Source organism: Nycticebus coucang, chromosome 12 (genome assembly GCF_027406575.1).
Source record: "Nycticebus coucang isolate mNycCou1 chromosome 12, mNycCou1.pri, whole genome shotgun sequence".
In the NCBI taxonomy this organism is placed as follows: Eukaryota; Metazoa; Chordata; class Mammalia; order Primates; family Lorisidae; genus Nycticebus; species Nycticebus coucang.
The window spans coordinates 44,901,958-45,190,315 of NC_069791.1; the positions used below are offsets into that span (position 1 = coordinate 44,901,958).

Below are 288,358 nucleotides of genomic sequence, written 5' to 3' on the forward strand. Positions count from 1 at the left end.
AAGGGCACCACTTGAATAGTCCTCAGGCAATTGGCTCAGTTCTAAATGTCCAAATCAATTGTCTCAGTCAGCACCTATCTCAGGTGGGAGAGTTTAAAACGTCTCTGGCAACAGGATCGCAGGGGTCTGGTGACAACTCAGATATGACTTGCTCCGGTGCTCTGTGAAGTCAGGAGTACCCACCCAGCAAATAGATTAGTGTTGGAAGATTGGATGCCTCCTTCCCCACCTTGCACCTCTGTTACACCCAGTCACACCCACCTGAGGCAGATGCTGACTGAGACAATTGATTTGGACATTTAGAACCCCACGGGGCTGTGACCCAGTTGCCTCTAGTGAACAGATATTCCAGGGGTTTGCACCTGCCTGAATCACAAAGAAATCTATATCTATATCCACTGCACTCTGCCTCTATCCAGCAGGGGGAAGGGAGGCCTGACAACCTGGGGCGCTTGACGGAGGCTAAGGGGTGTTCACTCAGTTCCAGCCCCACCCCTGATTGATGTTACTGACAGAACAGAACAGAACGACTTTGTGGGAATTTGTTTCTGTCCCTGCTAAATTCCCCTGCAGAAGAGAAGCTGTTTTGAGTTCCCAGAGCCTGCGCCTCAGGCCCTATCTTTGCTCCTGCAGGTTTGTATTTGGTTAGCTGTCAGTTCTAGGCTCCTGCCTTCGTCTATAGGCTGACGATCCCCTGAGGGCCAGGGCGTCTTAGGCTCAGTAAAGTGGTCCTCTGGGTCAGCCCCACCCTGGGAATTTCCCAGCTCTGTGTGGGCGTTTTCTAGTCCCTGAGCTCTACCCAGGCCGGCAGCAACTCAGGCAAACCCTTTACTCATGGGGCCTGAGTTTCCGTCCCAGATCTGTTCTGCCTTGGTTGCCACCTGAGAAGATGCCCAGCCTCCTCTGGTTGCCCAGGGAGATGGGGGTGTGGCTTTGGAATATCTGGGAATGAGCCCTATTGTTGCCAAAAACGGGTGCTGCTCTGTGCCTAGGGGCACCCCCGCTCCAGTATGGTTCCCTCTCAGCCGACTGTCCTCTCCTCACTCCTGTGCCACAGAATCAGCACTGACCAGCTACAGTCTAGGCCCTGTCCACACCCCTCAAGAAATCACCCAAGAATCTGGTCTCCTGGGGGACAGGTCTCCAGACCTCAGAGTGAGAGTGGAGGGGAGTGCTGTGAGCTCAGAATTGCAGGTAGAGAATATATGCAGTTTTATGCCTGGCAGGAGAATGCCGTGGCACCCTAGTAAGGGAGGTAGGTCCAGTTTTTAGAGGGTCTCACCTGTGGAGTGTAGTGGGAGGACCTTTGAACTCTGCTTGTTTGTTTGTGGGGCACTCCGAGCCATTCTCATGAGGGAGGGGACTCCCGTCTGCTTGGTGATTGATTTTGTACCTTTTGTTTGTATCCCTGGGGTCACAGCTTGCCTCAGCATTGTTGATGTGTGTTCTTCAACCTTCTCTCTTGGTGCAGCTCCGATCCACCAGGTTACTTGCTAAATTTCTGTCCTTTAACTCTTCTTCTGGATGGGAGCTTCTGTGGAAAGCTGGCTTCAGTCAGCCATCTTATCTCCACCCCTCAATTAAATTATTTTTTAAAGAAGTTCAAAAGACAATAAGTATATTGTCTCTCTCTTTTTTTTTTAATGAAGATAATTTAAGTATGCTATCCTTAACCATAGGTTCAAGTGTGCTGTGAGATAAAAAAGGGTGAAAAACACTTATCTAAAATATTACCCTAGACATTTTTTCTTCTTAGAAATTCTTGTTTAACCTTGTAAATCTTCCACGACTAGGTTTATTCCAAGAAGCTAAGGCTTATTGCTCAAAGGAGAAGAAAACAAAAATATTGGAAGATCAAAAGTAAAAAGATTTTGAAATAGTCAAAACTTGAGTTGGAAAATAAAAAGACAAACGAAAATTGGTGCGGCTCCTGTGGCTCAGTGAGTAGGGTGCCAGCCCCATATACCAAGGGTGGCAAATTCAAACCTGGCCCCGGCCAAACTGCAATGAAAAAATAGCCGGACGTTGTGGTGGGCACCTGTAGTCCCAGCTACTTGGGAGACTGAGGCAAGAGAATCGCCTAAGCCCAAGAGCTGGATGTTGCTGTGAGCTGCAACGCATGGCACTCTACCCAGAGTGACAGCTTGAGATTCTGTCTCCCAAAAAAAAAAAAAAAAGACAAACGGAAATAAAAGGGTATGTGGTATACTGACAAACAGTAAACTGGAATAAGAATGTATACTAATCGGCCAGGCATGGTGGCTCACACATGTGATCCCAGCACCTGGGCGGCCGAAGTGAATGGATTACTTCAGCTCAGGAGTTCAAAACCAGCCTGAGCAAGAGTGAGGCCCCATCTCTTAAAAAAATAAAATAAAATAAAAAAGCCAGGCATTGTGACAGGCACCTGTAGTTCCAGCTACTCGAGAGGCTAAAGCAAGAGAATTGCTTAAGCCCAAGAGTTTGAGTTGCTATGAGCTGTCACACCATGGCACTCTACTGAGAATGACAAAGTAAGACTCTGTCTCAAACAAAACAAACAAACAAAAAGAATGTATACTAATGTTAAATTAGTTCCTACCCACAGAAATAAAAAGTTAAAGAGTCGAATAAAAGAAATAAATATGGGTTCATGTGAATGGCCCAGGGGTACAGTCACTTACTTGATGGGTGGTGCAGTTGTGGAAATGTTTGCTGATAGAAACTAAAAAATTATCAGAGCAGAGGAGATGTTTAAACTTTTCAGAATGTAACCCGTGAACTCACAAAGCCTTGAAAAGGAGACATATGCCCCACATGGCACCTGAGTTGTAGAGTAGCGATAGCTGAGGGAGATGTTTGGGGAGATGAACATGAGGGCCGGCTCCCTAACTGATGCACGCTAGATCAGACTATCTTTTTAGCCTTTACTGCCACTCCTCCAGGGTTCATAACAGTCTGAGAATGAGCCAAACAACCCAATAGGATCTAAGTTAGGATGAAGAAGTTGCTGAGTGTGTCAGAAACAGTTGGCTGCTTACCAAAAATGTGCGTGCTTATTTCCACACTGATAGGTGACGTGCCAGATAGAGGCTGCATTTCCCAGCCTCGTTGGCAGGAAGGTGTGGCATTATGTCTAGCCCTTGCCAAGGGAAGGTAAGCAGAAAAGAGTAAGAAGCAGGAATGCTTTCCCCAGATTTTTCCCCTTCCTATGGCCAGGAGAAAAGGCTCCAAGGCCATAGGGTCATTGTTCCTGCATACAATTCGGCAACCACAGGGCATCCATGGAGGTACCTAAGGATACAGCAAATATTCACAGGAAGAGCAATAGCAGAATACTCCGTAATGAACCAAAGGGAGTCTTTGGGATGTGTTAACTTTTTGAGGGAAAAGCAGCACAGTCTGCAGAACACTGAGCAGATGACAACTATTAAATCATTTGGCCCTAACTATTGAATACAAAGAACTATTGGGTATTTCTTTTGGTCTGTAGCCCCCAAAACATGTAGTCCTCCAAAAGTATGTAAACCAAGAAAGTGTGGGAATTTAGAGAATGGTGGAACCGCAGGTGAGAGGATGCTGAGTTCCTAAATTTCTGCATGAAGGAAAGCTACTTAGCAATTAAGAACTCCTAGATTGGACTGGTATTTGGGCTAGAAATAAACTTTTGTTGCATTAAGTTTTGAGTTTATCATCACAGCTAGCATCACACTAACTAATCCGCAGAGTATATGGGAATCTAAATCTGAAGTCAAGGTAGAGCTGAGGATATCAGCAGCAGATCCCTGAGCATCACCATTGCTGAAGACCATATAAGGGGTGGCTCAAAGGAGTAGGGTGCCGGAGGTGGTGAGTTCAAACCCAACCCCGGCCAAAAACTGCAAAAGAAAGAAAGGAAGGAAGGAAAGAAAGGAAGGGAGGGAGGGAGGGGACAAAAAAAAACATATGAGAAAAATAAAACTACATCTTAGAGGAGGCCACTAAGGTAAGAGCATGAGTCACCGAGTAGATGTCTCTTACCCAGCAGTAGGTTAATATATAAGTCTCCTGAAATAAGATCAACCTCAAGGAAAAAAAGGAAGGACATGAGAAGGCAAAGGATGCCAAGAATTTGGCACAAATGAGATTGAGTAACTTAAACGTTGGTGTTTAAATATTTTTTTACCATCAGTGGATAAATGTTTCAATGCCAAGTTGAACACGCTTTTTTGGAAAAGAAAAAAGTGTACATTTTGCATATTCCATTCTAGAACTGTAACATTTTTGGTCCATCACATATATGTTACAGCAAAGAAAGAAATACAGTGGCCAGTAGAGACCACTGTCCCTGTTCCTCCAAGTGGTCACTGGCTACAGGTGATATTTATGGCTTCTCCACCTTTTCCCCATGCTCCCTTTGCTTTGGGCCAGCATCTCAGCTGGATGAAATTCTTCACCCATTGGAAGGAGGAACCTGAATCATGGCAATGCTGCTAGGTGAGGTGACAGCAATTTCACGAACCATTTCCTTAGGACATGGTGCTACTGCTTTCCACTCTTGCTGTGTAGGAGTGCTATTTCCTTTTTTTTTTTTAGAGACAGTCTCACTTTGTCGCCCTTGGTAGAGTTAGGTGGCGTCACAGCTCACAGCAACTTCCGACTCCTGGGCTTAAGTGATTCTCTTGCCTCAGCCTCCCGAGTAGCTGGGACTACAAGCACCCACCACAACGCCCGGCTATTTTATGTTGCAGTTTGGCCGGGACCGGGTTCGAACCCACCACCCTTGGTATATGGAGCCGAACCACAGGTGCCGCCCGAGGAGTGCTGTTTCCTTTTGATGGTCAGGCTAAATTGCTCTAATCTAAACTACAGTCCTATTCTTACCTATTTTTTTTCCAGAGGGGTTCACAAAAGACTAGATAGCCCTTTCAAATTCCAATAACACTACTACACTGTGTCTCCTGGTAGAAAAGCATTCCTTCACCCATGCTCACTAAAACCTCTAGACCAGTGGAGTCCAGACTCACGAAAAGTTCCTACAAGGAACAGGATAGTAGATGATGAGTAGCCTCCAAACACACATGTCCATTAAAAAAGTGACGAGAACTTTTCACAGCCGACGTCTTTTCACAGCCGCCGTCTCCTTACCTCAGCTTTAGTGTGACTGAGTTTTGCTGCTCATTTTCCTCCCAGATAGGTAAAACCTGCACAATTTAAAGAGGTCAAGATTTATTATCCTCTAATTCAATGGTTCACAACTGGAGGCAGTTTGCCCCTCATTCCAAGAGACCATTCGATAATGTTGGGGGACATTTTTTTTTTTTGAAACAGTCTCATTTTGTCACCCTCAGTAGAGTGCCATGGTGTCACAGCTCACAGCAACCTCCAGCTCTTGGGCTTAGGTGATTCTCTTGCCTCAGCCTCCCAAGTAGCTGGGACTACAGGTGCCCGCCACAATACCCGGCTATTTTTTTGTTGCAGTTTGGCCGGGGCTGGGTTTGAACCTGCCACCCTCGGCATATGGGGCCGGCGCCCTACTCACTGAGCCACAGGTGCTGCCCTGGGGGACATTTTTGATGGTCACAACCAGTGGATGAAAGGTGCTACCAGCATCCAGTGAGCAAAGGCTAAGGGATTCTCAGGACAAACTGCCACCACCACCACCACCCCCAACAAAGGATTATCTGGTCCAAAATTTCAGTAGTGCTGAGGTGGAGAGACCCTGAATCCAATTCACTTGTTTATATGTATAGTTTATTCCCCTGCTAGAATGCAAGTTCTACGAGGGAAGGGACTTTATCTTGTTTACTGCTCTGTAGTTGGTAGTTGACAAATATTTGATGACTAAATACCAGATGAATGCCTCATAGTTCATAGGAGGCATCGTTATATACACGACTTCATCAGAACACTTGATGCCCTGAATTGGAAGATTTAATAAGGAGGTTTTAATAATGAAACACAAATGAAATGTTCCCCACATGACAAAACCAAAAAAGTTCATAATTTCCCTTCATTTTGCTTTTCTAACTTGAAGGAATATGTGCAACTCTTACAACATCCTCTGTTCCTTCATTATTAAATGAATGTCACCAAATGTACAAAATTGTGGTCTGTATTCCACAATTTGCACAGAGATTTGATGCACTTTTAATTGTACTCTATCTTTTTTAACAACTACAAGTGGATCTGCCCCTCTAGGAAAGATAACTCTTATTCTTTCTTCCCATCTCTACTTGACACCTCAGTTAAGCTCAAAAGAAAGGTCAGGAAGAAGGGTGGGGTGCCTAGGCCCCCAGCTGTGTGGCAGCTTCTTCCCTCCTGCCCCTTCCCCCACCTGTACCTTAAGCACAGTTCTGTCACGGCACTAATGGCAACTTCTACAGACCTGTTCATCTATATACAGCTTTGTCCCTTCTTACCTGAGCCAGGGAACACTCCTAATGTCCCTGGTACCTGGAGCATAAAATACTCTCAATCAGTTCCTACTGAAGAAATAAAATGCTTTTCACCTACTTCACAATGTCACCTAGGGCACCCTGTGCCAACTTCACAATGTCACCGGAGGCATCATTTTTGCCTGCTTCACAATGCCACTTTCAACTGACCCTCCACAGAAATGGGGACCTCACAGGGACTTAGGAGTGTACCCAGTTTCAGCCCTGTCTGAATCACTCTTCAGTACTGGCTCCAGCCAATGAAGAGAGGCAAAGAACCAAAAGTCTTGAGCTGCAACCAATGAACTTGTGTTAAACAGCCCGGGATGGAGGGACACTAATCACCATCACTGCGGGATCACAAGACCTCCCCAAACAGCAAAGACTCGGAGCTGCGTGTAGACAGGGGCATGCATTTCACCCTTGCTCTGGGGGCCTCATCCGCTGCTGCCCACGACTGGCCGACCCTGGAGACAGAGGCTCGTGTGGTTGACGCACACTGATTAGATTCGTTCAAGCCTTGTGCATCGAAACTGCCCAACGTGTAGAGAGCTGCTCGCCGTCTCTCTGCACTTCCCACAAGTGCAGCTGGGGAACTTTCCCAGCCCGGCCCACAGGTTGCTCGAGGGTCAGACCGAAAGGACCCGCCTTTCCCAGACTGGGGCCCAGTAGGTGGAAGGTGGTTCCCAAGGCCTCGTGAAGCTTCCTAGAACAGGCAGGACTAATGCAAGAGGAAATTTAAGGACGGCCTGATCCCTAAGACGCGGAGCCCCAGCTGCCACCGCTGGCCACAGAGGCCGCCTCGCCCGGCCGAGCGGAGGTCGCGACCGCGGAGCGATGGCCAACCGCACCCGGGACAGGCGCCTCGGGCTGCCGCCGCTGCCACCGCTGCTGCTGCTGCTCCTGCTGCCGCCGCCGCTGCTGTTGGTCACCGCGGCTCGGAAGAACCCGCCAGGTGAGCAGCACGCGCGCCCCGGCCACCGCCCGGGTTGGGGACCCCGGGGACCGGCCCTGGGCGCTGCCCGCGCCTCGCTGCGCGCGCTCCCGCCCCAACCCGAGTCTGGCCAAGTTAACTTCCAGCGGTGTCTTGTTTCTGGGTGGACGCCAGTCCTGCTGTGGGGCGGCGATGGCACTTGAGAAGGGCGTGGGGTGTGTTTCTACACGAACGTAAAAAGTTTTGGCCAGAATTTTTGGCCAACAAATCAGTTCACTTCTGCACCGATTCTTGGCCCACAGGGCCTGGGCTGGTCCTATAAACTGCAGCCAAAGGACATCTAAATATATTTAACTAGATCATTGGAAGGTGTGACGCTGGGGGGTGCCCTTTGTTTTTAAATAGTGGCAATGACTTTGGTGTAAGATAATGATTGCAACGTGGTATTGTCAGCTTGCTATGTACCAGGCAGCCTGAGAAAGGGGTTATGTGTTTTGATAAAATGCTCACTATAACCCTAAATATAACACCCATTCTGCAGATGAGAAAATCGAGATTGGGAAGAAGTCAGGAATTTGCATAAAGATAAAGTAAAGACCAAGCTATGATGTCAGGGCATTTGCCTAACTTCTCCCCTCTTGGAAAAGCAGGTTTTTATCCCTACAGGTAATTGATATAAATTTAAGCCTTATGAAAAAAATATTGTTACTTCTATTTCCAATGAGTAAAGCCAAGATTGTTAACTATAGGAACTTAAAAGATTTTAATAGTAACAAGAGAAGATTAATTTTGTTTTATTTCTTAATCCCTTTTCTCTGCTGATCTTGTGCAAGAAAAGGGTGGGGTTTGGGGAAGGTGCTTCTTCTCAAATGTGTGTACTGATCCTTGTCACACCACCTTCCATCAGCAAGGATCTGCAGTCACCAGATTTCAAAGTCTTTGCCCAGTTATCACTCTCTAATCTGAACTCCTTCCTGTCTGTGCACCCACAGGCTCCTGACTCCCGACTTCTCTGCAGGTCTCTTCTTTGCCTGAACTGTGGCCTTAGTGCCTACTTTTAGCTCAGGGACACTGCTCATTCAGACCCGGGACAAGCAGCCAGGGGGTCCCAGAAATGCAAATGACTTTTGCATGTGTCTGGAATGCTGGCTGAAACCTTTCTTCCTTGTCTGTTCTTTTGGACTTTGAGATTACTTTAAATGGGGTGGAGATACTGTTTCCCAAAGATGGAGCACTGTTTATTCAAGATGATCCACCTCATAAGAAACTGCACCTTTAGTGAGTTCCCCACACTGGAAGCTGACTCCATGCCTGGAGGGTCTAGAACCTAGGTAGAAAGTGAGGACATCCTGGGTGCCAAGCAACCTTGACAGCACCATGTCCTGCAGTCTGGAAAAGCTTCTCATCATAGGGCTGAAGGACATCTGGTGATGCCACCTGGACTGTCCCAAACAGATGTGATTTTCGTTTCCTTTCTTCCACCTTTATTAAGCTGTTTTCTGTTGTACTTTTTGGATCTTTATCTTAACCTTCTACCAGTCTGCTGACAACCTGAGACTAGAGAAAAGGGCCTTTGCTACCTCTTGCTTGTCATGTGTTCTCTAAAATACCTGGCTCAGTACTCTGAACCTTACAAGGCACTGCATGCACACTAAAGGGTTTGTGTTTTTATCCCCTTGGAATGAATTTCACATCCACCAATATGCATCTTTGTATCCAAAAACAACTTCTTTAATTGAAAAACAACTTTCTAAAAAGTTGTTTAGAAACAACTTTCTTTCATTTAAAAGACAATTTTTATCACCATGAATTGTAGACATATACAACTTCTTTAATTTTTAATGGTAACATTGTAGTTTCATTATTCCAGCAATGGGCAAAGAACTGCACATTCATCCTAGCCTTACCTTGCAAGCTCTGATAGACTTCAGACATATGATGGTGTTACTTTTATCTTTCCAAACTGAAAAGCCCCAGGTTTGTTTTTAAGAGTCCTTGTGTAATTTTTTCTAAGTGATACGTATAGCAAATCGGGTTGTCACTATGAAAAGCAATGGATTGGCTGCTGAGTGTCTCATAAGGTAACCCATACTTTGGTAAAACTGGTTCAGAATCTGTCCTCAGTCTTGCAGGGGTAAGCTTTAGAAATTCAGTGTTCCCAGCGCTCCACTTGGGATCAAATCCAAGGAAGCTGATTCACCCTGATGAACATGCAGGTCTATTCACCAGACTGTTAATTTTTAGCTAGAAATATATGTCAGGCAGGCCAAGTATTTGTGTGGCCTGGCCCAGGCACATTCTCACTGTGATCAAACTACATGGGATAGATAATATCAGGGGTTCTCAGGTTGAAGGTTTGATTGATCTGTTCGCAGTAGGTACTGGACCCTTGAATCAAGCCAAAATGGTGCCCTTCCACTGGACAGTGCTTGCTTGACATAGCTGCCCCTGATTCTGCCTTGCCCATATTTCCATGGATCCCTGATGCCCATTTATTACTAACAGATTTTCTCTCTGAGTAGGTTAATACTTTTATCTGGTTGTCAAGGAGTTTACAGTCCTGGGAGTTATTCAGTCCCTGTAAGGTGACTTGGCAGACTTATAGTTGGGGCTAATAATCTCAGTTAATATTTTACCTCTGAGGGCATCCTTATTTCCAAATTCACTTGACATAGGGCCTCATAGCTGCTTTATATGCCTATTCACTCTTGGAAGTATAGCATTAGGGGAGCAGCATAGAATTCCAGAAAACCCCCGGAACCCAACTGCCTGTGTTGCCATCTTGAATCCAATACTAACTGTGTGACCTTTAGTCACTTATTGAATTTCTCTGTGCCTCATTTTCTTCATCCATAAAATAAGTATTATAATTGCATCTACCCTGTTTCCCCAAAAATAAGACAGTGTCTTATTTTAAGGTGTGCTCCCAAAGATGCGCTAGGTCTTATTTTCAGGGGACATCTTATCTTTCCTGTAAGTAGGTCTTATTTTCGGAGGATGTCTTATTTTCGAGGAAATCCTGTATATCACAGGATTGTTGTGAGGACCAGCGTCTGTCATACAGTAAATAAATGCTATCTAATTGAGTGGCCATTGGAGTTTCTTAGGAAAGTCATCACGAATGCTTAATAAGACAAGCAGAATGCAGATGGTAATTCCTGTGCTTTGAAGAAATAACTTGTTCTAAAAGCAGGATGTTTCCTTAATCATGGCCCACCATTTCAGGGATTTGAGGCATATACCACCAGCACATTAAGAAAGTGTTTCAAGGGCGGTGCCTGTGGCTCAGTCCGTAAGGTGCCGGCCCCATATACCGAGGGTGGTGGGTTCAAACCCGGCCCCGGCTGAACTGCAACCAAAAAATAGCCGGGTGTTGTGGCGGGCGCCTGTAGTCCCAGCTACTCAGGAGGCTGAGGCAAGAGAATCGCTTAAGCCCAGGAGTTGGAGGTTGCTGTGAGCTGTATGATGCCATGGCACTCTACCGAAGGCCATAAAGTGAAACTCTGTCTCTACAAAAAAAAAAAAAAAGAAGAAAGTGTTTCAAAAACCAGAGAGCAAGGCCAGGCGTGGTGGCCCACACCTATAATCCCAGCATCCGGGAGGCTGAGGCAGGTGGATCACTTGAGCTTAGGAGTTTGAGATCAGCTTGAGCAAGAGTGAGACCACATCTCTAAAAATAGCCAGGCATTGTGGCAGGCATCTATAGTCCCAACTTTGTAGGAGGCTGAGGCAAGAGGATCTCTTGAGCCCATGAGTTTGACATTCCTGTGAGCTATGATGCCACAGTACTCTACCAAGGGTGACAAAGTGAACTCTGCCTCCGAACAACAACAACAAAAATGAGCAGTGTCCTAGGTTGCTTTCCTCAGTTGTTAATATAACTGACTGACTGATTATTTTTTCCTAAGTGAATTTTTTTTTCACTATGCCTGCTTTAGAATTTCCCCACTTGGGTGGTGCCTGTGGCTCAAAGGAGTAGGGCGCCGGCCTCATATGCCGGAGGTGGCGGGTTCAAACCCAGCCCCAGCCAAAAACTGCAATAAATAAATAAATAAATAAGTAAATAGAATTTCCCCACTCTTTACTTTCTTTCAGAGCCTTGCCAAATCTTCCTGTCTCTCATCCCCCGTTGCTTTGGTGTTTGAGATCCAGAAGAAGCTAGTGCTCTGTGTAAACTCCAACACTTGGTTGTGTTCTCCCTTTATTGGTTAAAAAAAAAAAAAAGTACACAAGTTCCAGAACAATTCCTAGATGTCCCATTTATCTTTATTATTAAACTTCATTTCATGGCCTTTCTGGAAGAATTTATCTGAGAGCAAATATCAAAATCTTCCTCTAGAAGAAAATGAAAAAAAAGAATCATCCTCCTTTAGTGTTTACATTCAGGTAGAACAATTTTTGTTAAAAAAAAAAATTCATGGTGATTTATTTTTATAACATATAAACTATGAAACATGTGAACTTTGTCTTGGAAGTTTGCGCTGATAAGCAGAACAGAAATTTTTGTTGGATTCCAAATGATAAAGCTAGCTATTTCATTAGCTATTGAAACAGCAAAAAGCAAAGAGGTAGCAGCACTAATCATGGCAAGAATCTCAGAAGATTTATTTTAAGTTTTTATTTTTATACATTTAAATCTTTTTAAAGTGTAAATTTTATCTTTCTTTAATGGAATAGATTCCAGTTGCTCCTATAACTTACATTTCAGAATCTTTTGAGGATTTAGCTTTAAAATATGACTAGAAAATTTATTAACAATGTTATCATGTAGCTTCTTTGTACTATTACAAAACAGGAATTTACTTAATGTGGCAAAAAATGAAATAGAGGTAGTGAAATTATAAGGAAATTTTAGTCTAGAACTCGAAACACTGTGTCTACACAATTAACAAACATCATGTTGCAATCTTCCTAGAGAAATTTGTGGATGTCTCCTGACAGAGAGATTGGAAAACAGAATGAGCAAAGCACTGAAAGAGACAGGCTTCCTCTGAAGTTGGTCCATTGCCTTGCACATACAGTAATGATTTTGGCATAAGGAAGTGTCAATTTACTCAAACCAGTGTCATTCTGTTTGAGGTCATTTACGAACCTAAGATACCAAAGTTCTAATTTATCATTAGAAATCAAGAATTAGTATACTATGAACTTGATTGTTACAAGTCTGTCACACCTTCCTAGCCAGTGTGAAAGTTTGGAATTTAGGTGGGCCACATACTCCACAAAGCATTGTGCTAGCTCCTAGAGAATGGATATGGTAATACAAGATGTCACACCTCCCATTCTCAAGGAGCTTATAATTAAATTTAATGGACCAAATATACAAAAATGTATAACTATTATAATAAGTGATCTAGATGAGGATTGAGCCATGAGCGTCAAACCAAAATGGGGCAAAGTTGATTTTCTGCTGATAAAACTTTTGGCAGGAACTCTGATTTCAGCTGGTATGTTTCAAGGGGGGAAGGAATGAGGTTATTCCACAACTAAGCAAATCTTTAGCATTTTTCTGATTAGTATTTTGTTGCCTTGAAGCTGTTTTTTAAAACGGTGTCCCTTTCTAGTTAGCTAATGTGTCAGGTATACTATTCATCCAACCTTACATCCTCTCAACCTGCCTTTGATTCTAGCTTCATGCAGGTGTGACCTGAGGTGACTCAGCCTTACTCCAGAGCTCTTGCTTTCCACTTGGGCACGTCTCTGAAATCATAACCACTTAGAACTGGGGCACATGCAGAACTGAGAATGAGGGAGTTCATGGGTTCATCGGGCAACTGTTGACCTACGCAGGATAGGAGCAGACGAGTATATGCTCCTCCTCCCACACCGGGAAGATTTCTGAGGTTTGTTCTACACACTTCTTCAGAGGGTCCCAGTGGGGTCAACCCTGGTGTCCACTATGGAAACCAGCTCAGAATGCACCCTTGAATTGGCTTTCCCAGTTTCCCCCTTTCTGTATCCCTCACCTCCTGTTCCCAGGGAGCACTTGACAAAATAATCCTCCTTTAAGACTTAGGCTCTGATCCCTAAAGAGAGCCACAGTTAAAACACCTACTTATAATTGTGTTTTCTGGAGAATATTTAGCTCATGAATTAGTTCTTTCCTTAAAAAAATACCAAAAACCAGATTATCAATTTGCTAAGAGCCCGAAAAACTTTCAAAGAAGGGCAATGCCAAGGTCCACAGAGAGACTAGCTCAGTGGACATAAAGAGAAACACAACGTAAGGATCAGAATCAGTGACTTATTAGCTAACCTCAATCTGAATAGATTGTTTCAATTATAATTTTTTTCTCTTTCTCTTGTTCTCTCTCTGACTTACTGAATATAGTAGGCAAACATCGCATTGCTCAAGGTTGAAAACTGCATATTCTTTTATAAATGAGGTGTCAGGAAAATTAGGTTCCAAATATGGGAGAGATTGATTTAAGCCACTTTAAGAGTATTTTATAAATTCCCTTTTTTCTAAAAATAGGATTAGGAATTTCTTTCAACTGAAAACAATGAACTCATAGAAAATAATAGTAAGAGTGCACAAGGATATAAAAGAAATTCAATTTGGGTGTTTGGTCTTTTGCATAAAGAGAAATATAACAATGATAGAGTGCCTTCCATCTTTGTTTATAAAAGAAAAATAGTCTGATTTTATTCCCATTCATCCAACAAATATTTATCAAGTACATTGATTTTGAGGACATAAAATGTTAAAAATGTTTAAATCTGATTTTTTATTTTCACAACTCTAAAGAAAATGTCAACAAATGGCACTTGCTCCTTGTTCTGGGTGGACTTAAGCTGAGAATCCGAATCATCCTGTAGGCCTCTTACGCAAACTTGAAAACAATTACTTGAGTTATTTCAGATGAGAATTAAAGGACTTAAGCAAATCAGAAAGTAATACGGATTTCACCAGAGAGAGTTGAAACATGGAAAAAACATTGAGGAATGGAGGACGTTGTTAGAGGTGGAGTGACAGCTCAGATTTTGGCTTCATTCTCAAAGCACATGCTAAACTGTCAGTAGCCAATTTTTATCATTGAATTCTCTTGAGGACTGGATAAAGGTGTTTTCATGCATGGAGGTACACAAAGGTCAAAAAGTACATATTTGTAGAAGTTCAATTTTGTGGTCAGGAAATTGGGTAGTGTTAGGAACAGTGCAAACACAGCACTGGTATATAGGACTTAGATTGCTTGAGCAAGCCCAAATTTATAGCAAAAGGGGGTTGCTAGAGTGGAAAGGGGATGGGGGAAGGAAGACCAGAGTGTTTGGCATGTAAAATGCCAAGGTTTTGGAGAAGGAGACAAAGCTGAGATCATGCTTTGTGGCCAGAACTAAAAGAGAAGTGCATGAGCCTTACCCATTTTTTTTTTTTTTCCTTTTATGGTTCCTGTTTATGACCCTCCCCCTCCAGCTCTTTGTGGCTACTTTTTATCCAGCCAGCCATGCTTCTCCATTTCCCACAGGGCTCACTGGAGGTGAGGGGGGAAGGGAAGGTGTGGGAAAAGCTGAGGAAGGGCTCAGACCTTTGGGAGGGGAAGTTTCTACGGATGATGCCCACACTTGTCAAATTGGGGCCAATTGGTTTCATTAACAATTAAACAATTATCTGTCACCAGAAGTTTATTGGTAAAGTATTCACCACCTCCCTATGCTTATTAACGTCACTACTTCCACTTAACCACGATTAAAGACAGCCTGTCATTATGGTCATGATTTTACTCAGAAGTAAGTTGACTTAGACTTGTGCAGGATCATTCTTTAAGGCTTGTAATCAGGATTACTTTCAAAGCCTAAACAAGTCTGAGCGTGTCACTGAACCCCCTGAGTCAAGGTGCTATGATGCTATAGTGTTAAGATTACACTGGTAGGGATTTTTTGACAGATAGTCTTAAAATCAAAAAATAAGACTGTTCAGTTTTGAATGTTCCCAACAGATAACCTTATATAAGTATTGCAGCTGAACTTTCTAGTCTATTAACTACTAAAAACTCAGTATGTCTAAAATTAAACTTATACTCCCTCCCAGATTTATGCCCCAACTGCTTCCTTGGTGAATGATACAACATCCATTCACTGAGCCTCAGCCTAGAACCTGAGAGTCATTCTGGCCTCCTCCCTTCTCTTTAATGGCTGACTTGAATGTACCGTCCGTCTTTAACCACAGCGGATTTGCAAGGGTTTCTCAGTGGGAGAAAAATGCTCTATAGACTGTTTCTTTTCTCTATTTCTTATTTCCTTTTTTTCTCTCTCTTCCTTCCTAAGTCTCTCTTCCTTTCACAAATATTTATTCAGTACCTGTTGTGAGCCAGGCACTATACCAAGTGCTGAGAAAAAGTGTCTGGCCCCAAGCAGTTCATAGCTAGGGCAGACATGTAAGTTACAGTACAAGGCGATAAGGCGAATAGAAGATGCCCACACAAGGGACATGGAGCTCATAGAGAAGGTCAAACCTCACAAAAGGGGTGCTGCTTCCTGAGTCCTGAGGTTGCAAGGTGGTTAATAGGAGAGAAAAGTCTCAGGCAGAAGAAAGAGCGTGTGCAAAGTCAGAGATGCTGACCCAGCTTCAGGCGGGTTGAGAGCTGTCTGTCATGGTTTCTGGATCACAAAGTGCAGGGGGTGGTGGTGAGGAAGCTGATTAGGTAGATAGAAACCAGGTCATGAAGGCCAAGACGGTAAGTGAGTAACCCTTTTTTATAGGAAACAGAAGCCATTGATGACTTTCAGAAGGTGAGCTAACAAAACCATGGTTTGCATTTTGGGAAGCTTACTCTGGTAGAGAAGGAAGAATGGATTAAAAATCAGAGGACCCCTAAAAAAGGCCTTTTCTATAGTTAAGGTAATTGTGATACCTAAAGTAGCATAGAAATGTCAGATAAATGGGAAGAGACTGGCTGGGGGAGATACTTAGGAAGTTTTGATTAAACATAAATTGCGAGGGACAGAAAGGAGGGCAGGATGGGAGATCACTGAGTTAGAAGCAGAAGATGGAGGATGCGCAGGGGGAGAATGTGGGTTTCATTTTTGACATTTTGAATCTCAAGTGCTGTGGAATCATCCAGATCATGTCATCCAGTGTGTTGTGGGGAGATAAAGAGGAGTCCCTGAGGAGAATGAGGACAGGAAAACAAAAGGAGGTTCAAGAGAGTGGTGTGTCCCAAATGCCAGGGAAGGAAAGAGCTTTAAACATTAAGGGTCACCAGGGTCTAATGCTTTCAGCAGTTCATGTGACATTAGGACTTGTGGATTTCCTTAGTGACCCAGGCAGAAGCAATGCTGGTGGCCTGAGAAGAGAGGGGGTAGACTGCGACAGGTTAGAGAGAGGCAGAGAGAGGAAGAGGCCATGGGTGCAAGTGCCCTCCTTCCTCCAGAAGATGAGGCCTGGAGCGGGCCTTGTTCACAGTTCTGTCACTGGCACAGTCACTGACACAGCACAGATACCCTGTCAACTTTTTAATAGCTTCATGGAAGGAGTGAGGGGGTCCAACAGTAGCTACTTGGGGCCACAGGATCCAGAGAGCTTCTATAGCTGGGTTTGTTTTTAGCTGTGAGATGGTGGAGCATGTTAACTATACTAAAGGGGAAGGAGCTACTGTAGACAAAGAGAGAGAGTGCTTTGGGGTATAGGAGCAAGAAGATATAGAATGGCACCAAGTTCCTAAAGAGGGCAAGAGGAGTGGGATACAGAGCATGGGGCAAAGGATTGAGATGAAGCTGAAGGACAGATGGATGAGCCCTTCCATTGAGATGAAGATGAAGGACAGATAAGCCAAGATGAGTGCAAAAGTTGCAGGGATGGATCCACAAAATTATCAAGACCTTGAGGAGTCACAGGGGATAGCTTCTACTTTTTTCTGCAAGATAGGAATCTAAAGCCATGTGTGAAAAATTAGGCAGGAGATAAAAGACAAGGAGTCTGAGGATGGTGGGTCCCACTGCTGTGGGGACTCAAGCATTGCTCACTAGGTACAAGAGTCCTGTCCTTGTCTAAATTAAACCTCACCCTCTAAAGGTGAAGCCCAGAGGCCCATCTCTATAATGCTTAATTACAACCCCACATCCAGCCCCTGGATCTTTGTGTTCTGGTCTTCTGCTTTGACAAAGGCCCCAGTTTTTCCCCACTTGGAAGAAGGGCAGACTACAATGGCAGATGTCCCAATTCTAATTGAATGGCAATCTTTAAAAGCAAATGTGTTGGAATTGTCAGTAGAATTTGTCACATAGAAAAAAATGCACAAGCAACACAGCTGAATCTGTCGTTATTCCCTTTTCTTCCAGGAGTCTACTATGCAACTGCCTACTGGATGCCTGCTGAAAAGATAGTAGAAGTCAAAAAAATAATAGACAAGAATGGGGATGCCTATGGCTTCTACAATAACTCCATGAATGCCACAGGCTGGGGCATCCTGGAGATCAGAGCTGGGTATGGTTCTCAAGCCCTGAGCAATGAGATGATCATGTTTGTGGCTGGCGTTTTGGAAGGTTACCTCACTGCCCCGTAAGTATCCCAGTCTTGGTGGAGCAACCACCAGGCAACCCCCAGACTTTCCTTATCCAGCAGTGACTTGTCTTCTGGCTTTAGAGCTGACATTGGAGCTGACAAATAGTTGAGGTCCTATGCATGCGATACAGATGTTATCAGAATTTCATTTGGTCCTATAATCAGTACCTGCCTAGAAGGTATAAACCACACAGGTGTGGCGCTCTTCAATTCTCATGGCACTTAACATTTTAAAATCTTTCCTTCTTAGGAAACTTTTTTGATTTGAGTTGTTTGGTTTAGTTTTTTGAGACAGAGTCTCACTGTATGGTCTGGTGTAGTCTCAAACTCCTGTACCCAAGTAATCCTCTTGCCTCAGCCTCCCAAGTAGCTGGGATTGGAGGTATGTGCCACTGTGCCCATCTTCTCATGAAACTATTTTAAAAGACAATGAAGTTATTTCATCCTTCTAATCATCTGTTGTCTGTTCAATCATCTCAAAACAATACTTCCACGTGGGCAAAGAGATTTTTTCTGAGACAATGTCTTACTCTGTCACCCAGGCTGTACAGTAGCATCATCATAGCTCACAGTAACCTCAAACTCCTGGGCTCATGCGATCTTCCTGCCTCAGCCTCCTGAGCACCTGGGACTACAGTCATGCCCTACCACGCCCAGTTAATTTTTCTACTTTTGTAGAGATGAGGGCTTGCTATATTGATCAAACTGGTCTCGAACTCTTGACCTCAAGTAGTCTTCTTACCTCAGCCTCCTAAAGCCTGAACTTCAAAGATATTTTAAACTGAAATTTTAACTAGTCAGATGTAAATGTTTCTTGTATTTCTACTGTAATTGATTCTGGTGTCCTTGCCTTGTCTTATAAAAATAATAAGGATGTAATTAGTGCTTGTGCAATCAAGATACATGCTTTTCAGAGCAAAGCTCTTTAATGAAAATAAAGTTGCAACTCATTTAATCAAGCCTCATTTCTCCTCTGATGTAAAAAGTGTGTTGATGACTTGGCTTGCTTCCTTTATTCTCTGTGACCTAGATTGTTGACCAAACCTTATTTGGGGTATTACCGCCTTAGTCATAGTAAATGAGGTATTGATCTTAATCTACGTCTGAGGACTAGAGATTGTATCAGAGATATTGAATATCTAGTTACTGGGTTCTGGTTGCTCTTTTTTTTATTCAAACTACAAATTTATGTTTTTATTTCTATACCAAATTTTTGTCACTCTACCATACAGATCTCCTTAACAGCGTATTATCCAGAGATATCTAAAACTTTATTAATGGAATAAGATTTTTTAAATATGCTTTAAACCCTATTACACATGCAAAAATCTGAATTTCTGCAAATCTTCTGTACCTACGGAGTTCTGATTGTGTTATTTAAATTAAGTTACAAGTTTGGAGAAGTAATTCAAAACAACTCTGTGTGCCTATAAATAGATCAGATTAACTCATAAGTGATGTATAGAACCAGCTATTAAGGGAAACTATGTGATTGGAGGGAGCAGCCCTAATCTATGAGAGTGTTCTGAGGAGGGTCATGTCTTCCTGGATATTTCTGTTACTATTACTATTAGAGAGAGCTCACAAAGTTTGAGAGAGCTCACAAAAGTGGCACTTCTGACATTCCTAGGTCTCAGAAAAAAATAAATTTTAATATCTCTAGCAGCCACTTTTGGAGGCAGCTTTATCATTTCACTTTAATTTTTTTATATAAAGCATTGGCCTATTCTCGAATAACTTTATCCACTTACAAAAAGCATTTCTAGAAAAAGAAGCCATTGTATTAATAACTTTTGAAAATACTTCTGTATTAGAGTAAAATTAAATTTCTTAGAAAAAGATGTTTGGCTACTATTTAGTAACTGTTTTCTTGCTTCTTTTACCTTTTTTGCTATGTCCTTTCAAAAGAAAATTTGATACATACATGTCATCCTTTGAAAATTAAAAATAAAACAAACAAACAAAATCCAAACATTTTTTGCAGAGTATGACTCATGCTCTGAGGATTTGAATTCCCATCAGACCAGTAGCAGCAGCCCATGGGCAAATGATGAGGACTGAGAGAGAGAAGGTCTGGTAGTCTCGGTCCACTGCTGGATCCTTAGGGAAAAGTTGGGCCACTCTTGGCAGCACCTCCGCTGCAGAGAACAACTTCAAAAGAGTTCTTTAGCCATCAATATGACAGAGTCTAAGAGAGGGAAGCTCCCTCTTGGAAACAGCCAGAATAGTCAAAGAAGGCTTTGTAGAAGAAGTGAGTTGTGGGTCTGGTGCTTGACAGATGAGAACAATTTGGCTGGGCTGGGGAGAGGGATAAAGTCATTCTGGGCGGGATGTCACAGAACGAAGTACTGACAAAAGGCCCTGAGGGTGAAATGAGTAAGTTGCATTTACAATGAGCAAGGAGTGGAGGCGCCAATTGAACAAGCAGAGGGCCGTGTAAAAGAATAGAGGTCTAGAGGGCTTTGGATAGGGGCCCTTCTCAACAGTCGTCCTATACGCCAAGCATACAGCGCTCAGAGGTTTTTAAAATTTGAAATACAACCTCTCTGTTCATCTCTTGTCGTATGTTTGTGACTGTGGTAATTCCCCCAGCCTTCTCAAGGGTGGACTTCCAGGAGTCTGAGAAGACCTCTGCTCTGCAGAGACTTCTGCAGAGCTCCCTGACCAGGAGAAGGTGCCTGTGAGCAGGAGGGGTAGAGAGGTGCAGTAAAGAACTGAAGGGGGTGTATGCAAAGAAGATTCCAATATTTTTATAAAAGGAGGAGGATTGGAAGGAGAAAAAGAAGGAAAAGAGGGAGGGTGGAGGAGGGAAAGAAGAGAAAAGAGAGGGGGGAAGAATTACAATCAAACTATCTTTAGAAGAGCCTTTTCTGTAGGCTGCTTTTCAGAAGCTGTCATCCTAATGGCATTACTGAAAAGTCAAATATAGGTGGGGGATTTCTTCAGCACCATTTAAAGGTCCTGCTCTGTGCCTAGGCGAAAGCTGGGAAGAGTGGGATGCCCCACTAATGACCAAGCATGCTTAAAATAGCCCCCTGGTGACAGGTTGGGGAAGCAGAGAGGGAGGGAAAGGACTGTCTGTTTCCTTCCTGATATGGCCCAGGCGATGAAGGCTCATTATACATTTCGATGCCCAAGAGTTTATTTTGAAGAAAGGGATATGTTAAATGGACTAGAAAAGCTGGGCTCCCAGGGGCAAGAACTCCAACAGGGGGTCAGAACAGAGGAGATTCTGGAAGGATTTGTAGGATTGGGACTCCCAGAGCAAAGACACCACATGCACAGTGTACACTGTCTCAACCCAGCAGTGAAAGGCAGTGTGGCTCCCTCCAACTAAGCAAGCTATCAAGCAGAAGACCTTCAGATGTCAGCCATATGGAAGCTGTGACCACAGCTTCAGACTAGTAGTGGAGAAGGAATACTGGACACAGGCTGGGTGGTCTTTGTGTCTCAGCTACTCATGAGCAATTGTCTAAGAAGCAATAGCCTCCTCATACACAAACATCATTTATCAACTTAAGACATATCCTGCTGGGGACCGTCACTTGGGGCTGCTCGGCAAGGTTTGATCCTACATACTGAGACACAGCCTTAATGGCATTTGAGCCTAGAGTGGGAATCTGCGTTCCGACCAGATGCCAAAAGAAAGAACTTTTTCTTGTTTTCCGCTTAGCTTGCAAAGTTGCTCCTGTCACACCAAGAGCAGGGAGAAGTTTAGGGCTGCCACCTTTTCCCCACATGACCACATTTGAAAGGTGTTTGCTTATATTTTCCTTCACATTTGTGGGGTGGGGGAGTGTTGAGGATGGACATTGTGGGATGAACAACTGAGATCCTCAGCTGCTCAAATAAAGATGAGTTTGACCACCTAGGAAGACAACCTTCACTCACAGCAACTTATGAAATATTTGAAATATCAAGCATAAACATGCAAGGAAATGTCCTCAAATCTTCAGAAGTAGTTCCTTTTAAGTTGTCAATATTTTTTTTCCTCCTTGAACTTTTTTCACCGCCTAGAAAACAGCTGGGTTCTGGGCCCAGCCCTTTCTAGTTAGATGCTCAAGGTCATCTACCTGTGGCTTCCCCTGAAAAATTATCTCAATGTCTGAAGCAGCCAGACACTGCTGGGGCCACAGCCTGGAGCAAGCCCTGGATAAGTTGAGCAGCTGCTTCTCACTGCCTTGCCTTCCCTCACCCTCTCTTCCTCTCTCTTCTCCTACCATGCCCTTCCCAGAACCACTCGCTGCAGGACGTTGACGTTATCATGGAAACATTCCCGGCTCAGCACCTAAAGCTCAAGCTGCTAAGGCACCAGCCACATAAACCAGAGCTGGCGGGTTCGAATCCAGCCCGGGCCTGCCAAACAACAATGACAACTACAAACAAAAAATAGCCAGGCATTGTGGTGGGCATCTGTAGTCCCAGCTACTTGGGAGACTGAGGCAGAAGAATCACTTAAGCCGAGGAATTGGAGGTTGCTGTGACCTGATGCCACAGCACTCTACCCAGGATGACAGCTTTAAGGCTCTGTCTCAAAAAAAAAAAAAAAAAGAACAAAAAAAAAAGAAACATTCCCCTCAGAAGGTTCCTAGACCCTTGCTGTGATGCCCCTCCCTTCAATTCTCATGGCACTTAACTTTGAGTTAAGAGCTTGTGCAAACACACACGTGCACACAAGGTGCCACAGACTGAGCACAGAGTGGCTTCTGTTACCAGGCCTTTCACACGGTCCCTTCCCAGCATCTCTCAGAATCATGTTTCCTGTGAGCCAGATACCGCGTCTTCCATCTGCACCTGTTGAAAAATTGCAAATCCTCCAAGACCATCTCAGACACTGTCTTCGGGATAAGCTTTTTATGATTTCGTTCCTACCGTATTAGTGTTCCATCTCTCCCCTCTACCATGTGGTAGTGCCTTGAGGACAGGCTCCCTATCTTACTCCTCCTTAAACATTCCAGATATCTGGCCCAGTGCTTTGTCCCCAGCAGTTACTTAACTACATACTTATTAGGTTTAATGGAATCTCTTTTTCCAGTTCTATTAGAGATGAATATAAGGCAATATGCTCATAGCACCTTGGCCAAATTAGAGCTTCTTCCTCTGTTTTTTAACTCCATGTTTGGCTCCCTAAGAGTTGCAAATTTAGTTTCTGATGTTTCACTAATGATACAAAAGCTGAAAAATAGTCATGGATTGGTTTTTTTTCTTTCTTTCTTTATGGATTGGTTTTTAATAAAACGAGGTACAAAGACTTTCTAGCAAGAATGGTGATGAGGGTGTGGAGACCTGGTCTGCTCCAGTCTTTAATGAAGTGGCCAGTGTTTTGGGTTGCTGAGCAGCTGCTGAAACTTTCTCCTCTGGAATTACACAGTCTGAATTAGTTGACTTGATGCAACAAACACTTGTTTTGCTATTCTGTTTTTTTTTTTTTTTTGTAGAGACAGAGTCTCACTTTATGGCCCTCGATAGAGTGCCGTGGCCTCACACAGCTCACAGCAACCTCCAACTCCTGGGCTTAAGCGATTCTCTTGCCTCAGCCTCCCGAGTAGCTGGGACTACAGGCGCCCGCCACAACGCCCGGCTATTTTTTTTTTTTTTTTTGGTTGCAGTTTGGCCGGGGCTGGGCTTGAACCCGCCACCCTCGGCATATGGGGCCGGCGCCTTACTGACTGAGCCACAGGTGCCGCCCTTGTTTTGCTATTTTATGTAGAGCTCTGAAGATAGAAAGTTAGGGGCGAGTGTTAGTTCCTGAGTACATTCTTCAAAGGGGACTCCTTTTAGTGTGTTGAGACAACAGTTGCTAAGACTATGATGGAAAGAGGTTCTGGCAAGAACTATGACAGAATAAGAGAGAGTAGTCAAAACTTTGTATCTCTGGACCGGGTGTGGTGGTTCACACTTGCAATCCTAGCACTCTGCGAGGCCGAGGCGGGTGGATTGCCTGAGCTCAAGAGTTTGAGATCAGCCTGAGCCAGAGTGATACCTCCTCTCTAAAAATAGCCAGGCTTTGTGACAGGTTCCTGTAGTCCCAGCTGCTCGGGAGGCTGAGGCAAGAGGATCGCTTGAGCCCAGGAGTTTGAGGTTTGGGCTGCCACCAAAAAATACCTCAAGAATCTCTTCCACACTCCCAACTGGCTCCTTTTAATGTTAGAAACTGAATATGCTTCCAAAGCAAAGATAAGTAAGACACAGCCTCACCCTCAAAAATATCAAATGACCTATCAGCTGGTAATTTTTTGGAACTTAAAATGGACCCCAGAATAATGATGATATGGTTGATAATGATGATGATGATAACTAGCATTTATGTAGCATTTACAATATACCAGATATTGTTCAAAGCATCTGACATAAGTTATTTAATTCACAACACTGTGAGGTATGTATCTATTATTCTCACAATATAATGTGAAAATTTGGGCACAGAGAAGTAACTAGCTGAAAGTCACAAAGCTGGTAAGTAGGAGTCAGGATCAGAATCCAAGCTGTCTAGGTACAGAGCTTGTACAAACACAGACACGCACACACGGATTCATCACTATGGGGAACACTAAAGGACCCCAATAAGGTCTCTGATGCAGGAAGTCCAAACAGTTTGGAGAGAGTAGAACAAAGTATACGACAGGTGTTAAAGGATGGAGTACTGACATACTGCAAAAAGATTCAGGAAAAGATGGATGTACATGTATCTTCATGATGTGTGTCAAAGATGTGAAGGTGAGCAAAGCCCCAGCCAACTGGGGAGGAAAGTCACTGGCTTTACACACCAGGGGTGCTGAAATGAAACCTAACATTATCTGTGAAGCAGAAGCTAGCATTGTCTCTGTTTGATGAGAATTTGGAGGCATGGAGAAGTTAGAACTCTTGCTTTCTGTCATCTAGATGACATCTCTACCTAGATGAAGCAGAGAGTCAAGCTTTGAATTCAGAATTCAAAGCCTATGTTCTTTAATGTCATGCTATATTGCTCCATCACATGAAAGCATAGGGGATGAGGTCCAGAGATAAGAGAAGGGCCTCAGGGAGATGCGAGTGGGCTGTGTTCTTCAGAGCATGGAAGGCTCGACTGAGGGCTATACTTTTCACACCAGGAAGGAGGTTTGTCTTCCCCTGCACTGAATGTCAGAATCAGAAGAGCTAGTTTCCACAAAAACAAATTTTCAATAATTCCGGCTCAATTACCCTCCTATATTTCTATGCATCTTAAGTACTCTAATGTCGCTGTCCTCAGCGATCACCCCCAAGTCAGGATCAATGTGCCTCTGTTTCAGGATTTCTCCACCTTGGCGCTATTGACATTTTGGTTTAGATTAGCTTTTGTTGTGGGAAGTTGTCCTGGACATTGTAGGTTCTTCAGTGAGATCTTTGGCCTTGCACTAGGCACCAGTTGCTGTGGCCTTCACCCACTGTGCACCAGTCCCCAATTCAGTATGACAATGTCTCCAGAAATGCCCCTAAAGAGCAAACTCTCACCAGTTGGAAGCCACTGCTCTATCTTGAAAAAGACTGAAAAACTCTGAGGGATCTGGAACTTTGGATGGCGCTAGGTAAAGTGCAGTGATAGAGACTTGGAGTAAAAAGTACGAATTTTTTTCTTTCCTTATTTGGATGGGCATTATAAATCAACAGCCCACAAATTTTTTTTGGAAAAATTTTTTTATTTTCCCATAACTCATTTTAATAGTGCATTCCTCTTCATGGCTAAAGATATTAGAATAGTTATTTCTACAGAAAAAGTGTCATGTACCATTTTAACTGAGTCAACTCAGAGTGAATGCTCCACCCTTCCTCAGACCGCTTTTCCCCAGAATGGGCCAGTGTTACCTAGGGATTTTGAGGTAGGGGAGACGTTTAATAAGTGGTGTCTTGTGTCTTCCTCTGGCATCTACCAAAGTGGAAAAATCTCATTTAGTCTTTGGCTTGGGTGTTTCCCCATCAGACATCTCATGAGATGTACATGACCTCCTTGGTTTCCCACTCTATAATCATTGCCACCTGAGGCTGCAGTATTCCTCACAAGTGTAAGTCCCCTGCCTCCAGCAAGTTCATGGGCAATTGGTACGTACTGACTCTACACTAGGCCACACAAGAAACATTTGTTGCTCCCTGAAATTTGTGGAAGCATGTAGGGGTGTTACATTGGCTTATGAGCTCAGAGAGTCCAGGCTCCTTCACTGTCCCAGGCACTGTGGAAAGGGAAACTATAGGGTGTTGCCCCCCTGAACAAGTAACTCAAATCATCAAACCCACCTGGGTTCTCTGTATTTCACTCACCTGAAGTATGAGGTGAGGGCAGAGGGTCACTTCCTTGTCATATCTGTATAGCTTTAGTTCTGTCCTCACATTTTTAGAGGTGACAGAAAAGGAAAAGTGACCAAATGAGAGAAAAGGTATATGGTGGCATAAAAATATGTAAACAAGGCTTGGCGCCTGTAGCTCAAGTGGCTAGGGCGCCAGCCACATACACCAGAGCTGTGGGCCTGCCAAACAACAATGACAACTACAACCAAAAAATAGCCTACCAGCTACTTGGGAGGCTGCGGCAAGAGAATCGCTTGAGCCTAAGAGTTTGAGGTTGCTGTGAGCTGTGACGCCACAGCACTCTACCTAGGTAGACATTGTGAGACTCTGTCTCAAAAAAAAAAAAATGTAAAGAAAAGCTAAATGCAACGATTCACTTTAATACACACACACATATATAAATACTTTGAAGGGAAAATTCTCATGAAGTAAAGTCTGTTTAATTCAAGGACTATAAAATAAAAAGATTTCAAAGAATTTTAATGTTTATCTGACAATAAAACTCTATTCTCAGTTTATTGGTTTCATTTCTGAAAACTACTAGATAAAGGATATCTAAAGTGCCAGAGTATAGGGACCTGAATTCCCATTTTTAGAATCTATAACAGCTTCTAATTCTGAACTCCCTAAATCAGTAAAAAGTATCAAATAAAAATCAGAATGAGAACTTTAGGTGAACATTTAGTTCGAAGGGTGCAGAGGGCCCACACTTTGATATACCCACTGCTCTAAACTTAAAGCAAAAGATAGATAAAATATACAGAAAGAAATCCCAGACATAACTAGGTCCCAAAATAAGATTAAACATCTTTTGAACCAGAAATGGAACAGAAAACAAAATGATAAGATATGGGTCTTCTGGTCCTTGCCTGAAGCAGGCAGAGGCAGCTACCTGCTGCCTCTAAGTCTACTCTAAGTGAGCTGAGCCAGGCTGGGAACTAGAAGTAGCCTTATTGCTTTTAACAACAGTAGAACCTCCATAGCTGACCACCTCCCTACACTGACCACCTCATTAAGTTGACCTACTTTCCATAGGTTGGACATGCACCACATGTACATATTAGTACAGTAGGCCTAGTTCCTTATGTTGATCCCTCCATATGTTGACCAGTTTATTACAGTCCCTTGGGTGATCAACATACAGAGGTTCTACTATAGTATTTATAGAATAGGAGGTCACAGAATAACGTCTGTTTATAGCCTACAGATTTATAAGAAAGTATGAGCTTGGGGTGAGGGGTGGCACCCAGAAACCAAATTATCCACAAGTTATCCAACTGTTTAGTAACAGTTATAGATATACATACGATGTGTCATAAGACAAAAATCCTCAAAAGGATGTATAAGATGTGGTTCTCAGGACTCACAGGGAGGCACTTGGACAGGGAACAAGAGGGCAGGGCCAGAAGATAAATAAAAATGCCTGCACACCAAAGTTCCAAAATACACAATGAAATTGAAAGATAGTCACCAAAATCAATAATCAAAACATGAATATACTCCAGGTTAAATGTACAGAATGGTTTACCAAAGACTTTAAATTTGCTTAGGGTACCTTAAGTTATAAATGAAAGAAAAGTTAATGGGGAATTTATGAACCAGAGGAAAAGAGACAAGCAGATATTTTAAGAGAACCTGTCAGAAATATTATAAAATTATTCAAATTAACTTATAAGAAGCTAAATTATAGCTTTCACATGAAGGCTATAACCCAACTATAGCACAAGACTATGAGGAAAGGGCCAAGGAAGGGGAAGGGAGGGGGGAAGTTAGGGTGGAGGGAGGGTAATGGGTGGGGCCACACCTATTGTGCATCTTAGAATGGGTACAGGCGAAACTTACTAAAGGCAGAATACAAATGTCTACATATAGTAACTAAGAAAATGCCATGAAGGCTACGTTGAACGGTTTGATGAGAATACTTCAAATTGTATATGAAACCAGCACATTGTACCCTTTGATTGCACTAATGTACACAGCTATGATTTAACAATAAAAAAAATAAAAATAAATTACATTAAAAAAAAAAAAAAAAAGAAACCCACTTGGAACTGCAGGCCAACTTGAATCTATATCTCCAAGGCTGCAGTCCTCACACTTGGCCCAAATAAATTCTCTACTTGTATTAAAAAAAAAAAAAAAAAAAAAAAGAAAGAAATTAACTTATAAAAATCTCAATAAATAAACCAACTCCAGACTGGACACAATCCAAGAAAAAATTCTGAATCAGATATTAGTTATTAAGAAATTTACATAATACATAACTCAAAGAGATAAAGGGATAAAAATATTAAAAGAGGTGTTATTAGACTCGCAGTTAGACTGAGAAACTTCAACATAGGTCTATTAGGGGCCCTAGAAAAAGTGACTAGAGAGGGGTGCAAATAACCAATAAATGCAATAAATGACAGAGTAATGTCTGAGAATTTATCAAAATTGAAAAAAGACTAAGGATCCTTAGTTGGAAGATAGTGCCTATTAAATTGCTATAATAGAGAGGGGGCAAGATGGCCAACTAGAAGTACCTTTCCATAGAGGCTTCCATCCAGAAGGAGAGATAAAGTATAGCAGTTTCTCAAGAAAGCAGATAGTTTGGAACTGAGCTAGGAGAGATGATTGAGGAATGCACATCACCCCTGCAGAGGCCAGCTGTGACCCCAAGGAAACAAACTATAGGTACAAAACCCATGGCCAAGCAGACGTGAGTCCCCTCCCCCATGAAAACGGTTTACAGTGAACTTCCTACAAACAAGTGAGCAGAGTTCAGATCTCTTATTTTATCTCACCGGAGAGACCTGCTAAAAACCAGATCTCCTTCCCCGGAGAGATCCCACTTGTGAACCTAGGCATTCTCCCGCCTGGCATAAAACTGAACATATACCCACAATTCTGAACTCCCAGCCCACCCCTCAACCCCTACCCCTCCATCTGGAAGCCTGTTCCCTGTGGAGTCCAGATTGTTGGGCAAGTTCTTGAGAGGTATGGGCATGGCATAGGCTGCTGCAGTTCTGTGCTAAAACAGCTGCACCACCGTAAAGTGGGGATTGAAGAGCCAGGGAGCCAAGCGGGAGCCAAAAGGCATAAATAAAAATGCCTGCACACCAAATGTGGCCCACAGCAGAGCACGTGGCGGTGGCAATGGGGCTCACACCCCATTGTATTTTGGAGAAACACTTCCTGTTTCTCTTGGCAACCAGAGGGAGCCGGGCCTCTACTCCAGGGCAGCCTTGGGTGGAGCAGAACTAGGACAAAAACACAGACTCCATGAACGAGGGGTATGCCTGTGGTAGTACCTGCCCATGGAGGGGTGGGCGGGACTGAGGCGAGACTAGCGCAAGCAGGCAGTGACAAGCACTCACCTAGGGCGGGGCTGAGGCAGAGTCCCACTTTTGTGGACTCAAAAGTATTCCCAGCCACCGTGGAGCATAGCCAGGACAGAGTCACAAACTCCACTAGAATACGCATGACAGCAGCACCAGCCCGGGGCAGGCCTGGGATAGAGACGCACCCCCTCTCTGAGCTCTAATTACACCTGGCCCACTGCAGAGTTCAGTAGAGACAGAGATGTGAACTTTGGAAGAATACAAGCGTGGCACCACCAGCCTGGGGTGGAGAAGTTGTTGAACACTAGAGGGAGCCAGGGAGCTGGGCTTCAAGCCCACGGGGTTGCTCTGGTGGTAGACTTAACTCGGAGGAGGCACTGATCTCCCTTGTCTCAGGCAGGCCCTTATCCCTATTGCTTCTACCAATTGAAGAGAGCCAGGCCATAGCCCTGTGGAGCTACCAGTGGTGGGGTGAGAAAGTGGCATAGGGCGGGGAAAGAGGCACCAATTCCTCTGGCCTGACTGTAGGCCTGGGTGAACCTTCCCATCCTCTTGAACCAAACTCTAGCGTCTTGAGTTTCTGGATCCCAGCTGCCTGTGAAACCCTACCGCCAGGTTGCTAGTCACCCGGGGAACTCTTGCAATTGAGCAGTGATTTGTACTACCCAGGATAATTACTTTTGGAACTATCAACTTGGGAAGTCCACCCGGGGACCCTCCAAGTTGAACCAAGGTTGTGTTGAACTGGGTGGGACTGACTCCTCCTGCAGTAGGTGCTGGGGAGGGGTGGGGATCTCAGTTTCCTGTGTATCTCCCTAGCTGAGATTTTATCCTTATCTTGTTACTCAATAGGATCAGATAGAGGCTGGCTGATTACAAGTCAGAACCAGCTAGCCCTGACACACCAATTTGGTTCTTAGAGTCTCTAGCTGCAGGTTTGAAAGGGACCTTTGTAAAGCTGTAAGGAAAAAGCCACAATCACTAATCCCTGCTCTTTGGTAAAGGGATAGTTAACTACATTTCTAGAACCCTCCAATTCAATTGGATCTTCCAGTTTTAATACCCAAACTACAGAAATTAAGCATGGGGTGGAACCAGAGGAAGAACTCTGGGAACATAAATAATCAGAGCAAATCAACTCCCCCCAGAGAAAGATAAAAGGGATACGTTAGAAGATGCCATTCATAAACAAATGGCTGAAATGTCAGAAATAGAATTCAGAATATGGATGGCAAATAAGATGAATAAATTGGAGGAAAAGATGGATATTAAAATTCAAAAAGTTGTACAAAAGTTGTCTCAAGAAGTAAATGAATTCAAAGACAAATTTACCAAGGATATGGACTGAATGAGAAAACAGCAGAGCTCAGTGAAATGAAAAAATTATTCAAGCAGCTCTGAAATTCAGTAGACTACCTCCGTAATAGAGTGGAGCAGGCAGAAGAAAGGATTTCTGAAATCGAAGACAAAACTTTTGAACATGCCCAAAAGTTCAAAGAGGCAGAAAGATGGAGAGCAAAAATTGATCTTTCCCTGAGAGAGATGTGGCACCACTCCAAAAGATCAAACAGGAATTTCTGAAGGAGAAGAGGATGGTCCTAAAAGCACAGATGCTTTACTCCAAGAGATTATGGAGGACAATTTCTCAAGCATTGCAAGGGATATTAAAATTCAGATAACAGACAGTTTCAGCACCCCAGCGTGACTCACTCCAAATAAAGCGTCTCCTAGGCACACTGTAATTAACTTTGCCAAAGTTAAGGCAAAGGAGAAAATTCTGCAAGCACTCAGACATAAGAAATGCATTACTTACAAAGGGAGAAATATCAAAATGACTGCCGATCTCTCAAGTGAAACCTTCCAAGTCAGAAGAAGTTGGTCTTGGACCTTCAATCTGCTAACACATAATAAACTTCCAGCCCAGTATCCTGTATCCAGCTAAAAAACTAAGCTTCATCTATGATAGAGAAATCAAATACTTTAATGACATACAGATGTTGAAGAAATTTGCCACAACTAAACCAGCTCTCCAGGATATTCTCAGTCTCATCCTCCATAATGACCAGCAGAATGGTCCACAGACATTCTTACCCAGAAACTCACCCAGAATCTTTTGAACTAAACCTAACTTCCATAGTAGGGTAAAGACTAAAAGGTGAAGGGATGGATGTCTATAATTCAGGCTAATGGAAATCAGAAAAAAGCAGGTGTTGCAATTTTATTCACAGATACAATAGGCTTTAAACCAACAATGGTAAAGAAAGATAATGATGGTCGGTCACCTCATATTTGTCAATGGAAACACCCAACATCAAGAGATTTCAATTATTACGGTAACATTTATGCACCTAACCAGAATGCTCCTCAATTTATAAAGGAGACCCTAACAGACACGAAAAATTTAATATCTTTCTGCACCCTAATAGTCGGAGATTTTAACACCCCTTTGGCAGTTTTGGATAGATCCTCTAAGATTAAACTAAGTAAAGATATTTTGGACTTAAACCTGACCACAGAACAACTTAACAGACATCTACAGAACATTTCATCCTAATAAAACTGAACACACATTCTTCTCATCAGCCCATGGAACATACTCCAAAAATGATCACATCTTAGGTCACAAGTCTAACCTCAGAAATTTAAAAGAATAGAAATTATTCCCTTGGATCATCAAGGAATTAAAGTTGAACTCAGCAACAACAGGAATCTTTATACTCATACAAAGTCTTGGAAGCTAGATAACCTTATGCTGAATGATAGCTGGGTCATAGAAGGGATTAAGAAGGAAATTACCAAATTTTTGGAACAAAACAACAATGAATACACAAATTATCAGAACCTATGGGATAAAGCAAAGGCCGTCCTAAGAGGGAAATTTATAGTGTTGCAAGCCTTCCTCAAGAGAATGGAAAGAGAGGAAGTCAACAACTTAATGGGACATCTCAAGCAACTGGAAAAGGAACAACATTCCAACCCCAAACCCAGCAGAAGAAAAGAAATAACCAAAATTAGAGCAGAATCAAATGAATTAAAAACAAAAGAATTATTCAAAAGATCAATGAATCAAAAAGTTGGTTCTTTGAAAAGATTAATAAAATTGATAAATTTTTGGCTAACCTAACCAGAAATAGAAGGGTAAAATCCCTAGTATCATCAATCAGAAATGATAAAGGTGAAATAACAGCAGATACCTCAGAAATTCAAAAAATCCTTAATGAATGCTATAAAAAAACTCTATTCTCAGAAATATGAAATCTGGAGGAAATAGACCAATACCTGTAAAGTTGCCACCTTCCTAAACTCAGCCAAAAAAAAAATGGAAATGTTGAATAGACCTACATCAAGTACTGAAATAGTATCAATTATACGAAATCTCCCAAAAAAGAAAAGTTCTGGACCAGATGGTTTCACTTCAGAATGCTACCAAACCATTAAAGAGGAACTAGTACCTATATTACATAACCTTTCCCAAAACATAGAAAAAGAAGGAATACTCCCCCAACACATTTATGAAGCAAATATCAGCCTGATCCCCAAACCAGGAAAAAGACACAACAAGGAAAAAAATTATAGACCAATTTCTTGAATGAATATAGATGCAAAAATGTTTAGTAAGATCCTAACAAACAGAATCTGACAACACATAAAACAAATTATATACCATGACCAAGTTTGTTTTATTGCAGGGTTTCATTGTTGGTTCAACATACATAAATCTATTAATATAATACACCACATAAACAAAACAAAAAACAAAGATCATTTGATTCTCTCAATTGATGCAGAAAAAGCTTTTGATAATATCCAGCATCCTTTCATGATTAGAACACTTAAGAAAATAGGTATAAAAGGGACATTTCTTAAACTGATAAAGACCGTCTACAGCAAACCCACAGCCAATATCATATTGAATGGAGTAAAATTGAAGACATTTCACCACAGATTAGGAACCAGGCAAGGTTGCCCATTGTCTCCACTGTTATTTAACATTATAATGAAAGCCTTAGTCATTGCAATCAGGCAAGAGAAGGTGATCAAGGGTATACAAATAGGGTCAGAGGAGATCAAAGTTTCACTCTTCTCAGATGATAAACGTCCATACCACCCAAAGCAATATATAATTTTAATGCAATCCCTATTAAAGCACCACTGTCATACTTTAAGGATCTCAAAAAAAAAAAATACTTCATTTTATATGGAACCAGAAAAAACCTCAATTAGCCAAGACATTACTCAGAAATAAAAACAAAGCAGGAGGAATCATGCTACCAGACCTCAGACTATACTATAAATCTGTAGTTATCAAAACAGTATGGTACTGGCACAAAAACAGAGAGGTAGATGTATGGAACAGAATAGAGAACCAAGAGATAAATCCAGCTACTTATTGTCATCTGATCTTTAACATTCAGTGGGAGAAAGACTCGCCCACCTTTTTTTTTTTTTTAGAGACAGAGTCTTACTTTGTTGCCCTCAGTAGAGTGCCATGGAGTCACAGCTCACAGCAACCTCCAGTTCTTAGGCTTAGGCAATTATCTTACCCCAGCCTTCTGTAGCTGGGACTACAGGCACCCACCACAATGCCTGGCTATGTTTTTGTTGCAGTTTGGCCAGGGCTGGGTTCGAACCCACCACTCTTGGTATATGGGGCTGGCACCCTACCCAGTTAGCCACAGGCACTGACCAGAAAGACTCCCTATTTAACACATGGTGGGTGAACTGGCTGGTGATCTGTAGAAAACCGAAACTAGACCCCTACCTTTTACCACTAACAAAAATTGACTCTCACTGGATAAAAGACTTAAACCTAAGACATCAAACTATAAAGATACTTGAAGAGAGTGCAGGGGAAACTCTTAAAGAAATTGGCCTAGGAGAATACTTTATGAGGAGGACCCACCTGGGCAATTGAAGCAACACCAAAAATACATTACTGGAATCTGGTCAAACTAAAAATCTTCTGCACTGCCAAGAACACAGTAAGTAAAGTAAGCAGACAGCCCTCAGAATGGGAGAAGATATTTGCAGGTTATGTCTCTGACAAAGGTTTGATAACCAGAATCCACAGAGAACTCGTATGTATTAACAAGAAAAGAACAAGTGATCCTATCTCATTGTGGGCAAGAGATTTGAATAGAAACTCTCTGAAGAAGACAGGCACATGGCCTACAGGCACATGAAAAAATGTCATCATCCTTAATCATCAGAGAAATGCAAACCAAAACCACTTTGAGATATCATCTAACTCCAGTAAAAGTAGCCGACATAACAAAATCCCAAAACTATAGACGTCGGCACGGATGTGGAGAAAAGGGAACACTTCTACACTGCTGGTGGGAATGCAAACTAATATATTCCTTTAGGAAAGAAGTTTGGAGGTCACTTAGGAATCTAAAAATAGACCTGATGTTTGATCCTGTAGTTCTTCTCCCAGGTATATATCCAGAAGACCAAAAATCACTTTATAACAAAGATATTTGCACCAGAATGTTTATAGCAGCCCAATTCATAATTGCCACGCCATGGAAGAAGCCCAAGTGCCCATTGACCCTCGAATGGATAAATAAATTGTGGTGTACATACACCATGGAATGTTACGCAGCCTTAAAAAAGATGGAGACTTTACCTCTTTTATGTTTACATGGATGGAGCTGGAACATACTCTTCTTAGTAAAGTATCTCAAGAAGGGAAGAAAAAGTATCCAACATACTCAGCTCCACTCTGAAACCAATGTATAACCAACCACACTTCCGTATGAAAGCTATAACTCAACTACAGCCCAAGATGAATGGGGAAGAGAAGGGGGAGGGGAGGAGGGAGGATGGGTGGAAGGAGGATAATCAGTGGGACCATACCTATGGTGCACTTCACAAGGGTACATGTCAAATCTATTAAGTATAGAGTATAAATGTCTTAACACAATAATTAAGAAAGTGCAGTGAAGGCTACATTAACCAATTTGTTGTATTTCAAATTGTATGTAAAACCAGCACATTGTACCCCATAAATGCATTAATGTACACAGCTATGATTTAATTTAAAAAAGAAAAAATAATAAATTGCTATAATACAGATGAAATTGGAGAAAATTGAGGATAATCTCAAGAACTACAGAAAGAACATTGACTACAAAGGAATCGCAGACAGCATGCTTCTCCTATCACCAACAATAGAGGAGAAGATATCGAGATAATATATATATATTTTTTAAACAGGGTTTTGCTGTCTCCTGGGCTAGAGTAACAGTGGTGTCATTATAGTTCCCTGTAACCTCAAATTCCTGGTCTTAACTGATTTTCCTTCCTCAGCCTCCTGAGTACCTAGAACCACAGGTGCCCACCACCATGCCTGGCTAATTTTTCTATTTTTTGTAGAAACAGGGTTCGGCTCTTGCTCAGGCTGGTCTTACATTCCTGGCCTCAAATGATCCTCCCACCTCGACCTCCCAAAGTGCTGGGATTATAGACATGAAACACCACACCTAGTCTTCAAGATAGAATCTTTAAAGTTTTAAGGAAAAATATCTAACTAGAATTTTATAATTATGTAAATTATCCAAGAGTAAGGGCAAAATAAACCTATGTTCATATGTATGAATTAAAGCGAGTAAACTGTCAGAGGATAAACTTTAGCAAGAATAACAGGAAGGAAATTTTAGGATATAAAGAGTGACAGCTAATACAAGAAAAATAATAAAATTTTGGGTGGCGCCTGTGGCTCAAAGGGGTAGGGCACAGCCCTATATGCCAGAAGTGGCGGGTTCAAACCCAGCCCCAGCCAAAAACTACAAACAGAGAGAGAGAGAGAGAGAGAAAAGAAAAGAAAAATAATAAAATTTTATTGTAAAAGTTAAAAAATAGAAACTATTAAATTAGAAAGGTACAGCTAAATCTTTAAACAATAACATGGTGAGTAATATCCATGGATAAAGTTTGCTAAAATATGCTTTATTTTTGGAAGAAGAGAGAACTATTAAATCCATTTAGAGTTTATAAGAAAATGTGTATTTATGAATTTTTTAAAATCATGATCATTAAGAGACTAGAAATGCATTCTATAGTTTCTAAATCAGAAGTGAAAAGAAGAATAATAAAAGTGTTACCTAAACAAAGAAAATAAAAATAGGGACAAAGAAAGAGATAATAAGTGGAGAACAGAAAAGATGACAGAAATAAATCCAAAGATTAAAATCACAATGAATAAAAATGGATTATTTTCATCAATTAGAAAATTTTACAGAATATGAGACATTTTTAATTCTTTTAAGCAAGATTTAAAATAAAGAACCCTCAATACCCAATAATCCCACGGGGAATAGAAATTAAGTGGAGAAACTAAAATGTACCAATATTGTTGAAAATGGAAAAGTCTGACAGAACCAAGTGTGGTGAGCCTGTGGAGGAAGGGGGAGTCTAACATATAGTTGGTAGGAATGTAAATTGGTACAATTACTGTGGAGAACAATTTGTCAATATCTGATAACTTTTTAAACATATAGTAGAATATTCACCTAAGCAATCTTATAAATGTATCTGTGTGTGTATATGTGCGTCTATATATCTTAGAAAAACATATACAATGTTTGAAGTTGAATAAAGGTAGTGAAAACTAAAAACCAGTTAAATTCCCATCATGGGAGCGCATACATGAACCATCACATAGTCATACCATAGAATGATATCAGCAGTTGAAATGAATAAATTTAAGCAGATGATAACATAGATATTTCTTTGAAAAAAATTACAGAAATAAATTAGAATGATAGATAAGTATGATATTATTTATATTTTCTTCTGAAATGATAAACTATACATTATTTTTTATTTAATATGTGTACAATGAGTATATACATGTATGGGAATAATAAATCAGGTTCAAGATAGTAGTTACCTCTTGGGAGAAGGGAGGGAAATTAATATCAGGAAGGTGTGCAAAGGGACTTCAATTCTACTTTTTTTTAATTTTTTAAATATACAGGGCAAATATGGTGAAATATGATTTAATGAAGTTGGGTGGTGGGTACTTGGGTGTTTATCTGTCCTTGTCTATATGTTGGAAATATTTTCCAATTTTAAATTGTATATTTGATTTACTAAAAACATATATATGTATATTGTGTGTATGTGTAGTATCTATCTATCTATCTATCTATATTTATATGGAAGGTTTGCAATAGGGAACATTTAGTTAGCCGAAAGATGGAGAAACCCAAGTAAGATAGAAATGTAACAATTTGCATCTATCGTTTCAGACATATGTATGACCACTTCACAAACCTCTACCCTCAGCTGATCAAGAAACCTTCCATCATGAATAAAGTTCAAGTTTTTATGACGTACGTACAATAACTTTCCTCTTCTTGATGTTATTGAGGCTGCAAGGCTTTAATCTGTAATTTTAAATGGCAGTTTTTTCTTTGGCAATTTCTTTATCTCTTTAGCAGGACTTGAGGGTTGTTTCCCTGGCAGGGGTTTAGTGCTTTTTGGTAATGTCATGCAGACTGGTTGCAGACATGCCCTCTAATTTTGGCTCTTTCAAAGGTCAGGTTGAATATCATCTGGTCAATTGCTACCAAAGTTAGAGGAACACATCATCAGTGTAAAAGCAGGCAAAGTTAAATCCCTGGATCCCTTTCACATGGAGACTCCTCTCCTTTCAAGAATCACTTCTCCTCCCTCTTTAAGTTGTAGTTCTCTTCATGGGCCTGGTGATTTATCCTGGATGGGTGTTACCTAATACCTAAAGTCATAATTGTTAACACTCTCTGGAAATATTTCCATTTAAAGAGTATTCTAAAGACTAAAATTTTAACTGTGTTGAAATTTGGAGACAGGAAAGTTTTGCTCTTCAAATCACATGCTAAGCAACCTCTTGGTGAAAGTCTTACAGAGCATCCGTTCAAAGCCACCAGACTAGACCCCATGAAGCAATGATTCTGTGTTATATTCTAAGACTGGTCTAGAGGTAGCCTGAAAAAATGGTCGAAAACAGTCTTCAGTATACAAAGTTATATCAAATCATCTCATATAAAGTGCAGAAAACAGAAAGAAGATAGAATGAAAGGACTATTTAAAAATAAGACTTTTTTGCTAAGCATGCTGAGGTATTGAGGCTGTTATTAATAACGACTGGAATGGAATGGACCCTACACTGTGAAAAACGTCTTGAGAGAAATATAAATGATTATAACCTACCCTGTCTTTAAGAGTTTTTTTCCCCATTACTGAATTTTATCACTTCCACAGGCAAAAGTTTATCAATTTATCTTTACTCACTTAGTGAGACATGCATTTATATGAAATAAATAAATTTGGATGACTCGTCCTTGGCATCTTTAGGTCTCAGTAACTCAGGTAGATAAATATTAATATCACGCTTGTGTCTTGATTTTAGATAGTGCACAGAAGACACTGTAAAAAAGACTCATAATCATTTAGGATTTTCTCTGACATCCTCGAGTAACTGTAATGTTACAAGATCTAGAATTTAAATTGTATTAGCATAAGTGGGTATATAATTTCTAAATGCCTGGTTTTATTCAGCTGCAGATGAGTGAGCACTGAGACCTCTACTGCAAATCTAATTTCTGTTCCAGGAAACAAGATGAATGGACCCGGGAAAATATTAAAAAATACAAGGATGACCCATTTTGGAGACATACAGGCTATGTTATGTCACAACTGGATGGGCTCTATGTAGGAGCAATAAAGAGGGCTATATTAGAAGAAACGAAGGTAAGATTTTTAAGAAGCTGCACAGAATTTATATGGTATGACAGTCATATTGAAAACTGTCTTTAAAATAACATTCCAGTTTAAAAACAGATCAAAGTAGGATCAGAGTACACATTCTCTGTGGACAAGCCCTGTCATATCTATCTTGTTATAGCACCCAACTCACTGTCTGTAACAAAATTCAAGCTCAACATATGAATACAACTCAGTTCTGTGTTTTCCATCTTCTATAGTAACTGTGCTCTGACATAGGTACCATGATGGGAAGGTACTGTCCACTTAACTAACCTGATACAGCTTGTGTTTTAGACCATATTCTCATTAATACAAAATAGATCCAAGCGTGTAAGTTCCGTGTTCCTCACACTCTATGACATTCTTATAAACACAAACGCACATGATTTTGGGAGAAAGCTTCACTAACTATTGAGGCATCTAAGGTACCTTTTGATATATTTTCAAGAGTGGTGGTTATTTTGATTGCTGTGGATAACTATAGATATAGATACAGACATAGATATAGATATAAACATAGATATGGATAGAGATAGAAATAGACAAAGACATAGACACAGACATAGACATACTGATGTGTATACATATATATATCAAAATATGTAAAGAAAAAACGGTTCACAGAAAAGCAATGCTCATAATTTTTAATCGTGTGAGTTCAGCTTTAATGATACGATTATAATTGTAAATTAAAACTTAAATAAATGCTTTCTCACTCATCAAGTTGGCAAAAATTTCAAACTGTGAAAGTGGACTCTGTTCACAAAGTAATGAGGGAAATAGGCACTTTGTTAAAATCCTGGACAGGGCGGCACCTGTGGCTCAAGGAGTAGGGCGCCAGCTCCATATACCAGGGTAGCATGTTCAAACCTGGCCCTGGCCAAAACTGCAAAAAAAAAAAAAAAATACTGGTACAAATGCAAAATGGCACATTTACGATGGACAGGAATCTTGGCAGTCCGTGTGAAAACCATGTACTCACTTACCCTTTGACCCAGTAATACCACTTCTGCTACCATCACAATGGCACACTGGCAAAAATGGAATGTGGCATATGGACAAGCCTATTAATTTGCTGAGAATTTGTATATGTAACAACCAAATATGCAAAGGACTGGCTGCAAAACTGATGTATCTGTATAAAGAAACTAGATTGCCACATGTTGTTCCAGAGTGACCTTTGGGATTTGTTATTAAGAGTTAAAAAATATGGTGAAGAGTGTGTACCTTTTACATAAGAAAGGGAAATATTTTTTCAAGATTTTTAAAATATGACAATGGAACTTTAATAGGAATTGCATTAAAATTATATATTGCTTTGGGTAGTATGGACATTTTAACAATGTTGATTCTTCCCAGCCATGAGCATGGTATGTTTTTCCATTTGTTAATATTTTCAGCTATTTCTTTTCTTAGAGTTTCATAGTTCTCTTTATAGAGATCTTTCACGTCCTTTGTTAGATAAATTCCCAAATATTTCATCTTCTTTGGCACTACTGTGAAAGGAATAGAGTCCTTGACTGTTTTTTCAGCTTGGCTATTGTTGGTATATATAAAGGCTACAGATTTATGGGTGTTGATTTTGTAGCCTGAGACATTCCTGTATTCCTTGATCACTTCTAAAAGTTTTGTAGTAGAATCCTTAGTGTTTTCCTTGAATAGCCAAAATATTACTCAGAAATAAAAACAAAGCAGGAGGAATCACTCTACCAGACCTGAGACTGTACTATAAATCGATAGTGATCAAAACAGCATGGTACTGGCACAAAAACAGAGAAGTAGATGTCTGGAACAGAATAGAGAACCAAGAGATGAATCCAGCTACTTACCATAATTTGATCTTTGACAAGCCAATTAAAAACATTCAGTGGGAATTGAACGAACAGACATATACAACGTATCAAAATTTGAAGGATGCTGCTAAACCAGTTCTTGGGAGATTATTTATAGCACCAAAGTCTTCTAGAAAGGAAGAAATGTCTCAAATCAATTAAACCTTAAATAAGAGGAAAGGAAATAATAAAGACCAGAGTAGAAATTAATAACATAAAAACCAGAAAATAACTGGGTATATACATATGTCAAAACTTTCCAAACGGTATACTTCACATATATGCAGTTTAGTATATGTCACTTATACCTCAATAAAGCTGTGAAGTGAAAAAAAAAAAAATTCAGTGGGGAAAAGATTCCGTATTTAACAAATGGTGCTGGGTCAACTGGCTGGCAACCTGTAGAAGACCAAAACTGGACCCACACCTTTCAACATTAACTAAGATAGACTCTCACTGGATAAAATATTTAAACTTAAGACATGAAACTATAAAAATACTTGAAGAAAGTACAGGGAAAACTCTTGAAGGAATCGGCCTGGGTGAATATTTTATGAGGAGGACTCCCCAGGCAATTGAAGCAGTATCAAAAATACATTACTGGGACCTGATCAAACTAAAAAGCTTCTGCACAGCCAAGAACATAGTAAGTAAAGCAAGCAGACAGCCCTCAGAATGGGAGAAAATATTTGCAGGTTATACCTCCAATAAAGGTTTAATAACCAGAATCCACAGAGAACTCAAACTTATTAGCAAGAAAAGAACACATGATCCCACCTCAGGGTGGGCAAAGGACTTGAAGAAAAACTTCTCTAAAGAAGACAGATGCACAATCTACAAATACATGAAAAAAAGCTCATCCTCCTTAATCATTAGAGAAATGCAAATCAAAACTACTTTGAGATATCACCTAACCCCAGGAAGAGTAGCCCACATAACAAAATCCCCAAACCAGAGATGTTGGCGTGGATGTGGAGAAAAGGGCACACTTCTACACTGCTGGTGGGAATGCACACTAATACGTTCCTTTTGGAAGGATGTTTGGAGAATACTTAGAGATCTAAAAATAGACCTGCCATTCGATACTACAATTCTTTACTAGGTATATACCCAGAAGACCAAAAATCACAATATAACAAAGACATCTGTACCAGAATGTTTATTGCAGCCCAATTCATAATTGCTAAGTCATGGAAGAAGCCCAACTGCCCATCAACCCACGAATGGACTAGCAAATTGTGGTACACGTATACCATGGAATATTATGCAGCCTTAAAGAAAGATGGAGATTTTACCTCTTTCATGTTTACATGGATGGAGCTGGAACATACTCTTCTTAGCAAAGTATCTCAAGAATGGAAGAAAAAGTATCCAATGTACTCAGCCCTACTATGAAGCTAATTTATAGCTTTCATATGAAGGCTATAACCCAACTATGGCACAAGAATATGGGGAAAGGGCCAAGGGAGGGGAAAGGAGGGGGGAGGTGGGGCCACACCTATGGTGCATCTTAGAATGGGTACAGGTGAAACCTACTAAATGCAGAATACAAATGTCTACATACAATAACTAAGAAAATGCCATGCAGGCTACGTTGAACAGTTTGATGAGACTATTTCAGATTGTATATGAAACCAGCACATTGTACCCCTTGATTGCACTAATGTACACAGCTATGATTTAACAATTAAAAAAATAAATAAATAAACATTGAATGATGCTAGGTAAACAGATTTGCTTATCTTTTTAAGAGTAAACAACAGCGGAATTAAAATCCAAAACTAAAAGTTAGTTAATCAAAAAGAAGGACGAAAAGAAAGTGGAGGGGATAGGAATGAAATACACATTTCTCTGTAGGTCTCTTGCTTAATAGGTCTGACTTTGGAACCACATAAATGCTGTTCATAGTTTTAAAACACAAGTCAATCACAAAAAAAACAACAAATTGACACAAAATATATCTAACTATATAACATGTTGATAGCATAACTACACAGAGGACAAATATCAAATGACATTAAAACAGTCTCACTAGTGGTACAGATCCTAAGGACAGAAGAACCACCATAGAAACAAAACCAATGTACAAAAATTACTTAAAGTGTATGCAGTAAACTTAGTTGAGTGGTAATATTGGTATTATTATTCTAAAATTTAATAGAGTTGGATGAATAGATAGATATGGTAAAATAAAGCAAATAAGTAATTATATATTAAAAAAATAAGTATCTATATTAGTTAAGATTTTAAGAATAGGGGCGGGGCACAGTGGCTTACACCTGTAATCTTAGCACTCCCGGAGGACAAGGACGGTGGATTGCTTGAGCTCAGCAGTTCGAGACCAGCCTGAGCAAGAGAGAGACCCTGTCTCTAAAAAAATAGCCAGGCATTGTGGTGGGCCCCTATAGTCCCAGCTATGTGGGAGGCTGAGGCAAGAGGATCACTTGAGCCCAGGAGTTTTAGGTTGCTGTGAGCTATGACGCCGCAGCATTCTACTGAGGGCAACAAAGTGAGACTCTGTCTCAGAAAAAAAAAAAAAAAGATTTTAAGCATAGGAAAATTCAATGAAGTAAAGACACTGGTTTTTAAGATTGAAATATAGAAGGAAATCATTACTCTTAGCTTCCTTTAAAAATGCATATTTTCTTGCTTTGAAATATGAAAAGGTATCAGAGTAATGAGAACCCAGTGGCATTGATCATACCTAGGAAATTTGACACAGGGTAGGTAACAACATCTTAACACCCCAAAGCACTAACCATGAAGAAATTGATAATTCATCCTGGGGTGATAACTCGGGGGACTCATTGGGCTGAGTGTGGATCCAACCTAAGGGCTCCATCTCCTTGAGGTACTCATGTTGGGGCAGCTGGCCAGGCAGGTGCACAGTCTGATGAGTGCCCCACTGTGGGACCGTCACAATGCAGTGGATCTCCTTCACCTGGGGGTTATCCGGTGGGCTCACCCCATATAGGTATCCTGCAATTTGGGCCCGAAGGTCAGATATGCAGATGAACTTCTTAAGCACATTCTTGGGAAGGATATAGGTGTAACCAGTCTCCTTGATGTCATCAGATGAAACATAGATGTGATTGGTCCTCAAATGCAGATTGGCAGCAGAGATGGCCCTGACCCTCCATTCAGTCTTTGATGAGAAAGTCTGGGTCTCATAATTGCTGGTGGTAGAGGTGATGATCTCATCACCATGCTTGTTGACAGTTCAAGTCTGTGTTGCAGTCAGTTGTGATTGTTCCTTGGTCTGCTTCTCAATCTCAGCTATCTGCTGCCGTTGCTGTGATGGTGCTGAGATCTCCATACCCAGGATGATGTCTCGAATTTCTGATTGTGTCAGTGATGCCACATTCACATTGTTTTTCTTGCCATACCACTCATGCCAAAATCATGGCTGACAACCCATCTTGGGATGGCGGGAAGACCATTATCATCACCTGCAGCTTCACACCAGGCTCCTGCACACTGACAGCCTACAAGCTGACCCCTAGTGGCTATGAATGGGGCCGACAGAACACCGACAAGGGCAACAACCCTAAGGGTTACCTACCTTCACAGATGTTGCTGTCAGACCGCTTTCCTGGCTTCTTTATGGTCCCTGCCCAGACCTCATGGAACTACAACTTTATGGGTGTTCGGCATGATCCTAACATGAAATATGAGCTACAGCTGGCAAACCCCAAAGAATTCTACCACAAGGGGCACAGACCCTCCCACTTCCTCAACTTTGCCCTCCTGCAGGAGGGTGAGGTCCACTCTGCAGACCGTGAAGACCTATATGCCTAGTTGTTCCCTCACCTCTTCCTGTTTCAGATTCCCCAAAGGCTGGACTGGAGCCTCTTAGCTCCCAATCTGGAGACAAAGGGGTCAGCTGTGGGACAAACTGGTGACATTCAGCAGCTTGGCCCCTTTTCCTGTGTTTTACTGTGGTTTTGATCTTGTGACCTGTAATTGTGAACAAAATATAATAAATTTTGTATAAACAAAAAAAAAAGAAATTGATAATTCAGCATATAAAAATAAAGAATTTCTTTTTATCGAAAGACATCATATAGAGAGGGAAAATAGGATTTACAAACCAAGAGAAGACATTTACAATATGCTTAACTAATAAAGGCTTTGTATCTAAAATATATACAGAATTATCAACAAATACATTACAAAAACAGAAAATACCCAATGAAAAAATGTACAATGGGCAAAAAATATCAATAGGAATTTCACGAAGAGGAAACATGAAGAAATGATGTTAATCAATTTTAAGGAAATGTATGCTAAAATCTCCTTCAGACCGTATTACATGCCAGAATTGGGAAACCTCAGTTACTGCTGGAGTGAGCATATGATTAGAACCACTTTGGAGATAAAATGGACATTCCTTGAAACATTTGAAAATAATGCATATTTGGGCGGTGCCTGTGGCTCAAAGGAGTAGGGCACCAGCCCCATATACCAGAGGTGGCGGGTTCAAACCTGGCCCCAGCCAAAAAAAAACTGAAGATAATGCACATTCTACAACCTAGCAATTCCACTAAGAGATTAGAGACACTCCTGTCCTCGGGGTCCACATACTTAGTGGCTCAGTCGGTAAGGCGCCGGCCCCATATACCGAGGGTGGCAGGTTCAAACCCGGCCCCGGCCAAACTGCAACCAAAAAATAGCCGGGCGTTGTGGCGGGCGCCTGTAGTCCTGGCTACTCGGGAGGCTGAGGCAAGAGAATCGCTTAAGCCCAGGAGTTGGAGGTTGCTGTGAGCTGTGTGAGGCCACGGCACTCTACCGAGGGCCATAAAGTGAGACTCTGTCTCTACAAAAAAAAAAAAGTTCACGGTAACATTATTTTGATGTGAACTGGAAACATCTCAAATCCTCATCATAAGTATATTGTAATGCTATATAGATAATTCACAAAATGGAATGTCATATAGCAATGAAAATTAATGAACAATTTCCACATTATCAACATTGTTAAATGTCCCCCAAAAATCAAGTGTGTTTATAATAGCAAGAGACTAGAAACCACTTAAAAAATGTGTCACAAAAGAATGTACACAACACGATTCGTTTTGTACAAATTCAAAAACAGGCATTTTTTTAAACATATTGTTTGGGAATTCATCTAGAGATGATGAAATAATAGAGAAGCAGGTAATAAGTAACACAAAAGTTAGCACAATGGTTATTGTGAGTAGGGAAGGAGGGAGATGAGATCACAGACTTCTAGGGCTCTATTAACGTTCCATTTCTTACACTGTGAGGTGGAGAGTACATCAGTGTTTATTTTTCTCCTATTATGTGTATATGCTTTATTCTTTCACATGTATGATATCATTCTTAATTTTTTAAATTATGGTAAATTATAAGTTGAAAAAAAATTTGCAACTCCTATCAGAGACAAAGAGCTACTCTCCCTAATACTTAAAGAACTGCTCCTACCTAGTGGGGGAAAAAGAAGCATGTGAACAGTTTATAAAAAACAAACACAAAGGTTTTTTAAGATGGGTTCAGCCTTACTCTTAATCAAAAAATGTAAGTTACATAACATTAGAACATTGTTTTGCAACTCAGTATTGAGTATGTTAAGTATGGAAGAGTGTGATTGAAACAATTCCCATGAGGATGAGTTGGCAGTATCAAGATCAAAATCTCGAAATTTATCCTACACATAGACTCGCACACATAGAAAATGGGGTGTCTAAGATTAATTACCGTGGCATTGTTTATAATAGCAAGAGACTAGAAACCACTTAAAAATCATCAACAAAATACTCCTTAAAAATATCATAACATATTAATATGTTGGAATGCTGTTTAAAAGAGTGAGTAAGATTTTTACATCTAATATGGAAAGATTTCCCAAGATATTAAGTGAGAAATATTAAGACAAAAAAATCAAGATGAACAGCACATGCGATACTCTACCTTTTTTTTTTGTGGGGGGGGGTTTGTTATTTTTTTTTTTTTTTTTGAGACAGAGTCTCACTTTGTCACCCTTGGTAGAGTGCTGTGGTGTCACAGCTCACAGCAACCTCAAACTCCTAGGCTTAAACAATTCTTTTGCCTCAGCCTCCCAAGTAGCTGGAACTACAGGCACCTATAATACCCAGCTATTTTTAGAAACAGTGTCTCACTCTGGCTCAGACTGACCTTGAACTCCTGAGCTCAGGCAATCCACGCACCTCAGCCTCCCAAGTGCTGGGATTTCAGGCATGAGCTACTGCACCCGGCTACCATTTGTTTTTAAAAATTGTATTTATAAGACATTTAAAAAACTTCAGAGATACACACACATACAAATAAAATAAAAGTGGTAAGCTGGAAACAGGGTAGGATTTAACCAAATGATGATCAGAAAGAGGAGGAGACTTTGCACTATAGACCTTGGTAAAATTTTTAAATCTTGCGTAATGAATGCATCACTTCTTCTAAAAACAAAACAGAATATTTATGTAAATAAAAATTGGATTGAGTTTCTTGCTTTTGTTTCTGTTTTAAATGTCATTTGTGTTTATTCTGTACCTCTAACTAAAAACTAGTTTGTATACACAACTATTATGTACCCATAATAATTAAAAAATTAATTTTTGTTTTTTAATTGTAGATGCCTAGGCCCAGGTTACTCTGGTGGATGGAATCTCACTAGAGCAGTACACTCCAGTTAGCACAAAGTTCATGCTCAAGTGTAATCTGGTAATTCCTTCAGGGTTAGTGTTGCTTAGTCCATGGTCGTAATCAAAATCGGATGACACTGGCGATGTCTGGAGATGTTTTTGGTTGTCACAACTAGAAAGTTGCTACTGACAGAGAGAGGGCAGAGGCTGGGGATGCTGCTAAATGTCTTTTTAAATTTTTTTCCTTATTGTTGGTGATTCATTGATGGTACAAGAAACCATGTTACACTGATTGCATTTGTTAGGTAAAGTCCCTCTTGCAATTGTATCTTGCGCCCAAGAGGTGGCTGCTAAACATCTTAAACACAACCCTCCAAAAGAAAGTATTATCTAGCTCTAAAATACCAATATTGCCAAGGTTGAGAAGCCCTGCTACAGAGGACTGCAAACAGAATGCTCCATTTGCTTTACTGAGGAGCCACTCCCCAAATTTGTGGCTATGGCTATTAAAACACACTAAAACATCTTTTCTAAGCTAAAAAGTCATAAAAATTGTTTTCTAATAAATAATTAAGCTGCAATAAAATCTTGTACATCTGTTACATTAGAGATCCTTCACAAGGGAATTATTTAATGAATCCCTAATGAGAGGAAAAATGGGAAATGATATCTGTCACAAATCAATGTTAAGTGTGGTGTGTGTCTCTTGTCAGCCCATGACCCTGTTCCAGATCCAGTTCCTAAATGCTGTTGGAGATCTCTTGGATCTCATTCCCTCACTCTCTCCCATGAAAGATATCAACCTGAAGGTTTTTAAGAGATGGGACATGGGACATTGCTCTGCTCTTATCAAGGTAAGACAGACCAGCTCCTTTTTCCTTTTTCTGGTTCACACAGACTTTTTCTATGTATCACTCAAGCATGGCAACATCTCATCACCCCTGGCAATAGTACACATCAGCTCAGGGCTTTCTTTATGGTCAGATTTAACAACTGGAGGGAATTCTGATGGAGGGAATTGGAAGTACCTCTGTTTCTCTACCATTCTTCCCATGCTGCATGCATCCGCCATGCCCACCTTCTGGAATCTTCCATTGTAGATGTTAGAAAGAAGAATCTGTTTTGTGCACATTAAAGGTTAATCTTGGACTCGTTAGCCATATTTTTTAGTACTAAATTAGCAACAAATACTTATCAGAATTGACACAATCCCTGTATGTCTCCTGCACGTAAAATTGTAGTCCGTTTTCTGTGTACTTCTGTCACAGGTTCTTCCTGGATTCGAGAACATCTACTTTGCTCACTCAAGCTGGTACACATATGCAGCCATGCTCAGGATATATAAACACTGGGACTTCAACATCAAAGATAAAGAAAGCAGCAGTAATCGCCTCTCTTTCAGCAGTTATCCAGGTAAATAAATTTAGAGAGACACCTGAACACTTTGACTACTATGTCAGGATCAAGCCTTGGTGATTCAGAGGTGACTGGAATAGTAGAAAGAATGTTTAGTGTTAGTATACATTCATGAAAATTCTGATTTTTAGAGTGTTTTTGAAGAAATATAGCTCTAATACTTTAATAGAATGACATACACTAGGTTAATGGAGTTGCCAAATAGAAGACACTTTTTAAATGTAAATGGATGCATCTAAATTCACTTCAGCAAATGCCACCTGAGTATTTATGAAGTATAAGACATTTTCCTCAGCTCTGCAATGGAGGCAAAGAAAAGCACAACAGATCCTGCACTTATTTATCTTATTGAGGGCCTGTATTTTGTTTTTCTTCTTCACTGCAATATCCACAACACTTAACCTAGAGTGTGGCACCTGGTGCTTAATAAATTGCAAAATGAATGTGTAAGCTTTATAGCTTTGCATTATGGTCAAGAGAACAAGGTAAGTATGATACAGATAAAAATAATAATATTGTGTATTTTGTATATGTTCCAAAAGAAGTGCACAAATATTATGTGTATTCTGAAGAGGGAGAACTCACACCTGATGGTTAGGGGAAGGAAAGAGAGGCTGACATAGGACCATGAACAATGTCTAGAATGTGAACAGGCAGAGATGGATGGGAGCACAATGTCTGTAGAGCAGGAGCTGTAAACTCTTGTGCCTAAAGGAGACAGGTGGGTGATGTAAGTAGATAAAGCAGGACACTGGTATAAGAAAACAGAAGGCGGAGATGATGGCACTCATGACCCCATCCAAAGGAAGCAATGACTCAGCACCCACCGGTTGTCGTTCTCCAGAAATATGAAGACCAGGGTTTTCAGAGCCTCCAACCTCTTAAGATAGCACTATGATTTAAATAGCAAAACCCACTATGCAAAGCCAGCTAAGCATATCTGCTAGCTGGAATAGCCCCCCAGTTGCAGGGTTGCAACCTGCTCAGGAAACATCATGAGCAAAGATAAGGGGAAAACACCAAACAGCTAAGAGTCCAACACAGACGAGGTGTGGACAGTTGTAATCTTTAATTACATAGCTATGGCATATGGGGTGGTTATACGAACACCTGTCATTGGGATCACTTTGATCTCGTCTTTGCCTTAGTTTGAGTAATTGTTTTAGCATTGAGAGGGTCCAGGGTCTCCTCTCTCTGAGTTAGACTTTGCTTTGATTCTTTTATGTTCCATTAGATCTACCCTTAAGGACGTCCAGAGACTGAAACCAGTCAAAAATCTTCCTCTTCCTTTTGTTTGGTATAACATGAAATGTTCTGCTTTGAAATCTTTGTGGAATATGATAGTAATCTGAACAGTCCTGGATTCTAGATGTAGTATCAGAGGAGGACATGGGACGTTTTCCTATGACCTTGTTAACATTTGCATATATCCTTCCAAAACAGATATATAGATAGACAACAGATAAAACACAGAGCTTTATAGAGCAATTGAAACTGCCCAAGAACAAAAGACACTTTCATACCCCAAAGTGTTTTTACAGGAACTTGTGGAGCACTGTGATTCATATTTTCTTTAACTTGAGAAGAAAATTTGTTGAGAAGGCTTCTTTCTCTACAAAAACCAGGAAAAACATGTAGAGTCTTATTTATATCACAAACTGTTTGATTAAGGCATCAGCCACATTGGACTCACTCAACAGATACCATATTTTGCCATAAAGTTCATACCACGTGAGCTGTTGAGCCCCACACAAAACTGGGTAGCTTCTTTGTTTTTCTTTGGTGGGGAAGTTCCATGGTTGGTTGTGTGAGTTAGGAGTGGAGCCATTTTCGTGTGGAAGGGGACAGAGCCTAGAGACTCTTCATGATTGGAGAAGGATATTAAGAATTCTTGAGTCAGTCTGGGTACAGTGGCTCTTAACTGCAATCCTAGCACTCTGGGAAGCTGAGGCAAGAGGATTGCTTGAACTCAGGAGTTCAAGACCAGCCTCAGCAAGAGTGAGACCTCAATCCATAAAAGAAATGCAAAAATTAGCTGGGCCTGGTGATAAATGCCTGTAGTCCCAACTACTCAGGAGGCTGAGGCAGCAGGATCGCTTGAGCCCAGGAGTTTGAGGGTGCTGTGAGCTATGATGACACCACTACATTCTACCTGAGGCAACAGAGTGAGCAAGACTCTGTCTTAAAAAGAAAAAAAGAATTCCTTAGTCAATAGTTAATGACCACATATTGCATTTTTGAAATATGCCTTTGGAGTAGATCTTAAGTAGTCTCACCACGTAAACAAAGTAACTATGTGAGATGATAGATATGGTAATTAGCTTGATTTCGGCAATCATTTCCCAGTGTGTGTATGTATATCAAAGCATCACATAAACCTTAAATGTATGCAATTTTTAGTCAATTATACCGCAGCAAAGTTAAGAAAAAGAGGATGCAAGTAAAGTGAATTAGGAATTAATTAATATCCTATGTTAAGATAACAGTTTGAATATTTATATTAAAATTAAGTAAAGGCAATATGAAAAATAAAAAACAAGAACAAAAAAAGAATTCCTAAGTCAGAACACACAGATGCAGTCAAGAAACATTCATGACTTGGCTGAGGTACACATCAAAGATGATGACAATTGGGATGTTACAGCTACCATCATACTAAATAGACAGGTAATTCTGAAAGTCTCATATGTGCCTATTTGTACTCTTACAATATATCGTGGCCTTCCTGACACATCTTTTGACCTCACTATTAACATGATCACCATGAAAAACATGAAAGCTTCACAACATCACATTTTATGGCTTTTATAACGTTTCTAGGAAGGAAAAAGGAAGAGCTTGGACATCTGCTAAACTGTTTTTCAACATACAAGGTCCAACCACTTTGAACTTCCATTTTCTCATCTGTAAAATGAAGCTAGTAGAATGCTTGCTTCATAAAGTTGTAAATATTATACAATTTGCTGATTCATCAACAATTTTCTGTTAAAGTGTTGTGCTGGGCAAAGGATTTATGATGTGGAACAAGACAGACATAATCTCTACTCTCACAAGATTTGCATTCTGCAGAGAAATAGACACAAATAAAAAAGCAATGACAATAAGGTATGATTTGTGTAGTTACAGGGAAGACCAGCTATCTAGAGATGTGGAGATAGCTTTTAAGAGAAACCAGGATTTAGATTAAGGCACAAAAAATAAAGATAATTTAGCCAGGCCAATGGGGATAAGATGTCAGTAGAATGCTTCATGTGGAACAAACAGCATGTAAGCAAGAGAAAACGTGAATGCAGAGCAAAACAAGACCACTAAAGTGATAGGTGTAAAGGATACGAATATATTTGCATTGTGGAATTATCTGGCCCATTAGAAGAGGAGGACAGGAGAGGCTGTTGGCAGACATTTAGAAAGCTGGTACCTCAAATTGCCATAATGTTTTGTAAATGGTCAACCATGTATGAATGGGAGATTGATACCCACCTTCGAGAAGAAATCTAATGTCAACAATGCCTGAGTTGCTATACCACAACACAACTTTCTGTGCTCTCCTGTTGTCCTAGCAAGAATCCTTGAGGGATGATTACCAAATAAGAATTTTTAGGGTTGGGCGTGGTGGTTCACACCTGAAATCCTAGTACTCTGGGAGGCCAAGGCGGGTGGATTGCCTGAGCTCATGAGCTAACAACAACCTGAGCCAGAGTGAGACCCTGTTTCTGAAAATAGCCAGGTATTGTGGTGGGCACCTGTAGTACTAACTACTTGGGAGGCTGAGGCAAGAGAATCACCAGGAGTTTGAGGTCGAGGGTGATAAAGTGAGACTCTATCTCAAAAAAAAAGAACAGAATTTTCAGAGGAACAGCAGAGGAGAACAGAAGGAACAACAGCAATTCCTCAAAGGACTTTATCAGTATTATACAGGGATTTGTTGCATCCAGGACACCCAAACTCATCCAAGCCAAGCTCATGCTCTGCATTCACCAGAACCACGGTTAAAGAGGCTCCATAAAAATAGAGGTGGTTATGTATCAACAGATTAATTTTATTAATCTAGAAAGGATTTAAGGTGACTTGGTTGTTTAATAGGTTTGGTCTTCTTTAATCTGTTCTAAAAAGAGGAGAGAAATTTCCCTCACTCCTGGGGAATGTGCAAAGCCCTGAGAAAGTGAGAAGTGCACCAAAGTGCACTAGGCACTGATAACCCCAATGCCACCCTTAGGTGTGGGCACAGGACTCCTCTCTCACCCAAATCTGAAATGCTTTCCTCCAAATTGTCTAAGTCTGGCTGGGAATGGTGGCTCATACCTGTAATCCCCACACTCTGGAAGGCTGAGGTGGGTGGATTGGCTGAGCTCAGGAGTTTGAGACCAGCCTGAGCAAGTGTGAGACTCCCATCTCTAAAAAACAAAAAAACAAAAAAAGGAGTCACTCTCCAACACCTTGGTACAGGCCAATATGGCAGTGTGGCCATCTTGATCCTGACCTATATTCCTTGTCCATCAGTTTAGAAAGCTCTTTTGTAGAAAATTTCTGAAACCACCTTCAGTGCCTAAGACTGACCAGGGTGGCAGAGCCATCCAGGACAGCCTTTCTGAGCCCAGATAGGCCCTTGTCCCATTTCTCCTCCCTTTTTGGGAGCTCTTCTCCTTCAGCCCTACACATGTATTTCCACAAAACGCTACAAGTCACCCTGGGACTCAAGTCTATGACCTGGGACCAGTAAACAGAACCTTTCACTGGCACTCACGGTATATTTTTTGTAGGACAGTACATAATTGAGCTGTTGGAATGTTGGTAACATGATGATTTGAGGGGACTCTTATGTTAGACAGAGCATGTGTTCAGGGCTCTAGGCTACCAAAAATCATCTCTTAGCCCTGGGCTTTAGCGTGTATGCGGGCTCTGCACTGGCTTTCTCCTGTCTGCTCACGGTGCTGTACGACCTTCTACAGCACCTGAGGGCAGCAGGGGAGGAGAGTAGAGCCAGATTCACCCTCTGAGCTCCACTGCTGGGTGCCATGGTGGCTCCCTCCCTGCTGTGGGCACTGCACCAGGTGTTAGGCAGTCCTGGGCCTCCCCAAGCATTTGGAGAACTTGCTGCACAACACAGATTAGCCTTTGTAGCAGATCTCTTGCCACCAGAGGACTTCCTGCTCTCATAGGTCAGTCTGTAGCTGAGTGGATTTTCCTCATGCACTTGGGACAGCTCTTCCAGCAGAGCCATCCCTGCCCACTGGTGCTGTGTATGGAAGATAGGGGAGTGGTTGGCATGACAGATCACACTCTAGGAAGACAGTAATTAGCCCAAAGAGACCAATAGCAGACATGGTTGGAAAATGTGTTGATCTACATTTACACTCTAACATTCTGAATGTTAATGTTAGTAGCCATAAAATGAATTGTACCATTCATGGTTTTAACATTCTGAGTAAGATTTGCACTTGTGGTCATAATGAGCAAAGTGTAGTAAAAATCCACGGGTCTTTAGAAGCCAGTTTTTGCAGGTTGTGTGATAGATATTGCAGTCATTAAGTGAATGGCGTTAGCGAGCCACAGAGACAAAGAGATCTGTGTTGTTTCTACAAACAGGTTCCAAAGAGTCATGGCCTTTCTGAGTAATAACAGTATTGTTACCTTTTTCTCATGATAGAGATAGGAAATTAGAGGTGGTACAGGGACACTATAAAGAATCTTCCTGTGTATAGCCGGGCGTTGTGGCGGGCGCCTGTAGTCCCAGCTGCTTGGGAGGCTGAGGCAAGAGAATCACTTAAGCTCAGGAGTTGGAGGTTGCTGTGAGCTGTGTGATGCCATGGCACTCTACCGAGGGCCATAAAGTGAGACTTTGCCTCTACAAAAAAAAAAAAAAAAAGAATCTTCCCGTGCACTGATTGAACAGTAGACCAAATACCTAAGTACCTTTCTCTGCCTATTATTATTAATCTTCAAGGATAAATCAGTATATCTCATGTAGACCCATGAATTTTGTAATACACTTTTAATCAAATTGTTTATATAGGCAAGGAACTTGCCAAAAAAAATAAATAAAGTGCTTGCTGCTGGAGGTACGTGATACTCTTGGTGGCCCTGGAGAGCCTTGTTTTAGAAGTTTTCTGTCCCTAACAAAAAGGGTTTTGAATAGCCATGGTCTGTTTTGCCTAGCAACTGTTAAGGCTGAGGGCATTGATTTTGGCAAACAAGTCAAGAATTAAGAAAGTAAGAGAGAGAGGGAAATCACACAGGAAATGGCGGCACTAAAAAGGTGGCCAGTCCCACTATCCTCAGCGGAAAGTTCTGGAGGTTTAAATCAATTCAGAGAAAACTGACACAATCAAGAGCATTGTGTCTTCCGATCTATGAATGTAGTCTATTTCCCTTTTTATTTAAATCTTCTTTAATTTGAGCAAGGTTTTTTAGTTTTCAGTATACAAATCTTACATACCATTTATTAAATTGAACGCTAACTAATGTTTAACGCTATTGGGATCAGAATTGATTTTTTCATTATTTTTTCTAATTGTTCATCACTTATATACAGATATCAGTTATCCATTGCTACATAACAAATTACTCCAAAAGTTGGTGGCTAAACTCATGGTTTAGTAGCTCATGGTTTCTGTGGATCAGGAATTTAGAGAGGGTACAGTGAGGAGAGCTTGTCTTCACTGTACTATGTCTGGGGCCTCAACTGGAAGTCTCACCGCCTGAGGGGCTGAAATCTCTGATAGCTTTACTCAGTGGTTCTCAACCTTCCTAATACTGTGACCCTTTAATACAGTTCCTATGGGTCGCAACCCACAGGTTGAGAACCACTGGAACCTAAGCTGGAGGATGCATTTCCAAGATGAGTCACTTACATAGTTGACAAAGTAGTGCTGGCAAATTGGTTCCTCTTCACTTGAGCTTCTCCTCAGAACTCCTTGAGTATCTTCACAAGGTGTGTGGCATCCTCCAAACTAAGTGATCCAAAAGAACAAGGCAGAAACAGTAATGCCTAATTGTGACCTCGCCTCAAAAGTCACACATTGTCACTTCCACCAGATTCTATGCATTAGATGCAAGGTATTATGACCAGCCTACATTCCGGGAAAGGAAATTAGGATGCATCTTTTAAGAAGTGTGTCAATGAATTTAAGGAAAATTTTAAATTACCACTGTTTAGATAAAGATGAATTTTTGTATATTGTTATCCTGAGATCTTTTTAAATCCATGTATCAGTTCTAAGAGCTTTTTTGTAGGTTCCTTGGAATTTTTAATATACACAATCATGTCATCTCTGAAAAAAGACAGTTTTGCTTCTTCTTTTCCTTGTAAGTCTTTGATTGCTTTTCTTGCGTAATTACACTGGACAAGGCCTCCAGAATATTGTAGACTACAAGTGGTGAGGCTGGAAATCCTTGCCTAATTACTGATCTTCAGTGAAAAGTATTCAGTCTTTCACCATTAAGTATGTGTCATTAGTAGTGTTTTTATAGATGCTTTTTATAATGTTATAATGTTAAGGAGAGTCCCTTCTCTTTGTACTTTGCTTCATGTCTTTTATCAATAAAAGAGTATCGCCTTTTGCCAAACTCTTTCTCAGCATCAATTGAGAGGATCATATGAATTTTCTCCTTATGATGAATTATGTTGATTGACTTTCAGATGTTAAAACTGATTTGTCATTCTTAGGTTAACTCTCACTTAGTCATGACATATTATTCATTTTATTTTTTTATTGAATTTACTAATATTTTGTTAAGAACTTTTTCACCTGTATTCGAGAGATATTGATTTGTCGTTTCCTTCTCTTATGATGGTTTTGGTATTCTAAATTTGGAATTATTTCTTCCTCCCAAGTTTTCTAAAAGAGTTTAAATATGATTGGTATTATTTTCTTCTTTAAATATTTAATAGAATTCACCAATGAAGCCATCTGGATATAAAGTTTTATTTGTTGAAAATAAATTTAATTTATTATAAATTTAATCTTTCATTGATACAGGACTATTCCAGTTTTCTAATTCTTCTTGAGTCAATTTTAAAAATTTGTGCCTTTCAAGGAATTTATCCATTTCTTCTAAATTACCATTTATTAATGTGAAGTTATTTGTAATATTTTTCTTTTATTTTTTAGAGACAGAGTCTCACTTTATCACCCTCAGTAGAATGCCATGGCATCACAGCTCACAACAACCTCCAGCTCCTGGGTTTAGGTGATTCTCTTGCCTTAGCCTCCCGAGTAGCTGGGACTACAGGCATCTGTCACAATGCCCGGCTATTTTTTTGTTGCAGTTTGGCCAGGGGGGGTTTGAACCCACCACCCCTGGTATATGGGGCTGGCGCCCTACTCACTGAGCCGTAGGCGCTGCCCATAATATTTTTTTTAACCTCTTAATGTTGGTAGATCTATAGTTAAGCCACTTTATTATTCATGATATTATGTCATCATTATTTTTTTACATTTCTTTTTTATTGAGGGTACAAAGAATTAGGTTACAATGTTTGCATTTGTTAGACAAAGTGCCCTCTACAATTGTGTCCTGCCCCCAAGAGGTGTGCCATCCACCTTAACATTGTGCCCATTAAGTGGGAATACCCCCATTTCCCTCTCTCCTCCCTCCCCCCACTCCCTCATTCCCCCACCTCCCACCTTGAATTGATTTGAGTTTTTCTCTTATGTGAGCATGTATTAGATTGTCTACTAGCTTTATATTAGAACTGAGTACATTGGATTCTTGCTTCTCAATTCTTGTGAACTTTACTAAGAAGAATGTGTTCCAACTCTACCCAGGTTAATACAAAAGATGTAAAGTCTCCATCTTTTTAAATAGCTGAACTATATTCTATGGTATATATATACCACAGCTTGTTAATCCATTCCTGGGTTGGTGGGCATTTAGGTTGTTTCCACATTTTGGTGATTATAAATTAAGCTGTGATAAATAGTCTAGTGCAAATGTCCTTCTGATAAAAGGATTTTTTCTTCTTCTGGGTAGATGCCTAGTAATGGGAATGCAAGATCAAATGGGAGGTCTAATTTGAGTTCTTTGAGGATTCTCCATACTTCCTTCCAGAAAGGTTGTATTAGTTTGCAGTCCCACCAGCTGTGTAGAAGTGGTCCCTTCTCTCCACATACAAAAAATCTATGAAACACTTCACAGATTTGCATGTCATCCTTGTGCAGGGGCTATGCTGATCTTCTCTGTATTGTTCCAATTTTAGTATATGTGCTTCTGAAGCAAGTGCCATTCTTTTTTCTTGATTAGTCTAGCTATAACTGTACCACATTTTTAAATATATTTTTCCAAGGACTTTATTTTTTTATTTCCCACGATAGGATACAAACATTTACTTCTGTATTATTTTCACTCTGTGAGGGTAAACTTGCAAAACACAAGAGTAGGCATGTAATATCAGCTATTTGATGTAATAGATAAAATAAGAATGGGAGAACTGTATCAATGTTATTGGTATTTTCCAAGAACTAGATATTAGTTCTATTGATTTGCTTTCCGTTGCCCATGTTTCTTCTTCACTGATTTCATTTTTATTGCTATTATTTTCTTTCTTCTACTTTGGGTTTAATTTGCAGTTTCTTTCTAGCTTCTTAATGAAGAAGTGTAGATAACTGATTTTGATCTCTTTCTACTATAAATAAATAAAACGATAAATTTCCTTCCCACTTAATCCTGCTTTCAGTGCATGTGACAAATTTTGGTATGTTTTGTTTTCATTTTAATTCAATGTAGAATATTTTCTAATTTATCTCACATAACTGATCCATAGCTTATTCAGAAGTGTATTATTTAATTGCCAAAAATTTGGAGATTTTTCTATCATTGTTTACCAACTTAATTCCATATTCTAATTTATTTGTTGCAATTAGAGAGCATACTTTGTATAATTTTGGATTTGTTAACTTTACTGAGATCTGTTTTATTGCCCAGGATGGGTCTGTCTCAATGAATATTCCATATACTGTTGAAAAGAATGTGAATTCTGGTATTTCTGGGTGTTATGTTCCATAAAAGCCAATCACATCAGGTCAATTATAGTGTGATTCAAATCTTCTATTGATTTTCTTCCTACTTGTTCTATCAGTTACTAAGAAGGGAATGTTCCTAACTTCCGCTGTAATTGCTAATTTGTCTATTTTTCATTTCATTAGTGAAATTTTGCATCATACATTTTGATGATCTGTCATTAAACACACATTTGTAAGTATTCTTATTATATTGACTTTTTAAAAAACATCATGAAATGTCCCCTTTTGTTTCTAGTACACCTTCTTGTCTTAAAGTCTATATTGTTTGATGGTAATAAAGCTACTCCAGCTTTCTTATGCTTACTTTTTTGCATATTCTATTTTTTCTAGCCATTTACTTTCAAACTATTTGTGTCCTGAATGTTTTATAAATAAAGGTACATTTAGCTGCAATTTCCCATTTTCCCTGTGTATGGCAACTTAAGGGATGATTTTGGGTCACTGTATCGCACATAAATTTATTTTCTCACAGTTCTAGAAGCTGTGAGTCCAAGATCAAGTTGCTGGCAGGTCTGGTTTATCCTGAGGTCTCTCCTTCTGGCTTGCAGATGGCCACTTTCTCACTACATCCTCACATGGCCTCTTCTCTGTGTGTACACATACCTAGAATATCTTCCTCTTCTTACACGGACACCAGTTATATCCTATTAAAGCTTACCCGTATAACCTCAGTTAACCCCAATCACCTTTTTCTAGGCCCTATCTTCAAATATAGTCTCATTCTCTGGTACTGGTTTTAGGTTTCAACATATGGATTTGGGGGGAATACAATTCATTCTATGATAAGGAGTTAGGAGTACACTCAAGGAAGGAAACCCTGTGCTCGTTGTTAACAATGCTGCACTAATGTTCAGTTTCTCCCTGCCTTTGATCATTTTTAGTACCTTCAAATAGTTATTTTAAATATTTTTAAAGGGCCTCCTGGCATGTCAGGTGGGTGGAGGTTTCAAGTGGGAACAAAAGCTGGAATCTATTCCAGTTGAAGATTCCAGTAATGATGTTCCCCTGGAGGTAAGGCCTCAAGCTTAATCACCTACAGTTTGTACTGTTATCTGCAGGAGAAACCACTCAATTTCTTCATGCTGCTATGATTGGAATATTCACCTTTGGCATAACATTTTCATTCCAGTTAATACATGTCACTCAACTGCTTTCCATATTAATAAAAAATAGCCCAAGAGTTCCTTCTAGAAGTCTTTCTTCACCTGCAGGCTGAGTAAATTATCCCTCTTTTGAGCTTACTAGATACCAGGTACATAATTTCTTCAAAGATTATATTCCATATTCATGTTTACATCCCCAGTACAAGCACAGAGCTTTTTACAGTGCAATCAGTGAATAAGTATTTCTGGAAGGAAAAAAAAAAAAAGAGAGAGAAAGAGAGAAACAAAGAAGAAAGGAAAAAAGAAGAACGGTAGAAAGAAGAGAGAGGAAGGTGATAGGCAGACAAATTGTGGGTGTCCCAGTTGATGTGGACGTGGTAGGAGCTGCAAGGAAGAAAAAGATGCAGTGAAGTGAGAGGAGGGGTGAGAGCTGCCCAAGAGATGACTGTTCCTGTGGTAACCTCATTGCTTTCTACATGGACTGCCCTCCTTTATGTCCTGGATTTGAAAGCAGGAGTCCAAGATGTTCAGGAACTGTTAGCAAAGAACTTCGGATGCAAATCTACATGTTCAAGTTCAATCTTGAAGCTAATCTTTTGTAGTCGCTAGCTGATAAATGATACAAATAGGACCCGACTAGTTTTATGGGAATGAGGCAGCACTCCTGTTTTAAATAAGTTACTGTAAACCTGTTTGTGCTCAACTTGCTATTAAGTAAAAAGGAAAACAAAAAAAAAACTATCTTTTTTTTTTTTTTAAGTTTCTACTATGTGCCTGGTTCTGTGTCTTTGATACTATGAAAAAATTTTATGTGTATTGTGTCATTTAATTTTACTAGAAACCTAATAAGGGGGATCTGTCTGCATTTTTCGAATAAAGAAACAGAAAAAGGTTGAGAGAAGTTAAATAGGTCACACACATGGTCAAGGTCACACAACTCAATTGTTGAGAACTGGGTTCAAATGCAACATATCAGATAATAAATATCCATTTTTTCCCCCACAGAAATGATGCAGTTTGCTTTTTAAGTTAGGTGGTTAAAACTAAAAGAGTCATGAACTAAAAGGGCCTCTTGTCATGCCAGGTGGGTGGAGCTTTCATGTGGACACAAAATCTGGATCTGGTCACTTCTGCCAGGTCACACCTGTCATGATTGTCTTTCCCCACCTAACTCAGCAAGCTTCCTCCCTTCTATCTTTCCCCTATTTAATTGAGGGCTCTAGTATTGATGTTCCCCATGGTGCTGGAGGCGTTAAGCTTGATTATCTTAAGTGAGGCTCTCTGGAATGCAGTAAGCATGTTTCACAAAGCATGTGTGTGTTCCTACTTTGCATTATGTTCAGGTCTCCTGTCACCTCCCCCATTATGTTTAGGTCTCCTGTCACCTCACACCCCTCCTCCCCCCAAGTATAAGTTTACGTCTTATACTTAAAAATATTGCTCAAATTTTCCCATGGAGTTTGCTAAAAATGCAGATTCCACAGTGCCATCCATAGAAATTCCTATTTCTTTGATCTGGATTTGAACATTTGTAACAAGCACCTTAGGTGATTCTAACTACTGGGCCCATAGCCTGTCCTTTACCACTGTGACAGTCTGGTGGTCCAGGTAGCAAAAACTTTGCTTAGGCTTCTCTTGCTTGAGTTCATGTACTCAAAGGGAGGTACACTCAAAGATAAAAAAATAGGTTAAAGCCCCAGGAAAACTTAATCAAGTTTTTATAGCCCAGAATGTGATAACTTCCATAAGCTATAAACTTGCTATTTCATAATCTATGTTGCAGACATACAATTTCACGTTACCTCTTTGATCTTAGGTACTTTAGTCATACAGGTGAAATATACACAAAACAATTCACAAGTTAGTACATACCAGAATTCCTGTCCTTCGCTTTTTTTTTTTTTTTTTTTTTTTTGTGGTTTTTTGGCCGGGGCTGGGTTTGAACCCGCCACCTCCGGCATATGGGACCAGCGCCCCACTCCTTGAGCCACAGGCGCCGCCCCTGTCCTTCGCTTTTAAAAAATAGAATCGAGGGAAGAAAAAAAAAAAAACCAAAACTAGGGCACATATTCCAAAAGATTATAATTTAATTTCTGTTTTATTAAGTACCTCTTAATAATTCTTTATCTCCCCTTTGGCTCCAAACCAGGACTCTGATGTCTTCTACCAGGTCACACCTGTCATGATTGTCTTTCCCCACCTAACTCAGCAAGCTTCCTCCCTTCTCTCTTTCCAGAAATCCCACCTTATTTTCCATGCTTTTCTTGATTAACTGGTCATAAGGCGATTTCTCTCAACTCCACCCTGTCTCAATGTGCAACTCCCCATGGCTCAATGTTCTTAATTGTTTCTAAGGTATTTGTTCCTTTGTGTGAACTAAGTGTCGTCCCCATTTGCGTGACTACATTATCTGTTCCCATCACATTTGTCAGGATGTGATGTAATGAAAACTACATGTGTTGAGAGCTGGTCTTAGATTTATTCTTGAGGAAGTTGCTTATTGGCATTTAGTAGTTTAAATAGTTCACCCAAGTTCTTTTTGTGAAGATCAAATGATAGCATCCATCCTTCTAAAGCAAGGTATCTGGCAAGCAGAAGATGCACTATACATTGTCACTCACCACTGTCTTCTCTTTTTCCTTTAGATTTCACGATTATTTATTGAGCACCTACTATGTGTCAAACCCTTTTCTTGGTGCTGAAGTGAACAAGCACCACCAGTAAGCAAGGGAGAAAAAGTCCTTTCTCAGATGGAGTTCACATGCTATGGAGTAGATAGAAAAGAAAAAAGTAAATAATCAATAATCTAAAATTCAGGGGTGTCTGACCTGTGAGGGCTGCATGCTGATTTTGCGAGGACTTCTTTTGCTCATCTGCAGTGTGATATGTGATATTTGTGATATGCATCACAAAAAGTATGCACGGACTTTTTTTTTTTTTTTGCTAATTAGATTTTGTTAGTGTTTGTGTATTTAATGTGTGGCCCAAGACAACTCTTATTCTTCCCATGTGCAGCAGAGAAAAGAAAAAGTTGAAACCCTGAAAATTAAATAAATAATTTATTATTAAAGAAAAATTCATTTTGGTGTAGATGGTAATGACAGAATGCTGATTAAATACAAACCCACCTTCTTTACATTTCACTCTATGTAACGTTTAAGAAATTTACTGATTGCTTTACGTGGACACTCTAAGATACCCAGGTTGCACAGTAAGGGCTTAGATCCACAGCAGCCTGATTCCTTCACTAACCACATTTCTCCTGCAGTATTGGATGGAAATGTGCTCAATAAATAATGAATTAACTCAAGAATAACCCCTAGAAGAAGGAGAAATTTACTGGTATCAGTTAGGATCTTGGCAGGCAGGGAAGCAGATGAATGTCATTCTGGAAGGTGGAAGGCAATATGAAGGACTGTTGGAGTTTGTGTCTAAAGGGAGCCCAGAGGCTTCCTTTCCTTGGAGTGAGCAAGCAGAATATTTTTCCACTGCAGACAGCAATCTCAGAGGTTTCGATGGAGATTCAGAGGGGAGCACAGATGGGTGGGAAGGTGGCCTGGGTACAAGACTTTTGACAAAGCCAAGGGAATTCTGATAAGGTCTCATTGGACAGTGGTTAGCACATACTGGATGTTTGCTAAATATTTTGGGGGGAGAGGGTTTGTTTTGTTTTGAGATGGGGTCTCGCTGGTACCTAGGCTGTCTAGTCTCAAACTCCTGGGTTCTAATCTCCTGCATAGCTGGGATTACAAGCGAGCATTAACTGTCAGACAAGCTTTAAAAAATTCAGACAGCTCAGGTTGCTGTTTCTCAGACTTGTGCTTTCTCAGAAACAATACCGCCTCTCCTCAGCAGTGGGAGGAAGCTGAGCAGAAAGGTTGAGTGTTGTTCAAAGTTGTTACTTTTTCTTTTTTAAAAAAGAAAAGAAGAGTTCCCTAAGTGTCACATTCAGCTGTGTTAAGATGAAATGGCAGCAGGACATTTCAGAGCGAAACCTAAAGGATAATTGAATCTACTACTTCTACTACTGTTTTGGCTGGCTATGGCTGCATAATATATAACGCCCAAAACTTTATAGCTGAAAGCAATATGAGATTATTATTGCTTTTTGAGTCCACCGCTCAGCTAAGTGGTTCTTTCTACACGTCTCAGTGTGTGTTGGCTATGGATTGGGTAGACAGCTCTGCTGACCCTGGATGAACTGTCTAACACATTTGGGGTTGACTGAGATGACTGGGTCCTTCCTCATGTGGTCTCTCATCTTAGAGACCAGGCCAGATTGGGTTCATTTACAGGGCAGAGACACAGTTACAAGAGTCAGCGGATGTGTACAAGGTCTCTTGAGACCTAAACTCAGACCTGGCATATTCTGTTAGCTGAAGCAAGTTCCAAATCCAGCCCATATTAAGAGGTGGGAAGACAGACAACCCTTGATGGAATGTTGCAAAGTTACACTGCAGAGATTATGAACAGAAGGAAGGGTGAAGAAAAGCACAGCTATGTTCACAGTCATGACCCGTACGATGGGCCCTGAATTGCATGTTATTTATATCCTCAGTCAACACTGATTCTATTCTTCTAGAAAGGAGTGTGTTTGAGTTGCATCTCTGGGCTTTGGAGCATGTGTTCACGTGCAGTGTGCAAATAGGTACATTATAAATGCACTTGATAAGTTAATAAGGGTAAGCTTTTCTAGATTGTACTAAGCAGTAGGTCTAAATGATATCTGGGGTAGTGGTCACTGGTTTTTCTTGTGATTCAAGTGTTTTTTTTTAATATTGAAATATGATTTATTAACCAAAATAATGTTTTTCTTAATTAAATTCAGCAAGAAGCTTAACTATATTATTTGCAGTCTGATATCCATAAAACACTGGAATGTGTTTCCTGATCTCAAACAATCTGCCTTCCAAAGCTGCTAATGACAGATGAGAGCAAGAATATAATTTTACATAGTCAAAGAACATTTCTTTTCTTTTTTTTTTTTACATATATCTGTGTTTATTTGCTTTTCACTTTTTGCCTTCACAAAATTAAAAAGGCTTAACATTTAATAACAATAACAATGTTTAAGATAAAGACTAGAAACAAAAACCTTGTAAAGAATGAACAAAGATAAATACATTCAGAAAAGAAATCAGATGATTGCTGCAATGAAATATTGAGCAAGAACAATAATAAGAATGCAAAAAAAATAACATTCACATTGTCAAATAAGAGTATGTCTATCACAGAATGCTTTGACTAGGAACATTTCTTTTATAAGGCAATATGTCAGAACTTTGTCCCCTCTCTGGGACTTTTCTTTATTATCTTTAAACGATAGAATTAGCCTCCTTGACTAAGATATTTGCAGGCCAGTTTATTTTCTTTATGCCAGAACTCTGAGATAGCTATATTTTTTCATCTTCCAATCTCTTTCATAAAGAATCTTGCTCTTAAAAGAAAGATCACTCCTTATTAGTACCTGTATTATTCATTCACTTACTAAAGAACGCCTGCCCTCTTGTGTCCAGAGAAGCTGCTACAGCAAAGAGTGACTTGGCAAACTTAACCATTGCAGAAACATAGCATTCTCCCCTGCAAGGATTTTTCTACTAAGGAGCTTGCCTAAGACTTGCCAAGTACAGCTGTACACCTCAGCTCCAGAGATGAATGAATGGTCATTGAAATCCATTCCACACTCTGTCAAGCCACCTACCCCATGTCCAGGCTGTGCTTTCTCTTAAAATATGGCTCATTAAAAGTTATTTGCACACTCCTCTCATCATGTTCCCAGTCGAAAGTTTTAAGAATTTAGATTGTTGGAGCTGGATGACATTACTTCATCCCAGGTTATCAGAGGAAGGAAATAAGGAATAGAGAGACAAAATGACAATTATCAAATTCATCACAGTCAATGCGGGGAACTAGAATGCAGGCCTCTGACTCCCAATCCATGTTCTGAAGCCTTATCTTTAGCTTCAAGTGACCCCTTTATTTGACCTCACATGTCCTGTTCCACACCAGGCCTGAGTAGACCTGCCATAGAGTGCATAGTACCGATGAGGTGATTTTATGTGGTATCTGGACAATTCTGCACATTAGTAGAAATGCATTTGTTGTATAATGTATTTTGGGGGAAAAAACAAAAACACTGAACTCATGTTTCCTTAGACATTATTGTTTGTGAAAAGGCCAAGTATTTTAAGTCTGAAAAGGGAATATTAAGGAAAATTAAATAATGCGTATATTAAATAGCTTCATTTAGCTATTCCACAATACATGTATATATATGTATGTGTGTATATATATCAAAATATCGTGAATACCATAAATACATATGTAATTTTTCTTAGCAATTAAAAAGAAAAATATTAAGTGAACAGTAATTTTAGATAGATATGGCAAAAATGATGGAAGTGATATAAGAGACCAGGAACAGTGGTTCAGGCCTATAATCCTAGCAATTTGGGAGGCCAAGGCAGCCTGAGCAATGTAGTGAGACCCCCATCTCTACAAAAAAAATTAAAAATTAGCTGGGTGTGGTGGCATGCACCTGTGGTCCTAGCTAATCAAGAAGCAGGAGGATCACTTGAGCCCAGGAATTTGAGGCTGCAGTGGGCTATGATTGCACCAGTGCACTCCAACTTGGGTGACATTGTCTTCTCATTTTAAGACAGAATGAGATTTGTCTTAAAAAAAAAAAACCTTGCTGTGACTTCACATGGTGGAAAGGGATGGCTACCTTCGGGTCAGGCCTCTTTGTAAGGGTATTAATCTCTTTGATAGAGATATGCCCAGAGAATTTTATACTCTTGCCCTTTCTAATTCTCCCAAGGGGTTCCTTTCTGACATTTCTTTAGCACTGACAGCCCATTACTGTTAGGGTCACTGATGACAATATATGCTCTAGTATTATTATTATAGCTGTGTCTGATATTCTATCCATTGGATATGCATTCCAATATAAACCACAAAATAGGCCTTCAGAAAACTATGGCTTTATAGATTTTTCTGTGTTGCCTCCAACATTAATAAAAACATCGATCCAAGGCATCAATGTCCTAGTTTCAGAACATATGTTTGCTTTTATAAATGTAGGTGTTTTTCCATTTTTAAAATTATGTAGATTCATATAAAATTGGAAAAATATAGAAAAGTAGATAGAGATGAAAAAAGGCAATAGTTTTACTATCCAACAACAAATATATTCTAATATCCTCCCTAATTAAAAGTTCTCCTATAAAATCCTAGCAAGTGGGGATCTATTTCTGTTTATCATTTTTGGAAACTTGGAATATTCCTGATTTAAGATATATATGTCATCCCAAATCATAAAATAAAAAATTTTTAGTGGAGAATTCAAGAGTAGAGTTCTCCTGGCATGTGTAAACACATGGGTAACTAGCACAGAGGTGAGCAAAAGTGGGGAGAGGCTATTGCAGATAAAGGAAGGGTACAACCGATACTCTCTGCAAAACGCATTGTGTGTGTAATGCTCTGTGCTAAAAATGACAGTTCAGTATACCACGCATACATATGCTCTTGTGTGTATTTGCCTTTTCTGTAGGGTTTCTGGAGTCTCTGGATGACTTTTACATTCTTAGCAGTGGTTTGATATTGCTGCAGACCACGAACAGTGTGTATAATAAAACCTTGTTAAAGGAGGTGACACCTCAGTCTCTTCTGGCCTGGCAAAGGGTCCGTGTGGCCAATATGATGGCAGATGATGGTCAGACGTGGGCAGAGATCTTTTCAAGATACAACTCTGGTAAGTGGCCCTGCAGAATAACTTTTAGGCATGAACATATGTTTAAATTTAGGCTTGTTAACCAGTAAAACCATAGCCATGTCCTGCCTTCGTGTCTCCTGATATTTCAGGCACCTATAACAATCAGTACATGGTCCTGGACCTGAAGAGGGTAAAGCTGAATCACAGCCTCGGCAAAGGCACTCTGTACATTGTGGAGCAAATTCCTTCGTATGTAGAATATTCTGAACAAACTGATGTGCTCCGGAAAGGTACTTTCTTCATGCCATAAGTCAAGAGTAGTAGTGTGTGTGTGTGTGTGTGTGTGTGTACATAGCAGGGGAATGCATGTTTTGTGAGTGTGTGAAAGATGCAGATGCCACAGCTAGTTACATTGCAAAGAATTACCAGGTTTAGCATGGCATTAAATCTACGCCCTAAACTCTTAATGAGATAATGGGCAGATTAGGACGCAAGTCAGGCATTCATGACTCTGTGATTTCTCATGGGATAAAACTTTAAGTTCAACACAATTAATATTTATGGAGTGATACCCTGGCCTGGGGGTTGGCAAAGCAAGGATACAAAATCCCTACCTCTAGGAGGTCAGAAGGGAAGCAAAGCCCACAAAGCAGCCATTAGAACCCAAGATGGGAAGAGCTGTAAATAAGGCTGGGCACAATAAGCAGGGTGGTGAGATTAGAGAGGGCAGTGTTGTTAGTGGCAGGGATTGGAGAAGGCAGTTCTGAAGTTAAGAACATAGTCCAGACACTGGAAGCCAGGAGTTCCACTGCCTTGATTCAAATCACAGCTCCTTAAACATCTCAGGGAAATTATCCAATCTCTCCAAGACTCATTTTCTTCATCTGTAAAAGAGAACATTCATGGTGCAGGTCCAGAATCACTTATTTGTAATTTTGAAATCCTAAAACTCTAAAATCAAACATTTTTGTCTTGCTTTGATCCTTCCTAGCTCAGTTGACAGCAAAAATGTCCACAAACCTACTAGTATCTTTTTATTCTTTATTTCTTCTTAGAGAGACCATTTATACTTGAGGCTACAGAAATATCAGTATCTTTTATTATGAGGTGTTCCCCTAAGAGTGTAGTGTTATACATAACATACGCATCCCATTGCTGTTCCAAAATCTAAAAAACCCTAAATATTAAAACTCATCTGGATCCCCAAGAACTTCTGGACGTGGGAGTGTGGACCTTTACAATTTCACAGGGTGGTCTTAAGAATTACCTGGGGTAAGTAAGTGGTGAGAGAAAATATCAGCCTTAAAAATCCTCTTAAGTGATTTAGCCTTTATCCTTTAGAAAATGAGAGTTATTGACGAGAGAGAATAAACTGGAGGTGGAAAAGAAGGAGAGTAGTTAGATTATTGTAATAGATCAGGTGATAGATAAGCAGGTACAGAATCAAGAGAAAAGTGTGGGCTCTAGGGATCTGAACCTGGTCCTCAGTTTCCCAGGTTGCCAAATCGGTTTTGTACTGACACCTGGGGTGGGCCATCTCAGTGAAGAATAGCTCACACGAACTAAATGCACATAAGACTTAAGCATAAAACAGAATTTTTTACTGTGTAAGTTTCAACTGCTGAGCAGTTCATGTACTGCCAAGCAGTGAACCTACTTTTCTTTTCTTGGAGGAAAAGAAGCCACATTAGTAGGTGGTTGCTTGATTAACACAGCAATTCAAAACTGAGGGTCCAGCTGTGCTTCCAGCGCCTCAGAGCTTGATGATTGTCCTCATGAGAGACGCTTGCTAACGTAGCCTTTTTTTTTTTTTTTTTTTTATTGTTGGGGATTCATTGAGGGTACAATAAGCCAGGTTACACTGATTGCAATTGTTAGGTAAAGTCCCTCTTGCAATCATGTTTTGCCCCCATAAAGTGTGACACACACCAAGCCCCACACCCCCCTCCCTCCAGCCTTTTCTTCTTGGGACTGTCACTGATAACAGAATTGTGGATTTAAGAGTCTTTGCAATTCCATTCCTAGAGCCACGAAACTACTTTAAGACTAAAAAAAGCTGACACTAATCTGTCTGTATTTTACTGGGATTTTGTATTTATTCATTTATTTATTCATTTGCTTATTTATTTTTTGCCAGAGGATGAACAGAGAATTAAATTCATTGAGTATCTAGTATCTACTGTATTCTAGACACTCTTCTCGAACTTTTACTTCTCTTCTCTTGTTTCATATCCCATTTAATACACTACCAATTAAATTTTGTTACTGTTTTACTGTGAGGAGAGAAAGGCTCAGAAATGTGTGTTTTTCCCAAATAAATAAGTGATGTCATGTAGCCATTTTTTAAAAAAGTCCCCCAAATCTCCTAGCATTTGGAAGCAGCTGAGAGTGGTGAAAGCCTTTTGTGTCTTTAGTTAGAAGGCTTTTATTCAGTGTCTCACCAAGTTTTGTGAGTCAATGAAGGCATTTGACCTCTTTGAAATTTTGTTTCCTCTTTTAAAAGAAGAAATGACAGATAATACACACGATCAGTTGCTGTGAAATTAAATAAGTTGCTCTATTTTATAAATCATGAAGCTTCATGAAAATGTGATGTATAAAGCAGCCATTTTTATTAATCATTGGAGCTGTTCTCATGAAGTAAAATATAATAGTTAATATTCATCTACTGTTCACCCACTGTTACACACAGTCATAAGAACTCCATCTGATTATACTCATTTATTGTTCACAACAGTCCTTGTAAAGTAAGTACTGCCATTCTTCACATTATAAAAATGAAGAAACGAAGGCACAGAGAGGTTAAGTAATTTGTCCAATGTCACATACCTAATAATAACCAGACTTCAAATCCAGGCAGTCTAACTCTCAAGTCCATATAAGCTAGGCGGGTTTTAGCAACATATTTGTTTTTAACACCATAATATCAATGTCATTCTTATCTCAATTCTTCCTCATTACTGGCTCTGTGTCCCAGAACTAGCAAGGTGGAAAGTCTTGTGATTTGCTTTTTACCTCAATAACCTCACACCTGAGTAAGAGAAGCAGTAAAAAGGAGAAAGCCAAAGGCCAGGAGAAGAGTATGGTGGGACATCATTCCCTGAATGGAGGAGATATCCCTATGTTGACTGAGTGATGTGTAGGCAATAATAACTCAGGCTAATGTAATCTGGGATATTTCCAGATTATCCGGAATGCTCCTTTTACTAGAGCTGTGTCTCACGTTTGTTTAGTGGCTACTGGGCTGTGTGGCCTTGACACATTATGAAGCTCTGAATGAAACTGAGCCTTTATAAATGCTTTAAGAGTGTAAGCACTTAAAACCTACTAGAACCATAAAGAGCATTCCCAAGCCTCTCACACTGCAGATTTCCCCACCCCAACCCTCCACAAAATGGGGGAGGGGAGGGAGGTAACCTGCCTAAACCTAGTTTAACCCTCAGCCTAGAAGTTAGGTCTTCTGGATTCCCAGTGCTGTGTTGTTCCACTATCACATGATTAGTAGCTGGCACTTTCCTTTTTTAGGGCCACATTGTGGGCTATCTTTTGGCATTTTCAGAAACCAAATCTACTTAGTGAGGTCCCCAGATTGCTTTGCATCATATTTGATTTTGCTGTATAGAAAATAAAGCTATTTTCTGGTTTATAGAATATTTTAAGAATTTGGGGTAAAAATCAAAGAATTCTATTGCTCTTCTTTCCCTAATGAAATAACCTAGAAGTAGGCTCAGCGCCCGTGGCTCAGTGGTTATGGCGTCAGCCACATATACTGAGGTTGGTGGGTTCGAACCCAGCCCAGGCCTGCTAAAATGACAACTGCAGCAAAAAAAATAGCCAGGTATTGTGGCGGGTGCCTGTGGTCACAGCTACTTGGGAGGCTGAAGCAAGAGAATGGCTTAAGCCCAAGAGTTGGAGGTTACTGTGATGCCATAGCACTCTACCGAGGGCGACATAGTGAGACTCTGTCTTAAAATAAGAAAGAAAGAGAGAGAGAGAGAAAGAGAGAGAGAGAGAAAGAAAATTAAAGAAAAAAAGAAATAACCTTAGAAGTATACCAATTCAGGAAAATTAAAATGCTCAGGTTGGTTGCCAGGGTTCACATTCAAAGCTTTATTTTCTAGACAATCATTTTGTAATTAAACACCTGTGCCAATTTTCAAAATAAAATACCATTAGTAACTTCTTTTTTTCCTCTCTTTTCTGCCTCCCATCCTACCAATCCCTCCCCTCCTTGCCTTTCATTCGAAATCAGGATATTGGCCCTCCTACAACATACCTTTCCATGAAAAAATCTACAACTGGAGTGGCTATCCATTGTTAGTTCAGAAGTTGGGTTTGGACTACTCTTATGATTTAGCTCCACGAGCCAAAATCTTCCGGCGTGACCAAGGGAAAGTGACTGATATGGCATCCATGAAATACATCATGCGATACAACAGTACGTAGCACATTTTTCGAGAATCATTCTTCAAAACTCCTTTTCTTCCCCATGGATAAAGAATCCATGTAAGTTTATCATCTCTGTACTAGAAGGCATTATAAGAAGTTACTAGAATTAAGTATTTAGTATTCAACTAATACATATTTTATACTGGACAAGTAGAGTTTTGGCCTCCTTATAAAATGACAGAGAAATGTTTATAGATTTTTTAATTGAAAAAATTACATGTAAAACACAGAAGAAATGATCTAGGCAGACCCACCCCATGCTTCCTTCCAAGGATAAAGACAGTAAACAAAACAGAAATTATTCATAAATGCTTTGTTTTTGATGAACAATATAGAAGTCAAATTTGTATCTCTTTTGTTGGAAACATCCACTCTTCACTGTGCAAGGATCCTGAAGGCAGGCTGGGCCCTGGGGCACAGGACTTGCACTTGCTCCTTCCTAAAAGGCCAAGTGAGACATCTCTATCTGGAAGCAGGCTGGGCTGAGGAGGCTGGGGGACGGTGAGGGAGGCATACTTCCTGATTTAACAATGCTTTAACAAGTCCAAAAACCTTGCTGTGAATAAGTGTGTTTTAGAATAGTCAATAATCACTGTTTTCCCATCACTATTTCTTAGATTACAAGGAAGATCCTTACAGTAAGGGTGATCCCTGCAATACCATCTGTTGCCGTGAGGACTTGAACGCACCTAACCCAAGTCCCGGAGGTTGTTATGACACAAAGGTAACATGTAAAGATACGTGGAAGCTTGCAAAGAATTTTTTCAAAAAGAGGCTTAATACTGTGACTCTGGAAAGAGAAAGGGGAGGAGGGGGAAGTCATGGATTTAGCCAAGTTTTTTTCCAAATGATTTTCTAAAATGTCCCACTCTTCTCTTTTTCCAGGTGGCAGATATCTACCTAGCATCTCAGTACACAGCCTATGCTATTAGTGGTCCCACAGTACAAGGTGGCCTCCCTGTTTTTCACTGGCACCGTTTCAACAAAACTCTCCATCACGGCATGCCAGAGGCTTATGACTTTGATTTTATTACCATGAAGCCAGTTTTGAAACTTGACATAAAATGAAGGAGGGAGATAAGGGAATAGAAGGGGATAAAGGCTGCAAGTAAAATACCAAAGCTATGTTTTTTCCATTAGAAATACTCTTAATATAATAAATCCGTTTGTCCCTTTCATTTTCCACTGATCTTAACAAAAGTATTTACTATGGGTGTAGCACTGTAGAAGAAATATCCGTACCTAGGCTTTAACACATAAGCTAATATACAAAAGGGTGTGGCAGAAACTGCTCCTTTATTCACCAAAATCCATATTCTCTTTGTAAGCTTGCCCATACTAACCATATCTCTCAGGGTCCCTTAGGTAGTTGTGCCATGTGACAGTTCTAGGCAATGGAACCTGAATTAAGTGACATTTCCAGGCCCCACCCCGTAAGAACTTGCACTGCTCAGTGCTCTTCCCCATTCCCCTGGGGGTACATACATAAAGCCTTAGAGGATGGGAGTTGTTTTCAAAGGAATCTCTTAGCAGTTGAGTCTTTGTGTGATATAGGCCGGGCACACAATACAGTCAACCTCACTATCGTCTCCCATTAGCTAAAAGCACCCATCCAATCTATCAAAAATTCTGCCTAGCAACTTTCTTTCAAAACCAGAGGGTTATATGTGGTTTGAAAACCATAGAATTGTACAGTATGTAATGGGTGATTCTTTTTTTTTTTTTTTTTAACTTACATTTACTAGTTTATTATAAAGGATACAACTCAGGATCATCAAAAGAAGAGAAGCACAGGGAAAGTTGTGTGGGAAAATGGTGCAGAGCTTCCATGTCCTCTCCTGGGGCACCACCTTCCCAGCACTATAAGGGTGATTCTAAACAAGCTGGGAGATACACAGGACCATGAATATTCAGAAGGAATCAGAGTACTCAGAATGTTATAAATCCAGTAGTTTTATTTCAAAGTATAAATTTCAGGCTTGCTGGACAAAACTCCACTACAGTTAACACTTATACAGACATCACTCTACTGTACATTTAAAAAAGAAAGAACCCCCCCACCCCACAAAAACCTTCAAAACGTAATAAAAATAGGGCAACCTGCTATAGCCCAGTTTATATTTAACATTAGGAAGGTCTCACATTGCCTTATTATTTACACTTTAACTGCAATAAACAAAAATCAGGGTGCATATTTCCTACAAAGGATTTACTTTTATATTTAATTTTGAAATGGTTGGTTGAGAAAATACTAAAGCCAGGATTCCCAAAGGTGTTTGATTGCCCAGTTACCTTATTTGCCAAAACAAACAAAAAAAGACAGCACTTAAATATAAATGAGTATTTAGCTGCCTCTACAAATAAAAAAACTAAAGAAAACTTATTTCGACATGATAAAATTATTTGAAGACAAGAAGACAAAACCTATTTATATAATTTTACTCCTCCTCATTGGCTGGCTCGAAGGGATGAATGAGTTTTATGAATTAGATCAATCTGCCCTGCTAATAAACACCTCACAAAAATTACTCTGATTTGTGTGTGTTCCCCAAACCTAAAAGAAAAAAAGGCATTTGTCCAGTGAATAGGAAGGAAGGTAGATCGTACATTGGTTTTAGATAATCTGCAGTACAGTATCCTAATACTGGGACATGGTTTTTTTCCAGAAATTAGAATAAAACAGGCCAAACACAAGTTAGTGATAAAATAACACACACAAAAACATCATAGGATACTGAAATGGCCCAAGAAGGAAAGTCAAAGAGAACACTTGGAAGGTCTCTGCGGTACCCTACTGTGCTAAGATCACAGTACGTAAAAGTGAAGAGATGAGGCATTACTTTTGTTGATCTTGTACAGTACTGGAAAGCTCATGGAACAAGATAAATGCGTATCATGCAATATTAACACTTAACCTTGATGCATAAATGAGAATCTGGAGAATATTTAAAGTAAAAGAAAAACTAAGTTAACATTATCCAACACAGTAAAAGAACTGTAAGGTACAGCCTGCCTAAGGAGTTCTATAGACAGATGCATCCAAGATTATAAGCTCTTGGTTTAAGGTCATTTTTTTCAAAATATTTATTATTTGCCAGTGGGGACGGGGTAGTAAGGAATACCTCTCTGTGAGGCAAATGGTATCTCAATAAATTTTTACTTTTCAAGGAAGAAAGTTCTCTATTTTTCTTATAAACTTACATACTATGTTAAAAGTACACAGTACTCTGCATATTTCAAAAAATGAGTCCAGAGAAATAGAGAGATAATAGTTGCCTCATAAAGTTAACGGTTAACAAAACATGTTGTCTTTGTATGGAATTTATAAATTGCCTGGCCAGGACACGATTTTAAAAAGAGGCTTACACTTAAAACAGGGTGAAAATTATTCTGACAAAGTGCAAAGTAACAAACATCACCCTTACCATTAAATGCCACATAAATATTCTACATTTCAGGTTAAAATATCAGAGATTTCCAGGATTCCAAGAAGGCAATACCTTAGTATTGTCAGACAAAATGTAGCAAACGTGCATTCCCAAAATGGGATAATCAAGCATAGTTGTAAGACTTTGCGAAAAGATAACATGAAATTTTTAAAAAGGTAACCATGGAGTGTAAACTGCTACTAAAAAATCTCTTATCAGGAGCTATTTCGAGTTAAGTCCTCTATTCTCTGTTGCCAAAGAAACAACCAAACAAAAAGTCAGCATTCATCAACATTGAAACCTGCTCCAAATAAAAGCCTAGCATTCAAACCTAACATGTTCACTCTAAATCCAGTACATCTGGTGCCCATAAGTCCCATGGCAGGCTAAGGTGAGGAGATCATCTTATAATAAATAGAATTTTTCCTTAATACAACCTCTCTTTGTACCTTTCTTCTACCATCTGGAATAAGATATTTTAAGTAATTATTTTACTGTAGTATAAAATCTATTTTTAGGGTTATGATTTGAGAAGTTATCTTTCTTCCTTTGACAGAAAATATAATATAGACTAAAAGGAACAAATATTTTCTTTATATTGGGCATTCTTCACCTGATTATATGATGCTATGAAAGCTTTTCAGAAAAGATTAGTAAATATGAATAAAGATGTTTACCAAGGGAAACTTTCTAAGCTAGCTAAGCAAAATCTTAGCATGTAGCCATAAAAGAGCCAATAAAGAATCACTTGAACATGGGGCTTCAATTCTGTGGACAGGAATAACCTTGAATACATAAAATTGAACCAAGGCAAGTAAAACCATATATATATGTAGATTTACATAGGTGTTCATACAGAGAAAATTATTGATTCCTTCCTTTTGAAATGTTCACTGGCGTGACTTGGCAACTTCTTTACCATCAACATTAGTCCTAAAATGAGTAATATTGACATAGTTGATTAGAAAATTTGATTCAGGGGCTGGGTGCTGTAGTTCACACCTATAATCCCAGCACTTGGGAAGCTGAGTCGGGTGGATTACCTGAGCTAACAGGTTCGAGACCAGCCTGAGTCAGAGCGAGACCTTGTCTCTAAAAATAGCTGGGCATTGTGGCAGGTGCCTACAGCCCCAGCTACTTGGGAAGCTGAGGTAAAAGAATTGCTTAAGCCCAGGAATTTGAGATTGCTGTGAGCTATGATGCCATAGCATTCTACCAAGGGTGACAAAATGAAACTCTGTCTAAAAAAAAAGAAAGAAAGAAAATTTGACTCACGGAAAACTAATTCTCATTGTGATTTCATTTTCTGAGAGTGAAAGAAAGATTTGAATCAGGCTTTCTTCATCACCATTCAAACCTAAGATGACAGTACAGTAGAAAAGTATCTAAAAAGAGTTTCTGACAACTAGAATACTTCCTATAATACGCCAAAATGGCATATAACAAAAGGGAAAAGCTCTCTCTGGCAACTCTAGGAAAATGAATAAGTATTGTAAGAGAAGATAACTAGAAAGTTATTTCACAAACTCCATGAATTCCTTTCAAAACATTTCCAATCCAGCCCCAGCCCTCCAGACCTAAACTATCTACACTCAAAACGCCTGACACCAGTATAGCTGGTCCTCATATTGAAAATCCATGAACTAAGCTGACTTTTATTAACTTTGAAGAGAAATGGAGATACACAGGAACTTGTATCTGATTGTTACATTAAATGACTGTGAGAACACACTTTAAATTCAATCCAAAGCTGACAAAGACTAAATCAGATTCAACTTGGCACCATCAAAAACAAAGTTAAAGGTTAAAACAGGAAGGATGATATGAAAGTAAAGAAGAAATGAAGCTTTCTCCTCAATCTTTTAGCTCACTCTATTCTGTGAATTTTATAATTTACTTCCTTTGAATGAATAGTAAGGAATTAGTATTGGGTGATAGCTTCAGGTGATTAAATCAAATAGAACTGCTTTCACAGTCTCTAACAGTGTGGAACATGAATACTAAAATGTGTTTAAAGGAAAATTTTCTTACACAAGGTGGTTTTCTCTTGGTCCAGTTTATACAGAGTCATTTTATAGTGACCAAAAATAAAAGCATCTGTATTCTTAGAAGAAAATAGCAAGTCAAATTTTTGGAGTTAAGTTGTAGTGATGCCACAAATGGAAAAAATGTGTATATACATACACATATATTGACACGTACATATATATGCAATATGTATATATATATGTGAATATATGCATGCCTCTGTTTAAAAATTACTTGGGGGTGTGCTATGGTAGAGATGAAGGAGAAACAGTGAAAGGCTAAAAGGGAAGAGTAAACAACAATGAACATATGACCATGTTTATTTTTGCAGTTAATTTTTAAGGCACAAAATAAATCTAAAAGCCAGATTAGAAAAGTGAGGGAGCCATTGCATAATTTTTTTCACCTGACAAGCCAGGAGAAGAAACAAAAGATGAATAGATCCTTTCCTGTGTTCAAATTAACCTATTTAAACTATCGAGCCATTTTGCTTTTTATTTCTTTGGATTTTGTTTAGGTTCAGTTTAAATCACTTAACTATGATCTTACAGATCCCTTAGAAGCAGAATCATGCCAGTTACATATCTTATATCCTTTGATGAACTTTATACGGAAAGAGATAAATTTGAGAATAAAACTGGAGATTCCAATGCAGTAACACATAAATAGGGAAAAACCACACAAACACCCACACATATTCCCCAGCCTCAAAAGTAAAACAAGGTAAACATTTACATTTCAAAACCCTGAAGCTTAAATTGTTCAGGAAAAATTTCTTGCTTTGTGGGCTGAGTTTATTTTACTTCTTGTTATAAACAAATGTAGTGTATATACACACCTGTCCAAGAAATCTTGCACGATGTGAATTTTACATTGAGTATCATGCACAAGATTAAAAACAAGACCAAAAGTGGAACTTTTAAAAGAGGAAGAGATAAAGGCTTCAAGGTTTAACTGCTCTGGGAAGAAGAGATCACATCTGTAGACTGAGGATCACAGAAAGGTCCAAAACGTCCATAAATATCCTTGGCTCGCACTGCAAAGTAATACTTGCTGCCTGATACAAACTGAGTGAGAGTACATGCCATAGGCAAGGGAAGTGCCTTTACTTCCCCAATCTTTTTCCACTGTGAGGGTACAGTGGCACTGGGTTCCTCATGGTAAGCATAGAGATGGTAGCTATCAACAGTGGCACAGCTTCGATCTACCTCTAGGACACTCCATGACAGTACTATGCCGTTTTGACTCTGAACTCGTGCTAACTTCAAGTGTGGCTTCTGAGGCAGAGATGTGCTGGCAGCTTCTGGGGGCAGACGCTGTGGCTGTGGGGCTTCTGGTAAGGGTGCTGGGTGCACGGGGCGTGGGGGCTCCTAAAACAAACAAACAAACAAACAACAAAAACCAGTCACAATGATTTATAATAATCCAAGAAAGAACTATTTTAGAAAGCTAGAACTAAGATACCTTAAAGATTAGAAATACCATGTTACATCAAAAATTCTGGTAAATACCAAATATCACACCGAAACTGGCAAGTTCTAGTTGGTGATTTACAACTAATCATGCCACAAGCATGGTTACTCCAACCTTAATTCTACACCTAAAATATTGAATTTTTGGATGGTTCAACATATGCAAATCAATAAATGTAATTCACCTCATAAATAGAATTAAAAACAAATAAAACCACAAAAAAGCATTTGATGAAATCCAGCCCTTTATGATAACAAACTAGGCATAGAAGGAATATACCTCAAAATAATAACAGCCATATAAAAACCTACAGCCAACATCATACTGAACATCATCATACTGAAAAGTTAAAGAGCTCTCAGGCGGTGCCTGTGGCTCAAAGGAGTAGGGTGCTGGCCCCATATGGCGGAGGTGGCTGGTTCAAACCCAGCCCCAGCCAAAAACTGCAAAAAAAGAGCATTCTCCCTAAGAACTAGAACAAAACAAAGATGCCTACTTTCACCACTCTTCAACATAATACTGGAAGTCCTAGCCAGAGGAAATAAGCAAGAGAAAGGAATAAAAGGAATTCAAATTAAAAAAAAGAAGTCAAAGTATCTCTGGTAACAATATGATCCGATACCTAGAAAGCCCCCAAGTCTCCAAAAGACTCCTACATTTGATAAATGAATTCAGTAAAGTTTCGGGATACAAAATAAACAAGAAAATCAGTGTTCTTTCTGTGTACCAATTAACAACCAAGCTGAGAACCAAATCAAGAAGTCAATCCCATTAACAATAGCCACCAAAAGCCCAGACACAGTGCTCCCACCTGTAATCCTAGCACTCTACGAGGCCAAGGTAGGAGGATTTCTCAAGGTCAGGAGTTTGAGACCATCCTGAGCAAGAGTGAGACCCTATCTCAACTAAAATAGAAAAAATTAGCTGGGCATGGTAGTGCACACCTGTAGACCCAGCTACTTGGAAGGCTGAGGCAAAGGGATCACTTCCAAGAGCTTGAAGTTGCAATGAGCTATAATGCCACTGCACTCTAGCCAAGGTGACAGATGAAGACTCTGTCAACAAACAAACAAAGCTACAAAAAAAAAAAAAAAAAAAAAAAGCCCCTAGGAATATATTTAACCGAGGAGGTGAAGGATTTCTACAAAGAAAACTATGAAACACTGATGAAAAAATTATAAAATACATATGGAAAAATACATATCCCATCCTCATGGATCAGAAGACCCAATGTTGTTAAAAATGGCCGTAAGTATGGCCAAAGCAATCTTCAGATTCAATACAATTTCTATCAAAATACTAATGTTATTTTCCAGATTTAGAAAAGAAGAATCCTAAAATTCACATAGAACCAAAAAAGAGCCCAAAGCCAAAGCAATCCTAAGCAAAAAGAACATGGCTGGAATCACATCACCTGACTTCACATTATATTACAAAACTGTATTAACCAAAACGGCATAGTCCTGGCACAAAAACAGACACAGAGATCAATGGAACACAACAGAAAATCCAGAAATAAAGCTCCATGATCTATGACAAAGTTGACAACGAAGTAAGAACAACCTATGCAATAAACAATGCGAGGGGTGGGGGGGAACAGAGGGGGAATGGCTTACTATATGCAAAAGAAGGAAACCAGATCCCCATCTCTCACCATATACATAAAATAACTCAAGCTGGATTAAAAACTGAAATGTAAAACCTGTAATTATAAAAATACTAAAAAAAACCCAAACAAACTCAATTATACATGAACTCATTTAGTTCATAACTAAAAAAATGTCAAAAGCAAATGCAGCAATAGCAAAAATAGACTAATGGGGTTTAAACTGCAAAGCCTCTGGACAGCAAAAGAAATTGAGATGAGCAAAAAGACATCTTGTAGGACGAGAGAAAATATCTGTGAAGTAGGCATCGGGGACTACTTCAGAATAATGGACTAATATGCAGAATATAGAAGGAACTCAAACAACTCAACAACAAAATAATCCCATTAAACAGTGGGCTAAAGGGTGGCGCCTGTAGCTCAGTGGGTGGGGCGCTGACCACATACACCAAGGCTGGAAGGTTCAAACCAGGCTCGGGCCAGCTAAAACAACAATGACAATTACAATAACAACAACAAAAAATAGCCAGACATTGTGGCGGGCGCCTCCCAGCTACTTGGAAGGCTGAGGCAAGAGAATTGCTTAAGCCCAAGAGTTTGAGGTTGTTGTGAGCTGTGACTCTACAGCACTCTACCCAGGGCGACAGTTTGAGACTATGTCTCAAAACAAAACTAACACAAAAAGTGGGCTAAAGACATGACAGACATTTTTTAAAAGGCATAAAAATGGCCAACAAACATATGAAAAATGCTCAACATCACTAATCACTAAATGCAAATTAAAACCACAGTACAGTATCATTTTATACCAGTCAAAATAGCTACACAGTATTACCAAAAAGACAAAAAATAACAGATGTTGGCAAGGATGTGAAGAAAAGGGAATGCTTATGAACTATTGGTGGGAATGTAGATTAGTACAACCTTAACGGAAAACAGTGGAGTTTTCACAAAGAACTAAACATAGAACTCCCGCTTGATCCAGCAATCCCTCTACCAGTTATCAGCCCAAAAGAAAACAAATCAGCATATCAAGAAGACACATGTACTCATACGTTTCTTGAAGCACCATTCAGAATTACAATAATAAAGAATCAACCTACATGCCCCTCAATAGATGACTGGATAAAGAAAATGCGATAACTTACATACACACAAAGGGCGCCAAAGAAATGTATACACATTTTAAGAAAGGAAAAACTATTAAAATTGTAATATTCAAGTCATGTTTGACTTCTGCAATTACAAGAGATATAAGATACAATATACTATATAACAAACGAGATCAGTATATATTGAGTATTATATATAATAATCCCATTAGCTACAAAAATGATATACATACCTCATATATTTTATATATGTGTATTTATATACACATATACACCACACACATACACAATGGAACAAATAAAAAGCCCTTGCTGACGGAACATCATTTTAACAGACAATGAAATAATCATCTACTTGTAAAAAATTACTTATCATTCAGTTTTCTATGCAATAGATTCTAAATTTTAGTATATAACATTTTTCAATATATGTATTATGTATGGCAGCCAATATCGTATGAAATTGGAATGCACGGCCATACTTTCAGTTTTTAATTATGTGTATTTAATAACATAAACACAGTAGCATATTCGTACAAATAAGTACATCGGCACTGAATGTGTACTATATTCTTGGCCAATCTATATTAATAAAATTGATATTTAAAATGAACTGTGAAAGATAGGATTTAGAGATGGTTATTCATCTTTCAACCAGCAGGTAAAGCATGAGCAAAGGCATGGGTATAGGAAAGTGAGGGGACCTTTGGACAAGAACAAATTGTACCTTTTTTTCTTAGACATAGGGCATATGAAGAAGAATAGTGAAAATTAAATTTGGAAAGGAAGCTAAGAATGACAAAGCATGATACTAACCTTAGGAAGCCCTACTGACAGTTATCTAACACTGGAACATTACCAGTATCATTATCAGCATTTTACCTGGGTTTTAACCTTTTCCAATTCAATTTTTGTGCCACCTGCATACTCCCCAGTTCTTATTTATTTGGGGTGAGAAAGAGGTTGGTGGATTATTTGTAATTATCTTACAGTTGTAAAAGAGAATAACATAAATCTGAACTGCTCATGATTATCTAGTTACATAAAATAATTGAACTGTTTTTATTTTAGTTTATAATGTTTTTGAGGATGATATGTCTTGAAGCAATCTCCAGAATGAGAAGTCCAGGCTTCCTCTTGCATGTCTCACAGTAGAAAATGGTTTCTCTCCTTCCACCTTTCTCATTTCTTCTGCTGCAAACCACGCAATTTTTTATTGATTTTTTTTTTTCACTTTGCATTACAAAATGCATCTTCCCATTTAGCCTTTCCTCGGGGTCAAAAGATGATGGTCTTCCTTTCTTTCTTGAATTTCTGTTCCTCACATTGCTCACAAGCTAAATGATGACATTTCTCCTGTAAGAAAGGTGTGTCTGCACTTTTTCTCCATTCCCCGCCCCCTCCTTTTTGTTGGTTAGGTAAACTCCCTCTTATAATTGTGTCCTGACCTCAAAAGGTGTGTCACATACCGTGATCCCCCCACCCTTCCCCTCTCTCTGCTCTCCCTTCCCCCACCTACTTCCCCTCTGACAGCTCTCCCCTTCCCCCACCTACCTCCCCTCTGACTGCTCTCCCCTTCCCCCACCCCCCCACCATGAACTAGGTCATAAATTGTCATATCAGAATTGAGTACATGGGATTCTTGCATCTCCATTCTTGTGATGCTTTACTAACAATAATGTGTTCTACTTCCATCCAGGTTAATACAAAAGATGTAAAGTCTCTACCTTTTTTGATGGCTGAACAGTATTCCATGGTATACATGTATCACAGCTTGTTAATCCATTCCTAGGTTGGTGGGCATTTAGGCTGTTTCCACATTGTGGCAATTGTAAATTGAGCTGCAATAAACAGTCTAGTGCAAGTGTCCTTATGATAAAAGGATTTTTTTTTCTTCTGGGTAGATGCCCAGTAATGGGATTACAGGATCAAATGGGAGATCTAGCTTGAGTGCTTTGAGGGTTCTCCATACTTCCTTCCAGAAAGGTTGTTAATAGTTTGCAGTCCTACCAGCAGTGTAAAAGTGTTCCCTTCTCTTCACATCCACGTCAGCATCTGCAGTTTTGACACTTTCTGATGTGGGCCATTCTTGCTTGGGTTAGATATCTCAGGGTCGTTTTGATTCGCATTTCTCCAATAATTAGGGACAATAAGCATTTTTCTATGTGTTAGCAATTCATCTGTCTTCTTTAGAGAAGGTTCTATTCATCTCTCTTGCCCATTGATATATGGGATTGTTGGCTTTTTCATATGGATTAATATGAGTTCTCTATAGATCCTAGTTATCAAGCTTTGGTCTGATTTAATATATGCAAATATTCTTTTCCATTGTGCAGGTTGTCTATCTGCTTTGGTTGTCTCATCTGTAGGCTTTTCAGTTTAATTAAGCCCCATTTGTTTATTTTTGTTGTTGCAACTGCCATGGAAGACTTCTTCATAAAGTCTTCCCCCAGGCCACTATCTTCAAGTGTTTTTCCTATGCTTTCTTTGAGGATTTTTATCACTTTGTGCCTTATATTTAGGTCTTTTACACATCTTGAATCACTTTTTGTGAGTGGAGAAAGGTAATTTCAGTGAGGGGAGAAAGGTAATTTCCAGGTTCAGTCTTTTACATGTGGATATCCAGTTCTCCCAGCACCATTTATTGAATAGGGAGTCTTTCCCCCCAGTGTATGTTCTTGTTTGGTTTATCAAAGATTAGGTGGCTGTAAGATGTTAGTTTGATTTCCCAGTTTTCTATTCTAAATCTCTATGTCTCTATTTTTGTGCCAGTACCATGCTGTTTTGACCCCTATGGCCTTGTAGTACAGACTGAAGTCTGGTATGCTAATGCTCCCAGCTTTGTTTTTATTACTAACAACTGCCTTAAACATAGGGGGTTTTCTCTGCTTCCATACAAAACAAAGAATTATTTTTTCCAACCCTGGAAGTACAATGTTGGTATTTTAATAGGATGGCATCAACTCTATAGATGGCTTTGGGAAGTATAGACATTTTAACAATGTTGATTCTTCCCAACCATGACCATAGCATGTTCTTTCATTTGTTAATATCCTCTATTTCTTTTCCAAGGGTTTCATAATTTTCTTTACAGAGGTCCCTCACCTCTTTTGTTAGGTATTTCATTTTCTTTCAAGCCATGGTGAAGGGAGTTGTGTCCTTAATTAGCCTCTCATCTTGGCTGTTATTGGCATATACAAAGGCTACTGACTTGTAGACATTGATTTTAAATCTTGAGACATCACTGTATTTTTTGATGACTTCCAGTAGTCTTGTGGTCGAGTCTTTGGGGTTCTCTAAGTATAAGATCATACTGTTAGCAAAGAGGGAGAGTTTGACCTCCTCTGCTCCCATTTGGATACCTTTATTTCCTTGTCTTACCTGATTGTATTGGCTAGAACTTCCAGCACTATGTTGAATAATAATGGTGACAGAGGATACTTTGGTTCCAGTTCTCAGAGGAAAACCTTTCAGTTTTACTCCATTCAATAAGACATTAGCTGTGGGTTTGTCATAGATAGCTTCGATCAGTTGAAGGAATGTGCCACCTATGCCTATACTCTTCAGTGTGCTAATTAGAAAAGGATGCTGGATTTTATGGAATGTCTTTTCTGCATCTATTGAGAGATCATATGGTCTTTGTTTTTGCTTCTGTTGATACAGTAAGTTTATGGGCTTGCGTATATTAAACCGGGCTTGCGTATATTAAACCAGCCTTGCGTCCCTGGGATGAAACCTACTTGATCATGATGTATGACTTTTTTGATGAGAAGCTGTAATCTATTGGCTACAATTTTGTTGAGAATTTTTGCATCTATATTCATTAGTGAAATTGGTCTGAAATTTTCCTTTTTGGGGTCTTCTCCTGGTTTTGCTATCAGGGTGATGTTTGCTTCGTAGAACGTGTTGGGGAAGATTCCTTCCTCCTCAACTTTTTGGAATAATTTCTGCAGTAGGGGAATAAGCTCTTCGTTGAAGGTTTGATAGAGTTTTGGTGTGAAGCCATCTGGACCAGGGCATTTTTTGGTTGGAAGATTTTTTATTGTTTCTTTGATCTCAGTTCTTGAAATTGGTCTGTTCGGGAGCTCTATTTCTTCCTGGCTAAGTCTAGGGAGAGGGTGTGATTCCAAATACTGATCCATTTCCTTCACATTGTCAAATTTCTGGGCATAGAGTTTCTGGTAGTATTCAGAGATGATCTCTTGTATCTCTGTGGGATCAGTTGTTATTTCCCCTTTATCATTTCTGATTGAGGTTACTAGAGATTTTATTTTTCTATTTCTTGTTAGTCTAGTCAAAGGTTTATCTATTTTATTTTTCAAAAAAACCAACTCCTCGTTTCACTAATTTTCTGAATGATTCTTTTGTTTTCAATTTCATTGATCTCTGATTTAGTTTTGGATATTTCTTTTCTTCTGCTGGGTTTAGGCTTAGATTGTTTTTCTTTTTCCAATTCCATAAGATGGCTTGTGAGTTTCTTGATGTGCTCGCTTTCTGTTTTCGAATGTAGGCATCTAAAGTGATAAATTTTCCTCTCAGAACTGCTTTTGCAGTATCCCACAGGTTTTGGTAGCTTGTGTCTTCTTTGTTGTTATGCTCAAGGAAGTTAATAATTTCTTGTTTTATTTCTTCCTGCACCCAACTGTCATTCCACAGAAGGTTGTTTAATTTCCATGCCTTTGTGTGGGGTTGAACGTTTTTGTTGGAACTGAGTTCCAACTTTAGTGCCTTGTGATCTGAGAAGATAAAAGGTAAAATTTCAATTCTTTTGATTCTGTTGAGGTTTGTTTTGTGTTCTAGGATATGATCATTTTGTAGATGTTCTATGGGGCAATGAGAAGAATGTATCTTCTTTATCTTTGGGATGGAGTGTTCTATATGCATCTATCAAGCACAGTTGTTCTAGGGTCTCATTTAAGTCCCTTATATCTGTTTAGAGGATCTGTCCATCTCCGTAAAAGGAGTCTTAAAATCCCCTGTAATTATGGTGTTATAGGATATCATATTGCTTAGACTGAGTAAGGTCTGTTTTAAGATTCTGGGAGCATTTAAGTTGGGTACATAAATAGAATTGAAATGTCTTCTTGCTATGTTTTTCCCTTGACCAATATAAAGTGACCATCTTTGTCTTTTTTGACTTTAGTTGCTTTAAATCCACATGTATCTGAAAATAAGATTGCAACCCCTCTTTTCTTCTGAATTCCGTTTGCCTGAAAAATTGTCTTTCCACCCTTAACTCAGAGTTTTAATTTTTTCTTTAGAAGCTAGGTGTGTTTCCTGCAGACAGCAAATGGATGGCTTTTTTTTTTTTTTAATCCAATCAGCCAATCTATGCCTCTTCAGTGGGGAATTTAAGGCATTAACATTTATTGAAATAATTGGTAAGTGTGGTGGAGTTATATTCATCTTATTTTGTGAAAGTACTTTGCTTAGTTTTAGCTCTTGCATCACTGTGGAGGTAGGTTTTGTCTTTTAGTTTCTGGGTGCTTACTTTGCTGATGGTCCACTGTGATGGTCAGTGTGTAGAACAGGTTGAAGTATTTCCTGTAGAGTGGTCTTTTTTTTTTTTTTAGAGACAGAGTCTCACTGTACTGCCCTCGGGTAGAGTGCTGTGGTGTCACACGGCTCACAGCAACCTCTAACTCTTGGGCTTACACGATTCTCTTGCCTCAGCCTCCCAAGCAGCTGGGAAGACAGGCGCCCGCCACAATGCCCAGTTATTTTTTGTTGTTGTTGCAGTTTGGCCAGGTCTGGGTTTGAACCCGCCAGCCTCGGCATATGGGGCCGGTGCCCTACTCACTGAGCCACAGGTGCCGCCCTAGAGCTGGTCTTGTTGTGGCAAACTTCCTCAGTGTTTGCATATCAGCAAAAAATTTGATTTCTCCATCAATTTTAAAGCTTAGCATCGCAGGATATAGAATCCTGGGCTGGAAATTGTTTTGTTTAAGTAGATGAAAGGTATATGACCATTGTCTTCTGACTTGAAAAGTTTCATTAGATAAGTATGCAGTCACCCTGATGGCTTTCCCTTGTAGGTCAATTTGCACTTATTCCTGGCAGCTTGCAGAATCTTTACTTTTGTCTTGCCTTTGGGCAGGTTCATCACAATGTGTCTTGGAGAAGCTCTATTAGATCTGAGGTGACCTGGGGTCTGATATCCCTCTGAAAGGATTGTGTCAGAATCTTTGGAGATATTTGGGAAATTTTCATTTACAATATTCTCTAATATGATTTCCATTCTTCTGGGGCATTCTTTGTCCCCTTCTGGGATACCTGTAACTTATATGAACGCTTCAAGGAGTCCTGTAATTCTGTCAGTGAATGTTCTGCTTTCTCTCTCTTTTTTTTTTGCCTTTTTAACTATCTGAGTTATCTCAAGAGCTTTGTCCTCTACCTCTGAGATTCTTTCTTCTTCATGGTCTAATTTATTATTGATACTTTCTACTGCATCTTTAAATTCCCAAATTGACTGCTTCAATTCCTTCGAAGCTATGCTATATCCTTTCTATATTCTTCATATCATTCATCCCTTATTTGATTTGGTTTTTGGATTGCCTTTTGGTGATTTTCAACTTTCTCAGTAATTTCCTTCATTGTTTTTATCATCTGTATTTTAAATTCCCCCTTCTGTCATTTCTAACATTTCTTTATAAATGGAATCCTCTGCAGTAGCTACCTCATGATCCCTTGGGAGGCAGGGGGAGAAGTTACTCTGGTCTGGGTTTTCATCTTGCCAGGATTATTCTGCTGATTCTTCCTCAGAGTGTTTTCTTTTGTCTGTTTCCTTGCCTTAATTTTCCTTTCACTTCCTCTTGTTCTTTAAGTTACCATGCCTCTGGCCTAAAGTTTTGGTGAGTCTTTTTGGTAAAGGACTAAAAGGATGATAAGATTGAAGAGCAAGAAGGAAAAAAAGATTTAAAGAAAAGAAAAAAGAGAAAGGAGAGGGGGTGAATAAAAGGGAATACTGACAAAAAGAAGACAGGTGCAGAAAGAGGGAAATACGAGTAATAAAGGTGTACAGTAGGGTACTTTGATTCACACCTTAAAAACCCCTAACCTCTGGGGGTGCTGGATTAGGTGGTTCCCTTGAGGTCAGCCATTCATTGCCAGCCTAAGCAGACAAAGCACCCCACCGCCACCAAATAGAGGAAAGACCAAAATACTATAAATCAAACCAAAACAAACAGAAAACCTTACAGGATAAAACTGGGGGGAAAGCCAAATAACAGGGGCAGAAAACCCAGCAAAAATGAAGTTCTTATTATTAAAGAAGGCAACAATGGGAGATTATATTTACACTGGAAAAATGAAACAGAAAAAGGAAAGAAAAATCTAGGGGAAAGGTTGAAATAATTTTTTTTTTTAAATGGAAAAACAAAAACAAAGCTGTATAGATATCTTGCTGAATACTGTCTGGGCAACAAGTGATCTGGGGTTTGAGATGCTAATCACAATGCTGATACAGGTGTATAAAATGGAGACTGGAAGACTTTGCTGACTTCTTTCCCTCAAACCCTGCAGGGTTGAGATCCTGAATCTCTCTTCGGCTCGCTTTAAAACTATTAACCTTGGCTAAGCATAAGTTAGTCCAGGAAAGCATGTGTCATTGGGATCTCTCCTGAAGTGGTTGCCTGCTTATCAAGTATGCCAAAACCAACCTCACTCTATGCCTCTGAGGGCTGAGGCTGCAAGGCAGCTCTGCTACTGCTGAACACTGAAAACTCCACTCTTCCCCAGCCCTCAGTCCTGGCTTTGGTGCTTTTCACAGTCACTAGATCACTCGCCCAAGGTCTCTGAGCCCGGGCCGCACTCTGTGACCCTGAAGGTGGAACCTGCATGGTGGCTCTCCTACTGTGGATGCATGCCATGGAGCCGAACAATGAAAGTGCCGTTCTGGCCCAGCAGCTTAGTCCCAGACACGGGACAATGCTTAAAGTCACTTGCACTCTTGCCCAAGGTTTCCCAAGGTAATTCAACTGAGTGTCAAAGTCCAAAAAATCAAAACAACCCGTAGGGAAGGCCTTCCCTGTCTGCAATCTTGCTGCTATTGTGCCTATAGCAGCAGCAGCCACCACAGCCTCAGAACAAACGCAACCACTTGCCACTTTTCCACTGCTTTTGTCCTCTTCTGTGGATCCAGAAGTCTCTGGCTATCTCCCTGCATCCCCAAAGGGAAGTTTCTGGGCACAGCCCACAAGCCAGAGGTGCCTGGAGTCTTCTCTCCCCAATCCCACTGCCCTGGGTCACAAAGAAATTGTTACTCAGCTGCCATCTTGCCCCACCTCTTCCATTTTCTTATCTAATGAGTAAAGAATATAGCTGTTCACAACTGCAACTTCCATTAGCCAGAAGAGTAATTTTTTCCACCATTTGTAGGACCTTGTAAATTTGTAACATCCACAGTATTAATCAGCTCTCTCCACTCTTCACATGAACGGTGTTGGTGTGTATTCTAAAATAACTATTGATTTTTCAAACTAAACAGTCTGTTTCTTCCTATAACCCAGTGATAACTTGTGTTTGAGGGCCAAAGTATATACTCACATAGTCACTAACTGTGGGGAGCAGGCTGTGGCCGGCAGGGCCCCCACAGCCTAGGTAATGTTCAGGGAGCAACCCCCAACCACCTCTCCTCCCTTAACAATATTGCTTTCACCTCTCAGAAGCCTATGTATACTTTGTTATTGACAAACACAGTTTTCCTCTTTAAGGTTGATCTCTACCCCATGTGTTAAGATTTATGTAATCTTGGGGGCGGTGCCTGTGGCTCAGTGAGTAGGGTGCCGGTCCCATATGCCGGAGGTGGCGGGTTCAAACCCAGCCCCGGCCAAAAACCACAAAAAAAAAAAAAAAAAAAAAAAAGATTTATGTAATCTTGTTCAGATACTGTATAAATAAAGCTGTTTCCACAGTTCAGTGGCTAGCTGCAGTCATCAGTTGCGTCGGCCCTCCCGACACCATCCTATCTCGCATCTCCTGTCTTTCTTTGTGTCCCTCTCCCCATCTTCATTGCTTTGTATTTTTTAATTTCCCACCATTTCCACTCAGGTCAACTCTCCCTCCTTGCACTGGGTCATGAGAAGTCCCCATCTCGTGCCAGTATGCAACATGTGGTGCCCGAACAGGGACTTAAGTATGGAAAAGTAAGTTCAAGCAGGTGAGGGAATCTTTCTTCCCCACCATTCCCCCTCTGGTTCAAACAGGGGACAGGGTACGGGACAGTGGAACTAAACAGGTGAGGAAAGCCCCCATGAGAAGAGAAAAGTGGGAAAAAAAAGTAAGAAAGTGAAAAAAGTGGAACTGTACAGTTAGTAAATTTGGGGAGGTAATCATGTTTGGGAATAATTCTTTATGTCTATCAGTACGTCTATGTGTCTGTATATGTTATGTGTGCCTGTGATATCACTGGAAATTGTTAGGTTAAAGCTGGGAACTGTAAGGTTAAGGGTAAAAACTGTAGAAATAGTAAGGTTAATGGTAAAAACTAGAAATGGTAAGGTTAAGGGTAAGAACTGCAGAAACAGTAAGGTTAAGGGTAAAAGCTGAAAACGGTTTGTTTGTTCAGGAGGTTTCCCAAGGAAGGAACTGTTAACGCTGCTACTTTTGCAGCACCAAAGCAAAGGATTAAAGTTAAAAATCTTCATTTACATCTTCATTACAAAAGACTTGCACAAGCTTGAATGTCTAAATGGCTTTTCTTACTTCCTGGTGCCAGAGGCTGCAGATCAGCAAGGCAGTTGTATTAGAGAGCATCGGTGTCTTTCTTTTGAGGTGTTTGGGGAGTTGGGAAAGGTGTATACTCGGTATGGTCTCACAGCTCCTTTTGCTTTGGCTTTGGTAGATACTTTGAGTGGTGAGGGTCTCCCTCCTGAGGACTGGAAGTCAGTTGCTAAGGCTTGCCTTTCTGGAGGAGATTGTTCATTGTGGAGGTTAGAATGGGCTAGAATGGGCTGATTAGGCTGCTGAAAATAGACAAAATAACATTCCCTTTACTGTAGAGGGGCTCAGGCTTATATCCACCTGAAACCTATCAGCAAATCAATTAGCTTTACAAGCTTGGGGAAAGTTACCTACCTCCAGAGTTAAGATTGAGGAAGCTTTAACTGCCCCCCTATATCATCGTCCATCTTCAGCAGGAAGTGGTTTGGAGCAGTCAGCGCCCCTTTTCCCCTAATGGAAGTTAGAGCATCTATCTGGAAAGGGAGGATTGATACAGGATTCCCCCACTCATTATTATGAACTATTCCTCTACATCCTGCAGATAACAAATGTTTTACTTACCACTGTTCGTAATTTTGGTGTGAACCCTTCTGGTCTTTTACCAGGTCAATTATGATCCAGGTACACAGCAGCAGAACGTTTTTGGAATGCACCTAATTCTTAACATCTTGAGGTGCTACGGAAAGATCTTCTAACTGGGTATTTGGCCTGACCTTGTTCTGATATGGGGGACAGGCTATCTTCGTGTTTTTCTTAGAACAGTGGACAGCCCTGGTTGGTTCCATGAATGGAGCCAGAAGAACTTCTAGAAGAAACTGGACTGACACCCCAGGAGGTTCATTGCTGAGCCAAGACATCATGGAGTGTGAAGCTTATAACATGGGAACTATGGAAGAAGCTGGAGCAACACTGTAGCAAGCCAGTCACCTTTGAGAAGTTTTTCTAGTGATAACTATTTGTCATGTTTGTTATGCATGGGTCTACATTTGTAGCTGTGCTCAATTAGCTAAAGACATCTTTGTTTTCTGTAGAGGTGGAGTCAAGCAGAGTCAAATAACTAAAATTGTTTAATCACAAATTAGAAAAAATATAAAATAAAAAAGGGAGGATATGTGGGGAGTGGGCTATGTCTGGCAGGGCCCCCACAGCCTGGGTAATGCTCAGGGAGCGACTCCCAACCACTTCTCCTCCCTTAACAACATTGCTTTCACCTCTCAGAAGTCATGTAGCCCATACATACTTTGTTATTGAAGCACAGTTTTCCTCTTTAAGGTTGATCTCTACCCCATGTGTTAAGATTTATGCAATCTTGTTAAGATACTGTATAAATAAAACTGTTTCCAAGGTTCAGTGGTTGGCTGCAGTCATCAGCTGCATCAGCCCTCTAGACACCAACCTAGCTCTCGGCTCCTGCCTTTCTTTGTGTCCCTTTCCCCATCTTTCATTGCTTTGTATTTCCTCATTTCCCACCTTTCCACTCAGGTCAACTCTCCCCTCTTGTGCCAGGAGAGAGAAGTCCCTCTCTTATGTCAGTACTCAAAAACTGACATTTTGTCATGGACTGAGAAGCATAAAAAAATGTATCAGATGTCCTCTGATATCAGAGTGGAATAGGAATATCATGTCAGATGAAGTCCAATAAAGGACTGGAAAGGGTTAAGCTGACAAAATAACACTTTCTTCAAAAAAGAGGGAGAGCCAGGAAGGATATGAGTGATCTTTCCTTTTAAGTGGAACTTATTATTGCTCACTGATTTTATATTGGAAGTCAGAAAATAAATACAATTACCTTAACTGAAATTTATCTAACAAAAATTTTAATATGCATTTCATTAGTTTGCATAAATTAGTGAATTCTGTGAAAGTCTGATAACATCTTTGTAAATCTCCATGCTTTCTTTTCACTTTGCTACCTAGGTTAGAGTGCTGTAGCATCATAGCTCACAGCAACCTCAAACCCTTGGGCTCAAGATATTCTCTTACTTCCACCTCCCAAGTAGCTGAGACTACTAATTTTTAGGGGTGGGGTCTCACTCTTGCTCACGCTGGTCTCAAACTCCTGAGTTCAGGCAATCCACCCACCTAGGCCTCCCAAAATGCTGGAATTACAGGCATGAGCCACCACACACAGCCATGCTCACTAAGAGTGAGACCCCTGTCTCCATGCTTTCTTAAAGCTTAGTACCAACCAGTGCCTTGCATATAGCAAACATGCAAAAAGGAGATTGATGATCAATTCAGGGAATATAAATCTGTTGCTAAAATGAATTTATCTAGTGGAAAAAGTGCAACATGCACATATGAAAAAAGGCAAATCCATAGTAAAAAAAAATAAAAAAAGATAGAAACCAAACTTAATTAAATAAAACATTGAAAACTGAAGATTTACTTGAATACTAGTCATGTATTTCCTTTCTCAAATTACCTTTTTACCTAAAATGACTTAATTACTCAAGTAAATAACATAAAACTAGTAAGATATCACAGAAGATGGCTGAAACCATGATCTTTGGAGGGAGCATGGGAGTTAAAGAGGTTTGATAATAGTTTAAATATACCTTCTATTTCCTAAAATTTTAGGATTCTGAGTCTGTTCAAACTACAAAACTAGTTAAGTCAAATGAGTTTTTAGGCTGGACACAGTGGCTCACATCTATAATCCTACCACTCTAGGAAGCAAAGGCAGGAAGATTGCATCAGGACAAGAGTTCAAGACCATCCTGGGCAAGATCAAAACCCTCATCTGTACCAAAAATAGAAGGAAAAAAATTAGCTGGGCATGGTGACATGCATCTGTAATCTCAACTACTTGGGAGGCTGAAGCAAGAGGATCATTTAGGCCTGGGAGTTTGAGGCTGCCGGGAACTGATGCCACTGTACTCTACCCAGGGAGATTCAGCAAGCTTCTAAAACAAAAAAAAAATTTTTTTGTATTGTTTATGAATTCCAGGTCCTGTTCAGGTCACTGGAGCCAGGGCCCCAAGCTCCCTCTCTGGAACTCGCTGACTGCCCCACACAGCAGGGTCCCACACAGCATCCAGCATCCCCCACCCCAGGCCTGTGGCACCACTACAGAGATTCCACCACCACAGCAGAGCCAGAAGTCCTGCTTTGAACTTTGACCTGATAGTTTGCTGAACTCTGGACAGGGTGAGGCTCAGTAAAGGGAAGATGAACACCATATCCAATAGGTGTTATTACCACTGATAAAGTGCCATTAAGTGATCTCTCCCTATTCAAAAACAATAGGAAAAACTCCAAGTATGATTTAGGGTCATACCCTGTAGCCTAGAGCTAAAAAAAAAGAAACCATACATAAGAAACCAGCAAAAAAACTGGCAACATGAAAAAATCAGAATAGATCAACTCTCCCCAGGGATCACAATGGAACTACTGCAGAAAATTCCAACCATAAAGAAATTGCTGAAATGACAGAAATAGAATTCAGAACATGGATGGCAAATAAGATGAACAGAATTGAAAAGAAAGTCGAAAACCAGCAAAAAGAAGCCCAAAAAATATTTCAAAAAAACTAATGAAATTGAAGACAAAGTACCAAGGATCTAAACAAAATTAGAAAGGATATAATCGAGCTGAAAGAATTAAAAGAGGCATTCAACAAGTTTCAAAACATACCAGAGAGTTTCAGCAACAGATTAAACCACAGAGAAAAAAGAATATCAAAGCTTGACTCTAGGCTCTTGAGCTAACCCAGTCATTTAAAGAGGAACAAAAGAAGAGAACTAAAGTAGAGAATCCCTTAGAAAGATTTGGGATCATGCAAAGTATACAAACATACAAATTATAGGTATAATTCTCTGAGGAAGAAAAAGAGAGTCTCAGAAGCATGGAAGGTCTAGTGGAATCTATTGTTGTTGAAAATTTCCAAAACATGTCGAGAGACTCAGACATCCAATGACTAGACTGACATCAAACTCCAGGAAGATTCAATTCAAATATAGCATCCTCTAGACACGTTTCAATTAACCTGGCCAAAATTATAATGAAAGAGAAAATTCTCTACAAGCAGCTTATCATAAGCAGCATCTGATCTACAAGGGTAAATCCATCAGGTTAACAGCTGATTTCTCAGCAGAAACCCTACAAGCCAGAAGGCAGTAAACCCCTATCTTCAATCTTCCTAAACAGAACAACTGCCAGCCTAGGATTCTGTATCCTGCAAGACTAAATTTCATATTTGATGGTGAAATCAAATTTTCTCCCACTTTGTCACAACTAGATATGCCCTGGAGGACGTACACAAACCTGTACTATACATTGATCAGCACAAGAGACTCCCACCAGCGTACAACAACCCACAAAGTAAAGGTTTAAGTCTAGATACTACAATGTCCCAAGTGATAAAACAAAGCAACAGGGTACCACACAATAGGACAAACAGAAATCTGCCCCACTTATGAATTCTCTCGATAAAATGAACTTCCTACTGAAAAGACATTAGCTGAATAATTGGATAAAAAAATATAAGCCAAGTATCTACTATCTTCAGGAAACTCATTAACCCCCAAGGACACATCCAGACTCAGGGTAAAGGATTGGAAAACAATATTTCATGCAAATGGAAATTGAAATCAAAAGAAAGCAGGTGTTGCAATTCTCATCGCCATTACGAAATTTAAAGCCACAAAAGCAAAGAAAGAAAAAGATGGTCATTACACATTGGTTAAGGAAAAAAAAAAAAAGTATTTATATACCCAACTTAGGTGCTCCCAAATTTCTAAAGCAAATTTGCTTCATCTAAACAAAATAATGAACAACATGGTAATACCCAGGGACTTCAACACCCACTAACAGACCTGGAAAGATCCTCCAAACAGAAATTAAAGTTTGAACTTTAAACACAACTCTAGAATAAACAGACTTAACATCTATAGAACATTCCACCCCCAAAATACTGAATGTGTGTTCTTCTCAACAGCTCATGGATCATTCTCCAAGACTGATCATATCCTAGGCCACAAAATAAACCTCAACAAATGTAAAAAAAGTAAATAAATAAAATAAAATAGAAATTATATCATGTATCTTTACAGACCACAGAGGAATAAAATTAGAAATGAATTCCAACAGAAACCCTTCTCCCCACACAAAGTCATGGAAATTAAACCACTTATTGCTGAATGATAGTTAGGACAAGAAGAAGCTAAAGATGGAAATTAGGTTCTTTGAACAAAATGACAATGGGGCCACAAGCTATAAAAACTTGTGGGATAGTGAAAAAGCAGTTCTGAGAGGAAAACTCATTGCCTTAAATGCCCATATCCAGAAATCAGAAAAGATCACAAATCAACAATGTAATGAGTTATCTTAAGAAACTGTAAAAGGAAGAGCAAACCAATGCAAAACCCAGCATCGAAGAAAATAAATAATCAAGATCACATCAGAACTAACTGAAATAGAGAACATAAAAACCATATAGAAGGGCGGCGCCTGTGGCTCAGTCGGTGGGGCGCCGGCCCCATATACCGAGGGTGGCGGGTTCGAACCCAGCCCCGGCCAAACTGCAAAAACCAAAAAATAGCTGGGCATTGTGGCGGGCGCCTGTAGTCCCAGCTGCTTGGGAGGCTGAGGCAAGAGAATCGCTTAAGCCCAGGAGTTGGAGGTTGCTGTGAGCTGTGTGAGGCCACGGCACTCTACCGAGGGCCATAGGGTGAGACTCTGTCTCTACAAAAAAAAAAAAAAAACCCATATAGAAAACTAATAAGGCAAATGGCTGGTTCTTTGAAAAGATAAACAAAACTGACAAGCCTTTGTCTAACTTAACCAAAAACAAAAAAGGACTCTAATAAACTAAGTCAAAAGTGAAAACAGGAGAAATAACATATACCACAGAAATACAAAACATCATCATTGAAAACAATAAAAATCTCTATGCCCGGAAATTTGAAAAAGTGGAGGAAATAAACTAATTCCTTGAACCATACTACCTCCCTAGACTCAACCAGGAAGAAATAGAACTCCTGAGGTGACCAGTATCAAGCACCAAAAGTGAAGCAACAATAAAAAAAATCTTTCAACAAAAAGTGTCCAAGACCAGACGGTTTTACACCAGAACACTACCAAATCTTCAAAGAGCTTGTACATATATTGCAGAATCTATTCTATAACAAGGAGAAAGAAGGAACCCTCCCCAACTTCTACAAAAAAAAGCATCACCCTGATACCAAAGCCAGGGAAGGATATAACACAAAAAGAAAATGACAGACCAGTATCTTTAATGAAAATAGAGACCAAAAAAAAAAAACTCAATAAAATCTTAACAAACAAAATTCAGCTACATATGAAAAAAAAAAAAAATTCATCACAACCAGGTAGGCTTCATCCCAGGGATGCAAAGATGTTTCAACATACGCAAATCTATTAACAGAATTTACTACATAAATAGAAATAAAAACAAAGACTATATGATCCTCTCAATATAGATGTAGAAAAGCATTTGACAAAATTCAGCACCCTTTTTTATATATTTATTTATTTTTGTAGAGACAGAATCTTACTTTATCACCCTTGGTAGAGTGCCATGGCATCACACAGCTTACAGCAACCTCTGACTCCTGGGCTTAGGCGATTCTCTTGCCTCAGCCTCCTGAGTAGCTGGGACTACTGGCGGGCTATATTTTTGCTGCAGTTTGGCCGGGGCCGAGTTTGAACCCATCACCCTCGGTATATGGGGCCAGCACCCTACCCACTGAGCCACAGGCGCCACTCCAGAACCCTTTTTTGATAAAGACACTTAACTGGCACAGATGGGACATTCCTTAAACTGATAGAAGCCATCTATGATAAACCCACAGCCAACATCATACTGAATGGAGAAAAATTGAAAGTATTCCTGGTTATAACTGGAACCAGACAAGGATCTACTATTGCCACTACTATTCAACACAGTGCCGGAAGCCTAGCCAGAACAATCAGACATGAGAAGCATATCAAGGGTATCCAAATGGGGACAGAAGAGGTCAAACTATCATTATTGCTGACAATATGATCTTGTATGTAGAAAACTGCAAGGATTCAAACAAGAGACTCCTGAAATTGATAAATAAATACAGCAACATCACAGGATATAAAATCAATGTGTACAAATCAGTAGCTTTCATAAATGCCAATAGTCAAGCAAAAAAATAGACTTAAAGACATAATACCCTTTACAGTAGAATCAAAGAAAATTAAATACCTTGGAATATATTTAACAAAGGTGGTGAAAGATCTCTATGGAGAGAACAAGGAAACATTGAAAAAAGAAACTGCAGAGGATTTTGATAGAAAAACGTGTCATGTTCATGGACTGGCAGAATCAGTATCGTTAAAATGTCCATACTATGAAAGTGATTTACAGGTTCAATGCAATCCCCATTAAAATGCCAACGTCATATTTTGCAGATGTTGTAATAGTTCTATGATTCATATGGAATCAAGAAAGACTCCACATAGCCGATGGAATCCTACAAAATAAGAACAAATTTAGAGGTATCACTTCACCGGACTTCAAATTATATTACAAGGCTATACTGACCAAAATAACAAGGAATTGGCATAAAAATGGAGAAGTAACCTATGGAATACAACAGAGGATCTAGAAATGAAACCATCTTCGAATTGCCATCTTTTTATTGTTTGTTTTCACCATCTGATTTTTTACCAAAAATTTAAAAAGCATACACCAGAGAAAAGAAACCCCATTCAATATATGGTGCTGGGAGAACTGGTTAGCCACATGTAAAAGACTGAAACAGAACCCACATCTCTCACCCCTCATAAAAATTAACTCATGAATGCATAACAGTTTTAAACCAAGACATGAAACCTAAGACATGAAATAAAAATCTTAGAAGTGGACATACACCAAGGCTGGCGGGTTTGAGCCTGGCCTGGGCCTGCTAAACAACAACAACTCCAACCAAAAAATAGCCGGGTGTTGTGGTGGACACCTGTAGTCCCAGCTACTTGGGACGCGGAGGCAAGAGAATCACTTAAACTCAGGAGTTTGAGGTTGCTGTGAGCTGTGATGCTACAGGACTCTACAGAGGGCAACATAGTAAGACTCTTATCTCAAAAAAAAAAAAATCTTAGAAGTGTTGGAAAAACTCTTAAAGACATCAGGCTAGGGAAGGACTCTATGAGAAAGACTTCACTGGTAATCACAGCAACAAAAATAAATGGGACCTGATGAAGTTAAAAAGATTCTGCACAACCAAGGATGCAATCAACAAAACAAACAGAAAGCCTACAGAATGGGAGAAGATACTGCATACTACACATTCGACAAAAGAGCTGATAACCAGAATCTACGAAGAATTAAAACAAATGAACAATAGCAAATAACCCATTAAAAATTGGGCAAGAGACACGAACAAAAACTTTTCTTACAAAGACAGATTAATAGCCAACAAACACATGAAAAATGCTCATCTCTAATCCTCAGAGAAATGCAAATCAAAACCACATTGAGATATGTCATAACCCAGGAAGAATGGCTTACATCATAAAGTCCCAAAGCAACAGATGCTGGCATGGGTGTGGAGAAAAAGGAATCCTCATACACTGGTAGTACGACTGCAAACAGGTACAGTACAACTGCAAACAGGTACTACTCTATGGAAAGTAGTGTGGAGATCCCTCAAAAAACTAGAAGTAGACCTACCATTTCATCCTGCAATCCCACTACTAGTTATTTATCCAAAGGATAAAAAGACATTTGGGGACCATTCTCCTAAGTGAAATTTCACAAGAATGGAAAAACAAACACTACGTGTAATCAATACTCAACACCTACACATACTTATACAGAAGCAAAACTCAATGAAATTCAAGTGGGGGGAGGGTGAAAAGGAGATGGGTAAATTCCTATCCAATAGGTACAATGCACCAGAATACACAGTACTTATTTTCTGAGTGAAGGACACACCTGTAACTCTGACATTAACCTTCAATAGCAAACTATATAACTAAAACATATGTACCCCCATAATAATCTGAAAGGAAATAAAGTTCTTAAAAGTTACACTAAAAGAAAGAATAGTTCTCCAGTGAGATATAGTTTATTTTAAATAAACTATAAATATAATATAAATAAATATTTTTTAATAAAATAAAATTTTATAAAGCTGTGATAGGTTATAAGATCTGCAAAATTACACAACAAATTGATGCGATATGAGGGCTGTCCAAAAGTATCCAGCCACTGTTAATATAACAATAAAATATAATATGTATGGCTGGATAACTTCCAGACAACTCTCACATATATACCTTTGAAGGAATATGGAATGAAAGAACTTACTTGTAGGAGCAAACAAAAGTAATGGCATATTTGCCACATATCCTAATAGGGCTAGATTTGAAGCACTCTGCAAACACTCTAGAAGGGCTGCTGAGCTCAGGCAACTTGAATTTTTAAATGACTCTGGTTCTGATACTACCTTTGCTAATGACAGAGTATCCTTTTCTATCAAAAGGGGACTATTTACTTAAACTCTCACAGTGTTGTAAGGGTTAAATAAAACAATACATGTAGAGAATTTAGATCACTTAGAAGAAGGCCTTAAAAAGAAAACAAAAAAAAGAAAGAAAGAACTTAGTAGAGTGCCTGGTAATATAGTGTGTTCCATTAATGATAAAAAAACAATTATCTGTTAAGAGCACAAGCTCTAAAGCTGAAAACATGGGTTCTTGAGAGGTAAGATCTTGGGTTGGTTACTGAACCTCTCTGTATGTTAGCTGCCACATCTATGACAAAAGATAAAAAAAGGTCTACCCATAGTCCTAAAGGCCTCCTGTGAGGACCAAGTATATTAACAGTGCTTGGTACATGGTAAGCATTCAATAAACTACTATGAGTTTTAAAAAGAAAAGGATATTTGTTAGGTAAAAAGTGGTATCAGCTTTACTACTTTAAGAAAAAGTTAAAACTAATTACAAATTACAATAATATCTGATAGCTTTACATTCTCCCCTCTCTTTTCTCATAAAGCCAGCATTTCCATTTATGTAATATTACATATAAATCACTGTCATAATCATGTTACAGGATAGTATGACATTGTTTAGGAGGCTAAATTTAAAGAGAAATCTTTAGTTTTCTCTTGGTATCTCTTAATAAAATGATTTCCTGTTACCACCGGATGATTTAAAACAATAAATTGATTACTAAAGAGCAGCTAGAAGTGGTATGTAAAGGTTTGGAGGAAAAGAATAATTTTTAGACCATAAAAAAAAGATTCTTCTTCATTTAATTAATGTATTTACGTAATTATCTTGAGATAAGGTTTTATTATGTTGCTCTGGGTAGAGTATAGTGGGGTCACCACAGCTCACTATAACCTCAAATTCCTGGGCTTAAGCAATCTTCCTGCCTCAGCCTCCTGAGCAGCTGGGACTATAGGTGTATGCACCATGCCCAGCTAATTTTTATATTTTTTTGTACTGATGGGAATCTATGTTGTTCAGGCTGGTCTTAGAATTCCTGGCTTCAAGAGATCTTCCACATCAGCCTTTCAAACTACTAAGATTAAAGGTATGAGCTACTGTGTCCAACCCTCTTCTTAATTTAACCATGAGTCAGAAACAGTCTATTTCACTTCACAAGCCCCAAAGGGTAGACTTCCTTTTATACAATGTACACCACAAGCAAACTCAATGCTTCTTAATGATTCTTCATCTCTAGGAATATTTGTTCATAATGGTAGGATTAATTATCTTAAACTTCTGCTGGAAAAAGACCTTTCAATTCTCTTTGATAACTACTTTATAGAAAAATACTAACTACAATAATATTTGATAGCTTCACAGTTTATAGAGTTTTGTAAAGCCAAGCACAAACACTTACAGTATGCACTTGTGGTGGTCGGTGATGCACGGTGAGTTGAGGTCCTGCTGATCCCAAAGTTAATCCATTGTTTACAACATATGTAGTTGTTTGAGGCACTCGAACTGTAACACCTACAAAAGAAAATTAAGAAAAGAAATCAGAATTCTATTGTAAATTTGGTGCTACACTGATTAAATACTTTAAGTCAGTGAACAAATGTTTTCAAAATATGAAAGGAAAAAAATTTCCAATCAAGACATACAGATAGATAGATAGTAGACAGCTAGACAGATTCAGCCAAGCTGTCATTTAAACATAAGAATAAAGAAATTTTCACATAGGCAAGCACTCAAAATAAATATAACTTCCATAAATCCATTTCTCAAGTGCCACCAACATGAGTCAGGAAAAAAAGAAAGAGGAAAACATAAGGTCCGCCACAGGGAGAAATAAACAGATCCTTAGTAGGAGGGTTATGAATAAAAATCCTAGAACAGGCTCGGTGCCTAAAGCTCACTGAGTAGGGTGCCAGCCACATACACCAAGGATGGCAGTTCGAGCCCAGCCTGGGCCTGCTAAACAACGACAACTGCAACCAAAAAATAGCCAGGTGTTGTGGTAGGCACCTGTAGTCCCAGTTATTCAGGAGGCTGAGGCAAGAGAATCGCTTAAGCCCAAGAGTTTGAGGTTGCTGTAAGCTGTGACGCCACAGTACTCTACCTATGGCGACAACTCTGTCTCAAAAAAAAAAAAAAAAAAAAAAATCCTAGAACATTGGTTGTGCACCACATATATAAAAGACAAACAAGTTGAGATGAAACACTGTTACTCAGAGGACAGATAAGTTAAGGGTATCTTCATAAAGATCCTTGCTCTCTCTCATCTTTTTAGCCAGGAGAGAAAGCTCAAGTCAGTCATCCTTGCTTTGTGTTAACAAGGTTCCTTTCTTTCTCTCCATTATTAACTGATCAGCTGAGGATATTCATCTCCTCTAACAGAAAACTGGACATACATGGGCAACAGAAGTAGAAAATTTAGAACTACATACTGCCCTGACCATATTCTTGCCATATTTTCATTATCTGCCAGGCTCATGCTATAGTTCTGCCAGGTTCCCTGACTGTGGTGAACCTAGTTTCCCAGAAGTCATTCATAACCATGTCAGCTAATTTTCCCCGACATGACTCTTGGTAAACTTAAGGATAGTCAAGCATTCAAACAGCTTATTTCCCCAGAATCTTGTTTTGTGGTTCTGTTTTTCATTACTTAGCCTAAGAATAACTTTAGTGAAGTAGTTATCAGTTAATCCTGTTAAACCTTAGTCCATAAGGATAGCTTTAGATAATGATAGTAAAATGGTTATCGGTTAATCTGGTTTATCAGTAGGCCCTTAAGTACTAGGCAGTAAGAGGCCTGGGGCCAAGGTTTAAGTTATGTGTTAACTGATTAAGTTATGTGCCTATATAAGCTTTGGTGGAAGAAATAAAGATGGCCACTTGCCATGAGAGTATAAGTGGTCCTCCTTATTACTCAGACTATTTCATTGCAGGACTCATTTCTCTGTGTCACCGATCAATTGGGAGACTTTCACGCAACATACAAGAGATTATCTCTGAGTACTACAAGAAACTCTATGCCCAGAAATTTGACAATTTTGAGGAAATGGATCAATACCTGGAATCGTGCCCTCTTCCTAGAATTAACCAAGAGGAAATAGAACTCTAAAACAGACCAATTTTAAGAACTGAGATCAAACAATAAAATATTTCCCAGCAAAAAAATGCCGTGGTCTAGATGGTTTCACACCAGAATTCTATCAAACTTTCAAAGAAGAGCTTATACCCATGCTGCAAATATTCCAAAACATGGAGAAGGAAAGAACCTCCCCAAACACATTCTACAAAGCAAAACCAGGAAAGGACCCAACTAAAAAGGAGAACTTCAGACCAATTTCACTAATGAATATAAATGCAAAAATTCTCGATAAAATCCTAGCCAATAGATTACAGCCGATAAAAAAAAAAAAATCATTCATCATGATCATGTAGGTTTCATCCAAGGGATGCAAGGCAGGCTGGTTTAACATATGCAAGTCTATAAACATAATTCACTGTATCAACACAGAAGCAAAAACAAAGACCATGTGATCCTCTCATAGACACAGAAAAAGCATTTGATAAAATTCAGCATCCTTTTCTAATTAGAACACTTAAGAATATAGGCATAGGTGGCACATTTCTTAACCTTATTAAAGCCATCTATGACAAACCCACAGCTAATATTATTCTGAATAGAGTAAAACTGAAAGCTTTTCCACTTAAAACTGGAACCAGAAAAGGTTACCCTCTATCACCACTGCTATTGAATATAGTGCTGGAAGTTCTTCCCTGATTCTATTGGCAAGAGAAGGAAATAAAAGGCATCCAAATGGGGGAAGAGGAGGTCAAACTCTCACTCTTTGCCTATATAATATGATCTTATACCAAGTGAACCCCAAAGACTCAATGACAAGACTCCTGGAAATGATCAAAAAATACAGTAATGTCTCAGGATATAAAATCAATGTCTACAAATCAGTAGCCTTTGTATATGCCAAAAACAGCCAAGATGAGAAGCTAATCAAGGACATAATTCCCTTCACGGGAGTCTGAGAAAAAAATGAAATACCTGGGAATATACCTACAAAAAGAGGCGAAGGACCTCTACAAAGAAAATTATGAAACCCTAAGAAAAGAAACAACAGAAGATATTAAGAAATCCAAGAACATACCATGCTTACGGCTGGGGAGAATCAACATTGTCAAAATGTCTATATTTCCCAAAGCAAACTACAGATTCACTGCAATCCCCATTAAAATACCATCATCATACTTTCAGGATCTGGAAAAGATGATTCTTCATTTTGTATGGAACCAGAAAAAACTCCATATAGCCAAGGCAATTAGTAATAAAAACAAAGCCTGGGGATATTGCCCTACCATACTTTAGGCCACAGTGATCAAAACAGCATGGTATTGGCACAAAAATAGAAACTCGCAGAATCGAATAGGAAACCATGAGATGAAACTAACATCTTACAGCCACCTCATCTTTGATGAATCAAACAAGAAGATATACAGGGGAAAAGAATCCCTATTCAATAAATGGTGTTGGGAAACTGGATAACCACATGTAAAAGACTGGAACTGGACCTGCACCTCTCACCACTTACAAAAATGGATTCAAGATGGATGAAAGATTTAAATCTAGGGCATGAAGCAATAAAAATCCTTGAAGGAAGTGTGGGGAAACACTTAAAGATATCAACCTGGGGACGGATTTTATGAAAAAGATTCCCACGGCAATTTCAACAGTAAAAATAAACAAATGGGACTTAATTAAACCGAAAAGCTTTTATATAGCTAAGGAAACAAAAACTAAAGCAAATAGACAGCTTCAGAATGGGAAAAAAATATTTGCATATTATGAATCGGACAAAAGCTTGATAACTAGGATCTATAGAGAACTCAAATTAATCAACAAAAAAAGATCCAACAATCCCCTGCATCTCTGGGCAAGACACATGAATAGAGCCTTCGCTAAAGAAGACAAACGAATGGCTAACAAACATGAAAAAATGCTCATCGTCCCTAATTATCAGAGAAATGCAAATCAAAACTACCCTGAGATATCCCAGTGAGAATGGCCCACCTCACAAAATCTCAAAGCTACAGATGCTGACTTGGATGTGGAGAGAAGGGAACACTTTTACAGACTACAAACTAATTTGGAAAGAAGTATGGAGAATCCTCAAAGATCTCAAATTAGATCTTTCATTTCATCTTGCAATCTCATTACGAGGCATCTACCCAGAAAAAAAAAATCTTTTTATCATAAGGACATTTGCACTAGACTGTTTACTACAGCTCAATTTACAATTGCCAAAATGTGGAAACAAACTAAATGCCTACCAACCCTCGAATGGATTAACAAGCTGTGGTATATGTATATCATGGAATACTATTCAGCCATTAAAAAAGATGGAGACTTTACATCTTTTGTATTAACTTGGATGGAGGTAGAACACATTCTTCTTAGTAAAGCTTCACAAGAATGGAGAAACAATAATCCAATGTACTCAATTTTAATATGAAGGCAGTAGATGAGTTAACACAATAGGTGGAGCTGGGGAACGAGGGATCAGGGAGCCGGGAGGTGAGGGGGAGGGGGTCACAGTGTATGGCACACATCTTGGGGTGGGACACAAGTATAAGAGGGACCTTATCTAACAAATGCAATCAGTGTAACGTAATTCTTTGTACCCTCAATGAAACCCAAACAATAAAAAATAATAATAATCGTCGATTTGGGGGGATTTCCTGACATTTCTTTTAAAAATTATTATTGCCTTTATAATTGACAAATGAAAATTATACATATTTATGATATACAACAATATATTTTGAAATATGTCTATATGGTAGAATGGCTAAATCAAGCTAATTAACATGTATTACCTCACATCCTTACCAATTTTTTGTGGTAACAACACTTAAAATATGCTTTATCAACTATTTTCAAGTATACAATATATTGTTATTAACTATTCTACAGTCATCATGTTGTACAATAGAGCTCTTAAACTTATAACAGTTTTAATAAATACAAAAACTTTTTGCAAAATCTAACATCAATATAAGCTACTCCAACTAAGTGCTTGAAGAGAGCTACATTTATCTTGGACAAGAAAAGTCTTTTCCCGACAAGAAAAGTCTCTTACTATTTTGGGGATTGACCTGCCGAACAGCAGGAGCTTGCATAACGGTTCCTCGCAAGGGAGCCTGAGCTGGTGGTGCTGGGAGCGTTGTATAAACCACTTGGTGGTTTGCAGGAGCTCTTGGTACAGGGAGTCTTGTGGTCACCTGAGTTACTGGACGATGTGTTACATTCACGGTAGTTGGAGCTAGTGGAAGACAGGAAAAGAGATTAATAACACAGTAAATTCTACATTAAGCAAATATATTAAATGGCAATTACTTTGCATAGAATCCAATTAACTATAACAAGGAGAGTAATAGAAATAATAGTCTCTTATAAGCCTGCAAGATAAAAATGATAGAGCCAATCAAAATTATTAATATTAAAATCCAACACTCAGAGGCTAGGCGGGTGGCTCACACCTGTAATCTTAGCAACCTGGGAGGTTGAGGGAGGTGGATCGCCGGAGTGCAGGAGTTTTAGACCAGTCTGAGCAACAACAAGAGCAACTCTATCTCCACTAAAAATAGAAGGGGGAGGCTGGAGCAAAGTGATCAATTGAGCTCAAAGTGATCAATTGAGGGTGCTGTGAGCTAGCACATCACAGCACTCCATCCAGGGCACAGAGTAAAACTCAGTCTCAAAAAAAGAAAAGAAAAAAGAAAATCCAACATTCAGAAAAAGAGAACACCTTAACCACATTCAATCCCCCTTCCTACTCTAGTCTGACTAGATAATAAGCTTGTGAAGATTAAAAGGAGGGAAGGGAGGGTTTACACATAAGCGTATGATGCCACAGGAGTGTGACCTACCGCAATTTATTCTTCCTCAATTTTAAATTGTTCTTAGTAAAGTAGAATTACAGGCCCTCTAGGCCTTCTTCCAAGGGTGTATAAATCCAAAAGAATATCTTTGCATTCCTACAGTTCAAGAAACTGGCTGGCTATTATACTTCAGGTTACTGTTCAGGTGAAGTAACCTATCTTTTATTTAAATGAGTAAAACATTCATTAAAATTTAGACTTCCCCTCCTCCACTCATACATTCTTCCTAATGTAGGGTTCTAAAAAGCACTAAATCCTTCAGTAATAATTTGATATTTATCAAAAAATGAGTCCTAAATATCACTGATAGCATGGAACTACAATAACAAAGATTTTTAAGAGGAAACACAATAATAAATCTATTGTCATATGGAAAAAATAAGTTTTATAATAAACTATTAATAAATTTGAAAGAAAATACTAGATATAACAAAGATAAAAAGATTTCTTTAAAGATGCCTCATTCTTTATATATCCTAACTTGATAAAGTCATATAAAAGCACATTCTTTTGGCCTGGCAATGCCAAGTTAAAATGTGGCTTAACTTGATAGGAAATTCTGGATAAGCATTTAGAATTCTGAAATGCAACAAATCTAAACAGTAATTACCAACCTATCAGGCATTCCCTGCACAACCATAATTTCATATTTTGAAGATTAATTAACAGTCTGCTAAATCACTATAGAAAATATCCTTAGTCATACAAGTTACTCCAGTATTCTAAGTATAAATTTCACTGATTAAAACCCCATTTTAACTCAATGTTTTCTTCAAATGACAAGAGTGTTTATATAAGTATTTTGCATATAAATCCCAAGCAATGGACTGTTTTACGGAAGACAAAATATCTTTTTTTTTTTTGCAGTTTTTGGCTAGGGCTGGGTTTGAACCCACCACCTCCAGCAAATGGGGCCGGCACCCTACTCCTTTGAGCCACAGGCGCTGCCCCAGAAGACAAATTATCTTGATTGGCTTCTAAACAGTTTAGGAGACATAGGCTATATCTTGAAAAGGTCTGATTTGTAGCTTCTTGAAAGGTAACAAATAAAACATTAACATATACTTCCTAATAATAGTGTTAAGCCAGTTAAAACCATCTAAAGACTCATTTAAAATTTGTTAGATCAATTATAATTTCTTACTTATACACTGAACACATCATCATACCCATCCTTTCCAGAGAAGCTACATTCACTTCTACTGTTTACAAGATATCTGCTAGCAGATGACAAAAACATATACAGATTAAGACTTCTTTATAGCCATTCTCTCTACCAGTGGTCCCCCTTGAGACTATGACCAAACTAAATTATATTGTGTTCAAAAACACATACATTGTCTTCAAACTAACAATGGGAATTAGTCTTAATTTTCTTATTTTTTCTACTCAATTCTATAGTCATAGTTAGGCAAATTAAAGCTTCTATTTCAATGATTCAGCACATTTACCTGTAGGTAGTAAGTGTATAGTTGTCTGAGATGGTCCACTTGTTGGTACTCCAGATGGTTGAAGAGGTGGAGCTGGTTGTATGGGTTGTAATGGTCGTAACACAGGCTGAGAAGGACCCATGGTTGATACAGGAGTGTGATTTAACTTTTTGGGGTCTGTTAATTAAAAGCGAGACATTGTGATTGACAGGAAAAAATTTAGAATATAAGTCTTTTGCTTTATGGGTCACATTTACCTCCAAGAGAAAAATTTCTTTTGACCTATTTGCATTATTTTCTGATTTAAAACTCAAGTCAGGAGCATACAAAATTCAAGGTTGGTTCTATCAAAGATTCCAATTCACATTTATAGGAATTCAGTTTTATGTTCTGTTTATTTTTTATGAAAGAATCTTATTTCTGGATCCAATATAATATCCTATCAACTAAAATAATGTTATCACTTCCATAAATATGTATCTATATATTCACATGCCAATATCAAGAACATTTTCCTAGACAAATACTTATAAATTGGTAAGTCTTCCACCATGATGTTGAAATTTCAGTTACTCCACTGTCGTTTAGGTTCTTCTGTTTGATAACACAGATGATTGCTTATCGTTACTATGCAGTGTTTAAAATATACAGATAAAGTTTACTTAAAAACGTTTCTTTCCCAACAGCCTATTAAATAAATGTTTGTATCTCAGACAAAAGTCTTAAAAACAGAAAACTACTTATGTAGATGGTGAGCAAAAAGCCCTTTTATCCAAAATGAATTCCTCACTAAAATATAAATAAAATTTAAGGCTTCAGCAACTGATACTTTAATTTGCTGCTACTGGAGAACAAGGTATTTCAGAATGGGAGAATTAGAGCTAGACCCAAAGGTGGGGCAATGAAAAGAGAATACATGAGGCATGGATTCTGGAAAAGGTAATGGTAAGGGTACTAATCTAGAATCAGCCCTACCTGTGTCATCTCAAAGATAACCTTCATTTATTTTTGTCCTATAGGGATCCATTATAGTCAACCCTATTTATAACAATACAGTGAAAGCAATATAGATAATTTGAAACTTTTAAAGAATAATTATATGATACAAGTTTAACCCTGATAAAGGAGAGTAAAAATTTCCCAGTTTTACTTCAGTTTTATACAACAAACTTGACATTAAGTCAACGGTATAGCTATTTAATTTTGTTTTCCCAAACCCAGCTAAACTATAATATTCCCCCAAATATGACTTTTTAAATCTCTAGGATTTTAGAAAGTTTAATGTCTTTAAAGTAATAATAATTAATTAAGCAAATTATCTTCACTTGATTTTACACATGCAATAATTATCACCACAGAATTCTGTAGATACATCTGTGAACAAAGTTATTTTGTACATTCAAATCAGTTTGAGAGATACTTTATATCTTGAATAGTTCTTGAAGATGTATTTACATTATAAATTTGCATAGTAAAGGCTCAGATAGCCTGCATTAAGAAAAACCCATTTAACTTGAACTCATCATTTCCTAAAAAATAATTAAGCACAGAAGTTTTTATTCACAAAACACCTATTAACATCACAGAAGAATAACTGAGAATATAGTTTAGTATCTTTCCAATATAGTTTCTAAATACTTTAACTCATAATATTGAATGTGAATTTTTTTAATTACTTTCATTTTTCTTTATATAACTCTAAATAAAGAAAATTCAAATGATCAAAATTAAATGTAAATACATTCACAAGTATCTCCTTAACACACACACACATACACACACCATTTAATTCAGAGTCAGAAGAGCTGGACTTGATTCCTAGGTTCTGTGTTGACTCTGACTTGGTAGAGCCCCCTTAACTACAAAATGAGTATTAAGAGTCACTGCAAAGATCAAGTGAACTAACAGATACAAAAACAGAGGTGCTCCACAAAGCAAGTATTCTTCTAATTGCTGTTTTCCTCTATAACTTATTCATATTCACTCAAGATTTGATTTTTATTTTTTAATTCTAATTTTAAAAACTTGCATTCTAAAAGACATACAAATATACCAAGCATACTACTATAAAGACATGTCTTAATATATTATTATATTATAATATTGTATTATATTAAGAGTAAAAAAAAAAATAGTATCAAAGTATTCCTCAGTATGATTACTATTTAAGTACCTTGAGAAGCCGCACTCTCTTCATCATCCATTGTGAGATCAATGACACCACCTGAATCACTGCCAGAGGGTTTTCCACTCTGAAAAACAAAATTTCTAGGTTTACTGCTATGGTAATTGACTTGAGTGTTCAATACATAAACGATAAATACGTTTTCTTGTGGTATAAGTGTACCCTTCGCTTCTAACTTTGTATTTAACCTTCTCTCAGAAGATACTATTTATGAGTTCTTTTGGTCAAGCAAACCCCATTTAGAAGATTCTGAAATCTTTTACATAAAAAGAAATGAAACATCTCTACATATTAAACTTATTAAACTAACTGGAGAAAGTAATTTGTTTTAAAAACTAGATCAAGGGAGAACTGGTTAATTAACTCATTGTACATCCATAAAAGGGAATACTACAGAAAAGAATGCATGTTACTCATAGAATAGTAACAAGAGCAGATGTTAAAGTAATTTCAGAACTATGTATAGTATAGATCTACCTGGGTTGCATAAAGATTTTCTATGCTTATACACACGTAGGAAATTTCTGGAAGGATATACTACATACGTATAAAAAATTGATAACAATGGTTATTTGTGGAGAGTGAAATGATGGAATATTTGACTTTCCACTTTATACTCATTGTGCTGTTGAAATGTGGTTTGCCATAAATTTTATTTTTAAAATAAAATTTCTGCATTTTACAAAGGAAATTCTGGCAAACACATATGTGAGGACTGACAGGAAAACATCCAGCCATGTAATATGAAAAACAGTATTGAAAATGGCTGAATGCTTTCCAGACAGTCTTTGTATATACAACAAAAAAATACAGTAATAGTGAAGAGAAATGAGGTTAATGAAGAACCTGGTTCAATCTGGATGTAAGAATGGTTATACCATGGGAGGCACCTGTGGTTCAAAGGAGTAGGGCACCAGCCCCATATACCAGAGGTGGTGGGTTCAAACCCAGACCAGCCAAAAAAACAAAACAAAAAACCAGAGTTCATCAGATAAATCCCCAGGATACTTTAGAGATAAACAACTGCCAGATAAAAATACAATTTTAAAATGAATTCCAGAAGTTTGTGTCAAAAAATTAAGCTGTCCACTGCATAAGCAGGCGTCCTCAACCTTTCAAGTAGCCACGACTACTTGAAATAAAGTTGGCATTAGCAAATTTTGACAATCGCTATGGAGACTGAATGCAAAACAAAATGAAAAAATATAAAACACTTTCTTTTTCCCTAAAAAATAGCATGGAATGATATGAATGATAAATATGATATAGTATGATATGCTATTTACTGAACATCCGATTTGATCAAAATCAACCCATTGTGCAAAATCATTAGAAATATCAGGATTTTTAAAAAACCCTTTAAAAACCACACGATAGCAACAAAAAAAGGAAAGCAGAACAACACAGACTTAAGGGGCCAGGAGTCTGAAGTCAGAAAGATTGAGTGTATCTTGTAGTTCCAACTTATTGGCTCAAAGAATTTGTGTGAAGAGATAATTTTCTCAATTTCCAAAATATAGATATTGAGGATATCATGAGGATTAAAGCAAATATGTATATAAGGTGCTTAACACCACACGACACACAATAACTGCTTAGTAAGTAATAATCACAATTTGTTTTGCTATATTATACTAAGATCGCCTTAATGATTAAAGTTTTCATCAGCAAAACTCAAATTTTATGAAATTAAAGAAAATATATATATATATATTTTTTGAGACAGATCCACACTTGTAGCCCTTGGTAGAGTGCTGTGACAGTCACAGTCACAGCCCACAGCAACCTCAAACTCTTGGGCTTAAGCGATTGTCTTGCGTCTGCTTCCCAAGTAGCTGGGACTACAGGTGCCGGCCATAATGCCCGGCTGTTTTTTAGAGACAGGGTCTCACTCTTTTCTTTTTTAATTAGCTTTATTTATTTATTTATTTTTTAGAGACAGAGTCTCACTTTATCGCCCTGGAGAGAGGGCCATTGCATCACAGCTCACAGCAAACTCCAGCTCTTGGGCTTAGGCGATTCTCTTGCCTCAGCCTCCGAGTAGCTGGGACTACAGCCGCTCACCACAACGCCCGGCTATTTTTTTGTTGCAGTTTGGCCAGGGCCAGGTTTGAACCCACCAGCCTCAGTATATGGGGCTGGCAACCTACTCAATGAGCCACAGGCGCCGCCCAGAAAATAATTCTTGAGTTTAGAAAATCCTCTCCCAGGCTTGGTGCCAGTAGGTCAGTGGTTTGGGGGCTGGCCACATGCACTAGGGCTGTCCAGTTCAAACCCAGCCTAGGCCTGCTGAACAACGACAACAACAACAACAAAAATAAGCCAGGCATTGTGGGGCGCACCTTTAGTCCCAGCTACTTGGGAGGCCAAGGCAAGAGAACTGCTTAGCCCAAGAGTTTGAGGATGCTGTGAGCTGTGACGCCATGGCATTCTACTGAGGGTGACATAGTGAGACTCTGTCTCAAAAAAAGACAGAAAGAAAAGAAAGACACTCTTGGCCCAATCCAAAGATAATAATACAAATCTAAATCTTATCTTTCTACAATAACGAATTCACAGAAAATGGCCTATTTATAAACAAATACCACAAATCTGTAAAATCCAAAACTAAAGTCCCCAACAAACTTCAAGGATTATCAGGAGAATCTAATTACTATGATATATTTTCTGTAAGATCTGACTTTCAAAATTTACTAAGTTTTGAAATTTATCAAAAAAACCTACAAAAAACAGTAAAATAGAACCGAGCTTAGGGATAAAAGATAAATCAATATAAAATGACTCCAAGCTGGGAGGCACCTGTGGCTCAAAGAGTAGGGCGCTGGTCCCATATGCCAGAGGTGGCGAGTTCAAACCCAGCCCTGGCCAAAAACCAAAAAAAAAGACTCCAAGCAAAGTCAGTCAGATGTTACATTCAGCACGTAAAAACTTCAAACTAGCTATTAAAAATATGTTCAAAAGCTGGGCATGCCTGTAATCCCAGTACTCTAAGAGGTCAGGTGGGTGGACTGCTTGAGCTCATGAGTTCAAGACCAGCCTGAGCAAGAGCAAGACACCAACTCTACTAAAAATAGCCAGGTGTTGTGGCAAGCGCCTGTAGCCCTAGCTACTCAGGAGGCTAAGGCAAAAGGATTGCTCTACCCTAGAGTTTGAGGTTGCTGTGAGCTACGATGATGCCATGACACTCTACCTAGGGTGACAAAGTGAGACTGTACCTCTAAGAAAAACAAAACAAAACAAAAACCAAAGAATTAAAGGAAAATAAAACAGAAAAACCTCAGTAAAACTGATGCTATAAATCAAACTTTTGCAATCCATAGACCAGACAAAAAACAGAAGGAAATAGGAAAAGAACCTTGAGTAGTAATAAAAAGTTTAGCAAAACTCTAAAGTGAGATAAACCAAAGAAAGAAATGTGGTGAAAAATATTATTTAAAAATCTAAGAGGTTTGACTAGGTGCCCATAGCTCATTGAGTAGGGTGCTGGCCACATAGACTGAAGGTGGTGAGTTGGAGCCTGGCCTGGGCCTGCTAAACAATAATGACAACTGCAAACAAAAAATAGCCAGGTGTTGCAGCAGGCACCTGTAGTCCCACCTACTTGGGAGGCTGAGGCAAGAGAATTGCTTAAACCCTAGAGTTTGAGGTTGCTATGAACTGTGACATCACAGCACTTTACTGAGAGCGACATAATGAGACTCTGTATCAAAAAAAAAAAAAAACTAAGAGGTTCAGTGAACCTCAAGTAGGACAAACACTAAAAAGTTCACTCCTATACACATCAAATTACTGAAATGAATGGAAAGGAAAATTTTGACAAACCCAGAGAAACCTACATGTTACAAAAGACCAAAGAATAATCGATGACTATTGACCCGAAATTATGGGAGCAAGAAGACACTGAAAGAATATATTTAAAGTGTTGATAATTTAAAAAAAAAAAACAAAAAACCTTTAATCTAAGAATTCTGAATCCAGTGAAGCTCTCCTTGAGAAAAGACAGAACAGACAAAAGTACCAAAGAAGTGGGGCACTGGCCCCATATGCCGGAGGTGGCAGGTTCAAACCCAGCCCCAGCCAAAAACTGCAAAGGAAAGAAAAAGTAGATTTTTAGATATACAAAAACCAATAGAAGGCACAACTAGCAAATCTATACTATAAGAAAAGCTTAAGGAAATTATTTAGTTCAAAAGGAAATGCCAACTTAAACTCACAGGTAGGAAAGAAGAGGACAGAAAAGGTAAACGAAAGGATAAAAATATTAAAGGCAATATATCTTTTCTGTTCGAAAATTCTATAAAACTCTGCTCTAAAACTGAATAATTAAAAACAATGTATTTAAAGATTTATAATATATGTAGATGTAATATGTAATGTAATATGTGAAAAAACAAAATCAAAATATATATGAAAATAAGAATGTGCCACACAAGGAAAGCATGAGCATTAATGAGGCCAAATGTGAACTAAGCATACAATTGCAAGGTTCCTATAACTTAACCAAGTAATTCAATATTGATCTTAAGTATACTGGTATTACTTTTAAGATACATATTTTAAACCCCTAAAAAAAAAAAAAAGAAAGAAAAAGAAAACACATATAGGTAGAAAGTCAGAGGAATTAAGATAGAATACTTTTTAAAAAACTGACACAAGATAAAGCAGGAAAGAAAGCACATAGAAACAACAAAACAGAAGAAAAAACAAAAATCCAATAGCGAATAGCAGATCTACGCCCAACTATATAAATAATCATACTATTGGACTAAGAACTATCAAAGAGACTGTCAGCTGCATAAAACAGCAAGAAATCACAATATCAAAAATAATACTTCTTTTCTAGCGATATACTTTAAATGCAAAAACACAGTAAAAGGCTGAAAAGAGAAAATATGCAAACAGTAAGCACAAAAATGCTGCTGTGGTGATATCCTATCAGAGAAACAGATTAAAGAGGGAAACTTTATAATGATGTAAGTGTCTATATAGCAGGAAAGTATCAAGATGATAGATTACGTATCACAAAAGATATATACCTTATCATACAGCATCAAAATACTGTATATGAAACAAAACTTGTAAAATTTAAAGAGAGAAACAGACAAATTCACAATCACGTTGCAGACTAAAGTACCATTCCCAACAGGTAATAGATAAAACTACTAAAACAAAAGCCAACCACCAATAAACATACAGAAGAACCAAAGGACACAATCAACCACTCAAATTAATTGAAATTTATAAAACACCAAACCCAACAATCAGAAATATAGCATTTTCAAGTGTAATGATAAATCACTAAAATATGCCATTATAACATCTAACATGATATTTTCTAAAAACAACAGCATTAAATGAGAAATCAATAAAAATAAAAAGATATTTGTAAAATCCCCAAGTACTATTAAATTAACACACTAAAAAAAATCCAAGATCCTTGACCAGAGTACATTACTTGAACATTAATTTTTAATGCAACTTGTTAAAATGTTGCTTAGGATATTGCATCCTCATTTATAAGTGAAATATGTTTGTAATTTCCCTTTATAAAATATATTTTTTCCAATTAAAAAAAAAAATCCAAGCTCCAAAAGGAAGTAATAAAATGAATGATATCAAAACACAACATATAAAAATTTGTGAAATGTGGTGCTTACAGGAAAATTTATATCATCAAATGCTTACCTAAGACAAGAAAGAAAAACCTACAATATTAATCATCTAAGCTATAAAATATGATTTTTATTGGACTGATAATAATCTATCTGTCATCATTACAAGTAGTCTGGATACATTTTTCTTTTCAGAAATAAAATTGGTAATTATTTGAATAATTATTAACTGCATTTATAAGATAGTCATAAAAAGTGGTACTATTCCTATCAGACTCTGTGCTAAATGCTTTACATTCACTAATGAATTTAATATTCGAAACTTTTTGTCTATTATACCGAAAGCAAGAATAAGGAAGAGCATTGTTAAAACAGGAAAGAAGTAATTACTCCATTACTGGGTGGATTAGATTTAATATGAAAAAGTATTAAGACAAAGTATTAATAAACTATCCAAAAGACAAAGACTTCCCCCCCCCATGTTATATTTCTGACCACCTTTAAGGAAACTAAAATGGTGGTGGAAAAGTGGCAAAGATTGTACAAGTGAGGGTTAACCAGTGAGACCCTCTATAAAAGTTGTACCTGGGGCTCAGCGCCGGCCCCGTAGCTCACTAAATAGGGCGCCAGCCACATACACCAAGGCTGGCGTGTTGAAGCCTGGCCCAGGCCCACTAAACAACAATGACAACTGCAACCAAAAAATAACCCGGCATTGAGGCAGGCACTTATAATCCCAGCTACTTGGGAGGCTGAGGCAAGAGAATCGCTTAAGCCTAAGAGTTTGAGGTTACTGTGAGCTGTGATGTCATCGCACTCTACCAAGTGTGACATACTGAGAGTCTGTCTTTAAAAAAAAGAAAAAAAGTTGGACCTGGAAGAAGTTACATGTGTTTTCATTTTGCAGACAATTATTACAGTACATGAAGCCAAATGACTAGACTGTAAATTGTATAATCCAACTAGTTAGTTAGCAGATGTAACACTGTAACAGAACTACTAGGGAAAACAAATGGAACAATTTTTGTCAAGCATTACAGAGAGACTGTGAGAAACTGGACAGTTGTTAAAAACAACAAAAAATAACAGACACTGAACGATTTTCATTGTATCAAAAAGTACTGAGGCCATTCTCCTGTGGGCTATAATTAGAATTTTACTTTGAAGCAGAAGGAAAAATCTTACCTGTGATGTGCTATCAGCTGCTTTCTTATTAATGGAAGCATCTATTGTTTTGTTTATCTGGTTTTCTAAGTAAAAAAAAAAAAAAAAGACCCATTTTTTAAAATGTATAAAATATAAGAGGTTAGGCTGCTTTACATAGTTAATTTTCCCCAAGTATTTTTCTGTCAACATGTCATATATGTAAATTAACTCTTTCATGGATCACTGCTATGGTTATCTTTCAGAAAAGCAAATTCACAATATAGATCAAAAACGTCACATTGACCTAGCAATTTAGACTCTACACTAAGGAATACCTTGGGAAAATAATTCAAGATATATATAACTTAAATATTCTAACATGCAGAAATAGTTAAACAAAATATAATTCTTCTATACAATGTCCCTTTGAAGAAAAAAACGGAATATGTCAAAATTGTTTGTAATAAATTCAGTAGAAACAGTTGCAATGATTCTGAGAAAACATATACGCATTATTTCTTAGTAGTTCAATCACACGATTTTTCTTTGTTCATTTTTCAATTAATTTGTACTGAGTTTGTGGTTAAAAAAAATAAAGTTACTCCCAATACATCACAGAAAATAAAGTACGTTTTGCCCTAATTTCTGAAGGGAGGAGGAGAGAAAACATATTAAATTTCAGCAAATGTCTTTTGCATCTGTTGGGATTGTTCAGCTTTTCCTCTTTGGTAATATTGCTTATTATTTGGAGTTCTCTAATGTAGACACATCTGCTCTTTTCTGGAGATAAAAACCTTGGTCAAAAGATGGCATTCTTTCATTTATGTATCATCAGAACACATACAGAGTAAACCAGTTCTTAAAAAAAAAAAATAGGAGACAAAACTATGCATTTCCATGTGTACATATATAAATCTGAAAATCCTCAAAGGTTAGAAATTTTTAATTCTGAGAAAAAAAAGAAAGAAGAAAATAAATAAATCCAAACATCTAATAAAGCACATAGAATAAATATTCCATGGCAGGAAGTTATTCCTGCAGGAAGTAAAAAGGAAGGTTTTCCAATTTCTCCCTACTGTTTTATCTGAATTATTTTAATTATTTTTTATAGGAAAAATTAATTAATATGTTATTTACTTTTTAAAAAATGTTTACATTACTTCAATTATTACAAATGAGCATGTGTTTGAACCATGAAGTTCCTGAAAGACTAACATAAAACTAATTCCAGGTGATCAATCCTACACAGGAAATACTAGCATATACTGGTGACATTACCAAAACATTAGTTATTTACTACCAAACATTTTTATATACAATGTTAAAACACATACATTTGAATTTGAAACTTACTCATTTTCAAATCAAAATAAAAGGTAACTTTTCATAAAAAGTGTATGAGGGAGTTTCATTTGTATTTTCTGTTGTAATATCCTCATACAAAAAATTCCTAAAGATTCATGAAAGATTTATACACTGCTTTTAAAAATGTGCTGCTCACGTATTTTTTAAAAAATTATATTTAAAAATATTTTTGTAATTTTCTTAAAACTATAAAATAAAATATATTTTTATACTTTTGTAAAAATTATAAAGTAAAAAAAAGTATTTATTGTCTGGATCTGTTACCTAGCATGATTCTTGGACTCAACTGTTTCACAGCTATGAGTTACTCACAGATCTGTTGTAATATTCCTTATTCTAGATTTTTTTTTTTTTTTTGTAGAGACAGAGTCTCACTTTATGGCCCTCGGTAGAGTGCCGTGGCCTCACACAGCTCACAGCAACCTCCAACTCCTGGGCTTAAGCAATTCTCTTGCCTCAGCCTCCCGAGTAGCTGGGACTACAGGTGCCCGCCACAACGCCCAGCTATTTATTTATTTTTTTTTGGTTGCAGTTCAGCCGGGCCGGATTTGAACCTGCCAGCCTCGGTATATGGGGCGGGCGCCTTACCGACTGAGCCACAGGCGCCGCCCCCTTATTCTAGATTTTTAATTAATACTTCCCACCCCTTTATTATAGACTTTTTCCCTTATTTTATTTTTTTTTTTTTTGTAGAGACAGAGTTTCACTTTATCACGCTCGGTAGAGTGCTGTGGCGTCACACGGCTCACAGCAACCTCCAACTCTTAGGCTTAAGCGATTCTCTTGCCTCAGCCTCCCGAGCAGCACCCTTATTTTTTTTTTAAAGACAGGGTCTCACTCTGTCACCACTGCTATAGTGTAGTGGCAACATCATGGCTCAGTACAACCTTGAACTCCTGACCTCAAGCAATCCTCCTGCCTTTGCTTCCCAAAGTGCTAGGATTATAGGCATGAGCTATGATCTCAAGCCTCTTGATTCTTAATGCAACATTTTACAGTTTTACTGCCTTTTTTTGTTTTGTTTCCTTCCACTATAATATCTACCTTAGATGACTTCTGAAGGTAAAAAGTTGTAAGTCAATCTATCATTCAACAACATTGGTCAGGATGCATAATCAGAAACTGTATTTTAAAATCCTTACATTAATATCATATGGACCATATCTCTATCTTGTTATCCTTAAAGAATTACTGTCACTTTTAACTAACACCATATTTTTATTACTATCATAGACATATTTTATATGAATTAAACTAGTAGTATCTCTAAGTAGGTCTGAATAATTGTTACAGAAACATAAGCAGAAGGTAAACTGTTCATTTAAAACTGTCCTTAAACTCAAAGGAAATTAGGGTTGAAGGAGTACCCGTTTGTTTAAACTCTAGTTTTCTTATGTTCTTAGAATAAGAGATATTTAGTGAAATCTGAGCACATACTTTATATATGAATTATATATAACTCTTCCACAAATCCGTTCTTCCTTTAATGTCTAGCCTCGTAAATGGCACTAGCATTCAACAACATCTTAGAAATTTAAATCATCTTTGAGTTCTCCATTTCTCTTACCCATCTAAACTTTAATCAGTAAATTAACCAAGTACTGCCAATTCCACCTCCTAAATAACTTTTACATATTACTATTTTGCATCTAGTTCACTACAAGAGCTTCTAACTTCCTAATGGTGCTGACACCATTCTTAACCTTTACAAACCATTCTCCAACACTGGGTATCACCCACTCTCCCCCCTCCAATCCCTGCAAAAATCCTTTAATCTCTCCCTCCCCTAATTATCTTATACCTTTCCGGATCTTCCATGTCCTATCTTTACACTCATCACATTCGGAATTAATTACTTCTTGAATAGCAACATTCCCTATATGATTGTAAGCTTAGTGAGAAGAGAGTCTATTTTGTACATTTCTGTGTATCTATAGAATCCTAGAACAATACAGGCATTTACTACTTCATGAATGAATTAAATTAGCTACAATCTAAGCCCTAAAATTCTAAGCAGCCCCTAGGAATACATTTGCTTTACTACAAAAAGAAAATATTCACTTAAAATCCATAAGGATATATACTAAAATATAATAAAATACATATAAATGAATAAAGTCTAGTTAAACAGCATATGTTCTTATTAAAAAGTAAATTAATATTTGCCTAAGTGTAGCACTTAGCAAGTTTTAATTATATAATCTAATTACCTTATCACATTAGGGATGTATTAAAGTTTGGCTTCAACTTTCATATTCACCCAAAATTTGTTACTTAACTTCTTCAGCTAGGTTTTGGGAGGCTAAACAGTCAAATGTTTACTTCATGGCACCCTTGAAATTACACGTGATCAAAAAAACATATGTTTTTACAAACTCTCATTTTAATTAACATGAAAAAACAACATGCAAAGATTATCTTTCACATTAATCATTTTCAAATGTAGGAAAGCATCCTAAATGGAACTTGAAATCATCTCCTTAATATAATTTATAAATTAAAATGTAAATATATTAAATATTCATGTTAAATTTCATGTTTGAGCATCAATTAATATTACCACAGAAGTAGAATGCTGTACTAATTAATGATTGTGAAAACTATTAATTTTATAGACAAAAACCTCAAGAACAGTCAAATGAAATAGACTAATATTTAATAATAGACTATATCAACTATATATAACTTTGGGAATATATCCTTTTTATTCTATCAAATGCTCATAAAAGTTTAAGAAAATAGAATAATAGAATTATGATTCTAATATTTGTATTCATAGTATGAGCATTCATAACATTAAACAAAACACTCTTTCAACTTATTTATTTCTTTGAGGCCATGTTTTCTAAGAAAAGTTCTTTATTTAGAAATGTAACTTGTCTTGCGACCATGAATGAAAAACAATGTCAACTTTGCTTCAAATCTTCACAAAGAGGAAAAACTTCAAAAGCTACTTAAAACAATGTCTATCAATAAATCATCTAACATTAAAAATACTAAGAATTAAAAGAAAAAATGAAGTATCACCCCAAAATCTTGCTTGTCCACTGACCTCAGATAAAAGTAAGCATTTATTAGTGTTGCAACATGAAAGAGCATCCAAAAAAAATGTAGTAGCAGATTATACTAAGAAACATTGTCCTTGTACCATATAAACATTTAAATATTATTAATAACTGAATTTTCATATAAAATATTAGTTCACTATTTTATATGAGAAAACACATTTAGGGAGTTAGCACGTTTCTAATGGCTACTTAACAAATAAAAAGCAAGGCTTGAGTATCTCACTCATAAAAATCTGCTTCATATATTTCCTGGCCATTTACTACGTGAATAAAAATCTCCTGTGGCAATTTTACATACACATGCTGTCTACCCTTGCCTATCTTTCCAAAAGTAGTGGGGATAAATGTGAACTGAAATAATCAAGAATGCACAAAAACTATATGCCTTCTAGGAACAAGGAAGACACAGATTGGGAGATTTTAAACATATGTACAATTCAGTTTCTCATTTTTTCAATATTTCGAAGAAAAATATAAATAGCATCAAATAATATATCATATGAGAAAACACAGAAAAGAGAAAACAAGAAGGAATTGAACACTGTGTAGTAAAGAGAGGGAAGAACCTACTTTAACATTGTTCAAATTTGTAAGATGTGAGTATGAATGCACAAAGGATTTTCCCAAATAGGTAGGGAAGACATGTTTATATTTTTCCCTCTTATAAACATATATTATGTAAATTAGACACTTTAAAATATGTCTTATTCGAAGAACCAAGAACGGGCTGCCCTTGGGGAAAGAGGATCTACGATCCAGTTGGTGTAGTTTTATAGCTTGTCCCTGTGTATACTTTTTAAAATTATTATTTAAATAGGTAATATAAGCATGCAGCTTAAAAGGAAATCTCCAAAGGTACAAAGGATTGTCTCATTTTTAATTAAAAAGCTACTGTATCAGCACAAAAAAAAAAAAAAAAAAAAAAGTCTTATTCAGCTACTCCTGGCAGATGTATCATAAAATTAATTCACATTTCTTGGACAAATCCAAAATTAAAAACTCCCCCAAATCAGGAAAATTCCTAAAAGATAAAGTGCAAATACTAACTTCTCACTCAAACCCCTTCTCAAACCTCATTTTAACATTATTTCTCTTAGGTATCTTAAAAAATTACTACATAAAACAGGCTCGGCACCTGTGGCTCAAGCGGCTAAGGCGCCAGCCACATACACCTGAGCTGGCATGTTCGAGTCCAGCCCTGGCCCGCCAAACAACAATGATGGCTGCAACCACCAAAAAATAGCCAAGCATTGTGGCAGGCACTTGTAGTCCCAGCTACTTGGGAGGCAGAGGCAGGAGAATCGCTTGACCCTAGGAGTTGGAGGTTGCTGTGAGCTGTGATGCCATAGCACTCTACCCAGGGTGACAGCTTGAGGCTCTGTCTCAAAAAAAAAAAAAAAAAAATTACTAAAAATAGGCTCTGTACCTGTAGCTCAGAGGCTAAGGTGCCAGCCACACACCCCGGAGCCAGCGGGTTTGAATCCAGCTGGCGGCCTGCCAAACACTGACAACTACAATCAAAATAAATAAATAAATAAAATAACGCATTGTAACAGATGCCTACAGTCCCAGCTATTTGGCAGGCTGTGGCAAGAGAATCACTTAAGCCCAAGAGAGTTGGAGGTTGCTGCGAGATATGACGCCACAGCACTCTACCAAGGGTGACACAGCAAGACTCCATCTCAAAAAAAAAAAAAAATTAAAAAATTACTAAAAATAATCTCTAGGAAATTCTATCTATCCTGTTCTTCAAATAATGCTAGTCACTTAAACCAAAAAGAATTCAATCATCCAAAGGCCATTAACATGCTTACATTTCCATTATTAAACCTATACAGTGACTTACCAATTCTTGGGGTGGCAGTATTGTTCTGTTCTGCAGGAGACGAAGTACTAAATGCAGAAATCGGTATTTTCATCTGTATAGGGCCTCGATTATTTGGTGGACTATAGAGTCCTGATGGGCCTACTGTAGGTAAAGAAGTCCTTGTGGCTTGTACAATAGAGTGTGCTGTGGGAACAGCCTGTACAGCAAGTGTTGTTCCCAATGGTGCAGCACTAGCAGGAGGGTTCCTCTGAATACTAGGACTGGGCACAGAAGGAACGTTGTTTGGTTTAGTGGGATTTGGCAAGGATGGCAAAGACACTGGATTTTTGGTAAGACCACTCACTGCAGGTGGGCTTTGCACAGAAATGAATTCAACGTTGCCAGATGGTTGATTCGTCACCAAAGTCCCTGGATGGCTCTGTAGTAGTTGTGGCTGGGAAGATACCGCAACAGGTACATGCAAAATCACTGGCAAAGGTTGTAAAGAGATGGTAGGCTGGGGATTTCCACTAGGCACCTGAGTAGTAGCAACTACTGTAGCTGTGTTGGGTGCAGGAAGAACTGCTGTCGTTGTCAGAGGACCTGAAGTCACTGGAGTCTGCAATTTAGGCTGACTACTAACAACTGCTGGAGGAGTGACAAGATTGGTTGAAGATGCTACAGAAAGAAAATAGAAGTTTCCATTTAAATGGCTATCTCAATTTAATAGCTAAGATAATACATTGTATTAAGTAAAGAAGTCTTTTATAATGAAATGTTTTCTAGATTTAAATTCTGGAAATTCTTAGAATTAAATTTTTAGAAGTATTTTTCTTTGCTGTATTTAGTATATCATGAAAACCACACGATTCATGATTAATATGGAGGAACTCTCTAGGAATCAGTCTCTAAAAATTATTATAATCTCTTAATTTACTAATTAAGTAAAAATGTATAGATATTTTTGAACTTCACTAAAAACATTATAAATGTCTTACAACACCAGCAACATACAAACTCAAATAGTAAATCTGGAGAGACTCATTACTCATTAATGAATAATAAACACAGTTACCTCATTTTATCAGACACTCTGTGAAACCTGTATCTGTGGGTCAAGTTTTACTTAATTCCCTAAGAAAGGAACTTTTAAGGGGAGGTTTTCTCTAGTGACACTGTCTGATACGGAAGATAGCAGTGAGTGAAGATGGGAGATGAATTGAGAAATGTGGGAACATATCCCAAAGAGCAGAGAAAATAAAAATGCTCGTCACTGGAGTGTTATAGAATTTTGATTTAACTACTTGTGTTTATTCTTATTGGAAAAGTTTTAAAAATACAATGCAAAAATGTTTCTCATTGATTTATAGTCTTTCCAAAATCACAGGCACACTGGAAGAGTAACAATTCTCAAAGTATGGTCCCATGAGGATGACTAGGGTTTTCAGGGAATTTGCAAATGTCAACACTTATTTTCATAACAATAATAACATTGTTATTTTACTTTTTCAACAAGTAAACATTTGCATTGATGGAGCAAAAGCACTGATGCACAAAACTTCTGTTGTCTACTACAAAAATAAAGGTAGTGTAGTAGTATCAAACTGTCACTGTATTCTTCATGCTTATAGTAAAAGACAGTTTCACTTAAGAATACCCATGACAATGCAGTAAAAAACCATTTTATTAAAAACTATTTTATTGAATCTCAAACCTTGAGCAAGAGTTAACACTCCATGTAAAGAAATAGGGAGCACTTGTAAACTACTACTGCTACATGCTAAAGCAGTAATATACCCCTGCTTTTCCTTGGTTGACTTAAGGAAATGTGCTTGTGCAATTGAGCTATAAGCTAAACTGGCAGCCTTTTACTTGAAAGAATGACTTACAGGCACATTAATTATTCCCATTAGGTATTTTACAGATCTTTTCTTAAAAATAAATCAAGTAAAGGAGTCAACTTCAAAGAAAAGAACCCACCGGTATTCATTGGCAGTAATAAAATTCAAGCTTTACAAACAAAATTTAGAACTGTAGAAAAAACTTATATCTGTCACTGGAAGCATAAGAGCTTCCTAAATCTCTGAAGAGTTTTCTGAGAAGAATTGATAGCACAATTAATGTTATTGAAAGATTTGCATAACTTAGTGACTACTTTTCAACTTATCAATGAATGATATTAGTGAAAAATCCATCCAAGTGCAAAGTAGATAAGTGGATTTTAATGGACGAGTTAGAAAGGCCTACTGGTATGGTTTCAGATTCTACTTTGCAACTAGCTTTAAAGAAATTTCTAATTAATGGTGTCAAAGAAGAATATCTATAAACACCTGTAAGGGCTAGTGCTTTTCATCTATGTATTTGTATGAGGCTGGATTTCTTTCATATACTTCAGTCAAATCAACATATTAAAAGAGACTAAAAGCAGATGTAGGTGAGAATCCAGCTATCTTAGCATTTTAATGTCTTAAGCAAAATATTAAAGAGATTTATGAAAATTTAAGTGTTTATGAAAATATAAACAGTCTTTCCACTGATATTTTTAAGCTTGGAAAATAAAGTTATTTTTCATTAAAAAATATCTATTTGGGGGCTGGGTGAGGTGGCTCACACCTATAATCCTGGCACTCTGGGAGGCTGAGGTGGGTGGATTGCCTGAACTTACAAGTTTGGGACCAGCCTCAGCAAAAGTGAGACGCCCGCCTCTAAAAATAGGTGGGCACTGTGGCGGGAGCCTATAGTCCTACCTACTTGGGAGGCTGAGGCAAAAGAATCGATTGAGCCCAAGGGTTTGAGGCTGCTGTGAGTTATGATGACTTGACACTCTACTGAGGGTGACAAAGTGAAACTCTGTCTCAAAAAAAAAAAAATCTATTTTTGGTTAGATATTAGGGTTTATTATTATTTTCAAATAATAAACTTTTTTTTTTTTTTTTTTTTTTTGCAGTTTTTGGTCGGGGCTGGGCTTGAACCTGCCACCTCTGGCATATGGGGCCAGGGCCCTACTCCTTGGAGCCACAGGCGCCACACTCAAATAATAAACATTTTAAAAATTCATTTCACCTTCTATTTAATTTCTATTTCATTTCACTCATAGTAAATATCAATTAATATGTAATCCACATTTTAAAAAAAGGTCTGTGGGGTTCCTAATAATGTTTAAGATTGTAAAGGAATATAGAGAGAAGTTTGACAACTACTATGATAGAGATTTAAGTATCTATGCTACATTTTCATGCAAACTTATCTGTGACCCTGAATTTTTTTAAGAGACAAGAGTCTCACTGTGTTGCTCAAGCTGTATTCGAGTTCCTAGGCTCAAGCAATCCTCCTACCTCAGCCTCCTGAGTAGCTGGGATGCAGCGTGCGCCACCCTGCCTGGCTTGATTCTCAATTTTTAATACAATTTTGTACTTAGACAAATATGCCCTATTTTTAAATCAATCCATTTTAACCACAAAAGAATTGAAGAAAAGAGAACCAAAGCTTTCAATTTTTAAGAAAATGTATTTTAGTGTTAAAAAAAAAAGAATAGTTACCTGTATTCATAGGAGTTTGAAAGGATGGTGGTGCACTCTCACTTACATTTCTTTTGGACTCCAGCATCTGTCTTACTGTGGTTACATTTCTATAAAATATACATAAAGAAAAACAGTCAAAGGATACGCCTCCCTTGAGGACGCTAACTGATGTACAGAAAAAGCAGTAGCACAAAGGAAAATAGGGGTGGTTAGACTTGGATTTTGCAGCCATAAACTGCAAACAAATTCACTAAGGCATAGTTGGCATACAGATTTCTTTTTTTGCTTTGAGACAGTCTCACTATGTCACCCTTGGTAGAGTGCCGTGGCATCACAGCTCACAGCAACCTCAAACTCTTAGGCTTAAGCTATTCTCTTGCCTCAGCCTTCCAAGTAGCTAGGACTATAGGTGTCTGCCACAACGCCCAGCAATTTTTTTTGTTGTTGTTGTTGCAGTTGTCATTGTTGTTTAGCTGGCCCAAGCCATGTTTGAACCTGCCAGCTTCGGTGTATGTGGCTGGCACCATAACCACTGTGCTAAGAGCGCCACACCTCAGAAAGAGTTCTAATCCTGGAGCCTACAGCTTTAAGGAAAAGCCTTCTTTTTGTATTCTAATGTTAATACTTTTCTTGAAGACCAAACTCAGGTCCTAATAGATACAGATATTAGTCTTTCTCACCCATAACAGAAAAATTTCTCAGTTAGTTGAGAGAATACTATTTATGACAATGGTTAAACAGCTATGTAATGGCCAAAGAAAACCTTACAATAAAGTAGCAAAAATAATATACACAGATGAACAATATAACAAAGCAGAATGTGGAAATACACTTAATCAAGTATATCAAACATTATCTCTACATAAATACATATTACATTCTAAGATTCTTCTATAAAATAAATAAAAAATCAGAACCCCATTCTGTTAGTTAAAAACCATATCGACTATTCATAATTCTCACCTATAGGGCACAGTATTATTGCTGTTGACATCATTTACAGACTTTCCTGGTGATGGAGGTGGATTTGGTTCATTCTAGGAGGGAAAAGTATCAAAATAAAAATAAAACTGAACATACAAAGAATCTTTAAAAAAGAAAAATAAGACCATTAAATGCTTTGTCAATATATGATCTGTTACTTCTATAATATAGTAGCAAACATTACTAGTTGAGACATCAATTTGAATCTTGGCATCTGGTTAGTTGTATCTCAAGCAAATGATTAACTTTGTTGAAAGCAACTGCTTATCGTCTGAAAGTTGAATAAATTCTCATATCTCAGTGTTCTTGTGAAGATTAAGTAAGAATGTGAAAATGGCTAACATGCTATAAGAGCTCAATAAACATCAACAATATAAATCTAGAGAATAACTATACTCACTGATCATTCAATAAATAGCTAGCAAATGCCTACTATACAACAAGTGTAACAGGCATCATGTTAATACCAAAAATCTAACAAATAAGGGAAATGGTGTCCAAGGTCACAAATCAAAATTCTCAATCAAGATAATTTAAGATTTTATTTGAAAAAATACTACCTGCCACTAGGTAGCTTAAATAACTTCAAAAAAAGACATCAAAATTCTAAGCTTCTATAGCTCAATGCCCATAGCTCAATGGTTAGGGCGTTAGCCACATACACCAAGGCAGGTGGATTCAAACCCTCCGTTGACAACTGCAATGGAAAAATAGCTAGGTGTTGTGGTAGGCACCTGTAGTCCCAGCTACTTGAGAGGCTGAGGCAAGAGAATCGTTTAAGCTGAAGAGTTTGAGGTTGCCGTGAGCTGGGACTCCACAGCACTGTACCACATAGCAAGACTCTGTCTCAAAAAAAAAAAAAAAAAAAAAAAAAATTCTAAGCTTTGGTAACAACTTATTTCACCCTCTCCCCCCAACTAAAAATTACAAAGATGGAACTCTAACACCTACATACTAATTATCATTATTTAGGCCTTCATCACTAATAATACCTGCATCATTTATTACTTAAAATAATAAGAATAAATAAGTAACATAACTCTACTTAAGACTAAATCAAGCCTAAGAATGACACATATTAAACCAAAGATGGCTAGTACTTAGAATTACATCAAGCAGATGATCCTAAACTTTGGATGCCTAGGAGGCCTCAGAGAACAAATGCAAGACCCTGAGTTTGCTACAGGAACACAGAAATTGCAGGTATACAGAAAGACAGCAGGGAGAGTACCAATAAAAGTTTGCTAAAGCATCAGAGGTTGCAACAAAGACAGACATCAAGAGGAGCTCCGGAGTAGAACCAGGCAAACCGCTTCAAAAACGAGATATGAGCAAAAGTCCAAAGACGCACCTCCAAAATAAGGTTTTAGAGACCCACAGAATCTCTAACCAGGCTGACTGGTGAAGGCCTTCCTGTATACAAAGTGTAAAAAGACTGGGAGAAGGGGCTGCTTTTTCAAATGGTCACATCTAAACAAAAAATAACAATCAAGGCATGCAAATAGGGAAATATGACCCAACTACAGAAAAAATAAATCCCTAGTAATCAACCACAAAGAAAACAGAGGTTTATGAATTATCCACCAAACAATTCAAAATAACTGTCATTGTAATCAATGAAGTAAAAGAGAACACAAATAGAAAACTAGGTAGGGCTAGGTTCAGTGATTCACACCTATAATCAATTATAGTACTTGGAGAGGCTGAGGCAGGAGGATTTCTTGAGTCAGGAATATGAGGTTGAGTGAGTTATGATGATACCACTGCACTTTAACCCAGGAAACAACAAAGGATGGAAGGACAGAAAGACGGATGGACAGACGGAAGGAAGGAAGGAGACGTGAAATCAGAAATCAGGAAAATGGTGCATGAACAAAATGAGAGTATTTACAAAAAGATAATAGAAATTATAAAAAGGAATTAAATACAAATTCTGAAGGTGAAGAATACAATGGAAATGAAAAACTGTCTAGGAAATCAAAAGCGGACTGAATCAAGCAGAAAAATGAGTCAGCAATTCTGAAGATTGGTCACTTGAAATTACCAGGCAAAAGAAGCAAAAAGAAAAAAAAATTTTTAAAAAGCAAAGAGAACCTAAAGGCTTTATGGACACCAATAGGCCTACCAATATATATGCATGAGGGAAGAGAGAGAAAGGGGCAAGGAGCCCATTTATAGAAATAATTACTGAAAACTTCGTAAATTGGAAGAGTGAAATAAAAAAATAAAGAAGCTCAAATACCTCTATCATTAATCTCAAAACACCTACACTAAGATCCATTATAATCAAGCTGTCAGAGTTACAGCTAAAATATCTTCAAAGCAGCAAGAGAAAGGTGATATATATAACATACAGTAGAGTTGCCGTAAGATTACGAACAGATTTTTCAGCAGAAACTTTGCAGGCCTGAATGAGTGGATGATATATTCAAAGCGCTCAGTGAAATAACTGCCAATCAAGAATACTATACCCATTAATATTATCCTTCAAAAATGAATGTGAAATTAAGACATTATCAGATACAGAAAAGATGAAGGAGTTCATCACTACTGGATCAGTTCTATAAAGGAAGTCATTCAACTGGATATGAAAACATACCACACAATTATGTGAAAGTAAAAAATATATAAATTTCTTTAATAAAGGTTAATACAGAGACAAATACAGGGTCTTAAATTCTTGTTATACTGGAACATAAATTACATTTAATTTTGGTATAGAATTTAAAAGACAAAAGCATTAAAACTAACTGAAAATATGTTAATGGATACACAATATAAAAAGATGTAATACATGGTATCAATAATATCAAGCTGCAGCAAGAGACATGTAAAGGAATAGAGCTCTTATATTTGATTAAAGTTATTAATAGATTAAGATTTTATAACTTTATTTATAACTTTATAACTTGAAGTTATAACTTCAAGATATTTTGTGTAATCCCCATGGTAATCACAGAAAAAATATGTACAAAAAATATTTAAAAGGATTTTTTAAAAGAAATCAAAGAATGTTGCTATCAAAAAATATCAGTGAAACATAAAGAAAGCATTCAGAGAGGAACATATTAACTACAAGTTGCAGAGAAAAAACAAAAATGAAAATAGTAAGTCCCTTCCAATCACTAACAACTTTAAATGCAAATTGAAGAAAATACCCAATCAAAACATGACTGGTTTAATATATAAATAAACAAGATACAACCAAATGCTGTCTATTAGACACTTTAAAGACACACAGAGAATGAAAAGGAAAGGCTGGAAAAGGTATTTTAGGCAACTGCTATAATGAAGAGAGTAAGGGTGGCCATATTTACATAAGACAAAACAGACTTTAAAAAATTTCTGTGTCTAAAGAGACAGTGAAGGATGTTTTATAATAATAAAAAGGTTAATTCACTAGATGTAACAATTATAAATATATATACACCTAACATCAGAGCCTTCAATGTGAAGCAATGAAAGAATTCAAGGGAGAAATAGACAGCAACACAATTAATTGGAAACTTCAATACTCCATCTCCAATAATAGATAGACCACCACACAAGTGATCAATAAGGAAAGAGAAGACATAAACAACATTATAGACTAACTGCACCTAACAGACCCGTAGAATACTCTATCACAGCAGAATGAAAACAGTCTTTTCAAGTGACACATGCAACACTGTAATGGATAGATCATATGTCCCAACAAATTTAGGAATAATGAAATCCTATCAATTATCTTTTCTGATCATAATGAAATGAAACTTGAAATCAACAGCAGAAGGAAAAGAAAACAAGAAAAGTCACAAATATGTGGAAATTAAAGAACACATTCTTTTTTTTTTTTTTTGAGATAAGAGTCTCAAGCTGTCACCCTGGGTAGAGTACTGTAGTGTCACATCTCACAGCAACCTCAAACTCTTGGGCTCAAGCCATTCTCTTGCCTTAGCCTCCCAAACAGCTGGGACTACAGGTGCCCACCACAACACCCGGCTATTTTTGTTGTTGCAGTTAACATTGTTGTTTTATCTGGTCCGGGCCGGATTCAAACCTGCCAACCTTGGTGTATGTGGCCAGCGCCCTACCCACTGACCTATGGGTGCTGCTCAAGAACACATTCTTTTAAAAAAACCAATGGGTTGGGCAGCGCCTGTGGCTCAGTCGGTAAGGCGCCGGCCCCATATACCGAGGGTGGCGGGTTCAAACCCGGCCCCGGCCAAACTGCAACCAAAAAATAGCCGGGCGTTGTGGCGGGCGCCTGTAGTCCCAGCTACTCGGGAGGCTGAGGCAAGAGAATCGCTTAAGCCCAGGAGTTGGAGGTTGCTGTGAGCTGTGTGAGGCCACGGCACTCTACCGAGGGCCATAAAGTAAGACTCTGTCTCTACAAAAAAAAAAAAAAAAAACCAATGGGTTATAGAGGAAGCTACAAAGGGAGTTACAAAATACCTTGAGATAAATGAAAATGAAAATACAACACACCAAAACTTAAGCAGCGAAAGTAGTGGTATGAAGGAAGTGGTCAGAAGAAGTGTATCTTTTTAAAAACAATGATTTCAAATCAATAACTAACTTTATGCCTCAAATAACTAAAAAAGAAAAAGAAACTAAACAAACCCAAAGTTAGGAGGAGGAGAAATGATGAAGATTAGGGCAAAAATAAACAAAATAGACAACCAAAAATTAGGGGGGAAAAAAAATCAACAAAACTACAAATTGGTCTTTAAAAGATCAACAAAATTTACAAACCCTTGAGCTTGACTAACAAAGCAAGAGAACCAACTCAAATAATAAAAATAAGAAATGAAAACATTAGAAATAATGCCACAGAAGTTGGAAGGATTTTATGAGACTATAATGAACACCAACAAATTGGGTAACTTAGAAATACTGAAAAAACAGCAAGGTGCAGCAGCTTGGGGATAATTCAATACAAATTCTCCACAAACTCTTCTAAGAAAAAATAAATACTTCTAAATTCATTTTATTAGGCAATAATTACTATAATCAAAGCCAAAGACACTAAAAACAAAAACTATAGACCAATATCCCTGATGCGTGTTGAAGTAAAAAATCCTAAGAAAATATTTGCAAGCCAAATTCAAAGGATTATACACCACAGCTAAGTGGGTTATTTTTTATTTATTTATTTATTTTTTATTAAATCATAACTGTGTACATTGATATGATCATGGGGCATCATACACTCGCTTCATAGACCATTTGACACATTTTTATCACAATGGTTAACATAGCCTTTCCGGCGTTATCTCAGTTACTGTGCCAAAACATTTACATTCTACATTTAGCAAGTTTCGCAAATACGCCTGTAAGATGCACCACAGGTGTGATCCCACCGATCCCCCTCCCTCTACTCACCAACCCCCTCCCCTTTCCCACTTCCCCCTATTGTTAGGTTGTAACTGGATTATAGCTTTCATGTGAGAGCCCCAAATTAAGTGGGTTATTGATGGAATAAAAGGATGGTCTGACATATGAAAATGTAACAATATGATGTTAATAGAACAAAGGACAAAACCTATATGATCATCTCAACTGAGGTAGAAAAACATTTGACAAAATTCAACAACCCTCCATGAGAAAAACCAGAAATGGAAGGAAACTAAGTCAATTTAATAAAAGCCACATGGGGAAAAAATCCATAGTTAACAACATATTCAACAGTGAAAAACTGAAAGCCTTCTCTCTAAAATCAGGAACAAAGCAAGTATGCTCAATCTTGCCACTTCTATTCAATATAGTACCGGAAGGCATCCAAATCAAAAATGAATAAGTATATTTATCTTTGTTCACAGATGATATTATCTTACATAGAGAAAACCCTAAAGATTCCACACACAAAAAAAAATTCCATTCAAACTAATAAACAAATTCAGCAGAGCTACAAAATCAACCTGCAAAAATCAGCTGCATTCTCTACACACTAGCAGTGAACGATATTGAAAAAGAAATTAAGGAAACAGTTCAATTTACCATATCAGCAAAAAGAATATAAAATACTTAGGAATAAGCTTAACCAAAGAGGAAAAAGTACTGTACTATGCAAACTACAAAATATTGCTGGAAAATATTAAGGACACAAATAAATGGAAAGACATCCCATAGTTATGGACTAGAAGACAATATTGTTAAAATATCCACCTTACCCAAAACAATCTACAATATCCCAATGGCATATTTTTCTTTTGGCAGAAACAGAAAAAAAAGTTCTAAGAGGTCCTGAACTACCAAATCAATCTTGACAAAGAAGTATAAAGTTAGAGGTTCACACTTCCTGTTTTTGAAACAGATCATAAAGCTACAGAAATTAAAAGAATGTGTTGCTGGAATAAACACAAAACTAACAGACCAATGGAACAGAACAGAGAAACCAGAAATAAACTCACATATGTGGTCAAATGATCTTCAACCAGATTGCCAAGCCAAAAAAAAAATTATAAAAAAGGAAAAGAGAAGCCTCTTTAATAAATAGTATTAGGAAAATTGTACATATACATGAAAAAGAATGAAATTCTTCACTATATAAAAATTAACTCAAAAATGATTAAAGACCTAAGCATAAGAAACAAAACATACAAATAAAATTCTGTAGAAAACATAGGGAAAAGGCCTTATTGACATTAGATTTGGCAATAACTTTCTGTATATGACATTAACAACACAGGCAACAAAAGTAAAAATAGATAAATGAGACTGTATCAAATTTAACGTCTGTACATCAAAGAAAACAATCAGGGTGGGGCCTGTGACTCAGTGAGTAGGGCACGGGAGGATGGCGGGTTCGAACCCGGCCCTGGCCAAACTGCAACCAAAAAAAAAAAAAAAAAAAAAATCAATTCAGTGAAAAGGAAACTTGCAAAATGTAAAAAAAATTACAAATCATATATCTGGATGAGTGGTTGATATCCAGAATACAAAATTAATTTTATATATAGTGAAGTTAATTTTATATATAATTATAATTTATAATTATAATTTTATTATATAGTGAGTTAATTTTATATACAGTGAAGAATAATTAAAATTTGTACCCTGATTAAAAAATGGTAAAAGAATCAGAAAAGACATTTCTCCAGAGACAAGTAAATGGCCAACAAGCATATGAAAAGATGTTCAACATAACTAATCATTAGACAAATGTAAATCAAAACAAGTATCACCTCATATCCACTAGGATGGTCAATATCAAAAGAATAGAAAATACATGTTGACAAGGATACAGAGAAACTAGAACCTATGAGCACTGCTGGTATGAAGTAAAATTGTGCAGGGTCTCTAAAAACCAATATAAGATCTTCCTCAAATATCTAAAGGTAAAACAGAATGACCATACAACCCAATAATCCCTCTTCTGGGTATAGATTCAAAGTAATTGAAAACAGGATTTTGAAGAAATATTTGTACAACCACATTCATGGTAGCATTACTATTTTTATTAAAAATAGCCCCAAAAGGATAGCAGCCCAAATGTATGCTAACAGATCAAAGATAAAAAGTTCTAGAGAACTGTTACCTGTTAATTGTACTAACTGTTACACATAATGTGAATACACTGAATGCTACTTAACTAACTGTACACTTAAAAATGTTTAATAAGGCAAATGTCACGTGTTTTCACCACAATTAAAAATCTATAATTTAGATTTAATCCAAAATTTAACTGGGCATCCATTTAGTGACTTATTTTCACAGATACAGGATAAGTATAAGAAATACATTGACTATTTTTTTATTTTTATTTTTTGTAGAGACAGAGTCTCACTTTATCACCCAGGGTAGAGTGCCGTGGTGTCACACAGCTCACAGCAACCTCCAACCTCCTGGCCTTAGGCGATTCTCTTGCTTTAGCTTCCTGAGTAACTGGGACTACAGGCGGCCGCCACAGCACCCGGCTATTTTTTTGTTGCAGTTTGGCCAGGGCTGGGTTTGAATGCGCCACTACTCACTGAGCCACAGGCGCCGCCCTGACTATTATTTTTCAAAAGGGAACTAAAAAGGATGAAAAATAGTATTAACTGTCATCAGTCAGTATAATAGATTAGATTATGAATGTGGTCTTAGTAGCAAACTGCCTGTGAGGGTTTTCTGTTCTTTTAGAAATTAAAACAAAATGTTTTAAGACAAACCTGAAAGGCAGAGTGTGTTTTAACTGGTTAACAGAGGACCAAGGAGCAAATCTAAACAAAAGAAAAGCATTTAAAGCTGTATTGGTTGGTTGGTTATTTTGATAAGGGGGAATACTAAACTGTTAAACATTCTGTATCCCCCCGTTTTTAAAACCTAGCAAGAAACAAGTGTAAAATTATAGTGGACATTGGAATTAAAGGGTAAAGACAAAATAAAGAAATTTAAGAGTAAATCATCATAAGGGGCTCGGTGCCTATAGCTCAGTGGTTAGGGAGCCAGCCACATACATCAGGGCTAGAGGATTTGAAACGGGCCTGGGCCTGCTAAACAACGACAACTACAAAACAATAGCCGGGCATTGTGACTTGGGAGACTGAGGCACGAGAATTGCTTAAGCCTAAGAGTTTGAGGTTGCTGTGAGTTATGACGCCACAGTACTCTACTGAGGGCACACAGTGAGACTCTGTCAAGGAAAGGAAAAAGGAAAGGAAAGAGGAAAAAGGAAAGGAAAAAGGAAAGGAAAGGAAAAAGGAAAAAGGAAAGGAAAGGAAAGGAAAGGAAAAAGGAAGGGAAAAAGGAAAGGAAAAGAAAGGAAAGGAAAGGAAAGAATAGAAAAGAAAGAGAAAGAAAGAAAAAAAGAAATCATAAGGCAGTGTGGCAACTGACCAAGAAAATGGTTATACATAATCAAGTATGGTTTAAAACAATCAGCAGGACTCCATTCCACCTACTTTGGTAGGAATTAATAAATGAAAGAACAAAATTCTTGGTATTTCTAAAAAATCTGACAGGACAAGAGAAAAATAGTAATGGATAAAAAGCCTTAAGCACAAGCTAATAAAGAAAGGCACAAAATTTGAAGGAGTCAAGACAACTTTAGCATTTTTCTGCAAGCATCACTCATCCTAACTGATCAAATTAATCATTTCCAATCTTTATGAATTATATTTATAGTATTTCTTCCTTGTTTCAATACTTCTAGTTCTGCAAAATGATAACTCTTCAGAGACTGTAATACTTTCATCTTTATTCCTTAGACTATCTGCCTAATAGACAATAATTGGAAAGTAGTTTTTGTAACAAATCTGACATGTGATAAAACTGAAAAATACATGATGGGCTGGATATTGCTTAGTTCAGACACAGGAATGAAAGGAATGAAGTAAGTAGAGATTCATACTGTATAAAATACATGATGAATACAAAAATACATGATGGGCTGGATATTGCTTAGTTCAGACACAGGAATGAAGTAAGTAAGTAGAGATTCATACTGTATAAAATAAATGGAAAAATTTCAAAGACAAATGTTTAGTTCAGATATAGCAACAATAATTTTTTTGGGAGGGCGGGGGTGACGACAAGAGACTCACTATGTTGCCCTTGGTAGAGTGCTATCACAGCTCACAGCACCCTCCAACTCTCGGGCTTAAGCAATTCTCTTGCCTCAGCCTCCCAAGTAACTGGGACTACAGGTACCCACCATCCAGCTATTTTCTTGTTGCAGTTGTTATTGTTGTTTAGCTGGCCCCGGCTGGGCTCGAACTCACCAGCCTCAGTGTACATGGCTGGCACCACAAGCACTGTGTTATGGGTGCCGAGCCCAAAAATAAATTTTTTAAACAAAAGGTTTAGACCCATATTCTAATATAAAAAATAGAACAACTCAGCTTTTACATTATAACAAAGCAACTAAGAAAACTAAAACTAAGAAAATGGAGTTTAGAAATAAGACAGTTAATTACACCACTTAAAGACTATAATAAAAAAATCTTTGCATCTGACCAAATAAAAGTTTCATGAGATTAGTCTTACAGAACAAAAACAAAACCAGTTTGCTCAAGAAAAGATTCAAAGCTTAAAAGGTTAAGTTAAAAAATTACAGAGCTAGAGAACAGATTAATTAGTAAAGCTAAAAGAAGAATAACATGGAAGAATAACAGAAGAATAACATGGGGGGGCGGCATTCATAACAAAACAGCTGCATATCTAGACTATGGTAGGTGCTAAATAAATCTATACACATGATCAGATTGCACCGAACTACATACACACATGCAATGAATTAATTTTAAAAACTGGTGAAAACTAGTAAGATTTATAAACTACATAATAAATTGGTATCTAGTTATTGGTTTTGACATTGTGTGACTCTGATAAGCAATTTTACCATTGAGAGAAGCTAGGTACAGGATTATTATTACATAATCATAGGATTATGTCTATGTAGTACTGTTGCTGCTCCCTGGGAATACTTTAAAGTTTCTTCTAAAAAGTAAAGAACATGTGAAAATGTATCAATACAGAAAAATCTCTATGAATAATGATAACTATTGAAATTATTATGATTATTGGCAATTAGTATGTGCCAGACAATAGAGGTAAAAAAGACAAAGAAATGTGACTTCTCCAAATGAAAAAAAAAAAAATTCAAGAGGAAAAATAAAGAAATTCAACTAAAAACTATAATGCAGTATACAAGTGCTATGTTAAAATATGAATGAATAATAAAGGAAATAATAGAGGAATAATAAATAAATAACAAAAAACAAAAGCAATTTATTAAAAGACGACAAGTTATGCTGTAATGTTTGGCTTGATTCTATACTAAAAAACATCTGCAGTGTCAAAGGTAATAAAGTGACTTCATCTATTCTCTGTATATTACAATTGGAGCGTAATAGAGGACTGACAATACAAGGAAGAAAGGAGGGTGAGAGCAAGAATACTGCCTTGGGGAAAATAAGAGACTAGACCAGGAAACTGGCCAAAATATAAAAAGAAACAAGGTAAGACAAATCCCCAAAACATAATTTTAAAGATGGATAGAAAATACAGGTGCAAGAATACCAAAACCTAAAATAATTTATATAAATGTTACTATACGAGACTAGTAAGTGAAGATTAGGAAAGCATTAACTAGTTCTAGAGCTGCAACTCCAGAAATAACACACAGGAGTACACACAAGTATGAAAACAAATTTAAGACTTATAATAAAGAAAGTTTCCTTCTAATCTAGCATTTCCTAAGATTACCACATAGAACTAAGTATTTGTTATGCAAGAATAGAAATTCTTACTTCTTGTCTTTTCTTAAGATCTTCTTTGGCTGCTCCAAACCGTTTGGTTAACCTGGCAATCTTGGCCTGGGGGGAGGGAAATGGAAATCAAGTGGCATTATAGTGTTAATAAAGAACCCAGAATATTTATCAGAAGAAATGAGTAAAGAAAATAAAGTAAGTAAATAGATTATAAAACTGAAGTGACCCCTGAACTTAATACCCAGATATAAATACTCTTAAATAGAAGATTAGTGTGTTTCCTCCCAGAACTTGTGGGTCTTATTCAGATAACAGTACATTTCTGAGCATGCATTTTGTGCTATTTTTTAGCATTTTTCTCACCAAAATTATAAAATGGACATTATCTGTAAATCATAAAAGTTCTCTCGTCAATATTACTTACAGATTTAGATACAGGGTTTACTAATTTGTGACATTTTCAATAGCAGTGCAGAGGCATGATGATATATTATTTTTTCAAACACTTAATTCAATATTCTGCTAATCTTTTAACTATCTGATAGAAATGTAAAATTGTTAGTGTCAACATTTGTCACGGAAATTATTAATCATTTGTACTGTTCATTCATATAAACTGATCGCATTTTGCCTAAATATATATTCAAAGAAAATCTGAAAATAAAAAAAACAAAAAAAAGAAGAATTATCACATCATTACATGAATATCTGGTTGTATTTCCTCTTAGTCTTTTACTAAGATATAGATGTGATATTAAATTATTTCAGTTGTTGTTACTGTCGGCCATTTTAAATTAAACATGTTATCAGAAATATCAAAGTAATTGAGTGTGTTCATAAGGCCTGCCTAAGGAGAATTTCTATTATCCAACAAAGGATATTCATTTTATAAAAATGGTATCATTCACTTCTAAAGTTTCTTTCTCAAAGTAGTCACTTCTAAAGGAGACCTCAAATCTTCCAATATTATATGTAAGTTCAATAATATGGCCTAGGCAATCAGTCACATATCACTCCCAAAGATGAAGATTTTCCTCAGAAATTAATTATGTATGCATTTTATTAAGGGCCAAGCATAATTTTACATACCAAATATGGGTTTTACCTTTTAGTGGTGACTAAAATATTTCAAATAATTTTTTCAAAGTATATGAAGAGGTATTTTCTATGGCCCAGCTTACATTAAGAATGTCTTTCTTCTTTTCTTTATCAGATTACCTACATGAGTATCTATAAATTGTGCAGTATATATAGTATTACTATTACTCTAAGTTGAAAACTTAAAAAATGTGTATTAATATGTTATATATATGCAAAATGGTCTAAAAGGATACATTCCAAAGTTAAAATTGATTATATCTGGAGGTCAAGACTACCAGGAAGTGGGAAAGAAGGTAAACAGAGGGACTTTGTTTTCATGTCATATTCATTTCTAGTATTCAAATTGTTTTTAATTATCATTTAAAAAATTAAGCCAGTAACAAAAAAAAACTCTCAAAGTATGGGCACCAACTTACTGTCTTCTGACATTTAACATTATAAAAAAAGAAATCAAAAAAGAGCAGCCTTTTTGTTTTTATTTTTACATAGAAAACCATACAATGTTAATTATTATAGAGTAGGTCTCTATTTTGGCAAGTATTCTGTGAGACTTTTTTTTTTTTTTGAGACACTATGTCACTTGGTTGCACAGGCTAGAGTGCCAAGGTATCAGCCTAACTCTAAGCAACCTCAAACTCCTGGGTTCAAGCCATCTTTCTGTCTCAACATCCCAAGTTATCTGGGACTCTAGGCATCCACCATGATGATGGGCTAATTTTTCTATTTTTAGTAGAGACAGGGTCACTTTTGCTTAGGCTGGTCTCAAGCTCTTGAGCTCAAGTGATCCCCTCCCACTTTGGCCTCTCAGAGTGCTATCACTACAGGCATGAGCCATTGTGCCTGGTCCCTGTGAGACTTTTTAAAATGCATAAACATGTCTTTTCTTAAATTCAGAAAAGTAATGTTCTATTTTGTCATTGATTACTATTTCTGTTTCATTTGTTCTTGATTTCTTCCTTAAGTATACATACAATTTCTTATATAATGGAACAATGGTAGCTGTTTAAATATAAGTCACATGAATTGTTAGGAGTCAGACACGTGGGCCTTGTTTAACAAGACAAACCAAGTATTTCTTTGCATGTGTACGGAGAAATCTCCTGGGAAATAACTGCCTAAAAAAAGTCTATGTTGCATCAAATTTGGCATAATGAAATATCACTACCCCCCAAAATAAGTGAATAAATAGACACGTGGTATTTATTATTCAAAACTATCTTCTGTAGTCTGCTGTGATATTTACTTCATTGGTAGGGAGGAAAAGGAAAGAGACTGAAGGAAAAAGTGTAATAGGTATATTCAGTTAAAACTACTGAAGGCTCGGTGCCCACAGCACAGTGGTTACGGCACTAGCCACATACCACATACACCGAAGTTGGCAGGTTAGAACCCAGCCCGGGCCAGCTAAAACAAGAATGACAACTGCAACAAAAAATAGCTGGGCATTCTGGTGGGCACCTGTAGTCCTAGCTACTTGGGAAGCTGAGGCAAGAGAATCACTTAAGCCCAAGAATTTGAGGTTGCTGTGAGCTGTGATATCAGAGCACTCTACCAAGGGCGACATAGTAGGACTCTGTCTCAAAAAAAAAACCCAAAAAAACCTACTAAAATTACATTTTCTAAGACATAAGCAATGGAATACCATGTTCTAAGGTATGTTCATAGCTTTCTTATTTTCATAAAAAATCCAGTTGAAACTGTAAGTATTCAGAATTTGTACTGTACAGTGATTTGAAAAGAATCAAGTTCTCCTATTTAGGAACATAGTATATCACTATTGACTTATGTTTTCTTTTTTTTTTTTCTTTTGTTCTTCATAAGGGTCTTGAAGATTTCTTTCTTAGACTTATTCTTAAGTACGGACTTGCTTTCAAATAACTACCATATGAGGAATCTTTTTTTCATTATATTTTCTAATTGGCTGTTGTTGGCATAGGAAAGCTACTAGAGTATGTTGTTCTTATCTAAGGTGGTTGGTAAATTTCCTTCCTCTTTCAGCAGTTTGCCAAGATAATTCTATTGGGTTCACATTTACCAATCATTACTCATTTCCTTTCCTATCCTGTTGTATTACCCAAGACTGCCACCAATACTCTAAATAGTAGCATTTATTAATAACACGGTCTAATTCTCAAGTTTCAAGATGTCCTAAAATTCTCTACCAAAACTTTCTGGGCCCAAGGACTTCTTCAGAAATAAATCTCTGACCATAGTCTTAATAGTTATTCAAAATTTTATATTTTCTACTTCCTTTTTAGATAAAATAGATTTCATTGGTATACATTTAACTTAAAAGAATGTCCTCTGAGGCTGGGCATGGTAGTTCATACCTATAATTTTAGCACTCTGGGAAGTCAAAGCAGATGGCCTTGAGCTCAGTACTTTGAGACTAGCCTTAGCAAGAGCAAAACCCTATCTCTAAAAATAGCCAGACGTGTGGCAGGAGCCTATAGTCCTAGCTACTCAGGAGGGTGAGGCAGGAGAATAACTTCAGCCCAGGAGTTTGAGATTGCTGTGAGCTATAACACCACGGCATTCTACTGAGAGCAGCAAAGTGAGACTCAAAAAGTAAAAAAAAAAAAAAAAAAAAAAAATCTCTGGAATTTCACTTGTTTTTCCAATCTTTGTATAGCTTATTTGTACTTACACTTGTTATTTTTAGGTGAAAGATTTATCAAAGCAACTTTATCAAAAGTATTCAACTAAAGAGTTTGTCCCTGGATATTTGTACTAAAACATGTTAAACAAAAGTCAAAGTACATTAGTTTATAAAAAATTGTCCTGATATATGCAATAAAAGTGAAAGCATTATTTCCAAATTGATCATGCCATATAAATTCAGCCAAAAATGTAGAAGTCTAATATATCACAATGACTTCTCATGGACTTGTACTTTTTGCTTTACATTTGCTCCAATAGAACTGGATATTCTAAATATTATTATACACAGCCCATGAATCAGACTGAATGGTAGAAATCAAGCTGAACTACAAGTTGCAAAACAGGTGGCAAAGTGTGGGCAGAACAGTTGCCAACAATTTCCAAATAACCAATAGCTGGACATTGGTTAGAAACCATAATAGTGAAAGTCCATATTTCCCTATCCGGAGCATGAGCATAATGATAATTTGCAAGTAATGACCTGGACCACCAAGCTTTAACAAATGCAGTTCATAGACATGCTTGAATGCTTGGCAAGCGAAATTGTAAGTACTGACTACAACGTGCACAGTAATTACAGTAAAAGCAGTAGGTGCTTTCTCTGTGACTTCCATAGATCAGAAGCATAGAACATGAAGCCACGTGTTAAGGAAAACTTGTATTTTTCAAAAAATGTTCTGCTTTGGAAGGAACCTCATGAGGAGTGTGAACCCATTTCTATAAACCTCTGTCTTTGCACTGCATTGTGCCATCCACTGAAAGAGTTGGTGACATTTAAGAATATTTAAGAGCCATGAGTGTAAAGTAGACTGCTTCAAGGAAGGAAAACTAGGAAACCCTGATAAATGCCTGACCTATCTATACCTCTCCTTACCCCATCACCTCAAATCATTGGGGCTACATCTTTAAGGTATAAGCTTGGGTACTTGGAAGAGAATCTTAAGTCCCTGGTCAATGGAAAGTGGTATGACATTCAAATTCTAGAGTTCAACGCACTGGGGTTCAAATTCTGATTTTTCCACTTAATGTAAACCAATAGCTGAAAGATTTGACATACTGACAGTAATAGCTGAGTGTTTCTTGAAATAAAGTATTCATTGAGGAGAGGTAAAATAAATATTTTCTCAAAAATAAAACCACTTAAAAAATTAAATAAAATTTAAATTTTACCCATGGGGTTGATCACAATTAAGGAAATGATCTGCAGGACCATCAGGACACTCAGGGACAAACTGTTTAAAGACTTTGACCTACAGGGACAAATTGTTCAATCGATCTGATTTATCTACCTTTAGTCTTTTCACAAAATAATAAGCTTTGGCCTTATTGATCAATCTTCAAAAAGGGTTTTGTTTTTGTTACTTTCATTAACACCTTCCTTATGCATGGGGGTTAAGTTTGTTATTACTGTTTTACCCTAGAATATGAGATGAACACATACTATTTCTCTACCTTTTCTGTTGGTGAGTAATGAATTTAAGATTATAAAGTTTTCTTTGAATATTGCTTTAGCTTTAGTTTTGATATGCTATCCTTTAGTCTAAAATTTCATACAGGTATAATTAAAGAGTTGAGAAATTTCATTTTATTTCGTCTTTGGAATTATCTGAAAGTATGTTTTAGGGAGAGCCATGGCCTGGAAGGGATAGAAAAGCTATTTGTCGTTAATGGTACTACATAGTTGCTATAGAATGCACAAAAAAATGACAACTATTAGCATTTTAGAACTTCTGTAAAAGTTACTACAGTTCAAATCTGACAGTGCAACAGAGACATATAAAACTAAAAATTACACATCTTTCTGCTTACATAATGAAAATCATAAAAATAACTTGGAATTCACCTACAATTTGAAAAAGTTGAAATATATAAAATTTTCACTATTCAGAAAACAATCCCTAAATTATATAGAAAGTTATTATACAGAGTGGGCCATAAAGTTCATTGTAGAAGTGATGTAGTCTTTAAGTGGTGGAAAACTTGAAAGTAATAATTAATCAAAAAACATTGCAACAGTGTAACTGACGTCATCATGGAAAGAAGGCTGAGTAGGGAACTCCAGGAGTCCCTACTCAAGAGGAGAGGTAATGGGCAGGCCAACATTGTCAAAATCAACTTTTGCACAACTCTGGAATCTAGTCAAAACTTACCACACCTAAAGGAAGCCTTAGAAAAGAATGAAACTGCTGCTGGGTGATAGGAAGAGCACTGTGGCCTTTTATATTGCCTATGTATCATTCCCCACACCCAGCTTAGCAACAGGTGTGTAGATGGCAACTGGGGACATCTGGTGCAAGTTGTGAGTGCCAAAATAAGCGGTATAGACCTTATTTTCAAAGAACTATGGGTATGAGTACTGGCTGTCCTAGCTAGCAACTTTTTCAAGGACCAACACAAAGTCTGGCCTAACTTTCCTCATAGCTTTTCCCCTTAAATATTTCAAAAACACAGTTATTGACAACAGCAGCCTGCAACAAAGGGCAAAATGGAGAAAAGCAATAAACAGAAAAGCTTGGTATGGAAAAATGTGAGAAAGGAGAGATTTGGGGGTGGGGGGCGGTTGTAAAATTCTTTCACAAATAGGAAATGGAGAAGACTATGCCTGTAACCAGAGCAGGATGCAGAACGAAGAAAACACCTGAAAAGACCTTCTGGCTGACCTTCAGATTCAATGCAACCAAATAGTAAAAGATAAGGGAGGTTGGATAAGGCAAGTTGTAAATTGCCTGGCTAAGTCTTGAACAAGCACCTCAACATAACCAATCAATAAAGAATGCAGTAGCCAGCACAGTGGCTCACGCCTATAATCCTAACACTCTGGGAAGCCTAAACGAGTGGATAGTCTGAGCTCACAGGTTCAAAATCAGCCTGAGCCAGAGTGAGACTTCGTCTCTAAAAATAGTTGGGCACTGTGGTGGGTGCCTGTAGTCCCAGCTACTTGGGAGGCTGAGGCAAGAGAATCGCCTAAGCCCAAGAGCTGGAGGTTGCCATGAGCTGTGATGCCAGAGCACTCAACCGAGGGCAACAAAGTGAAACTCTGTCTCTAAAAAATAAATAAATAAATAAAAAGAAAGAAAGAATGGAAGAACATGTATCTTCTTTTGACTCCAGGCATTTGTGTTTGGAGTCAAAACACCAGCTAACTGCTATCTTTGCTAATGAAACACAAACTTCAGTGGATACACATAACAAAGAATATACATACTTTCATAAATATTACAAAAGCTAGTTTAGGGGGTGGGGGAATTAAAAAGTTAGACAAGTCATTAAACAAACAACAGCCCTCAATAAGCAACAAAAATAAACCCCAAAAACTCTGATTTCCAAAGTTGCCATATTATAATACAAGTTGAGTATCCTTTATCTGAAATGCTTAGGACCAGAAATGGATACAGGATTTTGGATTTTTTCACATTTTGCAATATTTGCATTATGCTTACTGGTTGACTATCCCTACTTTAAAAATCCAAAATCAGAAATGCTCTGGTGACCACTTCCTTTCCACAACATATCAGTGCTCAAAAAGTTTCAGATTTAAGAGCACTTCAGATTTCAGATTAAAGATTCTCAACCTAGTATTCCAAATGTCCAGTTTTCAACAACAAACAAAAACATTAGGAAGCATGCAAATAAACAAGAGTATGGCTCAATTCACAGGAGGAAAAATAAAAGAATCAAATTATACTTACTAAACAAACTTACCTTTTTTTTTTTTTTTTAGAGACAGAGTGTGATTTTATTGCCCTCGGTAGAGTGCTGTAGCGTCAGAGCTCACAGCAACCACCAATTCCTGGGCTTAGGCAATTCTCTTGTCTCAGCCTCCCAAGTAGCTGGGACTAGAGGCATCCGCCACAATGCCTGGCTATTCTTTTGTTGCAGTTTGGCAGGGGTGGGGTTTGAACCCCCCACCCTCGGTATATATGGCCAGTGCCATACCAACTGAGCAACAGGTGCCACTCACAAACTGACTATTTTAGCTAAAGGAAGCTATAGCTGGGTGCAGTGGCTCACACCTGTAATCCTAGCACTCTGGGAGGCTGAGTGGGGGGTGGGTCGCTTGAGCTCACCAGTTGCAGACCAGCCTGAGCAAAAGCAAGACCCCCGTCTCTTAAAATAGCCAGGTGTTGTGGCAGGAACCTGTAGTCCCAGCTATTCGGGAGGCTGAGACAAGACGATTGCTTGAACCCAAGAGTTTGAGGTTGCTGTGAGCTACGGCACTCTACCAAGGGTGACAAAGTGAATCTTTGTCTCAAAAAATTTTTAAAAATAAAAAAATAAAGTTATGGAATTTATAAAAAAATAATTAAAAATGAGGTCTCACCAATAGAGAATATGACTAGTAAAAAGACAGAATTACATAAGGAAAACAATTACAAATTCTGGAACTGAAAAGTACAGTAACAAAATCACTAGCAGGGCTCAATGGTAGATCTGAGTAGGATAGAGCTATAAAGGAACAGAGTTTTGTATGCTATTGAAAATAAGAAGATTATTGATTGAAACCTAATTGCTATAAAGTTAAGATGTTAGATGTAAATCTCCAAATCACCACTAAAGAAAATACTAAAAAATATATAGAAAGAGAAGAAGGGAATCAAAATGATAAACTAGGAAAAAAAATCAAACACAAAAATGGAGGAACAAAAAGGTATAAGACATATAAAAAAACATAAAATGGCAGAAGTATTTCTTTATCAATACCTTCTTTAAATGTAAATAAACACCCCAGTTAAAAGGCAAAGATTATCTATAACATCATGAGAACTTTAAACTTTTGAGCATCAAAAGACATTATTGGCCAGGCATAGTGGTTCAAGCCTATAATCCTAGCACTCTGGGAGGCTAAGGCAGGAGCATCCCTTGAGCTCAGAAGTTCTGGAGACTAGCCTGAGCAATAGTGACACCCTCATCTTTACTAAAAATAGAAAAATTAATTGGGTGTTCTGGTGGGCACCTGTAGTTCTAGCTACTTGGGAGGCAGGAGGATTGCTAAAGCCAAGGAGTTTGAGGTTGCTGTGAGCTAGGCTGATGCTACAGAACTCTAGCCTGGGCAATAGAGTAAGACTTTGCCGCCCCCCCCCAAAAAAGATATCATTAAGAAATTGTGGACAGGGAGAGAGAGCAAGATGGTGGCCGAGTAACAGCTTCCTTCCATCTGGGCACCGTGAGTCTGGGGAGATAGGACTCCAGGCATCTCTGGCTGCTGGGATCTGCCTATAATCATCCCTTTGAGGATACAGGGAGTCAGCGAGAGACTTCTGGACCCCAAGAGGACAAAAACAGTGGAAAACTGGCAAGCAGTTGCATGTCTTCAATTGGCCTAGTCCTGCCAACAGCTGTAAGTACAGTAGCAGCGAGACTACAAACCGGAAAGGCCTTACCTGTGAACTGTTTTGGTGTTTTTGGACTTGGCACTCAGTTGAACTGCCTTGTTGAGAGCTTGAACAGGAGTGCGGACAACTTTGGGCATTGTCTAGGGCCCCAGACTGAGCTGCTGAGCTGGACGGAGCTAATAGTGTTTGGCTACAGGAGAAAGGGAGCCATTGGGAGAGAACTGCCCCAGCAAGGTCCACCCTCAGGGTTGCAAAGCAAGGATTGGGCGGGAGCCAGTAACCTAGTGATTGAGCAGCCTAAAGGTGGGGACTGAGCCGCCTTACAGCCCTAACCCTCAGGGGCAGAGCAAGGCCGGTTTTGGCACACTGGGTAAGTGGATAGCCACTTCAGCAGTGATTCCAGCGACAAGCACTTTTTTGGAAAAGCTTCTGCTTAGCAAGTTTAGAAGTTTAAAGTGCCTTTTAAAAGGGGTAAAGAGAGATTTAGGGTGTCTACCCTGTGGGGTTTGAGAAATCATTGGAGACCTCAGGTCCTATCAGCATTGAGATTAACATCTCATACCCCAGAAGACCACCTGTTGCCTAGACAATATTCAACAAGATAAATATACTGCTTTGTTTTTGGTTGTTTTTTGCTTTTTGCTTGTTTGTTTTTTATTTTGATGTTGTTGTTGTTTTGTTTTTTAATTTCAACCTTCTCCATACAGATTTTTTCTTTCTCAATTTTTCTAGTTTAAATACAATTTCCCATTACTGCCTTATTCAATAACTAGAACTTCATTTTTGCTAGTGTTTCTACCCCTATTATTTGGTTTTTCACCCAATTTTATCCTGTAAAGTTTTCTGTTTGCTTGTTTTAGTTTGATTTATAGCATTTTTGTCTTTCTTCTCTACTTCGTGGAGGTGGGGTACTGTGTCTGCTCAGGTTAGCAAAGAGCTGCGGACCTCAAGGGAACCACCCAACGGGGCACCCCCAGAGGTTGCAGATTTTTAAGGTTCTGCCAAAGTACCCTACTGTATACCTATATTGCTCTGTCTCCTTCTTTCTGTGCGTCTCTTCCTTTTGCCATATTCCTTTTACCCACCCCCTCTCCTTTCTCTATTTTCTTTTCGCTGTTTGCTTCTTTCTTTCATCCATTCTTGCTCTTCAACCTTCTCACCCTTCTGGTCCTGTACCAAAAGGACTCATCGAAACGTTAGTCCAACAGGTATGGGAACTTAAAGAGCAAGAGGAAGTGAAAGAAAAATTAGGGCAAGGAAACAGATAAAAGAAATCACTCATGAGGAAGAATCAGCAGAAAACTCCAGGCAACATGAAGAACCAGTCCAGAACAACCTATGAGGTAGCTACTGCAGAGGATTCCACCTATAAAGAAATGTACAAATGACAGAAAATGAATTTAGAATACACATAATGAAAACAATGAAGGAAATGATGGAAACAATGAAGGAAACTGCTAATAAAGTGGAAAACAACCAAAAGGAAACCCAAAAACAGAATCAAATAAGAGATGAACGATATGAAGAATATGAAGCTCTCTGATAGCAGAGCTGAAGGAACTGAAGCAGTCAATTAGGGAACTTAAACATGCAATGGAAAGTATCAGCAACAGGTTAGACCATGCAGAAGAAAGAATTTCAGAGGTAGAAGACAAAGTTTTTGAGATAACTCAGATAGTAAAAGAGGCAGAAAAGAAGAGAGAGAAAGCAGAACGTTCACTGTCAGAATTATGGGACTTTATGAAGCGTTCCAACATACGAGTTATAGGAATTCCAGAAGGGGAAGAAGAATGCCCCAGAGGAATGGAAGCCATAATAGAGAATATTATAAAGAAAATTTCCCAAATATCACCAAAGATTCTGACACACTGCTTTCAGACGGATATCGGACCCCAGGTCGCCTCAACTCTAACAGAGCTTCTCCAAGACACATTGTGATGAACCTGTCCAAAGTCAAGACAAAAGAAAAAATTCTGCAAGCTGCCAGGAGTAAGCACCAGTTGACCTACAGGGGCAAATCCATCAGAGTTACTGCAGACTTCTCTAATGAAACTTTCCAAGCAAGAAGACAATGGTCATCTACCTTTAATCTACTTAAACAGAACAATTTCCAGCCCAGAATTCTGTACTCTGCTAAGCTAAGCTTAAAAATTGACAGAGAAATCAAATAATTTACAGATATACAAACATTGAGGAAATTCGCCACAACAAGACCAGCTCTACAGGAAATACTTCAACCTGTTCTACACACTGACCACCACAATGGATCAGCAGCAAATTAAGAACTCAGAAATTATAGGACAGAACCTAACCTCCACACTGATGCAAAATTTAAAACTAAGCAATGGACTCTCACAAAATAAGATGAATAGAATACTACCATACTTATCAATTATCTCAATAAATGTTAATGGCTTGAATTCCCCAATGAAGAGATATAGATTGGCTGACTGGATTAAAAAACACAAGCCATCCATATGCTATCTGCAAAAAACACACCTGGCTTCAAAAGACAAATTAAAACTTTGAGTCAAGGGTTGGAAGACAATTTTTCAGGCAAATGGAATTCAGAAGAAAAGAGGAGTTGCGATCTTATTTTCAGATACATATGGATTTAAAGCAACTAAAGTCGAAAAAGACAAAGATGGTCACTTTATATTGGTCAAAGGAAAAATACAACAAGAAGATGTTTCAATTTTAAATATTTATGCACCCAATTTAAATGGTCCCAGATTCTTGAAACAGACCTTACTCAGTCTGAGCAATACGATATCCAACAATACCATCATAACAGGGGACTTTAACACTCCTCTTACAGAGCTGGACATATCCTCTAAACAGAAATTAAACAAAGATATAAAGAGACCCTAGAACAACTGTGCTTCATAGACGCATATAGAACACTCCATCCCAAAGATAAAGAATACACATTCTTCTCATCACCCCATGGAACATTCTGCAAAATTGATCATATCCTGGGACACAAAACAATTATAACAGAATAAAAAGAATTGAAATTTTACCTTGTATCTTCTCTGACCATAAGGCACTAAAGGTGGAACTCAACTCTAACAAAAAAGTTCGACCCCACACAAAGGCATGGAAATTAAACAACCTTCTGTTGAATAACAGATGGGTGCAGGAAGAAATAAAACAGGAAATCACTAACTTTTTTGAGCATAACAACAATGAGGATACAAGCTACCAAAACCTGTCGGATACTGCAAAAGCAGTTTTGAGAGGAAAATTTATCAGTTTAGACGCCTACATTCGAAAAACAGAAAGAGAGCGCATCAACAAACTCACAAGCCATCTATGGACTTGGAAAAAGAAGAACAATCTAAGCCTAAACTCAGTAGAAGAAAAGAAATACCCAAAATCAAATCAGAGATCAATGAAATTGAAAACAAAAGAATCATTCAAAAATTAATGAAACAAGGAGTTGTTTTATTGAAAAAATAAATAAAATAGATAAACCATTGGCCAGACTAACTAGAAATAGAAAAGTAAAATCTCTAGTAACCTCAATCAGAAATGACAAAGGGGAAATAACAACTGATCCCACAGAGATACAAGAGATCATCTCTGAATACTACCAGAAACTCTATGCCCAGAAATTTGATAATGTGAAGGAAATGGATCAATATTTGGAATCACACCCTCTCCCTAGACTTAACTAAACCTGAACAGACCAATTTCAAGCACTAAGGTTAAAGAAACAATAAAAAAAGCTTCCAACCAAAAAATGTCCTGGTCCAGATGAGCTTCACACCAGAATTCTATCAAACCTTCATGGAAGAGCTTATTCCTGTACTGCAGAAATTATTCCAAAAAAATCGAGGAAGAAGGAATCTTCCCCAACACATTCTATGAAGCAAACATCACCCTGATACCAAAACCAGGAAAAGACCCAACCAAAAAGGAGAATTTCAGTCCAATCTCACTCATGAATATAGATGCAAAAATTCTCAACAAAATCCTAGCCAATAGATTACAGCTTATCATCAAAAAAGTCATACATTATGATCAAGTAGGTTTCATCCCAGGAATGCAAGGCTGGTTTAACATACGCAAGTCCATAAACGTTATCCACCATATTAACAGAGGCAAAAATAAAGATCACACGATCCTCTCAATAGATGCAGAAAAAGCATTTGACAAAATCCAGCATCCTTTTCTAATTAGAACTCTGAAGAGTATAGGCATAGGTGGCACATTTCTAAAACTGATTGAAACTATCTATGACAAACACACAGCTAATATTTTACTAAATGGAGTAAAACTGAAAGCTTTTCCTCTTAGAACTGGAACCAGACAAGGTTGTCCTCTGTCACCTTTACTATTCAACATAGGGCTGGAAGTTCTAGCCAATACAATTAGGCAAGACAAGGAAATAAAGGGAATCCAAATGGGAGCAGAGGAGGTCAAACTCTCCCTCTTTGCTGACGACATGATCCTATACTTAGAGAACCCCAAAGACTCAACCACAAGACTCCTAGAAGTCATCAAAAAATACAGTAATGTTTCAGGATACAAAATCAATGTCCACAAGTCAGTAGCTTTTGTATACGCCAATAGCAGTGTAGATGAGAAACTAATTAAGGACACAACTCCCTTCACCATAGTTTCAAAGAAAATGAAATACCTACGAATATACCTAACGAAGGAGATGAAGGACCTCTATAAAGAAAATTATGAAATCCTCAGAAAGGAAATAGCAGAGGATATTAACAAATGGAAGAACACACCATGCTCATGGATGGGAAGAATCAACATTGTTAAAATGTCTATACTTCCCAAAGCAATCTACCTATTCAATGCTATTCCTATCAAAATACCAACATTATACTTTCAAGATTTGGAAAAAATGATTCTGCGTTTTGTATGGAACCAGAAAAAACCTCGTGTAGGTAAGGCAGTTCTTAGTAATAAAAATACAGCTGGGGGCATCACCATACCAGATTTTAGTCTGTACTACAAAGCCATAGTGGTCAAGACAGCATGGTACTGGCACAAAAATAGAGACATAGACACTTAGAGTCAAATAGAAAACCAGGAAATGAAACTAACATCTTACAACCACCTAATCTTCGATAAACCAAACAAGAACATACCTTGGGGTAAAGACTCCCTATTCAATAAATGGTGTTGGGAGAACTAGATGTCTACATGTAAAAGACTGAAACTGGACCCACACCTTACCCCACTCACAAAAATTGATTCAAGATGGATAAAGGACTTAAATTTAAGGCATGAAACAATAAAAATCCTCCAAGAAAGCATAGGAAAAACACTGGAAGATATTGGCCTGGGGAAAGACTTCATGAAGAAGACTGTCATGGCAATTGCAACAACAACAAAAATAAACAAATGGGACTTCATTAAACTGAAAAGATTCTGTACAGCTAAGAAGACAATAACCAAAGCAAAGAGACAACCTACACAATGGGAAAGGATATTTGCATATTTTCAATCAGACAAAAGCTTGATAACTAGGATCTATAGAGAACTCAAATTAATCCACATGAAAAAAGCCAACAATCCCATATTATCAATGGGCAAGAGACATGAATAGAACTTTCTCTAAAGATGACAGACGAATGGCTAACAAACATAAAAAAATGTTCATCATCCCTATATATTAGAGAAATGCAAATCAAAACCACCCTGAGATACCATCTAACCCCAGTGACAATGGCCCACATCACAAAATCTCAAAACTGCTGGCGTGGATGTGGAGAGAAGGGAACACTTTTACACTGCTGGTGGGACTGCAAACTAGTACAACCTTTCTGGAAGGAAGTATGGAGAAACCTCAAAGCACTCAAGCTAGACCTCCCATTTGATCCTGCAATCCCATTACTGGGCATCTACCCAGAAGGAAAAAAATCCTCTTATCATAAGGACACTTGTACTAGACTGTTTATTGCAGCTCAATTTACAATTGCCAAAATGTGGAAACAGCCTAAATGCCCACCAACCCAGGAATGGATTAACAAGCTGTGGTATATGTATACCATGGAATACTATTCAGCTATTAAAAAAAATTGGAGACTTTATCCAATCCATCTTTCATATTAACCTGGATGGAAGTGGAAGACATTATTCTTAGTAAAGCATCACAAGAATGGAGAAGCATGAATCCTACGTACTCAATTTTGATATGAGGATAATTAATGATAATTAAGGTTATGGGGGGAAGGGAAAGCAGATAGAGGGAAGGCGGGAGGGGGGCGGGGCCTTGGTGCATGCCACACCTTCTGGTGGCAAGACATTTGATTGCATTTGATTGCAAGAGGGACTTTACCTAACAAATGCAATCAGTGTAACCTGGCTTATTGTACCCTCAATGAATTCCCAACAATAAAAAAAAAAAGAAGAAATTGTAGACAACACATCACTGAGATAAAGAAAAAAGAAATTAAATTTAAAAAAAAGGAAATTGTAAACAATTTAAAGAATGGGAGAAAATATTTCCACACATTCTGTATCTGATAAGATTTTAACATCCAGAATATACAAAGATACAATATACTCTTACAACTTAACATCATAAAGACAAAAAGTCTAAATTGAAAATCAGCGAAATAATTTAATAGAAGTTTCTCTAAAAAAGTTATCCAAGTGTTCAATAAGCACGTGAAAAGATGATCAACATCATTAGACATTCGGGACATAAAAATCAAAACTTCAATGAGATACCACTTCATACCAGTAGGATAATTAAAAAAAAAAAAAACTAAAAAATAACAAGTATTGGTGAGGATATAGAGAAGTGGAATCTTTGCTGGTGGGAATCTAAAACTGTGGCCAGGCTGGGCAGGGTGGCATACCTTAATCCTAGCACTTTAGGAAGCTGAGGTACAAAGATTACTTGAGACCAGGATTTCAAAATCAGGAGCTTAAAACTTTTAAACTAGACAACATAGTGAGACCCCATCTCTAAGACACGTTAAAAATAAAAAATAAAATGGGTTAGCCACTCTGGAAAACAGTCGGGAGGTTCATCAATAAATTAAACAAAAATTACCATATGACCCACCCACACCTAGATAATGTCTACAGGATTTGAAAACAAGTATGAAAACAAATACTTGTACACAAATGTTCATAGTAGCACTTCACAATAGCCAAAAGTAGAAACAATCCAAATACCCATCAAGAGGTAAATGTATCAACAAAATATAGTATACACACATATATCTATAAATGGGACATTTAACTGTAAAAAGGAATGAAGTACTGATACATGCTACAATACAGATAAACTCTGAAAACATTATGCTAAATGAAAAGAGTCACGTGACCGGCTGTGGTGGCTCAACACCTATAATCCCAACAGTTGGGAGACAAAGGCAGGTGGATTGCCTGAGCTCACAAGTTTGAGATCACCCTGAGCTAAAGCGAGATCCCATCTCTAAAAAAAGCTAGGCACTGTGGTGGGGATCTATACTCCCAGCTACTTGGGAGGCTGAGGCAAGAGAATCACTTCGGACCAGGAGTTAAAGGTTGCTGTGAGCTATGAAGCCACAGCATTCTACCAAGGGTGACAAAGTAAGACTCTGTTTCAAATTAAAAATAAAATAAATAAAATAAAATAGTCATGTGAAATATGCAAACTAGGTAAATGAATAGAGATAGAAAGCAGATCTATGTCTGCCAAGGGCTAAGGGGAGGAGGAAATGAAGAGCGACTATTTAATGGGCAAAATGTTTCCTTCTGAGTTAACAAACATCTGGGAACTAGATAGACATGCTTGCACAAAATTGTGACTGTACTAAATGTCACCGAAATGTACACTTTAAAAGAGTTATCTTGGTATCTGAATTCTATTTCTATAAAAACAAAATATCAGGGCGGCGCCTGTGGCTCAAGGAGTAGGGCGCCGATCCCATATGCCGGAGGTGGTGGGTTCAAACCCAGCCCCGGCCAAAAACCAAAAAAAAATAAATAAATAAATAAATAAATAATAAAAAAATAATAAAAAAACAGAATATCAAAACAAAAGTAAATTTATGTCATCTTAATGTGAGGACACAAACAGCCAGGTGAAAATATTTGATTTTATTAGGTAGAATCTCTCTCATGGTAAAACTCGGGTTCTAAAAATATGAAATTTTAATTGCAGCCATGGCACTGATGAGAAACAATTAATGAAATTATTCATTTATATATTCAGACCATTTCAGATTTAATTAACAATTTTCAGTACTACTAGTGAAATGAAGTTCAAAAAAACTTGTTAAACTTGAGAAACAGGACTAGTATTACCCAATGATACAAAATTAACAATATGAAATCAGGGACATACCTTTTAGCCTAGGACATATGATACATCTAACTCTACTTATATCTGGCTACAATTCAATTCATAACTGAAAAGGTGATTTAACTTTAATGAATCACTTGCCTCTCATTTGGAAAATAAAGCTCTATGTGGTTTACAACTCAACCAGCTTTAGACTATATTCATATTTAAAACAGTCTAATAGGAACAAATATTTACATGTGCCATAATGAATGTACTGATTCAAATATCCAGTCTCTTAGTTTTGGAATAAAATCGATTACTATAGCATCTTCCTAAGTGCTCATTTCAGCAAACCAGCAGCTCTGGCATTGTATGTAAATATAGCTATATTTAGTAAAAAATAAAAAGTAGCAATTAACAAATATGGATTAATAGTAACATCTTTAAAATACTAGGATCAACAGAAGGAAGTAGACTAAAAATTCCCTGACAAATATTATTTAGTACTTATTTTGGCACGCTAAATGGAAAAAAAGATTAAGAAACACAAAGTTTGGGTGGCGCCTGTGGTTCATTGAGTAGGGTGCCAGCCCCATATATGGAGGGTACCGGTTCAAACCTGGCCTTGGTCAAACTGCAACAAAAAATAGCCAGGCATTGTGGCTGGCATCTGTAGTCCCAGCTACTCTGGAGGCTGAGGCAAGAGAATGGCCTAAGCCCAAGAGCTGGAGGTTGCTGTGAGCTGTGATGCCATGGCCCTCTACGGAGGGTGACAAAGTAAGACTCCGTCTCTGGAAAAAAATACCCCACAAAGTTAGACACACTGATTTCTCAGTCTCTGTGATGGGTTCCACTGTGTCCCCTAAAAGTTCATGTATTGAAGTCTGAACCTCCAGTACCTCAGAATGTCACTTTATTTGGAAACAGGGTCATTGCAAAGGTAATTACTGAAGATGAATCATACTATAATTACTCATACTGGAATAGGGTAGGTCAGATAATTTGACTTGTACCCTTGTAAAAACTGGAAATTCAGACACATACAGGGACAACACCATGTGAAAATAAAGCCAAAGAATACCAAAGATTGTCAGCAAACCAACACAAGGTAGAAGAAAGAAATGGAACAGATCAGATTCCTTCTTATAGTGCAGCCCTCGGGAAGAACCAAGATGCAGATAACCTGAACTTCCAACCTCCAGAACTATCAGATAATATATTTCTGTTGTTTAGACCACCCAATTTATGGTACTTTGTTTACAGCAGCCCCAGCAAACTAATACAAACTCATATTATTTTTTATACTTAGAATTTAAATTTATTTTATAGTCAATTCAAATATATGTGTGTGTGTTGTGTGTGTGTACATATCCCCCAGAAAGTAAGTTATAAAAATGATGACACTCAAGTAATGGACAAATGCCCAGGGAGCACTATGACTGACTGGGATATATTTGTACTGTCTGATGGGAAAAAAAGAAAAAAAAAAAAGAAAAATGATGACACATGGAATATACAATTCAAATCAGTGTACAAACCTGTAGTTCAGTAAGAACCGTTTTATGCCTCTTGTTACATTCAATCTTTTCCACTCGTGCTTTCAATTCTGCCAAAGTCTTATCAAACACAGCACACTGTAATGCACATAATTTTTCTTCCAGCAACCACTGTACAACCTAAAGAAATATATATTCCTTTGTTATGCAAAGAAAACATTCCAGCAAACAGCAAAGAATATTCTTAAGTACTGATGAGACAGTAATGATGTATTAATTAATTGAATGAATAAAACATTCCAGAACCCATTAACACACAGCGAATTTAGCTATCTGCTAAAATTCTCCACTTTGCTACATATATAGTATACACTCCAAGAGGGAATTACTAAAAATAGAAAATCTCCAGGGGGTAAATTTTTGAGGTATAAAATAATTTCAAAGTATAATATTTCATGCTCAAATATAATATTTCATGCTCAAACCACTTAAAGGATCAGTTTTTTAAACTACTATTACAGATTAATATTTTTGTGAGATACACTAAGAATGTCACTGCAATACCAAATTCCTATAACATTTCTAAATACCTACTCAAAATTACCATATTATCTCACAAGAGACCCACAACGAACAGGACATAGGTACAAATCCATGAATCACACTTCAGTAACACTATTCTAAAGAATTAAACTCTCAGTACACACGAAAGGTTTTTTAATTCTTTCACATAGCTACCTTCATAATTATAACAGCTGTATGAGAATGAGGAGGCAGGGCTAGGAGCAATGGCTCACACCTGTAATCCTAGCACTCTGGGAGGCCAAGGTGAGTAGATCACCTGAGCTCAGAAGTTCAAGACCAGCCTGAGCAAGAGCAAGACCTCATCTCTAAAAAAAAATAGCCAGGAGGAGGCGTCTGTGGCTCAATGGGTAGAGCACCAACCCCATATACTGAGAGTGGCGGGTTCAAACTTGGCCCCGGCCAAACTACAACAAAAAACTAGCCAGGCATTCTGGCAGGCGCCTGTAGTCCCAGCTACTTGGGAGGCTGAGGCAAGAGAATCACCTAAGCTCAGGAGTTGGAGGTTGCTGTGAGCTGTGTGACACCAGGGCACTCTACCAAGGTGATAAAGTGAGACTCTGTCTCTAAAAAAAAAAAAAAAATAGCCAGGCATTGTGGCAGGAGCCTGTTGTCCCACCTGCTTAGGAGGTTGAGGCAACAGGATCACTGAGCCCAAATCTACCCAAGGCAACAAAGTGAGACTCAGCCTCAAAAAAAAAAAAAAAAAACACAGAAAAAGCATTATTATCTCCATTTGTGCAATAAACTTAACTGGGGGGGAACACTTTTGTACTGCCTCACTATTCCTTTTCCTAATAAGTGTAGATATTTCATCTTAGTAGAAGAACCTTGGACTAACACTTTAATTATTTATAATTTCATGATTAAACATGCAAGATCTTAAAAAGCTAATATTGGCTCAGTGCCTATAACTCAGTGAGTAGGGTGCTGGCCACATACACTGAAGGTGGTGGGTTTGTGCCCAGCCCAGGCCTCCTAACCACCAATGACAACTGCAACCAAAAAATAGCTGCATTGTGGCAGGTGTCTGTAGCCCCAGCTACTTGGGAGGGTGAGGCAAGATAATTGCTTAAGCCCAAGAAGTTTGAGGTTGCTGTGAGCTGTGCCGTCACAGCACTCTACCGAGGGTGACAAAGTGAAATTCTGCCTCAAAAAAAAAAAAATTAGTATCACTTGAGTTTCACATTCCTCTCTTACAAAAAGAATTTAGTATAAACATTTGTGAATATGCTTTGAAAAATATATAATACACTGAATATATATTTTTTTTCTGAGACAGGGTCTTTGTCACCTAGGCTGGAATGCAGTGGTGTGATCATGGCTCACTTGTAACCTCCAATTCCCAGGCTCAAGAAAGCCTCCTGCCTCAGCCTCCCAAGTAACTGGGATCACAGATACACCCCCACCACAAACAGCTAACTTTTTTTTTTTGAGATAGAGTCTCACTATGTCGCCCCTCAATAGAGAAACATGTCGTCACAGCTCTCAGCAACCTCAAAATCTTAGGCTTAAGGGATTCTCTTGCCTGAGCCTCCCCATTAGCTGGGACTATAAGCGCCCACCACAATGCCCAGCTATTTTTTGGTTGTAGTTGTCATTTGTTGTTTGGCAGGCCCGGAATGGGTTCGAACCCGCCAGCTCCAGTGGCCAGCTGTCGCCTTAGCCACTGAACTACAGGCACAGAACCGAACAGCTAACTTTTTAATGTATGTTGCCCAAGCTGGTCTTGAACTCTAGGCCTCAAGCAATCCACCTGCTTGACCTCCCAAAGTGCTGGGATTACAGGCAAACACCATTCCCAGATGAATATTAAACACAGGTGGTCCCCAGGTAATATATAAGACAGATTCTGTAGGTTTGAATTTGTATATAATTGGAACAGGTACATTTACCTATTACCTGTAATAGCCTCTGTTCGTTAAGTGTGAGTTGTACATTTAGGTTGGATGCTTGTAACTCAGACTGCTTAATTAATTAAAAATTAACTAATTTTAATTAATTCTTTCTCTAGTCTAACAGATATCAAAGTCTGTACTTTAAATGTTCCTTACCCTAGTCCTTCTAAAGCACTGACTTTACTATTTGAATACTAACCCTAACGTACATAATAAAGAGTTTAGAATGTACAGACTAAATGACCATAAAAATCAGCTTATTATAAAGACTAAAATGTTTATATATATACACACACACACATTAACATGAATACAGCAAAGCCAAAAATTTTTTTTAATGAAATAAAACAAAATGTTAATATACGTAACAATAACATTTCCTTTTTACTGTAAGATAAAGATCAATACGGAAACAGTTGCTTGGCTAGCCCAGTTGGTAGAGCACAAGATTCTTAAAAGTTCAACACAGAAGCAAAGAAAAGCTAAAAAACAATATCCAGATTTATAAGCAAATGAAGGAAGTCTTCACATCTCCACTCTGTTTTGATAATCATTATCACCTCTAAAATATTATGAAGCCAAAAGAAGTGAGAAACTAGAGAGAAAAAATTAATTATAAATCTCAAGGGAAAAAAAGTTCCATTATTAAATCCTAGCCTGTTCTTTTCTCTTTTTTTTTTTATTGTTAAATCATAGCTGTGTACATTAGTGCAATCAAGGGGTACAATGTGCTGGTTTCATATACAATCTGAAATATTCTCATCAAACTGTTCAATGTAGCCTTCATGGCATTTTCTTAGTTATTGTATGTAGATATTTGTATTCTGCATTTAGTAGGTTTTGCCTGTACCCATTCTAAGATGCACCATAGTGAGAAGAAATTTTAAAATTAAATTATCAAAGATAATAATGTGTTGTTCTTTTTTTTTTTTTGAGACACAGTCTTACTTTGTCACCTTCAGTAAAGTGCTGTAGACTGACAGCTTACAGAAACCTCAAACTCTTGGACTTCAGCAATTCTCTTCCCTCAAACTTCCAAGAAGCTGGGAGTACAGGCACCAGCCACAATACCCGGTTATATTTTTTAGAGACAAGGTCTCACTCTGGCTCTAGCTGAGGCTGGTCTCAAACTCATGAGCTCAGGAAATCCACCCGCCTCGGCCTCCCAGAGTGCTAGGATTGCATACTTGAGCCACCATGCCCAGGCTGATAATAATGTACTTTAAGCTCAATGATTTTCTTCAAATTCTCTCTTTCTATGATAAACCAGATATGACAGTAAAATGCGAAATAATGTCAAAAAACTAAAAGAAAAAAGACAGTGGTGCTTTTTATTCAATATGGTTTTTAACTTATAATCTCTAATACCTTTTGAAGTTTCTGGTTAATATCTCCTTTGGCTGTAATCTTTACTTGAAATTCTGCCTCATATTCTTCTTCCATATATCGTCGACGTTTGGACTGTACATTGTCCATGTCCTCTGATTTAGAACGTTTTCTTCTAAAAAACTCACCTGAGAACAAAGATCACAAAGATCAGTCAGATGTTCTCATTATAGACCTTAATGCCTATTATCCATCCGCAGCAAAATATTACTTCAATCTATTACACCAGCATGTTCAACAAATTATCTTCCAAATTGTTTTTGAGATCATAAAAATAGCTTTTAGCTTTAACTTGAAATGATTTCAGCCTCAGTGCCTATAGCTCAGCACCTAGGGTACCAGCCACATACACTGGAGCTGGCGGGTTCGAACCCATCCCGGGCCTACCAAACATCAATGACAACTAAACCAAAAAATAGCCAGGCATTGTGGCGGGTGCCTGTAGTCCCGGCTACTTGGGAGGCTGAGGCAAGAGAATTGCTTAAGCCCAAGAGTTGGAGGATGCTATGAGCTATAACGCCACAGCACTCTACCAAAAGCAACATCATGAGATTCTGCCTCAAAAAACAAAAAAATAAAAATAAGAATAAAAAAACTTGAAATGATTTCAATGTGCTAAATAAGAACCTGCAAATTGGTTCAGTGCCCGTTGCTCAGTGGTTAGGGCGCCAGCCACATAAACCAAGGCTGGTGGGTTCAAACCCAGCCTGGGCCTCCTAAAAAACAATGACAACTGCAACAAAAAAATAGCCAGGCATTGTGGTGGGCACCTGTAATCACAGATACTTGGGAGGCTGAGGCAAGAGAATCGCTTGAGCCCAAGAGTTTGAGGTTGCTGTGAGCTGTGACGCCATAGCACTGAGGGTGACATAGTAAAACTCTGTCTCAACAACAACAAAAAAGAATTTCCCAATGGTTAAAAAATGCACACCGTGAACATAGAACAGTCTTTCCTTGAAAAATCTTCATATTAAAATGAAGAACTAACAAATGTGTCATGCAGAACGTAAAAAAAAAAAATCTCGTATACATTCCTTTAGCTAAATTTCATAATGCATGTGAACCTTCTGACAAAATATTTGCTCTGTATTCAACATAATCACCTATATAGACAATAATAAAATCAATGTCACTTGATTTTATTATATTTACATATTGAAAAAGATACTAAATAAAATTTGAAATAGACTTGTTCTAAGGGAAGATCTTTGAATGTTATACAAAATTTGAATGTATATTCAAAGATCTTCCCTTAGAATAATTCTATTTCAAATATTATTAATATTGAAGAGATCAATGGCATTTTTCAATATCTAAAATAATTAAAATACTAAAATCTCTACACTTTTTAAAGGCAAATGCTGTTATGTGAGTATTACGTACCCCTCACTATCTCACTCTCCCATCTATATGCCTATTTTGTTAAATCTAGTTCTATTCTACAATTTCTCTTATATAATCATAAATTACCCATCCATGGTCATACATGGAAAGTAGCATGACAGGGAGAATTACAGAACCCAAGTTTCCTGACTTCTAGTCCAATCTTTCTATAAACCAGTAACACTTAGCCTATCATTTCCCCTTCCCAAGAAAGCTTAAAAATCTTAAGTATATTAAAATACATTACTTCCAATTCACTTATATCGAAATTCTTGTAGTCCCATTCTAAACATAAATATAAAACAATATCTCCAGGCACTTAGTACCTCACTATACTTTAAGCTAAATCTTTCCTATGGAACATTAAAAAACATAAATTAAAAAAAATTGAAGTGTATGAATTAATAATTTCAGAGATTCCTAAGTTAGCCATCAACAAAATGATTTAACTATGATTTACTCAAACTGCAAAAGTTTGCAATCACTTCATGGGCAGAAAAGGATACTCCATGGTCTTAAATACAGAAATAACAAATTATTATTTTTCAAGTTTGCTTATATATGCATACTTTTCTCAGAAGGTCTTTCATCTTCTTCATGTATTACTTGCTCTTCTTCCTCAGGTTTGCTGTCCTTTTCATTACTTTCTAATCCTGTAACAAATAGAAAAAAAGGAATCTTCCTTAACTAGGATTCATAACAGCTCATTAATTTACATTTTTGGTCACTATCCAGCTGTCAAACTAATCTTTCATGAAACAAGAGTGCCAAAATGTAAAATTGGGGGGGGGGGGTCGGAATAGAAGCAGAAACTGGTAGAAATGAATGACCAAGTCCACATTCAACTGTTCTGCAATTCGTAATAAATTCAACATGAAAAGAAAAAGATTTAAAAATAAGGAATCTTCTTAGGAATTTTCTGTCACTAGTAAGACTAAATGAGACAAAAATGAGAAAGCATTTAGATTCCTTTACATTCAACTATTAAAACTAAAATAGTGGCTGTGACAATTATAAAAAAAAAATTCAAAGTATTTGCAAATTCAAAATACCTATTATTTTGACCAGACAAGTTGAATGGGCAACTCCATAAATAAGGAATGGAAAAGCTATCCCAGATATAATAAGAACTTTACTTAACAATAATAGTGCCAATAACTGAACTAGAAACTTGACATTATTACTTCACAGCCTCAATATAATCCTATATTGTAAACAGTATTTTTTGCCATAATACAGATATGGAAAGTAACATTTATAAAGGTTAAGTAATTTTCACAAGAATCACATAATATATAACAAAGAATGCTACCAAAAAAGGACAGCTAAAAATGTCTATGGAATTATAACAACTAAAATCCAGAGGTACCAGAAATGGTCTTTGGTTCATCAATCTGTCTCCTCAACTAACTTAATCATTAAATGGGAGACAAATGGACTTTAATAAATCGCTAATATGTTTGGACTTCTATTTTTTAATAAGGTATGTTGTACTATATAAAGACTTTGATATGACATTTCTTCTCTAAACAATCAGTTTTAATGACAAGCGCCCTGATAACAGAAGTCAAGGCTAAAAAAAATTTAAAAGACCTTTCAAATGAAAATAGGTAGAGACCAGGATAACTGATGAATCTAGTAAAGTTCTGTATTTTAATCACACTAAGATAAAACAAAAAAGCTAACACAGTACATAAAGATTACCAAAACTATTTCTGAATTTTAAAATAATTATTAGAAAATTAACTTTCCATTTACTACATTTGCTCATTATAAACCTTTAAGATCTCATCTCTCAACCCAACTTCCAATGATATAAAAATGTGTTTTGCTTTCATGTAGACAGACCACAAACTCATTACAACCGATTTTTTTCTATTTTTTTCTGTATCATCCTGATTTTAACACTGAAAGTTCTTGATTCCTGAGCTTCCTAGTCCCCAGAGTTTTGAGAGACACAGAGTAATTGGGTTACTTGAGATAAAAGGTTTACACAGTCTTTATTAAGCAAATCCTCACTACACCCAAAACACAAAATTAGCCATGGCTCCAATTAAGGTAACTAACTGCAAGCCATTGCACCCAGAATACAGTAGAGTAAATTGCCCTGGTTTGATTTACCTCTTTCAGGCATACGTTAGTTCCCTTTTTTCATATAGATATGTCAAGTTTAGCTTGAAATTCCTTCATTTTACTCAAAACTTCCTATCACCCAATTTCCATTATCTAGATATACCTAGAAGATATTACTGGATTCTCAATACCTAAACAAAAACACTCCTGGGATTTTAAAATAGATTCACAGAATTTAAACTGATGCTAGAGTTTTATGTAATAGAAAGAACTTGGGGTAAGAAAAATGGTATTTTTTTTTTTTTTTTTTTTGTAGAGACAGAGTCTCACTTTATGGCCCTCAGTAGAGTGCCGTGGCCTCACACAGCTCACAGCAACCTCCAACTCCTGGGCTTAAGCGATTCTCTTGCCTCAGCCTCCCGAGTAGCTGGGACTACAGGCACCTGCCACAACGCCCAGCTATTTTTTGGTTGCAGTTTGGCCGGGGCCGGGTTTGAACCCTCCACCCTCGGTATATGGGGCCGGCGCCTTACCGACTTGAGCCACAGGCGCCGCCCTAAGAAAAATGGTATTAATGGATTCTACCAAGAGGGATAAAGCCCTATATTTCTTTAATTTTTTCACCCATAAAGCCTCTAGAGAATCTGAGAGTGGGCCCCCTTCAACCCAGCATAATCAAAGGTCCTCATATACAAACAATTTTATATATAATTTGGACTATATTTATAATTGGACTAATTTCAGGGAGTTCTTAGGAGTCTTGACACTCATCCAAATACTTAGGCTAATAATGTCTTTTCCAGAATCTGTCCTATTCACAGATAAGTTTGTTTTAATTCCTCTGGTCTTTTTGAATATAGCCTCATCGCAGGTTGGCAGGTTTTCATAGTTCTGTATGTTTTTTCCTTTCAACCATACCATTCTTATTAACATAAGGGGCAGGTGTCAGATCTTATAATTTTGGAAACCCTAAAAACTTTGAGAAATAACTGATGCAAATTAGATACCTAGCTCATGATGACTACTACCTTTTTTTTTAAGCTTTGACAAAGAGAAGTTTTAAAGTACAAAGAGAAAACTTAGAGCACTTCCAAAGAGAGTTGAAAGTGTGTTCCACCTAAATCAGAACAGGTGAGCGAGACCTATTATCTTTAATAAGACACCATTAAATAAAGGTAGAAAAGTATAATTGTAAAGGATTACAAGACAGAATTTGTATTATTAAATTTCTAAGTTCTTTATTTTCATAATTAAACCTTGTAGAACTTTATCTCCAGCAAATATAGACAAAAAGTGTTGCCTTATATTAGGGGTTAGAAAACTTTTTTTGTAAATGGCCAAAAAAAATAAGTATTTTCAGTAGGCCACTTGTCCTCTGACACAACTACTTAATTCTATACTTGTGAAGCAATTAACAATAAACAACATATAGTAATTAAACAAATGATCATAGTTATGTTCTAATTAAACTTTACTTACTTAAACAAATGGGGCCCACAGACCCACAGTATGCCTTATATTACTGATTCCATGAAAATATTTAAAACAGGCTCAGCAGCTGTCACTCAGTGGTTAGGGTACCGGCCACATACACCAGGGCTGGCAGTTTCAAACCCAGCCCAGACCTGCTAAACAACAATGACAACTGCAACAAAAAATAGCCAGGCGTTGCGGCGGACGCCTGTAGTCCCAGTTGTTCAGGAGGCTGAGGCAAGAGAATCGCTTAAGCCCAGGAATTTGAGGTTCCTGTGAGCAGAGACGCCATGGCACTGTACTGAGAGCAAAATAGTGAGACTCTATCAAAGAAAACATTTAAAACGAAACAAATTCCTAAGACTAATTAAAAACAACGTATCCATTAGAAAAATGGGCAAAAGGCAGCACCCATAGATCAATGGGTAGGGCACCAGCCACATACACCAAGCCTGGAGGGTTCAAACCCAGCCTGGGCCAGCTAAACAACAGTGACAACTGCAACAAAAACACAGCCGGGTGTTGTGTCGGGTACCTGTAGTCCCAGCTACTTGGGAGGCTGAGGCAAGAGACTTGCTTAAGCCCAAGAGTTTGAGGTTGCTATGAGCTGTGATACCAAGGTACTCTACAGAGGGTGACATAGTAAAACTCTGTCTCAAAAAAAAAAAAAAAGAAAAGTGAGCAAAAGATATGAAAAAGAAATTCATAGATAAGAGACTACAATAGACCAGTAAACACATAAAGATTCTCAACCTCACAGACATATCAAAAAAATGTGGCATGACTGGCAATGTGATTCTTCCAGAAATTTCTTTAAGTATTATTTAACCAATACAAAGCTGCAAATAATATCTTCCATGTAAATTGTTGGGCTAGTTGTTCAAACAAAACTCAGAGAAAGAAGTTACATTTTATTATTTCAAATTCTCCCCACACCCCATTCTCTCTGAAATCCAAAATCAGGCTTCACTCTCTCCCTCTCTCTCTCTGTGTGTTTTAGACAGAGCTTCACTCTGTCTCCTTAAATAGTGTGTCATGGCCTCATAGTTCACAGCAATGTCAAAATCTTGGGTTTAAGAGATCCTCTTGCCTCAACCTCCTGTAAGTGAGGCTACAGGCACCCACCACTATGCCCAGCTAGTTTTTCTTATTTTTAGTAGAGATGGGGTCTTGCTCTTCTTCAGGTTGGTCTGGAATTCATAAGCTCAAGCAATCTACCTGCCTCGGCCTCCCAGAGTGTTAGGATTACAGACGTGATGGAATGGAAATCAGGTTTTCCATTCTATCATTCACCAAAATTGCCTCTTGTCTAAGTTACCCACATTTCTAGACTGTCAAAAATTTCTCTTCCACCTTACTCAATTGCATAGCAACAGTGAACAGTTCATTACTCCTTCCTCAAAACAGTCTCTTTAGGGCGGCGCCTGTGGCTCAAGGAGTAGGGCGCCCGTCCCATATGCCAGAGGTGGTGGGTTCAAACCCAGACCCGGGCAAAAGAAAAAAAAAAAAAATAGTCTCTTTATTTGGCTTCTGGAATACTAAAATGTCTTGGTTTTCTTCCTACCTCAATGGCTATTCTCAGTCTTCATTGATGGTTCTTTCTTATCTCCTCAACCTCCAAATATGTGGAATGCCAACAGCATTTTTTTCTCTTCTCCAATTATACTTCTTCTGTCTGAGGTGATTTCATCTAGTCACTTGACTTCACTAGTATGTGCTACCTACTCCTAAATATTTCTATATAATTCAAGCCACTGCTATGAAATTCAGAGTTACAGATCTAACTTGGGCAATTAGCAGTCATTTGAAACTTACCTTTCTCCTATATTCCTCCTTCCAAAACCTGCTTGATCTTTGGTCTCCTGTAACTCTAAAAAGAAAAATCTGCACCAGTGTATACATATATCTTAGCAAGAGAAGCCTAAGTAACAGCTAAACATGAATGGGTTGAGATGATAGAGAATTTTAGCTGAATACAATAAACAGTGACAATAAGTTATCAGTAACTTTTAATTGAGTAAATCAAGCCAATTCTACTGCTACTATAGCCTAAAGCAGAAATAAAAGGAAATCTTGAATTCTACTCCCATGCAATTATCTTTATTAGCCTCATTTTCATCTTCATCCTATTTATCTTAAAGATTCAATGAATGGGAGAAAAAAAAAAAAATCAACCACAGATTTTTTTTTTTAATCCGAAATAAAATCCATAGGAATTTGTGTCAGAGTTTAATGTAAAAAACATTTTTGTCCTCAATCTTACAAAAAAAAGTGATATTTTTATAAAACCAAGTAGAGGAAGTCTATCCCTGTTTCTCCAGAAGAAATAAAATGAAAAGTAGAGGAAAAAAACACAGGAAAATGTGGAATGCTATAGCCCAAAAGGTAAGGAGAGTCTCAAGAGGAAGGGATGATTACTAAGAGGCCTTTCAAGTATGAGAGAATAGGTTAATAACAACATTAGCATCAATGTCACTTCACTGAGAACGACTGGGGGGAATGTGGGGGGTCAATGGCAAGAAAGAAATCAGAATCTAATTAAGTTGAAGGGTTAATAGAAGAAATAGTACTAGCTTTGTTACTATAACTTGAAGAATGATTCTGGAAGAGTAGCTATAGGAAACTTTACAGTATGGTGAGTACATGGAAGTTATGACTAATAGATGTACTACCTCTTCCTAGAAGAGGTAGCTTCCTTATTTTGCTAGCTTTCTTAAACAGACTATGATTTTAATCATTTAGTCAGTATTAGTTATTATATTTACTATGCCACAATTCAATAGTGTCTTCAGTCCTATTAAAGTATACTTTTTTTAGTTCTTTCTTACCTTTGTAAAATTCAAATTGCTTTTCTATTTGCTTTCTGATATGTAGTATCTACCATTACTTTCTGTTGTTGCTTATCTGATATGCAGTATCTTTCATTACTTTCTGTTGTTATTTGTACACATTGTAACTTGCTACATGTAAAATAAGTTTGCTAAGTAAGCACCTAAAAAATAGATTTTTGATGTTTTTCTATTAGCACACACATTAATGTTTAGCAGTTAGAAGAGCCAGGACTGAAACCAGACTTAAGTACTGCATCAAGTAATACCACTTTCTGAGGATGTTACAAATTAGTCAAGATAGTCTCAGTGGCTCATACCTGTAATCTTAGCACTTGGGGAGGCCAAAACAGGAAGATCACTTGAGGCCAGTAGTTTTGAGATCAGCCTAAGCATGAGTGAGACCTGTCTCTTCTACAAAGTAGAAAAATTATCCAGCATGGTGGCACATGCCTGTAGTTCCCAGCTACTCTAGGCAGTAGAATCACTTAAACCCAGTGGCTGAGGCAGCAAGAATCACTTAAGCCCAAAAGTCCAAGGCTGCAGTGAGCTATGATAAAGCCACTGCATTGCAGCCTCAGGAAAAGAGACTCTGCCTCAAAAAAGTCAAGAATAAAAAAACTGATTAAAGCAATACCTTATTAAATGCACAGCAACAAAAGACATGCAACGATTCTGCTGTCATATAAAGAAAATAAAGTACAGTTTAAGAACCAAGAAATCATTCTCAAAACCACAGTATACAAAATTTTTTTCCGAGGACAAAAATTCAAAATAAAACTTTAGTTACCAGCTAAGAAATTAAATCTATCATCAAATTTACTGTGCTAACAGCATACCATCAGATTAAACTAAAGGCAAGTAACCAAAAATAATCCCAACTTTGAATTATCAAAGTATATAACAAGGATGACTTGCTCCAGTGCCATATTCTGCATAAAAATTTGCAGTGAAGTTCACCCTAAACCTATTATCTTTCCAAATATTTATTGAATGAATGAGTGAATCCACCCCACACAATTACCTATTATCTTTTCAAAATGTAAATTTCATCATACTCTCTTCTGCTTGAAATCTTTCCAGTGCTTTGGCATTGTAACCCAGTCCCCCATTATATACTTCTCTTACATCATCAATTATTCACTCAAGTTACAAATACTTACCAGGCACATATTGCATGCTATCTACTGTTTTGGCCTGATGATGGTAAGCTCAGAGCAAGGGTGGTAACAGTTATGAATTAAATTCTAGATCTATTCTGAAGATAGTATCAAAAGGAAGGAAAAAATAATAATGATTCTTTCCTGGTGTTCTAGTGGCTAGGAAAAGTACAAAGAATGATTCTAAAGTTTCTGGCCTGAGCAATCAGAATGGAGCTACTATCACAAGGAAATTAGACTCATTAAAAGCCTAAGCTTTACAAATATTAAAAAGCAAGGCTTTCCGGAGTGCATCCTGTGCTCTCTTAAAGTTACCTTTTTCTCCTCTGTCAGAGCACCAATTTAATATTATCTTTTGTATTCACAGCTTTGTATTTAATGACCTGTGATTTAATTTTTGTGTGCATCCTGAGAATAAGTACTAAATTCTACCTTCAAATCTCTAGAACCAAGAAAGGCCTGAACTGTCTGTCTCTCTATATAAGTTTAGTTGAATGTTCTTTAGAAATAAAATGTCATCATTTAATTTGAAAAAAGAAAAAAAATTTCTAGGTGGCTCCAGCGGCTCAGTGAGTAGGGTGCCGGCCCCATATACCAAGGGTGGCGGATTCAAACCTGGTCCCGGCCGAATTGCAACAAAAAAATAGCCGGGCGTTGTGGCGGGCGCCTATAGTCCCAGCTACTTGGGAGGATGAGGCAAGAGAATGGTCTAAGCCCAAGAGTTGGAGGTTGCAAGGAAACTCTTCTCACAGATGTCTAAATCTGAGACAATGTGATACAATGGGAACAGAAAGGTACTCAGGCCAGTCTGAGGAAGACAGAAGGTTTCAAGCAGGAATGTTTTTGAGTATGACCATGAAAGCAAAGAATTTTTCTCATTCTCTTCTTCTTTGGCATAATCAAAGATATGGGACAGGTAAGGAGTCTGGAATTAACCTAAAAGTAGCAGGGATCTAAAAGAGAGGGACAATCAAGTAAAAGAACTGAGTTATAGGGAGATCATTTGGAAGATGAGAAGGAAGAGAGCAGGTTAGGTAGAATCAAGAGGACTGAGAAAGCAAATGGGTAAATCTTTATTGAATAGATAATCAAGCTTCAAGATGTATGTCTTACAACAATGGTGGTGTCATTCCCTGGACACAGAATATTAGAAAGTAAGATTTCACTGGGAAATTAATTGAAAATACAATTTGTTACACTTGAAACAAATAAAATAGCTGACTTTAAGAGTTTAAATTATTTGTTCACTGAGTGACCTCAAGAAAGAACAATCATTAGGAGTCTGACTTAGCTAATTCAGTATTATGGAGGTCCATTTTTATCTCTGTTACCAGACTATAAGGGACATATTTTCTACTTATTTTATCACCCTTTTTAACACTTAGCACATGCTGCTCACAGAATAGGTACTTTTTAATTCTGAATTAGATTAAGTTAAGAATCTACGAAATTAGATCCTTCTGTAGAGTCACCAACATTCTCAACTTTCTCTACAACTACATTTAAAACTTTGTAATAATGTTTTATTAGACAATTCATTAAAGTTAATAAAAATATTTAAAATTTAAACAATATGCTAACCTGGAGAGCATGTCTCATGCTGGGATATAACTTCAGACTCATCTTTTTCACCTGAAACATCCTCTTCATCAGAGAGGACCAAAAAGGCTTCTTTTGGCAAACTCTCACTACTTTCTTGTTTAGATGGTGAACCAAAAGAACCTTCCATTTTCTCTTCCAAATCTGGATTTGTCTCATCGATTGGAAGGAGAGAAGTTTTAGAAAAGCAAGTAAGTTCATCCTCAGCAGGTGCAAGCTTTTCCAAAATAGGAATGATTTCATCCGTTTCCATAGAATCTGTATTTTCTAAGATATTCTCGTTTTTGCCATCTTTTGTAACACTTTCACTAACGGTTTCTACAAGGTCTGCAGAATTTTCATCTTCATTCTTTTCACCTTGATTAACTTCCATACTACTTGATATGGCCTCTTCTCCAAGAGCAAGCTCTGTAATAGTATCTTCCTCTACTTTCTTTTCTTTTTCAGGAGGTAGATCTGAACAAATAATTGTATCATCTTTTTCTGGAGTTTCTTCATTAGCATCAACATTACTATCAGCTTTACTTTTTTCATCAGTTGAGTCCTTACTTTGAACTTGCTCTAATTTTTCATCATGCCCATTTTTTTCAATAAAATCATCATCTTTATTGCTACTTGGTTCTACACTGACAGTTTCAGGAACTGGTTCACAAGCTGACATTGAATTCAGTTCAAAGGTGGGATGAAAAGCCGATTCAGAAGTCATTTCACCAGTGGCCAGATCATTAGAGGCAGTATCACTAGAGGCCAGATCACCAGAGGCCAGATCATCAGGAACCAGATCACCAGGAGACAGATCACCAGCGGCCAGATCACCAGCGGCCGGATCACCAGAAGCCAGATCACTAGAGGTTAGATCACCAGAGACTGAATCACCAGGGGCTGGTGCTCTAGACTCCTGATCAACAGAGGCCAATGATCCAGAGGCTGGATCATCAGAGCCCATATCATCACAGGCACAATCACTGGAGACTGGTTCACCAGAAACGAGTTCACCAGAGGTGGCATCACCAGAGGTGGCATCACCAGAGGTGGCATCACCAGAGGTGGCATCATCAGAGGCAGCATCACCAGAGGCAGAATCACCAGAAGCAGCATCACCAGAGGCAGTGTCACCAGAGAAGGAATCACCAGAGGTGGGGTCACCAGTGGAATGATCACCAGAGGTGGGATCACCAGAAGAGCAATCACTAGAGGTGAGATCACCAGACATGAGATCATCAGAGACCAGTACTCCAGAGGCTAGATCTCCAGTAGCCAGATCACCAGGGGCTGGATTGCCAGAAGCTAACTCAGCAGTCAGGTTAGACACTGGTTCAGGAGTTACATTATTAGGAGACGAAGGTTCACAATTTAAATTGTCATCCTGCTTGTTTTTTGCATTAACATTTAGGATAGAGGGTGTTTCTTTCCATTCTGTTTTACCATCTTCAGGGTCAAAACAAATCTCTTCAATGCCATTCACCTCTTCCTTGTCTCTAATACAGTCTATATTTTCCAAAGGTGAAGCTGGGTCCAAATCTCCATTTTCATGGTTGCCATTTAACAGCTTGACATCAGTTTTCAAAAGGTCTTCTTTGACCTTGTACACTGCTTCAAGTTGTTGACGATCACTTACTCTCATCGTTTTTCGAGCTTTAAAGATTTTTTTCTGAGGTTCTTCTATACTATCCATTGTGAATCTTTAAAAAAAGAGAGAAAGAGAATTTAACAATTAAAACAGAAACTACCTAACTGTAAACTTACAGCAAATTGATCTTCTAAGAGAAACAAGTAGCATACTTCATATAATTTTTTAATAGACATTTCATTAGGAATCTCTTTACTCATTGTTATCTTTGGGGTTGTTTTGTTTCATTTTTATTTCAGATTAATATGAGGATGCAATTAGGTTACCACATAATTTTTAAATAAAGACATGTAGAAAACTAATAATCTGGGAGAGGGGAAGGAGGAAGTAGGGAAAGGTGAGGAAGGAATGGGTGTGCTCCCATTTAATGTGCACAATATGGAGGTATGATACACACCTCCTGGAGGGACACAACTACAACAGGGACTATACCTAACAAATGCAAACATTGTAACCTAATTCTTTACACCCTCAAATTAATCTAAAAATAAAAAACCCTTAATAATCCTTGCTATGTATTAATGTTCACATTTACTGGATTTATGTAATACAAATTTGATAATGGCTACAGTCTATACTAGAAAATCAAATACCAGCAAATATTTGGAATCAAAGGACTAATTTTTGGCCCGGTACAGTGGTTCACACCTTTACCTAGCACTTTGGGAGGCCGAGGCAGGAGAAATGCTTGAGGCCAGGAGTTCTGGCTGCAGTGTGCTATGATCATGCCACTGTGCTCTAGATAGGTCAACAGAGTGAGACCTTGTTTCCAAAAAAAAAAAAAAAAAAGAAGAAGAAGAAGAAGGAGAAGAAAATGAAAAAGAAAACTAAAAGTATGAAGATAACATTTGCAACGAGGCATATCTAGACTGACAGACTGTAAACATGTATTAACTAACAGATCAACAAGAAAATGAAAACAACTCACAACGAGAGAAAATATTTGCAAGTCATATCTAATAAGAGACTTGCATCTAAAATATATAAAAAAGTTACAATTCAATCAATTAAAGAACCCAGTTTTAAAATGGACAAAGGACTTCAATAGACATTTATACAAAAAGGCCAAGAAGCAATAGTACATAAGTAATAAAATATTCTCAGTCATCAGGGAAATGCAAATCAAAATCACTCTGAGGTAACACTTCACACAGCTATATTAGGATAGCTATAATCAAAAAGAGAATAATGAGTGTTACCAAAGATGTGGAGAAACCAGAACCTTCGTGAAAGGCTGTTGGGATTGTAAAATGGTGCAGCTGCTTTGGGAAACAGTCATGCTGTTCTTTAATGCGTTAAACATAGAGTGCCATACGACCCAGCAATTCTACTCTTAGCTATATACTCAACAGAAGTAAAAATATATGTGTTGATATAAAATCTCATACACAAATGCTCACAGAAGTGTTATTCATAATGGCCAAAAATGGTAAACAATCCAAATGTCCAGAAACTGATGAATGGATAAATACAATGTGATACATCCACACAATGGAATATCATTCAACCACAGGAACAATGTATTGATACAACATAAATGAACCTTAAAAACATACTGAGTGAAAGAAACCAGTTACAAAAGGTCACATACTGAATGATTCCATTTATATGAAATGTTCAGAATAGACCAAATCTATGGAGACAAAACTGACTGGCTAGGTTTTAAGGGTTTGGGTGGAAATGAGGGGTTGATTGCTAAAGGATATAGATTTTCTTTATGGGGTGATGGAAGTGTTCTAACATTGATTGTGGTGATGATTACACAACTGGGAATATGCTAAAAACTTAATTATACATTTTAAATAGGTGAAGTATATGTATGTAATTGTATCTCAGTAAAGCTGTTACAAAAAAGAAGAAAAGAAAGGTTAAAAAACAGGGTAGTGCCTGTGGCTCAAAGGAGTAGGGCACCGACTCCATATGCCGGAGGTGGTGGTTTCAAACCCAGCCCCAGCCAAAAACAAAAAGCCCATATTGTAATGTGTTCTCTTTTTTGGTAAGTTTTGCTACAACTGTATTAATTCTATTTATTTGTCAAAGAATGAACTCTTGGTAACATTTCTCAATTTTATATCTGCTTTGTAGTTTCAGTGATTTCTCCTCTAATATTTATCTTTTCCCTTTTTTTCATTTTTTGAAAGGGTTTAATTTGCCATCTTTTTCCTTGAGATTCGAATTTAATCCTTAGTTTTCAATCTTTCCTCGTTTGGAATATGTGCATAAAAAGCTATAAATTTTCCTCTAAGAGCTGCTTTAGTTGCATCTCATTAATGTACCATATTTTCATTATTACTATGTAAAAATATTTTCAAATTTCCATTGTGATTTCTTCTTTTATCTGTAGTTATTTAGAAGTGTATTTCTTTAAATACATTATGACCAAGTGAAGCTCATTAAAAAATAATAAGGTTGGTTTCACATCCAAAATTTAAGCCAACATCTATTATGAGAATGTCATAAAGCATTCTGGCCTTATTTCATCCCCATCAGTGTGCCCAACTGGTAAGTTTTGCCTAAACTGAATGAATGTCTGGCATATTCATTTATTATTAATACTGGCTGAAATGTGCAGCCTCCCCACTCAAAAAAAGATATACATCGGAGAGTCCTAGGCCACAGTACCTCAGAATATGACCTTATTTGGGTAGGACTTTTGCAAAGGTAATCAAGTTAAAGTAAGATTATTAGGGTGGGCCCTAATCTAATCTGATTGGTATCCTTATGAAAAGCTGACAGTCTAGACACATATAGACACGTGAAGAGTGGAATCATGCTGCCATAAGTAAAGAAACTACCAGAAGCTAGGAAGAGGCCTAGAATAGATTTTTGCCTTAGTACCTTCACGGGAAGCACTGCCCTGACAATACCTTAATTTAGAACTTCTAGACTCCAGGTTGTGAGACAATAAATGTCTGTTTGTAAGCAACAAAATAGATAAATTTTTTAAAGAATCCAGCAATTTAATTTACCATAAAACAGAAAGGAATATAAAGGATCAAAAGACACATAATATTTACTTGATAAAATTCAACACTGACTCTTAATTAAAACTCTCAGGAAACTAAGAATAGAAAAAAACATAATCAATCTGATAAAGTTTATCTACAAAGAAAACTATATATATCATATTTAATGATGAAACAAGACCAGAACCAAGACAAGGAAATTCTCTGTAACTATTTCCATGGTAACTCCTGATCAGTGCAATAAAGGCAAGCAAAAGAGGGTAAGGATTTGGTCCTGGAAAAAAGACAATGTCATCAGTGGATAGTAGAATAAGACAAAAGTTCTTTAAGAACTAAGATATATAGAAGTTAAGAATACTGCTTTCACACTGGATGTTTACCATCACGAATAGGAATGTGATAGAATATTACTTGCTTTGGCCTAAGAAAGAAAAAGCAGCCCCTAATGTCTGGGTTTAACTGACACAGCTAAGGCTCAATGTTGTTAAAATTTAATCTGATGCTGACAGCTAAGCCAGGTTGTTCTCCTGTTGGACACAGAAACAGAACATTAAAGTCAGACAAAGTCACTGTACAACCCAGAAAATACCAAATATCCCCCATCTTACTAAATGAGATATATATATATATAAAACTTTGGACTGGTCATTCTTTTGGACTTTGATCTTATAATATCCACAGTTCTTACATGTTGTATGAATAGTTGGCACCAGTTGCTGCATTAACAGTAAGCATTCCTTTAAAATTTTTTTCCTAACTTTTAGCAACCAAATTAAGAAGATGAACTCCTCTTTTAGAATTTGTCTAGCAGCATTTCCTGTCCTCACCACAAGACCACACCATGTAAAAAAAAAAAAAAAAAAACATGAACTCCTAGATTGTGGACAGATTCCTGGATTTGAATTCCAATTTTTGCAGGTATTTCACTATGTGACAGTAACAAACTAGGCAAAGTACGTAATGTCAATTTCTTAGTTTCCGCTACTTTAGAAGGGCAATAACATTGGTACCTGTCACAGAGGTTGTGGTGAGGATTGAGATTCTATATGTTAAGCACTTAGAATATAGTTAAGTACTCAATAAATGTTTTCATTATCTATGTATATTCAAGAGAATGTTTTTAGGCATAAACTAAAGATAAAGCATATGAGACAAATTTTCCCTTAAATACTTTTGGTATTTCATATATAAATTAGAAAATCTAACACGTAAACATCACATATAATATTACATCGCCATCATCAAATAACAATTATTTATACTCCAAGGCAAACTGGTTTTATCAGTAAAGTTGCCATTAAATTCAGTAATCATAAAATACTGTATAAAGAATTACAAAATAACTACCATCTATACCCACAAGGGAGCACACTACAGCCATTTACCAGATCTTTTATGGGTTCTAAGAGTAATGAAAAACAGACAAAGCAATAAGGAAGTAGCACAAACAACCAGTTCTAACTAGTCAGTCTTATCTGTACAAACCAATCAGCGATCTGCTTTTAGAAATCTATTTTGCATAAGCAAAGCACATTTAAGAAAGATACACATTAGAGAAGGGTATATTACCTGTAAACAAATCTCCATGGCTGTACTACCAGAAATATTTAATACTGCCGTCTGGGACTACAATGCCATTCATAAAACAATTCTATAAAATAAATGCCACTTTATTACAAGGCAACATTAGAATCATAGAGCTTTCACGTGATTGTAATCCAGTTCCACAGGAAAAAAAGCATTTGTATTTTAGAGCAGAAAATGTCTGCCATATTTAAAAGTAATTGCAAAACATGATGAGCTAATTTCTCCTGGAAGTATTTTTTTCACAAGGAAAAGAGTTTTAAAAATTGTTTTAAAGTCCCAACTCTATATACTCAGATTAAAAATTTGGGGGGTAAATATTATCACTAATAAAATCTTATCTACAAGAATTTATATTTAAATAACCAGAGAAGGGTTGTATTACCTGCAAATAAGTCTCTATGGCTTGGTAATTTTTTTCAAATTTTTGGTAAATTATTTTTAAAGCCCAAAAAGCCTCTTCTTCAAGTGAACACAATACTTTCTTCTCTGCTACCTTTCCCCTCCACCCACTCCTTCCACTCCTCTTTCTAGCAAAAGAGATCATAGCAATGAAACAACAAAGAGAAGCTGTTACGTCTTAACCTAAAATCTGCCTGCTCAAAAAGCTCAAGAATTTAAGTGGCTGTTCAAAGAGCTGCTCACAAACTCAGCCAATCAGCACTCAGGATTCTGATTCTTGCCCAGCAACAGGAGACAAGACAATAAGGTCAGAGAAACAGTTTAAAAAAAAAAAAGGAAGGAAGGAAGAAAGAAAGAAAAGAAAAGAAAGAAGAAAAACACAAGGATCTACAATACTTCAGTGTGGTTCCTTATCGGAAATAAGTAATCTAGAACACAGTTTACATAAACCCTAAATCCATTTAATATGTATTAAATAAACTATACACATAAATAATATTTAATCTTTTACGCTACTTTATCTTACTTTAATAAATATTCTTGAATGTTTCTAAAAATATAAATTAATTTCCTACCTGGGAAATGAGTCAAGCATAGACAATACATAAAAACATAGTTTTCTAAACAATGCTAAATGCAAGTGTAAATTTCTTAAAAAAAAAAAAAAAAAATCCATAGTCCTTACATTTATAAAACGTTTATAACCAAAACTCCAGCAAAGCTTAAATCTGAACACCGAATAATCAACAATTATCTTTACACCCACCTATCACTATTATAATAGATTTCTTATTGCAAAAATTAACAGTACCCTAGACCCAAAAGATTTCTAGGGACAGCAATACAAAGTGTTGTGTTATGGAGGAAGTCACAAATTACATGTTCTCACTCTTAAGTAAGTGCTAAAAAATGTGTAGATATGGACATAAGAAAGTGAAAGACAATGAAGACCCAGAGTAGTGAGGTGGTGAAGGAGGCTGTGGCTGGTAAGAAATTAATGGGTATAAAATCCATTATTCGGGTGATAGACACCCTAAAGCCCTGACTTAATCACTTTGCAAACTTCCATGCACTTGTACCCATAACTTTATACAAATAAAGTGTTGTGTTGTCTACTGTACTGAACTTAATTTAATTCATCCAGTGAAATGAAAATGTATGATTCTTGACAACCATGTTGAATAGTGTAAGTACAATCAATACATTCTTTTCTCCTTAACTGCCTTTCACAGCAGGTTACAAAAAGGTTTTTATCAGTTGTCTTTTGGAAGCCACAAAACAAATATATGAATTACAAAGTAAACATTCATGTAAATTAAGAGAAATTATTCTTATACGATTCTATAGTTCTTTAAGTGTACTATTATAAAATAAATAGAAAATCTGTGATCAGAATTTTTTTTCTCAAATTCACTACCTATTAACAAGTTTTTATAATAAACCTCATTTTTCTCCTTCATTACAGATGAACCTTGTAATTTTGCAAACATACCCAACAGGGAGCTTGCTGCAGCCATACTCTTAGTTATATAATCTCCCCACAGGAAAAATAAATCAACAGCTGTTTCAATGCTTCAGTCCAGTGAGAGAACTGAAATTCAATGTCTGATTGGCTCAAAGCTGTTGTCTAAAACCAATCAGACATCAGCATCACAAACCTTGCCCAGCAACAAGGGAAACAGATGAGGGCAAGTACTCTACCAAAAATGTAAAGCATGTAAAAATAAAGGTAAACAATGAAAATGAAACATCAGTAATATAACCTGAGATTCTTTGTTTGAAAAACAGGTCTATGGTAGGACTTCTCTGATTAAATAACCAGGGTCTGTACTGCTTTCCAAGAACAGCCTTAATTAGGTACCAAGATTGTTGCATCAAAAAAGCATACACACATACACAAACACTATATTAATTCAAAGTAATGAATATCTTATGAAATATACTTAAAAATAAAACTTAAATACTTAAAAAACATCAAGCAAAACCATTTATGTGGCTATGACACTTCTGTCTTTGACAAAGTCACTCCAATTATATTCATGCTGTTAGGGGACACCAGATTAACATTTTTTCAAATAATGGAATGCTGAAATAACAGGTCCCAAATTAGTTTCATTAAATGATTTAACTAAATATTATTCATTAGGACTGAATAATAATGACCTACTCTTAAAAAATCACTTTTTGTGCTCAGCGCCCGTCACACACTGGTTAGGATGCCAGCCACATATACCAATGGTGCTTAGCCCAGGCCAGCTAAGCAACAATGACAACTGCAACAGAAAAATAGCTGGGCATTGTGGCAGGTGCCAGTAGTCCCAGCTACTTGGGAGGCTAAGGCAAGAGAATCACTTAAGCCCAAGAGTTTGAGGTTGCTGTGAGCTGTGACGCCACAGCCCTCTACCAAGGGCAACATATTGAGACTCTGTCTCAAAAAAAAAAAAAATCAATTTTGATGATTACAAATCCAACTGTTACTGGATTCTTTAAGAAGCCTATTCTAAGCTGAAAATTATATTTTATTTTGCACTATCATATTTTCCTTGAGAATTCTGTAATATTCCTGAAAACAAAATCATAAAGAATAGTGTGTTGCCTAATGAATGCTAATTCATTACAGTTTACTAGTGAACCTGACAATGTAATGGTTCTCTCACTTTGACACTTATCTGCTCAAATTTAGAACAGAGATTTTTAAATTGTTATCATAAATATAGCCGTCCCTCAGTACCCCTGAGGGATTGGTTTCAGAACTCCCCACAGATACCAAAATCTGAAGATACTCAAGTCCCTTATATAAAATTGTGCAGTATTGGCATATAACATATGCTCAAATTGTCCTATATACTTTAAATGATCTCTAAATTACTAATAATCCCTAGTACAATGCAAATGATATGTTGTTACACTATACTGTTGTTTTTGTTTTTCTTAAACAGAGTAAAACTCTTTATCGCCCTGGGTGGAGTGCTCTGGCATCATAGCTCACAGCAACTTCTAACTCTTAAAGTTGGACTCTTGCCTCAGCCTCTGCCACATTACCTGGCTAGTTTTTCTATTTTTAGTAGGGACAAGTCTTGCTCTTGCTCAGGCTGGTGTGCTTTTTTTAATTTGCATTATTTTTTATTGTATTGTTTGCTATGAATCTCTCAATTGGCAAAAAACTATCATTAGCTATCCTGCCACCTTTAAAAAAATAGTAAGTGGTGAAATCTGTTCCTTATCTACTGGATACTCACAAATTCAATTATTGAGTAAATCCTTGAGTTATCGTAATAAGTGACACCTGATCCCCCCCCATCTTCAACCTATTGATATTAGCAGGGATATCAAAGTGTACAACAGAATATCCTCAAAACCAAATTTTAAAAAATAACCATCAACAAAGAAAACAAAGAGTTTGCTATACCAACAATGACTTGAACAAGGTAGGAGCAAATCATGCCCTTGAAATTTTGGTTACATATAAAAACCACAATGGTCATTATAGTCTAACTTCCTGTAGCGTATTCTGCCATGTTTCAAGAAAATTCTAGGGTGGTCCACATGAAAAAATGCAAAATACCTTTAATTCACTTTTTCAGTCTATTTTGGAGATCATTCTGCTAAATGGACACATTAAAACTAACTGACCTGATGCAATAGAATATATTGATCAAATTACACCACCTTAGAAAATTAGCCAACTATCCATTAGCTTGGTACCCAATAGCTCTACAAACTTCACCATCACCTACGCAGATACGGAGTCAAACTACAGAAGGCTATGTATTTATTTTTTCAAGAATTAAGCAATTATCTGTCCAAATGTATTTTTCACATTTTGATTGGGTGGATTAAAACACCTAGAATGATTTATAAGAAGCTGATTTGTAAGTCCAAATGCCAGAAAATAGCTCTTTTCTTATAAATTCTTATTTATACTTTTCTTATTAACCCAATCTAAGGAGAAAAACTGGAGAGCTTACTTTCTGTATCAGTAACCTTTTACTAGGTAGTAACACAGTAACAACAACAAGAAAGAAACAACACAATTATTTCGTTGACTAATAACAACACTTTTCTTCATTCTAAGACACCCATCCTCTAGATCTTGCAGCAGAGCGAAAAGACCAGCATGACAGAAGTCATATAATATACAACGGCTTTTAAAGCTTTTGAATAGACATGATGTGTATCACTCACATTCTATTGGCTAAAGCCAAGTTAGTCATTAAGGGGATGGGGAAGCAAAAGGCTCCCACTTTGTGTCACAAGACAAAAATGCAGGGAATATATAATTCTCTTGCAGGAAGAGAGAATAATTGTGAAATAATTTTTGCCATATAATCAACCATACTTTTACAAATACATCATTATAAAAGCTTAGCTCAACAGAAAGACTTCTGGGCTAACAAAACTGAGTTTTATCCTACATTCTAAGGTCAGCACAGCAATCAATACTGGATAAATTAACTCTCTAGATTTCAGTTTCCTCAACTGTACAACAGCAATTTAGACCAGATTCTTACTAAGTTCCATTCTAGCTCAAATTTTATATTATTTTACTAATGTCTGGCTTTACTGACGCTTTTTTCTTTTTTTTTTTGAGACAGAGCCTCAAGCTGTCGCCCTGGGTAGAGTGCCTTGGCATCATCACTCACATCAACCTCCAACTCCTGGGCTTAAGTGATTCTCTTGCCTCAGCCTCCCAAGTAGCTGAGACCACAGGCGCCTACCACAAAGCCCGGCTATTTTTTGGTTGCAGCCATCAGTGTTGTTTGGTGGGTCGGGGCTGGATTCGAACCCGCCAGCTCAGGTGTATGTGGCTGACACCTTAGCCCTTTGAGCCACAGACGCCGAGCCATACTGACACTTTTACAATTTATTTTTCATTATGAAAAATGTTTAGAAAGACATGAAATAAAATATACCGAACATCTATGTACCCATCACTCAGAAAAGAATTAAAATACTAAAAATAAAAAAACAAGCCTAGTACAGAGACAGAAGCCTACGATCCGAGCACTTGGGGAGGCTGAAATGAGAGGATTGCTTGAGGACAGAAATTTAAGATGAGACTGGAGAGTTCAAGATAAGCGTTGGCAATACAGCAAGAATCTGTCTCTACAAAAATATTTTTTAAAAAGAAATTAAAAATAAATTTGCTGGTTTAACGCAATAGCATAATCCTCCTCTATCCCTCATTTCTAAGTGCATAATCTTAAATTTCATGTTTATTATTCCCAAGCATGCTTTATAAACTGCCCTTTTAACTAACTAAACTATACACCTTGAAAGAAAAGACAACTGATGCTTATCAAGGGACAAAATTACATGTCAGACACTAAACTAAGGCATATCCTTTTCTCATTTGACAATTTATATAATTTCAACCATATGTATCATCTCGATTAATAAATCAATCGCCATGCTGCTCTCATCCATTACACAGACACTAATTTTAACTTGGTAAGGTAAACAGACACCCAATTCAGCACCACAAATGTTTTTATCACCATAGGCACCTTTTTATGAGTTTCATCCTTTCATAAGGCTACCATTTCATAAGGCTATTAAGCAACAAACTACATGGTTTTTGCCACCATTTTCCTATCTCTTTGAAAATAGACAATTCATTTAAGATAATTGGTAAGGCCTATCTAATCAGTAAATGAGACCTGACAGTAGACTTCTACCCCAATTTGTTGATTGCTTCACATATAAGCTACAACAGTGTTATCAGCAGCTTTTTAAATATTTAATTATATTATATAACTTAATAGTAACTTATCCTCAACATAAAGTAACAAGAGCAGAATTCAACCAACGAATTAATAGAAGGGAATTTCCTCAATCTGGTAAAGAGCATCTTAGAAAAACTCACAGTTAACATCATACTTAATGGTGAGGGATTTAAAATTTTTCATCTTAAGATCAGGGAAAAAAAAAAGATGTCTGTTCTTACCACTTCTACTTTTTAAAATTATTATTTTTTAATTTTTTATTTCAAATTAATATCACTGTACAAATTTTTAGGTTACACTGTCTCACTTTCAGGTCTTATCACTTCTAATCATTTAAGAAGTAGAGGTTCTTTAAAAAAAAAAAAAAGAAAAAGAAAAAGAAGAAGAAGAAGTAGAGGTTCTAGCCAAGCAAGAAAATGAAATAAAAGTCATACAACTTTTAGGCAGAAAAATGAAATAAAAGTCATAACTTGGGGAGAAAAAAAAGAAGTGAAACTACACCTATTTGCAGATAACAAATCCTGTGTACATAAAATAGTAAAGAATCAACTAAAAAATGATTAGAATATAAAAGTGTTTAATAAGGTTAAAGGACATTAAAGATGAATATGTAAAAATCCACTATTTCTATATTCTTGAAACACACCAAAAATAAAATTAAGAAAATAGTTTCATTTACAAAATATTAAAAATAACACATTTAGCAAAAAGAAGTACACAACTTAGTACTCTGAAAATTACAGAACATTGTTGAAGAAATTGAAGATGACCTAAATACATGGAAAGATATCCCATGCTCATGAATCAAAAGACTAATATTGTTAAAGAAACCAATTGAGCTACAGATTCAAGACAATCTCTATCAAAATCCCAGCTAGCTTCTTTGCAGAAATTGACAATCTTATTCTAAAATTCACAAGGAAATGCAAAGGTCCCAGAATAACCAAAACAATCTTGTAAAAGAAAAAATAAACGTGGAGGACTCATACTTCACATTCTCAAAACTTATTACAAAGCTACAATAACCCAAACAGTGTGGTATAACCAGCAAAAGGACAGACATATAAGCCAATGGAATAGAAATAAAGATTTACAATAAATTGTTATAGATAAGGTTTATAAGACCATTCAAGGGGAAAAGAACAGCATTTTCAACTATGAGTGCTGGGAAAACTAGACAGCCACATACAAAAGAATGAAGTTTGACCTCTGTCTCTTGCGAGATGCAAAAATTAACTCCTCATGAATCAAAGACCAAAATTTAAAAGCTAAAACTAAAATCTTAGAAGGAAACACAATACAAAAACCTTCAATGACTTTGGAATACGCAAAGGTTCCTTAGATATAAACCAAAGAGAACAAGCAACAAAACAGGGGAAAAAAGTTTAACTGGACCTCATCAAAATTAAAACTTTTTGTGCTGCAAAGGAGACCATCAAGAAAATGAAAGGAAAAATTTTCACGCGCTGGGAGAAAACATCTGTAAATCAAATATCCAATAAGGGACTGTGTCTAGAATATATAACTGTTTAAAAACCAAATAATCCCCCCAAAATGAGTAATGACTTGAGTAGATATTTCCACAAAAAGGCCAAGAAGCCAACAGTACATAAGCAATAAACATTAAAAGATGCTCAACATTGTTAGTTATCAGGGAAATACAAATCAAAACCACACTTCCCACCCATCAGGACAGCTATAATCAAAGAGAATAATGAGTGTTAGCAAGGACATGGAGAAGCTGAAACACTCATACAAGTCTCGTGGGATTATAAAATGGTGCAGCTGCTTTAAAAAACAATCATGCAATTCCTCAACATATTAAACAAAGAATTGCCATATGACCCAGCAATTCCACTCCTAGCTATACACCCAACAGAAACAAAAACACATGTCAACACACCAATGCTTACAGAAGCACTGCTCCAAAAACAAGAAACAACCCAAATGTCCAGCAACTGATAAATGGATAAATTGTGGTATCACCCATATAATGAAATTATCACTTACTCACAAAAAGAAATGAAGTACTGATACATAAAGGAACCCTGAAAAACATATTGAATGAAAGAAGCCAGTCACAAAAAACCACATACTGAATGATTCCACTTATAGCAGTAGTCCTCCCTTATCCATGGGGATACATTCCAAGACACTGAGCAGATACCTGAAATTGTAGTTAATACTAAACTCTATACACACTATGTTTTCTCCTATACATACATATACATCTCCTATAATAAAGTTTAATTTATAAATTAGGCATAAGAGATTAAAAAAATAACATAGAACAATTTAAAAAACAACACTGTTCATCAATTCATGAATATTTTTCTTACTGCAGATCCTAGCAATCTCAGCATATGATTTTTTTTTTCTTTCCTTTAAAAAATCAAAAACTTTAACCCTTTCACTTAAAGGAAGTACTTTACCACTTCCCTTGGCATATTCAAAGTGCCAAAATCACTACTCTTGTGCTTTGGAGCCAATAAGTAAGATAAAGGTAACTTGAACACAAAGAGTGTGATATCTCAACATGCAATCTAATAATCCAGACAGCTCCGAAGTGACTAATGAGTGGGTAACATATGTATGGTTACACTGAACATGCTGCACAAAGGGACGATTCACATCCTGGGTGGATCAGAGCAGGACAGCATGAGATCTCATCACACGAATCAGAAAGAGCACAAAATTTAAAACTTACAAATTATTTCTAGAATTTTCCATTTACTATACCTATCGTTGCCCATGAGTAGCTGAAACTGTAGAAAACAAAATCGCACATAAGGGGAGACTACTGTATACGAAATGTCCAGAATAGGCAAATATATTGAGACAGAAAAGAGAGTAGTGATTTTTTAGGATTAGAGGGTCTGGGGAGGAAATAAGGGGTGGCTGATTAGTAAAACGCACAGATTTCCTTATGAAGTAATGAAATGCTCTAATGTTGTGGTGAAAGATAACACAACTCTGGAAATATGCTACGAACCACTAAATCGTACACTTTAAACAGGTTCCTGGTATGATATGTGAACTGTACTTCAATAAACATGATATATTTTTTTAAATACCAGAATTTCAGTTGAGTGTTTTTCATTTCTTTTTAACCTAACACTTTTTACTGAATACAGGTGAATACTTAAAGTATAGATATTAATAAAGTCTTCAACACCTGGAAAAACAACTAACTTTTAGCAGGACTAGAAAGTCTTAATTGAAACAAAAAAATTCTCTTCTACTGTAAGATGGTACTATAACCAAAAGGCCATATATGTAATTAATGCTGGTAAATTTACTTTAAAATGAGGTATGCTTTTTGAACTTTCTAAAGTTTACATATCGCTTTGTCACATCAATAGTCTTTACTCAGATGATGTGTCTTGCTACTATTTACTGTATTTGCCAGTATTTAAAAGGTATCCTTTCGGAATAATTATTGTGAATGGACTCTAACACTTATATTTATGAATTGTTTTAATGAAATACTTTGGCACTTTCCACCATGACCCTTAGTATAAGATTGATACATTTCAAGTATCAAAGGTTTGATGTCAGAAAATATCTTAAATATAATATCATTATGACATGCTTCTAAAGTCATTTCACAAAGAACAGAAGATGAAGTAAGTAAAAGATACAATATTAACGAGCTACACAGTGCTGGGAACATAGGACATACTTTAATAATGACTAAAATAATATGTAACTGACATGTAAAATAATTGTTAAGTGAAAAAACTATTCTTTTAGAAAGCAAAGACAATAATCTAGAACATTTTAACAAACTTGTAAACTAATATGCTGGCATGTTTACATACAAAAAATAATAAAATATACCCATTTAAACACTGCCTAACAGATAAAACATAGTATCATTAAAATTAATCAAATCTGACAGGAGAGGCATTTTCAGGCTTTTAGAGCTTGCTTAGTTTAATTTTCTACTTCAAATATAAAATATCCCTTTAAAAGAAATCTACACTTGCTTATCACTACATAAGGATGAAAGCCTTCTTTAATATAAAAAAACATACCCCAAAGGGAGCCCCCTGCAGCCATCTTATCAGTTCTTTCATAGCAACACAAACTGAAATACAATTTGCATAGTCACTGTGGTTGGCTAATGAAAGCAGGGTCATGTAACCAATCAGAAAACTAGAAGTTGGGCAACCGTAAGTGAAGAATTTTAAATCTGCCTGGCAACAGCCTAAAAATAGAAACAATATTCTAGTATGAGTCCCAAAATAGATGTGTATTCATGAAGAAAAGCAAAACCAGCAGCCAAAACACTTTATTTTCTTGAGAAAAAATATATGCCTTGCATTTCATCACCTATAATAGTAACCTGACATTTTTTCTTATTAAGTACCAATTAAAGAAAAATGAATGCTAAGCTAAAAAATAATGGGCCATTTTTAAGTATCATGACATTGTCTCTATATTTTTTTCACGTATGTGTGTATGTGTAGATCCATACCCATATGTATTTTTGTTTTTCTATTTTTAGGAGAATCATAAGGACTTGAATCACAGTGCTAATACATTCAAGGCTCTCTAAAATCTAAACACTGCTGCATTTTTTTCCAGTAATTATTTGGGAAGCTGATTTATTGATTAAAACAAATGTTAGTGTGTGTTAAAAATACAAAGTTTAAATAACTTATCAAAGCAGACCTATGAATAAGGGACAATGCCTTGTTTTTTTTTGAAAACAGTGTCACTTTGTGACCCTTGGCAGAGTGCTGTGCGTCATAGCTCACAGTGACATCAAACTCTTAGGGTCAAGTGATCATCATTTTTAGTAGAGGCAAGGTCTCACTCTTGCTCAGACTGGTCCCTCTTCCAATTGAATAAACCTTATTTATTTCTTAACACAAACTTCTCCCAAAATACAGTAATTTATCTTTCACATAGTAGGCATTCAATTATTTTCTACATGAAGTTAAAATAATTATCTTATTGCTCATGTCAAATAAGTTAAAGTAACCACGCAAACAATCTATATGACACTGTTAGATTTGATTTTCCAATTTTACATAAAATAGGTAACGTTGACAATATTTGATATGTCTATTCTGTTACCCAGATAACAACATATATTGCCATTCTAACTTTCCCACTTAGAAGTGCTTAATATGCATGTTGCTTTGTATATTACACATTCCCTCTAGAGTGAATTTTAAAGATGTCAAACAATTTACAATCTAACATAACTATAAAGACATTTACAGGATAGTTAAGTAATGACCAAATTTTTAAAAAGAAAGAAATGAATAGAAAGAATGAAAGGGAAAACCAAATAACAAAAGAACATCTTTCAAGAATTCAAATTACAGCCCCTGAAATGAAATGCTGAATGAACAATCAAGTAATGTTAAAATAAATGCTATTTATTAATATTAAAGTACATGTTCTATATACATTTCTTACATTAAATCCTTCATCAATGTGTTTTGGTGAGATAATAAGTTAATTTTTAAAATGTTTTCCTTGGTCACTATTTGTTATCTAAAATGCAAAATGAATCATCTACATAACACTAGGAAAGTTTAAACACTTAATGTGAAAATTATACGTAAAGGACTTATTTTGATAAGGTGAGGTGAGGTAGAATCTCGACTATGATCCCAGTACTTTGAGAGCCTAGACAGAAGAATTGCTGGAGGCCAGGAGTTTAAGATTAGCCCAAGCAAGAACAAGACCCAGTCTCTACAATTAGCGGGGCAGGATAGCGCAGGTCCCAGCTACTTAGGAGACTGAGGAAGGAGAATCGCCCAGGTGTCTTGAGGTTGCAGTGAGCTACAATAATAATGACACCGCTGCACTTTAGCCCAGGTGACAGAGTAAGACCTTGTCTCAAAAAAGAAAAATGACCACTGCACTTTAGCCCAGGTGACAGAGTAAGACCCTGTCTCAAAAAAAAAATGAAGAAAGATTTCTCAAAATAATAACATTATTTCTTTTGAAAAAAAAAACAAAAAAGCATATAAGCGCATAGAGCAATTTTAAGTAACAGAAGCTTTGACTAATATTCTTTTTAATCTAACAGTGGGTAGGTTTTAAAATTAAGTTTAACCACACTTTTAAAACATGAAATGCTGTTATTTTAAACATTGGTCTACATGAAAAGTAGCTTAGTTATTTCTCTTTTTTTTTTTTTTGGTAGAGACAGAGTCTCACTTTACCGCCTTCAGTAGAGTGCCATGATGTCACAGGACTCACAGCAACCTCTAGCTCTTGGGCTTCAGCGATTCTCCTGCCTCAGCCTCCCGACCGAGCAGTTGGAACTACAGGTGCCCGCCACAACGCCCGGCTATTTTTTGGTTGCAGTTCAGCCGGGGCTGGGTTTGAACCCGCCACCCTTGGTACATGGGGTCGGCGCCCTACTCACTGAGCCAAAGGCGCCACCCAGTTATTTTTCTTAATGGTGCATTCATACGTGACAAATGAATCCAAAATCTCATTACAAAATATTTATAATCTTTTACTTACATAAACCTTATTTATTTACTTATCTCAACAAATAAATGATTATCCTCATCACAAAAGAAAGCAATATGAATCAACCTATGAGTTGCAATTAGTGGGAAAGTATTAATCTATCACAAATATATCAAACGCTATACTAAGAAAGGACTGAAAGTAAGAAAAATTCTTTGATAAGACCAGATATCAAATATCACCTTAAATATAAGTCTCAGCATTTCATATTTTCTCAAGTAGTATTTAAAGCAGTTACAATACTTTAAAAAAAATATTTACTTACACTGGCCAGTTTTGTTTCAAAAACACTGCAAAAGCATGACATTTGCTGAACATTATTCACACATGACATACCAATCGGAATTTGTGGGGATGTGAATAATCAAGACAGTTTAGATCAATTAGTATGAGCAACTAAAACACCCTAGAGAAGTTTAGCGATTTTTCAGGAACATCACTCTGAATATCTTCTCTTTCTCTCTTCTCGTGCCTCTCCCCATACATATAAAAATAAAAATAAAACCACAGGAGTTTTAAAGGGCAGCTCAGAACCAGATGTTTTGAAGCCCTAGCCTTTGTATACAGAGGTTTAGCTTTAATCATGAACTAAAGAAAGAAATCTCCTCTTCTAGATTCTGTAGAAAACATAAATTCTGGGCGAGGCCTGTGGCTCAGTGGGTAGGGCGCCGGCCCCATATGCCGAGGGTGGTGGGTTCAAACCCAGCCCCGGCCAAACTGCAACAACAAAAAAAAATAGCCGGGCGTTATGGCGGGCGCCTGTAGTCCCAGCTACTTGGGAGGGTCCCAGCTACTTGGGAGGCTAAGTCAAGAGAATCGCCTAAGCCCAAGGATTCGGAGGTTGCTGTGAGCTGTGTGACACCACGGCACTCTACCGAGGGCGATAAGGTGAGACTCTGTCTCTACAAAAAAAAAAAAAAAAAAAGAAAACATAAATTCCTCTTTGCACCATCTATTTTTCTCTTCTATAGCAGAATAAGATAGGTGGTTATCCCTCCCTGAAAATCTAATTAATTATTTTATCACAACTTTTCAACCAATTCTGTTTATAAATCTACATCTTTCTTAAATTAGAACTTTAAAAAAAAAATGCTTTTAAATAGAAAACTGTGCTAAGCCTACAACAAAGAATGGACGGGCCTCTCCCCCTGTAGTAAAATAATAAAATTATATACCCATTTTAAGACTTTCCTAACAATGCAAGAATACAATCTATTTCTGGCAAATGTTCATAATCGGTTTCGTTTAGAGATTGCACCATTAGAAGGTATTACCAAAAGTTTAAGAGGTACTTGAAGAAAACAGTTTCTTTCATCCAAACCCAGGAATTACCACTTACTTTTACCTTTTAGAACCTGAAAACATCTGTAGAGATCTGACGAAAAATACTACGCTTTGGACATTCTCTTAACCTCTCACCTGCTAATAATTATCAAATGAGCCAATGTTCATAAATTCTAAAACTGTATTAACCGATACCCATAAATACTGAGAGCTCACATTCTTCAGCTCTCAATTAAACCTGTTCGTAAGTTGTGGCTGCTACTCAGTTGTACATTTTTATTATAAATTATAGAATTCAATTAAATTTTGAGTAAACTGATGAAATATGAGTGCAAAAAAAAAGATACAAAATTTGCATCCATAAGAGAGACAGATACAAGAAAACCAAATACACAATCAGGTGTGAGACATCTTAGGCAAATCATTTAACATCTTTAGTGCTAAAATTTTCCATCTGAAATACAGAAAAAGTAAAGCAGAAGACTTTAACAAATGCTTCAATTTTGGTTCTTTATTAACACTTTAGTGAATTCCACCACAAAATGCAACGCTCTTTAAGCAATGATAAAGATGGATAACTTTATTCATATATTCGATATTCATCAAATGCCTATATGGTCCTTATTACACAGGACAATTTTTAAGTCACTACAAGTAAGGATATGATTAAAAATACAAAAGTTTAGTCTAATAGTAAAGGGTTACTTTTTGTAGATTTTAATATTTACAAGAAAGAAAAATACAGGCAGTAATACAATGTATGGCTATTCTTCAAGTATGACCACAAAAATTAGAAGTGCTCTAATTTCAATGAACTGCCACATCTCCATTACAGACTGCTTAATCCTAGTAATCAAAAAAAAAACAAAAAAAAACTTTCAAATGTGTAATTACAAACATAAACTCTACAGACCCATTTCTGTCTTCATGATAGGGTTAGTGCTCCCAATTTTGATGAACCAGATTTCTGAAAACTGATTACATTTTTAAAAAAAGGAAAAAAAAAAATCACAATGTAAATTGAGTGAGGAGGAAGAGTATGCCTTTCCAATCACAATTTCAATTGCACTCTGCTCATAACCCTATTTATAATTCAGTTATAGTCACAAGACTTCACAAGTAGTTGCTAAGCAACAGCAGCATGCTGAGTTCAGGGTTATTGGAAATCTGGCTATCTGCCACATGAAAATATTTAACTGAGCCTAGAGCCTCCAGAATTTAAAAAAGGAGTAAGTGGGAGAGAAGGAGGAGCCACGGGGGGTGGGGGGAGAGAGAAGAAGGTAAGGGAGAGGAAGGAAAGGAGGAAAAAAGAAAAAAAAGAACAATCCCAAGGAAATTTAGTGATAAATGCAATAAGCTCCCAAGTACAGATATTATAACTAAGCTATTTCAAGGGTTCACAAATTCAGATCTAGACCAGCTAGCATAACATAGTGGTTACACAAATTCAAATCTAAGACCTTATTTTGGTATTTCCAAACACTACATTTCTCTTCTAAATTTTATCATATTTTCTATGTTAAGATAAAGTCTCAGAAGCTATTCTACTTGTAAACAACAAAAAAATTCAATCAGCCATATCACTTGTCAATCGCACAAAAACCAATTCAACAAATATATTGGACAAAAATACAGCAGTTAAGAGAGACTAACCCAACAGTTTGTGAGAACTGGGACTGTTACATCTCTAAGGCCAGAAGACAAATGATATACTTTCTTCAAATTTCTTTATCCCCATATGCCTGGTTAACTACTAAAAGATAACTTTTCAACCTAAACAGTACTGTTTTTCAATTTTAAATACCTCTAATACCTTAAAAATATGCATATTAAGAAATTTATTGACAACCCAAAGAATCACAAAAATTAACTAAGTCATTTCTCAGCAGAAATTCAAAAGGCACCAAATGCCTTTCAATACTCACTGATGAAAATAAAAATTAAGAACATAAAACTCACTCCTTAATCTGATAAAAATCCCTTCAAACCAACAGGAAACTTCATAAGTAGCTGTTAAGTGCCACAGGCAGTCCTTTTAAAGGCAAAAACAAAGGCTGTAATACTACATTCCATGTTGCTATAGAAATCATGACCAAAGCAGTAAGACCTCAAACAGGAGAAACAAAAAAGAAAACATTCAGAATCGCAAAAAAAGGTATCTAGAAACAATGATGAAAAAATTCATAGAGCTAAGAAAATGTTAACAGTTATAAAATATTAGAACTAAGATTCAAAGCAAAAAAATAAATAAATAAAACCGTTCTTCCTGAATAAAGTTTGTTTCTTTTATGCTGGACAAAATTTATTAAAGACAATTCTAATGAAACTTCACGTAGGTATTCTGTAACATGACAAACTTTTTTAAGTTAACATATAAGAGGAAAAAATGCTAAGAAGAAAAAAATTGAAATCAAAACTAATGAATGATGTTTGCCCTCTCATATGTGACAGCACATATGACAGATTATCATTAAGTATTTAAAAAATGAGTACAATAGAATAATTATCCAAAAGACACAAACAAGAGAATGTAATCTATGACAGATAAAATATCACAAATTAATAAGAAACAGATGGATTTTGAAACGAATACTTGAGAATGGTTTTAAAAATACCAGCTGAGTATGAGTGCAGTATCAGACTAGAAAATTTCAAAGGCACACAAAGTACTCCAAGTAACCACAAATTTTGAGAAATACTTGAAAAAACAAAAGGCATAATGATATAGGATTAGTATCCAAAATAAAAAAGAACATCTATTAGTAAAAACACCCCAATTAAAAAAATATATAAGAGAAACATCAACAAGCAATTCAAAAACAAAAATATAAGAAAAGACATCCAGCTTCATTAATCAGATAAAAAAAAACAAAATGAAAAATTACATTTTTATAATATCAGGCTGGCAACTGTGGTTAGCATTACTCTACCTAAGTGAGCAGTTTCATATACTGGTAGTAGAAGAGTTCATTGTCTTAACCATTTTTAAGGACAAACAAGCAATAACTATGCATCACTTTGACACACCAAAGGCACTTTAAAAGGCAACTATCTTAAGACATACTAATATTACTACCATGTTTTATAAGAGAATGTATCAAGATGCCTACTGCTGCACTGTAATATCGAAAAACAAACAAAAAAATCTATCACTAAGAGAACAGTTTTAAAAAACTACTGGAACATCCGCATTAAAGAACATTAGGAGTTTTTTTAAATGTGATAGATCTCTTTTCCAGGAATTAAAAAAAATCTCTGAAAAATACAAAATATTACATGTACCAAAAAAACCAATGGCACAACTCTTAGTAACTAGCACTGCTAACCCTGGGGCCAGACTTATCTTTTTAAACACCAGTACTGTTGTTTCCTGTCCTAGTTAAGTTACCTGTCCAAGATATATATGCTCGCCTTGCCTCAATATCCTCATCTATGAAACTGACACTATGATAATGTCTGCCCTCACAGAAATGTTACAGGAATTAAATAACATAAACAGAAAGTACTTATAGTATAAACAGTCACTAAATGTTTTTGGTTTTCATGTCATTGTATGTTAAAACACACACAAAAGTCTAAACTTGTATATAGGTACACAATTGATTTTTTTTGAGACAATCTCACCCACTCTGTTGCCCAGGCTTGAGTGCCATGGCATCATAGCATACAGCAACTTCAAACTCTTGGACTCAAGCAATCCTTTTGCCTCAGCCTCCCAAGTAACAGGGATTACAGGCACGTGCCACTAACTCTTGGCTACATTTTTTCAGTAGAGATGAGGTGTTGCTCTTGCTCAAGCTAGTGTCTAACTCCTGAGCTCAAGCAATCCACCCACCTTGATCTCCCAAAGTGCTAGGATTGCAAGCATGAGCCACCGCACCTGGCCTACACAAATGATATTTTTAAAGTCTGGGAGGATAAATGTCAAACTAGTTAAAGCAGCTCACTTCGTATAGACAAGGGGATGTAAAAATAGACTTTCACTTAGACCTGATACTCCATTTTAAATCATCATATGGAAACATTCATGTAATGTGTGTTTGAACACCTAAATTCATCTGATTTTCACTCTTCTTTGCTAGTGCTAGGCAAGGGCAACAGTGTCATTTACAGATGTGGACAGGGAAGTGACTTAAGCAAATACTGTGCCTCAGTAGAGACAAGGAAGCTACCGTCCAAAAATCAATTTACTATCAAGTACCACTTCTCCATCCTTCATAACCACGTGAATCATTAGCATCCAACTAAAGTAGGAAATCTGAAATACAGAAAAGAATACAATCAAAAAGCAAAAAGAAAAGGTGCCAAAGCCCACAAAAACACTACCTAATCAGTAGTTAGTGCAGAATGAACATAAGACACTTTAAAATTCTTTATTTTTTAAAATCTTCAAACTATGTAAGATCCTATTTTACCCAAATGAGTAAATATAAAAAGAAGTCAATCTGAAATCTTAGCAATTCAAAATATGAGCTGTATGAACACAGATGTAGTGACCTAATCAAGACCAGATGTTCTCTCATGTTATATAAAGGAAGAACATACAAGCTAAGCGACATGGGGATGTATTCAGAAGCAGTAACTTTCACTTAAGAGGAGTTTGGGGTTGGGGGGGGAGGAAGAGGGGAAAGATAAGAAAAATTTCAGAGAGCTGAAAAAAATGTGCAAGTTTTCTAATAATAAAGTCTTACTGAATACCAAAACAGACTAAATTAAAACAAGCAAAGCAAGTTCTGACACCTACATATAATAAGATTTCAGAAAGCCAATATGAGGAAAAACGAGTAATTTAGGAAAGAGTAAAAAAATCATCTAACTACAAAGTAATAAGATTAAGCTGACATCAGACATGCCATCAGCAATACTGAATGTTAAATGACAATACTTTAAGGTTCGGGGGGGGGGGATTATTTTTACTCTGAAATTTTACTGCCAGCTAAACTAGCAATCAGGAAGATGGGAAAATAAAGATATTAATTCTAAGCAAAGACGAAGAAACAAGACCCTTGCTAAAATAATTACATGAAGATATATATACGACAGATATAAAACAGCAAAAGACTCTAGGAAGAAACTCAAATAAGAAAACCAGCAAAGGGGCAGCACCTGTGGCTCAAGGAGTAGGCTGCCAGCCCCATACGCCGGAGGTGTGGGGTTCAAAACCCAGCCCCGGCCAAAAACTGCAAAAAAAAAAAAAACCAGCAAAGCTACAAAGAACAAGAAAAACTCACGGGTAGGCTGAAACCGTCTTTATATTAAATATATTATGTGTCTCAGCTAATTACACTGTAGGAGTTAGCAGATTTAGAAGTTTCAGAATATGTAGCAAAAAAAAAGAAAAAACTGTATCAGTCAGAGAAAAATCTATCAAGTTTCAAAATGGGTAAAATGACAAAAATATCATTAGATATGCACAATAAAAAAGAGACACACCTTATGTTCAAGGTGCATAGGAAATTGAGGGAATAAAAAATGATGCACTAGGCAAATACTAACCCAAAAAAGAAAGGGTAAGGGTCTAAATGTAAAATCTATATATAACATATTAAAAAATTCTGATTGAAAACCATGTAATGGGGACCAAAAAAAAGATATATCCTATTGATAAAAGGTACAATCCACTGGAGATGTGTAACCTTGATATACCTAAATAGTATCAGTCCAATCACATAAAGCAAAAACAGATTTAAGCAATTCAGGAAGAAACTAATAAACCCAGAGATAAATATGCCTCTTTTGAAAATCTTCAGATAAAAAAAAAAAGTTACAAAGAATCCCTGTCCCAAACAATAATTCTAGAATAAAAATATTGTGTACCCAACAAACATAAAATATAAATCTTTCACAAATACATCCAACATAGGGCGATGCCTGTAGCTTAATCAGGAAGGGCGCTGGTCACATACACCTAGGGTGGCAGGGTCAAACCCGGCCCCGGTCTGCGAAGCAACAATGACAACTGCAACCAAAAATAATAATAATACATCTAACATATATTAATATTGACTAGGAATACGATGACAAGAAAATCTTAATAGTTTCAAAGACAAAAAAAAAAAATCACATAAGGCCATATTCTCTGTCCATAAAGTAATAAAGTTAGTTATACTAAAAAGATGAGAGATGGGCGGCGCCTGTGGCTCAGTGAGTAGGGCGCCGGCCCCATATGCCGAGGGTGGCGGGTTCAAACCCAGCCCCGGCCAAACCGCAACCAAAAAATAGCCGGGCGTTGTGGCGGGCGCCTGTAGTCCCAGCTGCTCGGGAGGCTGAGGCAAGAGAATCACTTAAGCCCAAGAGTTAGAGGTTGCTGTGAGCCATGTGATGCCACGGCACTCTACCCAAGGGCGGTACAGTGAGACTCTGTCTCTACAAAAAAAAAAAAAAAAAAAAGATGAGAGAAAAGTTGTCTCCTTATAAATAAAAAAAAAAAAAATTAAAAACCTTTTAGATTAAGGCAAAAATGAGTGATAAAATAGTAACAAGAACTAATGGAATACAATCTAGGGAAATCGACTAAAATGATACTCATATGAAACTAATAGTCTCAAATGCATTCATTAACAAAATAATACAAACTCAGAAGCACTAAAACACTAACAAAGGCAAAAAAGTATAATCTCAAAGGAAAGAATTGTACAATATGAGAAAATTATAAGAGAAAACTCAACAAATTAGCAAGCAATCAATGAAACCAAAAACTACTTCTTTGAAGACTCAAAATGGGCTCAGCACCCATAGCTCAGCGCTTAAGGAGCCGGCCACATACACCAGGGCCGGTGGGTTCAAACCCGGCCTAGGTCAGCTAAAAACAACAATGACAACTGCAGCAATAGAAATAACAACAAAAAAAAATAGCCAGCATTGTGGTGGGCACCTGTAGTCCCAGCTACTTGAGAGGCTGAGGCAAGAGAATCACTTAAACCCAAGAGTTTGAGGTTGCTGTGAGCTGTGACACCACAACTCTCTAATAAGGGCAACATAGTAAGACTCTGTTTCAAAAAAAAAAAAAATGAAAAAGAAAAGAAAAGACTTTGTGGTGAAAATTTAGGCCAGGCACAGTAGCTCACATTTGTAATCTCAGAACTTTAGAAGGCTGAAGACAAGATTGCTTGAGACCAGCCTGGGCAACATAGCAAGACACCAGCTATAAAAAAAAACTTTTTCTTTTAATTAGCAGGGTATGGTAGCTAGTTTCTACAGACCTACCTACTCAAGAGATTGACCCAGGAGGATCACTTGAGTCCAGGAATTTGGGGTTGCAGTGAGGTTGCATTGAGCTATAATCGTATAACTACACTCTGCCTGGGGACAGAGTGAGACCCCCATGTCAAACAAAACAAAACAAAACAAAAAATGGAAAAAATTTAGCAAGAAAGATCAAGAGAAAGTATAATAAATAATATTAGAAATTAAGAAGGAAACATAACTATAAATATAAGATAATATACTCAGTTCAAATGTTCAAGTATATTAAAGGTTATCAATGAAATATAAAGAAGACTGAGGATTTTAACTCACTGAAAACTCCAAAAATTCAACAGCCCAAGGTAGCTCCAAAAATGGTAATGTGAAAGTTAAACTGCAGAACAAGTATGCAGTCCAGGAGAAAAAGGGGATATTTTTAGAGTATTATGCTTGGTTCTGAGAATAACACATAAAGGGCTTTTTTTTTTAATTGTCACTTCTTAGAATGTATAGCAAAGAAACAACTTTTAACAAGTTTTAGTAACTGTAGTATTAGAGAATGAACATGCTAATCTGGAATAACATGTTATAAGAACAATAACTGGGGGGAAATGGAGGCTATTTAGCCTAGAAAACAAAGACATTATAATGGGCTTTCTTTAAATAATGCAAATCTGTCATGTAAAAGAGATAACAGAAAAAGAGAAAGATAGAAGTGGGAGGCTATAGGGTCCGTTGCAGTGGCTCATACCTGTAATCTTAGCACTCTCTGAAGCTGAGGCAGGAAGACTGCTTGAGCTCAGAAATTCAAGACTAGCCTGAGCAAGACCAAGACCCTGTCTCTACTAAAAATAGAAAAATTAGCGGGGCATCACAGTGGGTACCTGTAGCCCTAGCTACTCAGGAGGCTAAGGCAGGAGGAATCACTTGAGCCCAGGAGTTTGAGATTGCTGTGAGCTTGGCTGATGCCAAGGCATGCACCATAGCCCAGGTAACAGTGAGACTCTGTCTCAAGGGGAAAAAAAAAAAAACATGTGGGGCCATATGAGGCAAAAAAAAAAAAAAGGCAACTTCAGATGCCCAACAAAAGAAGGAACTTGCCTATTTGCCTTATGAAATTATGGACTTACTCTTCTGTCAGTGGAAATGTTGAAGCAGGAACTAGATAATTACCTCTCAAGAATATCAAAGAGTAGATGCCTGCGCAAAGTGCAGTATTAGAACTTCCGACCACTTACATTCCTTTCCTTTCAAAGATTTTGTGATTATACATTACTTGCTAAATAAATTTTGTTACCTAAGAGGAATATAAAAACTCTAACCCCCAAATTTTGGATCACTTGCACTCAATTTCAATGTCTCAAGAATTATACACTTTTATCCTCATGACTTTTATCTCTATCCAACACGCTTTTTAGGTTTTTCTATACACAAAATACACCTCTGTCCTACTTTCCCTCAACTATGACCCCCAACTCTAATAGCATTTAATAAAATCCTCTGTTTTGATCTAACAATTCCTATCCTCTTTTTCTATATGTAAAAACCAATCTATCTCAACTATCTTCCCAGCTCAACTCTTTCAAACAATTTAATGGCTCCAGAGAAGTCTGAAAAATATTTCCCAATTGTTTTCAGACATGTATGTCCTTCCCACCACAAGAAGTATGACCTTGAACACATTAAACAAAATTGGTTTCTTCCTACTATCATCATTTTACAGAACATATATTAACAATTTTTTTAAAGCCAAGCAATGTTATAAAAGCAACAAAAAACAGTATGTGTCCCTGAACACGAGTGTAGTTTCTATCACAACTGGCCCCAGTTTTAAAGTATACAACCATGTAATAATAAATGACCAATTGCCTTTCAGAAGCTAAAGAACTGAAGTCTCACCTAAAATTAACACTTTAAGATTACAGAAAGACTCTGCTGCTTAACTTTTAAAGAGGAGGTAAAAAGCAAAGAACTGTCTAATGTACTCCTTTCTTCCACTTCTCCACTTCACTTCTTTATCTACTTACTCCTCTCCTCATGCCCATGCCCCTCTTATTTAATCAATCAATATAGTTAATCTGCCCCTCTTATTTCATCAATCAGTATAGTTCATCTCTGGCCATACTGGTATGAATGAACACACATACATATACTTTCATATCTTTACAGTAATGATAATATATTTATCTGATATAGTGCTTTATTTTTATTTCAATGGGATTTTGTTTTTCTGTATGCAATATTTTAGGCATACAAAAAAGGATAACAAATTCTGGTATACCTGTAACACAGTGTAAGAAATCATATTAGAGTCAACAAAATTCCTGATTAATACATTCATTTGTGACTCTTTCAATTTATTTTGTTAAAATGGTGATAAATTTAAATATGTGGAAATGGGAACATAAGGGTGGAACTGGAAAACTTGACCATATTAGATATAAAAATTCAAATTATCTAATGTCAATGAGCCAAATGTAAGAGCATAAGCACTCTTTATTTGTAATGGTGACTTCAAAGTGGTAAATTTAAATTAAAACTTTATAGTTAAGTATAAGGTTACAAAATGTCATCTCTGCATATGCCAGTTGGTGTCACTACAACTGAGAATGCAGTAACAGACTATAATGGAAAAAAAGACCTAAAACTGATTTCTGTGTAATATGAACATATTGTATGCATGAGTAATATTCATATATGAAGCCTACTTTTAGTTCATTTTAATCCAAATATGAGGAAATTTTGAGAAAACAAAAATGACATTTTTTAAGAAGACCAAATCCAAATATGGCATTCAAAATCTTCTAAACAGTAACATTAAAAGACCTACCAATACTATTATCACTAGAACTAAAAACAATTAAATTTTTAAAAATTTCTCAATGGTGAGAGACAAATATAAAGCCTAGGGATTAGGGAGGTGTCACAAAAAGGACCTGAGTCTCTTACCTGTGGGCAGCTTGATACTGTGAAAAAGGACTTCCTCTTCTGTAAACCACTGTTATTTAGTTCACTTGTATAAACATTAAAAGCTTAATGCAGATTTCTAGGTCAGCCTTCTTGAATCTAAATTTCTTGTTTGGTTCATATTCATTAAAAAAAAAAACAAACCAGGAATACATTAGGTTGGCTACATATTAAAATTCCTTTCAAACAGTGGTTCACATCTGTTGTGTAGTTTGTGCAGCAAACATCCCATTAGCCACAAAAGCCAGAAAACGTCAGACAGTATATCAGTGAAGCTCACAGAACACATAAAGTATATCTTCAAAATGACTGTTTCAAGTGAAAATGCCTAGAATCAGAATTCTTTGTACTGCTTTCTATGCTGCCAACTATTAGGTCTGCAGCAACTGTGTGCAGTTAAGTACCTCCCACATATTACCCAATAGTATCACTAGGCATAAATTTATAAAAGCAGAACTAAAAGCTTAAAAGGCTTATAGCCTTTCACTAGTCCACATATTCACAGTCAATTGTGGTCTCACTACTCTGATTATAATGCATCAACTCTGTTCTTTCAGTCCAAAAGGCTGAATTCTTATACATTCCAAACAGAAAATCCATGACACATATTATTTGCTGCCCTAGCACAGCCAGACTGCAGTTACAGCTAGCTGGCGCCAGTAAGAACAATTTACATAAAGCAATTCCCATTTCATGACCAAACTAAGGAGAGTACTGCTGAGTAAACCCTCCCCATTTCTCCCCAACATGCATTGACTGGTTCTAGAATACATCTAGTTATCTATTTACTAATATAATTTAAATCCAGGTAATAAGAGAAAACTAACTTATAATTCTTATATAACTGAAATTCCACTCCCACCACACAAAAAATATTTTTAACCCCCAGAGATACTCAAAAGCCTTAGCTTTCTTGTGGCATAAACCAACATTGCATAAATGCAATGGTTGCTGTTTTTAACAATCATTAAAAACACAAATTACAACTCACATTATCTAAAAGCTATTTTCATGCTACTCTACAACTACCCTTCCAAATTTTGTCAATCAATTAAACAGTAAATATCTTTAAATAGATTTAAACTGCATAACATTTCACCAAACAGTAAGATTTATGCATCTCTAAGTACCACTATTAAGATGATTAAATAATTCAATATATTTACATTTACCACTAGTTAGTATTATGAAAGCATGTGCTCGTACCAAAACCAAGGCATGTTAAATTATGAATAATTTCATAAGAACACATTCTGTCAGTGCCGCATTCTTCTCAAACCCTTAACATTTACGTATTCTTTTTATTGGCCAGTTCTGACTGGGTAAGAGTTGAGTTTTATCTATGAGGTCCTTCATTTAAATTTTTTTTAGTTACTTTATGACCTACCAATACATACTTCTACATCTCTACTGCTATTTTTCACTTATTTCAAGAGTATAGATACATTAAATTGCATATTCAAATAAGTACCCAAAAATTATTTTAGTACCATACCTGAAATGATAATAAAATAAAAAGATGTATTTAAAATGCTAATTAGGGGTTATCAAAACTGCTTCTTCTTTTTTGTCTTATTTTCAACTGTTTTAAAACATACTTTTTAAGTAACTCTTACTATATACTAAAAATAATAGGGCTCTAAAAGAAGAAAATGACATATCAGTAGCAAATCACAGGCTTCTTATATGTAGATAATCATAACATTACCTAGGCTACCACTGATAAGCAATGATAGATTTCCTCAAACAACTATCTTCTTTTCTCAGGATCTTGCTCCACCAATAGGAGATGAAGTGACAAGAACAAATATGATATAATTCACACAGCATAACCATAGAAGTTAACACCTGATGGAAAGAAAAGTCTTATATCATCAAAAGAGCTTTCTATGTGCCATATATTGATCATAAAAATCTCACAGTTGGGAAAGAAATCTTAAAAATCATCTAAGTATTACACTCCTTGCAGTTTTAAACTTTTGGATGCTTCCTCCCTCTCCCTACTTTTATCACGTATCCTACTCTAAATTAAAAATCAAAGGACCTAAAATCATTTAGTCCAGCATAAAATACAATGTAAATAACAAGTATTTTATCATTTTTATTTTTTTCTTAATTATTTTTAAAGTGTAAAGGAAGGAAGAGAATATAGTTGGGATGCTTAATATATCATCTTATAATTCGTTAGCCAAGCATGGCTAGTTATTCAAAGTAAGATTAAACTTCAGATAATGTCTAGGATTTGGCTCTTGTTTTTTGTTTTGTTTTGTTTTTTGTTGTTGTTGTTTGTTTTTTTCAGCTTTTGGCCAGGGCTGGGTTTGACCCCACCACCTCCGGTATATAGGGCTGGCATCTTACTCCTTGAGCCACAGGCGTTGCCTAATGTCTAGGATTTAGGAATAGACCCATTCATTAGGGCTCCATTCCAAGTCAGATGGGGAAGGACCAGCCAATAACAATAAGAGGAGGGCGGCACCTGTGGCTCAGTTGGTAAGGCGCCAGCCCCATATACGGAGGGTGACGGGTTCAAACCCGGCCCCAGCCAAACTGCAACCAAAAAATAGCCGGGCGTTGTGGTGGGTGCCTGTAGTCACAGCTACTTGGGAGGCTGAGGCAAGAGAATCGCTTAAGCCCAGGAGTTGGAGGTTGCTGTGAGCTGTGTGAGGCCACGGCACTCTACCGAGGGCCATAAAGTGAGACTCTGTCTCTACAAAAAAAAAAAATAAATAAGAGGAGATCCCTGGCAGTAGAGATAGGCTTATGATCACCATCTAGAAAATCCATGATGCACAAAGTCTGGGCTTTCATATTGGCAGAGATCTTTCAGCAGGTCTAACTGGCAAGGCAAGCTACCTTTGCAAAAAAAAAAGTCCAAAAGCTAATTATCTGACAGCAAAATAATTAATCAAAAGAAACTCAAAAACTCTACAACCTACTTACTAAACATACTACAAAGGAAACTGTTGGAACTAGCTCATTTCTAGTGTTCTATTTCCATCCGCTACAGATCAATATTTTTGTAAAATACAATGAAAATGAATTACTTGAAAAAGAAAATAAAAAGGCACATAAATTATGAGCCTTATTTTATTTGATTCAACTGACAAAATTACTTCATCAGAGTGACACAAAAATTTCTAGACACTCTCAATTTCAGTTCTCATGGAGGACCAGAAATAAACAATCCTTGGACTGACTACAGGCCACATTTTGAGTAATGCTCATCTAGCTTTCAGCTACCTATTCTATCTACCTTTCAGTATTCACAATCTCTTAGTATTGGCAAGCTTCTCTCATTATTTCTTTCTTTTTTTTTTTTGAGAAAGAGCCTCAAGCTGTCCCTCTAGGTAGAGTGATGTAACATCACAGCTCACAGCAACCTCTAACTCCTGGGCTTAAGCGATTCTCCTGCCTCTCCTGCCTCCACCTCCCAAGTAGCTGGGACTACAGGCACCTGCCACAACGCCCAGCTATTTCTTGGTTGCAGCCGTCATTGTTGTTTGGCGGGCCCAGGCTGGATTTGAACCCTCCAGCTCAGGTGTATGTGGCTGGAGCCTTAGCTGATTGAGCCACAGGCACCAAGCCTCATTACTTCTTTCTGTGTCCACAAATGTAAACTCCTCTTGGGTAGGGATTTTGTACACCAAGCATCAAAATAGTGCCTGGTAAATAACAGGTATATAATAAATGCTTATTAAATTTGTTGAGTCCATTAATCAATTCACAGTCCATTTTTTCTTCCTTATCAAATTTGTTGTAAAAAAATTAAATTAATTTTTTTCTTGCTTATTAAATTTTGTTGAGTCCATTAATCAATTCACAGTCCTTTTTTTTTTCTTTCTTATTCGATTGTCACCTTAGAACTCCTCAAAGTCTTTACTTTGAGATTCTAAATACTTGCTCTCTAACATTTTTAGTGCATATCAGCCAGGACCCTAACAACTCCCTCTCCCTAGAGATCCTTTTCTAAAGTACCCAAGTAGCCCAGATTTCTTCCCAACTCTATTCTTCCAGAATAATGATTTTTAAAGAGAAAAAGAGAAAGTATTTGTGCTAGAAGAAAACCTTATGAGGAAAAAGCAACCAATATTTAACTCAAACTCATACAATGCTCGAGTCACTTTGTATTTGTTATCTTTATTTAAATCTCAAAATTAATTCTGTATGCTAAACATTACCCTCATTTTAAAACTAAGGAAAGCTGAAGTTCTAAAAATAAGTAACTTGCTTCATCCAATCAAAGTAATTCCTAAGATTTAACTGAGCACTTAACTATAGCCACTATAATTTTAAGCACTATATATCAATTCTTCATGTGACCTCTAACTAGTGAATCAAAGAACAGAGATTCATCCTGACTGACTCCAAAGCTGGTGTTCTTTCCTGACTCCTTATGTAGTCAAACTACCTCTCTCATTTAATAGAGAATGGCACTTTATTCAAACCATAAAACTATTGATAACAGTGTCGGAGTAGACATCAGATATTCTTGACTTCTATACTAATGCTTTCCTTTATGCATGCCATACCGGTATAGGTATTTCCATATATTTCCTTCCAGTAAAGGAAGCACCAGATCAGACAGTTCTGGCAGTAAGTTGTACCCAGTTTACTGCAGAACTAAAGTCAGATCCCCTTCAGGCAGATGCAGAATAGGAGTTCTCATCTGAATTTCTTAGACCTTTTCTCTAACTTTAAATTCCCTCCTTCACTAAACTCATAAAGATTAACAGAGACAATTAGCACTGTTTTCACTATTTCCATATTCATAGACTGTTACAAGTCACCTACAGACAACACTCTGTGAACAAAGTCGAACCTGAGCAATTAAAAAACAATCATTTATTTGAATAAACATTAGGCTTTGTTCCCAAATCACTTTCCCTTGGTGGGGGTGGAGGCAGTGAAGAGAAGTATAAAGCAGGGAGTTAACATTTTCTGTGTAAGTTAACCACTTTTTCAATTTTCACTCGTTTTACATGTAACTTGAAAGTCACCTTCCAAAAAAGGAATAACATTGTTTTAGTAGTTCCTGAGTTACCAAGGTCATGTTATCATGTGAATGTTAAGAAGCTGGCTTTCACTCTGGGAAATGTAAAATTCAAACTTAAGTCAGATTTAGACATGCATAAACATGTTTCATGCATCATCAAGGCATCATTGGCCCAGTGAACATTAAATTAATATGTAAACCAATGCAAAATTTCAACAAAAACAAGTTTGTAGAGGTCTCTAATATTATTATCTGGTGTGGTTTACATCTGTAGTTAAGAAAACTTCCAATTAGGAAACATTATATTTCAGGTGCTAAAATTTCTCAGCTCAACCAATTTGTATAAAAAAATTTTATAAAATCTTATTTCATTTACCTGTCCAGTAAATTGCTTATTCTGAATACAATTTAACTTTTACATATTCAGTGTTATCATTAAGAATGTCAAGTTGACAGTGATGTTTTTTAACACGGGTAACATTTAAAAGAAAAAAAATGATTTTCACATAAAAGATCTCAAGGCATTTGTGTTTCTAATCAGTATTTCTTTAATCTCTTTACTTTCAATCAATTGTCACTTCTTTCTCATGTCACTGAATCTCTTCAATCAGCCCTATGGTGCTCTATATAAAAATTAGGACAAGGTGAAAGGTTACCAAACGTGCCATATCTTCTAAAGAGTAAACTAACTTTACATATTCTAAGTTTCTCCTACCAAATAAAGTAGGCTAGATTTCACTTATGTTTATTTTCTTCTGGATTGTAATCTATCATAAAATAGGAAATAAAAGGAAATGACTTCAGGGGCTGGGCAGGTAATGTGGTTCAGTAAAGAGGACTAGAGGAGACAGCGTCTACTCAAGCAAATTGCCCAATCTTCTGTTTTTTAAGAGGCAAGATGTCAAGGTTTTTGTTATGTGAAATCTGATGACTTTAAATGTTAGCAACTAGAGAAATGCGGTAGCAGCTAAATGTCTATTGGTTGCTAGTCTGTGGCCACTGAAGTAGCGCTTTACTGTTTCTTAGATTCTCATCTGTACTGAAACACAGAAAGCTCTGCCCTGAATTCAACTCATCTCTTTATAGAAGTCATTTTCTCAAGGTATGTATGGATGACTCAGCCAGACTAGAGCTAAAAGATTTCTTCTACTCTTCTAATTCTGTAATGTCAACATTCTATATTGGCTTTACTTAATAAATAAATCTGCCACTACCCAAACATATCAAAGAATGGCTAATTTACGTAATAAAGTAGTACCACTCTAAAGACCAACATAAATTGCTCTACCCACCCAGTTTTTCTCCAGCATTAAAGAATACTAAACCAAATAGCTTTTTTGTTTTTTGTATAAAATTTTCTGAACCCATGAACCCCTTCCAAAGTGCTTCAAAATCCCAGCACTTTGGAAGGTCAAGGTGGGAGGATCACTTGAGGCAAGTCATCAGCCTGGGCAACACCAGGAGACCTACCTGATCTCAATAGAAAAAAATTTTTGTTAATTTTTTTAAATGTTTGAGAGACACAGATTTTAAACACTAGCTATTATTATAAGGATAAAAATGAGAGTGATTAAAGTCACAGCATACTCACTTTCTATGTCATACTTGCTCCAAAGCATAAATTTACTGAAAGTAATGACTGATAGAATCTTTCACAAGCACTGATTATTTTTTTTTTTTCCCCTTTTAGAGGCAAGTTCATATGACTGGATGACTTACATAAATGAATGTTCAGCTTATGAGAATCCATTACCTCATATAAGATAGTCATCATAACAACCTTCACAATGTATTCAGTTAATAAAAGAAAAAAAATTCTAAAAGCTGTTAAGCTGAGAAATGGACACTGATTAAGTTAGGAAATTCGATTATTACATTTTATAAAATAACAGTAACTAGCAACAAGTGTAAACACAAGGTTGTCACAAAGGAGCAACTTTAAAGTCATGTATTTGTAGACTCTACCTTCATGAACATCAATAAGGAACAACGATACATTCTAGAATAATTTCTAAACTTAATTCTGCATTGTCTTTGAAGCTACAGTTCTACAAATAAGTGAACTAGATCTGGACACTAATATATAAGATTATAATTATCATATATGATCTCATTTCAAAGTTTTCTTCATAATAGCTTAATTGTTCTCATTTATTAAATGCACACGATAAATGTTATAAACTTACTATAAAATAAATACACAACAATAAAATACCACATGTATGTATGCCTTTTATATATTGGGGTCTTCGTTAAGAATTTAATTTGTAAAAAAGTTGTTGTTTTTTTAGAAAATTGCTCTTCAGAAAGTTCAGAACTTACTGTTCTATGTTATATAAGTCAGGGATATATTCACAATATTTTACTGTCAAAGCCAGAGGTGTGTACTACACCATTCAGGAAAAGTTTTAACAAGCACTACAATTTAAGCATTTAGTTCTGCTACCTGAAGTTTTATGTGAATAAGAATTTCATTCTCAAAAAAAAAAAAATTAAATTAAATTAAAAAAGAATTTCATTCTCCCACCTTTCTGGATAATCATGGACAATATCTCAATAAACATTTCTATTTCAGATCAATGTTAAGAAAGCTTTTTGAAAATTTTGAAACTAAAGTTATGAAAACATTTAGTTTTATTCCTTTTAAATATATCAGAGTAAACTTTAATGAGATTAAAATGAAATGTAACAATATCAATTAACTAAACCAAACAAGTATTTACTTTAGCTCTGAAGGCACCTGAGTACACTACACATTAAAAACAGAGGTATCCAGAACTGAACGTGAACTTACTTCCATATTCAAAAAATGAATCATGCCAATTTAAGGAAAGAGTAAATGAGAACAAAAAAATAAAAAAGCATTAAAAATGTGAAAGAGTTGGATGCCAGGAGAAGGCAGCAGCCTAAGAACTGAAATCCACAATACCAAAAAAAAAAAAAAAAAAAGGCTTACACTCAGTATTAAAAAAAATTTCTAATTATGACTTACATAGAGAATTACCATATTCTCAAAAAGCTTCCAAACAATGCCTCACAAAAACCAAGAAAACTCATACTCTTTGTGTAAAACAAGGCTTATTCATTAAAATCTACTCAAATAATATATTGTTTTAATGTCTACAAATAAATACCAAACATACTCAAATATCCAACATAAAAGAGAACATTAAGTTAGTCAGGACCAGAAAAGCACTAACTATGGTGATCAAATGTTTTAGCAATGACAACAGAAACTAGTAAGAAATTACAGGAATTTAACCTTTGACCTCACCATCCTATGTACTGTTTCCATAATAGAGGCTTAAAGGTTCTAGCAAACATTTCAAGTATTTAGCAAATAAACTCTAAGTTCACCTTCCTATATGAACTCAGTTAAATTTAATGTTTTTTTTTTTTTTTATGTAAAGATAAAGAGTACTGGTTCTTACCTCTAGTCCTGATGTATGTGACAAATCTCCTCACTGGCATACTTGCTGCCTAAGCAGCTACAAAGACCAGGTTAGCAGCCATTTTGAGACAGCTGCACAGTCTCAGTTGCACAAAAGTGTAATTAAGATGGCTGCAATGTGCACTCAAGAACTCACACAGTGAAAACTCAGCTATGTATCAAAGCCCTCCCCCCATTTTGTCACCCTGCAGGAAACTGAACACAGAGAGCAGCTAATGCATATACTGCAACAAACAATGCAGTTACTCAGGATACAGAAAAAGAAAACATAAGACAGCAAGCCAGTTTTGTAACAGAATGCCTGTGAATTCGGACTTGCAATACAGACTTTGAGCACATCCAGATCCCAGACAACTGGAAGTCTATGCCACATATTAGTAGTGACAGAGATAGAGCCAAATCACACAGAGCAAACATCAGGGAATTTGCTTGAAAGAAAGCCTCCATTTCAGTCCAGAAAAAAAAAAGTTAAACCCTACTCAAGGCCTTTTTTTTTTTTTTACCTTTTATAATACCTTTATCATGAAAAGAATTTCAATTTTATAATTCTAGAAAATTAAGTTTAAGTCCTAAGAATTAATTGATCAATTTAATTTCAATTTATAGATTTTTCTCCACAGAATCTAAACCCCAAAGTGCTCAAATCTAGCAGAATGGTTAAAGCCTACAGTCAAATTTTTGAACACTAACGAGAGTCTTTATAAATAAGATGGCAACAAAGCTCATTTTGAATAATTTACCATAAAGATAAAAAGTATTTCTTCTCTTCAGTAGTACAGATGGTCACAAATACTCATGTCCCCAGGTGAGTGGTCTCAGGGCAAATTACACTTCATGCCCTGACACAGACCTCCTAACATTTTGATATGAGTGAAAAGCAAATAAAAATAAAGAATGTAGGCACTCTGGGAAAAAGTATTTTCTGTGAGGCAAACTGGATAACGTAACAACTGCTTTAAGCACTATATCAGAAAAAAATTTATACTTAATCCAAGCCACATTAATTCTTCAAAAATATAACAGATTCTCTGAAGATGTCTCAAGCAAAGTCTATTCATTAAAAGCAAACTTTGGTAAACCAGGAAAGACTAAACAGGATAGTCATCACCGTAGCCCTGGAATCTAAGTTTAATTTAATTGCTGGAGGAGGGGGGCTGTACCAATAGCCAAAACATTTAGAGATACCTGATCAACAGCTTCTAACATTTGGAAGCAGATTTTTTTTTTTAAGTTTGGCCCACAAAGATTTAAATTATGTAACACAGCTTCAAATGGATGATACCCCCTAAAGTCTTCTGTGTCTTGCCATATACTTTACCAAAGTATATCTTGAAGATTTTTTTCTTACTCTAAACTTAGTCTAGCCAGGAAAAGTTGCTGGTTACATAGGTTGAACATCCCTAGTCCAAAAATCCATAATGCTCCAATGAGTGTTTAACTTTGAGCATCATCTTGGTGTTCAAAAATTTTGAAAGTGAGAGCATTTTAGATTTCACATTTTCAGATTTAGAATGTGCAAATATTATCAATTCTGCAAAAATATCCATAATAGGAAACACTTCTGGTCCCTACATTTCAGATAAAGGATACTCAACCTGTAGTAGCTATAATAGCTACCTTTCACCTAATTAGGATTTCAAAGTAAGAGATTATAATGTTCCACCCTTTCTCTTCTAGCCAATACAATTATCTTCCTAACAATTTGCTAAATTTTCTACACTACATCAAGGCACATAAGTCAAATCAATAAATATGCTGATTGCCTACTACAAAGACAAAGTAGTACATTAATATATATCAAGCCTTCAGATACGTTTTATATTTTTTTTAATTATCACACTAACACTGAAGATAAAGGTTTTCCTCAATTTGTGACAGAGGCAACAGGTTGAGATTAAATAACCTTATGAAACCAATGAGAGCTGAAATATAACCCCAACTACATTCAGCCCCCACCCAGAAAGCTTTATCCATCCCTTCACACGTTAGTTCTGTTTCTGTGTGTAGTAGAAACCGTTTAGGAAAGGATGATGATTCTGCTGTTATTCAAATAATTAACTAGTACCACTGCCAACAACTTTCACTCTATGTCCCAAAGCAACTATTCTAGTTCACCTGATAAATCCTACTCATGATTTAAACTACCCTATCTTTTTTTTTTTTTTTGTAGAGACAGAGTCTTACTCTGTCTCCCTCAGTAGAGTGCCATGGAGTCACAGCTCACAGCCACCTCCAACTCTTGGACTTAAGCGATTCTCTTGCCTCAGCCTCCCAAGTAGCTGGTACTACAGGAACCTGCCACAACACCCAACTAATTTTTGTTGCAGTTGCCACTGCTGCTTTTAGCTAGCCTGGGCCGGGTTCAAACCCACCATCCCCGGTATATGGGGCCGGCGCCCTACCCACTGAGTCACAGGCACCACCCACTATGCGATCTTAATCACTGATGATTCATTTCTTAGCTTCTTTTCTCCTTACTATGCCCATTCCCAAATCAAGTGTAATTACTATCTTAAGATCTTTTATGCATATCATCATTACACTTACCATATTACATAAGTTATATCTTTATACATGTAATAATATTTATATAAGATTAGAAATCACATCTCAATTCATTTTCCATTCTCTTCCATAGTGTGAAACACATTTACTAAATAGATGGTGAGCTGAAATTAATTCCCAGTGTTTTTGTTTCTACCACAAAAATTTCAGAAAATTCTACATCTTTAGGATGTAGAAACCTGCATTTTTAGGATCTCAAGTCTTACTTTCTGGAAAGAAGAATCAACTAATAAGTCAATTAAGCTTTTAGTCTTGACTCAAAACAATCTGCACTTCAGAATAAAAGATGGAAAAAATCTTTTGTAGGGCACTTTTCAGTTTTTAGAATGTTTTTATAGGCACTACACAGGAGCTATTATGTGCTTAGAATATCTGAACTCTGCAAAAGTCTATAGAAAACTACAGAACACAATTACAGTAGAATTACTATATGTTGACCACTCAAGAGACTGTAACAAATTGATTAGCATACAGAGGTGGTCAACGTAAGGAACTAGGCCTACTGTACCAATACATACATGTAGTGGATGCCAGGTCTATGAAAATTAGGTCAATTTATTGAGGTGGTCAATGTAAGGAGGTGGTCAACTATGGAGGTATACTGTATTCACTTTTATTTATTTATTTTTTGAGACAGAGTCTCAAGCTGTTGCCCTGAGTAGAGCGCCATGGCATCATAACTCATAGCAACCTCCGACTCTTGAGCTCAAGCAATCCTCTTGCCTCAGTTTTTCTATTTTAGTAGAGACAGGGGTCTCCCTTTTGCTCAGGCTGGTCTCAAACTTGTGAGTTCAAGTTATTCACCTGCCTCGGCCTCCCAGAGTGCTAGGATTATAGGCATGAGCCACCGTGCCCACCTGGCCTGTATTCACTTTTAAATTTTATTAACATTACTAAGAAAGTAGGATGCAACTTGACTATGTCACAGATTATCTTGCAAGAAATGTGCTTTTGATAGCTTCATCTGTAATGGGGCCAATAATCCTTTATACATATACATAGGATAGTACAGTATACATAGTATAGTATACATATTTGGAAATAATTTCTTTTTTCAGCTAGTTCTCCCTGTTCAGAGAAACAATTTCTAATGTTAGATAAGCACTTCCATAGCTATCCAATGTTTTGTCTCTTCCTAATTAAAAACTAGCACTTTACAAAATTCCTTCATTTCACTCTAACAAGGACCATCTAAAATAACAGTGCTACAATCTGCAATTTTTATAAACAGAGAATTTAATCATTTTCTGAGAGTCATGAATAGCAATGAAAAAAAAACCTAAAAGATAATTAATGCTAATCAACTATCATATTTTTTATTTATCACACTATTTGAAAACTTTCCATATGGAAATTCCATGGAACTTAAAAGTTTTACTATATTTGGTATGAAGTCCATACAGGTTTCTAACATGAAAGACAAAGACCAAACAAACAAAAAGAAAATACACAAAGCAATAGACAATAGGGAATAAAAAAACTTCAAAAAAAAAAAAAAAAAACTAATTGACACAGAAAAGATGTTGTATTCTCCAGTCAAGAATAGAATATTACTGACAAGAAATGAAAACAGAAATTGAGAACATGATAGGTGGAGCTGTGCCTGTGGCTCAAGGAGTAGGGCGCCGGCCCCATATAATGGAGGTGGCAGGTTTAAACCCGGCCTCTGCCAAAAACTGCAAAAAAAAAACAAGAACATGATAGGAAAAAATAAAATTCAATTTCAGAAAGACTGTATAATGATAAAAGTTGAAGAAATCTACCTTAGCAAAAAGACAAAATTTTAAATAAGAGGAAAAGGTATAATTGGAATATTCATCCAGAAATTCAAATTGGAATGACAATAGCAAAAGGACATCACCAATGAAATTATGTAGGAAAAATTTTCAGAACTGAAGGGCAAGTTCACAGACCAAAAGAACCCAATGAAGGCCAACAGACAATAATAATAGGATCCACATCAATGCACATTACAATGAAATTTCAGAACACTGGAGACTAACAGATTCTATGAGCTTCCACTCAGAGGAGAAATCAGAAATAAAAATGGCTTCAGATTTCCCATTAGTAATAATAAAAGCAAGAAAATAAAACAGAGTAGTGCCTTTAAAATTCTAAAGGAAAATAATTTTAAGCTAGAGTTCTATACCCAGCCAAACTATCGATCAAGCATAAAAATATAGAATGACATTTTTTTCAAATATACATGGTATTTAAAAAATATACCTCCCTAGCACTTTCTCAAAACTACTAGAGAATGTGGTCCCCTCCCCACAAAGACAGAATAAGTCAATAAAAAGACACGGCATGTGGAACACAAGGGTCCTAAGAAGATAGCAGAAGAAACTCCACAAGAGTGAATAAAATTCTAAGGATGATATTCCATATACAAGATATGGAAAGCAAATAGGCCAGACTGGAGTAATACTCAAGAAACAAATATGAGGCTAGCACAATGGCTCACGCCTATAACCTGAGTACTTTGGGTGGCCAGGAGTTCTAGATCAGCCTGGGCAAGATAGTGAGATTTCATCTCTACTATTACAATAAATAAAAGAATTAACCAGGCATGCACCTGTTATCTCAGCTACTCAGAAGGATAAGGGAGCAGGATTGCTTGAGCCCAGGTTTTGAGGTCACGATGTGCTCTAATGATGCTACTACCCTCTAGCCTTGGCAACTGACCAAGGCCCCATCTCAAAAGAAAGAAAAAGGAACAAGCGTAAGTCAGTATCATTGCTGCTACTGTTCCTAAGGAAATAAATTTCTTCCAAATTAATTCTTCTAAGTAAATATCAAAAGATCCTTAGTAAAGAACTGTGCCAAATCATCTTAACTATTACTATTATATAGAAGAGACTCACAAATGCAGGTATCCTGGTAGAAACTGACATCTTTCTCATGAGTCAACAACTATCATAAACTGTATCAAGGAAATGAGTCAAGATTTTCATCAATCTGTTGTGCAGATCAATCTAATCTGTATAAGTAGATTACTTAATATAAGACTAAATAGGAATTTCCTGGGACTAAATGAATGATTTAATTGTAATTAATATTTTATTTGTAATAGTCATAACAGAAAACACTTTCTTCTTAATCTATCTCTAATCCCCAATTTAACATTCTATATATACAGTAATTTAGGTAATAACTTGATTGATCCAATATCCTCAGAATTCAAGGAAGAAAGTATCCCATGAAGGTCTTAATATAGGTTATTAGGCAATAAACTATCAAAAACATTTAAGAATGATTCTGTTGAAAAATATAGAATATACTGAATATCTTTGTCTAAAGCAGTGTTTTTCAACCTTTTTTTATCTCACAGCACACTTGAACCTATAGTCAAACTTCCGTGACACACTTAAATTGTGTTTAAAAAACACAATTCAAAAAAAAGTTGAAAAAAAGAATATACTTACCATGCTTTAAACATCTTTTGAAAATAATTTAATATTCTTTAAAAATTTTCACTGCACACCTAAAATCCTCTCACAGCACAGCAGCCGAAAATCATTAGTCTAGAAACTGATCAATACAATGATTAAGTATTATATGAAACATAAGAACTCACTCTTTTCACTTTGTATGAATCAAAAAAATCTGTTTTCCCTCCTATCAGAATAAAATTAGATAAATCAAATTTGTGACCATGACCACACAGAAATGTGAGATTTAAACACAAATCTCTTGGGCAGCGCCTGTGGCTCAGTGAGTAGGGCACCGGCCCCATATGCCGAGGGTGGAGGGTTCGGACCCAGCCCCGGCCAAACTGCAACAGAAAAATAGCCGGGCGTTGTGGCGGGCGCCTGTAGTCCCAGCTGCTCGGGAGGCTGAGGCAAGAGAATCGCATAAGCCCAAGAGTTAGAGGTTGCTGTGAGCCGTGTGACGCCACAGCACTCTACCCGAGGGTGGTACAGTGAGACTCTATCTCTACAAAAAAAAATAAAAATAAAAAAATAAACACAAATCTCTTTTAATTGGGTATGACAAGGAACGAGGACTGCATTTCAAATGTAGAACTGATGCCTACTAAGTCTACATAGGAAATCAATTTAGTATCTCTTCTATAGCTTATGGATTCCAAGCTTTAAAGGAATAAAGAATACTGCTTCCAGGGTGGCACCTATGGCTCAGTGGGCAGGGCGCAGTCCCCATATACCAAGGGTGGCGGGTTCAAACCCAGCCACGGCCTAACTGCAACAAAAAATAGCCGGGCATTATGGCAGGTGCCTGTAGTCCCAGCTACCTGGGAGGCTGAGGCAAGGGAATTGCCAAAGCCCAGGAGTTGGAGGTTGCTGTGAGCTGTGAGGCCACAGAACTCTATCGAGGGCGATAAAGTGAAACTCTGTCTCTACAAAAAAAAAAAAAAATACAAATTCCTGACAGACCAGAACAAACACTGACAAACATGGAAATTTCAGAGAACCAATATACCCTACAATTATAGGTACTGCAGATGAATGCTGATTGAGATAAATCAGGTGGCTTGTCATTCCTAATTGTGTAGACAAGCTGACAAATTATAACAATTATAAAACATCCAAACAGAAGTTAAACTCTTCTTACTTTCATACCAAACTGCCAGGTTTGTTTATCAACAATAGGAAGGAATTTCTAAGTTAATCAGTATCTCATTAGACCTATATGAATTAAATAGCCAAATTAAACATCAAAATATATTGAATCAGAAAAAAATCACTAAACTTAGCAGTGCCCATAGCACAATGGGTAGAGCGCCAGCCACATACACCAGGGCTGGCGGGTTCAAACCCGTGCAGGGCCTGCTAAACAACAATGACAACTACAACAAAAAAATAGCCAGGCATTGTGGCAGGTGCCTATAGTCCCAGCTACTTGGGAGGCTGAGGCAAGAGAATTGCTTAAGCCCAAGAGTTTGAGGTTACTGTGAGCTGTGACACCACAGCACTCTACCCAGGGCAACAGCTTGAGACTCTGCCTCAAAAAAAATAATAATAATAAATAAATACAAATAAATGAAAAAGAAAAATAACTAACACAGATAAATCTATGCCATTACAGATAGGAGCTCAATTACAAAAGGAGGTTATAGGGGAAAAATGACACTTTGCTTTCCCTCAAAATTTTGAATATGTCCAGTGAGAGATTAAAAAAAAAAAAGAGGTGGTGAGTATTTCTGTGTGATCTAGTCTCCAAAATAAATTACTTCATCCCTATCCCTCGCAATGAAAACTGTCTGAAGAAATGTGACACCCCTGGCAGATACAATTAATGTGAGAAAAATGGCTGCTTTTCTACCATGATGAGGGTTACTGTAAATTTAGTGCATTTAGTAATCTTGTGGGGTTTTTTACTTTTAAATATCTGTTTGTTTTTTATTTAATGAGTTCTTCCTAAAACTGGTTTCCCTCGCAAATCTTTACAAGTAAACTACTTTTCTAAATGCTTTTTTCCTGCCCAGTGAGTAGAATTATCAAACCTACTTTTCCAAATTACTTTTTAAAATACATTTAAATCCTAGCTCCAGAAATCACAATTGCTTTCTATAAATCTCCCTGCACTGTAGGGCTCCTTGTACATAGTTGCCTCAACTGATTCACCACCTGACTGAAGCTAGAGAAATGTGTGAGGCACAAACGCTAAGAACTTTATATATCTAATCTTGTTTAACCCTCACGACAATACTACCGAGAAGGTATACGGTAACCCCATTTGAAAGATAAAGAATACTGCTGGGAGATGCTGACTGCCAAGGTCCCAATTCAAAACTACTACTGCTTTACTTTACTGTATAACTAAACTGATTTTAGGAAAATCTTGCATCTTTTCTTATTCTTCCTTTCTTTCTTCATTTATGTAAGTTTGTTTTATCTTCCAACTTTTAATTACTTGAAATAAGTTAGTGGGTAAAGGAGAGAATTATACAAACTTAAAATATAAAATAATTATATCAAGGCTGGGGGATAGTGACTAAACCTATAATCCTAGCACGCTGAGAGGCTGAGGCAGGTGGATTGCCTGAGCTCAGGAGTTCAAGACTAGCCTGAGCAAGAGCAAGATCCTGTCTCTACTAAAAACAGAAAAACTATCCAGGCATTGTGATGGGCGCCTGTAGTCCCAGCTACCTAGGAGGCTGAAGCAAGAGGATCACTGGAACCCAAGAGTTTGAGGTTGGGGTGAGGTACAATGCCAGAGCAGTCCAACCAGGATGACAGTGAGATTCTGATCTCAAAAAAAAATTATTATGTCAATCAATATCTCCTCAAATCTTTATTAACTTTGAAGAATACATATATATTAGAGTCATATTTTAGGAACTTATTAGTAAAAAACCAAAGGTGTTTGTTTTCTTCTTTTTCTTAATGAATGACATTTAAGTTTTTTCCTAAAGGTGATTTACTATATATAATTGTTCAAATGTAAAGTGACTGTCAAATCTTTTGACTATCAAGTAGATGCTTGCCAATTAAGTAAATTACACATTTTTTTAAAAAGTTCTGAAATAAGGAGTTAAAGGAAGTAGAGTACTTTACTCTCCTTTTTTTGGCATCTCCATCTAAATTGAAGATTCTATTCTTTCAATAAGCAAATATTAATTGAATATTAAGGTAGGCTCAATGGAAAGCAATCTTACACATTTCATAGTGGTCTTATCAGATCTTAATTACAAAGAATTTTTCTTTAAAATGGGACATTTCTAAGATTCAGCAATAAAATGTGGTTCCTAACCCCAGGAAGCTTATAAGCACTACGCAAAACATAAAAGTGGAAAGGAATAAATGACTTTAAAAGAGATACAAAATTAAACAAAGAGAAATTAGAGGACTTCCAGCTGAGAATAATGACATCCTTTATTGGGCATATTGTATAAGGTACCATGGCAGCAATGAATCCTATTTACAAAAATCAAGGATTTATTTCAGAGAATTATTTAGAATTCTCCTAAACTAGTACCTTCTTTCTCACCTGTGAGATTTTAAACATGCTTTACTAGTGCATAAATAACCCTGTACTATTAATATTCTTCTATTTCATCCCTTAAAATGAAACTACTAAAGGAAAATTTCCTTGATCTCTCCCCAGTAGTCTCACTTTCTGTGCCCTACACAAATACCCATTGTTTCACTTATGTTCTCCACAAAGCTATTTAATTATTGACTGGTCAACATACAGAGGTAGTCAACATAAGGAAGTAGGCCTACTGTACTGATAAATATATGTGGTACAGGTCTGGTCTATGAAAATAAGGTCAATATGGGCGGCGTCCATAGCTCAGTGGGTAGGGCGCCGGTCACATACACCAAGGCAGGCAGGTTCAAACCCACTCCCAGATAGCTAAACAACAATGACGACTGCAACAACAACAACAAAAGCTGGGCGTTGTGGCAGGTGCTATGTGGGAGGCTGAAGCAGAAGAATCGCTTTAGCCCAAGAGTCTGAGGTTGCTGTGAGCTGTGAGCTGTGATGCCACAGCACTCTACCAAGGGTGACAAAGTGAAAGTCTGTCTCAAAAAAAAAAAAAAAAAAAAAAATTAGGTCAATTTAAGGAGGTGGTCAATGTAGGCAATGGTCAACTATAGAGATTCTATTGTAGGTACATAAATCAAGAATAATCTGGATAAGACAACACAAACACTAAACTCAACTTTGAGTCTAAAATAAGCAATTCAAACAATTGTCACTCAATTTATCCACAGTTCTTCTAAATTAGGCAAGTTAACTTGCAAAGGTCAAAAATACTTCAGAGTTTTAAATATTAAAAATTCCAGTTCTTCCAAAACTTACCATGATTTAATGTTTGTAAAGACAAGCAGAGAAGGGACGAATTCTATCAAATAAGATAAATATTTATAACTAGGGCACTCTGCCACAAATCATGAAGGCCCAAAAATTACCACTTCAAAAGTAGATAAACAAGAGTTATACCGCAACTGAAACTAACTCTGAAAACAAAGAACCAATTTTTAGCATTCAATTATGAATTACTTTGAGAGACCTCTTCTCTTAGCTCTGAAAACAGAGAACCAATTTTTAGCATTTAATTATGAATTACTTTGAGAGACCACTTCTCTAGCTTCCTTACATAGCAGAAAATTCTATTCACTAACATCCATTTTAAAAAATTCTCTAATTTTAGCACAGTACATGATTATCCATTTAGACACTACATTTCCCAGGCTTCCTTTCCCAGATAAATATGTCGTAATGACTAAGTGATCACCCATAAAACATGAGTCAAGTGATATATGTCACTTCCATATCATGCTTTCAAAAGAATGAATATACCCTCCTGTTGCCCTTTCTCCCTTCCCCCTGGCTAGTGAGATGGAAGCTATATGTTAAGGCAAAGGCACCTTTCGACTCAAAACTGTCTTAATTTGGGCTCAGCACCTGTAGCGCAGTGGCTAGAGCACCAACTGCATACACTGCAGCTGGCAGGTTCGAATCCAGCCTGGGCCTACCAAACAAGGATGACAACTACAACCAAAAAATAGCCGGGCATTGTGGCAGGCGCCTATAGTTCCAGATGCTTGTGAGGCTAAGGCAGGAGAATCGTTTGAGCCCAAGAGTTTGAGGTTGCTGTGGGCTGTGATGCCACAGCACTCTACCCAAGGTGACACCTCTGTCTCAAAAAAAAAAAAAACAAAACAAAAAACAAACTGTCTTACTTTGTATTTTTACAGGAGAGACAATACTCATCATCTTTACACAATAGTAATGGAGTCTCTTATACTGCAGCAACATAGCCTTAAAACCAGAAGTAAAACCAATTTACTTCTGACAGTTACTATTTAAAAGGAAATAAAGAACAAAAATTCAAAAGTGGTCCTTCTTTTCCCGTCCATGCCTTTTCACAATTCTTTTTTTTCTTGAGGCATTCTATCTAATAGGTAACAGGGCAGGCATATTCTTAAGGTTCCGAAGCCTTATTGGGAAATGAGTTACAGTCACTTTTCACTATTCCATAAAACTCCTTTTCTCCTGCAACAGTAGATTCCCTGCCCATCTTCTAGGTTTACCTTTCTAGAAAATGGAAGGCATTATTTCTTACTAGAATATAATTAATGCCATGGAGTGATGGACACATAATTTCTATGTAATTGCCAAGATGAAAGTTCCCCCAAAGTAGTACAGGGCTATACAAACAACAAAAGGAAAAAGGAAATAAGAAGGAATTATGGGGTCGGACATGGTGGCTCATGCCTATAATCCTAGCACTCTGGAAGGCCGAACTGGGTGGACTGCCTGAGCTCACAAGTTTCAGACTAGCTTAAGCCACAGCAAGACCTCATCTCTAAAAATACCTGGGCTTTGTAGTGGGCACCTGTACTCCCAGCTACTTCAGAGGCTGTGGAAAGAGAATTGCTTGAGCCTAAGAGTTTGAGGTGCTGTGAGCTATGATGCCACGACACCCCTACCAAAGGTAGCAAAGTGAGACTGCCCCCCGCCCCCGCCAAAAAAAGAAGACATTTTGACACTACTATCTACATCACCATCAGACAAAGAGGTCTTTTCTTCCAAACTAGGGATATACAGCTAATTATTCCCAGTTATTAGATACAAAATAACATAAAATTATTATAATCTGAGCAATGGAAAATTGTAGACATTAATAAATAAACATTTCTGATGGCAAAGTTAATAAGTCATCTTCATTTCCCAAATGTTCATATTTATTATAGATCTAATTATAAAGACTCAGAAAAGCACTATTAACTGCACCCTTAGGCCTCTCATATTTTTTCTTAAAGGTGGCCAAGGAAATGCCTGAGTCATTTTCTTTTTTTTTTTTTTTTTGTAGAGACAGAGTCTCACTTTATGGCCCTCAGTAGAGTGCCGTGGCCTCACACAGCTCACAGCAACCTCCAACTAACTCCTGGGCTTAAGCGATTCTCCTGCCTCAGCCTCCCAAGTAGCTGGGACTACAGGCGCCCGCCACAATGCCCGGCTATTTTTTGGTTGCAGTTTGGCCGGGGCCGGGTTTGAACCCGTCACCCTCGGTATATGGGGCCAGCGCCCTACTGACTGAGCCACAGGCGCCACCCACCTGAATCATTTTCTTAAAGATTCTAAAATCCAAATGATCAAAATCAAAAACTGAAAACACTCACAACATACAAATAAACATTAACAGCCCTGGTCCTCTCGTTGTCAGAAGACTAAAAATTCTCTACAACACTCATTCTCTGTCACCAATACAAAATGGTTTCCACTATACAACCTAAAATAGATATATAAACAAAGCTTAATTTTGTGGAATTCACATCTCTCTTTTGAAAAAATTAAAATGCCAGAGAAACTCATGATTTACTCTGTGGATGGCAGGACAATCTGAGAACATTACAAAGCAATGTTTAAATAGTTTGTGGGCTCTCAAATAAAACATAAAATCAAATAAACATGAATTTTTAAAAAACAGCTCCACTAACAGGTAACTTACCAGAAGTAGAAAAGTTCTCAGCTAAGGACACAGGTCACACAAAAAAAGTAAAGTAACTAAAATTATAAGACTCAAAGACAGGAATTTTTCATTAATAAGGATAAAATACTGGGGCCAGGCACAGTAGCTCACACCTATAATCCTAGCACTTTGGGAGGCCAAGGTGGGCGGATTGCCTGAACTCACAGGCTCCAGACCAGCCTGAAAAAGAGTAAGACACCTCCCCCCACAAAAAAAAAAAAAATATCTGGGCGTTGTGGCGGGCGCCTATAGAGGCTGAGGCAACAGAATTGCTTGAGCCCAAGAGTTTGAGTTTGTGAGCTATGACGCCATGGCACTCTACCAAGGGTGACAAAGTGAGACTCTAACTCAAAAAAAAAAAAAAAAAAAAGGATAAAATACTGAAGTCAATAATATCTTAATATTTGATATCTATTTCCTAGATTTTTTTCATAAAGCCAACGATATTTTATCATTTGACATCTATATTCTGTATTTCCTTGACTTCTATTTTTCATGCCTTCTAATTTTGAAGTTAAACTACTTCAATAAAAATGATATTTTGGCAATAACCTACGTCTTTCCTGAACCCATTCTTGAAAGACATCAAACCAGAATTACAACTGAAATACATTCCTATAAATCAAGATCATATTTTCCACCACAATCAGCATAAAGACAATATGTAATGGAGAATAAATTTACACTAATAATTAGAAAAACATCCTTATGAGAAAATATAATAATTTAATGCTAGCAAGAAAACTAAAATCAAAGATTTGTATATTTACTATGAAGTTAATCTACATCCTGGCCAAAAGAGGAATTAGATGACTTTTCAAATTTCCTCCATCTAAAAAACAATAATAGTCTTATGTTTAACAAAAAAAAAAAAATCATTTTCAAATATTATACTTTATTTTGCAACCTGTTTCCCATTTCTAACTTCATACTGGCACTACTTTCATGTCACCATGGACCAAAGCAGATTAAAAACAGAAATGTCATCTTACATCCTCTCCTAAGGCAGGCATCCTTATTAAAATTCTATCATGACCAGGAAACCAGTAAAATAATATCTTATTGAAATATCATAGACATCACAAATTTTCTCAGTTCCTAAAAATATTTTGAGTCTATAGAAATAAAGAAAAGCAAACAGTATAGATATAAGTTCACCCCAATTTGGGTTTCATAAAATTATAAACAAAACCACTAATTACTTTTTTAAAATTTAAATTTAACCTAAAGTTCATCTGCAAAACCACAGATGATTAGCTAAGAAAACTGAAATGGAATTGAGTAGGTCCTGCATTTTATATAGCATATAGCACTACAGACATACATTTTTATATAGTGTTATAGGCCTACAGCAAAAAAAAAAGGAACACAGTAAGCTGTTAAGAATAAGGCCAAGATACAGTGGTTATTCACCTAATTATAGATTTTATATTATAAATTATACATTTATATTATAAATATATTATATTAATATATTATAAATATAATATATTATAAATATATTATAATAAATTATATATATTTTGAGAATTTAATGCAATCTATAATGTTTCTTCCAGAAAAATGCACAATGCTAGCATAAAATTATCTGCATTAAAAGATCCATGGAACACTTAAGCTTATATAGAATCCTTAGGGGCTAACGGACTCCAACTTAAATATCCCCAGCAAATGGACCATAATTGCTTGCTGAAACCTAACATGTAAGTTATGATAAAAGAACAACCAAATCAGTAAGAAATGGGGTCGGCACCAGTTGCACAGTGGATATGCCGCTGGCCACATACACCAGGGCTGGAGGGTTCCAACCCGGCCCCGGGCCTGCTAAACAACAATGGCAACTGCAACAAAAATATAGCCAGGCCTTGTTGCAGGTACTTATAGACCCAGCTACCTGAGAGGCTGAGGCAAGAGAATAGCTTAAGCCCAAGAGTTTGAGGTTGTTATGAGCTGTGACACCAAGGCAACCTACTGAGGACGACACAGGGAGACGCTGTCTCAAAAACAACAAAAAAAGAAAAGGCAGTAAGAAATGGGTCATCCTAGCACTCTGGGAGGCCGAGGCAGGTGGATTGCCCTGAACTCACAGGTTAGAGACCAGCCTGAGCAAAAAGCAAGACCCCGGCTCTTTATTAAAAAAAAAAAAAAAAAGCCGGGCGTTGTGGGCACCTGTAGTCCCAGCTACTCAGGAGGCTGAGGCAAGAGAATCACTTGAGTCCAAGAGTTTGAGGTTGCTGTGAGCTCTGACACCACAGCACTCTACCGAGAGTGACAAAATGAGACAAAAAAAGAAAGAAAAGAAAAGAAAAGAAAGAAAGAAATGGGCTCAGCACTCGCAGCTCAGTAGTTAGGGCGCCGGCCGGCCACATACACAGGTGGGTTCAAACCGGACTCAGGCCTGCTAAACATTGACAACTGCAACAAAAAAATAGCCAGGAGCTGGCGCCTGTAGTCCCAGCTACCTGGGAGGCTGAGGCAAGAGAATCCCTTAAGCGTAAGAGTTTCAAGTTGCTGTGAGCTGTGATGGCACAGCACTCTATCAAGGGCGACATAAAGACTGTCTCAAAAAAAAGAAATGGATCAACGTAATAGTCTAAGAAAACTAGATATTTGGAAAAAATGGAAACTAGCAACTCATTTTTACATACAATATGTGGACATATATCCATATGTCATAGAAACATCACACACTTTCTGGATGAAGGGCACATATATAACTTTCACCTAAAATACACAAATAAAAAATATGTAAAAAAAAAGTGCGTATCCTCATAATATTCTGAGGATAATTTAAAAAGTGAACAATATATATATCCACAGAAATTAAAAGACTTTTTTTAAGTTCACTAAAATTTCCAGACAAAATCAAGTTCTAGAAAAATAAACAAAATTAATTGTCCATCTCATCTCTACAGGTAATATTTTCTAGGTAAAGAAGCACTGGGAAAAAAAGTCACAAATGAAAAAGGTGGTACAGGGTGTTGCCTGTGGCTCAGTGAGTAGGGGCCAGCCCCATATACCAAGGGTAGCAGGTTCAAACCCAGCCCCAGCCAAAACTGCAACAAAAAAATAGCCAGGCGTTGTGGCGGGTGCCTGTAGTCCCAGCTACTCACGAGGTTGAGGCAAGAGAATTGCCTAAGCCCGGGCAACAAAGTGAGTCTCTGTCTCTTAAAAAAAAAAAATTAAAAAAAAGAAAAAGGTGATACATTTCATTACATAAAAATAGAAGACTTATGAAACATACAAAATCGTAACAATTTAAAAGGTAATAAACAACAAAAAAATACTGCAACAAATGTGAAAAGCTAACGGCTAATATACATAAATAGCTGTTACTAATAAGAAAAACACCATCGAAAAATAACGCAAAAACCCTCAAACTGCAAATTCACAGAAAATGCATATATAAAACATTAACAAATCCAACTTCATTAGTTATAAAAAAAAGTTGAGCTATTATTTTTCAGCCATCTAATTGATGGCGGCATAAAAATTTCTTTTCATCTATTTTGCAAATTACTTTAAAAACCCTTTGAAATTGTAATTTCAAAGAAATATTCTGAAGTATAGATCATGACTCATCTACACGAATGTTCACACAAACAAGAAAGGTCATGGTACATTCTTGTTAGAACAATAATTTGTAGCCATTTATAAAGGTGTTTAAAAAGACTATTTGATGATTTAGGAAATTTTCATGACACATTAAAAAACACAGGTTAGAGGAACAATGATGTGGAAAAATATTCATAATACTAAATTAAAACAGCAGGAATGAAATTATGATATCAATGAAAAACTAATTCATAAACAGATCAATGACTTTTATAGATTGATAAACCAAAGAAAGGTGAAGTCACAAAAATCACCAAAACCTTTAGTATGATTATTTCTAAATGTTGCTAATTAATTTTCAGCATTTTCAAATGTCCTATAACAGGTTTTAAAATATTTTAATCTATTTAATACATACTCAAATCAGTTTAAAAAATACATTCAATGGCTTATGGCTTCATCATTCAAACCTGTTTTTTCTAAACCAAATTTTGTTCAAAATTTGCAAAACTACAAAGATTTCAAATAACTTCAGTAACTTGTATTCATTGCCAGAGTAACTCTGTCTTAGTATTTATATATGCCGTACATGAGTCAAAATTTTCTGGCATCATAACCACCAAACTAAAATTTCAAAATATACTTATTGACAGAGTATTAATGAATAGTTGATAGTCATACAATTCATTAATCTTACTAAATTTGTACCATTATATTTGTTTTGTAGGAAACATGACAGCAAAATTGTCCTATTTACACTGGATAAATATTTACATCGTATATTATTATGTTTCTCAGTAATTTCAAATAGCTCTTACAACCTTCAATATTAACCTACGAAGCAATCATCTGTATGCTCAAATGAAAACATAACGTTAAATACATAAGCCAAAGTATTTCAGTTTTCAGGAAGTGTGAAGTATATCATACTCTAAGATAAACTTTTTCTTAACCTAAATATTTATGTATATACACATACATACACATATAAAAATTCAGCATAATTCTAAACTCTGAAACACTTGAAATAGCACAAGGGGGGGGGGGCTGCTGGGCAACCAGCAGAAATATTAAATGGACAAGATTACACAACTGCCCTCTAAATATACAATCTGTGTTGAAGACCTCATAGGTACAGGAATTACATGAGAACAAATAAAGATTCTGTTAAGTAAAAAAGAAAAAAAAAACTTCCCTACAACTCCACTCTATCTCATATGAGACATCATTTTAAAATCCACCACCCAAAAAGTATTCCTTTCATATACTAACCATTTTTGTCTTAAGCAATAAAAATGACCCTAACCAAGATTAGAAAGCAACAGCCACTTCTTGACAGTAGACTGATTCAAACTTAAGAGTCATATAACCAACCAAGAAACCAATTGTATATGTGAACCACAAATGAAGTTTATGGAAAACGTTTACAAGCTTTTAGCCTGGTAAAAAACATAATGTGCACAACGTGGGAATCACAGCAAATCTTATATAACTTCCCTACATGTATTATATAAGATTTAAATACAGTGACACTACCCATAATTACTTAACCAGTAGCATACTTATAATTACCTTTTTTAAAGAAACTAAAACCATGAAAACACTTAAAATTAAAAAACCAAACATAACTGTATCTTACATGCATGTACATAGAAGGCCCCTGTGTAATTGGGTGTTTTTTGTAGAATTTTTCATCAGAAAAATTTACCAAGTGTATGTCACATATCATGGCAAAGAAAAATGCTAAGAAAATGAGCTGATTAACTTACATTAATTACCTCACTGAAGCATCAGGGACAAGTGATCAAAAGGAATGAAAACACATAAAATTCAAATCCTCAAAACATACAAACTAATTAAAATTTCGTTGACTTGGGATCAAATTTTTAAAAATACCCCAAAATATTAAGATTTCATTTCCAATTACATTGTAATTCTCTCCAATGCCTCCTCGCCTCCTCCTAATATTTTTCAAATCTGTTTTGTTAACATTCCACACATCCATAATAGAACTGGTAAAAATAGGGTTAAAAATGTATTTCCAAAAAATGCAGTTCAAATAAATGCACTTCCCGTGAGGACACCACTAGGTGCTGATCTTTACCTCCCTAAATATAAACCTGAATCCAGCAATATTCTAAAAGTGAAATTGTAATCAAGAACCACAAGCGATAATCACTTTCACAGAAAATTAAGTCCACCGTTTCTCAGAGAATCGGAGAAACAGAAAAGGGCTTGACCGGTACAGGAGCATAACATAACAAAAACGTTTTTCTTGAAAAACGTGAAAATTTGAGGGTAACAAAATGAAACCCCTCAAGAACGAGTAAAATTAAATCTAGAACCCAAATGGCGTCCAACAAGAACATTAGATCTTGAAAATGAATATTGCGCTTGCGCAGCCACCGCCCCGCCAGCTGCACAACTGCAGCTTGAGTCCGAACCCGCAAGATCACGTGCTCCCATGCAGCGTCCGCCCGCAGCTCCGCAACCGCGCAGGCGCAAACACATTTCCCGCAGCCGCCATAATGCGGTCTTGGCTCCTCACAAATACAATAGTAATTTAATAAAATATGATTATAACAGCCCTTGGGATTCAAATATACCTTTTAGGGCGGGAGAAGAAGGAGGGGGAAACCAAGTTCCTTCCTACACAGCCGTCCCGCGCAGCCGTCGCCAACGCTATCTCCTCAGTCTTGAGCGCTCCAGTCGCCGCGCTGCCGCTGCCGCCGCCGCCGCCTCCGCAGATTCAAAAACAAACCCGCTTCTCCCTAGCACGCGTCGGGGCCGTTATGCAAATTATCGGGGGCGGGGCTAATGCTCGTAATCTGTACCACGCCCATTTTGCCATCAGCCAATAAGCACTCGGACTAGACATTTCCCATGCAAATCTCTGGGTTTCTATTTGAATGAGGGACATTGGCCACGCCTCCTGCAGTGAAAAAGAAAACGTCTGAGTAGTGGCGCTGTGCCTCTCGGTTGCAGTGTGGGGCGTCTTTTCGAGTGGAACTTCCTCAATCAGTGAGTAGTACTTCTTGAGCGCCCTCTATGAGGCTTGGAAAAGAAAGGAAGTAGGTAGGTGAGAGTTAAAGTGCAAAAGGAAAGGTTTTGCAAAGAAAGCCTGAAGTGTATGATTAAGTCATCATTTATTTTCTAAATTCACAAAATATATTTTTAACTGTATTAATAATGAGGAAAAGGAGAAAAACATTTCTTTCCGTTGGGTGACAGACCAGGAACTTTAAGATGTACCAGCCCACCGGAAGTTGTATTCCTCCGGTTAAGTGTTGGGAGTCAACCTACAAGAAGTCTACCGGAAGTAGCAGAGAACTCGCTACCCTATTGGTTGGGAGACCTGGGCGCCTGCCCAAATACTGTCCTTTACTTGCCTCTTTTTTGGGGTAATGTTTTACCTACTTTTCTCACCTCTGAAATGGTGATGAATGTCTATAGTTCAACCCAGTTGGGAGGACGAAACGATTGAATAAGAGTAAATGTTTTCCAAGACAAAAAGAGCCTGAAAAAAATATTAGATAAGCTTTGCTTTACTGTTTTTTTAATGAAATTTCTCCCTTAAATTCGTGTATTTATTAAATGTTTATTTGATAAATACCCTGTTCCAGATCTATGTGAGTGACTGTCCTCAAGAACTCTTGAGTAGAGGAGATAGAAAAGTAAATAGGAAATTTTTGAAAGTAATGAGAAATTAGTATAGAGTGGTTAATGCTTATTTTTTATAACTTGGGCCTTTCAACTTACATGAAATATAAGGTGGCTTGTAAAGACTACCACATAATCCAGGCATGGAGAATCAGAAAAGCCTTCCTAGAAAAATCATGTGTAACGTGACAACTGATTTAATAAACATCTGTCCTAAAAACTGGACTTCATTGTAACAGCAAGGAGGAATCACTTAAAACGGTTTAAGTCTGGCTCGGCGCCCATAGCACAGTGGTTATGGCGCAGGCCTCATGCACCGGAGCTGGCGGGTTCTAACCGGCCCAGGCCAGCTAAACAACAACAAAAAAATAGCCAGGTATGGGGCGGCGCCTGTGGCTCAAGAAGTAGGGCACCGGCCCCATATGCCCTAGGTGGCGGGTTCAAACCCAGCCCTGGCCAAAAACTGCAACAACCAAAAAAAAAAAAAAAAAATAGCCGGGTGTGGGAGGCGCCTGTGGCTCAACGGAGTAGGGCACCAGCCCCATATGCCAGAGGTGGTGGGTTCAAACCCAGCCCCGGCCAAAAAAAACAAAAAAAAAGCTGGGCGTTATGACAGGCGCCTATAGTCCCAGCTACTTGGGAGGCTGAGGCAAGAGAATTGCTTAAGCTCAAGAGTTTGAGGTTGCTGTGAGCTGTGATGACATGGCACTCTCCTGAGGGCAACATAGTGAGACTGTCTCAAAAAAAAAGTTTTGAGTCAATGGGCCAGGGGCGGTGGCTCACTCCAGTGGTCCTAACACTTTTGGAGGCTGAGGAGGGTGGACTGCCTGAGGCAACGGGTTGGAGACCAACCTGAGCAAGAATGAGACCCCAGGGTGGCGCCTGTGACTCAGTAGGTAGGGCGCCGGCCCCATATGCTGAGGGTGGCGGGTTCAGGCCCGGCCCCGGCCAAACTGCAACCAAAAATAGCCGGGCGCCTGTAGTCCCAGCTACTCGGGAGGCTGAGGCAAGAGAATCGCTTAAGCCCAGGAGTTGGAGGTTGCTGTGAGCTGTGTGAGGCCACGGCACTCTACCGAGGGCCCTAAAGTGAGACTCTGTCTCTACAAAAAAAAAAAAAAGAATGAGACCCCATATCTTAAAAAAAAAAATGCCAGGCGTTATGGCAGCGCCTGTAGTCCCAGCTACTTGGGAGGCAGAGGCAAGAGAATCACTTGAGTCCAAGAGTTTGAGGTTGCTGTGAGCTTTGACACTACGGCACTCTACTGAGGCTGACATAGTGAGACTCTGTCCAAAAAAAAAAGAAATGAGTATAATTGTGATGGATGTGTTAGTTCAATGAAGGCATTTCACATTGTATATCAAAGCAGTACACTGAACCCCATAAATGCATCAATGTACAAAGTTATGATTTAATAAAAAAAAATTTTTAAGTCAAGAATCGACCCAATTAGATTTGCATTGCTTAATTGCTTAACTCTGTAAAGTACTTAGCACACAACATATTACAAAGGTGCTCAACCAATTATAGATGCTCAATTATAATAAGGTGTCATATATTAATACAGCAGAACCTCTGTAAGTTGACTTCCCAAGGGATTATAACAAACTGGTTGACATATGTAGGTGGTCAACATAAAGAAACTAGAACTACTATACTGATACATACATGTGGTGCATGTCCCCTGTATGACAATTAGGTCACCTTGGCCCAGGCTGGTCGCCATGCCTCTAATCCTAGCACTCTGGGAGGCTGCGGTGGAAGGATTCCTTGAGGTCCAAAGTTTGAGGCCAGCCTAAGCAAAAGCCAGACCTTGTCTCTATTAAAAATAGAAAAATTAGCCAGGACTTGTGGCATGTGCCTATGGTCCCAGCTACTCAGGAGGCTGAGGGAGGAGGATCATTTGCGTCCAGGAGTTTGAGGTTGCTGTGAGCTAAGGCACTCTAGCCTAAAGCAAAGAGTGAAACTCTTATCTCAAAAAAACAAAAAAAAGTCAACTTAAGGAGGTGGTAAACTAGGGAAGTACTACTGTATTTTCAATTACTTAGTACATAGGTACTCAAGTTTAAATAGATGCTCAGAAATTATAAATATTAATATTGATAGCAAAGGTTCCATTCTGTAATAATAAAAGAAATGTGATTGGAATGATAGAGCACATTAGGTTTCTCTTTATATATCTTCAATAAGTAGATAAACGCAGTCATTTTTTGTGATAGCCTATTCTCAATGATCTATGCTAATAGCAAAGAGAAAAATAATTCAGCATTAACCCTCTGATTTATGGCTTTTGTTAGATAGGCTCATATTCTAGACTTGCTTCCTGAAAACTCCAGCTAGACAGTTTTATTGAATTTGAAAATCCCCAGATATCCTGAATGACATGTTAACAGTCTCTTCAGCCATACCTTCTGGTTTATCTAACCAATTATTCATTGATTCATTCACCAAGTACAGTATTTATAATGTACTCACACTCTATTCTAGGCTCTGGGAATACCTAGAGGAAAGGATACTTCTAATGGGGAATTATAAATACAGATGAACCTTATGATATCATTAATAATTTGGAGCTATGATAGGGTTGCGCCTGTGGCTCAGTGAGTAGGACACTGGCCCCATATACCAAGGGTGGCGGGTTCAAGCCCAACTGGCCCAGCCAAACTGCAACAAAAAAATAGCTGGGGATTGTGACAGGCCCCTGTAGTACCAGCTACTCGGGAGGCTGAGTCAAGAGAATCACTTAAGCTCAAGAGCTGGAGGTTGCTGTGAGCTATGATGCCATAGCACTCTACCGAGGGCAACAAAATAAAACTCTGTCTCTAAAAAATATATATATTTTTTTTTTTTGGAGGTATGATTTAAAAATGAAAGAAATATAAAACAAAAGGACTGAAATATTCTTCATAATATGTAGGGAATCTCTTGAAAATGATACTTGACCTGACTCATGAAGTATAATAGAAATTAAAGTAGCTGTCAGACTAGGTACAAAAGAAAGAATTCAAGTTAGATGAAATAGAAAATGCAAAGGCAGGCCCCACGCGGAGGCTCACACCTGTAATCCTAGCACTCTGGGAGACTGAGGAGGATGGATTGCCCTGAGCTCAGTTTCCAGACCAGCAAGAACAAGACCCTGTCTCTAAGAATAGCCAGGCCTTGTGGTAGGCACCTGTAGTCCCAGCTACTGGGGAGGCTGAGGCAAGAGAATTGCTTGAGGCTAGGTGCCCATAGCAGGGGGTTGGGGGGGTGGGGTTAAGCCTGGCCCCGGCCAGCTAAACAATGATAACTCCAACCAAAACTAGCCAGGTGTTGTGGTGGGTACACCACAGCACTCTACTGAGGGCAACAAAATAAAATAAATAAATAAATAATTAAAAAAACAATGCAAAGACATTGAAGAATGAAAAAGGCTTGACTTTGACTTCTAGGTAGGATGATATTCAAAATATTTATCAATCCCTATAGTGGCAGGCACTGACCAATCAGAATGGCAGCTGGCTTAATGATCCCCTACTATGTCAAATATTAATCTTTTAGTTGTAGATTGTGACATGGTCCACAGGTTCTTCATCTGGGGACTGTGAGGCAGACTGGGTAGTAGCAATGGTATTCAGGGGTGGAATAGCTACTTATCAATCAATACAGAGGATTTTCCATATTTTATCTACCTTTATGGCTGGGGTAATGGGGACTACAGTTTTGGAGGATTTCTACATATATATACACATATATAAACAATATAAACATATTATAAACATATACACACCTTTAAAAGAGAAATAGATGCCTTTGCGCAGAATCTGACATTCAGCCTTATCATAATGGAAACTGTAACTTTAAATATCTGCTCTCACTAATATTATTCTCCAATATACCTTCCTCAAGGGAATGCTTCATAGTTCTTGCGCTGTGTTACCAAAACATAAGGCAACCATCAGAATACTATGAAGGTCAGTGAGTTGAGACTCACAGCTCCATTGTATGTAAAGAGATCTGAGCAGCAAATTGACTTAGGTTGAAAATGGCAGGGGGTGGGGGATGTAGGGGGGTGAGGAAGAGGTGGGGGGGGCAAAGTAACTTCTCAAATCCTTTCTATCAGCATAGATTCAATAGATTTTTGCATAACAAAGTCCTTTGCCAGTAATGTCAAATATGCATTTTCTTGCTTTTTTTCCCCCCAGTGGTAAGATAGGATTTTATTAGACAAAAAAAAAATACAGAAATAAAAAAGCACCATAGCTTCTGGCAAAGGAGAACCCAAGACAGAAGTCTCCCCCATTTTCTTGCTTCTTCTATGTTTCAGGTTGTGGTTGTGCAGATACTCAGAAGTTATTGTAATATTCTCAACATTAATACATGGCTGCTAGAAAATGTGACTTTTTTTTTTTTTTGAGACACAGTCTCAAGCTGTCACCCTGGGTAGAGTGCCCATGACATCACAGCTCACAGCAACCTCAAACTCTTGGGCTTAAGCAATCCTCTTGCCTCAGCCTCCCAAGTAGCTGGGACTATAGGCGCCCACCACAGCACCCAGCTATTTTTTGGTTATAGTTGTCATTATTGTTTGGCGGGCCTGGGCTAGATTCAAACCCACCAGCTCCGATGTGTGTGGCGTGAGCTATAGGCACTGAGCCTAGAAAATGTTTTGAAATATTAAGTGATTTTATATTATTACTCTTATATACCATACATGCAAACGTTGATATAACATATATAAAACATGATATTCAGGGTTTTTTAATTTTTTTATTTCAGATTAATGTAAGGGTATAAACCATTGGGTTATATAATTTACACATCAAAGGCTAAAGTTTGAGTTGTAGCAGTGTCCTATGCCCAGGGAGCGTGCACATATCTGTTGGGAGGGAACATACTGAGATACACAATTTTTAAATAAGTAACTACATTATGTTGAGTCCTGGAATTCAAAGTAATTTTATTTTAATAAAGGTATTTCATAAGACTTCATTAAGTTTTAAGAACATTGGGCAGCTATTTTTTTTTATTAAATCATAAACACATAGATCATATATATATTAATGCATTTATGGGGTACAATGTGCTGATTTCATATAGAATTAGGAATGCTTACATCGCACTGGTTAATATATACCTCATCTTGTTTACTTAATTATTGTGTTAAGACATTTATACTGTATACTTAATAGATCCGACATGTACCCTTGCAATATGCACCACAGGTGTGATCCCACCATTCACCATTTCTCCATCTGACCTCCCCCCTCGTCCTCCCTCATCCAGGGCCATATTTGTGATTTGTTCTTTATATGAAAGTGTGAATGATTGTAAATTGGTTTCATAATAGTACTGAGTACATTGGATATTTTTTTTCCAATCTTAAGATACTTTATTAAGTAGGATATATTCAGCTCCATCCATATAAACGTAAAAGAGGTAAAGTCTCCATCTTTTTCTAAGGTTGCATAATATTCCATGGTGTACATATACCACAATTTTTTTTTATTTTATTTTTTTGCAGTTTTTGGCGGGGGCTGGGTTTGAACCTGCCACCTCGGGCATATGAGGCCGGCGCCCCACTCCTTTGAGCCACAGGCGCTGCCCACAATTTATTAATCCATTCATGGGTCGATGGGCACTTGGGCTTCTTCTATGATTTGTCTATCATGAATTGAGCTGCAAAGAACAATCTGGTGCAAGTATCTTTTATTATGAAGTGATTTTTGGTCTTTTGGATATACATCTAGTAGAGTAATTGCAGGATCAAACGGCGGGTCTACTTTTAGATCCCTGAGTATTCTCCATACCTCTTTCCAAAAAGGACGTATTAGCTTGCACTCCCACCAGCAGTGCAGAAGTGTTCCCTTTTCTACACATCCATGCCAACATCTATAGTTTGGGGATTTTGTTAGATGAGCCACTCTTACTTGAGTTAGATGATATCTCAAAGTGGTTTTGATTTGCATTTCCCTGATGATTAAAGATGAAGAGCATTTTTTCATGTGTCTGTAGGGCATGTGCCTATCTTCTTCAGAGAAGCTTCTGTTCAAGTCCCTTGCCCACAATGAAATGGGATTACTTGTTCTTTCTTTTTTTTTTTTTTTTTTTTGTAGAGACAGAGTCTCACTTTACTGCCCTCAGTAGAGTGCCATGATGTCACAGGACTCACAGCAACCTCTAGCTCTTGGGCTTCCAGGATTCTCCTGCCTCAGCCTCCCGAGCAGCTGGGATTACAGGCACCTGCCACAACACCCGGCTATTTTTTGGTTGCAGTTCAGCTGGGGCTGGGTTTGAAACCGCCACCCTCGGTATATGGGGCTGGCGCCCTACTCACTGAGCCACAGGCGCCACCCTACTTGTTCTTTTCTTATTAGTAAGTTTGAGTTCTCTGTGGATTCTGGTTATCAAACCTTTGTCAGAAGCATAACCTATAAATATCCTCTCCCATCTGAGGGCTGTCTGCTTGCTTTACGTACTGTGTTCTTAGCTGTGCAGAAGCTTTTTAGTTTGATCAAATCCCAGTAATGTATTTTTGGTGTTACTTCAATTGCCTGAGGGGTCCTCCTCATAAAGTACATAAAGTATTCTCTGGGCCAATTTCTTCAAGTGTTTCTCCTGCACTCTCTCCAAGAATCTCTATGGTTTCATGTCTTAAGTATAAATCTTTTATCCAGTGAAAAGTGTGGGTCCAGTTTCAGTCTTCTACTAGTCGCCAGCCAGTTCTCCCAGCACCATTTGCTAAATAGGGAATCCTTCCCCTAATTTATATTTTTGATGGGCTTATCAAAGATCAAATGATGATAAGTGTTTAGGTTCATCTCTTGGTTCTCTATTCTGTTCCATACATCTATCTCTCTGTTTTTGTGCCGTACCATGCTGTTTTAATCACTATAGATTTATAGTATAGTTTGAAGTCTGGTAGCATGATTCTCCTGATTTGTTTTTATTTCTGAGTAATGTCTTAGCTATTTGAGATTTTTTCTGGTTCTATATAAAACGAAGTACTGTTTTTTCCAGATCGTTAAAATATGATGGTGATGCTTTGATAGGGATTGCATTAAAATTGTAAATTGCTTTGCATAATATGGACATTTTAACAATGTTGATTCTTCCCAGACATAACCATGGTATGTTTTTCCATTTGTTAACATCTTCAGCTATTTCTTTCTTTTTTTTTTTTTTATTGTTGGGGATTCATTGAGGGTACAAAAAGCCAAGTTACACTAATTGCATTTGTTAGGTAAAGTCCCTCTTGCAATCATGTCTTGCCCCCAGAAGGTGTGGCATGCACCAAGGCCCCGTCCCCCTCCCTCCTTCCCTCTCTCTGCTTTTCCTCCCCCCCACCTTAATTGTCATAAATTATGTTTCATAATTCTCTTTATAGAGATATTTCACATCCTTCGTTAGGTAGATTCCCAAGTATTTCATCTTCTTTGGCACAACTGTAAAGGGAATAGAATCCTTGACTATTTTTTCAGCTTGAGTATTATTGATATAAATAAAAGCTACTGATTTGTGAGTATTGATTTTGTATCCTGAGACGCTGCTATATTCCTTGATCACTTCTAAGAGTTTTGTGGTTGAGTCCCTGGGGTTTTCCAGGTATAAAATCATATCATCTGTGAAGAATGAAAGTTTGGGGCAGCGCCTGTGGCTCAAAGGGATAGGGCGCCAGTCCCATATGCTGGAGGTGGTGGGTTCAAACCCAGCCTCGGCCAAAAACCACAAAAAAAAAAAAAAAGAAAGTTTGATCTCCTCTGACCCTATTCATATACCCTTGATTGCTTTCTCTTGCCTGATTGCAATGGCTAAGACTTCCATTACAATGTTAAAAAGCAGTGGAGACAGACAATGGGCAACCTTGCCTGGTTCCTGATCTGAGTGGAAATGTTTTCAGTTTTACTCCATTCAATATGATATTGGCTGTGGGTTTGCTGTAGATAGCCTCTATCAGTTTAAGAAAAGTCCCTTCTATACCTATTTTCTTAAGTGTTCTGATCATGAAAGGATGCTGGATATTGTCAAAAGCTTTTTCTACGTCTATTGAGAGAATCATATGGTCTTTTTTTTTTTAGTTTGTTTGTATGATGTATTATATTGATAGATTTACATATATTGAACTAACCTTGAGACCCTGGTATAAAACTCACTTGGTCATGGTGTATATATAATTCATTTGATATGTTGCTGGATTCTGTTTGCTAGGATCTTTTTTATTGCCCTCAGTAGATACAGCTCACAGCAACCTCCAGCTTTTGGGCTTAAGTGATTCTCTTGCCTTAGCCTCCCGAGTAGCTGGGACTACAGGTGCCCACCACAACGCCCAGCTATTTTTTTGTTGCAGTTTGGCCAGGGCCAGGTTTGAACCTGCCACCCTCGGTATATGGGGCCGGCACCCTACTCACTGAGTCACAGGCCCTGCCTGTGTTTGCTAGAATCTTATTGAATATTTTTGCATCTATGTTCCTTAAAGATATTGGTCTATAATTTTCTTTTCTTGTTTGGTCAATTCCTGGTTTGGGGAACAGGGTGATATTTGCTTCATAGAACGTGTTGGGAAGTATTCCTTCTTTTTTGAATACTTTCCAAAAAGGGATCAGGGTGATATTTGCTTCATAGAACGTGTTGGGAAGTATTCCTTCTTTTTTGAATAGTTTCCAAAAGGAAAAGGTCAAGTAATATATGTACTAGTTCCTCTTTAAAAGTTTGGTAGAATTCTGATGTAAAGCCATCTGGTCCCAGACTCTTCTGTTTTTGGAGATTTTGTATAGTTGTTTGTATTTCAGTACTTGATATAGGTTTGTTAGGGCAGCTATATTTAAATAATTTTTATTTAAAAGTTTAATATTGGGTGGTGCCTGTGGCTCAAAGGAGTAGGGCGCCAGCTGCATATGCCGAAGGTGGCAGGTTCAAACCCAGCTCTGGCCAAAAAAAAAAAAAAAAAAAAACTTCCAAAATAATGAAAAATAAAAAAAATAAAAACGGGAAAAAAAAGTTTAATATTACTTATGCTTTTTATGTTCCTACTTAATCATAATATTCTGAAATTTATAAGAAAAACAAGTATTAACAATACATTAATAATTAAAATTATGATATATTTATTTTTCTGATAAAATATATTCAAACTTAGTGTGCTCTATAAACAATTACCTTTTGAGCTTTTTTAAATTCTTTAGAACATTAACAATGTGTACAAGATGAGTTTGAGAAAGAAAGAAAGCACATGAATGTGGACTTCAGAATAGAAAAAGACAAAGGAAAATAGAAAATCTTCAGAGAAGTTTTGCTTACATTTTTTAAAAACTGGAAAAAAGAAAAGTGAGTAGAAATAATATTATACACATTTTATTTAATGGAAAATTAATGATCAAATGTAGAAATGAGAAAAGGTAATTTCATTAAATCCTTCACACACACAAAAAAAAAATCAATGAAATCCCTTTCTTGCCTGGCGTGATTGCTCACACCTGTAATCCTGGCAATCTGGGAAGCCAAGGCAGGTGGCTTGCCTGAGCTCAGGAGTTCAAGACCAGCCTGAGTAAGAGCAAGACCCCGTCCCTACTAAAAATAGAAAAACTAGCCAGCAATTGTTGGGTGCCTGTAGTCCCAGCTACTGGGGAGGCTGAGGCAAGAGGATTACTTAAGCCCAAGAGTTGGAGGTTGCTAGGAGCTATAATGCCATGGCACTCAACTCAGGGCAACTGAGAAAAAAAGATGGAGAAGAAGAAGGAGGAGGAGGAAAGGAGAGCACCTGCCACAATGTCCAGCTATCTTTAGAGACAAGCTCTCACTCTGGTTCAGGCTGGTCTGAAACTCAAACTCATGAGCTCAGGCAATCCACCCACCTCAGCCTCCCAGAGTGCTAGGATTACAGGCATGGGCCACCATGCCCACCATCCCATTATCTTAATAAAAAAGAGAAAGATAAAAACCTTGCCTCCCTTCATCCATACTAATCTCTTTAGCATTGCCTTTGCTTGGCTGCTCCCTTACCATTCTCTTCAGAAGATATTTTTGCTACATAGCCAGGCTGAGCCTGGAAGATTTTTCCAAATCTTTCCATTCTGCTTCCCTTTTAATTATATGTTTGGTCTTTAAATCATTTTTCTCAGCTCTCATTTTATTTTAAGTGACCTAAAGAAGCAAAACAGTACCTTGAATGCTGTGATACGCAGGTGTTTCTTCTTCCCGATATTCTACCTGATTGCTTTTAAGTTCTGCCTTCCACAAAGTCCTAGGACATGGACACAATTTTGCCAAGTTTTTTGCAACTCTATAGCAAGAATGATCTTTGCTGCAGTTTTTTTTTTTCTTTAAGAATTTTATTATTTTATTTTATTTTTTGCAGTGTTTGGCCGGGGCTGGGCCTGAACCCGCCACCTCCGGCATATGGGGCCGGCACCCTCCTTTGAGCCACCTCCCATTGCTGCAGTTTCCAATACCATATTCCTTGGTTACATTTGAGACCTCATCAGAATGACCTTTTTTGCTCTTTCCTTATTTCTACAACATTCTGTTCTTTTTTTATAGACAGAGTCTTGCTCTGTCATCCTGCATAGAATGCAGTGGTATCATCATAGTTCATTGCAACCTCAAATTCCTGAGCTCAAGTGATCTTCCTGCCTCAGCCTCCCAAGTAGCTAGGATTATAGGTATGAGTCACAGCACCCATTTAAGTAATCCCTTGAGATTTAGATTTGCTCTGTAGCTAACCTTTTTCTGAGCCCTACCTAGAATTGCTGTGAATCGTCCATTTCCAGAAATAGAGACTCTTTCTGGCCTGCCCCTCCACATTCTTCCAACCTCTACCCATGGGTGGCGCCTATGGCTCAGTAGGGAGGATTGCAGCCCCATATACCGAGGGTGGCAGGTTCAAACCCAGCCCCGTCCAAACTGCAACAAAAAAATAGCTGGGCGTTGTGGCAGGTGCCTGTAGTCTCAGCAACTTGGGAGGCTGAGGCAAGGAAATCACTTAAGCCTAGGAGTTGGAGGTTGCTGTGAGCTGTGTGATGCCACGGCACTCTACTGAGGGTGATAAAGTGAGACCATCTCTACAAAAAAAAGAAAAAAAAAAATTCCAACCTCTACCCATTACCCAGTTCCAAAGCCACATTCATGTTTTCAGGTATTTGGTATAACAGCAACCCCTAATTTTCTGTTTTAGTCTTATTTCTGTTGCTATAACAGAATGCCTGAGACTGGATAATTATAAAGAACAGAGATTTATTTCTTACAATTCTGCAGGCCAAGAAGTAAAGATTGAGGGGCCTGCATCTGCAAAGGGGCTTTTGACTGCATCATCCCATGGTGAAAGATAGGAGCCACTGCACCTGCCGAGAATTTTGTTGAACATTCCAAGTGTTACAACATCATAAGATTAATGAAAATTCAATGCTGTAGAGGAAATAAAAGAACTACCTGAGAACTATAATGATTCACAGAAAAGTTACCTAATTTTGTTAGACTGTCACTAGAACTAAAATTATGCAAAATATTGATTGTAAAAGTATTTTGTGGGCTCAGCACCTGTGACTCAAGCGGCTAAGGCGCCAGCCACATACACCTGAGCTGGCGGCTTAGAATCCAGCCCGGTCCCGCCAAACCACAATGACAGCTGCAACCAAAAAATAGCAGGGCATTGTTGCGGGCGCCTGTAGTCCCAGCTACTTGGGAGGTGGAAGCAGGAGAATCACTTGAGCCTGGGAGTTGGAGGTTGCTGTGAGCTGTGATACCATGATGCTCTACCCAGGGTATCAAAAAGTATCAAAAATACTTTTTGTGATATGGTTGAAAAGAAGACAAAAGATATTTAGTGAAATAGATATATAATACTTTATGACTTATGTTTATCTTTATGTTATTGCTAATGCAAAGAATGATAGCTCACCAGTAGAATACCTACACATCTGCAGTAATAAACTCAGTAATCTTGGATATTTTGCTTCCAGTCAAAATGAATGTAAATCTTTATTGGTGTGCACATGGCTATACATTCACTACAGTCATGTCAACAATTTAAATGGTAATATAAGTGTAGTAATAGGTAATATTTGGTCAAATGTAAGTAGGCAAGATGGAATACAAGTAGACAAATTCAAAGAAAATATACTCCTTTGATATTGCACCCATGGGAAAAAAGAACAAAAAAGAGAGAGAGAGATTTACAATGGCATCAAAAAGAATATAATACATATGAATAACTTTAACCAAGGAGGCAGACTTGTACACTGAAAACTACAAAACCGTGCTACAAAATATCTGTAATCTCAACACTATGAGATGCCAAGACAGGTGCATTGATTGAAGCCAGGAGTTCAAGACTAGCCTGCGCAACATATCAAGACCCTGTATCTACAAAAAATATTTTAAGAAGGAGCCTCTCAGGAGGTGGGACAAGATGGCTTACGGAGTGCAGGAGATTCAGAGCCTGAGGGCAGTGGCAATGGGAGAGTCATAGCCCATTCCAATAGCCAGTCTGAGAAGTGTGGCCCCTCCCTCATAAGCAGCTGGAGAGCCAACTTTGAATGTCCTCTTGGTGGCCCCCGTAGTAGCCAAGATGATGACCTCTGAGCCCTACAAAGTTTTTCAGACTCACACAACATAATAGTTCCCAGCATTACTCTACCCCAGGCTCTGTGATGGGGGAGATTAAGCAATCTCCTGGGAGCTACAAGTCCCTTCCCCAAGCCTGGAGCATTCAAGTGCTCCATCTGAGGAACTAGAGCTTATCACAGAACCAGAAGAACATCTCTGCAGTTGGCTCTTTCCTACAAGTATCAACCACTGACAGGGAGAATAACTCCATAGCTCATTACAACATTTACCAACTCAGTCAAACAAGGCATGACTGACTTGTACCAACAAGCATCACCTGACATCTTAGGGATTAAGCTGGGGGCCACTACACAATTCACTCTGCTTTCAAAATGGGAAAATGCAGGATAGAAGCAACCTGAGGGGACACTTTTTTAGTAGAAAAACAAAAGTTACATGCAACTTGATATGTGAGGAATCACCCTCCTCTACTGCAGAACTCTGGATTAATCTGTGCAGCGACCTGGTGCCTACCAATCCTAAGTTTCTCCAACCAATACAATCCTGATCATTTTAGTGTATGGAGCCAGGTCTTTGTGGGATCCAGCCTCCCAGAAATAGCTTTTGCATTACCCCTGCTAAATCAGAGAGGGAACAGATACTTCCTTATGTAGTGGAGGTCATGCACATAAATGAAATGAAGATGGAAATCAAAAAAATTCCCTATGACTGGAGGTCAAGCACATAAATGAAATTAAGAAGGAAATCAAAAAATTCTTTGAACTGAACAACAAAGGGAATACAAGCTATTAAAATCTTTGGGACAGGGTGGCGCCTGTGGCTCAGTCAGTAAGGCGCCGGCCCCATATACTGAGGGTGGCGGGTTCAAACCCGGCCCCGGCTGAACTGCAACCAAAAAATAGCTGGGCGTTGTGGCAGTGCCTGTAGTCCCAGCTACTCGGGAGGCTGAGGCAAGAGAATCGCTTAAGCCCAAGAGTTGGAGGTTGCTGTGAGCTGTGTGATGCCATGGCACTCTACCGAGGGCCATAAAGTAAGACTCTGTCTCTACAAAAAAAAAAAAAAAAAAAAAAATCTTTGGGACATAGGAAAATAATGCCTATATCAAAAAGACAGAAAGATCACAAATTAACAACCTATTGTCATACTTCAAGGAACTAGAAAAGGAAGAACATACTAAATCCAAAGGCAGCAGAAAAAAAGAAAGAACAAAGGTTAGAGAAGAATGAATCAGAAATGAATTGTAAAAAAATGTACGAAAGATTGACAAAATTAAAATTCGATTCTTTAGGCCAGACGGGGTGGCTCATACCATAATCCCAGGACTCTGGAAGGCTGAGGTGGGCAGATTGCCTAAACTCAGAAGTTCAAAACCAACCTGAGCTAGAGTGGTACCCCATCTCTAAAAAACAGCCAGGCATTGTAGTGGGCATCTGCTGAGGCAAGAGAATTGTTTAACCCCAAGAGTCTGAGGTTGCTGTGAGCTATGATGTCATGGCACTTTACCAGGGGTGACAAAGTGAGACTCTGTCTCAAAAAAAAAAAAAAATCCAGAAAACAAAAAACAAAACTTGGTTCTTTGAAGAGATAAAATCAACAGACCTCTTTCCAGACTAACCAAGAACAGAAGAGAAAGGACCTAAATAAGCTCAATCAGAGATGAAAATGGGGAAATCACAACTGATACTGCAGAAATACAAAACAACATCCATTAATTACTATGTAAATCTCAACACACATAAACTAGAGAATGTGTAGGAAATGAGCAAGTTCCTAGCAACACACACTTACCAAGACTCAACCAGGAAGAAAGAGAACTTATGAACAGACCCATAATGAACAATGAGATCGAAACAGCAATAAAAATACTCAAAAAAAAAAAAAAAAAAACTAAACAAACAAAAAAACCTCTGGACCAGACAGAATCACTGCTGAATTCTATCAGACCTACAAGAAGACCTCGTACCCACGATAAAGAAATTATTCCATAATATCAAGAAGGAAAGAATCCTCCTCAAACTAATCTATGAAGAACTAGTATCACCTTGACACCAAAGCCAGGAAAAGACACCGCAAATAAGAAAACTACAGACCAATAGCCCTTATGATATAGAGCAGAAATCCTCAATAAAATTCCAGCAAATCTAATTCAACACATCAAAAAAAAATAATCAACCTGAGTTTCATCCCAGGAAGGCAAGGATGGTTCAACATAGGTAAATCAATAAATGCAATTCACTACATAAACAAAAGCAAAAGCAAACAGCATGTTATTTTCTTAATAGATGAAGAAAAAGTATTCAACAAAATCCAACATCCTTGGGCAGTGTCTGTGGCTCAGTAGGTAGGGCGCCGGCCCCATATACCAAGGGTGGTGGGTTTGAACCCGGCCCTGGCCAAACTGCAACAACAACAACAAAAAAAATAGCCAGTGTTGTGGCAGGCGCCTATAGTCCCAGGTACTCGGGAGGCTGAGGCAAGAGAATCGCCTAAGCCCAGGAGTTGGAGGTTGCTGTGTGCTGTGTGATGCACGGCACTCTACCAAGGGTGATAAAGTGAGACTGTCTCTATGAAAAAAAAAAATCCAACATCCTTTCATAATTAAAAACCATCAACAAAGCTCAGTGGCTGTAGCACAGTGGTTATGGCGCCGGCCACATGCACTGAGGGTGGTGGGTTCGAACCTGGTCTGGGGCAAGCTAAACAATGACAACTGCAACAACAGCCAAAAAAACAAAATGGCCAGGCATTGTAGAGGGTGCTTGTAGTCTCAGCTACTTGGGAGGCTAAGGCAAGAGAATTGCTTAAGCCCAAGAGTTTGAGGTTGCTGTGAGCTATGATGCTATGGCACTCTACCAGGGGCAACATAGTGTGACTCAAACAAAAGCAATCAACAAGCTAGACATAGAAGGAGCATATCTCAGAATAATAAAAGCCATATGTGACAAACTCATAGCCAACATCATACTGAAATTTTGATCCAAAAATAATTCAATGGGGAAAAGGCAGTATTGTCAACAAATGGTATTGGAAAAACTGGATAGCTCTAAGAAATGAAAATGTTGGTAAAACATTTCTACTAAAAGTAGAAAAACTGAGGCAAGAGGATCGCTTGGAAAAAAGAAAAAAAAAAAAAGAAAAGAGGATTATTTGAGCCTGAGAGTTGGAGGTGGCTATGAACTAATGCCCCAGCACTCTATCCAGGGTGACAGCTTGAGACTCTGTCTCAAAAAAAAAAAAAAAAAATTAAAATTGATTAAGACCTAAACATAAGAATTAAAACTATAAAACTCCTAGAAGAAAACACAGGAGAAAATCTTCAGGACATTTTATTTGGCAATTATTTCTTAGATATGATATCAAAAGCACAAGTAACCAACAACAAAATAGATAAATTGGACTTCATCAAAATTAAAAATTTGTTCATCGAAAGGGCACTATCAAGAGAATGAAAAGTTGACTCACAAATAGGACAAAATATTTGCAAATCCAAATTAATATCAAGAATATACAAAGAGGCGGCGCCTGTGGCTCAGTGAGTAGGGCGCCGGCCCCATATGCCGAGGGTGGCGGGTTCGGACCCAGCCCCGGCCAAACTGCAACAGAAAAATAGCTGGGCGTTGTGGCGGGCACCTGTAGTCCCAGCTGCTCGGGAGGCTGAGGCAAGAGAATCGCGGAAGCCCAAGAGTTAGAGGTTGCTGTGAGCCGTGTGAGCCCGCCACAACGCCCGGCTATTTTTTGGTTGCAGTTTGGCCGGGGCTGGGTTTGAACCCGCCACCCTCGGCATATGGGGCCGGCGCCCTTACTCACTGAGCCACAGGCAGTTTTGCCGGGGCCAGGTTCAAACCCGCCACTCTCAGTATACGGGGCTGGCACCCTACTCACTAAGCCACAGGCGCCGCCCTCTTTTCAATAATTTATTTATTCTTGAAATAAAATTCCTCTCTTTATATTCCACTGGGTAGGAGTCTGGGGCATAGGCTCTGTAACACTGGGCTGGGTTCATTGCTCAAAGGAAATCATTATTTAACAAAGTGTTTCTCAAAATGTGGTCTGCAAAGCACTTGTGTCAGATCTCTGGGGTACTTGGTTAAAGTGTATCTTCCTGGATCCTATATCTAACTTCATAAATCAGAGTTTCAAAGGTGGGGTCCTAGAAAACTTACTGTTTTGTTTTTTTTCTTTCATGTTTTTAAATTTCAGATTAATATGAGGGTACAAATGCTTAGGTTACATTGCTTTCATTTTTTTTTCCAGATTAATATGAAGGTACAAGCAATTAGATTACAATGTTTTCATTTGTTAGGAAGAGTCTCTGCTATAGTGAACTGCACCCAGAAGGTATGCCATATACTCTTACATCGTGCCCATTAAGTGACAGCACACCCATTCCCTCCTCCTCTCCCCTCCTCTCTCTTTCTTCCTCCCTCTCTCCCCCACCCTACTTTGAATTGAATTGAATTGAATTGAATGGAGTGTTTCTCTTATGTGGGCATGTATTAGATCATCTATTGGCTTCACATTAATATTGAGTACATTGGATGCTTGCTTTTCCATTCTTGTTACACTTTACTAAAAAGAATGTGTTTCAACTCCATCCATGTTAATAGAAAAGAAGTAAAGTCACCATCTTTTTTATGACTGAATAATATTCCATGGTGTACATATACCACAATTTATTAATATACTCCTGAGTTGGTAGGCATTTAGGGGGTTTCTACATCTTGGCAATTGTAAATTGAGATGCAATAAACAACCTAGTGCAAGTGTTCTTATAATAAAATGATATTTTTCTTCTGGGTAGATGCTTAGTAATGGGATTGCAGATTAAGTGAGAGGTCTCATTTGAGTTCTTTGAGGATTCTCCATACTTCTTTCTGAAGAGGGTGTATTAGTTTGCAGTCCCACCAACAGTGCAACAGTGTTCCCTTTTCTCCACATCTGCACCAGCATCTGCAGCTTTGTGACATTGCAATGTTAACTGTCCTCACTGGGATTAGCTGATATCTCCTGGTGTTTTTGATTTGCATTTCTCTGATGATTAGGGATAATGAGCATTTTTCATATGTTTGTTAGCCATTCATCTGTCTTCTGCAGAAAAGGTTCTGTTCATCTCTCTTGCCCAGTAATAGATGGGATTATTTGCATTTTTTTTCTTTTTTGAGACAGAGCCTCACTTTGTCACCCTTCGTAGAGGGCCCTGGTGTCACAGCTCACAGCAACTTCCAACTCTTGGGCTCAAGTGATTCTCTTGCCTCAGCCTCCCACTGGGACTACAGGTGCTCACCAATTCAATGCCTGGCTATTTTTACAGATGGGGTCTCGCTCTGGCTCAGGCTGGTCTTGAACTCGTGAGCTCAGGCAATCCACCTGCCTAGGCTTCCCAGAGTGCTAGAATTACAGGTATGAGCCACCATGCCTGGCCTGTTTGCTCTTTTTTTTGTTTACCAATTCGAGTTCTCTATAGATTCTGGTTATCAACCCTTTGTCAGATACACAACATGTAAATATCTTCCCCATTCAGAAAGCTGTCTATTTTATTGTTGTGTCCTTAGTTGTGGTGAAACTTTTCATCTTAAGTAACTTCCATTTGTTTATTTTTTTGTTGTTGTTGCAATTGCCAACGAAGTCTTCGTAAAGTCTTTCCCCAGGCTGACATCATTAAGACTTTTTCCCATATTTTCTTCTAGGACTTTTATTGTTTTGTGTCTTAGATTAAATCTTTTACCCATCTTGAGTCAATGTTAGTCAGTGGTGACAGATGCAGGTCCAGTTTCAGTCTTTTACATGTGGTTATCCAGTTCTACTAGCACCATTATTGAATAGGGATTCTTTTCCTCAGAGTATACTTTTGTTTGTTTATCAAAGATCAGAAGGCTGGGCTCCGCATCTGTGGTTACGGCACCAGCCACATACACTGAGGCTGGCGGGTTCAAAACCGGCCTGGGCCAGCTAAAAAACAACAATGACAACTGCAACAAAAAATAGCTGGGTGTTGTGGTTGGCACCTGTAGTCCTAGCTACTTGTCCTCTTGTATTGTTCCCTTGACCAGTATGAAGTGACCTATTGCTTTCATTTCTAAGGTAAAGTTAAAGTTGTATTTAAGCCCTTAACCCAGATGCCTGCTGAACACAATCAGGAATGAAATTTTGGTATATACTATGACATAGATGAACTTTGGGAACATTATGCTAAGTAAAATAAGCCAGACACAAAAGGACAAATATTGAATGATTCCACTTACGTAAGGTACCTAGACTAGGCAAATTCATAGAGACAAAAGTAGGAATAGAGGTTACTAGGGGCTAAGGGACGTGGAGAAGGGAGAGTATTGTTTTTTGTTTGGAAAAGGTTTTCTTTTTGTGTATGTTTTATGTTTTTGTTGTTTTGTTTCTTGAGACAGGATCTCACTCTATTACACTTGCTAAGTCCAGTGGCATCACTATAGCTCACTAAAAACTCTTAAGTCCTAGGCTCAACTGATCCTCCTGCCTCAACCTCACAAGTAGCTGGGACTATCGTGGTACATAAAATTTTTCCATTTTTTATAGAAATAGGGTTTCACTCTTGCTCAGGCTGGTCTTAAACTCCTGACCTCAAGCAATCCTCCCACCTCAACCTCCCAAAGTGCTAGGATTACTGGTGTGAGCCATTGTGCCCAGCCAAGACTATAGTTTAATAGGTACAGAGTTTCTATTTAGGATGATTAAAATGTTCTGGAAATGGGGGGAAGCAGAAAGAGAGAGGGAGGGAGTGGGGTGGGGCCTTGGTGTGTGTCACACTTTATGGGGGCAAGACATGATTGCAAGAGGGACTTTACCTAACAATTGCAATCAGTGTAACTGGCTTATTGTACCCTCAATGAATCCCCAACAATAAAAAAAAAAGAAAAAAAAAAATGTTCTGGAAATGGATAGTGGTGATGATGGAATAAAATTGTGGATATACCCAATGCCACTGAATTGTACACTTAAAAATCATTAATATTATAAATTTTTGTGCATTTTACCACTATAAAAAAAATAGAGAATAAGAGCAAGATCTTGGATATTATAAATATTGTCAATAAAGGAGGCCAAGGTAGGAGGAATGCTTTAGCCTAGAAGTTCAAGACCAGCCTAGGCAACATCATGAAAAACCATCTCTACCAAATTTTTTTTTAACTAGCTAAGTTCAGAGCAAAGCCTGGCTAGTGCTTGAATGGGAAACAGCCTGGGAACACTGGGTACTGCTGGCTTAAAAACAAAAAATTAGCCAAGTGTCGTGGTGCATGCCTGTAACTCCAGCTACTCAGGAGACTGAGGTAAAGAATTTGAGGTTACACTGAGCTACAATCAGGCTAGTCATTCCAGCCAGGTCAACAGAGTGACAACCTATCTTAAGAAAACAAATAAATGGCCAGGTGCAGTGGCTCACACCAATAATCCTAGCAGTCTGAAAGGCCAAGGCAGGTACACTACTTGAGTTCAAGAGCGTGTGACCAGCCTGAGCAAGAGCCATACCCTGTCTCTACTAAAAATAAAAAAATTAGCCAACTGTACTGCCACTCACCTGTGCTCCCAGCTACTTGCAAGACTGAGGCAAGAGATTGCTGAAGCCCAGGAGCTGAAGCTGCTGTGAACTATGACACCATGGCACTCAACCCAGGGCAACAGAATGAGACTCTGTAATAAAATAAATAAATAAAGTAAAATAATTAAAGTATAGTTGGAATATTAACAAATTCCAGAAAGACATGGTAAAATATGGGAGAGAAATAATTTTTTAAAAAAAGAAAGAAAATCAGTCCAGAAAAATCTAACATCCAACTCTAAAAACAGCTGGGCACTTCAGCAGGTGACTGTGGTCCCAGCTACTTGGGAGGGTGAGGCAAAAGGATTGCTTGAGCCAAAGTTTGAGGTTGCTGTGAGCTAAATGCCAGGGCACTGTACCAGGGTGACAAAGCGAGATTCTGTCTTTTTATTTATTTATTATTATTTTTTTTTTTTATTGAGACACAGTCTCACTTTATCACCCTCCGTAGAGTGCCTGGTGTCATAGCTAACAACAACTTCAAACTCTTGGGCTCAAGAGATTCTCCTGCCTCAGCCTCCCTAGTAGCTGGGACTATAGGAGCCCGCCATAATGCCTGGGCTATTTTGTTTGTTTGTTTGTTTGTTTGTTTGTTTGTTTAGCATGCCTGGGCCAGGTTCAAACCCACCAGTCCTAGAGCATGTGGCTGGTGCCCTAACTACTGAACTATGGATGCCCAACTAAAGTGAGATTCTGTCTTTAAAAAAAAAAAAATTCTCACACAATGAATAATTCAAATCAACATTTAATTCTATTACTAGCTAAACTATCAATTAAATATGAAGTTAAATTAGAGACTTTTCAGATGTCCAAAATCTTAAAACTTTACCTCTCATGGCGGCGCCTGTGGCTCAGTCAGTAAGGTGCCGGCCCCACATACCGAGGGTGGCGGGTTCAAACCCGGCCCCGGCTGAACTGCAAACCAAAAAATAGCCGGGCGTTGTGGCGGGCGCCTGTAGTCCCAGCTACTCGGGAGGCTGAGGCAAGAGAATCGCTTCAGCCCAGGAGTTGGAGGTTGCTGTGAGCTGTGTGAGGCCACGGCGCTCTACCGAGGGCCATAAAGTGAGACTCTGTCTCTACAAAAAAAAAAAAAAACAAAAAAAAACTTTACCTCTCATGTATAATTTCAGAGGAATCTTAATAAAAGATACCATCTACCAAAATGACAACATAAACAAAAATGAAGAAAGTATGTTTCAGGAAAGAGATGTCAATAAAGTAGAGAAATGAAGAAAATTCTGAGGAAGAATACAAAGAGAAAGAACAAGCCCTAAATGGAACAAAACATGATGGGCATCTCCAGAGGAAAATATTGGAAATATTAGAAAATCCGACATATTTGGCCATGTTAAAGGATTTTTTAAGATGTGGAAAGATAAGCCCTGATAAAAAGAAAAGCAAACAAATGAAAAACAAAACAATTATCTGTAAGAATAATAAAGTTATAAAAGAAAAGAAACAATCAGTGCTCACTATTTGATTCAGTAGCAAATAATATTTCCTGGCTCTATTTGGCTGAAGAGCAAATAATATTTACCTGGTCTTAACAATGTAAATACTGAATGCTGAATTCATAATGGTATGTCTATATTGAGAGAATAAAGAGAAGGGTATTAGTAGTTTGGAAGAACCTGAGCCAGAGTGAGACCCCGTCTTTAAAAAAATAGCTGAATGTCGTGATGGGCGCCTGTAGTCCCAGTTACCTGGGAGGCTGAGTGAAGAGAATAGCTTGAGCCAAGAGTTGGAAGTTGCTGTGAGCTATGATGCCACAGCACTCTACCGAGGGCAACAAAGTGAGACTCTGTCTCAACCCCCTCCCCCCAGGGCATATGTGAGATGAAATCTAACCTACCATGTCAGTAAGTTTATAAGTAAGTCACGAATGTACATGTCACTTAGGAATATGTAGCCATATAAAAGAAAATAAAGCTTAAAAATTATAAATGATTAATTTTGGAGGAAGGGTAGGATATGGAGAGGAAGAACAGTAGACTGCCACTTTTATTATAAGATTTTTTAGTGCTACTAGGTTTTTTAAACTATGTATTTGTATTAGTTCGATAAAATAAAAATGAATAATTTTAATATATTCAGCAAATGAAAAGATAAATATTATAATAGGATAAAAAGAATAAAATATTAAATGTTCAGCTATCAAGAATCATAGAGCTTCTACAATCACTGCTAAAATGACAATACTGCACTAAATTGTATATACAGCAGATATCTCTTTGGTTGAAAGAATTTCTTAAAGTTGGGTTAAGTTAAGCAATGTTTCTGCTTAACTGCTGTGTATTGAGCTAGAGAATATAGAATAATTGGTTAGGGCATAAAATATCTAGAATAAAATTGCAGAGTCCAAACATTCACCGAATCAAATGGTCTCAATAAAAGTGCTATATCAAAATGGCATCCAAAGCATTCTGCATATTTGCATAAACAGCTCTCATCCTATGTGCTTTGGGAACGTAACCTTTGGAAAATTTAATTAATTTCAAAAGTCAATCTCCTTTATTCTCCTGTGTAAAATTACAGTATTTTCAGTCATAGTACAAAACAAAAATTGATAATTGCTTTTGTGTGGAATGCTATAGTAAATGAAAAAGATGGCTCATAGCCTGAGGAGAGCAAAGATAACTGGGTCATCAGTTCCCAGACCCTAGCTGACGTCAATGAGAACTGAGAGGTCAGTGTATTTGCACATACATGTATGCGGTACACCAGTTAACTCTGGCACATTATTGTACTTTGATACTTTAGTTAGAAATCTCTAATCTGGGCTCAGCGCTGGTAACTCAGTGAGTAGGGCACTGGCCACATACACCGAGGCTGGTAGGTTCGAGCCCAGCCCCGGCCTCCTAAACAACAATGACAACTGCTGGCTCACCGCCCGCAGCACACTGGTGCCAGTCACATGCACCAAGGCTGGCAGTTTCAAGCCCAGCCTAGGCCAGCTAAACAACAATGACAACTGCAACAACAGCAGCAAAAATAGCAGGGCACTGTGGCAGGCGCCTGTAGTCCCAGCTACTAGGGAAGGCAAGAGTATCGCTTAAGCCCAAGAGTTTGAGGTTGCTGTGAGCTGTAACACCATGACTCTAGTGAGACTCTGTCTCAAAAAAAAAAAAAAATCAGAAATCTCTAATCTGTAAAATCCAAATTAATATTCTTTTCTAAGAAAAGAAAAATCTGTATTTGTTTGTAGGGGAAGAAAGGAACCAACTAGAGAAAACATTTTCCAGGATGCTAAAAGATAATATTGTATATTATATTATTTCTAATATAGTGAATTATGTATTTTTATGTATTCCAAATATATATTCAGCAATTATATACTGTAAACCATTGTAATATATAATCAGTAGTTTTAGCAAGGGTAAGGAAGAATGAAACTAATATACTAAATGCTAGGCCCTATATTGTATGTTTTAAAAATTATATCTGGGGGGCCAGCACCTGTGGCTCAAAGGAGTAGGGCGCAGGACCCATATGCTGAGGTGGCGGGTTCAAACCGAGCCCCGGCCAAAAACTGCAAAAAAAAAGTTATATCTGGGTTTGGCATCCATTGCTCAGTGGTTAGGGTGCCAGCCACATACACTGGGGCTGGCAGGTTGGAACTAGGCACGGGCCTGCTAAACAACAATGACAACTACAAAAAAAAAAAATAGCCGGGCATTGTGGCAGGCACCTGTACTCCCAGCTACTTGGGAGGCTGAGGGAAGAGAATCGCTTAAGCCCAAGAGTTTGAGGTTGCTGTGAGCTATGATACCACAGCACTCTACCCAGAGGGACATAGTAAGACTCTGTCTTAAATAAATAAATATTATAACTAATAATGTGTGATACATATTATTGTCTCTAATTTAAAATAAGGAGGTAAAGGCTTGGGCCCTGTAGCTCAGCAACTGGGCACCAGCCACATACACTGGGACTGGTAGATTTGAACCCAGCCTGAGGCTGCCAAACAACAATGACAACTACAACAAAAAAATAGGGGGATATTGTGGGCCTGTAGTCCCAGCTACTTGGGAGGCTGAGGCAAGAGAATCGCTTAAACCCAAGAGTTTGAGGTTGCTGTGAGCTATAACACCATGGTACTCTACCAAGGGCAACATAGTGAAACGCTCTCTCAAAAAGAAACAAAAAAATAATGAAATAAAATAAAATAAAGAGGTAAAACTCCCAGGTAAAATAACCTGCCCATACGTAAGAGTGATAATTTGAATCTATCTTTGTGACGGCAAGGCTGAATTATTGATATTAAGCACAAGCCAGCCAATCTATTAATATAGTGCCTTCTAATGAAAATTTCTGTAGTTCACAATAATTGCTTTTGTCTGGCAAGAGAAATGCATCATTCTGTGTTCAAAGGAGAACAATAGCTAATAAGTGTTAGAAGATGAGATTTGTGGGCGGCGCCTGTGGCTGAAGGAGTAGGGCGCCGGTCCCATATGCCGGAGGTGGCGGGTTCAAAACCAGCCCCAGTCAAAAAACCACAAAAAAAAAAAAAAAGATGATGAGATTTCTTACAAAAAATTAGCCTGATAAAATTGTGCAAGGAACTTGGGAAGTGTAAAAGCCCATTGGAGAACTAGGGAAGGAGGTGCCAGAGTCTGAGAAGCTAGTCATTGAAGAGCAGCTGAGAAGGGAAGCTCTTGCCTTTTTATGTAGCCTCCACCAAAAGTCTAGCAGTAAACTCAGAGGTATCATTGGTTAACGTCATAGTCACAAAGAAGAACTGAATGTGAAGTACAGCAAAGGAGTATAAGCTAGAACCTGCTGGGCATCTCTATGGCTGCATGTGAGTTGGTCTTTATTGAAGTAATGCCACTCCTTCACTTCTGCCTTCTCAAAAAGTGTACAACCAAATGTACCAGTCATTGTTCTACCTCTTGGAGGTGTTCACTTACCACTGCTCTTCAGAATGGAAAGTATAATTTCATATTAACCATGACGTAGTGCCTTCTACAAATATCCATCCCTTGTCAGTTTGGCATTCACATACACCATTTTAAACCATGTTTAACTTCTAAATACAAGAGCAAACATAATACAATAAACCTTCCTGTAACCTGAAACATGCTAGCCCTTTTCCAAATCAGGATATAAAATCATTACATTCATCTTTACAAGATATTTGTTCGTCTTCCATCTGGGTCACACTCCCCTTTTATTAGCATATTTTATGTTAAATAAAATATAAAAGAGGAAAAGAAAAATAATTTATATCAAAGTAAGGAATAAATAGTCTTGTTCTTGTTTCTGTAATTAGTCACATGGTTATAAATGGTGTTTATAATCCCTTCTTCTACTACCCATTACATAATACCATTACCCTCAGCGGGTTATTTCCTTACCTGATGAAATGGTCCACACCTTTATTTTTTTTCTTTTGAAGACAGAGTCTCACTATGTTGCCCTAGGTAGAGTGCTGTGATGTCACAGCTCACAGCACCCTCAAACTCTTGGGCTTAAGTGATTCTCTTGCCTCAGCCTCCCATATAGCTGGGACTATACGCACCCGCCACAATGCCTGGTTATTTTTTTTGTTGTTGCAGTTGTCATTGGTGTTTAGCTGGCCCGGCCTGGGCTGACTTAGAACCTGCTACCCTTGGTGTATGTGGCTGATGCCATAATCACTGTGCTATGGGGGCCGAACCCAAACCTTTATTTTTAATGTACCATTAATATTCATGACTTTATTATTTTGTTGTAGTGTTCTCCTAATTTTGATCATATGTAGTAGTAGTAAGAGGCACTACTGAAGCATCCCTTTTCTTATGGACGTGCTTCCCTTTATGTCCATTATGTAACAACAGCTTTATTTTCCCTTAATAGTATCAATTATCCCATTCAATACAGTAATTTCCTTTTGCTTGTTCATTCACTGATGAGTGGAGCCCAAAAAGCCACCTGATTTACATTTTTTTTTTTTTGGTAGAGACAGAGTCTCAGTTTATGGCCCTCGGTAGAATGCCGTGGCCTCACACAGCTCACAGCAACCTCCAACTCCTGGGCCCAAGTGATTCTCTTGCCTCAGCCTCCCGTGTAGCTGGGACTACAGGCGCCCGCCACAACGCCCTGCTATTTTTTGGTTGCAGTTTTGGCCGGGGCGGGTTTGAACCCACCACCCTTGGTATATGGGGCCGGCGCCCTACCGACTGAGCCACAGGCGCCGCCCTGATTTACATTTTAATGGAATCAATGTATTCACTGGTTGAGGCATTCTTTCCTTGGGAATCTTCAGGCCAGCAGAGCCCAGAGTTAAAGGATAGCAGAGTGTGAAGCTCCTGAGGGACACAGACATACAGGGGATTGCATACTCTCACAGGTTTTTCCTCCAATAATCCAACCAGGCACTTACAAGGAAGTTTAAGGAAAATCTTCAGAAAGAGTCCATCACAGGGCCGTACCTGTGGCTCAAAGGAGTAGGGCACCGGCCCCATATACCGGAGATGGCAGGTTCAAATCTGGCCCTGGTCAAAAACTGCAAAAAAAAACTCAGAGAGTGGAACATCAGCCACTTCTGAAACCCAAAAGCCTTAATTTGCAGTGGAAAAAGCAACAACGACAACAAAAAAAGTAGGACAAAAAGAAACCACTACTCCTGGAAGAGACATGGTAAGCCTACTATTAGATCTCCAGGAGAGACAAGGACTCTTAAGAAACTCTATCTCAAGACCCAAGTGCACAGTGCTTGCTGTAAAGATTATGACTTAATCTGAACATCATAGAATGCCTCCCTCACTTACCCACCACTTCCATACTAAAAAGGGCTGATTTTTACAAATACCAGTGGAATACAGCTGGGAAAGCTACAAGAGACAGGTTCTTCCTGGAGAGCGGAGCCAAGGAAGACCTATATTACCAAAATTAAAAAATATGGGCAGTGCCTCTGGCTCAGTGAGTAGGGGCACTGACCCCATATACCAAGGGTGGCAGGTTCAAACCCGGCCCCAGCCAAATTGCAACAAAAAGTAGCCGGGCCTTGTGGCAGGTGCCTGTGGTCCCAGCTACTTGGGAGGCTGAGGCAAGAGAATCACCTAAGCCCAAGAGCTGGAGGTTTCTGTGAGCTATGTATGATGCCATGACATTCTATGGAGGGTGACAAAGTGAGACTCTGTCTCAAAAAAAAAAACAAAATTAAAAAATAATAATAATGTAGACAAAAATATGCCTTTGATGAGCTCATTAATGCATGAATAATTGAGTAAATTATGGCCAAACATTTTTCAAAATTAGTGATAGACACTAAATTAAAGATCCAAGAGGCTCAGAGAACACCAAGCACCACAATATCAAAACCCAACAACATAGTGATATTACATTCACATAGCTATTAGCCAAAGAAAAACAAATTTTGAAGGCAGGCATAGAAAAAGACGTATTACCTATAGAGGAACAAGGATTAGAATTATAACAAATATTTCACCACAAACTATGCAAACAAGAAGAGAATAGAGTAAATACTATGTCCTATGCCCAGGAAAAGTATCTTAAAAAGTGAAGAAAAATAAAAATTTTCTCAAAGAAATCAAAACTGAGGGGTTTCAGTGCCAGTTGGACTATTCTATGAGAAATGTTTTTTTTTTTTTTTTTTTTGGTTTTTGGCCGGGGCTGGGTTTGAACCCGCCACCTCCGGCATATGGGACCGGCGCCCTACTCCTTGAGCCACAGGCGCCACCCGAGAAATGTTTTTTAAAAGTTCTTCAGGAAGAGAGAATATTATACAGGTCAGAAACTTCAGCCTATTCAAATAAATGAAGACTATCAGAAATGGATTAAATGGGTCAGGTGTGGTGGCTCACACCTGTAATCCTGGTACTCTGGGAGGCCCAAGTGGGTGATGGCTTGAGCTCAGGAGTTTGAGACCACCCTGAGCAAGAATGAGACCTTAGAAAAAATTAGTTGGATGTTGTGGCATGTGCCTGTAGTCCCAGCTACTGAGGAGGCTATAACAGGAGGAACTCTTGAACCTAGTAGTTTGAGGTGCCATGAGTTAGCCTAATGCCAGGGTATTCTAGCCTGGTCAACAGAGTGAGACTCTGCCAAAAGAAAGGAAGGAAGGGAGGGAGGGAGGTAAGAATCTATCTGTAAAAAAAAAAAAAAAGAAAGAAAGAAAAAGGAAATAGAATAAATGCAGGCAAAACATTTTAAAAGATAAAAATGTATAAAGCAAAAGGTCATTCTACCATTCCAAAAGACAGTTATTTCAGGTAATGGGGAACATGATAAGGCCAGTGAATTCTATGAGCATGAGCATATCACTACACTTCACTTGCTACAAAATGAGTTCCTTCTTTGGGATTATGATTAAGGCATCCTGTAAATCCCTGGGTTATGGGGGTTTGGCAGAAATGTTGCAGGCAGTAAAGCTTATACACTTCTAAACTAAGAGTCTATGGCTCGGTGCCCCATAGCTCAGTGGTTAGGGCACTGGCCACATACACCGAGGCAGGCGGGTTCAAACCTGGCCTGGGCCTGCTAAACAACAATAACAACTACAACAAAAAAATAGCCAGGCGTTGTTACAGGTGCCTGTAGTCCCCGCTATTTGGAAGGCTGAGGCAACAGAATCGCTTAAGCCCAAGAGTTGGAGGTTGCTGTGAACTGTGATGTTATGGCACTCTACCGAGGGCAGTAAATTGAGACTCTGTCTCTAAAAAAAAAAAAAAATCCTCTTTTGCTGAGATTTCTCTTTGGTGGCATTAGCAAGGGGTACAAATATCTCCTACTCTGTGTCCACTTGGAGGCATCTAATCACACAATTTTATCCCAGACTAGCAGTCTTCCAATTCTGTTTCTTTCGTGTCCCTGACCATCTAGCCAAATGTAGCAAATGCCCATAGGTCCAATATACATCTTTGCTTTTTGCCAACTATTTGCTCCAGATACAGTAGATAGCTAAATATATGACATGAAATTCTGTCCACTAAGAGGATTTTCTTTCAGTAGTATTCTTCAGGTCCACCCCAAAGTGGGACTATAGTACTGTAGCCATCCAACTTCAGGTGATGCCTGCAGAATCAGGCCCAATTTTTTTCTTCCTTAGCCATGGGAATTCATGTGGTGTCAATTGAGAGGAGGTAATATAGATGGAGTTAGAGCCAGACTTACACGACTTCTTCCTTATAGGAGTTTCTGAAGGTTAATTTAGATTATTGATAGAGTGCTGCACACTTAATTTTATGGTTTGCTAAGTCATGCAACAGTCAGTTCATAATGGACAGCTTAAGTCACAGAGTAACTTAGTATTTCATTGTCAAGCTATCCATCTGTATTACTACAGAAGACAGAGGGACAGAGCTATTTTTTTTAAAGGACAATAGCAATCTGTAAAGATGGCATAACTTTGTTTCAGAATCCACGCCAAGCCAGCAGCCTTTTGGGTTACCAAGTAAATGGATCAGTGTAGTATGTGCAACTATCGTATATGTTGCCTCTAAATCCTAAGAAGCCCATCAGGCCTTGTGTCTCTTTCTTACTGATAAGAGAGATCAGATGAAACAACTTATACTTTACCTTGGAAGGATATCTTTCAAGTTCATACCTGCGTCACCACACCCTACAAATCAACCAAAGCAACCAGGTCATTACTGGTTCTTCAGACAAGAGAGTTACACACACAGAATATACGAAAGGCTATTTCTACAGCAAAAGACATGCAAAATTGGGATTTGATGTCTTTAGTCTGTTTGGAATCTTCTTTGTGTTCCCACTCAATTCTCTCTCTTTCTCAATCAATGCCCTACCATTAGTATCAGAGACAATGTGCTGTTATAAAGTCAGTTTGCATTTTCATAGTTATCCACATAATTAGACTTCAGACTTGCTCAAAATCTTTACATCCTTCACTTAAAAGAGCTAAAGATTTATTTTAGGACCTTAACAGAATCCATCTGGTTCCTTACCTGGATCTAGAGCTAGGAACCTAAAACTTCTGAACTCATTAATTTCTTTCTCCAACTTCTACAGTGCACCTAGAAGCAAGCAATCAACCCTATTATTTTTCATATTTATTCTAAAATAATATATAGCAACAGTGATTTCTGTAAGTACTTGATATTGGGACCATAGGTTATAATTTTTAATTAATAATTATTGTAATTGAATATATAAATTGGATCTATTTATTATGTATGAATTTATTTATTTATTTATTTTTTAGAGACAAAGTCTTACTTTGTTGCCCAGGCCAGAGTGCAGTGGTACAATGATAGCTCACTGCAGCCTTGAACTCCTAGGCTCAAGACATCCTCCCACCTCAGCCTCCCAACGGTCTACAGGTGCACCATCACATCTAGGTAGTTTTTTTTTTTTTTTTTTTTGTAGAGACAGAGTCTCACTTTATGGCCCTCGGTAGAGTGCAATGGCATCACACAGCTCACAGCAACCTCCAACTCCTGGGCTTAAGCGATTCTCTTGCCTCAGCCTCCCAAGTAGCTGGGACTACACACGCCCGCCACAACGCCCAGCTATTTTTTGGTTGCAGTTCAGCTGGAGCCGGGTTTGAACTCGCCACCCACGGTATATGGGGCCTGCGCCTTACGGACTGAGCCACAGGCACCGCCCACATCTAGGTAGTTTTTAAAGACACTGCTTAACTATGCTGCCCAGGCAAGACTCGCCCTCCTGGCCTCAAAGGATCCTCCCATGTAACTGGGATTACTGGTGTGAGCCGCCATGCTGGGCTCATGCTTTTAAAACATGCGTATATCAGGAATGGCTAAATCAAGCTAATTCATGTATGCCTTACCTCACACACTTACCATTTTTTGTAGTGAGAACACTTCAAATCTATTCTTTTGATAATTTTCAAGAATAAAATACAGTGTTATTAATTCTAGTGACCTTGTTGTACAATAGAGCTCTTGAATTTATTCCTGTCTAGGTGAAATTTTGAAGTACAAGATCATGTCATCTGCAAAGAGTGAGAGTTTGATCTCCTCAGTCCCTACTTGAATACCTTTGATCTCCTTCTCTTGCCTGATTGAGATGGCTAAGACTTCCAGCACTATGTTGAATAGCAGTGGTGACAGGGGGCATCCTTGTCTATTTCCAGATCTGAGTGGAAATGCTTTCAGTTTTACTCAATTCAATATGATATTGACTGTGGGTTTACTGTAGATGGTTTCTGTCAGGTTAAGAAATGTTCCATCTAAGCTTATTTTCTTGAGTTTTTTATCACGAATGCCTGTACCCAGAAGAACAAAAATCATTTTACCACAAAGACATTTGTACCAGAATGTTTACTGTGGCTCAATTCATAATTGCCAAGTTGTAGAAGCAACCCAATACCCATCAACCTATGAATGGATCAACAAATTGTGATATATGTATACCATGGAATACTATTCAGCCATATAAAAGATGGAGAATTTATATCTTTTATGTTTACCTGGATGGAGTTGAAACATTCTTCTTAGTAGAATATCACAAGAATGGAAACATAAAACTCCAATATACTCAAAACTAATATGAAACCAATATATAAACAATTACATGCTCATAGGAACAATAAAACACAATATAGTCTAGTACAAAGACAAGGGGAGGATGATTGACAGAAGGAGGGAGGGCATTTGCAGAATCTCACCTAATGGGCACAATGTGTGGGTGTATACCAGGCTCCCTGGGCAAGGAGTTCTTTTACAACTGGCACTTTACTTTGGAAGTGAGAACAATGTTTCTGGGGTTTTTTTTTTTCTTTCATTTTCTCTAGAACAGAGAACAATGTAATCTAAAAATTTGTACCCTCATATTAATTTAAAATTTAAAAAAGCAAAGAAAAATGTATTGAAAAAAAAGGGAGAATGAAGACAGCCTGGAATTTTCCAACCACCTCTTTGGGTTCTTTTTTTTTGTTGTTTGTTTGTTTGTTTTTCAGGGAAAGAAAGAGAGATTTTATTTAAGAAGAATAAAGAGAAAGGTTAGAGCACTTCCAGGGAGAGCGAAAGTGGGCCCTCTGATGAAAGAGGAAGTGAGAAAGACCCCAACCACCTCTGATTGCCACCAGATCTGAGTAGGATAGAGCTTCCAAGAGTAATGGCCAGTGTTAACTTCTGCCTTCTAAATATTGCATGGAGTCCTCTCTTGGCCAATAGTAGCACAGAAAAATGCATTCTGTGCATGTTTATTTATTTATTTATTTATTTTTGAGACGGAACCTCAAGCTGTCACCCTGGGTAGAGTGCTATGGCATCACAGCTAACAGCAACCTCAAACTTTTGGGCTTAAGCAATTCTCTTGCCTCAGCCTCCCAAGTAGCTAGGACTCTAGGCGCCCACCACAACACCCGGCTATTTTTTGTTGCAGTTGTCATTGCTGTTTAGCTGGCCCAGGCTGGGTTTGAATTTACTGGCCTGGGTGTATGTGGCTGGCGCCCTACCCACTGAAATATGGGTGCTGCCGATTACATGCATTTTTTAATGCACAAATTAATTCCAGATTAAACAAGTTGTACACAATCCATCCTCAATTTCCTCTTGAAGTACCTCATTCTTAGCCTGAGTGATTCATAGTGGCCTGATCTCACCACCCGGAGTTTAGGCCTTAACATGTGAACCAGGCCTATCTAACCACAATTATATTGACAGATTCAGCAATAGTAATATAATTCATTTAAGCCCTGAAACTTTTCCTAAATCTACTAGAGAAACAGTTTTCTCTCCTCTGGCATTAATAAACTTTCAGAATGTATGATTAATATTGCTTATGGCCCTCTTCACTTGCCTGGAAAAAAAAAAAAACAGGAAAAGATGAAAAATAAAAAATGATGGATACCTAATATTATCTTAGCAACTAGATCTAAATGAAATCTTATCCATGGTTGGATTTGTCAATATGTAACAAGAATGTTTGAAATATAATGGATAGTCAGGATTTGATGAATGCTTAAATAAATGAACCAATAATTTTTGGGGGGGGGGGTAAGAAGTTTTAATTAAATAGCTATTACTTATACACCAAAGATTAATATACTGTCCTGTTGGTACTCCTGCTGAAAAGATTATAGGGACCATGTCCACATTCCAGCCCTCTACTAACACCTGTGGCTGTTAAGCCACAAGTGGGAATTTAATCTATTTGGATAATTAATGATTTTGTGCTAGATAAGACTTAGCACAAATAGTTGAGGTAAGCCAAGGCAAGCATGTTTATTGCTCTAGTTTTAAACTAACAAATACCTAACAAGTGAAGTTATTTGACAGTGGGGGGTGAAGTTGGAATTTCAATAAGGTTACTAGGGGCCATGTGCAAGTTATGAAAGAGCAGTATAAAGTAAATAAAAGATATTCAGGGTAAAATGAAAAAATACACAAATTATTTGGTGAGACCTGAATAGAGTAAATGCTTGTGGATAAGCAGGAACACAAGCAACATCAGTTCATGTTGGATTTCCAGCTGTTTCCAGCCAGGGGTAGCCTCAAAAGAAATCACTTTTTCTTGAAGAAACTCGGATGCCTCTCTGTTCTTTGCAACCAGAAAGGCTATCATTATTAAAGCCCATGACCTTTTCTTAAAATTATGTGTGTAAAGAAAAAAAAACTATTCTAAGAAAGATGAGAGGGCGGCACCTGTGGCTGAGTGAGTAGGGCGCTGGCCCCATATACCGAGGCCCTGGCCAAACTGCAACAAAAAAATAGCCGGGTGTTGTGGCATTCACCTGTAGTCCCAGCTACGCGGGAGGCTGAGGCAAGAGAATCACCTAAGCCCAGGAGTTGGAGGTTGCTGTGATGCCATGGCAATCTACCAAGGGCAAAAATGTGAGACTCTATCTCTTTAAAAAAAAAAAGAGAGAGAGACTAAATAAGGAACCTGTTACAGCACGACCTAAATTTTTCTGGGAACACAAAGCTATAAAGAAGTTATAGGGGGCGGCGCCTGTGGCTCAGTGAGTAGGGCGCCGGCCCCATATGCCGAGGGTGGCGGGTTCGGACCCAGCCCCGGCCAAACCGCAACAGAAAAATAGCCGGGCGTTGTGGCGGGCGCCTGTAGTCCCAGCTGCTTGGGAGGCTGAGGCAAGAGAATCGCGTAAGCCCAAGAGTTAGAGGTTGCTGTGAGCCGTGTGACGCCACGGGACTCTACCCGAGGGCAGTACAGTGAGACTCTGTCTCTACAAAAAAAAAAAAAAGAAGTTATAGGGACTGAACTCAGGCAGTTTATTAACAATCTTTTAGTTAAGTTTCAGGAAAAAGTATATTTTTAAACATCAAGATAAACATGACATAATATTTTTAAACAATTTCTAAATTTATTAGTTCAAAAGCATTTACAATTATATATGTGTGTTGTGTATAAACATGTATATTTAGTGAGAACAATATGATTCCATATGCTGGGTTTTAACACATTATGATATTATAATTTGAAGTTTAGATTATTTGGTTTATGAATTTAATAACTGTCATAACTAAAGGGGCGAATTCATAAAGATATACTGATCCAAATAGAAGTGGTACATTGTTGGATGTATTTAGTAAGTCATAATGTTGTTTTTTATTTTCTGTTTTGAGACTGAGTCTCACCCTATCACCATAGGTATAGTGCTGTGGTGGTTTCATAGCTCCTCAAACTTTTGGGCTTAAGAGATCTTCTTGCTTCAGCCTTCCAAGTAGCTAGGAGTAAGGCATGTGCTACCACATCCAGCTAATTTTTCTATTTTTATTTTTCTTTTTTTAAATTATTTTTTATTAAATTATAACTTTGTACATTGATGCATTTATGGGATTCAAGGTACTGCTTTGATATACAATGTGAAATGCAATTTTTCTATTTTTAGTAGAAACAGGGTCTCACTTTTACTCAGGCGACTCTTAAATTCCAGAGCTCAAGCAATACACTGGGCTCAGCCTCCGAGAGTGCTAAGATTACAGGCATGAGCCACCCAGCCCAGCCATAGAGTCGATTTTTTGTATCATCCAGCTAACACAATTCTGTCTTTCCCAGGTGTCAGTAAGATATTAATGCAAACTAATTAGAAATTATTATACTTTTATATTTTTGACAAATATATTTTGTCAAAATACATTTTGACAATATAATGGATCAAAAGACCCATTGAAATTCCTTTTATGTAAGACTTTTTAATAGCCTAAATAATTATATTTTCAGGGTTTTTTAGGTACAGATATGAGCACTTTAAAGATTACAGCCATTGCTTTTAGCAACAAAATCATTCCAAACTGGAAAAATGGCCATACCTTAATTTTCAACACATTTCTTTCAAACTGCTGCTACATTCTTATATTTTTTTTTATTTTTTCTTTCATTCTTATCTATATTAAAAAACTTATCTTACTTTAAAGAACAGACTAAAAAAAAATTTTTTTTCTTTTTTTTGAGACAGAGTCTCACTTTATTGCCCTGGGTAGAGTAATGTAGCTGTCACGGCTCACAGCAACCTCTAACTCTTGGGCCTAAGCAATTCTCTTGCCTCAGCCTCCCAATAGCTGGGACTATAGGCACCCACCATAGCACCCGGCTCTTTTTCAGAGATGAGGGTCTCGCTCTGGCTCAGGCTGGTCTTGAACTGGTGAGCTGAAGCAATCTACCCACCTTGGCCGCCCAGAGTGCTAGGATTGTAGGCATGAACCACCATGCCCAGTCTAAAAAAAATTATTTTCAAAAAAAAAAAAAAAAAATTATTTTCAGGGTGGTGCCTATGGCTCAGTGGGTAGGGCACCAGCCCCATATACCATGGGTGGCGGGTTCAAACCCGCCTGGCCAAACTGCAACAAAAAAATAGCTGGGCATTGTAGTCCCAGCTACTCGGGAGGCTGAGGCAAGAGAATCACCTAAGCCCAAGAGCTGGAGGTTGCTGTGAGCTGTGATGCTACAGCACTCTACTGAGGGTGACAAAGTGAGACTCTGTCTCTAAAAAAAGAAAAAATTTTTTTTTTCAAAAAGATAACAAAGTTGGCCCTGCAGTTTGCCAATCAAGGCCAGCAGTTGCTGAAGCTGTTGGTTTCAAGCAGGAGCCTAAATAATTATCTTTCTATGGTCTGTTGGCCATTTCAGAACTTTGGAAATGTAATGGTCAATTCATCAGAAAGAAACAGCAGGAGGCATTGGTGATAGATGTAGACTAGTATTTATTTGTAGTCTTAATACTAGGGTTCCAAAATATCCATAAAATATTATTATATTTATCTCAAGAGGATATTTAAGTTATTTGTTAGAATTATAATGCTGTTAAATCTTAATTACAACCCCCCAAAATTACTGTGGTTTTTTACCCAGAATAAAAAGATAATTGTCAGGCAGCACCTGTGGCTCAATGGGTAGGGCATCAGCCCCATATACCAAGGGTGGAGAGTTCCAGCCCAGCCCCAGCCAAACTGCAACAAAAACAACAACAAAAAAAAGCCGGCCTTGTGGCAGGTGCCTGTAGTCCCAGCTACTCAGGAGGCTGAGGCAAGAGAATTGCCTACGCCCAGGAGTTGGAGGTTGCTGTGAACTGTGACACCATGGCACTCTACCAAGGGTGACAGTGAGACTCTGTCTCTAAAAAAAAAAAGATAATTCTACAGTAAAAAAAAAAAAGATAACAAAGAAGCATGCTGCTATCTCCCCACCCCAGCCCACCCCACCCCTCCACCCCCCACACACGCGCCACAGAGTCTCAACGTTTTGTAAAAGAAAAACATGTAATTTGTCATAAAAATAAAGAGCTAAATATTTGCTATAAATAACAAAAAATCCTCCAGATGTGATAAAAAAAATTCATTGCCACTCTCCACCTAATTATAAGGTTTGGAAAAAGTCTAAATTGTTTAACATTAACTACAATAAGGATGTCTTGTAACACTAAATTCATCTCTGGTTTCGATTTCTTTCCTTCGTGAAAGATACAGTAAATGAAAAAGATCTCAGTTGGAGTATAAATTTAGTAGTTTTTGGCATAGATGGTGTTTGAAACCAAGATTATCCCCTGAGATATAGGCCATAATAAAAGAAGTCTTAGTGTAAACCTTGGGAAATACCAACATTTATGAGCTAGTAGGAAGAAGAAAAAGAGAAGTTAATTGAATTTTATTTGCTAACATTTATGTATTTAGTTTTCGCCTTTTGCTAAACTCTTTAAGAGAATTGTCACATTTAATCTTCACAATACCGTGAGGGAGAAATTGCTACTATCTCCATTTTACATCTTGCCCAAGGCCATACGGCTATTTAATTGTAGAGCTAAAATACAAAAAATTAGTCAGTCTGACTCCAGAGTACTATTGAAATTAAGTGAGTACATTAGAAATTCTACCACCCAGTGATGAGGAGGACAAACTTGAGAAGATAGCCAAGAATGCAGAGGAAAAAAGAAATGCTGGACATCGCCAGAAGCTCAGTGGGTAGGGCACTGCCACATGCACCAAGGCTGGTGGGTTCGAACCCGGCCCGGGCCAGCTAAAACAACAACAACAACAAAAAAACTGCAATAACAAAAAAAATAGCTGGGCGTTGTGGTGTGTGCCTGCAGACACAGCTACTTGGGAGGCTAAGGCAAGAGAATCGCTTAAGCCCAAAAGTTTGAGGTTACTGTGAGCTGTGATGCCACGGCATTCTACTCAGGGTGACAGCTTGAGACTCTGTCTCAAAAAAAGAAAAGAAAAGAGAAATGTTATGAAAGTAATAAGAAAGAAAAATGACACAGTAGAAAATAGAGTCCAATCTTTGAATAATAATAGATGTTTCTAGTAAAGAAATTAGGATAGGATAATAATAATGAAAAAAGCAACTCTTTTCCACACTACCAGCCTAAAAGTCTCAGTGAATTTCAAAAGATATTGGGCAGCACCTGTGGCTCAGTGAGTAGGGCACCAGCCTCACATACTGGAAGGTTGGAACCTGGCCCAGCCAAACTGCAACAAAAAAATAGCCAGACATTGTGGTAGGCACCTGTAGTCCCAGCTACTGGGGAGGCTAAAGCAAGAGAATCACCTAAGCCCAAGAGCTGGAGGTTGCTGTGAGCTGTGATGCCACAGCACTCTACAGAGGGTGACACAATGACCCTGAATCTCTAAAAAAGAAAAAAAATTCAAAAGATATTAATAAAAAGGTGGCCTATAAAAAAGTGGGCTATATTAAAACACATTTGGAAGATTATTTAAATATAATTATAAAATTAATAAATTAATAAATTTAAATTAAATTTAATAAATTATTTATTAAGTTAAATAGGCAAGATAAAGAAAACTCTCATGAGTTTTAGCTAGAGATGGGATTAAGATGTCATGGCTGGGTATTTGATGGGTTGGGTGAAGGGTAGGGCTACAACATCCTATATATATTTGAAGAAACAAAAATTACACAGGTCAGCTCGACGCCCATAGCACAGTGGTTATAGCGCCAGCCACATACACCAAGGCTGGCGGGTCCCAACTGGCCTGGGCCAGCTAAACAACTGCAACAAAAAAATAGCCTGGCATTGTGGTGAGCACCTATAGTCCCAGGTACTCGGGAGACTGAGGCAGGAGATTTGCTTAAACCCAAGAGTTTGAGGTTGCTGTGAGCTGTGATGCCACAACACTCTACGGTGGGTGATAAAGTGAGACTTTGTCTCTAAAAAAAAAAAAAGTAGAAAAGCTACTGATAAACATAGATCCATTTACCCATAACATACATTAAAATCAATACCTCAGGATGGAAAAATTTGGATATTTAAAGAAAATGTATAGGGCGGTGCCTGTGGCTCAAAGGAGTAGAGCGCCGGCCCCATATGCCAGAGGTGGCAGGTTCAAACCCAGCCCTGGCCAAAAACTGCCAAAAAAAAATGTATAAAAGAATTCTTATTTTTTTTTGAGATAGCGTCTCACTCTGTCCCCCAGGCTAAAGTGCAGTGGCATCATAGCTCAAAGCAACCTCAAACTCCTGGGCTTGGCAATCCTCTTGCCTCTATCTCCTGGGCTTGGAAATACTCTTGCATACTACAGGTGTCTGCCACAACCCCAGCTAGTTTTTTTCTATTTTTAATAGAAATGGGGGTCTTACTTTTGCTTAGGCTGGTCTCACTCCTAAGCTCAAGCAATCCACCTACCTCAGTCTCCCACAGTGTTAGGATTACAGGCATGAGGCATGGCCTGCAAAGCAACTTTTAATAGGCATAGCACAAAAATCCCAACAAGAATTCTGAGAATAACAATTTAAGAAGCCACACCAGATTGATTTTACCACAAAAAGCGATCCCACAGTGACACAAAAGTATGGAGGGCTTCTCTTCAGTGGAATTTGGAAAACATTTAGAAGCTAACAGTTGTGTTATGAATATAATTTTTCTCTATGATCTGGCAAAAGATGCTTCTTAGGTCAGGTGGTGACGTTATATGTACGCGGGTTGTGTAACCGTGGCAGCAGCCAAGGCTGGCTGGCCAGGCACCGGCTGCTGCTGACCAGAGAGAAGCTACCTGCTGACATCAGCCTGGGCCACAGTGTGCCACCGCTACCGGACCAGGCAGCTAAACTATGTGCTCCTCCAGGGCAGACACCATGTTGCATTTGTCTTTGTACCCTCAGCCTCTAGCAGTGTTGGCATATAGTAGGCACCCAAGAAATGTGTGTTAAATGAACAATGACTGTGACAAGCAGCTGGACTTTATTCTTTCCTGACTGCCACTGTCACCCCTTCGGAGCAGAACTTCTCTGGTGAACTCAAGGGACGGCCAAGGACATCCTGGGTGAAGCAGGGCTGCATTTTGATGAGCTAAACCCGCTTCAGGTATTGGATCCAGAGGTTACCCAGCAGATCATAGAACTCAAGGAAGAGTGTGTTGCGTGAATGGCAGGAAGGACTTTGTAGATAAAATTGACCAGTTTCAGAAAATAGTTGGTGGTTTAATTGTGCTTGGTAACCAACTTGCAAAAGCAGCAGAAAACAAGAAAATAAAGGCCATTGGTGCTCGGAACCTGCTCAAATCTATAGCAAACCAGAGAGAAGCCCAACAACAGCAACTTCAAGCACTAACAGCAGAAAAGAAGATGCAGCTAGAAAGGTATCTGGTTGAATGTGAAGCTTTGTGCAAAGTAGAAGCAGAACAACATGAATTTATTGACCAATTTGTTTTTTAGAAATGAACTGAAAATTTCACTTGTATAGTAGGAAGGCAAAAAAAGCCCAAACCAAAAACCCTCTGTGCTATTCCAGCGACTTGACCAACAATCTAAGTACGTCAGTGTGTGAGGAGTGCAGCCCTCTGAAGGCAGCACTGCAAGGCGGGGGGCTCACTGTAAGTGTCAGTGCACAGCTGCCACCAGTGGCCACATAGTAGGGTCTTACCTCTTGCATTCTTAGTCTGAACTAAGCAGTGTGTAAGCTTTGATCCTTTTTTTGTAAATTAACAAAGCTTTGGAAGAAAAAGCAATAAACTGTTTTCCAAAAAAAAAAAATGCTTCTTAGGCAAATTTCAATCAAAAATATCAAAATCTGGCTCCGTGCCTGTAGCTCAGCCAGTAGGGCCCTGGCCACATATTCCAAGGCTGTCAGGTTTCAGCCCAGCCCGGACCTGCTCAACAACAATGACAACTGCAACCAAAAATAGCCGGGCATTGCAGCGGGCACCCGTAGTCCCAGCTACCTGTGAAGCTTAGGCAAGAGAATCGCTTGAGCACAAGAGTTTGAGGTTGCTGTGAACTGAAACGCCAGGGCACTCTACCGAGGACAACATTGACTCTGTCTCAAAAAAAAAAAAAATTCAGAATCTCAATTAAATAATAAAGCAATTATGAACACATATTTAGTCCTGGGAAAACTTCCGTAAGAAAATATGTCAAAATAATAGTGAATTTATTGAAGTGATGGCATTGTTGTTGATTTTTATCCTTTTAAATTTGTAATTATTTTCCAAATTGTCTTTCATGAACATGGTATTAATTTGTTAGTAATTTACAAGAATTCTTCTAAGTAAGATGGAGTCAGTTTCACAATGCCTAGTCTCAAAGTCCTGCTAGAAAAATGGGTCTGTTATACACACAGAAAAGAACTCCAGATCTCACCCTGGGGTGAACTCGAAATAAATCTAGATGTTAAAGATAAAGGAATGGCTCGGTGCCTGTAGCTCAGCAGCTAGGGCTCCAGCCACATACGCTGGAGCTGGCGGGTTCGAACCCATCCTGGGCCAGCTAAACAATAACAACTACAACCAAAAAATAGCCAGGCGTTGTGGCAGGCACCTGCAATCTCAGCTATTTAGGAGGCTGAGGCAAGAGAACTGCTTAAGCCCAAAAGTTTGAGGTTGCTGTGAGCACTCTACCGAGGGTGACATAGTGAGACTCTGTCTCAAAAAATAAAAATAAAAATAGAAAAGCTTGAGGCATGCTTGAGCCCAAGAGTTGGAGGTTCCTAGGGGCTATGACGCCACACCACAGCACTCAATCCAGGGCAACAGCTTGAGGCTGTGTCTCAAAAAAAAAAAAAAGATCATGATATTTGACTGAATCAAAATGATGTCTCTTATTCTAACTATCTTATAGTGAAAAAGGCATGTGCTCTCTGAGACATAACAATATCTACTTCAATTCTCATAGTTTCTTGGCTGTAAAATGTTCAACATACAATAAAAAAACTATAAAACATGAAAATGTGTGGGAAAATATGACTTGTAATCAGCACTAAATGTAGTCATTGAAACAGAACCACAGAGTGACCTAAATGTTCAGATTGGCAAAGGCTTTCGATTATTATAAATGTGTTTTTAAAGGTGGAGGGAATAAAAGGAAAATAAAAAATAAAAACAAAGAAGAAAAAAGAAAACAAAACAGAAGAAATTAGAACTGAAAAAATAATTGAAATTAAGAATTTACCAATAAGTTTAATAGAAAACTATATATAGGGTAAGACTTCATGAACTTGAACAGAAGTCAATACAGGTTGAGCATATTTCTAATTCAAAAACCTAAAATTCCAAATCTTCAAAATTAAAAACTTTTGAGTGCCAACATAATTCCACCAGTGGAAAATTTTACAGCAGAGTTCATGTGACGAGTCACAGTCAAAACTTAGTTCCACACACAAACTTAATTAAGATATCGTATGAAGGCGGTGCCTGTGGCTCAAGGGGGTGGGGCGCCGGCCCCATATGCTGGGCCGGGAAGTGGTGGGTTCAAACCCAGCCCCGGCCAAAACAAACAAACAAACAAACAAACAAAAAACAAAACTGCAAGATATTGTATGAAATTCCTTTAAGATTATATTTATATGATATATATGAAAACATGAATCTCATGTTTAGACTTGGGTTCTAAGCAGTGATATTTCATTATGTATATGCAAATATTACAAAATATGAAAAAATTCAAAATCCAAACCCTCTGGCCCCAAACATTTCAGATAAGGGATACTCAACCTGTGTATATTATGTTATCTAAATTAATCACAGGGGAAAAGAGGTGGGGGGGGCAGGAGAGGTACAGGAAGAGGAGAAGTGGGTAATAGAGAAAATTTGGGAAAATTCTCTGTCACTTACCCTTTAAATATTTCTTCTGTCGTGTTCTGTTTCTCCTTTCCTCCTGGACACCATTTTGGAGGTATGTTAGACTTTTCATTTATGCCCATGTTTCTTTTATGATCCTTTCTGAATTTTCTATTCCTTTTTCTTTTTGTGTTTTAAAAAGACTTTTCTATTTTCAGTTCACTAATTAATGATTTCTTCTGTGTCTAATCTGTTGTAATGTTAGACCTTTTATTGAATTATTAAGGTCAGTTATTATATTTTATAGTTTAGAATTAGAATTTCCATTTGATTCCTTTACATAGATTCCAGTTTTGTGATGAAATTATTCACTCTTTTATCTGTTTTATTCATTTCTACCTTGATTTTTGTTTCTTTTTTCCTTCCCTCTCTCCCTCCCTCCCTTCCTTCCTTCTCTTTCCTTTCTTTCTGACAGAGTCTCATTCTGTTGTTCAGGCTAGAGTACTGTGGAATCAGCCTAGCTCATAGTAACCTCAAACTGCTCAGGTGAGGAGGAGTGATCTTCTTGCCTCAGCCTCCTCTAAGTAGTTAGGACTATAGGTGCCTGCCACAACAGCCAGCTTTTTTTTTTTTTCTTTCTATTTTTAGTAGAGACAAGGGTCTTGCTCTTGCTTAGGTTAGTCTCAAAATCCTGAGCTCAAGTGATTGTCCCACTTCTGCCTCCCAAAGTGCAGGGATTACAAGCACTGAGCCTGGCAAAATAGTATTTTACAACCAACTCCTAACGAAATGATCAATTCAGAGACTACTCATTGACAACTGCTAAATCCATTAGCTCAGCAGTTCTCCACATTGTTATTCTCAAGAATACTTTGAACTTGTAAATGTTATTGGGAACCCGAAACAGGATTTTTTTTTAAAATGTAGGTTATAGCTCTCAAATTAACCATAATAGAAATTATAACTGGGAAAATGTTAAAACACAAGCGTTTCATGTTGCCTCTTGAAAACTCTGCTATCTATTTGTGAGAGAATGAAAAGAAAAGGTAAATAATGTGTATTATTGTTTTAAAACAATTTTGTCCTTTCAGATTCCCTGCAAGAATTTCAGAGATTCCCAGGGGTCAGGGGTTACAGTTTGAAAACCATGTCATTATCTGAGAGATTGTTGGGGAATGAATTAGGCTACTAACATCTGAACTCAAAGCCAATCTTATTAACACAAAAGAAAGACATTATTTGACTCATGATGTGATACAATGTGAAATATACATGGTTATCTCTGAAATAATCTTTTTTTATTCTTGAGACTACTTGGAAGGCTGAGGTAAGGGAATCGCTTGAGCCCAAGAGTTTGAGGTTGCTGGGGGCTATGGCACCATGGCATCCTACCTAGAGTAACAAAGGGAGACTCTGTCCTATCGCCCCACCCTATCCCCCCAAAAAAACCCCAAAATTCTATCATTTGTGGCAACATGAATGGACCTAGAGGACATTATCTTAAGTGAAATAAGCAAGCACAGAAAAACAAATACCACATGATCTTACTTATGTGGAATCTTAAAAAGCCAATCCCATAAAATGGTGATTATTAGAGGCTGGGAGAAGTAGAGTGGAAGAGGCAATAGCTGGAAGTTGCTTAATGAATTAGAATATTCAACTAATTAAGAGGAGTAAGTTCTATAGCACAATACCGTGACTATAATAAACCACAATTTATCATATTCTGTATTTTCAAATAGCTATAAGACCAGTTTTCAATGTTCTCAACTCAAAGAAATGATAAATGTTTGAGGTGATGAATATGATAATTATCTTGATTAGATTATTGCAGGTTGCATGCATTTATCAAAATATCACACTGTAACCCTTAAATGTGTACAATAGTTATGTGACAAAAATAATTTGTTTAAAAAAATCTGACCCTTTTTTAATGGTCATTTGTAGTACAAATGATCATTTTAATTGTTTGCTAACAGGGCATCTAAAATATTTAGGAATATTGTCATTAAAAAGGCAAATATTCCTCCTATAATCTTACTTATCAAATACTTATTTAGTTATTATAAAAATGGATTTCATGGCTCAGTTCCCATAGCACAGTGGTTATGGCACCAGCCACATACACCGAGGGTGGTGGGTTTGACACCAGCCGGGGCCAGCTAAAAAACAACAACAATGAAAACTGCAATAAAAAATAGCAGGGCATTGTGGCGGTGCCTGTAGTCCCAGCTACTCCAGAGGCTGAAGCAAGAGAATCGCTTAAGCCTGAGAGTTGGAGTTTGCTGTGAGCTGTGACACTACAGCACTCTACTGAGGGTGACATAGTGAGACTCTGTTCAAAAAAAAAGAAAAATGAACTTAATTATCTCTGTTTAAATCAGTAGAGTTACAAAGTAAAGACTGTTTACCCTATTTTTGTGTGTAAACACATATATATGTATATGCATAATGTTGATAAAGGCTTATATGAGTTTCAGCATCACTAATCACTTCATAAAAATGTGCCAAAACTTGTCTATCCCTCAGAACTACATTCTTTGGCAATCATGAGATAAAGAGTGTGAATTCCATTTATGAAATAACTCTCTATAATTGAATAGGTATTCCAGTGGGTAGGAAAATTAGACTGAGTATAGCTTGAAACGGAAGAGTCACTCATTTAACAAATGTTTGTTGAGGATCAACTAAATACAAAACACCTTGGAACCTGGAGATTCAACACTGAATAGCCATATTTCCTTACCTAGAGGAATTTACAGCCTAGCAAAAAGGAATATTACATTCAGTCTTCAGTGCTCAACTTTGAAATAAATATTCACTTGTTACTTGTGAACAAATAAACATGTTCATATGTTTAAAATAGGCTAATATGGTTTTCATATATTAAATGTAAGTTATTTCTATAATGTCTGTCCACAATTTTTTTTATCCACAATTTTAATAAAGTACTTTCTCCCAAAGAAAAATGAAACAAGGATTATGGACTTTTTAAAATTATGAACATAACAAAGCAAAAGAAAAGTATGGTCCTTCTTTGGATCCTACTTTAAACAAATCAACTCTAAATTTTTGTGCGTGTGTGTGAGATTTAGCAAACTCTTTATGGCAAAGCTGATCAACAGCTCTGCCTCCAACCTTCTGGGGCAGCTGGCAGCTGGGAAAGGCGTCTCCAGAGCGAGTCCCTCGGTGGAAGCCCGTACCAAATCTAAATTTTTTTTTAAGTGACACAAATTGGAATAGTGACTTAGTATTTGTTGACATAAAGAAATGACATCATGCCTGGGATTTGTGTTAAGATAATCCAATGGAGTAAAGACAAGGAGACTGCCTTCCCAGATATTAAGATGTTTTGCAGAATGATAGCAACAAAAACAATGTTAAGCTGGATAGGAATAGATTGGTAGATCTATGTAGATCAAAATAAAGAGCCCAGAAACAGATGCGTTTGTAAAAAGGAATATAATTTACAATGAAGATTGCATTAGGACTCAATTGGTGGGGTGAAAACACTAACACAATTTTTTTCTGAAAATGGCTCATTAAAAAGAGAAAAAGTTGTATAAATATTTTGCATCATTAAAATAATAAAATCACGATAGCTAAATACTTGCGTAAGACAAACCTATCAGGGTAATTAAATAAAATGGTTGAGAAATAATTCATGACATTTAGAGAAGGAGAGAAAATTTTTTTTTTGTTTTGAGACAGAGTCTCACTGTGTTGCCCTCGGTAGAATGCTGTGGCATCACAGCTCATAGCAACCTCCAACTCTTACGCTTAAACGATTTTCTTGCCTCAGCCTCCCAAGTAACTGGGACTACAGATGCCCAGCTATTTTTTATTACAGTTGTCATTGTTGTCTAGCTGGCCCAGGCTGGCGCCATAACCTCTGTGCTATGGGCCCTGACCCAAGGGAGAGAGGATTCTTTAGAAACCAAAAATGTGTTTTGAAGGGAAAAATGATGTATTTTTTTACAATATCAAAATTACATCAACAAAGGGTGCTATAGAAAAAGTTAACAGATGTGATGCAGATGGATAAGAAATTTATCCATATTAGGGCGGCGCCTGTGGCTCAGTCTGTAGGGTGCCGGCCCCATATGCCGAGGGTGGCGGATTCAAACGTGGCCCCGGCTGAACTGCAACCAAAAAATAGCCGGGCGTTGTGGCAGGCGCCTGTAGTCCCAGCTACTCGGGAGGCCGAGGCAAGAGAATCGCTTAAGCCCAGGAGTTGGAGGTTGCTGTGAGCTGTGTGAGGCCACGGGACTCTACCGAGGGCCATAAAGTAAGACTCTGTCTTTACAAAAAAAAAAAAAAAAGAAATTTATCGATATTAAAATTGATACTCTATCAGTGGTTATCAACCTTCCTAATGCCGCGACCCTTTAATACAGTTCTTCATGTTGTGGTGACTTCCAACCAGAAAATTATTTTCGTTGCTACTTCACAACTGTAATTTTTGCTACTGTTATGAATTGTGATGTAAATATCTGATATTTAGGCGACCCCTGTGAAAGGGTCATTTGACCCCCAAAGGGGTTCTAACCCACAGGTTGAAAACCGCTGTGTCTAGACGAACAACTTGTTTGAGACATTTCAGACTTGGGTCATCCCCTTTGCCAGAGGCCCTGGTGTTTTTTTCACTGCTTCTGTATTCCTTTCTGTCTAATAAAATCCTTTCTTACCACTGAAAAAGATATTAAAATTGATAAGGAATTAATATGTAGAATACACAAGAAACTGCTATTAATCAATGAGAAAATGACAGAAACGTCAATAGAAAAATACAGAAAATTAAGAACAAGTAATTCATAGGAGAAATGCTCAGCCTCACCAGTAGTCAGAAAAATAATAATTTTATAAATGGAAAATCTGAAAGGGTCATTAAGAACATCCCATACCAAGATGGTCTCACTAATGCATTCAGTTACACATTTATCGAGGAAATAATACCAATATTACACAAATTCTTTCAGAAAACTGAGAAGAAGCTATGATTTAATAATAAATAAATTAAAAAAAAAAGAAACTGAGAAGATAGAAACATCTCAAATTATTTTATGAGGCCAGACAAACCTTACTAGCAACACCTGTTAAAAGCATTGCCAACAAAATTGCAAATTATGGAATATAGATGAAAAACAATACACTTTAGGGCGGCGCCTATGGCTCAGTTGGTAAGGCGCCGGTCCCATATACCAAGGGTGGCAGGTTCAAACCCAGCCCCAGCCAAACTGCAACCAAAAAATAGCTGGGCGTTGTGGCGGGGGCCTGTAGTCCCAGCTACTCGGGAGGCTGAGGCAAGAGAATTGCTTAAGCCCAGGAGTTGGAGGTTGCTGTGAGCTGCGTGAGGCCACGGCACTCTACCAAGGGCCGTAAAGTGAGACTCTGTCTCTACAAAAAAAACAAAGAAAAACAATACACTTTAACAAAAGTTACCAGATGAAATCTACCAATATATAAAATGGATAGCTCATCGCCAGGTAGGGTGACTGTATTTAAAAAAAAAAAATTAATAAGAGAAATGACATTGTTTTGGGCAGTGCCTGTGGTTCAGTAAGTAGGGGGCCGGCCCCCTATACCGAGGGTGGCGGATTTAAACCTGGCCCCAGCCAAACTGCAACAAAAAAATAGCCAGGTGCTGTGGCAGACGCCTATAGTCCCAGCCTACGTGGGAGGCTGAGGGAAGAAAATCGCTTAAGCCCAAGAGATGGAGGTTGCTGTGAGCTGTAATGCCATAGCACTGTAAAAAGGATGACAAAGTGAAACTCTGTCTCAAAAAAAAAAAAAAAAAATAGGTGGCACCCGTAAGCAAGTAGGGCCCTGGCCACATACACCCAGGCTAGCAGGTTCAAACACGGCCCAGGCCAGCTAAACAACAATGACAACTGCAACAAAAAATAGCTGGGGCTCAGGGTCTGTAGCTTAAGTGGCTAAGGCACCAACCACATACACCAGAGCTGATGGGTTTGAATCCAACATGGGCTACCAAACAACAATGACAACTGCAAGAAAAAAATGGCTGGGCATTGTGGTGGGTCCCTGTAGTCCCAGCTATTTGGGAGGCCGAGGCAAGAGAATTGCTTAAGCCCAGTAGTTTGAGGTTGCTATGAACTGTGATGCCACAGCACTCTACTCAGGGTTACAGCTTGAGGCTCTGTCTCAAAAAAAAAAAAAAAAATAGCCGGGCATTGTGGTGGGCACCTGTAGTCCCAGCTACTTGGGAGGCTGAGGCAAGAGAGTTGCTTAAGCCCAAGAGTTTGAGGTTGCTATGAGCTGTGATGCCATGGCACTCTACCAAGGGCAACATAGTGAGACTCTATCTCAAAAAAATACAAGAGAGAATTGGCTAAAAAGTCAAAGTGCAGCAAAGAAACTAAAATGGAGGGCTTGTGAGATCTCACCTAATGTGCACATTGTGAGGGTGTATGACACATCCTCTGGGTGAGGGGCTCTTCTACAAATGAAACTTTGCCCTGGAAGTGAGAACAATGTAACTTAAATATTGTACCCTCATGTTAATTTGAACAAAGTTTAAAAAACAAACAAGCAAACAAGAAACTAAAAGGATGCTGGAAGTGAAATGCCAATCACATATAATGGAGCTATAGAAGAAATAACTGACTAAAAGAAGATTGATATTGCCACCATTTGAGAGATTCTAGATATGCAGCTAGAGAAACTTAGCAATTGTGAACTCATCAACGTAAATAAGACAGTGGTTATAAAAAGGAAAGAATAAGTATGTTTCAGAGGAAGTTATGGTACCAAAAGTCTTCACATTAACATGAGATCTGAGAGATATTTTATCACACTAAAAGCACAAAGGATAAAATGTTGGAAGTTTACCAAACTTAGAAAGGTGCATGACAATTCATCAAAGCACAGAAAACATACTGCTCCACATTGTAAGTTATACAACAATAAGTTATACAACAAGCACTGCCCAAACTGTTCTTTTTTTTTTTTGAGACAGAGTCTCAAGCTGTCGCCCTGGGTAGAGTGCCATGGCGTCACAGCTCTCAGCAACCTCCAACTCATAGGCTTAAGCAATTTTCTTGCCTCAGCCTCCCAAATAGCTGGGACTACAGGCATCTGCCACAATACCCAGCTATTTTTTTTCTGTAGTTGTCATCGTTGTTTGGTGGGCCCTGGCTGGATTAGAACCTGCCAGCACCAGTGTATGTGACTGGCGCCCTAACTGCTTGAGCTGCAGGTTCTGAGCCCAAACTGTTCTTGATAAATTTTTTTACAAAGAAATAAAACACTATAAATTATCAATATTTGTAATGTTTTAAAGCATAGCATACTAGAATTATATTAGTTTTTTTTTTTTTTTTAATTTATAAAGGAAAGTATTTATTTCCTACATTTAGGAAGGCTGGAAGTCCAAGGTCAAGAAGGCCCATCTGATGAGGGCCTTCTTGCTGTAGAGACTCTGCAAAGGCACAAGGTGGCACAGGGTATCACCTGGTGAGGGGACTGAGTGTGCTGGCTCAGGTTTCCCTTCTGTTTTTTTTTTTTTTTTTTTTTTTTAATTTCAGGTTAATGTGAAGGTTCAAACAACCAGGTCACAATACTTGAATTTCTTAATTAAAGTCCCTCTCATAGTGGTGTCCCACACCCAAAGGGTGTGCCATACACCCCTCCATTGTGCCCACTAACACCAATCTCCCCTTCCTCACTTCCCCTCCCCCCATCTTGAATTGAGTTTTTCTCTTATGCGAGTATGAATTAAATCATCTAATGGCTTCATATTAGTATTGAGTACATTGGATATTTGCTTTTCCATTCTTGTGATACTTTACTAAGAAGAATGTGTTTCAACTCCATTCAGGTTAATACAAAAGCAGTAAAGTTTCCATCTTTTTTATGGCTGAACAGTATTCCATGGTGTACATATACCACAGTTTGTTAATCCATTCCTGAGTTGATGAGAATTTAGGTTGTTTCCACATCTTAGTGATTGTAAATTGAGCTGAGATAAACAATCTAGTGCAAATGTCCTTAGGATAAAATGATTCTTTTTTTCTTCTGGGTAGATGCCTAGTAATGAGATTACAGGATCAAATGGGAGGTCTAATTTGAGTTCTCTAAGGATTCTCCCTACTTCTTTCCAAAGAGGCAGTGTTAGTTTGCAGTCCCACCAATGGTGTAAAAGTGTTCCCTTCTGTCCACATCTGCACCAGCCTCTACAGCTTTGAGACTTTGTGATGTGGGCTATTCTCACTGGGGTTAGGTGATATCTCAGGATGGTTTTGATTTGCATTTCTCTGATGATTAGGGACAATGAGCATTTTTTAATATATTTGTTAGCCATTCATCTCATCTATCTTCCTCAGAGAAGGTTCTGTTCACATCTTTTATCCAGTGGTAGATGGGATTGTTTACTCTTTTTTGTTGTTGTTGGTTAATTTGAGTTCTCTACGGATCCTAGTTATCAAGCCTTTGTCAGATTCCAAATATGCAAATATCTTTTCCCATTCTGAAGGTTGTCTATTTGCTTTAATTGTTGTGTCATTAGCTGTGCAGAAAGTTTTCAGTTTAATTAAGTCCCATTTGTTTATTTTTGTTATTGCTGCGATTGCCATTTAAGGCTTCAGAAAATCTTTCCCCAGGCTGACATCCTTAAAAATTTTCCACACACTTTCTTCTAGAATGTTTATCATTTCGTGTCTTATATTTAAATCTTTTATCCATATTGAGTCAATTTTTGTAAGTGGCAAAATATGTGGCTCCAGTTTCAGTCTTCTACAGTTCTCCCACTACCATTTATTGAATAGGGGTTCTTTTTCCCAGGGATGCTTTTGTTTGTTTATCAAAGATCAGATGGCTATAAGAGACTGGTTTCAACTCTTGGTTTTCTATTCAGTTCCATATGTCTATGTCTCTATTTTAGTTCCAATACCATGCTGTTTTGATCACTGTGGACTTATAATCTAAAGTCTGGTAGGGTGATGCTTCCACCTTTGTTTTTATTACTAAGAATTGCCTTGGCTACGTGGAATTTCTTCTGGTTCCATACGAAACGAAGAACTATGTTTTCTAGTTCTTCAAAGTCTGATGTTGATATTTTAATGGGGATTGCACTGAATCTTTAATAATGTGGATTCTTGGGCAGCATCTGTGGCTCAGTGAGTGGGGCGCCAGCCCCTTATACCGAGAGTAGTGAGTTCAAACCCGGCTCCAGCCAAACTGCAACAAAAAAATAGCCAAGCGTTGTGGTGGGCACTTGTAGTCCCAGCTACTCGGGAGGCTGAGGCAGGAGAATTGCCTTAGCCCAAGAGCCGCAGGTTGCTGTAGGCTGTGATGCCACGGCACTCTACCAAGGGCGACAAAGTGAGACTCTGTTTCTAAAATAATAATAATAATAATAATGATGTGGATTCTTTACAGCCAAGAACATGGTATGTTCTTCCATTTGTTAATGTCTTCTGCTATTTCTTTTCGTAGGAGTTTCATACTTCTCTTTATACAGGTCCTTCGCCTCTTTTGCTAGGTATATTCCTAGATATTTCATTTTCTTTGAAGGTACTATGAAGGGAATTCTGTCTTGGATTAGCTTCTCAATCTGGCTGTTATTGGCATATACAAAGGCTACTGATTTGTGGACATTGATTTTATACCTGAAACATTATTGTATTTCTTGATCACTTCCAGGAGTCTTGTGGTTGAATCTCTGGGGTTCTCTAAGTATAAGATCATATCATCAGCAAACAGTAAGAATTTGACCTTCTTTGCCCCCATTTGGATACTCTTTATATCATTCTCTTGCCTGATTGCATTGGCTAGAACTTCTAGCACTATGTTGAATAGTATGGCAAAAGAGGACATCCTTGTTTGGTTCCACTTCTAAGTGGAAAAGCTTTCAGTTTTACTCCATTCAGTATGATGGAGTTATAGATGACTTCAATCAGTTTAAGAAATGTGCCACCTATACCTATATTTGAAGTGTTGCTGTTAGAAAAGGATGCTGAATTTTATCAAATGCTTTTTCCTTTTTTTTTTTTTTCTTTTTTGAGACAGAGTCTCACTTTGTCACCTTTGGTAGACTATCATGGCATTATGGCTCACAGCAACCTCAAACTCATGGGCTCAGGTGGTCCTCTTGCATTCCCAAGTGGCCGGGACTACAGGTACGCACCACAACACTCAGCTGATTTTTTGAGACAGAGTCTCACTCTTGCTCAGGCTGGTCTCAAACTCCTGAGCCCAAGCAATCCACCTGCCTTGGCCTCCCAGAGTGCTAGGATTACAGGTGTAAGCCACTATGCATGGCCTTAAAATGCTTTTTCTGCATCTATTGAAAGGGTCATATGGTCTTTGTTTTTGCTATTATTGATATGGTGAATTACATTTATAGATTTGCATATGTTAAACCAGCCTTGCATCCCTGGGATGAAGCCTGACTTGATCATGATGTATATATTTTTTAATGTGTAGCTGTAATCTATTGGCTAAAATTTTATTGAGTATTTTTGAATGTATATTCATTCATGAAATTGGTCCATAGTTCTCCTTTTTAGTTGGGTCCTTTCCTGGTTTTAGTATCAAGGTGATGTTTGCTTCATAGAATGTGTTGGGGAAGGTTCCTTCCTTCTCAGTGTTTTGGAATAGTTTTTGCAGTATAGGTACAAGCTCTTATTTGAAGGTTTGATAGAATTTTGGTGTGAAGCCATCTGGTACAGTCTCTCTCTCTCTCTCTCTCTCTCTCTCTCTTTTGAGACAGAATATCACTCTGTCATCTTGGGTAGAGTGCCAGGGAGTCATAGCTCATAGCAACCTCAAACTCTTAAGCCCATGGATCCTCTTGCCTCAACCTCCTGAGTAGATAAGACCACAGGAGCTTGCCACAACACCTGGTTATTTTTAGAGATGGAGTCTCACTCTTGCTCAGGCGCCCACCACAACGCCCAGCTAATTTTTCTATTTTTAGTAGAGACATAGTCTCACTCTTGCTCAGGCTGATCTTGAACTCTTGAGCTGAAGCAATCTCAGCCTTCCAGAGTGCTAGGATTATAGGCGTGAGCTACCCTGCCTGTCCTGGTTTTTTTCTCCTCTTGATCTGCAATTCCAGAGTATATTCACATTGTTGTGAAGAGGTCTCTAGAACTGCTTTATCTTGCAATCCATTGATTGATTATTAAGATCATTTTGCTTGCTTTCGGCTTGCAGAGTCATTTTTATAGTCCTACATTACCAAGCAAAGCAAAGACTACCTTTATATGTATCAGTCAAGTTCCAATCAGGAGAAAGAAAACTACCCATTACTTTAACAAGTAGATCTAGGGCAGCGCCTGTGGCTCAGTCGGAAAGGCACCGGCCCCATATACCGAGGGTGGCGGGTTCAAACCCGGCCCTGGCTTAACTGCAACCAAAAAATAGCTGGGCGTTGTGGCGGGTGCCTGTAGTCCCAGCTACTCGGGAGGCTGAGGCAAGAGAATGGCTGAAGCCCAGGAGTCGGAGGTTGCTGTGAGCTGTGTGATGCCACAGCACTCTACCAAGGGCCATAAAGTGAGACTCTGTCTCTACAAAAAAAAAAACAAGTAGATCTAATATAAAAAATTATTAACCAAATATAAATTTCTTGACTAGTCGATAAAAAGGTAAAAAGAACTCTGACATAACATGGAAGTAGCAATTCTAATAAGTGGTTAACAGCTGATACTAAAGCAACAAAGGGAATAGGATGGAAGCATAAAAGTTAGAAATTTAGAGGAGAGTTTCTGTGGAGCTAAAATCCAGATTTTTTAGGAAAGATGCTGAGGGAGTACAAGTCAGTTGTTTCTGGTGTCTCTGAGGGTACTGGAGGAATATCACAATTCATTGTGCCACTTGTAGAAAAACTTCAGATGAGACTGAGCTGGTGCTATAGGAAGGAACTGCTGCTGTAAGCCTGAGGAAGCACTGGTCACAGGAACCACAAGCGGACAGAAGCAAACACAAAGGGACAGTCTTTTTCCTTCCTCTTGCCCGTGGTCTCCCTCTAACAACCTCTATTGACCGAGCTTAAAATGGAGCCATCTGGCAAAGTAGAAATGTTTAACAATAAAACTCCATTTAAAAATGAGAAAAGAACGTGAATAAACATTTCTCAGAAGAGGATATACAAATGGTAAACTCGTGTATGAAAAGGTGGTCAAAAAATCACTAATCTGGCTTGGTGCCCTTAGCACAGTGGTTACAGCGTGGCCACATGCACTGAGGCTGGCAGGTTCGAATCCAGCCCAAGTCACCTAAATAACAATGACAACTGCAACCAAATAACCAGGCGTTGTGGCGGGTGCCTGTAGTCCCAGCTACTTGGGAGGCTGAGGCAAGAGAATCACTTAAGCCCAAGAGTTGGAGGTTGTTGTGAGCTTTGACACCACAGCACTCTACTGAGGGCAACATAATGAGACTACGTCAAAAAAAAATAATAATAATAATAAAAATCACTAATCATTGGGGGAATGGAAATGAAAAACACAGTGAGATATCACCTTACACCTATTAAGATGGTTGCTATTAAAAAAATAAAAAAGTGGGCGGCGCCTGTGGCTCAGTGAGTAGGGCACCGGCTCCATATGCTGAGGGTGGCGGGTTCAAACCCAGCGCCGGCCAAACTGCAACAAAAAAATAGCCGGGCGTTGTGGCGGGCGCCTGTAGTCCCAGCTGCTCGGGAGGCTGAGGCAGGAGAATCGCATAAGCCCAAGAGTTAGAGGTTGCTGTGAGCCGTGTAATGCCACCGCACTCTACCTGAGGGCGGTACAGTGAGACTCTGTCTCTACAAAAATAAAAAATAAAAATAAAAGTAAAACCAGAAAATAGCAAGTATTTGCAAAGATGTGAAACAATGGGGATCCTTGTGTACTCTTGGTGAGAATATAAAACATTATATGATAGTTCCTCAAAACATTAAAAATAAAATTACCATACCATCCAGCATTCCCACATCTGGGTATATATCTACATGCACTGGAAGTGGAGTCTCAAACCCACGTTCATAGCAGCATTATTACAATAGTCACAATGTAATATGTAGGGAGGCCTAGGCAGGTGGATTGCCTGAGCTCAGGAGTTTGAGACTAGCCTCAGGCAAGAGTGAGACCCTATCTCTAAAATTAGTTGGGTGTTGGGGCAGGCACCTGTAGTTCCAGCTTTGCAGGAGGCTGAGGCAAGAGGATAGCTTAAGCCCAAAAGTTGAAGGTTGCTGTGAGCTATGACATCATAGCACTCTACCAAGGGCAACAAAATGAGACCCTGTCTTAAAAAGAAAAAAAATAATATATAAATGTCCATTGACAACTG

At 37.7% G+C, this 288,358-nt stretch overlaps 2 protein-coding genes, 1 non-coding gene and 3 pseudogenes across 10 annotated transcripts; 3 read left to right on the plus strand and 3 right to left on the minus strand.

Moving 5' to 3' along the window:
- Window positions 1–6,746: 6,746 nt before the first annotated feature.
- Window positions 6,747–73,541, plus strand: PLBD1 (phospholipase B domain containing 1). Its single transcript, XM_053554456.1, has 11 exons — window positions 6,747–7,350; window positions 17,608–17,827; window positions 37,710–37,793; window positions 39,054–39,192; window positions 48,373–48,513; window positions 48,928–49,072; window positions 67,753–67,953; window positions 68,064–68,204; window positions 72,167–72,352; window positions 72,981–73,087; window positions 73,249–73,541. Exons 1-11 carry the CDS (start codon window positions 7,233–7,235, stop codon window positions 73,429–73,431), a joined length of 1,665 nt encoding a protein of 554 aa, XP_053410431.1. The 5' UTR covers window positions 6,747–7,232; the 3' UTR covers window positions 73,432–73,541.
- On the minus strand, window positions 43,744–44,355 carry LOC128560878 (pre-mRNA-processing-splicing factor 8-like; annotated as a pseudogene). Its single transcript, XR_008373171.1, has one exon. The product of XR_008373171.1 is annotated as a pre-mRNA-processing-splicing factor 8-like (transcript).
- On the minus strand, window positions 58,192–58,294 carry LOC128562870 (U6 spliceosomal RNA). Its single transcript, XR_008373569.1, has one exon. It is a non-coding gene; the product is annotated as a U6 spliceosomal RNA (small nuclear RNA).
- On the minus strand, window positions 68,224–231,704 carry ATF7IP (activating transcription factor 7 interacting protein). 7 transcript variants are annotated; one of them, XM_053554455.1, is made up of 15 exons: window positions 231,504–231,703; window positions 173,621–175,320; window positions 165,075–165,158; window positions 163,105–163,250; window positions 159,299–159,436; window positions 140,454–140,519; window positions 129,220–129,293; window positions 128,275–128,363; window positions 124,775–125,413; window positions 118,535–118,599; window positions 111,726–111,804; window positions 109,574–109,729; window positions 107,321–107,503; window positions 102,580–102,692; window positions 68,224–68,798 (listed from the first exon to the last, which is right to left on the minus strand). In XM_053554455.1, exons 2-15 carry the CDS (start codon window positions 175,311–175,313, stop codon window positions 68,766–68,768), a joined length of 3,558 nt encoding a protein of 1,185 aa, XP_053410430.1. In that variant the 5' UTR covers window positions 175,314–175,320; window positions 231,504–231,703; the 3' UTR covers window positions 68,224–68,765. The 7 variants fall into 7 exon arrangements, with proteins under 7 accessions (XP_053410430.1, XP_053410423.1, XP_053410427.1 ...); XM_053554448.1 differs by lacking the exon at window positions 68,224–68,798 and adding an exon at window positions 78,550–79,189 and having other exon boundaries at window positions 231,504–231,694; XM_053554452.1 differs by lacking the exons at window positions 68,224–68,798; window positions 231,504–231,703 and adding exons at window positions 78,550–79,189; window positions 230,667–230,680.
- Window positions 231,705–268,583: 36,879 nt separating this feature from the next.
- Window positions 268,584–268,728, plus strand: LOC128562997 (uncharacterized; annotated as a pseudogene).
- A 1,239-nt stretch (window positions 268,729–269,967) lies between these two features.
- On the plus strand, window positions 269,968–272,776 carry LOC128561925 (intraflagellar transport protein 20 homolog; annotated as a pseudogene).
- Window positions 272,777–288,358: the final 15,582 nt, after the last annotated feature.

What these genes read in the sequence shown, in the direction of transcription:
- ATF7IP (XM_053554448.1), bottom strand. Translation starts at nt 175,313, where the DNA reads ATGGATAGTATAGAAGAACCTCAGAAAAAAATCTTTAAAGCTCGAAAA. An exon ending in GCATGAGACATGCTCTCCAG is followed by an intron (nt 165,159 to 173,620) that starts GTTAGCATATTG and finishes TATTTGTTACAG; the next exon opens with GATTAGAAAGTAATGAAAAG. An exon ending in CGGTTCTTACTGAACTACAG is followed by an intron (nt 140,520 to 159,298) that starts GTTTGTACACTG and finishes CCCTCCCCCCAG; the next exon opens with GCCAAGATTGCCAGGTTAAC.
- PLBD1 (XM_053554456.1), top strand. Translation starts at nt 7,233, where the DNA reads ATGGCCAACCGCACCCGGGACAGGCGCCTCGGGCTGCCGCCGCTGCCA. An exon ending in GGCTCGGAAGAACCCGCCAG is followed by an intron (nt 7,351 to 17,607) that starts GTGAGCAGCACG and finishes CTTTTCTTCCAG; the next exon opens with GAGTCTACTATGCAACTGCC. An exon ending in CTATATTAGAAGAAACGAAG is followed by an intron (nt 39,193 to 48,372) that starts GTAAGATTTTTA and finishes GTCTCTTGTCAG; the next exon opens with CCCATGACCCTGTTCCAGAT.